Source organism: Caloenas nicobarica, chromosome 8, assembly GCF_036013445.1.
Source record: "Caloenas nicobarica isolate bCalNic1 chromosome 8, bCalNic1.hap1, whole genome shotgun sequence".
Lineage (NCBI taxonomy): Eukaryota > Metazoa > Chordata > Aves > Columbiformes > Columbidae > Caloenas > Caloenas nicobarica.
In genome coordinates, this window is record NC_088252.1 from 21,184,884 (window position 1) to 21,451,708 (window position 266,825).

General features: G+C 48.1%; 7 protein-coding genes across 14 annotated transcripts; 5 read left to right on the top strand and 2 right to left on the bottom strand.

Annotated features, from left to right (window-relative positions):
* Positions 1-3,452: 3,452 nt before the first annotated feature.
* ABCC5 (ATP binding cassette subfamily C member 5) lies at positions 3,453-49,856 on the top strand. Of its 8 annotated transcripts, none has more exons than XM_065639679.1 (30): positions 3,453-3,542; positions 4,850-5,024; positions 16,810-16,967; positions 18,104-18,259; positions 18,985-19,132; positions 23,808-24,041; positions 24,154-24,327; positions 25,637-25,784; positions 26,289-26,437; positions 27,065-27,172; positions 28,831-29,181; positions 30,634-30,705; positions 30,835-30,959; positions 31,542-31,614; positions 32,173-32,376; positions 33,039-33,182; positions 34,939-35,041; positions 35,749-35,933; positions 36,968-37,114; positions 37,467-37,596; positions 38,143-38,296; positions 38,442-38,570; positions 39,943-40,129; positions 41,419-41,508; positions 43,812-44,001; positions 44,736-44,895; positions 45,335-45,413; positions 46,291-46,404; positions 47,458-47,622; positions 48,346-49,856. In XM_065639679.1, the coding sequence occupies exons 2-30, from the start codon at positions 4,896-4,898 to the stop codon at positions 48,445-48,447; spliced, it is 4,308 nt and encodes a 1,435-aa protein (XP_065495751.1). In that variant the 5' UTR covers positions 3,453-3,542; positions 4,850-4,895; the 3' UTR covers positions 48,448-49,856. The 8 variants fall into 8 exon arrangements, with proteins under 8 accessions (XP_065495751.1, XP_065495756.1, XP_065495754.1 ...); XM_065639680.1 differs by lacking the exon at positions 3,453-3,542 and adding an exon at positions 4,124-4,255; XM_065639681.1 differs by lacking the exon at positions 3,453-3,542 and adding an exon at positions 4,292-4,339.
* Positions 49,857-53,867: 4,011 nt separating this feature from the next.
* On the top strand, positions 53,868-75,808 carry RNPEPL1 (arginyl aminopeptidase like 1). The gene is made up of 11 exons (XM_065640010.1): positions 53,868-54,816; positions 61,163-61,303; positions 61,972-62,123; positions 62,564-62,680; positions 63,936-64,171; positions 66,505-66,618; positions 67,669-67,781; positions 68,721-68,829; positions 70,281-70,508; positions 70,811-70,953; positions 71,625-75,808. The coding sequence occupies exons 1-11, from the start codon at positions 54,094-54,096 to the stop codon at positions 71,895-71,897; spliced, it is 2,349 nt and encodes a 782-aa protein (XP_065496082.1). The 5' UTR covers positions 53,868-54,093; the 3' UTR covers positions 71,898-75,808.
* A 3,093-nt stretch (positions 75,809-78,901) lies between these two features.
* On the top strand, positions 78,902-91,944 carry CAPN10 (calpain 10). The gene is made up of 13 exons (XM_065640051.1): positions 78,902-78,947; positions 79,173-79,528; positions 80,508-80,639; positions 80,929-81,125; positions 82,364-82,581; positions 83,134-83,275; positions 84,830-84,996; positions 85,568-85,851; positions 86,343-86,545; positions 88,679-88,934; positions 89,988-90,184; positions 90,770-90,815; positions 91,634-91,944. Exons 2-13 carry the CDS (start codon positions 79,385-79,387, stop codon positions 91,661-91,663), a joined length of 2,016 nt encoding a protein of 671 aa, XP_065496123.1. The 5' UTR covers positions 78,902-78,947; positions 79,173-79,384; the 3' UTR covers positions 91,664-91,944.
* A 2,911-nt stretch (positions 91,945-94,855) lies between these two features.
* Positions 94,856-104,303, top strand: LOC135991349 (cytochrome P450 2J2-like). The gene is made up of 9 exons (XM_065639914.1): positions 94,856-95,023; positions 96,077-96,239; positions 96,771-96,920; positions 98,377-98,537; positions 100,070-100,243; positions 100,474-100,615; positions 101,287-101,474; positions 102,587-102,728; positions 104,125-104,303. Exons 1-9 carry the CDS (start codon positions 94,856-94,858, stop codon positions 104,301-104,303), a joined length of 1,467 nt encoding a protein of 488 aa, XP_065495986.1.
* Positions 104,304-104,912: 609 nt separating this feature from the next.
* On the bottom strand, positions 104,913-112,884 carry LOC135991738 (uncharacterized). Its single transcript, XM_065640553.1, has 5 exons — positions 112,857-112,884; positions 110,032-110,092; positions 109,653-109,969; positions 109,073-109,428; positions 104,913-106,266 (listed from the first exon to the last, which is right to left on the bottom strand). The coding sequence occupies exons 1-5, from the start codon at positions 112,882-112,884 to the stop codon at positions 106,237-106,239; spliced, it is 792 nt and encodes a 263-aa protein (XP_065496625.1). The 3' UTR covers positions 104,913-106,236.
* Positions 112,885-113,137: 253 nt separating this feature from the next.
* On the top strand, positions 113,138-115,879 carry LOC135991739 (carboxypeptidase N subunit 2-like). Its single transcript, XM_065640554.1, has 2 exons — positions 113,138-115,331; positions 115,584-115,879. Exons 1-2 carry the CDS (start codon positions 113,138-113,140, stop codon positions 115,877-115,879), a joined length of 2,490 nt encoding a protein of 829 aa, XP_065496626.1.
* Positions 115,880-145,643: 29,764 nt separating this feature from the next.
* Positions 145,644-147,562, bottom strand: HES1 (hes family bHLH transcription factor 1). The gene is made up of 4 exons (XM_065640220.1): positions 147,416-147,562; positions 147,236-147,331; positions 147,072-147,159; positions 145,644-146,352 (listed from the first exon to the last, which is right to left on the bottom strand). The coding sequence occupies exons 1-4, from the start codon at positions 147,521-147,523 to the stop codon at positions 145,868-145,870; spliced, it is 777 nt and encodes a 258-aa protein (XP_065496292.1). The 5' UTR covers positions 147,524-147,562; the 3' UTR covers positions 145,644-145,867.
* Between the last annotated feature and the right edge of the window lie 119,263 nt (positions 147,563-266,825).

Genomic DNA, 266,825 nt, shown 5'->3' on the forward strand with positions numbered 1-266,825 from the left:
GAGGTCATGGGACTTTTCCTTCAGCCATCCAATTAATTTCTGAGTTCTGCACTTCATGGCTGAGAGCTCTGATCAGCAAGAGAGTAAAAAAGCACCAGCCAGCATAATAACTGTCAGCGTGTTCATCAGGAAGGGCCGAACCCAGGAAACCCATGCCAAAGAATGCATGCCTCAGCAGCTGGGACCTGGCATCCCAACAGGGAAGGGTAAGAAGATGTCCTCTGTGTATGAGGTACATAGGAAAGGAGGAAGGACAGCTCTCCACAGGGGTGTCCAGATTAGTGTCAGAGGAAGACGCCTCCTCAAGCACCATCTGGCCTGACTGAAGCATGTTGTGTTCCCTGGCCGTCCTCGCACAGCCCACAGGTCTGGAAGAAGGCTCTGGGCTGGTGGTAGGGCTGACATGATAGCCCTCAGCTCCAGTCAGCCCAAAGCATCTCCTGGCATTCCACATGTCTCCACAGACATCAGTCCAATCACATCTTGCTGCTTCCTTGGGGGACAGCTTTTCCTTCAGGTGCACCCTACTCCCCAGGAGGCAGAAGCAGGTCCTCAGATCCTATGGGGAAAAATGTGGCAGGAGAGTTGGATAAATAAAGACCATCACTCCCACAAACTAAGCCTTGGTTTTCCTGGTCCACCCAGCCATGCTCCATTATCAGCTCCAACGGCTCAAGTTGCTGTGTTTCAAGTATTACTTTCAATCGGTTGCTGATGTTTGTTTTGGGGTGGAGGGGAGCAGATTCTGGACACCTCCATGAAAACTAATTCTCAGGTGTTGTTTCCTCTCCACATGGTCTGCAGGTGTTGGCTTTGAAGCTGCCGTGAGCTCTTTGGTCTGGCTGTGCTTTTCTTGCTGCAGTCAGGGCTGGTTACGATGAATCAGGGCAAGTTTTAATACTGTGCAGGCCTTTTTTATGTAACAGCTGCCATCCCGCAGGGATGAATCCGGGACTCGCAGCAGTAAAAGCATCAGCTGCTGCCACTGGAGCTAAAGACGTAGCTCCTCTGGCTGGTAGCACTAGTGCGTTTATATCCTTTAGAATAAATGCTGGAGGAAATTTGTGACACACTTATAAGCGGGTTATGCCTACATAAGCATTTTCTTCCCACCATCAGACTAAGGGAGTACGTGCACTTGCAGGACCACAGGTTTGAAAACACAGCTGATGTTGCCACCAGCCCGTCACCCAGAGCTAGCGTGAGCAGAGTCTGCGCATCATTATTTACCAGCACAGTTTTGTACTGGCACTCTCACCCTCCCTTTTACTCTCAGATCTGCTCCAGCACTGGAGAAACCAAGGACAGAACAAGTGTAGGCAGGGCCTTGGCTCCTCGGCTTAAACAACACTCTCTGCTCATCTTTCCTAACACATTTTGCAACCACTTTGGCATAATCGAAGTTCATGTTCTTCTTTCCCTCTAGGCACACAATACAGAGCTTTTGGGCTTCAACATCCCATCAGTTCAAAAACCACCAGCCACCTCTGAAAAGCAGCTCTGGCTGCTGCCACAGCCCAGGGGCCAAAGACACGCTCATGCTCAGAACCATTTCAGGTCAACACCCTAAAATACAATACAAGTAATTCACCTTGAAGCTTTAACAGGGTTTAATTCTCACTGTCATTCACACCTTGTCCTTTCTGTTTATGCTGTTTAACTACATTGCTCAGTAACTGCACATCTATTTACCCCAACACTCCAGTGTGTTTGATGCAGACACAGGTCTCTTTAGCAACTGTTCAAAGACTTACTCTAAATTGCCTCCTGCCTTAAAATCCACCTTTTGCTGGGAGATGGCATTTATAAAGCATGAAGTGTACCTTGCAGCTTCCTTCCCAATAAAATCTTGGCCAACCCAATCTGGAATTGCAGGATCGTGAGTCCTGGGGAACAGATGGCAGGAAAACACAATGGCCACGTGTGCTTTCAGCTGCCACACCATGGAAAGGGCCCTGCTTCTGTGTGTTTGTCTGTCAGTTCTCCTGTCTCAAAGTGTTAGGGCGCTTGCAATGGAGCTGGTTCTCATTTTTGCCAGAAATGGAGTTGGAGCTCTGCAGGATGTGTAATCGTATGTGTCACAGAGCTCTGAGAGGATTCTCTTGTACCTTAAGGGTGTCCTTGAATCGTTGCTTGCATGGTGACACCTGTTACCTCTACTGTTGGCTTGTGGGCTTGGAAGGAATATTCTGGGGTGAGTTTTACTTCCAGATTCCATCTTCCATCTTTACCTATTTCAGCTTTTCTATCAAATTCATTCTCACGAACATTCCTAACAGGAGATCAAGGACTGTGGTGCAAACAGGCACTTGTTACATAAACCACTTAAATGAGACATTGGCCAAATTTGGCTGCTGGAAAGAAGATGTTAGATGAGGACAAGGTATTTAAACACAGCAGAGGAGAAGCTGCAGCTCAGGGTTAGTTAAGGATATTTACAGCCCCGAGAGGAAATACAGCTGTGTCCATCTCCTCCTTCAATGACTTCCCTGAGGCAGGGGCTGGATTCCCTGTCACACTGTGCTGGGGGAGCGGGACCATCGCTGCCCCTCAGCCCCCGCCACACAGGGACGCAGGGCCCCGCTCCACCCCCTTCAGCGGGCAGAGCTTGACTTGGAATCCCCGGGGACAAGCTCACAGCCTCTTTAGCTGGTCTGAATCCCCACAGCAGTGGCTTCCCTGGCCTCCTGCGGGTGCTGCTCCAAGCCCGGCGTGCTGCAGGGAGCTGCAGGGCTGCGGCTGACGGGTGCACACAGAAGCCAGCGCTCCAGCCCCGGCTGTGCTCCAGGTTAAGCCCCAGGTAAGGACACGGTCCCACCTTCCCCGGCCGAAAGGCTGTAAATAACCGGCAGCAAGTGACGGGCTGGTGCAAACCACCGACCGGCAGAGCAGGTGGGTGCAACCGCGGCTGAAGCTGGAGACACCGCTCCTCCTGCTCTGGCCGCCCCCGCTCCGCCTCTGCAAACCAGGCAGCGCCCTGCGGCAGCGCCCGCGGCGGGACGGGGCGGGGAACCGAGAGCACCCGCGTCCTGCCGGCAGCGGGTCCCTCGGCTCTGCGTGCGGCTGCCCGAGCAGAGCGGGGTCCTCCGGCCCATCCCACGTTCGCTGCGCGGGGTGCACGGTACCGCACCGCACTACGTTGCATTTGCATTGCACTACGCTGCATGACGCTGCACTGCACTGCACTGCAGCCGTAACCTGCGGCTCGCGCCGGCCGGTGGCGAACGTTCCAGACCCCCCACGCTGCGGCAGCAGCGGCGGGAAGGGAGCGGGCGGGGCACGGCTGGGAGGGGCGGGCAGACGACGGTAGCCCCCGCGCGGGGCCTTCTGGGAAACGTAGTTCTCGGCCGCCAAAAGCGTGCGGCCGGCACGGAGGCCTGGACTACATTTCCCGTGGGGCGCCGCGCGGGAGCGGCCACCGCAGTCCCCGCCCTCCTCTCCGCGCAGGCGCACTGGAGACGCCGGAACCGCTATAAGGGATGTTGTTTGGCTTCGCGGCCGCTGAGCGGAGGAGCCGCAGCGGGGGCTGTCGCCGGGCGGAGGTGAGCGGGGCGGTCCGCCCGTTACCGGGGGCAGGTGCTGCGGTGGGGGCGGGAGGCCACCCTGTGCGTGCGTGAGGGGGCCGCCGCGCGGCTGAGGAGGCGGCTGTGCCGCCCCTTTCCTGTGAGGAGGCCGGTCGAGCAGTCCTGTTCCCCGCCCCCCCGCCCCCTCAGTGAAGAGCTGCGCTGTGCCCCCTCCCGCCGGGAGCTCGGGGCATCGCCGTCCGCCCCGCCCGGGCGGGGATCTGTCCCTGAGCAGGCAGGGCCTCTCTTGTTTACGCCGGTGCGGCGGGGGACGGAACAGGGAACGGCACCCCCGCCCCGCGCTGCCGGGGGGCTGACCCGCTCCCCTGTGGGGTGCGGAGCCAGGGGGTACTGCAGCCCCGGGCCCGCCGCCCTGCGGCATCCTCGCCCGGCGCTGGCACACGGGGCCGCGGGGTGCGGGAGCAGCGCCGAGCTGTGCCGGGCGGGGGGCGGCGCTGGACGCGGCCGGTGCCAGCGGGCGGGGAAGGAGCGGTTTGTGCAGCCCAGTGCACCGAGCCGGACCTGCTGATGCGGATTCTGACTGATGTAACTTAGTGAGGCTTCTTCCATCGTGCTAGTTTAAGGCGAGGGACAGATGTAATAAAGCAGAGTTATAAAACAACGTCTTGCAGTGGGAGGCGATTTTTCTCCTCGGGACTCTGATTCTCCTTCTGACCTTCCAGGGCGGTTTGGTAGGTTGAGGGAAAACCTGCAGTGCTGAAGATGTGATTCCGCCCTGTGCATGTTCATAGTTAATGATAGCCCAAGCTTATGGAGTAAGTCAATAAGGCTATAGAGAAGGAATATATCTTTCTTTATTAATGTGGAATGACTAATTTTGTCATGTGGTATCTCTAGAGGAGTCAGTTTTGCAAAACTTCGTACTGGTAAGTTATTGGCTATGTGCAACTAACAAAACATTTAAAGGATTTGATCTTCCAAGTAGAGTTGCTCAAGGTTTTAACTAAGTACTGTAGGTATTACTTTAATCTGTGAGGTTGCATAATGGTATTTCAGACTTCTAAAGGAGGAAGTGTAACAGCACTCTAGTGCATTGAGAATCACTGTACTATTTGGTTACCTCGGGGTATGTTTAAACTAGTTCAGGAGAAGTTAGTCTTGTGTGTGTTTCCAAAGTCACATTATTATGGTCTTGTTGTAATAAACCCCTTATGTGCTTGCTTTTTGATTTTTGCTTAAAAAAATAAACTCCAAAAATAGATGACTAAAAGTAACTGGTGTGTTGGGCATTGCATATACTTAAGTGGAATTTAATTATTTTTCAGATACTTGAGGTGAAAATACACGTGTAAACCCTGGCGTTTACAGAAGATGAAAGACATCGACATAGGAAAAGAGTACATTATACCCAGTCCTGGGTATAGAAGTGTGAGGGAGAGAGCCAACTCAGTGCAGCATGAAGAGCAGGAAGGGTCAAAATTTCAGCATGCTAAACATAAGGTCAGTTTATTTTTTCATTGTTTGTTTTGCAGTCTATGCTTATTAAATTACATGCAGCAGCTGCCTTCTTGCTGTGCCAGCTCTATATAGATTCACTGCATTGAAGGTCAATAATGAATATTCCCTGTTGTGTGAAAGAGGTCATTCCAAGGGGTACTGTAGCTGGCTTAGTAACATGTATGAGCACTTACTAAGACTTTTTTTTTTTCCACTTTTAAATGCCTTTTTAGTAACATTTGAACAAAACACACTTTTCTAGTGTTCAGATCTTGATGTGAATCCAGGAAATGTTTTAAGCTTTTGTATTTGAGAACCATTACAACAAAGTAAAAACAGTGAAGAACTTGGCACAAATTATGAACTGTTCAGTGTTGGCAGCTGAAAAAACTCTTAATCATGCTGTGTTTTTTCTCAAGGATTAACTTTCTAAAGCAGATGTCTAGCTTGCTCTGGTAGCAAGATTTTTACTTTTTCCCTCAGAAGTAATCCGTATTGAATACTGTTTCTTCTGTTGTCTATGTATTTGACATGGCGAGGTCCTGTCGTAATTAATTCTAGTTTAATTTGAGAGCTGGGTCTTGAAATAATCTCTGGCTTAGACCTTGCATGTCATTGTTCTGAGCTTCTAATTTTTAGAGCTTCTTCCCACTGAAGAGTGCATATACCAAGTGCTATGGCGGGGGGGGGGAGCTCAGTTAAATGGAAACACCCACACTGGTGAAAGGTGTGGTCTGAAAGTAATAGCCTGTGCCAGCTGATGAAGGTTAAAATATTAGCTGCTCTGAATGCTAGTACTGAAATATTTTCTTGCCTGTCTGTCTTAAAATACTAATGCAGAACTTTCTGAAGTGAGACGAATAAAGTTGATACTGCTTATGTCTGGTTTTTACAATGACAAGGGGCTTGCAGCTTTTTGCTGGGCATTCCATGTTGATTGCCTGTGACAGACCTGGTGTGAGAGGGTTGGAGATGGGGGAAGTTGCTGTATTTGTATGGAAGACTTGTGAAGACTTAAAAGGCTTGAGTTTTGCTGTGTTGTACTACACACTGGGATGCTATGTACTTCAGATAAGCCTTACCTTGTTTGACCTGTCAAAACCCTTTAAGCCCCAGTGTTTATGTGGGGTGACAGTGCTGCACTGCTGTTTTTTGAGACAGGAGTGCTCTGCTCTGCAGCAGGCTGAGTGCAGTTGGTACCTGCAGCTCCGTGTCCCTACAGGCTCTATGACTCAGCAGAGCGCTGCTGACGGTGTTAGGAGGAAGGTGGAGTGTTTGATTGCATTAGAGCAGGCTCTGATGCAGAACTAAGAGCTCTCTGGAGTCACAGTGCAGCTTCTTGCCATCCACCGCACATCATCCAGTAGCAAATCTGCTCTGTCACATTAGTGGTGACAACAGGGATGCCATTGGTGGACAGCATTGTTTCCTGACCACTGGCAGTGGAGTTAGGCAGTAATCATTGCATGTTGTCTCTGCCTGTTGTTCTGCATCATCTAATCAGTTCATGCCTGTTTTTAATTTTTCAGGACAAAATTCTTATTTTATTTCTAAACCTTTTAAATGAATGAAATCAAACCAGCATATTTGTTTTTGAAAGCAGAAAGGAAGCTAAGTCCTGCACATTTGTACAGCGTGGCATGAAAATCTGTAACTTTGAGGCAACTTCAGATCAGCTTAACTCTATTGCTGCAGTCTTGTTTACCCTTCTCACCCTACCTTACTCTTCTACCCCTATTATTTGATTTACTTATGCCATATGACTACAGGGTAGTAGGTGTAGATAACTGATTGCAAATCGGGGGTTTTGTAAAACTTACGATTACTGATGCAAGAAAATGGCTCACCCTAGTTCTTACATAGAACTTCATCTCTTTTGGTTTCTTTGAGTGGAAGAATCAACTCAACTTATCTTGCCAATGGAATCAGCTAGTTCTGACACGTTACCCATTTTACTTGATAGTTATCTTGTTCAGTATGCTAGGGTTCAGTTATTTCTAGCTCAAACACTAGTACCCTTTTTGTTTGCTAGCCTTATAGCTTGGATATATACAATCCATAAACACAAACAGCTCTGAATTTGTTGCTGCATATTGGTGAGATTAAATCCTACTTACTTGCAAAATATTGAGGTTAAGTGAGAAGAGCTGTATTCGTAACACTTTATCTAAGTTACATGTTCATGTTTGTGTACCAGTTGTCTTCCTTTCTAGTTGCAACAACCTCTGGTTTCAGCAGCATTCTTGGCTTTATCACTTTTTGGGATGTTTTATCTTGTTGATAACGGGGATATGCCAAGACTTCTTTTGTAAGGCTGATCTGTAACTATTTGGTCAAGTGCTTCTCCTTTGCCTCTAACAAAAGAGGTAGAAGCTGTAGCTCAGCAGTTAAAAAATGATATTTCAAGGGCAGAAAAGGGACTGTGTCCTTTGCTACTTTGCCCTTTATGAAAGCTGGGACTGGGTCAGATGCCCAAGCTGGTTTATAGGGCAAACGTTGGCACAGCTGGTGACAGAACACAATGGAGGGCTGATGTGGTGGAGAAAGGTAGGACCACAGCACTTCAGGTAAGCTGTAGTGGAACTCTGTTATTTGGACAACAGAGTCCAGTGTGCCAGCAATAGAGTTTTTGAGAATCAAATTTCTTGCAGAAAACCTAGTTTAGGATTTGAAGTAGCTTGACCAGCAAATGACAAAGCTGTAAGCATCATCTGTATTGCAGGCAACAAGCTGCAAGCAGATTAAAGCTGTTACTTTACCACTAACTTCAGATCTTTGTGGAATGCAGGTTTGAGACTGTTTTGCAGCAGAATTACACTGCATGAGGTAGATTTCTTGCTCATATGTTGCATAGGTACCTCATACAGCATAGTGTGAGGCAGAACTGGGTAGTTCCCTCTGAGGAGGATACAGGAATGTGCTGCCTTTGGTAGTCAAGGACCACTGGTTAATGGCCAGTGGTGGTGGCTGCTTCTGGCAGGGCTACAGGTACATTTGACTGATCAATAACATGACTCATTGGTTTTCCTGTTGCCTGTATTGCTGTGTTTTTATACATCCTTCTTAACCTGAAGCGGACTAGACTAGCTGATTGCCTGATCAAGATCTTTACAGGTGAAAGACTGATTTTACTACTGAGCCAAGACTGCAGAGCCTTTTTATATGTCTGTCTTATTTGCCTTGCATAGAGGTTGTATTCAACTTTGCTCTTTCTGTCCTGAAACTTCCATCCTGGTGTTCAGGTTTCCTGCTGAAAGGATGCTGTAATGGATGTTCGCCACAATAATGAAAAAGAACTTGCAATTCTTTCCTTAGAAGATTAAACACTGTTTGGTCACAGCCTGAAAGGTTGCTTGTTTGAAAGACAGGAGCTTTTCAAATAGGCTTCCTGGAATCATAATTGAAATCGTGCTGCAATAGAAGTACATCTAATCCAGCATTTCCTGGTGCTTAATGGGAATGTTGCTATAGAAATTTGGACCTCTGAAATAGGAGCTCTGGGGCTGAAATTCAACAAACAATTTTTATTCAACTCATGAATGCATATATTTGTGAATAAGCTTCTGCACTGTGTCCTTAGAACAATTGATTTTTAAGTTTTTGTTGGAGACCTTAATGTAGCTTACAAAATAGGGTGTTAACTACCTATTCCTGATGCATAATACCATACTAATTGGACTGGGGGGGTCGTGGCTCTTTTGAATGAAGATAACTTGTAGGTGCACTTGCTGCCTAGCACTATAGTCAGTAGTCTTCATCTATAAGAAGCTGTTACATTACTAGTGAATGAAAGTTAAGTGATGCTTTGGAATACTGATTTATATTTACACCTTTAGAACTTTTTGTTCTTGGAATGGCTGCGTGCTTCAAGTTGTATCTGAAGTAATTGTATTTAGTTTTTCTCATGAAAGCAGTGTGTCCTGAGGAGGAGGGCAGATCCCATTGTGTCCACAAAATATACTGTAAAATGACAGATAAGGAGAAGAAATAACTTGTTCTAGAAGTGTTTTTTGCAATAGGCTCTTCTCAAATGCAGACTTCATATTCATTTGACAGAACAGTGAGTGTTTTGCTCCTCTACCCCATTATGTTTGCAACAACAGAAGATGTGGAAGCAGCTTGTTCTCATGATACACAATACTTGTGAGAATTCAATTCCCAAGATTTGAGTCTGTAAATTAACAATGCTAGGGCACTAATTTACAATTTATACTCCAAGCTGTACTTGGTTCTAACTGGGATGTAGTGTTCAGGATTAGGCTCTTGCTGCTGAAGCATAATGGCTGAATCTACACCATCTGTGGCAAGCTGCAAGTGCAAATTGCTGCATTTGAAGACATGGGGCAGTGTGGTACTGTAGAGATTGCTTTAAACATGCAGGAAAAAATGTGTTACTAACTTTAGCTATCAGGAGCCCTACTAATACTTCTGTCCTTACCTTGATCTCTTGTTTTTCAGGTGTGTCTGACAGCTTTTGCCAAAGATGACAGAGAATGTGATCAGAACTTGGAGTTGATACAAATCCTTCAAGCACTGATAGATTTGAAGTGATTTTATCAGTGTCTGACTGTCCAATAGTCAGATAACTCTGCCTTTCAACCTCTCTGGAGCATCTCAAGTGTCTGAACCAGCAGTGCTGAACAACATGTTAAAAAATAAGAATGTGAATGTAGCCTGGGTACTAGTGCCTTGGCACTCCCTGCTCAGAGCAGCCCTTCTATACAGCTTAACTATAGGATTTTAGTTGTAGCTGAAGCTGCTGGATGTCTCTGCATTTTCCAGACAATGTCATTTTCATAATCAAGTAAACACAGATTTAAGGAATTGCAGCCTGAGTAGGCTCTTCAGGGGCTGTAGGTGTTCTGAGTCAGTCTCTACACAGAAAGGTATTGCTGTGTGGCTGGAGCAGATTACAGTGAGAAGCTGCAGTAGTTTGATCTGGTGCCAGTGCTCACTGCATAAGATGAAACTGTAGTTGACTACTTCGTCAAGAAAACTGCTGAAATGCTAGATTTGTTTCAGTTGCCACCCAGCTAAGCATCTTGTTGGTGTTTGGCTGTGCTAGGAGAGATGTGCAAGAGTAGAGCAAATCTGGATATATGTTCATGTTCTGAAACTTGTAACTGCTGCCATCATACTCTTTATGGCTGTACTTAGCATATATACAAGTGCAGTCTTGGAGACCTTATTTTTTCAGATTATAGCTTCACAGAAGGTGAGGGAAGACTGTTTAGGTTGTGCTGTCATAAAATGTAAAATTGACAGAGATGGGTATATAACAATAAATCTGATTATAATTTAAACTTAGAATTAGAGTTTCAGCTTTTGCAGTGTAGTGCATTGATGTACTCTGCTGCAGTCTGACTGTGAGGAGATACTTCCCGGGACTGTTATGAAATTGGAAATTTATGCTATTAAACTTCATTGCTTATAATGTCACTTGACTCTTCTACAAAGTAGGAAAGAAAACAGCGTTTGTCCACTGATCTTTGGAAGCCTCATACAAAAGGCTATGCTAGGTGAGGCATGCTCCTTTACGGCTCCTGCGTCTGTGTGTTCTTCCCCTGCCTGTGAACCAACTGCTGCAGTGTAAGGCACTGATAGTACATTCTAAAATGAACCAATTTCTACCAACAGGATCAGGTCTGTTACAGTAACATCAGCTCTGGGGGCTAGAAGTGTAACATTGTAGTTGAGCAGCTGCAGTAGTGGGGAATTCAGGTGGATTGATGACTAGACCAGTTCTGCCGATGGTGCCCATAAGAGGTTATGCAGGACCTTACTCTGATTGGTGAAGTTTTAACTGAACACTGTGGTATATATCATCATAAGAGCAAAATATGACAGAGTCTACAACTTCAATACAACCTGTGTGGTGTCTAAACACATGCAGTATGGTGGATAGAAACATCTTGTGATAATAAATCTCTAAAATTGTGGGGATGGGGGATTCCTGTTTCAGAGCAATGGTTTTCCTCTGCAGTTCATTATTGTAGAACAAGTGGCTGTAGGCTGGGCCCCTTAGACAAAGAGAAGCCACTGCAGGGGACTTTGAGGGGGAAAGAACAGCCACCATAATGTCTCATGCTGAGAGGAAGGAGAGGTTAAATGGAACCAACATCTTAGATAAAAAGAGATAGAAATTAGGAACACAAGCCCCAGTGCTGAAGGGGGCTAAGGTGGACAGTGTGTGAAACTGAAGCATAGCATCCTTCAAACCCAGTTTCAGTGACTTAACTACTGCGACAGGGCCTAGAATATCTATGAATCTACCCTTGTTAAAAGCTGTAGAGAATTTTCCTGTTGTAAACTTGATGATACTCAATGTTTCTAAGCAGTGCACGGGAGGGAAAGGAAGATGGAAACTTTTGCCTTCCTTAGCATTTCTACTTTGGTTTACTATTACACAATCTACAAGCATTTTAAGGGTTAAGTAGACAGTGCGGCTCTATCAGGAGCATGTAAAATGCTCTCAAGTTTAATCTCAAGCTATTGTTCTCATGGTTCTTTCAGAAACTTGTCTGAAGAATCTCAGTGTGATCAACAGAGCTGAAACACTGTGATAAGTTCGAATAATGAGCTCAAGAAGGCAAATCTAGGCAAGTGAAATGCCTACATACTGAAGGCATGTTTCTCTAAATGTCAACTATTTCTACTTTTTCAAGTCAAATGAAAGTAGAACTTAAATGTCTCATCAGTATTTCTTTATCTTTGAAAACTTTGAACACAGTTAGACTGTGTGGAAGCAAAGACTTGTGTACCTTTCTGAAGATGCGTTAATTCCATGATAGGCCCAAAAACCCGAATGTATTATCTTGGTTATAATCATGTTCTGTCAAATTGTTCTACCATTGAACTTCTGCTACTAAAGTACTTCCTGACTTGACAAAAGATCCTTGACTTGGTTGTTGGTGAATGTTTTATGATGGTTCTCTAACCACTTTGAAGAAGTGATATTTCTACCTGTCATCTATATATACATATATATGATCAGCTGGAGTGTGTCCATCAGATGGTCATGTATCAAAAGTTTACCTGAGAGTTGGAGGAGAGTTAACTGTATCTGAGGAGGCATACACTTAGTAATAGGAGAAACAAAAAGCCAAAATCTTTCACTGGCCAGAGACGTTCTCTAGAGAAATATGGTGATCTGGCTATTCAAAGCTTCCATTTAAAGTCAGCTGTCATCTTTAGTGCACTAACCCTCCTTTGTCAAAGTCTTAGCCACATGATAAAGTTTCAGATCTGGCCACTTGCCAGTATTGTCTTTGGCTACTGTTGGTTGATGTTCTTTTGTCCAAAGCAGATTTGTAAATCAGCCTGCTTGTGACCAAAAGTGTGTAAGGAACAGATGAACCATCAGTGAAGGAAAGCTTGCAGTCTCTCTTCCGTTGTAGTGTTCCACATTAGTGCTGGAGACATTCTGCCCTATGACTCTCAACTCAGTGTACAGTTGCAAGAATTGCCAGAAGGATTTAATGGATCCATCCAAACTACTGGAGAACTTAACCTGAAATGAGTCAAAACTCACATGCAGGGAATTTTGATACCTTGAGACAGATGCTTGTTTTTGAACTTTCATATCCTAGTTCTAAGGAACAGTCAGTTGTGGTCTGAACTGAAAACTTGGGGCTGTTCCACAAACAAAATCTGTATTTCAATCCTTTTGAGTACTAAGGTTAAAGTATTTCAAAATCTACATGTTTGGAGCCCTGAGGTGTGTACTTTGAGTTTACTAGTTTGTTTTCCACTTGAGTGGGGTGCTCCTTGCTTTTGGAAGTATGTGTTGGTACAGAAGGATGGGTTAAATAAAAAAGGCTGTTGTATTAGGCTTGGTAAACGCTGTGATGTCAGGGTTTCTGCTGTTGTTCACTGCTGGTTCCACTCCACAGAATTTTACTTTTAAAGACTCCCTAGATACTCCTGGTGGTGTACTAAGTTGACCTATGTAGCTTCTGTTGTGTTACAGCTTAGGCATGGCCTGAGTAAAGGATATTACTGGAAGAACACCTCCAGCATATGGCAGGCCGGCGGCATGTGGTTCAGGATAGCGCTGCCTACCTGAGTGAGTCAGGACCCAAATCCTCAGCCTGTGCTGTGCTAGTTTGATCTGCTTAGTGAGGAGTTAGTTTCCCAGCTTTGCAATCAGAACACGTGCAGTGTGCTAATTCTATAGGGCAATTTATAGTTAAGGCTGATCACTATTTCCAGTTCCACAGGTGACTCCTGTGGATCAGTGTATAACCTCAGTTCTGAATGAATCCTGTATCCTTTGATTACAAGATTATGAATACTAGTTTTAATGCAAAACAGGAGACATGGATTCATGTATACCAGAAGGCTAAGCAGGTGCACAGCTGTATTCAGATGCATACAAAGCAGCTACTGTTGCAAAATGAACACTGCATGTCAAACTCCACATTTCTTGGATTGCAGGAATAAGTGGATTTGCTAGGGAAGAGTTTAGAACATCTCACCTCAATGCTAATGCTTGCCAGAATTCAAGGGCAAGGTCAACTAAGCAATGTTCCTAAAGAAACTAATATACCTGTCCTCAGCAAGGAGTCCATGTGCATCAAGTAAAATTGCTGTCTCTATATATACATGACTATAAAATATTCAGGCTCATCACAAACATACATAGCCTGACCTTCTTTGGCTACAGATCCCTGATATCTGTGCCAAGCACTACTGGGAGACTTCTACCCTAGTCGGAGGATGCATAAACTCAGGCTGGCTTTGAAACCATGACTCAAATGCTACTCCAACTTCTGCTAATCCCAGCCCGGAAGAGCAACTGCTGAGGTCTTGTGTAATGAAGTCATATGTAACAGCGTGTTAGAATGACTGGACTTCAAGCTGTTGAATCTCTGAACTCTTGTGGAAGTTAGAGCACACCTCTGAAATGGCAATTCTCTTTTCACTTAAGGGAAATATGGCACAGCTGCACCTAGTCCTGTGTTTGGATATATGGCTGGTGCTGTAAAGAGCTGCTCTTGTCTGCAGCGGGGAAGGCAGCAGAGGCACAAGCTTTCACATATTCCACTTATCAGGAGGTGGAAGAAAATGGAGGCCCTAACTTCTTGACTTGGTTCATTGCAGCAATCCTGGAAGCTGTAACCATAATTTCCAGGTATCTAAAGCTGTCTGGTGGTCTTCTCTTGGTGATGTGTGAATTCAGCTCTGCTGATAGTACTTTACACTCAATGCATTCAGGTGTTTAAAGAATCAGGGTGTCCTTCCTCATACCTGTTGTCTGCAATCTAGCCCTGTGTCTACTCTTTGCTGCTCCTACTTCAGGGACACCGCTGGTATGGATGAATGACACACGAAAACAGTTATAATTGTAGCTAAAATTCATTATAATACCCTGCCCAGAGTAGGCTGGGAGTCTAATGCTGCAAATCCCCCTAGTAATACTTTTGTAGATCGTATACTGTGTTAAGTCCAGTGAAAGGAGAAGAAGAAGATTTCCTTAGTGGAATATAAAGTTCATAGAGTGCTTGCTGCTTCACCAAGCAATGACAGATTTGACAGTATTTGGACCTGCAAACCTAATACCTCATTTTTAGATGCTCCTGGGTTTGGTGACTTCCAGAAGTCTAGACAACAGTGTCTTAGGGGTTGCTTATGCTACCTGCAAAAGCAGTGTATAAAACCTTAGCTACTTTTAAGTGGGGTTATGCTTGGAGAGACTGTAATTTTGGGGAGAAAACATGTAAGTAAAACTTCAGAGTATATTTTCCTAGAGTCTTGTTTTATTTTGGTTTAGCTATCCTTAAGCTAACTGGGATAGTTGTTCCTATCTTCCCCAGCCCATACAAACTAATAACTAATCTTGTTTTGAAACACCAGTCCTTTAATGAAGTCTCAAATATTTAAAAACTGCTATTCAGCCTGGAGTTCTAAATGGCGAATGCTTTAAGCACTAAGCAGGCCTGATGATCGTGTAATTCTACTTCTCCCCATATACCCACCTACTCCTGAGATCTACTGTGCTGCTAGTTTCCCACTTGCCTCTCCTTACTGGGAACCTGAAAGGAGTGAGGAGGCCGGCTGAGCTCTGCCTTCCATGTGCAAGAGGTGGGAGGGCCTGTGCTGCAGCATTGCCAACTCAGAGTTCTTTACTGCTTAAATAAAACAATTTTATCTTTCTGTAATAGCAAATCAACCACAGTAGCTTTTCAGTCTGTATCAGCTCCAGAGATTAACAATGAAAACCTTCATATGTCTGCTCAGGTTTCTTGTCAGGCAGCAGTAGGACCAGGAGAGATGCAGCTTCTTTCCTGCAGTTTTATGAGCCCTGGAAGATGTTCTGCCTTGTGGAAGAGGGGACAATAGTAGTTTGGTGGGTGGGGTTTGGTTTGTATGTTGACTGCATACACATCAAATTGTTTGTCTGCAAGTTGAGTAAGGGATGGAAAATGTTTTGCTTGGCCTCCAGGCCTGTCTAGTTCTGCTATTATCTTCTGATGTTACAGTTGTCAAACAAATAAATTGCTATGTCCTGTGTTAAATGTGAGATTGCCTCTCTGAAAGGCTAGGATCTCACTGTTTGTGTGTGGTGGTGTGGTTTGTTTGGCTTGTGTTTTGTGTTTTTTTTTTTTTTTTTTGTCCTCCTTTCTTCCGTATACAGCATAGCTGCCTTCTTTCTCAGAGATAAATGCCCATGCTGGCTGCTTAGCATTTTTCTTCTATTTCACATATTTGAGTTTGCCTGCCTTTCTGCATAATGTTCCTGATGCCCCTTTTGCTTCCTACAGAATTTGTCTTGCTTACCTCTGACATCCTCTATATTTGACAGCTAATAAAGGTAAACGTGATATCTGAGACAGCCAGGAAGATTTTTTTTTTACCTCAGGACTGATTTTTTTCTGCAAAGTAGCTCCATTTAAAAAAAAAAAAAAAATAACATGGCACTGCAATAAATGGTCTGTTAAGTTAGAAAAACCAGTAGTGAGCCCTGTGTGGGTATAGATGGTAAGCTCATCCCCTCAGATAGTTTTGCCACATCCAGCTTCTGATCAAAAGCTTTGTTGGAACTCTACATCATTTTGACTACTCCATATCATTACTGTTTCCGTTCTCCTCGTAGATTAGCATTTAGGCCTGCCTTTCACTGGGGCTGTGGAAAAGCTTTCCCGAGATAAGGTTTGCCTTCTAAATGGTTGGTAATAAAGTTGCTGAGCAATTGAGAAGTGTGGCTGAGAGCAGAGAAAACTATCATCTTTGTTACCTTTAGTTTAGGGAAGAAGAGAAAAAGCAGGAAACGTGATGAAAGTACAACTCTGCTTAGTGCGTATTTGGTTTGTGATCTAATCCGAGGTACTTATGAGGAAGGGAGTTTAGTAGTGTTCTGAAAATAATTTTAATTTTCTGTGTATAAGAATATCTAAATTATACTAAGAGGGTATAAGTTCATCAAGAATGTGTGTCTTAACTTCACTGCGTAAGCCAGTTGTTTTCCTTAACTGATGTCATAGGTACTTGATTTTGTAATTTCCTTCTATTGTATTTCTTGTGGCAAGATGCAAGATTATTCCCATCTGTCCATTTATCCTTTGAACGCACAGGCACAATACTGGTATTAATTTATGTTTTACAAATGCGACAATCTAATGCAGATCTATGATGTGTGCTGAAGCCTGTCCTCTAAGACATTTAAATGATGGTGGTCGCCGTTGCTCAATAATTTACAAAAGAAAGAGGTGCAAAGTGCCTGAAGTCAGGACTCTGTAAACTTTAAACCTAGTTTTGAAGTCTGGCTCTGTCTTTCTTGGGAAAACAGATTGAATGCCAGGATGCCTTGGAAGCAGCTGCTCGGGCAGAGGGGCTGCCACTGGACACCTCTGTGCATTCCCAGCTGAGAATGCTGAACGAGGAGCATCACAAGGGCAAATACCACCATGGCCTGAATGCGCTGAAACCCATACGGACTACTTCCAAGTAAGTATCTAGGCTACAAAAGAACAGAAAGTATTTGCTTTTCAAACCAGTCGCAAAGCAAATGTTGTGATTTAACCCCAGCTGGCAGCTAAGCACCATGCAGCCACTCGCTGCCCTCCTCTCCTGTGGGATGGGATAGAGAATGGAAAAAAAAGAGTAAAACTCCTGGGTTGAGATAAAGACAGTTTAATAGGGCAACAAAGGAAAATAAAACAACAACAATAGTAATAATAATAATAATGGTAAAATCACAGAATCAAAGAATGGTTGGGGTTGGGAGGAACCTCTGGACATCATCTAGTCCAATGCGCCTGCTGAAGCAGGTTCACCCAGAGCAGATCACAGAGGAATGTGTCCAGGTGGGTCTTGAATGTCTCCAGAGAAGGAGACTCCACAACCTCTCTGGGCAGCCTGTTCCAGGGCTCTGGCACCCTCAAAGTAAAGAAGTTTCACCTCATATTCAGATGGAACCTCCCGTGCTTCAGTCTGTGCCTGTTGTCCCTCATCCTATCATTGGAATGAGTCTGGTCCCATCCTCTTGACACCCACCCTTGAGATATTTATAAACATTGATGAGATCCCCTCTCAGCCTTCTCTTCTCCAGGCTGAACAGAAGAGTGAAAATGAGTTGCACACAATGTAGTTGCAGCGATCAATGCTCAGCGTGTTCCAGAGCAGCAGTTCCCCTGGCCAGCTTCCCCCAAAAGATGTACTGAGCATGATGTTACATGGTATGAATGTCCCTTTGGCCAGTTTGGATCAACTGTCCTGCCTCTGCCCCTCCCAGCTTCTTGTGCACCTGGCATGGTGTGGGAAGCTGAAAAGTCCTGGACTACTTAACAAAAACTAAAACATCAGTATGTTATCAACATTATTCTCATACTAAATCCAAATCACAACACTATACCAGCTACTAGGAAGCAAATTAACTCTATCCCAGCCAAAACCAGAACAGCAGGGCTGCAGCTGTAGGTCTGCTGACTGATACTGAAAACATTTGAATGTGTTTAGCAAGTATGACTGTCGTGGGCTGTGTGGTGCTGAGTACTTTCAATGAGAGGAGGCTTTGTTTTTCTCAAGGACTTAAGATTCTGTTTCCTTTTTCATTTGTGATTTTTTTTTTTTTTTTCTTTTAGACACCAGCACCCTATTGATAATGCTGGGCTCTTCTCCTGCATGACCTTCTCCTGGCTCACTCCTTTGGCCCACAGAGCATACAAGAAAGGAGAGTTGTTTATGGATGATGTGTGGTCTTTATCAAGGCATGAGTCTTCAGATGTCAATTGCAGAAGGTAGAGACATCTTGTTCCTTATTATTTTCTTGTTTGTGGGGTGGGTTTTTTTGTACACTAGTTCACGGGCAATGATATAGTATTGCCCTAGAATAACAGCACTGATATTTTATTCTGCCTTTTTCAGAATAGCGGAATTTAGTTTTATCCTTGATAGACTAATTCATCCTGCTACACTGTTTCTGTACGCTCACTGATTTCAGTGAACTTAGGGGATTCTATCTCCAGGAGTGTTTTGCCGTTGTTTTTCCGATTTTACATGATTTGTCTTTAAACTTTGTGTTAAAACGAAGTTATTTCTCAAGACCACACTGAAAAAAATCTTGCGCTAAAATAATGAAAAGTAATACTGACAGTAGCAAGGGGATTTGAGTATTGGTCATATCTTAAAATCAAGCTTACCTTTTATGACAACTCTTCTGTCAGATCAGCAAGGAAAGACTGACAAGTCAGTGTGTTGAGATTGACAAAGACACTGCAGACAAAGCAAAAGGCATTATATTTTTCGTCCCTCTTTTCTAGAATTAGCACAACATAGGTATTTCAAGATGTAGATATTTTTCTTTACCTCACAGAATGTACGATGTATTTATTTCTCTTGATATCTAGTAATTTTTGTTGCTCTGAGCTAGGAAGTGCTTGGGATTTTCACAAAGAAGTACCTATGGGATTGTACATTCTCTCATGGTGAAAAATTTATAACATGAGGCTTCTGTTTTGGTCAGGCTGGAGAGATTGTGGCAGGAAGAACTGAAAGAAGTTGGGCCTGATGATGCTTCTCTCCGGAGGGTTGTGTGGATTTTCTGCCGCACCAGGCTCATCATTTCCATAGTGTGTCTGATGATCACGCAGCTCGCGGGTTTTAGTGGACCAGTAAGTAATATCCATCCTTTTTTTAACAACCCCAGGGGGCTCCATCTCATGGCCAACTGTAAAAATCTTAAGGTTTCATTGCAGAATCACTTAAATGTTTTGACTAGCTAGACATTTTGGGGCAAAATTCCAGAGTGATACAATAATCCAAGATAGGTTTCCCACAGCTGATGGATCAGTTGCTGAATACCGAGGCCAAGTTCTTGGAGGAGGGTGGGGGAGTTTAGGTATCTTGGAGGAAATGCACACTTGTTTTTTCTCTCTGGTTCTGAGTATAGTTTAAAGTTCTTCCTTAAATATTATGTGGTCTTTATGCATAACATTCTGATGTGCAGGTCTTACAATGGTTTTCTTTTTCTTTTTGAAATTCTGTAAATTTACCTTGGAATAAAATTCAGTCTGATAAAACACTAATCTTAGATTATTGGCATTAATAGCACAGTCTTCAAGAAGTGGAACGAAACGATTATATTAAAGCACTACTTAAACTAATGTGAGCAGGTCTCAAGAAATCTGTGGGTATAGTTTTTACTGATCCTACAGGGAGTGGTCAGACAGGTTTCATGTAGAAGTGTTAGAGTATGTTATTGGCTCTAGGAACTGCTGCTGTTTGTTGCTATGGGTTGTAATGAAGATAACAGCATATGGGACTTGACATTCACACCATTTTTTGTCACCTGTTTGTTGCACATGCTGTGCAGATTTACAGTTGAAATTTTGACTAAATTTATTCTCTACACATTTCCCTTGAGGAGTAGGAGCAGTATTACTGCTAGTAGTACACGTTTCAGTGTGCTGGTAAGCTGAAGGTTCATTTCTTGGGTAAGTACACATGGGTGCACTGTTAGGTGAAATATCTTTTTAAAATGTTTTCCTGCTTTTAAATGTGTTACCAAAATGATGTTCTGCTTTTTAAGCCTGTTTAAAGTTTGCCTTGTTTTGTGTAATATGAATAACAATAAATGTTTCTGTGGTATTGTTTTCTTGGTAAGAATTTGTAGTAGCTTGTATTATAAAACATACAAACATACTTTGGTAATTAACAATAAATAATGATTAAGGTTTTAACAGCACTAGCTTTTCCCAAGAAGAGCTTCTGTCATTGTTTCACTACAGGGCTTTAGTAGCTGCTTTTATCTTTAGCAAAGAACTTGCACGAAGGTTGCCCCTAATTTCTGTGGTGTAATTTCCTCAGTTGGTCTCAGCTGAACTGCTGAATTGAGAGTGAGTGGGAGGGGAAGGAGAAAAACAAACCAACTTGATGAGGCTGGGGGCTACCACTGCAATTGATGCTTGATTTGGGTGATTTAAAATTATCTATAGACATTTGCCCATTTACAGGCAACCTTATTCATTTCTCTGAATAAGGGATGATTCCCTTTTGGTTTCATCATTTGGCATGAAAAATACATCTTTACCATCCCTCCTCCCTGTTTTTAAAACCGGCATGCCCCACAGATATGCCTATGCTGTCTCCTCAGAAGTATCAGTGCTTTCTTGTATTGTTACTCCCTTTCAGTCACCTGAAGGTGAAAAGGGATATCAGGAAAAGCACTTGACCTCAGGTATTGGTGAAAATTATAAAAATGGAGTTAAACACTATATTAGACTTCAACAATTTTAATTGAATGTCTATGACCTCGAAATGCCAGCCCGCAACTGTGGCATTGCTAATGGGTGTTGTAATGGTTATAACTGGAAAGGACTAGTTGCAGACTTCCTGTGTGTAGTGTTTTTCTTTTTTTTTTTTTTTTTAAAACCAACTAGATCCTTCAAGGGTCTTCCTTTGATAAATTCTGTGTCTGGCACAGTATCCAAACTCGTAACCTGATGAGACTGCTGCATGTGTCGGACTGCCTTGTAATAACCATCAGAATGTACGACTATAGATGAGATGCTATTTACCAGCAGTGAATATTTGCTGCCATTTGATCAACTACCAAAACTTTCATGTTCAGGTTGAGGAACAAAGAAGTTTTTGATTACTAAACGCAATCAGTTTAACTCCAGGTCTGAACAATGTACCTGTTTGTAACTGTTCAGAGCTATTCCTCCTGTTTGGGAGATGGGGAAATTTGCTATTTTAGTGGAGTACAGCTTGACAGTTTGGTCAGTTATTGGAGGGGGGAGTGGTAAGCTCTTGGAGGTAAGTTTCCCAATTTCCCAGTTGGCTCCAGTTGCAGCCTGTCCCGTGCTGTCGCACGCTGGCTGCAGCAGGGACGCCAGCGCTGCAGTGGGACCAGTGACAGAAGCTGTTCTTTAGAATTTTCAGGATGTGGCTGTTTTCTGCGTCAGAATGAGACAGTCCTGCTGGGCAGAGCCAACGCCAAGAGCAAAGGTAAGGTAATGTTTATTCCATGGGAATGCTTAAGACAGCCAAGCAGCTAGTACCAACTACTACGGTAATAGTCACAGGAGTTCCTTTTTCCCCATTAGCTTGAGTTTGTTTTTTGCACTGTAACTTTCTTGTTTTGTAAATAACTTTATGCTGGATTCCTTTTGTTAAGCTAGTTCGAATTCAAATAGTATGTGTTCAGATGTAAATGTTACTTCTGTGTGACTTTTTTCCCCTCCCTTTTCACAATTCTTTAATCTGCTGTTTCCTCTTTTCTTTCTCCTGGAGAAAAAAAAATGAGGGTATTATATAAGCTGGTCTCTATTTCATCACGGGAGATGCTGAATCTATAAAATAGTGCTGAAAAATTGCACTAAAAAGTTTTGGGAGGAATGAGACCCCAGGAAACATCTGCTATCTTTATACATCCTCTGTTGGAGACTTTCAGCAATGCTGTGGTGTGCGAGGAAATGCTTTGCAGTCTGCGACCATGCTGAGTTACAGCTCGTGAGGAAAAAGGGGAATTTTCACCCCAATTGCTCAGTGACTCGGTTGCATATGTTGGATTGAATACTGGAAAAAGAAGTCAGTAATCTTCTTAGTAACTGCAAACCAACTGTATGCAGTTATGGTCCAAACTGTTGATGTAAAACTCAATCCAAGTAAGGAGAAAGTTGGAATGCAATAGGTCTGTGAGTATGAGCTCCTGACGTTTGTTCAGGGATCCGTATGTAAATTTTCTCAGTGGCCATTCTAGAACCTGATGGACATCTGGCTTTAATTCGCACCTGTGAAAAAGAGCAAAATTATTTACAGCATGTTTCCTTGGTTCTGACGTGCAGAATTATTTTCCTCAGAACAGATGAATTTGATCTCAATTTTTTTCCTGTTATTTGGTGCTGCGCTATCACTATTAGTGCCTTTGCTGAAGTAGTGGGGTTTTGTTTTTTTCTTCTCTTCAAACTATACAGAACTCTTATTTGCAAAACCTGTTTTAGCCGAGAGGACTTCAAAGGACTATGATGTGAAAGGCTTCTCAAGTATTTTCTTTGGTCTCAGATTTTTTTTTTATTGTTGCTTTTTACTGTGGGCAAAGGTAATTCTCTACTCTGTACTAGCATATTGAAAGCACCAATATCTTAAAGCATAATTTGTTGAAAAGCTCATTATGAAATCTTTTGTTGTCTGTGCAGCCTCACTGTAGGATACTTTTTAAACCAGATTTCAGAATTTGTGCAGCCTCAGAAGCCTCCTCTGCTGGCACCTGCAAGTTTGACTTCTTTTGGACTTCATGAACAAATACCATTCTGTTTTTGTATCTTTATGATTTTGTGTGCAGTTTCAAATCTAGTTTATGTTAGAGGCCAAGACTGACTGTTCGATTTTAGCCCTTTATAATTATCCTGTATGTGCAGATTGTATGTTTAAATGATGATCTACCTGTTGTACAGTGTTTTTGATATGTTACCATTTAAGATGGCACTTTATTTCAAATAAAAGTCTGTTGTTTCGCAGTCAATAATACTTAATATTGCTGGTGATTGTGAGTTGTATGATGTTATATTGTGCCGTTGGACCACAAAGAGCTGGAGGTGGGAACTGGTGATTCTGGGGGCTGTCTTATTTCTACAGGTGATGTTTGAAATGTGATTCCTGAGGTAAAGTGTTGATGTTTTTTTGGGGGGAGAGGGTATGGGGAGGGATTAAATGGTTAATTTTTTGTCTTTTTTTTTTTTCCTCCCTCGTCCCCAATGATTTGTGATATTGTGTACCTTGTGATTTCTGCTTGTTTTTTTCTTTACTATTAAACTGCTGATGTTTATTTCCAGGAATGTTTTGCAAATGTCCTTCTCACTCTTCCCCTCTACAACTGTAGGTACATTGTTCCTTTTTATCAAATAAGCACGTTTGAAGCAAACCAAAGATAAAATAAAAAAGGTCTTAATGTCACATAAAGGAATGTTTCTTAATGTGCGCAGATGTATAAGTAGTGACTATATTTTAAAACTCTTCTATATGATAATGCATTGCTTTCAGCTAATTGACAGATTTATGTTAAGTTAGAAGACACGGAGGATTAGAAGCGTGCTGCGAGGAATATGGTTCCAAATTAAACTCTCTTTACCTACTAAATTCGACTCAGTGCTTGGCTCTCAGCAGGGCTTTGTGTTACAGTACTCCTTGTATTGACACCTTTTACTTCTAGAAAGAAGATGCTTTCTATTTCAAACGGCTCTTTTAAAAGCAAAGTAGCCTACTTATTTCTAACTTAACATAAAGTTGTTGCGTGGTCTTCTGGGATGGTGGGGTGTTCATGCAAGCTTGCATTTCTTCCTGTAGGCGTTCGTTGTGAAACATCTTTTGGAGTATACCCAACAGAGTGAGTCCAACCTGCAGTACAGCTTGTTTTTAGTTTTTGGCATCTTTATGACGGAAGTAGTGCGATCTTGGTCCCTTGCGCTAACCTGGGCTTTGAATTACCGCACGGGGGTTAGACTGCGTGGAGCTATCTTGACAATGGCGTTCAAGAAAATTCTTAAACTGAAGAACATCAAGGAGAAGTCTCTTGGAGAGGTAAGCTGCAGCATCATGTTGGAAATTGCAGTGTGAAAAGGGACATGCAATATATTCTTTTGAGAATGAGCTGTGCCTTAAATCTAAATAATCTGTTATGTGTATTTTTCAGCTCATAAATGTGTGTTCCAATGATGGTCAAAGGATGTTTGAAGCTGCAGCAGTTGGCAGTTTGTTGGCTGGGGGCCCTATTGTGGCCATTTTAGGAATGGTTTATAATGTGATTATTCTGGGTCCAACAGGCTTCTTAGGCTCTGCTGTCTTCATCCTTTTCTACCCAGCAATGGTGAGTTGGAAAGAGTTAAGACTTGCTTCATTTTATTAGGTCAGACATATGTATAGTTCTGAATAGGTGCTGAAATGTGCTAAGTTTAGCCCATTTATGGCATTGCATGTTATCAAAGGTGTTTCTAAAGATGCTGTATGAAGCAGAAATTTGAGCAGGAAGTTCAAAACGATAAAATTAGCAAGTGGAAATAGGAAAGCTGATAGATTTGACTGAGATAAATATGCATAGCTAATTTAAACTGCAAAATGTTCAAGTGCTTGTGGTTGAGGTTGGAAAGACAGTCTCTAGTTTGTGTATAGGTGTTGCATGAGCATATTGGTCTTGACTTCAACAAAAGGTGTTGAAAAGTACCACATCTGGGAGAGGGTGTTCTTGATTAGTTACTCCTGTCTCTACTTCTGCTTAGATGTGAAATAGGCTAGTTCAAGCCAAAAATCTTCTTGCCTCTAAAATGTCCTGTAAGGCTACTGAAGATTTGTCACCATGTTCATAATATACATTTTAAAAAAACACGGAGGCTGAATACTGTAAGGTCTACTTTGGTCCAATTTATCTGGCCAACAGTAAGGATTAAAATAATGGGAATTATACTTTAATAAAATAAGAGAGGATGAGGAGTGAAATTTGATAATCTTTTCCAGTTCTTCTCAGCAATCCTTCTCTATTGGTGGAGACATCAAACGAGATTGCGGGAGTATGAAGGAGGGCAAAGAGCTGAAAGCTTCCTAAAGTAGTGTGTTGGTTTTGAATTTCAGACCAGGAATGGGATGAGTATAAGAGCAGCAGATACTTAGAAACACATGAACAATTATGTATTTTTAGATTGGTTTAGTAAAAGTTTTAAAGCTCTTTGCCACGTTCATAGCACTGGCATATGGTAGAAATTGATCTGGCTGTGCAAAGGCCAGCTTGCTCTTTTGCCTTATGGCACCAGGTTAAAAGTTTGGCTAATATGGGTTCTCATGTTTGTTTGCCATGAGGGTCAACTTAGTGTGTCTCTAGGTTAATGTGTTTGAAGTCTTTGTGCTTGACAAACCTGGTACTATTCAGTGTTGGTAAAAGCCCAAACTTATTTTCACAAATTTTACTTTTGTTGAAACTTGCTATCATGAGCTAGCGCTCAATGCAGATGGGGTGGGAGGATGTGAACAGTGTTTCCAGTTTTCCTTTTATGTTAGAACAGCCACCTTGCCCCATCCCTGAATCCCTTTTCCAGTTTCAAAATTGGCTTTCTCTGCTAATGAGGAGTTGAAAGTTCTTGTTCTGAGTTGCCATTAACGTTGCACGGTGTTGCCTTTTGTTTCAGATGTTTGTATCGCGCCTCACAGCTTATTTCAGAAGAAAATGTGTATCCACAACAGATGAGCGTGTGCAGAAGATGAACGAAGTTCTTAATTACATCAAGTTCATTAAAATGTACGCCTGGGTCAAACCATTTTCTCAGAATGTTCAAAGTGAGTTCACACAATCTGTAAATGTTTCCTTTTGTGCAGATGCCCCATTGCTTAGTACCCTGGTGCATCCTCCTAGCTGAGGACCACAGATGTTGATGTATGTGCTGTGTAATAACAATTTCATCCTCTGGGCTTCCTGTTCATTATGCATTACAGGTTGGACAAACGGACTTGCTTCTAAAATTTCACATTCTGGCATAATGATGTTTGTGGCTTGGCACTAATCTTAAGTTTTTAAATTTTATTCCATTTTTTAACATTTATTAAATGCGCTGGCTGCTCGATTTTAAATTAAGTAAAAAGACCTCTTCTTGTGGAGATTTACAGACTATTATAGTTTGTTCCTGTGTAACTGCAATCTTTATAAGAAGGTCTATAACGGGATAAATGCTGAAGCATAAATAGTCCTTTCTTACTCAGTGTTGGTAGTGCTATGGTAGTGTCTGTTGTGTATGTACCCACGGAATCATACTTCAAACATGGTGCCCCTGTTTATATTTCTAGAAATTCGTGAGGAAGAACGTAAAATCTTAGAGCGCGCAGGCTACTTCCAGAGCATCACTGTGGGGGTGGCTCCCATAGTTGTGGTCATTGCCAGCGTGGTGACCTTTTCTGTCCATATGATCCTTGGCTATGATCTTACAGCAGCTCAGGTAACTTACTGTAATGTTGAAAATATTCTTTGAAATATTGCCGCAGTAGTTTTTTCTGCTAAGCTCTTCAGCATGTTCTGTGCTTTGTGGCTGTGCCTGTGTGGCCAGGCTGTGTCCTTGCTCACAGAAGGGACACCTGGTGGGTGTGACAACTGCACATGTAGTCTTTTATTTTGCATAGAAAGCTCTCAGTGCTGTTTCAGCCCTGACCTTCCCCAGAATGGGTTTTGAGCTGAATGTAAACCAGCACTCCTGTTTGCTGTTCAGATAGGAAATTGAGATTACTGGATGTTTTTGGTTTATGATGTGCTTGGATGCAAACAGCACAAATCTGTCTTAAAACAGGATTTTCTTCACAAGTAATAGGCTAATGCAGAATATACTAGTTGCTGCTTTCAGTAGACCTACAGATGCTGAAGATGCCTGTCTTGGTCTGTTATAAAGCACTGGAGAAAGAGTTGAGTAGATCTGCTGTTTGAGAATATGTTGAATATTTAAATGGTTATTCTTGGACTATGGGCCTTTTCTATGGCTTTAAACTGCTGCTGTGACAATTCAGCTTTTAGAAGGTCAGAGTTGTTAGTATGTTGCATCCAAGTGTGATCCTCTTTTGTGTCTCATTCTTAGGCATTCACAGTCGTCACTGTCTTTAATTCAATGACTTTTGCTCTAAAAGTGACACCTTTCTCGGTGAAGTCTCTGTCTGAGGCATCTGTTTCTGTTGACAGATTTAAGGTAAGCAGTCATTTGACCTTTTAGTTTTATGTGTGGAATTCTGCAAAACAGATACAAATCTAATGAAGGAATAGTAGAAGTTAAAGGTAATACTGCTGTGGGAAGGAAAATATTCTTGTTTAATGATTTTAGGATTTTCGTGTTGGCCACTGAAAGAGAGAGAATACAGGACTGAATGGCTCACAGTGTAATAATTCTTAAACTCCCTTTAAAGACCATCTGCATGGAAAGACAGTGCAATGTGTCTGCAACGAAATTTCATGTTTTGCTAATGAAACTCTTTTTGGAGATGTCATGTATTAGGTAGGCAGCTTTGCAGAAACTGGTAGAGTTTTATTTGTAGTAATGAAAAACGGGTTTTGTATTTCCAGACCAGATTAAGTGGCTGAAACTCCACTATATGAATAAAATACAGTTGTGATCTGATGAAACAGAACCTATGGCAGGAAGTTAAAACCCTCATAACAAACAATCCTTTCTCATCCTTCAGTCCATGTGAAGTGAACGCTTTAGTATGAACTCAGAGGACAGGCCTTTATTTTGTCTCCTTTCCTGAAGACAATAGTACATTGCACACTGCAAAAATTTCCAGACAGGATTCCACAAACATAGACCAGTGTACAGATTCTCTGTAATATATTCATGAAACAAACCTGGTTGTGGGAAGAATGGAATCTGCAGAATGGGTTTGAGATCGCATTGCTTTTGAGCATTTTTGTTTCTTCTGCTGAGTCACCCCAAGTCAGGCTTTCTTAAATCCAAATGCACCCAAGGGAGTTTTGGGGGGGAGGAGTAGGAGAAAGGGAGATTGTGGTATCTCCCAGTTTCACTTTAAACAATGTAATCTGCACAGGGAGTGTAACACAAGGTGGGGATACTCTTAACAACACAGTAAAAATGTAACTGACTTTTTGGCTCTGTAAAGGAGTGTGAGCTTTCTTATGTATGGTTTGGGCACAGCAATTGCAAGAGTAAATAAGGCTGAGAACTGGGAGGTCTTTAACAGCATAAGGCTTCTTAGTTCAAAACATGAATTATGTAAGTGGAAAACATTTTGTCTTGTAATTAAACTGTGAAAAATCTCTTCCTAATCTGTTGTTTGTAAGTACCGATGGATGTGGTGGAAAACATGATACAGCGGACTTAATGGCTTCCTTCTTATTGTCAAGCAACCTCAGACAGGTCAGCTAAATTTGTGTGAGATTATTTTTCCCAGCAGAAAAATTGAGGGGTAAAGGCTGAAGTTAAAAGTCATTCCATCTCCTACCTAATGAGTTGATGTGTAGGACAAGTCAGTCACTTTCCTTCATGGTGACCTCTCTTTTCCAGCCCAGGTGTTCTAATCCCATATGTTATATCTGGAAATCAGAGAGCTGCATTTGCAAACAGTATTAAATGAATAAGCCTCTCTCATATTGCATCCAGAGTATTGCAGTTCTGTAAGAGTCTTGGTGTATCTAAGTGCTTCCACCACATCCAGGAATGCCCCGGCCACTTAGCAGGCCTGGAGTTAGTTTACACTAATGAGCTACCTTTTGCTCTTCAGCTTCCTCCTACTATATAGCCTGATGTGTTTTGCTGCGTGAGTGTGCCGTAGGCTTGTCTCCCAGTCTTGATCAGGTGTCTCATCTTTACACCTCTCTCACAACTCCTATCAGAGTTTATTTCTAATGGAAGAGGTTCATATGATAAAGAAAAAACCAGCCAATCCTCACACCGCGATAGAGGTGAAAAATGCTACCTTGGCTTGGGACTTCTCCCACGCCAGCGTCCAGAGCTCACCAAAGTTGACCCCCAAAGTGAAAAAAGACAAGAAAGTCAGCAAAGGCAAGAAAGAGAAAATGAAGCTACAGAATGAGGGACAGCAAGCTGTGCTGGCAGAGCAGAAGGGCCATCTTCTAGTGGACAATGATGACCATCCTAGCCCTGAAGAGGAGAACAAAATCATCCACCTGGTTAACCTTCGGCTTCAGAGGACTCTCTACAACATTGACTTGGAGATAGAAAAGGTAAGAGAAGAAAGGAGGAAATCTGAGCTTTCAAAAGGCCTCATCTTTAGCTGTCTCTTGGAATAAGTGAGCTGTGTATTTTTGCATGAAATGAAGCAATATTGCTTTTGTGCACTCCTGTAATATCCATGGCAACTGTCATACCCAGGATGCAGTGTCTGATCTTGGTGTAAACAGCTGTGCCATTTTAGCAAACTAGATCTTTGCAAACAACCTATGAAACAACTGCAGGTTGTAGAGGTTTCACATCTGATGGATGATTTTGCTGTTTGTAGCGCTCAGTACAGTATATGAGTCATTGAACTTAAGAAATCAGCAGGACAACAGGGTTATCAGTGGGGTATTGGTGTATGATGTTTTCCTGCAGCCGTTTGATAACTTTGCCATGTTTCGGCTATGTTCTGGGTGGATGTTTTAGGTGATTAGGTGTTCTAATGGAGCATAACAGTGCTTTTCATTGAAGAATGTGTAGTTTTCTTCTCTGACAATTTTTGTGCAGTAGAAGTACACAGATTTTCAAGAATTTAGAAGGAGTTGGAGTCCTCATTCCAAGATAGGTAAAAGCATGTAAAATCTCAAAGAAAAAGCATTGAACTGTATACATGACATCTACAAATACAACAGTTTTGCAGTTCGGCACTTGGATGCTATAGTAATGGAGATACATGCATTTATCAAGATATTTATGGTTAAATTGTCTCTTGTAGTCATATGAGTAGAGGGATAGTTTAAGCTATTTTAAACTATAAAAACCTATACTTTAATCTTTTGAAAAAGTTGCATATAGTTTAAAAAATAGCCTTGAAAAAGGAGTACACAGTTACTTGAAAATGTAAAGGCCAATTTACTATCAGAAGTTGTAAATGAGAGGAGGACAGCAATGTGTTTCACAAATGGCTATACCTTTTTTATCTACCTCTTTTTACAAAAGGAACAAAAATAGTTTTGAATTAATTGTTTAATGTGGGTATCAACTTACCTGTTTTACCACGGAGAAATGCTTCAAAGTGACTGGATTCTAGCTGTTTCTTGGTACGTGTTCCTTAGAAAGCTACATCCCATAGGCAAGCAGTTTTACTGGACATGCATATTCTGGTTTTTCTTTCCTTTATATATTTCCTTATCACCCTGAAAAGCATCTTGGTGGATTCTGTTCAGGCAGACCTTGGTGCATTTTGCTGAGTGTAAAAGACCCAATCAAAGGGGAACTGATCTTAAAGTACGTTCATTTTTCACTTGTGCAGCTGGTTCAGTTTTAGTCCACTGTGGCATAGTATTCACTCTTTATTATTTGAGAGTTAAAATATTGACTGTCTTGCTTTTTTCTGTCTGTGTCTTTTTTCAGCTGTCAGTAATGTCCAGCTGTCCCCTCTGAGATACTCAAGGTAGTCCCAATTCTGAAAGGGATAGAGAATATGATAAATGAGTACCACAATTTCTTTTTCTGTTTAGGGAAAACTTGTCGGAATTTGTGGCAGTGTGGGGAGTGGAAAAACTTCACTTATCTCAGCAATTTTAGGACAGGTGAGAAATTCTGTTTTGACTACTTCCGCTCTTCTCTTTCCTATCTTCTATTTCACTTATTTGTACTCTCTAGAAAAAAAAGTCTATGCTATGGGATAGCATAATTTCACAGTTTATCTTTAATTTCAGATGACCCTGTTGGAAGGTAGCATTGCAGTAAGTGGAACATTTGCATATGTGGCCCAGCAGGCCTGGATTCTCAATGCTACCCTTCGGGACAACATTCTTTTTGGCAAGGAATATGATGAAGAAAGGTTTGTCAGAACTGTTTGCTGATTTTCATGAAAGCTTAGTAATTTTTGGCCCGAATGCGGGAAAATTTAATGCAGAGCACGCCGCAGCTAAAGCCTATGTATCCCTTTAGAGCCTGTCTTTAAGACTCCTTCAAGTCTCATTTAAGAGCCTGCCTCTCCTGCATGTGGTCTCTGTGCTGACACTGTCAGTGCCACCGTCCTTGCTCTGCACAGCGAGGGCTGTTCCTTCTGCTGCAGTCCTGGCTGAGCTCTGCTTTGAGCAGCACTCGAGGGGCATTTGCTCTTGCTGTCCTGGCCCTGCCACCTTAAAACACAACAACTGCTGTTTGCAATGCACTGGCACCTTCCATGGCCCTTCTCTCTGCCAGCTGTCCCTGGAAAGAAATTGCCTCCTTACCCTCACAGGACTTCAGAAGTAGGTGATTATTATCCTCAGTTTCCTCCTGGGAATCCAAGGCAGATCGTCTGTTTTAGGCTGCTGGAATGTCTGTCCGCTATTAATGTAGAAAGCAAGATAATGCTGTGGTAGCTAGATACTTGGGAAAAAACCCTGTTCTTACTGCTTATCTAATTGTTCTTCAGATACAATACGGTGTTGAATGATTGCTGTCTAAGGCCTGACCTAGCCATCCTTCCAAATGGGGATCTGACAGAGGTATACATTTTACTTATAGCAACCTAAGTAGTAGATGAAGAAAAGTATAGTTTTGGTTTTGCAGACTAGCCTGAAGTGAGGAAAACTTTAGTGTGGTATGTGTGTGAGCCAGGCTGTGGAATGCACCTCCTTGTTTATCAGTGCAGGCCCTGGGCTATTAAGAGCTGTGCCGTGGTTTTCACTCATATGTTGGCAGTTTGGGGGTTTTTAATTGTGTTGTAAATTTAGCTGCCTTAATAGAACCTATTTGAACTTGATTTAAAACAGCTAAGAAAAGAGCATGCCTATGTTAATTAAAAAAAAAGTAAAATAAGCAAAAAAGTACTGCCACATTTCAAGCATATTAACCTTGAGTTTGAATGTAAAAATATATTTCACAAGGAAGTGGACACCTAAACTATAGAATTTATATATGTATTAAAACAATATACAATATTATGGGGTGTGTATATACATGTAAATAAAATATTATCTGCTTCATTCTGGTCAACTCTTGAGCTCTGAATATCTGTGGTGCATGGTGCCATAGAATAAAAGAATGGGTGTGTGTCTGTGCAGATTGGTGAACGAGGGGCCAACCTGAGCGGAGGGCAGCGTCAGAGAATCAGCCTGGCTCGAGCCCTGTACAGTGACAGGAGCATTTACATCCTCGATGATCCCCTTAGTGCCTTAGATGCTCATGTTGGAAATCACATTTTTAACAGTGCAATAAGGAAGCACCTGAAGTCAAAGACTGTCCTTTTCATCACTCATCAGCTTCAGGTACTTCATCTCTCATATTTTCTTAGACTTTCTTGAAATGTTGTTTAGTCAGTTGCCCTCATACTGGAAATTTTTATACCCTGACCTGTTACAGCACATCCCTGTCTGTCTATAGGATGCATGGTTTACATTTACAAACTAGTTTGCGAATATGCATCGAATACAATCTAGTTCTTTATTTGATACCAGTGCTGCTTGGTGTCTGATCAGGTCTGTTAACACTTGGCTAAAGAAAATTTACCAGAGAAATAAGTGGTTTTGAACAACATATTTTTGCTAACTTGCTATAAAGCTAGTTCATCACATCAGAAAACACTTAGATTTGGTGTCAGTAAATCAGAATTTATGTATTCTGAGATTTTTTTTGCCATCTGTATATAGAAATATTAATAGTTAGTATATCAGCATTTGCAGTGTTTAAGTATCCTGAATTGTCTTCCATAAGATTGTTTTTTGAGAGAATGTAAAAACTTTTTATTTGTGTAAAGTAAGAGTAATCATGGTGCTCTAGTCAATGCAGGACCTTTAAAAATCAGATGTCTTTTATCTAGGAAGAGGTGTATGTTGTGAAAATATCTATAAATTACTGAAAAGGATGGTGTGGGAGTGTTTGATTATCTGACATAATGATGGAGGCTTGTTCTTACTGCCATTTTCTCCAGTATCTTGTTGACTGTGATGAAGTGATCTTCATGAAAGAAGGCTGCATCACTGAGCGAGGAAGTCATGAGGAACTGATGAATTTAAATGGGGACTACGCTACTATTTTTAACAACCTACAGCTGGGAGAGACACCACATATTGAGGTGCTTGGGTTTTTTTTATTTTAAAGTGCTATGAATGTTGACTTTACTGATGAGATGAACCAAATGACGTGGTTGGAAGGCTGGAAAATGGCTTCACGTGTTTGTGTGATGATATGACCGATAGATTTCCTGGCTGTGCTCCATTAACGCTTTGTATTTGCGGTCACAGTTCACATTTGAGGAATGTGTAGTGGAAGGGACTCTGCCAATAAGCTCACAAGTTGAATGTGAAAGTAATGAACCATCTCCTCTGGTGATGCTCAGAGCAGGAATCTTGTTGTCTCTTGTATTGTACACCTCACTTAATTTACCTCCAAATCAGCACAGGACCAACCTTTGAAAACATTCTTACTGGTTTGTTACTTCTTTTACACGTAGCGTGTGACTGAGGCACAGCAAAAGTGACACAACATGACAGTATTTTAGAATTATAACTGAAAATGTTTGGGGGGGATTTGAGGAACTAATTGTTGCTTGACACTGCTTCTGTTATGAAACAATAGCTGTAAATGCAAATTTGGATTTGTGCTCTAGTATTTTAGTCAGTGGAAAATCCGTGAATCTAGAAAATAATAACATTCACTAGGACATGCATTTGAACTTTTAGCAAATTATTTTTTCCCACCTTTCTCCTGTTCGTTTCCTGAACTTATTCTTTGGAGTAAGCTACTTTGCTCCTTTTTATTTCATGATGTTTTACTTCTCTAAGTTTTGTGTGCATTTTCTCTTAGTGAGAGGAAATTAAAAAGCACATCAGCATTTATTGTTTATAGAGACGAGAAGCTCCTTATTCACAAGTTGCAGGCATTTGAAAAAATAAGTTTCCGAAAAGGCAGCTTTGTGATAAGTACACAGATGTAGAAGGTGCTTGGTGAAATTTTCTCCTGGGAGATGTTAGTGAAAGGAGCAACAGGCTATAATGCATTACTCTGCATATCCTTTCTGAGGCATGAAGATTATAGTTCTGCCGCTTTTAAGATTAATGTGATGACTGTTAACATGAGATTCTACAGTCCATGTGCATGGCCGACCTTCACTATCTCTCTGTGAACACTTGCTCATGGAAGGAGCATTCATTTGCAATTTCTATGGGATAAGAATAAATGAATGGTAAAGTTAGATCCTCTGTGGTTTGACATGTGTGAGATGTCTCTTCTCATGTAGAGTGTGGGAAGATGAGCCTGAAGATGGTGTGTAGGGGGCTTCAGTTAATGTAGGCTGTTTCTGAAGAGATAGTAACTTCGTTTAGGGGAAGATGACTGGGTTTAGAACAGTAATTGTGTGTGCAGTTTAGTTTTTTGGACATTTGATTTCTAGGAGACCAAGTTAACCTGACTTCATCCTTAGATATGTTTCACCAGAGCTCTCCTGAGTGAAGTACTAAGGTCTTTGGGGAAAAAGAGCCTCTTAATGAAATTGTGAGTTGTTTTTACAAGGGACAGAGGGATTGAATCTTCATCTCAGTAGCAGGGGTGAAATTCCTCTACCATGTATGCTCATAGTGTCCCTGATTCTAGAAATTAACCTTGCACACTCCAATACACACTGGTAGCAGTTCAGATTAATAAAGGAGGAGAATTTAATCCACCAGAGTTGGCAGTCATCTGTAATAACAGCAAAGTTAATATCCTCAATGTGAATGCTAAGCATTGAAAGCCTTTGTCCTTAGGAGGCAGCTTATAAAAAGTTTGTGTTCAGATATGAAAATGTCAAAGCAAATTACTCTGGTATGTTTAGTGTTATTGTTTTCCTGCAGATTAATATAAAGAAGAACACAAACAGTTCACTGAAAAGACCCCAGGATAAAAGTACCAAAACAGGGTCTGTGAAGAAGGAGAAAGTTGTAAAGAAGGAAGAGGGTAACTATTTAATCAGATTTCTGGCTGTAATTATTTTATATACCAATAAGCTCAAAACATTTTCTTTCAAAGTGTATTATGAATGTACCTCTCAGGTTTTAAAAGGTGTTTCAAGTCCTGGTCACTCAGTGTGGTTGGCAAGACACATGCAGTGGGCAAAAGACATCCATTAATTCATTAAATATTGGTGCCTGCACAGTGTTTCTAAGTTCCGTGAGGTTGCCGCTGGTCAGATGCCGTCAGCTCAAAGGAGCTTGTAGAACCGTGTCTCCTGCATCAGCTCTCCATCCTGTGCTGAGAGGGCAATGTAGATACCTTGATACTTGTAGAGTCCTAGGCAGGACATAGCATTTATATAGGAAGAACTGAAATATCTGGCCTCTGTTTTGTGGTTCTCTCTGTTTAATGTTAACTTTGAACTTCAGCAGGGTTTAAAAAGCAATAGTGAGGCTGATGCCAGCCTAGTGTTTAAGTCTGTGCTGATTACACTTTTTCAGACATACCACAATGTGAATGGTTCTGCAGGGGAAGTGTGACTTTTTGAAAAACGGTTTGAACCATTGAGTTCTGCCTATTAAATAATGTCTGTGTTTCTGAAAGTACTCTGTACAGTTTGAAAATGACTGCAGTTTTGTGGGTATTGACAAACAGAAGTTTCATGGAACAGCTTTATTTTCCTCACTCCTTCCTGTTCTTTTGTTTCACAGGCCAGTTGGTCCAGTTGGAAGAGAAAGGGAAAGGCTCTGTGCCCTGGTCTGTTTATGGCATCTACATTCAGGCAGCTGGAGGTCCCTTCGCATTCCTCGTCATCATGGCGCTCTTTGTGCTGAATGTGGGCAGTACGGCTTTTAGCAACTGGTGGCTGAGTTTCTGGATCAAGCAAGGCAGTGGAGTAAGATCAATAGCTTTTCTACTCTCCTGTGTCTAACTGGCAGGGGAATTGCTCTCCTGGACTAATCCCAAGCAGTCCTATGAGACCAAATGGTGCTTCCAAACTTAAGTTATAAGGCTCCCTGGGAGGTGATCTCACTAGAGAGTTCATCCCCAGGAAAAAGAGTGCTCCACTAAAAAGATATAAGAGCTCGTGGTTTTATGCTGCCTCCTTGTTCCTTGTCTTGGTTAGTCTAAGAAAAGGTAGTGAAAATCTGAAAGAGGCCAACAAGCTGAAGGAGGAATTACTAATTTTAGTGCTGTTTTTTGTTTGAACATGACCTTACATCTAATAGGATAATCTTGTTAAAAAGTACATGACTTAAGTCAAATGACTTTTAGGAGTTGTTTTGAAAACTGTGTTGACCTGGGATAGCTGGGACTTTTCCCACTATAGGGGCTTTGATTGCAAGTCTTGTTGCATTTAAAGATTCAAATATAACTGCAAGATTATTTTTTGGGTGGACGGAGCAAACTACTAACCTCAGAAGAAATAATGAAGCACAGATGGCAAACAATATTAAAATAAGCAATGGAGTCCTTAAACATACTTAAATATTAAAAAAAAAAAGAGAATGTACAACAGTGTGATAGTAAAGAATTTACTCTGTACGGGCAGAAAATAACAACCATGTTTGGTAAGAAGACAATGTACAACCTATCCAAGGTGAATAATAGGAGTGGTGGTATGCAAGTACGTGGCATTGTTCAGAAGAAAAGAAATAATAAGCATGAAATGAAAGATTAGGAATCAAAGTATCTATTGCGGTAGTGTTTTTAAAGATATTGTAGAGAAAAGGCTGAGGGCTACAAACCTGAATGTCAAGTATCTGCTAAGGAAAACTTTCCAAAGTATTCAAAGATCATTGAAGTACTTTATTTAAAGAAGAAATATCAAATATGGTGGGAGGGGACAGAGGGTGGTTAAGTTCTACCATGTGTAAGGTGTACATGCTTAATCCTTGTCTTTTTACTGAAACCTTGGATTTTCTGCAGAACACCACTGTGACTTTGGGAAATGATACCGTCATAAGCAGCAGTATGAAAGACAACCCTCACATGCATTACTATGCTGGCATCTATGCGCTGTCAATGGCAGTTATGTTGATCCTGAAAGCTGTTCGTGGTGTTGTTTTTGTAAAGGTATGTGCCAATGCTGCTGTTTTTTCTTATATACTCCCACCTCCTACTTCTGCATGTTGCTGTCACCGTGGTTCTTTTGGTCACCTCCCAAGAGAGACTTTTGAACCAGCAGAAGTCAAATTGTGGATTGTGAGGTTTCCGTAAGTCATTTCCTGGGGCTGCATCATGCTTTCTGTTAAACTTCTTCCCAAATTAATAGCTTCCTTCCACTGGTCAGAAGCGCAGAACACAAGAAAAAACAACTTATGGTTGGAGGGGGAAAATGAGCAGAATGTTTCGGTGCCCAGGGGAGGAGCAGTGGCAGAAAGGCAAATGTCCTTTCATAATGCTGCCATGTTTTCTGCATTGTCAGGGAACTCTCAGAGCATCCTCAAGGCTTCATGATGACCTCTTCCGACGGATTCTGCGTAGCCCCATGAAGTTCTTTGACACTACACCCACTGGGCGGATTCTCAACAGGTTTTCCAAAGACATGGATGAAGGTAGCTCTCACTGTATGCGCTGTAGATCCCGCATTCAGACCTCCCAGTTCAGACTCTTCAGTCTCCTGCTGTGGGGGTGATCCTATCCTATATCGTCACCAAATGTGTAATTGTAACAGACAAAGCGGGAATTGAGATGTACCTGGGTTATGATTCTGGAAGGCAGCTGGTATTTCAGATCTGTCTGTTCACTTATAAAGAAGTAAATGTGCAGCTGCTTTTGTATGTACAGACTGCATGTGGACTCGTAGCAGTTAATGCAGGGGGAACCTCGAGCATCAGGGTGAAGCTGATGTGCAGCAAAGGTGGTGATTAGATCAGAATTCCATCAGCTCTATTTCTGCAAATGGGAATAATTGGAAAGACTACTAGCACCGCAGAAGATAAAAGCACCCCTAATGAAAATGTACATTTTTAATTTGAATAAACTATGAGAAATCACTGTCCTTGTCAATGATGATGTGCAGCTGGACTGAATTGTTTTATACAGGTGGTTGTAGCTTTCTGTACTCAAGATCTTCCCCTTTTCCCCTCCATCTTTTCCAGTTGATGTTCGTTTGCCATTTCAAGCGGAAATGTTCATCCAGAATGTCATCCTTGTGTTCTTCTGTGTGGGAGTGATTTCTGGGGTTTTCCCCTGGTTCCTGGTGGCAGTGGGGCCCCTCATTGTCCTGTTCACAGTTCTGCATGTTGTGTCTCGGTAAGTGCATCAGCTGCTTTCATAAAATGAGAGATACTTTGACCTGTTATTAAGGACATAGGATTCTTCAGCTATATATGCATCAATGTAGTGGTTGGCATATAGTGGTTGTACATGTCACTTAAAAGTGCTTCTTTCCTTCCAGAGTCTTTATTCGAGAGCTCAAGCGTCTGGACAACATCACACAGTCTCCATTCCTGTCTCATATTACGTCCAGCATACAGGGTCTCTCCACAATCCATGCCTACCACAAAGGACAGGAATTTCTGCACAGGTCAGTCTAGATATCCATCAGAGAGTGGTGGAGCACAAAGCAGGGTGCAACAGGTTTACAATCAAAAAGATTTATTAATGGGGCCTGTAGCTCATGGCATACATTGGCTCTAAGAGTGAATGTTACTTTTTTGGGGAAAAAAAGGAGAACAAGAAGAAGGGGAAGGGAAAAGTCCCCAGTAGCCAGTGGAAGAACAGCGATGGGTTCCCAGGTGCCTACTCTCCTCTGGAGTTCTCTGCAGTGCAGCAGGGGCAATGATAATGGTGAGGGCAACATTTTGGCCCTAACTTTTCCCTGGTAGTATATTCTTTTCATCAGGTGCAGCTCATACTTCATTGGTTGTTTCTCCTTGTGATGGCATTAGCATTGGTTAGAGCATGCTAACGAAACCTCAATGTGCATATTGATGAGCTGTTAGTCTATATGCATGTGTGTAAGTGGGTAGCATTTATCAAGTATTTAAGTGATTGTTAGCCACCTTGGGCACTATGCTTGTTTTTCTCTAGTTTAAACTAAAATCTGCAAAACAAATATTAGTGAGGGAAAGTGAAACACTTCTCATGTGAGTGGTAGTTGCTTCCCATGAGAACCTGCCATAACAATATCAGGGTTTTGCAGGTGCAAGGTCGTGAGACCAACAGCGCTGGGAGCACAGGGAAAACCACCACAGAAGCTCTGGAAAGACACGGCTACATCAGCTTAGATGAAAGGTTGTGGAGGTGCAAGTCGCAGTCTCTTAGCATTGCTGCTGCTAGAGCACTAAGGCACTGCACAGTGTGCGGCAGTGATTGATGTAATACTGAGTTGCACGATTGGAAAATCTAGTTACTGGCTTTGTGAATCTCTCCAGTTTCTCCCCTTGAATATATTTTCTCAGCTCTGCAGTGTCAGGATTGTAAACTAAGTGGTTCTCAATGTGTTTAAATTGGTGTCACCAGTCCTGTCAAAACTCAGTCTACTTTTACACTTGTGTATAAAATGGTGCATATTTTGTCCATATTCTGAAATGTTGCTGCTGTTACCCATGGAGAAATTTGTAGCCATTGAGCATCCTCTGGGAGATCTTGCATAGGTGAAGTTGTGGTGAAAGTTCGTGTAGTGTCCCTGAATTTTGATTCACTCCAAGCATAATTCATTGTGGTACAAGGAAACGTGGCAATTTGACTTGTGAGAGTTCAAGCTGAGTAGATATCTGACATTAATCAAGAATATTTGCAAACCCTGGTTTCATGGCCTAGTTTGAAACTTTGTCAGTGACATATGAGTTTTATGACCCTGAGTTCTGATACTGGAACAAGGTTTTAAGTAGCTCTGCTATTTGTAGAACATCAGGCCTGTGGAGGTCTACTAACCTTTCCTGTATTTGTTTCAGGTATCAGGAGCTCCTAGATGACAATCAGGCACCATTTTACCTGTTCAGCTGTGCAATGCGCTGGCTAGCTGTACGGCTGGACATTATCAGCATTGCTCTTATCACGACCACTGGCCTTATGATTGTCTTAATGCATGGCCAGATTCCTCCTGCCTATGCTGGGCTGGCTATCTCATATGCTGTGCAGGTGAGTATGTCCACATACTGTAATATTTCTTATTTAACGTTGTTATTGCCAGTAAGTAAAAGTAACGCACCACTGAAAACTTTCCTATGTGCACCAGAATGCAATAAAATACTGTTACCCCTTTTGGTAATGGAGGGGAAAGCAATTCAGAGTCAGGACCTTGTGCTAGCAGGCAAATTACAAATTATGAGGAGCTAGGTGCTTAAGGCTACTGTTTTGGGGAGCTGCTGCTTTTTAAATGGTAAAGAAGAATTGGTTTGAGGCTCTTCATATGCTGCATATTGCAATTTTACTGAATATTTCCAGAAATTTGATTGATGGTACATCAGACATCTGCCAAACTGATGTTTTAATGTATTGCCTGCAGGATGTTTTCACAGCGAGCAGCTGTGCTGGTTAGATGGGCTTGAGGGCTTGGAATACTTACTAGAGCTGTTGTTTGGCCTTTTCTGCCTCCTGGTGGTGGTAAGGTGAAATTACAAAACTTGGCTAATATTCAAAGCTGTTGCTTGTGGGAAACCTTTCCAAACTGCTGGCTTTCCAAGTGATTTTAAAATAACCGTAATTTATTAATTATCTAAAAGCAGTTTGCCTTGGGCACCTTAGCTGTGTGTTGCCCAATGGCAGGAGTACTTGTATCAAATATCATAGAATCATTTAGGCTGGAAAAGATCTTTCAGATCATTGAGACCAACTGTTAACCTAATGCTGCGAGGTCGACCACTAAACCATGTCACTAAGTGCCACATCTACACATCTTTTAAGCACCTCCAGGGAAGGTGACTCCACCGCTTCCCTGGGCAGCCTGTTCCACTGCTTCACCACCTTTTCCAGGAAGAATTTTTTCCTAACATCCAAGCTAAACCTCCCCTGGCACAACTTGGGGCCATTTCCTCTTGTTCTCTCACTTGCTACTTGGGAGAAAAGACCAACACCCTCCATGCTACAACCTCCTTTCAGGCAGTTGTAGACAGTGATAAGGTCTCCCCTCAGCCTCCTCTTCTCCAGGCTAAACAGCCCCAGCTCCCTCAGCTGCTCCTCATAAAACTTGTGCTCCAGACCCTTCACTAGCCTTGTTGCCCCCTCTGAACTCTCTCCAGTATCTCAATGTCCTTCTTATAGTGAGAGGCCCAAAACTGAACCCAGGATTCAGGGTGCAGCCTCACCAGCACTGAGTACAGTGCAATGATTGCCCTGGTCCTGCCGGCCACACTATCCATTGGGTTCATCTCTTAATTCAATAATAAATTGTAGCTCTCTAAATGTGTCTTTTTCTCCTTTCACTCCAGTTAACAGGGTTGTTCCAGTTTACAGTCAGGCTTGCTTCAGAGACAGAAGCTCGCTTCACCTCAGTGGAGAGGATTGATCACTATATCAAGGTAGGACAAAAATACATTCAGCTGCCTGGTGTAACATTTCTTGTTGCTTGTAATGTTGCTGGCATATGAGAAGAGAAAGTCAGCCATAGTCTGCCTTAGTACAGAATGTATGTTTCTGATCTTGTAAACAAATTAATGCATGTACTGTGATACAGCAGAGTGAATTTGTTTTATGAAGTGTGTATATAAGCACTGGCAGGATGAATGGCACAAGAGCTGGGAGGTAACTCAGCTTACAGGCATCACTGAAGTTCCTAAAGGTATTGAAAGTTTGGTGACATTCTCAGTAAAGAGTGGAGTGTGTGAAAGGGGCAACTGGGAATTCCATACAATATTTTACAGTAAAAGGATGGTGTTCTGGCACCCTTCATTCCAAACCTAATGGAACTCCTTTATTTTAACACAAGTAATTCTTTGTTACTTTATCTACATGTAATTCTGCTTAATCTTAATAAGTCTACTTCTTTCTCCACAGCTATGTTATGTAACATAGAAATATGCTTTAAAAGTCAAGCGATTGCTGTTATTGCAAACATGAGAAATGTGCCAGGCTACATTTTTAGCAAGCTGCTCTGATTTCTCTGATTATTTGTAACCCTTTCTTCACAATGAGGATCTGTGTATGCAGAACTGGGTGTAGGTCAATGGGAAAAGCGTAGCCAGCTGAAAGCCTTCTACTGGCTCTGGTCTTTGAGGTGGAAGGCATCTTTGCTTAATACACATTCTCTCTGAACTTAAGAGGGAGACATGTATCTATTTGTTAAATTTGGACTATGTAGTAGTTGATATTTGTAGAACTTTTTTTAGCTGGTGGATTTAATACTGAAGAGAAAAAAAAAATTAAAACTGCCCACTCCCCTAATCCTTGTGGCATCTAACTAGAAAATTTCTGTATATGGAAGACTTGGTGACAAGACAAGCTGAGAACTGTGTGACAAAAACTGCCTGGTATCTCCACTGGGCTGATATGGTTCTATCACTGTCAGGCCTTCAGTGGCAAAACTTGAAGACTGTTCTCTGTGTGTGTGTTTTGTGGGGGTTTTTTTTGTAGTTCCTGCCTATCCTTTTATATCATTATTAAGCAACGCTTTCTGTGATTTTTTTTAAAATTTATTTTATTTGCATCTCTGGACAGCTATTTTATTATGAAACTGTAAAACTAGTTTGAATCCAATGCAAAGGGGTGGGTGAGTGGCAAAACACCATACAGGCTGTTGTCTTACCAAGTCCCACCATACAAGTGCCTTACCAAGTCCCAGGCTTGGCTTCTTTTAGTGCAGGCTCCAAGGTCACTGTTATCAGCACCAAGCCCAAAGAACTGGAGCACTGTTGTAGAAAATTGCTGTTTTTCTCAAACCCTTGGGACACAATTAATTTGCCTCTAACTAGATATTGCAGATGTCCACAACTGACATAATCCCTGTGGGATCTCTCTATAGTCAGTGTAGGAAATGGCAATCTCCAGAGGGCAATTTGTTACCCATTCGAAGTGTTTATATTGGAATGAGATCAATCACGCTCCAGAAATGCTAGCTGCTTTGTAGTGACTATAAAGGAGTTGATGGGCCTGGTTCAGTTGGAGGTTCTTACTTTGTATGTGTTTAAAGTTACATGAGATGAATCCTGTGACAGGATTTCTGCTGTTCTCTGAGGCTGCTTGTGCCAAATATGGGACAGTGACCTTGGCTTCATTCTAAACATGCTATAAAGGCGCATGTTTGGTTTTCAGAGGTGCTGCTTTTCTGTTTAATCAGTGAACTGCTTAATGAGGGACCTATTGAGAGGCAGAGTAAAATAGCAAAAGTGAGCAAGCTGGAAGGGGCCTGACTGACTCCGTGATTTAATAGAGCAGGGGAGAATGAGGAAGAGAAGGAGGACGGCAGCATGTGGACATTCCCTTCTGTGTCAGAAGCGACCTTGCTGTGGCATAGCCAAGGAAACTTAGAAATACAGCAGATTTTGCATTCAGAAGCATCAAGTCTTTGGAGTGCCGCAGAACTCAATATTATTGTGTTCATAAATAATAGGCCTAAAATATATTTTGATTTCTGTTGATGGAAAAGCTTCGTGTGGAGGACCGATGTCATTACTGAGGCAACAGGAAGGGAATAGCAGTGCGATCAGTGTAACACAGCAAACTTCTGAACCACTGGGCCCACGTCCAGCCACACGGTTCATAAAACTGCCATAAACTGATATGGGCTGAGTCTGCAGGGAAGAACTCCTGCTGAAAGCTGCAAGTGATGATTTTTCTTTCTGGTGTTTTATTTACTGGATACTGAACTTCTGGTTTTGTTTTAAAGACGCTTTCCCTGGAAGCTCCTGCTCGAATTAAGAATAAAGCTCCTCCTCTGGACTGGCCACAGGAAGGTGAAGTTGTTTTTGAAAATGCAGAGATGCGGTACCGAGAGAACCTCCCTCTAGTACTTAAAAAAGTGTCCTTTACTATCAAACCCAAGGAAAAGATTGGCATTGTGGGAAGGACAGGCTCAGGTAAGGAAAATCACTAAGCAGAGTTAAATTACTACTTTTACAGAATGGGAATGGAATAGAGTGGGGTGGTCATATTGGTTCTCCTCTGTCTTCTGCTTGAATAAATTGTTAATTGCACAGGAGTGGTTGAGCAATCTGTCAGTGGTGGGTTCTGTTTATGTGCATATGTAAGTAAGGATCCCTGTAAACAGTAATGAAAACAACTTTTCATATAAAGTAGAGGGATATCCTACTATGCCTGAGCTGGTAAACTCGTAAAGTTTAACACCCCAAGCCAGTTACCAGCACAGAATGGTACCTACAACATGCTCATGGCAGCTAATTTGACTCTCTTGAAAGTTTTCTGTACCGATGCTGCAGCTGGATTTGGCTCTGAACTCTCTCAGATGTCTGTAATTTGAAGAATCAAACCCCCTGTTTGTGAGGTGAATTAAACCAGCTCCAAAATGTAGCTTCTAAATAAGCAATTAATATTGTTTTATTTGGTTTATGTGGCAAGGTTTTGGTAGCAGGGGTGGGCTGCCTCTGTAGGAGTGGCATCTGTAAGAAAATATTAGGACCTGCCTCTATAATTGCTTAGAAGTTTAAATGCTGAACCCCAGCATTGTTTGCCAGGACTTTATGGTATTTTAAAACACTTTTCTTACACATTGGCAGCTTTTAAAATGCTTTCTCATCTCAAAGCTGCTGTGACTGTAGAAACACTAGTATTGTTTTTCCTTTCTCATTTGTAGGGAAGTCTTCCCTTGGAATGGCACTCTTTCGTCTGGTTGAACTGTCTGGAGGCTGCATTAAAATTGATGGCTTGAAAATAAATGACATTGGTTTGGCAGATCTTCGCAGCAAACTCTCAATAATTCCTCAGGAACCTGTGCTGTTCAGTGGCACCGTGAGGTTAGTGAGACCATAAGGCGGCAAGAAGGAAAAAGAGGGCTACCAGCTTATACTTGAAGTCAAATAGGTGCCTGGTGAGATATTAGTTCTCAGGCATCCTAGCTTCTGTTCTCTGGTTTTGAAACAACAACAAAAAAAATCACAACTGAATTATTTTACCTGGCCTGATGCAGAACTGGATGCGATCATCCTCTCTGAAAGACTTGCTTTCTGTTTAGATTTCCTTGAAGTTTTTAGTATCTTTGTCTTTCATCTCTACTCTTTTGTTCTTTGGCTGCTCTAACCCTAGTGTGCTGGGAGTATCTGATTTCCTTGGCAAGGAAATTCTGTCAGTGCAAGGCTAGATGGGAATCATCCATCTGGATGAATTAGCACACTGCTGCTTTACTATTCATTGCTGAATAAAAATGCTAATTGTGTTTTCTGCTTCCCCCTCCAGATCAAACCTGGATCCTTTCAATCAGTACAGTGAAGAACAAATCTGGGATGCTTTGGAAAGGACTCACATGAAGGAGTGTGTAAGTATTATGTGCCCTATGAGATATGTTTGTGTTTCAGCTTTCAAATCTACATGTTCTGTTAGTAGCTACTTCAGAGACCTTTAAATAAAGCTTTTCCTTTGCAAGTTTTTTCTCTTATTGGCTATGCTTGATTTCTAGTAATGAGACTGAATTTTTGGAGAACATGCCATATTTTGGATGTTTACTTTTTTTACTATATAGCATAGCGGAGTGTTGCTTTATCACAGGGACTCCTAGGCCTGTACAATATTCCATGTGATATTTTTCTATATGTGCCTTAGGTGTGCATTCTACATTTACATTTGTGAATGTCATACATGAACATTTATACTGCACTTAAAATCTGCTCTTTGTGAAGCCTTCTGCAGCAAGTCTTACTGCCATGATGTTTCCAGTTCTTTTCTTGTCAGTCAGATGGCCTGGGGCTGCATGTGTGGCTGTAGTTCATACACTGAAGTAGTTCATGCAGGGACTAGATTCGCTCTTGGTGAAAGTCTTGGGGAGAAAGGCTGTCAGGAGATCTATATTCATGGTGATACGATTTTGTATGTGGCACACTTTTTTCTAGAGATCTTATATTTTGTATTTAAGTCATTCTAAAGTTGTCTACTGAGAGGATATAGCTCTTCTAGCTTGGCAACTAGTAATGTTCTCAGTAGCTGTCACTGAGTCGCAGGCACTTCAACTGGACTGAGCAGATCTGATGTCATATTGTTGTTTTAGCATTAGTTGCTTGTTACTAATTTCACAAAGTGTGATGGATGTTTTGGAACATGGGCAGAATGAGATTTGCAGGAGGAGCAACTCTCTTGTGCCCTGGAGATACAAAAAGTCTGCAATGCTCTAAGATTTTTGCCTCTCCTTCCCCACACAGGTTGCCCAGCTGCCTATGAAACTTGACTCAGAAGTGATGGAAAATGGGGAAAACTTCTCAGTTGGAGAGAGACAGTTACTGTGCATAGCTAGAGCTCTGCTGCGTCGTTGCAAGGTGAGCATAGTGATGAGAGAAATAGCTGGAGATAGTAAACTGATAGCATTGAGCAAGCTGGTTTTGTGCCAGATTCATTCTATCTGTCAGAGGAATCACACCAACAGTTATTGAAACCCACAGATGGTATAGGGTTAGGGCAATAGAAAGGCATCTGTAACCAGCTGCAGAAAGGTATTGCATGTTAGTGTTAATAATAGTGTGTCGGACTGGCTTAATCTTTTATTCAGAGTGTCCTGTTACTGGTGAGCATCAGATTCTTTCCTTCTTTCACCTTTTTGTAAATGTCAGCCAAGTACTTTTGTTCTAAATGGTGTTCCACTAAAATGTAGTCTCCAAGTGGAATTTAGGACCATGCTGTGCCAGCGAAGTTAAGGGTTTTGCAGGAATGGAAGATGAATAATAATTACAGTGAGAAAGGACATTTGGATTGAGATTGACCAGGATTCTGATTTTAAAATCCTTTTTTCTTAAACATTGTACACCATATTTGAAGGTTCTCTCTGTATCTGTTTTAAAGCCAAGACTACTCAGCAGAAGTTACTGCTCTCTGCAGTACCTGCACAAACCAAGTCTAGTTTAGCGTTGACAAGACACCGCTCCAGACTGGTTTACGTCTGAGTCTGAAAGGAAGGGTAATTCTTTCCAGCATAAGAAAGCTTAATAAGCCTAGTCAGTATTGACTCATTCCAGAAAGAACTGTCACTACCAAGGATGTGTCAGATTAGATACCAGTAAAATTTGTATTTGAGACTCAGCTGCTGAATGTAAAACTTACAAAGTAGTGGAAACATGTCAGAACCCAGTCATCTTGCAGCTCTAAGATGTGACCATGAAATGCAGGTGTGATCCATAAGGTAACTTTGTTGAAGGCATTACATAAGGAAAACTGAAAGGCTGCTTGTAACAAACTACATTGGTGACCACAGCTCCATAATGATTGCCAGTTGTAGACAACTCTTGGTCATGGTAATTCTGCCCACTCCACATATTTATGTCCAGGGAGGGAAAGCGTTACTATGGGTAACAGCCAGGATTACGTGCTGTTTTCAGATTTTGATACTGGATGAAGCAACAGCTGCTATGGACACAGAGACAGACTTACTGATTCAGGAGACTATCAGAGAGGCGTTTGCAGACTGCACTATGTTAACAATTGCTCATCGCCTGCATACGGTTCTAGGCTCTGATCGGATCATGGTGCTGACACAAGGACAGGTGAGCAGAAAGACTTTTGTGGCTGCAGTTCCTGTTGCCGTCTGGTGGTGCCATGTGTGCAGGCTGAACTGAAGGAACAGCTAGGATTGCAGGGTAGAGAACCCTCTGTGATCATTCACATCCTTGGTAATAATGCTCCAATAGAATTAGTTATTGCCTGACTGTGACAGCATCAAAGAGAGCAAAATTTCCTTTACACTCCAAGAAAGTACCATAGAGTAACAGTCCCTTTTTTAAAAGTGTTTTAAAAACTCCTTTCGTAGGTTAATTCTGAGATGGGCAATAATGGAAGCGTCTCTGGTGGGGCTCAGTGGCAGTTTCCCATTATTTTCATGAAGCCCTGTGTTGTCAAACAGTCATCTGGGAGATACTTGAACCACTTTTCAGGCTTCCACATGGGAGCCATAAACAGTTAAATCTGAGAACATCTGGCAAGGCTCTTAAATGTAGAGAAGGTAAAACCCCATAACATCTGCCTCTGTTTACCAGAGCCACCAGAGGCTGCTTCCGAATGGGTAGTTCCAGTGTTTGTCTGGGCTACTTTGAAGCATCCCACGTTACAGTATTTATGCATAAATGCACATACTTTCACTGCCTGTTGTCTCATCTGAAGACTGCTGCCATGTTCTGGCTTCTTTACTACTGTGTCGCAAGTCCAAGGGGTGGGAATCCATTTTCTGCTGGATTTTACTGACATATTTTACCTGCCTTGTTTGCCTTTAGGTAGTGGAATTCGACACACCGTCTGCCCTTCTGGCCAACGAGAACTCACGCTTCTATGCTATGTTTGCTGCTGCGGAGAACAAGGTTGCTGTCAAGGGCTAAAATTCAGGGCAAAGTCACTTTTATTTTAGAGAGCTACATTCCCTGCCTGTGGCAGGCCAGCTCTTCCTCCTCCTCCTCCTCCTTAAAGCAGATTATTGCCTTTTCATCTTTTAATTTTTAGCACAATGTGTCCAGCCAGAGTTTTTAAAACTGTGTCAGAAAAATTATTCGGTTTTATTATTGTATTTATTCCATAATCATATTACTAATTTTTTGTTATTAAATGCACTCTACAAATGGCTCAGGGAGCCATAGTTATAAATGTATCAGAGGCCTATAATGAAGCTTTATACATGTAGCTATATCTATACATAATTCTGTATATAGCCTATATTTACAGTGGAAATGTAAGCTGTTTATTTTATATTAAAATAAGCACTGTATTAATAACAGTGCATATTCTTTTCTATCATTTTTGTACAGTTTACAGTACCAGAGATCTGGCTTTGTTATCAAACTGTATTGGACACAGTTTTGTCTTTTACAGTTGGTCTTTTCCTAGTGCTGGATTTTCTGTGTGTCTGAGTGGAAGTGAAGCTTTGCAATAGTGTCCTTTATTGTCACATCTTTGTTATCTAGCGCAGGGGAGAAGAGCTCTGTGGTGTAACTCTATTGCATTGTAATTTATCAAAGCTATGTGGAGCATCGCTAATGTTCACCACAGCAGTGACTGCTACTTCCTATGATGCTTTCCCAAAGCAAGGTTTTTAGTGATCTCCTCAAGCGGAGAACCACTTCTGGGTCACATTAAGGCCTCATATTTTCTCAGTGTCCTGATGCAGTATTTCTTACTGTGTCAGCAGGGTTTGTTTTAATGCAAGCACGCCCAAGCTCTTCCTGCTTCGCTGATCTAACACAACCAAAATCTAACTGTTCGTGAAATGATCTGTAACAAATTAATCATAGGGTTCAAATCACAGCCTGTATGTTAGCAGGAAAGCCTTTCAGAGCTGCATCAGCTGACTGACTCCTTTATCTTGAAGCTGCTAACACTCCTCAGAGGTTTAGGTTGGCTTTCACTGGCATGGGGAACACTAACTTTATTCTGCTCACTTATACTAAGGTTAAACAACATCTATATTTCGTGTTTCTTTATTGCACACTTGTTAAGGAAACAGTCCCCCACCCCACGTCTTCTGGAACTTTAAACAGGTTCCTTTTGATCAGGATGTAACACTGGTGTAGGACATCGTTTTCTTACTGTAAAGAGACCTACCTCAGGTTACTAGGTCCTGCGTAGTACGTTGCCATGATCACTGTACACCAACCATCCCTGTGTTACGGGACCTGTGGCCCGGGTGGGCACAGTCGCTCCTATAATAGCTGTGACTTATTGAATGGTCAGCGTTGCATGTCTTTGTCAACTTGGACATTTTGTAGCCTTAGCATGTTTGCAAAATGTCTCATTGAGGCAGAAATCTGAAAAGTAAATAAAACTATTTTGGGTTTTGTAAATTTTATTGGCTTAAGTGGTTTGTTTTGGGCACATAAATTACTTCTCACCTTTTTGAGCCCCGGGGACAGTTGTCGCAAGCTGCTTTTTTTTTTTTTTTTCCTTGTCTAAACACCATGGCCTGATCTTTCTTCCTTCAGAGTGTGTTTCTTTAAAAGTATAGTGGATAATTTTTATGCTCTCCAGTATGGGAGCAGCTTGCAATATATGTATGTTTGTGTTGAGTAGTACAGGGAGTAATAATTTATAGTGCAAGTATTGAAGCGAAGTGGCAAGGTGGGAGGTCAGACGGAATATAGAAGATCCCTCTCAGGCTCAGATTTTTTCCACTGGCTTTACCTGCAGGTGTTACTGTTTATAACTTGACATGACTGCAAAGTCACAGCAACAGGCATTTCTACCTACCAATACCTCAGGCAAATCATGCCCTTAACAGAGCTTAGACTGTAGCTTGAAGTTAGCACAAAAAGCATAATTTGTTACAGTTGTTCTTTAGTGAGGCTTGTCCCAAGCAAGAATTAACTAACACAGATCTTACCCTGCTCATAGCCCTGGGCCCAAGGTTACTGTATGTCAGAACCTGGCCACCATTTTGCTCGGTGTTACTCGATTCAAGGAGCAGAGTGTGACTGTACATTGTGGTTACAAAAGGGAGAGGTAATAGGCCTCTCTCCAAAAAACACCCAGCTAGGTGGGGGGTTCTTTTATGATCAGAAACTTGAGGACAAAAAGAAACTGTGGAGAGGCATGAGGAAGCAGGGTGATAGGCCAAAGAGGTAATGCCCTGCTTCTTCCCTAAAAGTAGAGCTGAGTAGAATGTGAAGATGAAGGCTGAATATATTAAGGAGAGAGGGAGAGAACATGAAATGCATCTGCCTAAAACTGGGATTAAAAGAGTTCAGTCAGTTCTCATGTGCTACTCTGTCGAGGACAGGATTGTCTTGTGCCCTGCAGAACTGAGTTTACCCCACAAACTTCAGTGTTTCCCTTGAAGAAAAAGGACTAATGTACCTAGTTCTCAAGTGTCACTGGGGTCAGATCCTGGCTTCATTTTGCAGCTAAGGCTAAGGTAATGGCAGTCTGGGCAAAACAGGAGCTGTCCTGACCTTGTCCTCCTTCTTCTTCCAGGCTGGGAGTTGCTTCCACTTTCCTGATGCCAGCATTGGCTCTTGCCTGGTCCAGCAGTGACCCAGTTCAGAAAGATAACTTGCAGAAAGTTCACCCTCCAAAAGCAAGAATGCTGTACAAAGGAGGAGACAGGAAGGCACAGCTGGAAGGGAGGTGAAGTGAGGCTGCTCTTTTCAGTAGGTGCCAACTGTAACACTAGCACAGGTGTGAGAGGAGACTGCACCCAGGATTCATTGCATGAAACTGCTGCTTCCCAGTTACTCTCCTAAAAAGGCAAATACTTTCCTGCTGCTTCAGCAAGCTGGAATAGCCCAACAAGGTGTCAAACAAGGGCCTGCGATGGAGCAGGTGAACAGTCACCTGTGGACAGCAGGGATTAGCTCAACTGTTTTGTTAAACTTTAGCTCCAGCATTGTTACTTTGGAATTAAGGAGACAAACTATCACAGGGAAATGTTATTTCTTCTGTAATTACTTATCTGCTTCATTTAGCACTTGTCTCACTGACAGTACGGAAGTATTGCTTCTCGCTTGAGTAACAGTAGGGGTTTTTTTATTGGCTTTTGTCCTGAACCACAGGAGCAAGCTGAAGCCTGGCCCAGGGCCCTGTCACTCGAGTGGAAGGAAAAAAAACATCAATAATTGCAAATAAGACTGAAATATCTTTATCTTTGAAGCATTCTGCAAGAAGTTTTCAGGAATTGGGTCCTGCTTTAGAATTTGGAGTGCGATATCCCAGAGAAAACTTCATCTTGTGAGGAGTAGAATAAGACTGGAGTTGGGACAGAGGCTTTCCTTAAGGAGATCCTACCCAATAGATAACACATTCTTCTTAGTATATAGCAAAGGCTGTGGCCCAAGACCAACAGGTATGCAACCTGATATTTGCCTGAGGTAACCGGTTTGCTGTATTACCCTTGGGAATTTCAGTTGCATCAGTTTTGTGCATTCTGTCCAAATGCAGTGAGTGCAGCCGATCCCAATTCATTATCGTAAGCTTAGAGACTCTAAGAATGTGTTCCCACTCGACTCATCTAGCTGATGAGTGGAAATGTTGCACTGGCTTGGGACTTCAATCAAAACACAGGTAGGATTCTTCTAAAATGCCCCAAAGGGGTTACATGCAGTTAAACAGGTGTAAGTCCAAGGCCAGGCCCTGAAGCTGTGCGAGCTTGGACACCTGAGGAGACTTCGCCATTACCTGTGGTGAAGATCATCCAGGGTCAGATCTAGAGTGGCTGGGGCTGTGGTCTGTGGGTTATCCCTGGATGGAAGCGGGAAGGAGGTGAAGCAGTCTTAGTGCATCACTGGGAACAGAGTTTGAGAAAGCACAATTATTTCAGAAGGCAAATGGTGGGAGTGAGAGAAGGTATTGGAAGGAAAGGATGAAGGCATAAAATTTGATTTATAAAAGGAGGATGTGGAGAGAAAGGTGGCAGGACAGAAAGTTTCTTTTAGCTAGAAGGGGATTGGGCAGAGGCAAAACTGCTTCTTGAAGGTGGTTTGAAAGAACACACTGAGAAGATACAGGGTGGCTGTAATGCCCTCAGCAACCAAAGAGCTTTTCTGAATGCTGCCTTGTTATTTTTTGCTGCAATGGCAGCTAGTGTTTTACTACATATAAGCAATCGCACAAAGGTTTTCTTTATAGTCCCAGCTTCGGGTTGGTCTAGGGTAATACTGTGATTTGTTTTACCCTTGGTTCAGATGAGACAGCAGCCACGTTGTGCTGGGGCCACAGTTTCTGCCTCCAATATGATGATACAGTGGAAACTCAACTGGGAAATGGTGCAGATGCTGCTGTACCACTGCGGGTTCCTTAAACCCACAACCGTGTAGTAAATGCTCCTATGTCATCCAAAAGACGTGCCCTTGAGACTCATCGGGTGGCTGAGGCAAAGTCTAACAGTGAAAGTAACTTAAAAAAGCGTCACTACATGGGGCAGAGGGAGTTCCTGTGAGCTGCTCTTCAAATCACAGTAACTTGCAGCACACTTCCTCTCAGATCACTGTCTCCTACACAGCAACGAGCGGTTGGATAAAGATGATAATTCTGTGGTTTCTGTCCTTTCTGATTTAGGAAGGTGGCAGTGGATGGCGTGTGATTGATTGCCTCGAGAAGGAGGGCTGGGGAAGAGTAAAAGCATGTTATGTGAGAGCTGGCGGCAGTTTGGAGGGAGGCAGGCAGCCGGGGGGGAGGGAAGAAATTTAAAAAAAGGGTGTATGGGGTGCTGGTAGAGAGAGGTTATTTCGGGTTGGACTGTGGGCTAGATGAGAGGAGTGTGACCGGGAGCAGGATGAAGAAGCCAGAATAGGTACCGGTGGGATAAGGGCTGCACGCGTCAGCCCTGCTGGGAGCTGCGGTGTGGGGGGTTTGGGGTGGTTCGTCTTGGAGCTGGGGAGGGTGACAGTGAAGCGTTCAGGCTGTGCGGAGGAGGCAGAGCTGGCTGCGGGGGGCGGGAAGGCAGCCCGTGGGGCATCGTAGCTGTGCCCAAGGGCAGGGGCAGCGCGGAGCAGGCGATGTGAGAGGAGGGTGCCCGCTTTAACCTGCCTTGTAAACGGGGCTCCAAGCGGGGCGCGGCCGGGTGGGGCCGCTGGTGCGCGGGGGGACGCGGTGCCCGTGTCGGCCGGGGCGGTGCGCGGCCGGGGCGGTGCGCGGTGCGCGGCCGGGGCGGTGCGCGGTGCGCGGCCGGGCTGCCGCTCCGTGTGCGCGCTCGCGCGGGATGCGCGTCTGCACGCGCGGCGCGCACCGGGGAGGGGCGGGCGCGCGCCCCGCAGATGGCGGCAGCGGCGCGCGGCCCCCGGTGCGCGCGCAGCGGACGGGGCGGGGCTGCCCTCGCGCCGCGCCCCCCCCGTCCCGCCGCTCCGCGCGGCGCCCCCTGGCGGCCGTGCCTGTCGCCGGCCGTTCCGGGCTCGCGCCCCGCGCTCCTCGGCCGGTGCCGCGCAGGCCCGCGCTCCCCCTCCCCGCCCCGGTCGCTCCGGCCACCGCAGCCTCCCCTCCTCTCCGCCCGCCCATGGATTTCACATAGCAGCCGCCGCCTCCGCCGCCTCCTCCTCCGCCGCTCCATGGCGGCTCCGGCTCCGCGGCCGCCCGGCCTGTGCTGCTGCCGCAAGGGGTCCGCGGCCGGGCCGGAGGCGCCGCCGGCCCCGCCGCCGCCTCCCGAGCCGCCGCCGGACGTGGCGTCCGCCTCCAGCTCGCAGCTCTTCAGCCTCCGCCACCTGCACCTGGGGCTGGAGCTGCGGCCCGAGGCGCGGGCGCTGGCGGGCTGCCTGGTGCTGGAGCTCTGCGCCCTGCGGCCGCAGCCCCGCGCCCTGGTGCTGGACGTGCACCCGGCCCTGCGCGTCCTCTCGGCCTCCTACCGCCGTGCCGCGGCGGGGGAAGCGCCCTGCTCCTTCGCCTTCTCGCCCGCCGAGGCCGCCGCCCCGGCCCCGCTGCCCCCGCCGCCCTGCCCGCCGCCGCCGTCGCCGCCGCCGCCCTGTGCGCCTCCCTGCGCCGCCAGCCCGCCCTGCACCGCCACCTTCCTCTCGGCGCCCTGCATCGCCGCCGGACCGCTGCCCTCCGCTGCCGCCCCCCCGGGGGAGCCGCCCGCCAGCCCCCCGCCCGCCGCCGAGCCGCCGCCGCCGCTGCCCCTCTTCGCCCAGCCGCCCTGCGCCGCCTGCCCGCTCGGCTTCAGGGTGGACCCCTTCACCGACTACGGCTCGTCCCTCACCGTGTCCCTGCCCGCCGCCCTCCAGCCGCACCAGCCCTTCCAGATCATCGTCCGCTACACCACGGCCGACGGCCCCGCCGTGAGTATCGGGGGACCCGGGGGGTGGGGGGGGGGGGCGGCGGGGCAGAGGGGTGTGGGGGGGTAAAATAAGAAACTTGGCGGTGCCTTTCGCACCCTTTTCTGCTTGGCGTTCCTGAGCGTCGGGGAGGCGCCCAGGCCCCGCAGTGAAGGCAGCGGGAGGTATTTATTTCCCTGTCCGCCCCTCCTGTTATGCTCCCGTCTTGTCCATCCTCGCCTGACAGCTGCCTGCCCGCCCCTCAGCAGCATCTGTCCGCTGCCGCGGGAGCGCTCGGCGGTGCCGGTGCCGGTGCCGGTCCCTGCGCGCGGCCCCGGTGACGCTGGTACCGACCCGGCCGCCCTCCGTTCTCACCCCATTGCCGCGGCCCCAAGGCCGCCCATCCCCGGTCACGGTAGGAACGCTGAAGGCTTTTGCCCTTCAAGGGCGCTGCAGTTGCTGTCGAGGAGCGTGAACATTCGAAAACTTTTTGCTTCGACCGAATTACTCAGGACAAGTTACGTAATCTGCGAATCCTGGGTTTCCCTGTGGGTTTTGCCCGGTGTTTATGAAATCAGGCCTTGTGCACCTAGGCTGGTGTTCCAACGAGCCGTGGTCAGGAGCTTTGAGAAGAGCAGGATGAGATTCCACGTATTCCTACAAGTTATCTGCTGGAAAAAAAAGGATGAGAAATGGCCCCAAACACCCATTTTGGTGTGGCCATGGGAGGTGCTTCCCTGTCTGCGTGGATTGGCCTTCTTCAGTAGTGACATGCTTTGTAAATTCCGTCACTTCTTTTAAATCCCTGTTGTTTAAAAGCACTTTGTTCCTGGCCTTTTAGGTGCTGTCTGGCAGATCTTGTGTTTTCAAGAAGTTACGATGGTGAAAATGGAAAGTTATCACTGGAACAGCAGGGGGTTTTGTTACTGTATAGTCTGTTCAGCTTAGGAGTTAAGCTAACATGATTTTTATTGCGTGGCTCATGAATCTATTTGCAAAAGGAATGTTTTTTTGAGAGTCTTGCAACTTTGATGTCTCTGTCCTGCCTAATGGAATTGACTCTCAGCCTGCAGGTTGCGTTGGTCAAAACCAGTGAATGTGTGGATCTGTTTGACTGCTACAATGTATTTAACAAGAACAGGAATTGAGCATGTCGGCTTCCTGCAGTATAACCCAGTAGCAAGTATATGCTAGGCCTTTCCTTGTGAGAGGAAAGTGTTGCTGTATAGAATGAGTTTGCTGGACCTTTTTCTAAGTATAACACTACAATTGAAGCTTGCGAAAGTAACTTCATCCTCAGAATGATCTGGATAGACTTAATGCATTGGCTCACTCAGAATAGTGAGTTCCACATTAAGATTTTTATTGTTAGAAGTTTCCTTTTAACATACTGGTCGTTCCCTAAAAGTGCAAAAATGAGTCGGAATTCTGGTACTTTCAAAATTCAGATCCACTTGTGAGGCTATTGTTCATTTTCACCTCTGGAGCTCCTGCTTTTAATATTTCCTTGTACAATACTCTGCTGTAGTTTTTCTGCACTGAGGAGGTACGTGGGAGGTGTCTTTCGGGGTCAGTGGTACGCTCAGAATTTTTTTTTTTTCCAGATTTTATGAAGAAACCTGTTTCTTTTGTTCAGATCAGAGACTCGGCTTTAGAAATTACCTGAAACCCACTGGAAGGTGCAGGAAGGTGCACTGATTGATGCGATGTTCGTTTAGTCTCACCTTGCATTAACAAGTTGCCTACTTGGCCCTGCACTCAGTCTAGCGTGAACATTACGTATTTGAGGATGCTGAGAGTGGGACATTTTTTGCATTCCCTCTGTTGTTTGTCGCGTTTCCCCTGGATCAGATGTGAACTTGGTGTTCTTCATCCTGTTTTTTGAAGTCTTTATTGTACCCTTAACGACCTGTACTGCTTCAGCTGAAATGAAGCTACAAGGACTAGTGTCAGAAGGTGATTGATGGCTGCGGTGTCAGGGGCGTGCGCTGCCCTTTTCAAGCGATACTGGAAAGCAGAAGCAGGCGTGCTCACCGACATAAATTGTACCACGTTTCCTTGCTCACTATTGTAGATTTTGGCTGGCAAAATATTTGTCCTCAAGTAGCACCTGTTCTAGCCCTTCACGGTTCAGCACGCTGAACTATTTTTTCTTTTGGGTCCAGAGTCATTTCATGCTATTGTAGTGTTATCTGTCATTGCTGTTTTTTTCAGCCTGGTGTTGCTTTTTAATAGGGATGAGTAACCCGTGTGACTGTAAGTGTGAAATGGTTTATGCTCATGTCTAGTACATTTCCTCACAGTTCCTTTTCTCTGCATAAGCGAAGCAACTTTATAGTGTTAGACCCCTCTTTTCAAAAAGTTCTAATTTTTTTGGCCTTTCTCTGAATATAATCTTTTTAGGTCAGGGTTTATTTTCTATGGGACCTTTAGCGTACTTGTGGGACCTATGAAACAGTAAATTCATGTTGCAGTGCAGCATGTATGCATTGGCAGTAAAATCAGCAGTGGAGACAGTCGTCTATTTAAAATTGGAAACCTGTTGCCTTGATATACTTGGTTTGAGCCATCTGGATAGGTTATTTGACTGTCCCATTATTTCTCATGTGGAGGAAGGAGCCAAGATCTTTCGTTGTTTGATGGACACTGAGAGACAGCTGAGAGATTAAATCTGCCTTTCATGGAGCATTCCAGCTCCCTGTGCTGTTAGGAAGCCTTATGCTCGGTACATCAATTCACTTCAGAAGCAAGACTGTCATAAATGTTGTGTATCTTGTGGTGTGGGCTGAAGGCACACGCTGATCAGGTGTGTCAGTGGCAGGAGTCCTGCTCTTCCACCCCTTTTTTTCTCTCAGCCCACCCTTCTTGGTCCTGCAAATACTCTTCCATAAGACACTTTTTTTTTCTCCTTCCCCAGGGAGAAAAATCTGCATCTGTCTCTTACCCGCTGTGTCACGCCTCTGATTTGGCAGCACACGTGTTAACACCAGTGCTGTTTTCTTCCTGTGTCAACCTTAAATGCAAACCCTGCTCTGCGTTCTGGTATAAAAAACCAATAGCATTTCCTCATCTTCAGGATTCAGCAAAAAGAACAGCCCCTTTTTGCAGTGCTGGAAACTTCCCCATTCTGTTAGATTTGTCCTGGTTCCTCAGCCCTTTGCTCCTGTCACATCCTCTGCCTTTCAGGTGTGCGGTTTACTTTGTCCTCAGATGGAGCAGCCTGTTGTTTGTCTAGAGCAGAAGCTGTGGCGTTGCAGCTCTTCTTGGGAGCTCCATCAATAGTGCAGGTAGAAACACAGATGTAAAATTGAAAGAGGCTTAGCTAATTGACTTTGTCATTTGCTGGATGTGGGCAAAAGATCATAATCTAAATCAATAAAAATTATATTATTGGCAGGTGTCTTATAAATTGCGAACTGCTTTGCAGCATGTGGGCAGGGGGAGACCTGGGCTGCCCGAACTAAGCAGCAGTTGTTACTTAAAATGCATCATAGAAGAGCTTTTATGTGTGAAGCAGCTCTCCTGTATGCACGAAAAACTCGATAAAAACGCTGAGCGTTATGATGACATCACGGATATTTCTGGAGGGGAGCGCAGGAGGGATTTGGATGCAGAGCAGATGATACGGCCCCAAAACCCGCTCTGTGGGTGCTGCTCCAGCCCCCGCCCCAGCAGTGCCCTGTGCTCGCGCTCCTTTCTGTTTATACTCATTTTCCCCACTCTGCCCAGCAGCATAGCCTGGTCTATTTATATTGCAGATCTATTTATATTGTTTCAGGATAACTTTCATCATTGTTCCAAGTGCATCTGGAAAGAGAGACCAGCTTGCCATGTAGCTGCAGACATTAGGAAACAGGGGAAAAAAATACTTCATTCTCTGCAAACGTTTTTTCCCTCTTGGCCTGTGGGGCTGATGCTTCATTTAACTTCAACCAAATGTCAAATAAAGGGGGAGTGGTTGAAAATAAATGATCCTTAATTTATGGAGTTTCTTGTAAACAAGAATCAACTTCTCAGTTTCCTTTTGCTTCCTGCTTATGTTTTCTTCCTGCGCTGGTCAGGGAGAACTTCCCTTTATCTCTGCTCTGAAGACATTGTCTGTCAAGCCTTTTTCCTTCCTAGTCTGGTGTTGGAACTTAGGTCTGGTGGTGTCTTGTCTCTCCATTTTCTTTATTACTGTCTCTCAAAGCCAAAGGAAACAGAACGTTTTGAAGGTGAGTCTCTGCAGCAGGGCCAATGATGCACGTTGTAAGTCCGACTTTTTGTGATACGAGCTCAAAGCCACTCATCAGCGGTGTTTTTAAAAGCTGGTATTGGGGCAGATCTTTAAAAATTTAATTTCTGAGTGTCCTTCCTGGATCGTTAGAAAACTACTACCCTGGATTAAAATGCAGAACTTACATTTTTTTGTGAACGTGTGTTCTGATGTGAAGCTTTTAGTTTCAAACTGTGGTTTTTAATGAGACCTGGGTCCCCAGATACCTTCTGGAATAGCTGTCTCCATTTCCACAATGTCATATTGCAGAGAAGATTTTCATTGCCACGAAATGCAGGTGTGCATGGAGTGGAAATCTGTAGCTATGAAGTGCACCTGAGCAGTGACCTGGGGATTTGGCCAGTGATTTGCTGAAATGCAGCACATGGATTTGAATGGTTACACAGCCTTACCCCTCGTGGTGTGAGTGAGGGAGAAGTCATGCTGTAAGCATGTTTCTGGCCCAACGGGGTAATCTTAAAACAAATGCCAATATAAGAATGCTGCTCTGAGATTAACATTTTTAATATTGTAATGCTCCCCACCTAAAAAAACCCCAAACCAACCAACCAAAACAAGCAAAAAAACCCCCAACCAAATAAACAAAGAACCCAACAACACACCCCAAACATTTGCCGGTGGAAGTGTGAACGTCTGTATGAATAACTGCAAGCTGCTGACAGTCTGTTTCTTTTCCTTACCTTTCACTGATCCCCAGGGGCTGCTGAAGGGGATGATTTGGGAGAGGAGCGCACCAGTGTCTGAGGAGAAGGGTCTAAAGCAGGGCTGTCAAACTCATTTTTAACGGGGGCCACATCAGCCTGGCGGTTGCCTTCGAAGGCAACCGCCAGGCTGATGTGGCCCCCGTTGAAAATGAGTTTGACAGCCCTGGTCTAAAGGCAAGGGAAGAAGATAATGAAGAGTAACCTTATAGGACAGAGGGACAGAGAGAAAACTTTGACTTGCAGAGCACAGAGAGGTTAACTAGGAGACAGAATTGTAGTATGTTGTTAAAACAAGAGCAGACATAGTGCCCAGGCTTCTCTTCTGTAAGTGTTTAATTGCTTGAGGAGCAGAACTGAGCTAGTGTCTGCACTAACTGCTGTTCCCTGAATTCAGATTTATTGGTTGCTTTGATCTAAGAATTCAGCAGACTCAGAAGTTTTATTCCTTCTACTTGACTGTTGCCAAGACTTCAGTGGTTCCAACTTTATTGCAAGTTTCGCAATATTTGATATTTTCCGTAAAGTTCAGCTCCAGAGTTCTAGGATTACAAGACAATCCTTATTTAAAATTGTTCCTACACTTAAAAGTTGAAGGCGGAGAGCATGTGAAAGCATGAACTTTACATTTGAAACAGAAAAACCAAGAGACAAATAACCATGCTTTTTTGTATTGTTCTTAATCTGTTCTAATTATTTGTTGGGGGTCTGACACGTGATTTATTTGCTGTTTGATACTGAAAACTGACATGTTCAGCAGTGTTTTTCATTGTGGGCTTTTTTTCTTTTGTGACCCCCCAGAATTTCCTTATGCACTTTGTAAAAGTGACCTTCAGTGTCATTGACCAGATGTTTCTTACATACACCGACTTTTTTGCCTGGTGTCAAAATGTTTGATGCTCCAGCCAGCAGGGCAATGTCAGGGTCAGAGATAATGTTGTGTACACTGTTCAGCCCCAGGGTTGTTTTGCTTTTTTTTTTTCTTTCCAGCCTGTGCTACCTGACCCCTACTACTCCTGTTGATGTTCAGTTAAAACCATGAAGATGTTCAGAGTACTCCCTCTGAGAAGGTGGTTCTGTGGATGTTTGTCAGGGACTTGTTATTAACTGAGCAAATCAACACAACAGAAATAGAGTGGCTGGAAGACGCTGTGTCGTGTGGCACCACTCGGTGTTCAGACAGTGAGAAATTACTCTGAGCAGTCATGGCAAATAAACAGGAGTAGAAAGATGTGTTAGAAATGGAAACATGCCCTGTGGCAGGTGTGCATCTGGGGAGCCAAACAGCCCCTCCTTTGCAATCCTCTTGGTTTCGGCTTTTGTTTTTTTGGCAGTTCACCCTTGTGATTTTTGTCCCTTTCGCTCACCTCTTCTTCGCATCGTGTTTCGACAGATCTGGTGGCTGGATCCAGAGCTGACGTATGGCAATGCCAAGCCGTTTGTCTTCACGCAGGGCCACTCGGTGTGTAACCGGTCTTTCTTCCCCTGCTTTGACACGCCAGCAGTGAAATGCACTTATTCAGCTACTGTCAAGGTAAGTGATATAAATGGTTCGTGGAGCACTTTGGCTGCTGCTAACTTGTGAAAGCGTAGTTACATTGTGTATGTACAGATGATATAAAATATTAATTGTGACATTTAGTATGATAAAAGAATACTGGAATTTTTTTAGATCTCATTCTGGTGTTTGGGCCAGAATCAGGGTACTGCCACAAAGGCCACTCTGTCACTCGTCATGCTTGGGTCTTGCCTTCCCTGTACTCAGCACTGGAAGAGTAACCATGAAATGGGTAACAGGAAAGAGAGAATTTGGCTGGTCACTTCCAGTAACAGTTACTGATGAAAATACTCAACTGTATTTTATCAATTCTTGAAAGGAAAAAACCAAAGTTTTATGAAAGCAGCATCAAATGATGTTGCATTTTGTGTAGATGAAATAATTTGATATGTGGGCACTTTTGGGGGAGCTGGCATAAGAACCCACGCAATACAGGAGGAGTAATGGTTTTGGTTGGTATATTTTCATGGGCTGGGTAGATTGTGGTCTAAAAACCCCACGGAAATCTTACATTTTATGTTATCTAAATAATTATTTTTAATGTACATCCTTTTAGGCATAGATAAAAAAACCCAGAGAGATCTGTGGTGTAGCCATTCAGCTGTGAACATCTCACGAGTTGATGCGTGATGTTGGTTTTCCAGGCCCCAGCAGGCATACAGGTGTTGATGAGTGCCACCCAAAGTACTTACTTGGAAGAGGAAGGTGTATATCAGTTTTACATGGAATATCCCGTTCCTGCCTACCTAGTGGCCCTGGTGGCAGGAGACCTTATCCATGCAGACATAGGTCCCAGGTAAGATTTGCAGTGAGTTGATCTGCTTTTTGTGTCTCTGTGCAGTGCTTCAGGTTTATAAGTGGTAAATATTTTGAGTTGTGGATAAAGGAGCAGTTGGGACCATGAGCTGTGAGCGCTCGGAGTTTGCAGTTCAGTGGGGTGTAAAGAGCTGCATGGCACTGCACTGGCAGAGATATTTTCCTCTTTCATAAATGTTGCTTCTTGTCTCCTGCACTCATTACAGCTACTTGCCTCATTGCCTTGGGGTGGTTTAAGACATCTTTGCTTCTCTCTTCTCATGTGTCCATTGAGTAGTAGCTTAAGGAAGCCCTGAGTCTGGTGTGAGACCTCTTAGCACTATTACCATACATGGAAGTGTGGTGAGAAGTCAGACTATTTTTTCTAAGAGATAATTCAGTTTGCTGAAGCATCACCTGATGTTTTCTGTTTTCTGACAGGAGCAGAGTGTGGGCAGAGCCTTGCCTGCTGCCAACAGCCATCAGCAAGCTTTCTGGCATGGTTGAGCGCTGGTTGACTGCTGCCGAGAGCCTGTATGGCCCATATATATGGGGAAGGTGAGTTTAATAAGTCCCCAAGGAATGGGAACAAAATAAAAGCATCTTGAGAAATTATGATGGTTTCTCCCTGCACTAGCAGTAGCAGGACAAAGGAGCCTCCCAGTTGGCAGCACCGTAGTGGTTGGAAACAAACTCTGGAGTTTTGTCTCTGCAAGAGGCAGAGAGGACCATGGGGGCACAGTGGTGGTTTGCCTGGTATGGTGGGCAGGACTGGGGGTTTCTAAACAGGGGATCTTCCCTGAGGAGTGAAGGGTTTTCATACTATAGTGTTTTGTGATGCAAATTCAACATTGGACCAGACACCATTTAAAATATATGGCAGTTTTATTATCTTATTTATTTTCACATATGGTACTCAACATTGAATCACATAATGTCCTGAGTTGGAAGGGACCCACAAGGATCATTGAGTCCAATTGCTGTCCCTGCATATGACAACCCCACAGTTCACACCATGTGTCTGAGGGCATTGTCCAGTCTCTTCTTGAATACTGACATATGATACATTTGTTGTGGTATGCCTGAGGATGCTGAAAACATAACTCAATACAGACTCTTTGAGAGTCCTAGTCCCTAAAAGCAATAGTTTCTGAAGTTAAGCTTGACTATATATTAAAAGGTGTTTTTGAGAGAATGCTTTCATTCTTTGGATGGGAGAAAATGTTTATAAAGGCTTCCTATATTTCTTTGCTAAAGGTAAGCAGGAAGAATGTGGTGGTATTGTTAACTTACAAAATATTGCTTGAAATAATCTGAGAACATGGCCTGGTGTGCCAGTGTTGATCATTGGTGGAGAAATTTAGGAAATTAAGTTCCGAAGCAGACAGACTAGAGTAATTTTGCTGACACTGCAGGTATCCTGGATCAATTAATTCATTCATTAGCTTCCCAGCCTCCCTCTTTCCTGGGAGCCTCTGGGAATTTGACACTGTATATGTGGTAGTGTATGTGGAGTAAACTTAGTGGTTCTGGCTCTCAGATGCTTCTGGGAAGTGCTGGATCTGCTGCAGATGAAAAGACTGTCTAGTCTTACGTCCAAACGTGAGCAGGTCCTTGGCCAACAGAATAAATTCTGTGATCCCCTGATCAGAAGATTTAGGCACCCCTAGTCTAGAAAGTGCATTCCTGAACTCAGAAAAAACTCTCCTAAGACCCTTCCCTAAAGAAAAAAAAAAAGTTTCTGTGTTTGTCTTTTGAAATAGCTGTAATTTACATATCTTCTTTCTCTCCTTTCTTCTCTCCCTAATTTTAGATATGACATTGTTTTTCTTCCTCCATCCTTCCCTATTGTTGCCATGGAAAACCCATGCCTGACCTTCATCATCTCTTCCATTCTGGAGAGCGATGAGTTTTTGATCATCGATGTCATTCACGAAGTTGCCCACAGCTGGTTTGGAAACGCCGTCACCAACGCTACCTGGGAGGAGATGTGGCTGAGCGAGGGGCTGGCCACGTACGCCCAGCGCCGGATTACCACCGAGACCTACGGTACAGCTGCAGAAGTGTTTTTCTTTATACGTCTAACCAATAGTTGAGAGTTGGCGGAATAGAGTATTTGCCTTGCGAGCTCAAAAGTCTGTGGGGAGCGGGTTTTCTTTTTCTATTTGTGGAATACGCATGGCCCCAAGCTCTGCAGTGATCATCTTGGATGCTTAGAGTCTGGCGTTGGCTTTGGGCGGAATCAATTCCTGACGCGGCAATAGGGGCGTTGAACAAGGTGTGTTAGCACAGCCTTGTAAGGATGTTTGTAGGAACTTTGGAGCTGCTCTTGGCTCCCAGACAGGTGTTCACCTGTCAAAGCAAGGTGAGCAGAGAATGATTCAGAGGAAGGTGTAAGAAATCTTACCGTGATTACGTTGTGAAATGACTATCCTCTGAACAAGTGTCTTGATAATCCTCATCACTTAGTAACTGCCTACTGTTGGAAAGGATGATGGCAATAGCACTTAGGAAACAAATGTACGCGTTGCGTAGCTTCTGTTTATTTGCTTGAGGTTTCCTGGAGAATCGTACAGAATTGTACAGCCTTTGCCTTTGCTTATATCAGTGAACTCACAGGTCAGTTTTATAGTACTATCTTTAGAAATTATTTACTACTTACATATTCTATCGCTTTTCAGTTTAATTGGATTTTTATTGAAGTGAACAATGGGAACATACACTTCTCTAGTTTGTCCTCTTATGTTCTTAAGAGCCTGTACCATGTGTATTCTCACACGTCTGCTGTAAACAATCTTGGAAAAATTCCTGGAAATCTTGGCAGCAAGACTGTTTAGGAGGATGCCTTTGGTTTTATTCATGTTTATTGGTTTTGGAGACGAACTAATGATAACGAAGTTTAGGGGAAGAAGCTCTCTGAGCATATATGGAGATGTTACAATCTGTATATCTTTGAAAGCTCTTTTATGTTGAGTAATTCTTAATGGTTAGAACTGTTCTTAAGAGTTATGTTATACACGGCAATGATATGAATAGATCAGAAGATATTGACCTGTTCTCTATTACATCTAAGTCTGTCCCTCTGACATAGGACAAGATCTTTGCTGATTTTGGTCTATTCTCTTGAAATTTAGAACTGGTTGTTTCAAAAATCAATTGTTTAGGAAACTAATAAATGCCTGCCCCTGGGCCGTTCTTTATTAGGCTCTTTTTGCATTCTGTTTTGTTTCTAGGACAAAATTCTGATCTAAAACTTGCCATTTCTGATGTAATTTCTGGAGTATCTTCTGCTATTAATAAAAAGGCATCTTCGTAATGACATTGTTTACAGAAATTGGAGTCCACTGGCTACCACACCTCTTGGATCTTGCTTAATCCTCCTCCCTGTAGCTTGAAGTAATTGCTGTTAACACTAGCTGTACTGGTTCTTGCTTTCCCCTGTGAAGCACATCTGCTCCTTTCTCTGTTGGGACAGGTTCTTCTGTCTTCCAAATACATCCTGGTTCTTAATTCTCATTTTGCTTATATCAGATTCCTGTGTATGAACGTCAAGACTCTGAGATTGTAACAAGCCCTGTCGTGAAGACTTAGCAAAGAAAGCTAAAGTGTTAATAATGCTGGATGTTAACTGTCTTCTGAATCTGAACATCCATTTTCTGCAGCTTTGTACCTCTGTAAGGGCGTAGGAAAGATCTCTTGACTTGCCAGTGTAATACAGGTAGTTTGGCTTGAGAGCACAGAACCCTCTACACTGCACTTAGAAGAGAAAGAGTAGCCTACTCAGTTGCAGCTGTAAAAAGCCCTAATGAGTGGAAGGTGAAAACTGGATGATACAATGTGGGTAGGGAGCTAGATAAAGCTTCAAAAAGATCCACAGGATCTGTATTATATCAACTAAATCGAATGCTTTTCTATTTTCACCCAAGAGGTGACATTCACTTAATAATATCCTTGGCAGTGGGTGTGGAATCGTGTGTCTGCTCTTTCTGCCAGTGACGTTACTTTTTTGTAGCACTTGACTGCTCCTTGAAAGTTACTTGTACGGTACTTATTCCAGTGCTGCTCTGCTTATTTTGCAAGAACTGATAAGATGATGTCAGGGATGTAAACTTTAGCATAGTTTTCATGCTGCTTTGTTTTTCAGATCAGCCTGCCACATAATCAGAATGAGTGAATGCAGTGGTTTAGGTGCTGACTTTCATTACAAATTGCAAAGGTGTTTGCACTAGAGTTTCTCTGCCGTTACATCACTGTGATTGTCTCTTGCTATTGTTGTGTCTTTTACACCTTCGGTAGCTTTTATTTTGTACTTGTGCCAGTTCTGCACAGGTCAGGTTTTGCAAGTCATTTTCCTGCAACTAATATACTTTTTTCTGGGGTAGGAGCTGCCTTCACATGTTTGGAGACTGCATTTCGCCTTGATGCTCTCCATAGACAGATGAAGCTCCTTGGAGAAGACAACCCGGTCAGCAAGCTTCAGGTTAAACTGGAGCCAGGTATTGCTTTTGGCTGAAGCTGCCGTACATAGAATTTCTTTATATCGATGCTGGAATATAGGCCAAAAAAGACTAATTTTTACATATCCTTTATAAAAGAAAGAAAAAATAAATACTGGCTTGTAAACAAGTCTCAAAGTAAAAAAGGAAACTTGCCTTGAAGTTTTCTTCAAAGTTGGCTAATTCATCTTTATAAATATTGTTCTATTTAAGAACAGAACAGACTCACTGGGCAGAAACAGAGTGTGAAAAACTGCCTCGCAAGCTGTGTCGTTTTGAGCTTCTGAATATGTAAAATAAAGTAGTTTGTAATTAAAATATTTGGAAACATCAAATAAAATTCTGTGCCGTTAAATGTTTCTCTTTTTATGTGTTGATGTAAGAACTGTGTGTGCATAAGCGTACAGATAAACGTACGTACCTGCCCTCCTGCTGAGTGAGCTGTGTCCCCTGAGCCAGATGCACGTCTGCATTCAGCATCGTGTATCTTCATTGAGTTCTCGAGTTCTGTCATTGCCATTGGAGGTGTGAAGCAGTCTTCAATCTCAATGATATTTAAAACAACCTAGAATATGATATTGGAACCAAATGGAATGGAAAAGCATATGTTGGAAGTCTCAGAAAAGGAACAAGGACTGTCTTTTAAAGGTCCCTTCCAACCCAAACTATTCTATGATTTTATTATTACCTTATCTTGATATCTTTAAAAAATTGTGGTATGGGGATTCCTCAAGTTTGGCACTACAAAGAAAAAAAGGATTTGTCTGCAAATTCCAGGTATGTTTTCAGTGACTTCTAATTTGAAGTGGATTGTTCAATTGCGAATTAATACTTAGCTTACAATGATATTTTTTTTCCGCCTGTATGTTTGGACTGCTTCCATTTAATTTACTATAGTAAATTAAATGTACTGACAACAGGCTTGGGTTTTGTTTTTGTTTTAAGTCACTGCATCTTGACTCAGTGATCTCTAAGGAGTTTGTCTACTTGGAAGGGTTGGAAATGAATGTTCTCAATAGAGTGTCTTGTAACGTTGTCTTCTCCTTTCAGGTGTAAACCCTAGTAATTTAATGAACCTCTTCACCTATGAGAAAGGCTACTGCTTTGTTTACTACCTGTCTCAGCTCTGCGGTGACCCGAGACACTTTGACTCCTTCCTAAGAGTGAGTGTGAATAAGCACACATTTTTCTTGAGATTTAGAGTTGCTTTTTTTTCTTTTTTCCCCACTGTGGCTAATTGATAGGGGTAAAGTTGAATAAAGTGTCTGAGCTGAAAGAATGGTGTGAGCCCATCTGTATGATTCTTTCTATGTGTGACAGGTTTTTCTTGAGATTTCTCTGAAGTAGATGTGCTCGTGCTCTGCTTTCACCTCAGATTCTGAGCTTATGATGTGCCAAATACAGAGTAGTAGTGGTTTTTGTTACCTCTCATCTGTGCTCCAAATAATTAGAAAGCTGTTCCAGCATAGGTTATCTATGACTGGAATAATGTGACCTTGTTCGCTACTAAACAGTAACAGCTTGTGGTTTTCTTAGCCAGGGTGACAAAGAGCATGGCTTCCTGCATTGTGGGAGGTTTGGTGTCTTGGAGCATATTTGCAAAACCTATAGAAAATTGTCAGCTCTTGATTTGTTTTTGAAATGTGACACGGCTCATTGCTTTTTCTTTTTGCCGTGTGCATGTTTTTTTCATCTCCTCTTCCCATCCATCCTCCATTCCATCTTTCCCTTATCTATAGTTATGTAAGTATGACTTTAGTCGGTAATCTGGCAGCGACCAGCTGTGTTCTGACTTTTCACCAGTGTCAAGTATGAGGAAACTTTCCTGCCCTTGATGTGTTAACCCATCTGTGATCCGTACCTGAAAAGAAACTACTTAGCTGTCAATGTATTTGCAGCTACCCATTCTTTTTTCTTGTTATGGTGCTTTCCTTGTCTGGAGGAGGAGGGAGAATATTTTTCTTGATGATTTTTTTTTTTTTTAACCTTCCAAACACTTGTTCTCACTCTTCCATTTCTATTTTTTTATTGCATGCAGTAGGCGTTCATCAAAAGGAAGCTGTCTTTCTCTTAAATATAATTTATCCTTTTTACTGTTTCAGGCCTACATTGAGAAGTACAAATTTACCAGTGTTGTGGCTCAAGATCTTCTGGATTCCTTCCTGAATTTTTTTCCAGAGCTGAAAGAGCAATGTGTTGAGAACAAAGCAGGTAGGAAGTTTACTTGATTAACTGTAAATAAACACTGTAGAAAATCTGCATGATAAATTTTTTGCTTGGCTTGGAGGATGCATAAGAAAATGCTAAGGCAAACAAACCCCTTTGGCAACACCCAGATGTTTGTGATAGAAATGGTTGTGGTGATTTATTGTTACAGCCTCCATGTGAGGGAATGCGAATATCTTAAATTGCTGACAATTTTGGCATTAATCAGCTGAATGGCTGTCAGTTAACTTTCTCATTAGCTCATATTTCACACTGCAGACAGAATGATCAGTGCATGAGAGATTTACACATGCTGAAATGCAAGGAAAAGGTGAACATACTTGGAAATTTCATGTATTTTAATTACAGGAAACATGCTTTGAGAACTGTTAACTTTTCCCAAGATCCTATCCGTGCATATAAAATCTCTTCCATAATGTTTCACTCTCCCTTATGTCCCCTATTTATAGCTTTTGGTGGATTTGTGAAAGGTCTGTAATTTACTAGGTGCTTATTAGCTCACTTGCTTAAAGAAATTAGACTAATGTTATTCTGCCACGTGTCCATCCTTGCAAATAATCAGTGAACCCCCTGGTCAGTTTGAAGCAGACTGGGAGTGGAGTGCAGCTCGTGGGACAGCAGCTTCCCACAGGCATTGTGAAAACTGCCTGTGGAGAGATGTGGACGAGTGATCCTACTGTGGGAAAAGCTGCAGCGTGAGCTCAGCAGTTGTGTGTTTTATTTGGCCCACTGGTTGGCTGACGAGGTAGCCACAGCATGGGGGAACTTTTGCCTGGCTGCAGTTCAGGGGATGCAAGAGAGAGGAGTTTTAGGGCAGATGGTGTAGAATAGGAGGTATTGCCAAGGGTTAGGAAAGTGCTGGGGTGGTAAAGGGTCAAGGAGACTCTGGAAACCAGGCTCTGCTAGCTCTGGCACTTGTGGAGAAACTTTTGTTTTAGTATACATATAGATTGTATAAAAAAGGTAAAATTGCTTGGTTTTGATTGTGGGCAGGGAGAGTTTAGTCAGCCCTCTCAGCTTGCTTTTCTTTTTTTTTTTTTTAAGCAGATTTTCCCCATATTGTTCAGTCTTCCTCAAAATTCTGAGAAAAAAATACATGCACAAAATAAATTCTTTATATTAGAACACAGTTCAATCACAGATACTTGTTAGCCTAGCTGTCTTAAGAGCATGTGTGTTTCTTGTACTTACTATAATGCTGAGCTCTAGGAAACTCGTGGTTGAATTTGGCAGAGGTGTTGCTGGCACTCTTCCAGATGTAGCGTAGGCTGGCCCGATGTGACTGCTGAGACTGTTACGTCGCTGTAACTATAGGTCAGTCTGATTTGCTATGGTTAGAACCTCTCTTAACTGTGCTAGAAGCAGTCCTGAACCTTGAGCCAGCCAAGCCACCTGCAGAGACTCCATCTCGACACTTTTGGTGCTCCTCATTCCAGGACTGGAGTTTGAACGTTGGCTCAATGCTACAGGACCTCCGCTAGCTGAGCCAGACTTATCTCAGGGATCCAGTCTGACCAAACCAGTGGAGACGCTCTTCAAACTCTGGACCACGGAGCCTCTGGACTCTGCTGCTGCTGCCAGCAGTGCTGACCTCACTAAATGGAGAACGTTCCAAACTGTGCTTTTCTTGGACAGATTGCTTGATGGGTCACCGCTGCCACGTGGTGAGTACTCTATCAGGACAGTAGAAAAGTACCCCTGGAATAATGAATTGCATCCTAAAGAGCCCAACCCTCGTTGACCTTGTTGTTCACATAAAGTCGGGTTGGACGGGGCTCTGAGCAACCTGATCTAGGGAAAGATGCCCCTGCCCAGGGCAGGTGGATTGAACTAGGTGATCTTCAAAAGCCCTTTCCAACCCAAACCGTTCTATGATTCTGGGATTTTATTATTTGTTATTCTCTGATGACCCTCAAACTTGACAAAGTAGGTCATAGTTCTTTCTCGGTGTATGTGCTTTCTTCAGAGGTGATAAAAAAGCTTTCGGAATGTTACTCCTCTCAGCTGGACTCCATGAATGCAGAAATCCGTATCCGCTGGTTGCAGATTGTAGTCCGAAATGACTATTATCCAGACCTTTACAAAGTCCGTCGCTTCTTGGAAAACCAGGTACTAACTGCTGGATTAAAATCACTGCACCTCTCAGTGCATGAGACATGTGCATGAGACATGCGACGTGAAAGACCTTGGAACTTCTGCTTCCTGGCCAAGTGTAGACCAGGTGTGTTGCGAAGGGGCCGAGCATGGCTCACCTGCTAGCGGGTGGGGAGGAATGGGCAGATGTCATTTGAAATGCCTACAAATCATCTCTGCTTTCCTAGTCAAACTTGATAGCTTTGTCCCAGCTCTGCCTGGTGCACTTTTTGTGTTGCTTTCTAGCAGCCCTGGCTTTTCTAGATCAGAAACTTTCACACTACTAAATTCTGTGGTTGTTTGAATATTTACACTCCAAGCAAGGCTAGGGCCCATCGAATTCCTTTCAGTAGCTTTCATTGTGCAGAAGCAAAAGGTTAATTGTGTGTTCACTGTGGCCTCTTCTCCTTGGCCGAGTTCTGTTATTTGTGGAAATAGCTCAGTCTCAGAGAGCAAATGCTTTTTAATTATCATTCATAAAAATCTTTGCATTAAACTGTTTTAGAATAGACTCTCCAGTCTTTTGAAGAAATGTGTTGCTTGTCTCCAGTCTGAAGTCATTCAGGGCTGTTGGAGTGTAGCTGCAGGAGAGCTGAACCTCTTGACTTTCATTGAAGTGATATTATCCAGTTTTCCTTTTTTTGCAGATGTCTCGGATGTACACAATTCCACTTTATGAGGACCTTTGCACTGGCACCCTCAAGTCTTTTGCCTTAGAAATTTTTTACCAGACCCAAAACCAGCTGCACCCCAATTTGCGGAAAACCATCCAACAGATCTTATCCCAGGGCTTGACCCCGCTTCCTGCCATAGACACTACAGCAGTCGCTACAGACACACCAGCAATGCTGCTTGAGGACAAAGTCTCAGAGGCCACAAACGGTGCCATTTCACTCAGGGATGTTAATGTGTCTGCCTAGATCACCAGCTCATGCCAGCCGTGAAGCTTGAAAATGGGGACAGGAGCAGAGGGAAGATACCGAGCGTCGCCTCCTTCCCCTCAGCCCTGCAGCTGCGGTGTGCTGTTGTAACTGGATTTCTCCCCCAAAACACAAAGCAAATGTGCCTTCAAGTATCCAGCGTGTGACACTGCCAGGTTTCAGAGATCTCCTTCAGCTGTGGGATGGATATTTTGATTTAGTTTATGTTGGGCAGGGATGCCTGGGCAGTTGCTTCTCCATGGAAAGTGGATAGTTCCCTTTCCTGAGGTTCTTCTGGATGGTTTCCCCAACTTTGTTGGTTGGTGGCTCGTTTTTGTTTTGTTTTGTTTTTCTTTTTTTCTTTGTCTGAGGCCACTGAGGCATGTCCTGCTTGCTGTGTATGTTGCTGGGGAGCATCTATGTGTCAAGCTGCCATTAACCTGATATTTGGGCTGAAGTTCTTCAAAGAAGAGACTCAGGAATTGTCAGTGGCAGCAAACATGTTTTCATGTTATGCTCCTTACTGTCACAGAGGTATTGTGATTTGGGAGGAAGGGGACTAATGCTTAAATAATTAAGAAGCTAATTTTAAATAGCTCCTATTCCCCTCTGCCCTCAGGTGGCTAAATAATAATTATGCTTTATATATATATATGTGTGTATATATATATATAAAAAAATGAGCAGGGAAACCGTATGATGGATTTGAAATCCTGTAGTTAACCCTACCCTCAGTTTTCCCTTTGCACTCAATGGGACAAGCAATAAAAAAATGTGTGGGCTTGAATTTTCAAAAAACTTAAATTTAGGTGCCTAAATGCCATCAATTCTGGTACTAGCTGGATGCCTAAATCTTTTTAGCTGTTTTGACAAGTCTAGCTGCAACCTTTGCTAGTGTGTTAGGATGTGTAGCACGTGTGTTTGTCAGATGCACCATGTGTCTTCTGTCCTTTTGGAAGAATTAACAGGACCTTTAATTTAATTTTTTTTAAAAGATCCCGAGCAAAAGGTGGGCCTGTAAGTCAATCACGGAGATATCCATGCTAAAATTTTACTGCCTCAAATAACATCTGCCTGAATAACAGTTGCCCTATCGTACGATAGTCTGAGGGAATTGCCCTCTTTCTTGCTGTGAAACTTTTAAGCCCCGCTTTACCCACGTCTGTTTTTTGACTGGTGGTGGTAAGATGCTGTTGCATTTACACAGCATGCTGTTTCTCTTGATCACTGGCCGGGCACACAGGATGGGGACGTGCCCTCTGCTGTCTGCGCTGTTTGGTGTCAGGAACCCGAGGCCAAAGCCTCGCTGGGTGTTGCAGAGCACGGGCGATGGATGGTTCGCAGACTGTCCCGGGAAGCATCTTGGAGCTGATATATCACCAGGATACAGGATTAGTTTGAATAAAAGGTGAAACATTTGGAAGAGGCTCAGCTAAAGGAATTGTGAGAGAGAACCTGTTGCATAATTTGGGGCAGATTTTAGCCCTGCCATGGGGATCTAGGTAGAACAGGAAAAGGGGAAATTCGGGAGAATATTTTTTCACCAAAAGAATCTGTTTACACCCATGTGTGGATGGGGACTTAGGTGCTGTTACTGGATCTGCATTTTCTGGCTTTAAATTCATTTGGATGTCACCATTGCCTTAGCCTGGGCTGAACTGGGATAAAGCAATAATAATCTCAGGCCTCCCTAGTGCTTCATTAGTTTTTGAAACGGGCCATCAGCATTGTTGGTCCTCAGAACTCCAAGATCTGCTCTTTGCTCTTTGAATGGGGTTACCTTTTTCGTTCTGTTTTGTTTTCCCAGAAAAGATGGAGAATGATGTTTTCTGCACAAATCTCTTTCCTTTTTATTGGTTGTTCTACTGAAGGAGGTTTGTGCAAGCTGACTTTCCGCTTCCCAAGTTGCCGCTGTCGGTGCTGCGTCCCCTGGACCCGCTGCCAGCGGCCACCTGGCCACAACCGGGAACCACGAGCATCTTCTGGAATCCCAGGCCTCTGTTTTAACATGTTTTATTTTGTAGGAGAATGTATGTGACCCTGGTGGGAATTTCTAATTTACATGGATGCCTTATTGATGACTGTCAAATTAAACTAAGCTTTGTGACAAGTTTAGCCTTTTGGGCTGTTTTTCAGTGTCTCTGCTGTTATAGATGTGTGGAGGAGCTAACTTGGTACATTGTCTTTGTTTTGTCCTTTTCTGGAGTGTAGCATAGAGGGAGTTAGGAAGGTATTTAAAAGCTGCACAGTGAGAAGTTGGAGAAGTAGCAAAAGCAAATAATTAAAAGTAAATATTATCTGTTGTTACTACAACTGACTGAAATACATCGGATCAGCTGCATGTTTGCATATACGTGCATCAGAGCAGGGAAGCACTGGCTGAACCTAACAGACTTATTCTGATTAAAGAACACAAGATTTAAGTGCACATTTCTCCTCTCATCCCCGTGAGATCCCATAGATGACTATTTTCATAACACTTGTTCTCTGAAATACAGAAACAAAGCAAGATTTGTTGAGAGTATTCCATGCATCCTTCTTCAGGTACTTTTGCTCCTCCTGTGAGCAACAAGTGCATTTTTATTTTGAAGAGGCAAAAAATTGGCAGCAAGTTTGTGGAGATAAGCCTTCCTTTTGTTGACACAAATTAAATTAATGCTGCAGGCTGCTTTCTGCCTTGATTTGTAGTAGACTTCACATTGACAGGAAAATTAGACTGAGATTAAATAGAAACTATTTATTTGCCTTATCTTTGGTACATTCATTTCTGATCTGTTAAAGTAAGATTAGTACAGCAAATCAGTTTTATGTAAGCAGATGCCAAGAGACAGGGTTGTCTTCCTTATTTTGCAAATGAAAGTTATTACATTATTTCATCGCAGCCTTGAGCAGGGTGACGTGGGATCCAGGAATATGATTTCTGGAAAAGTTCTGAAAAGCCAAATCCTTTAATAGAATAGAATATTGCTAACTTAATGTGGCTATGAAATGCTAAAAAATTGGTTAGTACGTTCAGTATGGGTTTTTTTTCACTACATATATTACTCTGTTAAACTTGTATCAGTAATTTTGCTGTCATGGTACATTGCAGCATCCTAACCATGCACTCCATTAACCGAGAACAATTCTAGCAAGCACCCCAAACATTCTCATTTAACCAAAATTGTCTCGTGTTCTCGCACCGCAGTGACCTTCGCTGTTGCCTTTTTTGGATAATACAGGACCTTCTCTACATTTGTACTAATTGCACAATTCACTTAGGTCAAGTACACCTCTTCAGTCTGTTCTCCCTGTTTGTGTTTGTCTGAAGATAAAACAACGCAGTACAGTCAACACTTACATGACACTTGTTCTCACACTTTTTATTATAGATTGATAGAAGCTTAAAGTCATTATGACCACAAGATCAGACTTTGTTTATAAAATAAATCACAGTAGAAATCACAGTGTGAGATTTATCAAGCCGCTATCCTCTAAGACACAGAATTACTTTTCTTTTGTGAGGACTCAATTTAAATGACACTAGCTTTGTTGAAGTCCCAGGTAATTTGTTATAGCTTTTGATTACATACACTTCTAAAACTGCATACCTAATTTCTAGTTTGGATTTGTCTAATTTCAGCTTCCAGCTCTGGAAGCTACTGGTTTGTTTGTGAAACATAAACTGCTTACTGTGACTAACCTCTTTGCCATGTAAGTACCCCTTGATTCTTAGAAAAAACAGCCTGAGTTGTTTGGTCCTTGCAAGGTATGTTTTCCACACTTAATGTATTGCTTTAGTGTGCGGTGGAGCATGATGTTTCAGCATCCTTTTAAAGTGGAGATTGCCAGAACTGCACATTATTTCTCAAAAAGTACCTCAAATGCTGCTGTGTATTCTGCACCAACTTAAAAATATTTTTTTAAATTAATATTGTGGATTTATCTTGTTTTTTCATTAATTACTGTAGTAATTTGGGCACCAGTTAGATCATGCCTTCCATGGACATGGCAGCCCTTTCTTTTCCAGATAAAGGGGTGTAGAGAAAAGCTTTTTCATACTCTGGAGGTGACTTTCTTTTCACTCTGCACAGAGGGAGACTGGCTGGTTGCATTAAATGATTGAGCCTCTGCGAACACCTCCCCTTATCTATGTGCGTGCACCTTCTGCGCTGGAAAACTCAGGTGTTACACCTCTGATTTCTTGTCAAGAGAATTAGGATTATGTTGAACATAGCGCACTCTGTGCCCCACAAGCAAGATGTTCTAATACACTGGAGGCAAGTCTGTCTTTAAAATACAAGAAATGGCATTAATGGATATTGCACAGCCTTTGATCCTTTTCCAAAAGGAACTTACTGAGATGCAGAGTCTTGAGGAAGGGTGGGAGGTGATGGGAAAGGGGGGGACATAGGTTGATCTTCATGCTCCTGTGATTTGGTAGAAAGTGTCACTGGGATTAAGCCAAGCAATAATAACTGGTTGACATTCTGTGTATGAGCTAGGGAAGCATCAGCTTTGTGCGCAGTTTTAATCTTGGCATCTTGTACCACCTTTTTGTGCTGTGGTAGCCAGCATGGAAGTTGGGAGCTGTGCTCTTCCTCTGGCTGTGCCTGAGGTAACGAGGGAGGTCTTTATCCAGGAGGAAGATCTTTATCCAGCAGCAGGAGTCTTCCTCAAGCCAAGCCACTCTTTTTCTGGAAGAAGATTGACTCTGTCTTCCCAGTAGCTGAACAGAGCACTGTGATATCAGGCTGCTTCTGGCTGGCTGATGAAAACCATCAGAGACTTCTTCCATACCATGCTTCTCTCAGCATAAACCCCAGGTACTCCCTCCAAAATCTCCCTTCAGCAAAATTACATTCTGTGCTGTTCCTCTGATGCAGCTCCGACCACTGTCAGCCTGGTGGTGTTGCAGGGACTAAGCCCGTGCCTTCCTAAAACCGGTATCAGGATCCAAAGAACTGGAAGAACTCCCCTGTGCAACTTGCACAACTTGTGTGTGTCAGAGTTTGCAGAAACGAACACACACGTTGCACTCAACCACTGTTACTTGGATCGCTTTTACCCATCTCCCTGTCCTTGAGCCGTCTGGAGCTGGAGACAAAAGCAAACATGAGATTGATGAGACCCCAAAACTGGAAAAGGATGATGAAAATATCAACTACTACTCTGTCAAAAGATAGTCTTCATTCACGTGGAAATGAGCTGGCTGTTTAACTGGATGCAAAAATCTTTTAAACTGTTTAAATTTCCACAGCAACCAGCCCCTCGTTGTCTGCTTTCCTCTTTTAGAAATACGAAGCACCTCTGTGAAGTGCACCGAGATTGACTAAAAGGCAAGTGTCATTTTGTCTTAAAATATTCTCTTCAAGACTTGCTGTCTAAATAGACCTGTGTTTCTGTCTTTAGGAACAGTTTGATCCAGCAGGATTTCCAAGAAGCAATTGAGAGAATTCTCTGTTGCTTTTGTTCCAAAGAGTTTGAAGTTAATAGCAAAAAACATTGCATAATAGAGGAGTTTGCCTGTTGCCAACTTTGCAGTGGGGTCAAGGGAAGCATGTCAGATGTCTTGGAGACCAAGATAATATCCATCCTTCTCTTTCTTCTAATGTCACCATAAATAAATACTGTTACATGTTTAAGTAGCTCACTGTTCCAGATTGGATCTCCTATATTTACACTCTTCGAGCTCAACATTCATACTCCTTTCTGTAATCTGTCCTTTAACGGAATTTATGCAGCTGTGATCTGTGATGGCTGTTTCCTAAAGAAAGCAGCAAGGGTGAAATCACAGGGATGAGAGCCGCACTGTTCTGGGACAGACCTCTTTTCTTCCCTTTCCCTCCCCAACAGCCCCCTCCTGTGTCTGCCCACTTGCAGCCCCCGCAGCTGCAGCTCTTGCATGAGCTGTAGACAAGAGGGGTCCTTATTCAACGGCCACGTTTCCTTTGCTCCCAAAAGGCTCAAAACGCGAAAAGTCTTGTTTGTTGATTACATTTGCTGTATGCAATGGAGAAGCCTTCTGCCTGTACAACGGGGATAAGTCGGGGCAGAGAAGGTTTTTCTGGATCCGTCGGTGCTCAGACGGGTACGGCAGTTATCTGTGAATATTTCCATTCCGCTAAGGTGGAGGTCTGAAAGGAGGATTTCTGCGTGTATTTCTGACACAAACGGATCAGAGCAGTGTTTTCTGTGGATCTCTCTCGCTCAGACAACCTCTCTACCCAAGGGCCAGGCCGTGCAGCCATTAGACTCAAACCCACCGTTACAGGTGAGTGTGAAAAATGGCTTTTTTTGTAAACATCACGTCCTCTGTGCTGGCTCAGCAGCCTGCTTGCCTGACCCCACTGGAACTTCTCCAGAAACACTAATGGAAAAGGCCAAAATGCAAACAAGAAAGCGGCCTCAGCCCACGCGAAGAGCCGGAATGGCAGTGGCTGCCAGGGGCCTGGGGCTGCATCTGTCATTGTTCCTTTTTTATGGCAAATCAGTATTTTTTAATGTCTTTTTTCTTTTCGATGTCACCAGGCAGTAGCCGCTGTCAAAGGATGAGAATTGATGTATTTGTCAGTTCAGCCCTTGCACAATTATTTAGTGATAAGCTATGTGATTGTTGCCGTTATCTCAGGAAACCGCTTTGTGAGGATCAGCAACTTCTGTGTCACAATCTGCACGACAACAGAGTCTGGGTTTGTTTCCCTCGGGCTCTCAGAGCTGTTCAGGTGACCATCGCGCCTCCCTCCTCCCGCAGCCCCGAGCAGGAGGGTTTCCCGTTTCTTCGGCTGTTCCTGGTGCGGGATCCCGCCCGTGCCCGGGAACCCGCAGCGCCCGGGCAGCCCCGGCCCAGCAGCGGCCGCCGCCCCCGCGCAGCCACAGCCGCGGGGCACGCTGGGACCTGGCCCCGCCCCGCGGGCCCCGGCGGCCGATTGGTGGTGCGAGCAGCACGCGCCTGCCTGCCGCCATCTCATTGGCCGGCGGCCCAGTCCGTTGGCCGAGGGGGCGGGGAGAGCGCGGCGGCGTTGCCCCGGGAACGGGCGCGCCGGGCATGGCGGCGGGGCGGGAGCCGCGGTGAGGGGGCGGCCGGGGCGGTGAGGGAGCGGGAGCGGGGGCGTCTGTGGGTGGCCTGGTTGGGGCACGAAGGGTGCCGGGGTGGGAGCGGGGGGTGCGCGGAGGGCGCCTGGTGGGAGGTGGGTGTGAGGAAAGGGTGGCGGTGGCGGGGCCTGTGCGGCGGGGCAGGGGCTCCGTGCGCTGCCGGCGGTCGGTGTCTCTGAGCCCCTTTCTCTTCCCCGGCAGAGCCGGGAACCTCCAGGGCGGTGTCGGGGGCTGCCAGCAGCCGGCGATGCCGTGGGTCAGGCGGCTCCGTGGGCGGAGGGAGGAGCTGTTGTGCTCCCGGATCGATCTCCCGGCTGCCGGTGCCTCAGCTGCAGCTCCCGAGTGACGCTCCCGCTGCTGCTCGGAGGGAGTCGTGGAAGCAGCTGGTGCGGCTGCCTCGGCTTGTGCTGAACATGCTGGGGGAGAAAAAGCCCGTAATGGTGACAAGAGACCTTTACGCAGACCCCACGTTTCCAGCCAGCGACACCTCTCTGTTCTTTGACTATTGTACCCCACTTGCCCAGTTCAGAGGCCAGATATCTTGGCTGAGACCGAAGGTGAGTTTTAAGGTATGAAAGACCGTGATTTTAGCAGAACTGGACTTTAAGGCGGTAAATGGCAGTTAGCACTGAAGGACTGCTTCTGGGTGCTTTCGTTGTTTAGAAACGCAGAAGTGATAAAATCAATGTATGTTGGTGTTAACAGTATTTGTGTTATAGGTTTTAAGTAGGTTTGATTTAAATCTCGATGTAGAGCTTTTGAATTGCAAGGTACTGCTTGAAATTCAGATATTTTGTTTTAAATATTTTTTTATTCTGCAAATAATGATGTTTTTCTGCCCCGCATCTGGGGCTGGCTGTAGAGCAGTGATAGAGCTGTTGATTATCCGACAGAATTGTCAAACTGATGACTTGATGAAGCCCAGAGTGCAACTTTCTGCTTTTGTACCTTACACCTTGATTATTACTGAGGGCTGATTAATTACTTTCCATCTCTTGCAGTGTTTATAGGTGAGAGAAGAATCATTTTAAAACTGACTTTCAGATCTGTTTAAATGTTCAGGACCTTGCATTTGAAATCACCTCTTTTGCTACCAAGTAATCTATTTTTATTTGCCCTAGAAAAGGTTTTTCTCCTGTGCTAATTTGGAGATTTTTTGTAACTCGGGATGTGCAGTGCCATGTGAGTGGCAGCAGTTCTGTCTGTCACAGCTGATCGTGTGTCTGGCAAGGAGCTGATGAATTATGTTTCTGTCACTTATTGGTGCCTCTGCTAAGGTCATATCTGGTGGTGACATTTATGTAGTAAAATCCATGTGGGAACTGGATTTGCCTCACATAAAGTACCTGCAAAAATAGCCACAAGGCAGTAATTGGTTACTGCTTGCTTAGGCTGTGTCTGAAAAGGAAATGTTCAGGAGGTGAAAGTTCCCTGATTTTTGGGAGATGTGTCTGGAGCTCTCCCATTCCCTGACACACAGACCTCCTTAAACGATCGTGCAGGCTTTGGCTTTAACTCCCCTTCTTTTAATTTTAGGACATTTGTTCTGCTCCTCGGTTGTTTTCCAACAATCTGCAGGATGTACAAGTGAAACAAGGAATTTTGGGAGATTGTTGGTTCCTGTGTGCGTGTGTAGCTTTGCAGAAGAGTAGATACCTACTGAATAAGGTATAGAGCACTTTCTTGTTTCCTGTTTCAGATGTTTTGTTCACCTGCTTTACGTTTGTGTATTGCTCTTGAATCCCAGGCCTCAAAACTGAATATCAGGTTTGTTTTGCTTAGTTTTCCTCCTGTTTTAATTGTGATTTTTTTTTCTATTGCTATTAGAATTAATATTCAGCTATTTTTTCACTGTGCTGTGTTTTTTCTTCTGTTTTTGTGTGTATGTGTGTGTTTTGTTTTGTGGTTGGTTTTTTTTAAATCATTATTTGTGTTGTCATTTGCTTTTGCCGTCTAGGTAATCCCCCCAGGTCAGCCCAGCTGGACAGATGATTCGTACCGAGGCTGTTTCACTTGCCGGGTTTGGCAGTTTGGGCACTGGGTGGACGTGACCATCGATGATCGCTTGCCTTGCCTTGGTGGGAAACTCTGCTTTTCCCAATGTCAGACGGAGGATTTGTTTTGGCTTCCACTGTTGGAAAAAGCTTATGCAAAGTATGTGAACTCTGTTACTGAAGGGCAGTAAAGGGAGGTACCGTACTTGTCTACCTTCTGCTGACTTCTCACATATGACTGTTTTGGGCAGAGATCTGTGTATTATTCAGTACAAAGTACAATCCTTGCCAGCTTTCCCTTACTGGTTGTTGCTCTTTAAACTGTAGATCCAAAAGGTGTGTTTCTAGTTGCATGTGAGGTAAGATAATCTTAGGGAGAGAACGATGATGAAAACTAAGAGCTGAAGTGAATTATCAGGATTTAAATGATGTTCATTAAGTCACTATCTATTGGTCATCTACTTTAATAAAGGGAAATATTTTACTAATGCAGCATTTCAGGGAGGCAGAGGGCACAAATAAAAGTAGAAAGCGTGCAAACATTTTCATGGAAAGCAAGGACATAATGTAAGTTTCTGCCAGTTGAGGCTCTGGTTGTATGAGTTCCACTGCTGCTTTTGCTTAATTGGATAGTTCATATTTTGAGACGAAATAACCGTATTGTTCATGTGTTTGAAAATGCAGCTATTTTATGTTTTATGACACATCCATCCAAATGCTGTCCAGATAGACAAAGCAATCTAGAGACCAAGTGCACTGGTAAGATGGACATCAATGGTCCAAAAGAACTCAGACCACAGGTTGTGGTTGCCAGCAGAGGGCAGAAAGAGACTTTAAATATTAAGAGATTTATTCAGCTGTAGATCTGTGGAGCAGATATAGTGAAGCAGCAATGGCACGTTAAAGCTTCTCTGTAGGTTTGTAAGGTGCTTTTCTTTTGTTTCTGTAGAGTCTTATTTTTCTATCTTGTCCGATCATTCTAGTATAGTCTTGATTTCTTCTTCTTCTACTGCATCAGGTAGGGCAGTCTCTTGATTTGCTTAAGTCGTTGAAGGATGTGCTGCTCTGTTTGTGCAGAGTGAACAAAGAATAATTGATGGAGAGGAAACAATATTATTTATTCATACAGAATGCAGTTAGTATATCATGAAAGACAATGTAATGCACAAATACTAAGGTACAAATGACTGGTACTAGACTAGAGTGGTTTCCATAGAGGATGACATGAAGTGTGATAAACTTCCCATCAAACAATGGAATGGGAATGACATTCTTTAGCTGTTGTATTCTGTAAATAAAACAGTATGTACTTTCTTTTGCCTACTTGGGGATATGGAGTAGGGTGGGGTTTCTTTAGTTCTGCTGTTTGTAGACACTTTTTGTTTGTCTTTATAACAGAGTGCATGGGTCCTACGAACAGCTGTGGGCAGGACAGGTGGCAGATGCTTTGGTTGATCTGACTGGAGGAATTGCTGAAAGATGGACCCTGAAAGGCCCTGGAAGAAACACGGAGAAAGAGAAGCCTGGCACGGTTTTGGAGAAAGCCGTGTTTAGGAGATTAACGAATCTGAAGGAACAATGTGTAATAAGCTGCTCAGTCCTCAATTCCAGACAAGGTGATAGCAAAGTTCTAGACATTTTAAAAGTAGTTGTCTGGATTTAACAGGGTTCAGAGCACAAGGCAGCCAGCAAATGCATAGTGCTGATTCTCGTACCACACCATTGTCATGGTGCAATTTTACATAACCTTGGATAAATAAAGATTTAATGATGTTGTTGAATTCAGGATGGAGGGTGCTTTTGAGAAGTGTGTTTTATATTAATGCAAATTTGGTCAGTTCTCTAAAAGAAACATAACCCTACAGCCTCTGATAAAACGCCTGAAAAAACCCTTGAAAACCCCAATGAATTCTGGCACCGAGAATTTATAGATGTTTGAGATCAAGTAGTCAGTTAATATGCTTTAAAATTGTCATTTATTTTATTTTTATATAGTCACAACTAAAATGAACTGTTTGGCTTTGTTAATGCTGTTTGTAACACTGATTTTAAAAGCATTTCCTCTTAGCTCAAAGTTGTCTTCTTTCACAGGATAGTTTAGTGTCATTCCTTGTAAGACATGGAACAGGTTCTTTTGTTCACTTTCAAATGTTTTTCTGTCTATTCAGGTGCAAGTGAACGAGGAGAATTTCATGCCTTTATTGTGACAGACGTGTTGAATCTGTCTGAAGTGTCAGGCGGGGAAATCTTCCTACTACGAATCAGAAATCCTTGGGGGAGGCGGTGCTGGAGCGGTCCCTGGTGTGAGGGGTGAATAGGTTTATTTTCATTTGGAAAATCAGTTGTGAAAGTTCTGAAGCACGAAGCAAACGATGTTATTGCAAAGGTGAATGTTGCTAATAGGCTGTAGCGGAGGAGAGAGACTCCAGTTGGTGTGCAGTTCTGTGCAGAGTTCCGTAGTTCTCACAGGTTGTTGGTTCCAGGCGAGTCATTTTGATTTCTTCTGGTAATCTACATTTTTTTAAATACCAAATATTTTTTTGTTTATCAAAGCATCATATCTTCTTGTAGAGATAAACATAAGATGTTGGTTATTTTTGTGTCTGATTTTTGCAGTGTACTTTTTTTTGTTTTGTTCTGCAATTGATCTAATTATCTTTGTTCATAAGATGTTTGTGACTTGTAAGTAGTCACTTGGCTTCACTCACCTCTTTTTATTTGATCTTGTTTCAGTTGCGGAAGACAAGCAAAGGAGTACGTATAAAACAAAATATAGCAGAAGGAAGGAGTCTTATGTTTTTTGCTTGTGTGCTGTAGTTTGTGGAGATTAATATGAGTAGAAGAAGCTGGAATTGAGTAGATATAAAGAAGAGTAGATATAATTTAGATATAAAGAAGATATCTATTTTAAAGGAATTGCAGAAATATGTTGAGCAGTTCATATAGCAAAGTAACAAGAATGAAAGGGCAGATGCTACTCAGACACTACTAGACACTACTTTTGTCAAGCGTTGCCATATTTAGACTAGGCAAAAGAACACACCATTCTTGACCCAAGGAGCAAGCTTTCAGCATTGAAATATGATAACAATATGATCGTGTTAATAAACATTTTAGAGAAATGGGTTTGTTTTCCCTGAGTTAAAAAGGATGGGTTGATAGTTTTTACTTTTGGCAGAATTTTGGTTATACAGTTGGTCTATTGTAGTTTCTTTGCCAAACACTAAGTTGCCATGTGGTTGCACGAAGACGGCATTTCACTGAGTGACCTTAGAGCCCGGCTTTATTCAAGTGTAGAACCGTTCTTTGCTGTTAGTGAAACAATCAAAAATGTTGAAAGTACCAGCTTTTAATGGGCCCTAAATAATGAGGTGTTTGAATTCTTGGTTGATCATGACTTCGCTGGGAGACTCATGGGAGTAACTGGCTGCTTCATACAAACGGTGGGGTTTGATGTTCACTACAGAGCATTAAGATTCTTTCAGAACAGTCACTGTGCAGCTTGTTTTACTTTTTTGTCAGTATTTTTAACAACTGTTAAAATCTTTATTCTACTGTCGCACTTCGGATTGGATTGTCCTGTCTGTTGTAAGCAAAGTAGCAATTTCACCTAAAGGTGCTGCTGTGTCCTGTCGGGTGTTGGGCTGTTCTAAGTTTTCTTTGATATGCTGTGATTCGTACTTTCTGTGATCCCTCTCATTGGCTAGCAATGTGGATACAGGAAATATTCAATGCAAGTATTTGATAATAAAATGAAAGAAACCCCTTCTTCTTATTGTCCTGCTCCATAGGATATTTGATAGAACATTGTTATGGAACTTGATTGGGCCAAGAACTAGTTGTTAACTTTTGTCTTATGTGCAGCGGTCAAGGCTGGAGCCGGCTGGATCCAGCAGTTGCCTCGGAACTGCTCTCACAGATCCAAGAGGGAGAATTCTGGGTTGATGAAGAGGAGTTTTTCAGGGAATTTGATGAGATCACCATGGGCTTTCCAGTCAATGAGGAAGGACAACTGCAGAGCCTCTATACAGGTGTGGTATGAGAAGACATCTTGCTTGTGCAAATAATATTATGTCAATGGGCAAGACTGGTTTGAGTTGCAAATGGCTGCAACTAGATCATAGTTTTTCTTAGTCTTTCCCTCTCCTTTAGACACACAGGCCTTTTCTGTTTCTACTGGGAAGAACAGAGGGATGAGAGGAAACTGAAGATCTCTAGGGAGGAGTCTGATATTTCTATGAAATCTAGTTACTTGCTAGATAGATTAGTTACTTGAGAGATTAGTGTCTTCTGTCTAGAAGGCTGTTGTTCTGGACAGCCTTGTGGTGGTTTGTGGTTGTTTTTTTTCAATGGGAGGTAAACTTCACATTTCTAGAAACAGTTTATTGTTGTAAAAATCATGTCATCAATCTGCCATTACCAGTTGTGACATTAATTCTCATGCCTTTCAAAACCTTGGTCATGACTATCTGCTTGGAGAAAGTGTCTGGGCTATGACGGCATGTTTTTTTGGGCTGGGGAATCTCTGCCATATGTCTGTTGTATAAAATTAAGTAGGCGCTGGTGTCTGAAATCTGCACCATGTTTTTCTTATTTTATTAGAGAAAGTGCTGTATCACTCGCAGAATCTCTTTGGATCCTGGGTGAGAGGGCAGTCTGCAGGTGGCTGCCGTAACAACAGCAGCTTCCCCACCAACCCAAAGTTCTGGCTGAGAGTCTGTGAAAAGAGCGAGGTGTGCATTGCTCTGCTGCAGAAACACAGGGAATACAGAGCTGACTGGGCTGGAAGAAGGAAAAATCTGGCTCATTTAGCAGAGGAAAAGCCGTGTTTGACTGAAGGCATACAGGGGAAGAATTACCAGGCTGTGGGATTGCATGTTTGGAAGGTAATAGGGGAATGACATTTCTCTTTTTGCAAATAGAAGTTTTAAAGCATTACTGAAACATCTGGGCAAAATCATTCATTCCTTACGGCAGTGATGTGATTCAACTGTTCACATACTTTACATCTCTGATTTACATTGGAATGATCCTGTTTATCTCATGGTGCGGTTACTGTCTGCACAAGCTGTTAGTCGACTAGTACTTTCTTCTTATCATTGAGTGCCAAGTAGAGGAACTGTTGAGACTGTTCCAAACTAGTGTATGACTTACCAGGCTGATTATTTGATGACTATTCCTAAATTTAATGCCCCTGAATGTTAACTCCTTATACTCCTTTTTGATGTTCAGCTTTTCTGCTGATACTCTCCTCCTTCTTTCCTTTTGTAAATGTACGCATGTTTAAAAATGTTTTAAACAATATTTTATCATTTTTAGTTTTATTAAAAACTCCATGTTTCCTAAAACACCACACATCATTATGCATCTATTCTAGGTGGAGAAGAAACGATTTAACCTTCCCAAGACCCTCTCTGCTCCTCCGGTTGTAGGTACCATCTGCCATTCCTATGACAGAGAAGTGCATGTGTGCTCTGACCTTTCGCCTGGCTTTTATCTTGTTGTTCCCAGCACTTTTCTGAAAGATGCAGTGGGGAATTTCTTGCTTCGTGTATTTTCAACGGGAAGGATCTCTCTCAGGTAGGTTTAAAACAGAAGATTTCTGTAATTGACATAAACATATATGAAGTATAGCACTAAGTATAAATGTTCAAAATGTTTTGAAGGGTTGTGCAGAGTACCAAGTAACAGCATTGGTTTGTCTTTGAATTCAGGTAAGTAGCGTTCTATCTCCGTGTTTGGTGGTGGTTTTTTTTTTTTTCATGAAGCTGCTACTACCTCTTGTTAAAATATCAGCCAGAAGTAGTCACATAAGTAGCATCTTGACTCTAAACTGCAGCTTAGTGTTTTGAGAATGTGCGTATTTTGTAAAAGGACTGAATAGATTTCTGCAGAGCACATTTCTCAATATGTGGAAGTTCTTTCTTAATATATGGAAAAAATGAAGATGTACCACAGAAGTAAAAAGCAGCTGTTACTGTAATCAGCAACAGAAAAGGAGAGCAGTATATTATGTATGCTGGTAAACACGTACTAACAGATTTCCTGACATAAAACATTGTTATTAGTGAGCAATACAGATTTGAATGCAAATGGAGTGTCAGCAGTTGGCTCAGGTGACATAAGGCCCACGGCTCATCTTTTCAGGGCAGGTACGGAAAATAGCACTGGTGTTTGGTCTGTCTTCTTTAGCTGAATGAAGAATTAGTTTTTCACTTAAAACATTCAACACTGACAATACAGCTGAACTTCTTAACTGTGGAGGCCTCAAGAAGTTTACCAGCATGATGACAGAATTCTTGGAAGGATCACTGCATATTGTGTTCTAGCTGACCTTTCCTCATAACTTGTGACACAAAAGAGACTTTTGTAACAGACTTAGAACAATCTTTTCTTTCTGTTTTAAAATGCTTGCTTATCCAACAGAAAATATCAGCAATGTCCGTCCAGTAGCTTCTGATAACTTTTAATTTTTTTAACTGTAGCAGACTACATAGATATCTCAACACTTTAAAGTCAATTATTTATGAGCAATTCTGCGTTGGTGGCCATAGCCTTGAAGTAAATACTTCAGAAGACATGGTTATGAGTAGTTGTGTGGAGTCAGCAAAGTTATACCTTCTTCCAATAAACCTGAAAAAATCTGAGGCTGTCTAACAGCTTGTGCCAGGTAAGCTACATGCAGGGGCAAAACATACTGTTGGCAACATGTTTAAAAGCTGTTGGAATCTTTTTTTATATTCTGTTAGTACACTGTCAACTTGTATCTCCTTGGAGAGAAGCTGGCAAATCACGTTACAAAACCAGAACGCTCATTAATCATTTACTCTGCGGAATTTGGAAGCAAGGTAGCATCAAGTCTTAGGCTGAATAATGGTCTGCAAAACCGCGAGGCTAATTTTGCTGTATGGGTGAAAGTTTTGTTCTTCTTACCAGCAATATATTTGCTTTCTGGACATATTTCATCTGTAGAACATGTTGCACTTTCAGTGATGGGATAACATTTCTAGTATTGCTGTTAAGTATAACGCTTCCTCGGGCTGAAACAGAGGTGCCAGCCTGGATGTGTGTCTAGAATGGACAGTGGCAGAATGTCATAACAGCTGTTGTGTGTTCTCAACTAGAAAACTGGAAATAGCAATAGATGATACGTTTCAAGTTATGGTGAAATATGGTCTCAAATGTTGCACAACCTATACCAAGTTGTTTGTGTGGCTGTGAGAAGCAGCACTGGGCTAGGATCAAAATAGGGTCAACATGACAGTGATCAAGTCAGCAGGTAAAATGATGGTTTCTTCTGATTAAAGACATAGTGAATATACAACAGAACACAGTGTATGCTTTGGACTTACTGAGGTGCTCATGTGTACTCCAAAGACACTGTCAGCTGTATTGCTTTCAAATAGGACAAATAGCAGAAGGGTATTGAGGAAAAAATATGTGAGCTGCATTACTTCAGGAATGTACAAAAATCTTATCTGGTTTTAGCATGTGCTTTGTATACGCTGTGTTGTTCTTGTGGAGTTCTGTGAATTATCCAAGAACTTAGAGCTGTACAGTTCTCTTTTTCTCTCTGCTGAAAGTTTGGAGGAATTGTATTCATATAAGTTTATGTAATGCTAGTAGTTCATTTTTATGAGGTGGTTTGTTAGATTTTGTGAAATCATACAGGGGTCATACATTTTAGTTTCTTTTCTCTCTTATGTTTGATAGCGAGCTAAAGCCACCACCCAGAGATGCCCCCCTCTGTGAAGAGCTCCAGGCAGGTGAATGGGAGACAGTGCAGCTGCACGGATGCTGGAAAAAGGGACAAAGTGCTGGAGGCAGCAGGAACTTCCCCTCCTTCCACATCAATCCCAGCTTTCCCCTCTCCATTCCTGCAGGACCAGGAAAAAGCAGTGTGAAAGTTACCCTGCGTCAGCACTGCCAGGATAGCAAGTGCCGTCCTATAGGTTTCCATATTTTCCAGGTAAGACTCCTGCTCGGTTTGGTTGCTCACGTGCCGAGTGGGAAGGTCAGGCAGGCCATTCAGTGCTCCTTCCACTTGCCAAGGGACTTGCTGCTTCTGGCAGAAAGGCTGATCTTGTGACGTAATGCCTGCAGAAGATATGGGGTAACTACGGAGTTACACAGCAGAGTAACCAGATCATTGGTTCCACTGAATCCTTCTGACATTCTAAATTAGTTTTAGAAATGATGGACTTGCAAAGAATTCTCAGTGTCTTAGTGATTAAGGACCAGACTTTTTTGGTAATTCATCATGAAAACCTATTTTCTTCATCTTTAATAATTATTTATTTGTCCATTGGCAAGTGATGTTCGATCCACAGACAAGATTAGAATTCAAAAGGCTGTGATATGTTGAACAGATGATCTGAAACGAGAAGATATGATTTGGTGTGGACAAATAGAGGGTCTACACATGTGCCAGTGATCAACTGCATAAAAGTAGGATGGGAAGCCTCTGGTTAGGTGGCTATTTTGCAGGAAAAGCTGACTTTATTTTTGGGAAACATGCTTCAAAAAGGGTGTTGCTGAAGTGCAAAGTCTGGAGTTGAGCATCAGGACTGATCGTGTAGCTTCAAAGGTGCAATATGCAATATGTGAAGAAAGATTGGCATTTCCCATGCCTATAGAAGACTGAGGAGAAGCCTAATGCGAATTTGTAGTACAGGAAAGACCACTAGACAGAGGAAGGACACAGTCTGTTGTGAAAAACAAGTGCATTAGGCTGCAGCAAGGAAAAGTGAGGTTAGAAAATAGAAAAAGCTTTTGAGCTATGTGGTTAGTGGGTTGTATAAATTGTCTACAAACATGCTAGGAATGATTTATCTGTACTTAATACTGCAATCTGGGTTTTCTGGATGCCTTCCCATCCCTTTCTTCTATAGCTCTGTATAGAAGAGTAGGTCTTTGGAAGGGCATATAAATGGAACATACCACACTATGGTATACCAGGAATTTAACACTGCGAAGTCTGAAATGTCTGAAAAGATTGGCATGTTTCTGTTGCGTTTTGCAGATGCCGAACAGCAGCTGGAAGCCACATACTTCTTTTCTGCACCTGGAGCCGCTGGTGAGCTGTGTCCCTCACTGCCACTCGCAGGAGGTGAGCCGGCTGTGCCAGCTCCCTGCAGGCAGCTACATCATTGTACCTTCCACATACCTGCCCAACACAGAAGGCAGTTTTACAGTGGTCATAGCAACCAAAATAGACAGGTACAAGTATGCTGCCTTCTATTTGCATTTCTGGTATTTTTAGTGCGTGTATTACAGGACATTTCGAAACAATAACTGTCGTAACGTGTTCTCACTTTTGATAGAAAATATCGGGTTTGAGTCTTTGTGTTGTGTTTGCAAGCAGTGCTTACCACTTTGAATATATTGGAAGAATGGCTAAAAAAATCATCTTATATCAACTGCTGAATAGCAGCTATTTAGTGCTAGAGAAGATGGCACTAAAGCAACTGATTCTGAGCTGTGTCTGGCTATTAGGATTTACGCTGAAATTCTGCTAAGCTTGTTAATAAACAGAGTTGTTTTTGAGAAGAATGCAACAAGTAGCAGACCTTATTCCAGGTAGTTGCTCCTGACCTGAATAATAACAGGTCTAAATCAGAGTTTGTAGATTCCATAAGATTGTGGTAAGATTATGTAAAATCGTGTCGAGATTCCATAAGGGAAAGGATGTGGAACAAAGCCTGGCATAACAGTCGTCTCTTTTTGAGGTGAGATAAGTGATTGATGTCTACAAAATCCCCCAATGCTTTGTGCAGAAATAAGTGTGGTTTGGGTTTTCAACAGGAAGCACATTCACAGCCGGGAGACACTTGGTCAAGTACTGCAAGAAGTAAGTGATACATTTTTAATTTGTTTTCAAAGTGTTGCAGAAGCATCAGTGAGGCTTTTGTATTAATTACTATTGAGAATCACGTACCACTGGACTGGACTTGGAATGGTCTCATTTACTTGCTGCAGACTCAAAATCTTTGGTTAATCTTTGGGATTTGTTTCTCTGCCAGAAAAGTAGCATTTCTTAGCTAACAAAATTTGGTTTTTAACACCACTTGGATATACAGAAGCTTCTGTATGACTATTTACTCCCTCAAGTCATTCCCCAGTACCTACCTCTGCTGTAATGCCTGTGAGGAACCGGACTATTGGTGATGAGTAGGTGATTGTACTTGACTTTTACATTTGCTTTCAAGAATGTAAACACTCTTTACGTATCTGGATATATTTTGATGTTTTCATTCTTGGTGTCACCATAGATCTGCTAGCTTTAATTTTATATTGTAGCCTTCATCCATCTGATTGGCCTTGATATTAATTTGGGATCCTACGTATTGCTATTTAGAAATTCTAATGATATTATAATATTGTAAAGACTTAAGACTTGATTTCTAAGGGGTGCCTCACAGCAGAGCGGAACGTCAGCAGCTTTTTCAAAAAGTTTGTCCATGTGATTTCTGATCACTGAAGTGATGGGATTTGTGAATTTTAGCTTTTTAAGATGTTTCACAGGAAAAGCTTGCATTTTGGCCTTAATTTCTAAATCTTTCTTTGATCTGTTTTACTCTTAATTCCTTATGGATATCTTCTCTTTCTTGACAAAAAAGTTAACTCATGAAATAGCTTTTTTTTTTCTGCATTGTTCATTTCTTCTAGGTGTCGTTTACAACCGTGATGAAAAGGTGATCTGGAATTCTCACCCTGTCAGGCCTACACAGACTTCTTTGTAAAAATACCTCCTTAATCATGAACACTCTGAATATTTGTTCTTCCCGTGTATTTTAGAACCGGCATCGTACAGCAAATCTTCATAAGGTACCTCAGTTCTTGAGAAGTACAGGTGAAGAACGTGCATGTGTTAACCCACGCTATGGTTTTGGAAGAAAACCAGAAATGTGCATTATGAAATGAAATATGAAACTTTTTTGGAAAGAAAAAAAAAAAAAAAAAAAAAAAAATCAAGCTTACAGAACAACTTCAGGAGACCAAAAGGGCTAACCCCAGAGGAAAGAAAGAAACTGGAGTCTTTTTTCAGGATGGTTCAAGAACCATCCAAATATACTGGAATAGAGAAAGTCTCTAGAGCTGGGTCTCTTTAGCTTGGAGAAGAGGAGACTGAGGGGTGACCTTATCAATGTTTATAAATATATAAAGGGTGGGTGTCACGAGGATGGAGCCAGGCTCTTCTCGGTGACAACCAACAGTAAGACAAGGGGTAATGGGTTCAAGCTGGAACACAAGAGGTTCCACTTAAATTTGAGAAGAAACTTCTTCTCAGTGAGGGTGACGGAACACTGGAACAGGCTGCCCAGGGGGGTTGTGGAGTCTCCTTCTCTGGAGACATTCAAAACCCGCCTGGACACCTTCCTGTGTAACCTCACCTAGGTGTTCCTGCTCCAGCAGGGGGATTGGACTAGATGATCTTTCGAGGTCCCTTCCAATCCCTAACATTCTGTGATTCTGTGAAGTCTGAGCTTGTGTCCTACACTGCCAGTCATGCTGCTGAGCACTTTGTCATGGACCCTTTGAACCATGCAAATGGTGGGTTGAAAAGAAAGAAAAAAAAAAAAGAAAAATATAAGACTTGAAAACTTTTGTTTATGAACTATCAGGTAAAACTGCTTTTGTAAATCTGTAAGAACGTGTTTTATGGGAGATCTGTCCTCAGTGTAAGACAGACAAAGTTTAAGAGCTTTTTCTTAATTTCTGTTCAAAAGTATTTCTTATTCAAGGAGGTTTTTTTAGATGTTATATTTTCCTCAGTTAAAAATGGAGTAATGTTAAAAGTTTCAAAAATGTCTTGTATTAAAAAGGTGAAAACTGTCAATGATGTCAAGTCTGCATTTGTTCTGCAGTAACAAACCTGAGAGTGTCTTAGAGCTTTCTGAAGATGCTGTTCTTTCCCTGTCCTCTGCATTTGTTGCATTTGCTTCCCACTCCTGTGGCCTGAAACCTTCACCACAGAAGCAGCTTTCCTCATAACTTTCAAATACCCAAACTTACCATCTGTTATCTGTACCGGTGAGCTCTTGCAATAGTACTTGTGGCAGAGAGTGAGCAGGAGTTATGTGAAAGAGCCACTGCTTACGTATACTGAAAACAGTCAAATAAGGAATATTGAATTCCTCTAAAGCAGCTTCCCTGTACACTTCAGCCTAAGCTTTTCCGAAATAATTTCGCCTCACTGGACTTCAGCCTGCTCACAGCTCTCCCCTAGCAGTAGGAACACACACTGCTCACAGTGTCCACAAGGCCAGGCTCAGACTGAGCCTCTCGTTGGACCCAGCCTTACTCAATAGGACCCAGACTGACCCTGCAGAAAGTTCTGGGAGAGCAGACAATTGGTCGCTGCAAAACCAGCAAGACCATAGAGCGAGGACCTTGCTGGTGATGGAGTAGCCCCATACCTTCGAGAAGGATTTATGTCAAATTAACTCATCATGGTTACAAGAACACACATTTAGGCCTGAATAATTTAATCCAAGCGGAGTACAAAGCTCAAACCATCCAGGGAAGATGTAGGATTAGATCCATCACCGGGCTCCCCTGTGGCTGAAGCGAGACGGCCACACTCAGTACAACCCTGGGCCAAAAACCACACAGAAAAACGGAGATTTTGGCACAGCCCCGCGCAGCTGGGCAGACACCGCAACGCTGAGTCTTACAAACCACAGCGGCTGCTTCAAGCAGCAACCGCTTGGGGACCTCAGAGCAAACTGCTGCTTATTGGGGACAGGGGACACTGAGCAACCAACACCGGGAAGTGTCTTTGTGGATCTAGTTTTCTTCTATAATAATGCTTTCGGTTTCTGATTGCTCCCGGGCACATCAACCTATGGGTTCCTTAAAACAGTAAGCTAGAAAACAACAGGGTTACAGAGCATAAATTGATAATCAATGGCCTGCTCACCAAGCCTGACCACTCAGATTTTTAAAAAGGGTTTAATAAAATAAAATTTTAAAAAAGTGAACCCCTTTCAAAGCAACCCACTGTAGTCCACAGATTACATCAAAGTCAGTGAATAACACGCACACAAAAAAGTAAGCCTCTTTTCAAGTTAAAATTTGCTACACCTTGGTATAAACTTCTCCCGGAAAGCTTATGGGGTCCACAAATCAATCAAGATCAAAAATTTTGCCTATTTCTTCAGTTGTTCTTTTTCACAGATAAAATGGAATCTGTGTGTTTTTTCCACCTCCACAATTTGCACCAGGAAATTTTAATCTTTATCATAAAAAATGAAATAAAATTCAGAAAACACAATCTACTGGACAGAACAATAACCCATCAATTGTGTTCCGCATAATATCACAACTTAACCTAGAATATGCCAAAAGGGGAAAGTAGATATTCTAACACTTAAATTACACCCTTAAAGACATTAATTTAGCTTCATACCGCAAGCTTTTCATCTCCGAGACCATATCGAACAGACATGATGTTTCTTTTTCTGTAAAAGAAACAACACAATAATTTAGTATTTCAGAAAGGTAAGAAGTGATGCACCCTCGCTATTTTCATGTTTAACCACAGGAAACTGCATGAGGTGTTACCATTATGCGAGACACTTGATATCCTTGGATAACTGCTCAATAATTAGTATTTAGACTCAGTATCTATACTAAGAAGGAAACAAAATTCTAAGCGGAAAAAGAGACCACAATTACAGATCAGAAAAGAGAGGAGGTGTGGCTTGGCCAACCCCCCAGGATCACGTATTTCAGTTTTCTGAGGACTCCAGCTTGGGAAACTGGAGATGGTCACTGAGAGAGATGGCTGAAGCGGACATGTATCCTCTAGGAAGAGTTTGACTGCTGTGGAAGCAAACTCATCTACACGACTCCAAACCACCAGGGAGAAGCTGAGGTTTGGGTAAGATGATGGGGACTGCTGGATGTCTCCTGGCTCTGGTGGCGGGTCTCCTGGCCTGGCAGCTCAAGCTGCAGCGGCTGCGCTCCCGGCTGCCCCCAGGCCCAGCTCCTCTCCCCATCATCGGGAACCTGTGGCTGCTGCACTTCAAACTTCGTCGAGAAACTCTCGCTAAGGTATTTCTTTATCTCTGTAGTTGAAAAATCGCTCTGAGTCTATTTTAACTTAAGTTGTACATTGCATAGGAATAGTCTAAATTTGGAATTGGTTTTTTCTTTTTTAAACCTCAAGCTTCATTATCAGCCAATTTCAAAGAATCCAGGGACTCTGCATTATGAAAAGTATTGCAGAGTAATAAACACCATAATTGCTTTACTCCTTGCTGTTTTCTTTCTTTTTTGGATACAACTAACACGGTGCATAACATTACCACACACACTGTCCGTAGTGTGATATTCCACTCACAGTTTCGTTCTCTATTTCTGTGCTGATATCCAGCCCTGTGACCCACCCCAGTAGAATTTTCTTTGCCTGAGACCAAAGTCACTGGAACATCTCCAGGGCACCAGTGGTCTGATCTCCATTAGAAGACCAAACATCTACTCTAAAATGACTCTTTTCTTTGTACAGCAAAAAGATTTCTCGTCTGCAGTAAACAGATTATTACTAAAACAAAGCAGGAGAATCTGGCTGCCATTATTCTGACAGCACGACGCCTTCATAGACCTATAAAAACTAATTTAAAAAGGAGCTTTTTTCAAGCTATTTTAAGGAAAAATACAAGCATGATCTGAGGAAGGGCAATAGAGAAAAATAAGAAAAATCACATGGAAGCTATAGGAAGGAATGCAAAAACATTTCTTTGCCTTCTTCAGAAGTCAGAGGCAAGAAAATACAATAACTTTGGTTCATTAATAAAACAAACAGAAAAGCTCAGGGATTTTGCCTGTGTTCATTCGTTCTTCGATTCTGAGCTGATAGGGAAGGCGTCTGTTTCTGTGAAATTTTCAGAGGTGGTTTTCTGAGACGTGTCCTTAGTGTCTATTCCATACAGTACAATTATCCTCTGTCCCCAGAGCACGTTACAACAGAAGGCTACAGTTTTCTGGAATTCAATTGGATATCAGCAAACGAGTTCAGTTACAACTACAGAAAACTCTCAAAATTTGTATTTACGTGTATGCATTCCCTGGCTTACATTTCTTAATTTGCTGTTATTAACTCTTCAGTTAACCAACATCTACGGAAACATCTACACGTTGTGGATGGGACAGACGCCCCTGGTTGTACTGAACGGATACCGGGCAGTAAGGGACGGCATCGTCACCCATGCGGAGGAATTTTCTGGAAGACCCCTTACCCCGTTCTACAGGGATATGATGGGCGAGAAAGGTACAAGATTTTACATAATACTGAAATATTAACAAGATGTAAAGAAGACACTGTCCTATATATACACACATGAATTACTCGTATACAAGTACATCACTGGGCTTACATTGCAAAAAGGTTCCATGCAGAGCTCACATGTTAAGGAAAAAAAAAAAAAAAAAAAAAGAAATTACATTCTTATAAAGCATACTACTGACCTTTTTTCTTCCCAGTAGATTCAAAGGAATATTTGCCCAGAAGAGCTGCCCTTCAGTTCCATCGCTTCTAAACCTGATGACTGCTCATGTAGAAGAGATCTACAGATAAAGCTGTTCTGTCCTTACCAAACCCACCACTCAGTTTCCAGGGTCACATTTACAAGCAGCGATAGAGCTGGAGTCATAAAAACCTCTGGCAGAGACCAGAAGTCAGTACCTGAAATCACGGGATCTTCTTTGCTAGCACAATGTAACCCAATGTAAATCGAATTGCCTCCTGCAGGGCAAGGATTTCCCTTCCCAGCAAGGAAATGAACGTTTCTGTGTCCTGCAGGTATTTTTCTGACAAGCGGGCACACTTGGAAGCAGCAGAGACGCTTTGCCATGAGAGTTATAAGGAGCCTGGCACTCGGTCAGAACAATTTGGAGCATCGAATTCAAACAGAGGCCGGTCACCTTGTGGACACTTTTGCCAACACTAAAGGTAAATTCACTGGAAGAATAACACCTAGAGCCTTTTTCTGAAATGTAGTAGATTATGGGAGTCAAAGTTTCACAATACATTTTTACAAGTAATACAGATATTTTTCATATTAGTGGGACTTCTACTGGCTTCTTAATTGCATTCTTCACAAAAGATGTTTTGTCTGCACAGCTGGCAATATAAAATTGTTTTTTTAAAATAAGGGTTGTAAAAATTTTTTTTATTATCAACACAGTCTTGGGGACAGCTGGTAATAATTATTATATGCAAGGAGTATAGAAAAACCCTGTGTTGTTCTCCATAAAATACATAATTTGTGACCTGCTGCGAGTCGTTCTAGGACAGCAGGTCTTTAGGATTTGGCAGAGAAAGAACCCCAGCACAAGGAATGCATCATTCCATTGTCCAACAGAACTTCTTTTTACGTTTTGGATTAAATAGAGACCAATGGAATTTTAGCAAGACGCCAAAATAAAGCAATTAAATATGGATATTCAGAACAGCCAAATCGCTCACCCACATGGTGTTCTGTCCTGATGTGAAAACATGGAGAAGTTGCCCAAGGTCTCCGTCCCACTCTCCTTGCACCAGACACAGCAAACGCGCTCGTCCCTCTTCTGAGAGCAGCCAGTTCGGATCTTTAAACTGTGAGAGATGAACAAACTATCAACCCCAAGTCCCTGTACAGCCCAAATCTTCACCTTCTGTGCAATCCTTCCTCAACTTTAAACTCAATAACGGTCTTTACTCTTTCCAAGAATGACCGCAAGCATTGGACTGAAGTCAGAGATGCGCAATCCACCGTTTTCCATAGCAGTATAATTCAAAGGTTGCCATTGCCATGGAAATGTCTACTAAATTTTTTGTGGATTGAACCCTTTTTAATGGCAGCTGCTTTCCATTCCATTATGTGAATTTTGCCTTTTCAGCCTGTGGGGGAAATATACACATCTCTATATCTCTATATATATTGGAATTGTTAAGTTGTACTTGAAAACAAAAAGGAGATAAACATTTAAAAGTTGTAATTTCTTAGTCACGTTGAAATGTCTTTTTTTTTTTTTTTTTAAGGATTGTTTGTTTTGTTTTTTTAAGTGCCAGACTGAAATATCTGCCTCGGGATCTGAAGGCATATGTTCTAATTAATTGCTTGTGTGTTCACGCAATCCAAACCATAAGTCAAAGACAGAAAAGAGGCCTAATGTTTGTCTTCTCAAAACTGATAATCATTGTATTTCACACGAGTAAAAAGCAGATTGAAAATAAAGATACCCTGCACTTAAAATCCATAGTTAATATGTATTAAACTACAGCTTACTTGTGTGAAATTTATCTAGAAGTAGTCTGGTCTGCTATTATTTTTACCATTTAAAAAAAATAAAAGAAGTCTTCCTTTTCCTCATTTTTCTCACTACAGTCTATTCAGAAACACTCGTATCACCTCCTGTATTCACAGGTAAACCTTTCGACCCCCACACTTGCATTGTCCACGCTATCGCAAATATAATTTGTGCTGTTGTTTTTGGTCATCGCTTCTCCAGCGAGGATGAATCTTTCATCAGGCTTATCAAAGCTGTTCATTTTGTGATCTACTTTCAAGCTACTATCTGGGGCAGGGTAAGAATCTACTTTTCTTGTTCTTATTCCTTAAAGCGCATTTGCACTGGACAAGTCAAAACAAACAAATTAAAAGTCAGTGACGATTATTCCCAGACATTGCCACACCATTATTCTGCGAGCCACTGGGCAGTAATAAGTTAATACATACCTTGTATATGTTATTACTGCCTTATAGTCCTTAGTTATGTCAGTAAATTGTGTATAAAATTTAAATTCTAGATTATCACTGTTTTTCAGATTTCCAAAATACATAATGTATTTCAAATGAGTAACCATTTGCAAAGTACTGTGTATGTAAGATTCTTAAATCTTAAAATGAAATCAACTTTTAAAATTTTTCTTTTAGTCTTGAGAATGCAGAAGAGTAGTTAATAAGAACAAAACCTTCAAAGTCCTACTCTTTTGAGAAGATATCTTGCTTCTTATGTAACTCATATTACCACCAAGATCTGAGCTATTCTGAACTTCCCACAAGATACAGGTGACAATGTCATCACGTCTAGAAGAATATTTTTACATTCTTGAAAACCTAGCTGTTGCTTATTGTGTGCAGATTTCGGCACACTGGTATTCTGTAACACCATCAGGTTTTCCAACACTTTCATAGAGAGATGCCTTAAAAAAAAAAAAAATCAGAGTAAAAATCAAGGCTGAGAAAATTTGCTTGTGAGCCAGATTCAGCCGTCAATTACTCCAATTCACCCATTTTCAGAAGCCCCTGTTGCATTATTAGGTATGCATCCAAAAAGTAAAATACAATCAGTCTCCTGCTCTCCTGTGACCTGATAACCACTGTTAGACAATGTTGACACTTTGGGCAGCTGATGGGGATGGAGATGTCTGCACTGGCCCCCAGATTCCTAATCACAAGCCATAAATAACACAAGGGCTCTGCCAGCAGACCTAGAGACTGACACAAAGCATACACAACACAAAGAAATGAAAATAATTCTTCTTCCCTCAACAAATACACACGCCAGTTTCTCCCGGAGGAAAGCCTTCAAAGACTGAGAGGTCAAGTCAGCTTCTACACCTGGTCAGTCTTCCGCCTGTCCATTAAGGAGAGAAACTGTGGTTATTGAACACTGACAATTTGATCAGACCAACTTAGACTGCTGCATGTTACTAATAGCTCATTAAGAAATAGCAAACAAGTTTTCCTCAATGCCAGTTCACTCAGAGGGCAATGTAAAGGTTTCATAATCCCTCTTAGAAATGTGGAAAAATTTACACTGGAAGGGACCTCTGCATGTCGGCTAATCCAGCTCTGTGCTCAAAGCAGGCCTAATTAGATCAGGTCGTTTAGGGACTTGACTGCTCAAGTCTTGAAGCTCCGAGGACGGAGGTTTCACACAGACCCCCTGGGAAACCTGTTCCCAGTATTTAACCTCTCTCTGACTTGTGTCTATTGCCTCTCATTCTAATTGTGAGCCCATAATTGCAGTGACTTCACAGACTTCCTAGGAAATCAGAATTGGGTTCTCAGTTTAAAGGGGCTCGTGTTTCTACGTTTTTGTTTGAAATCACAGATGTACGATGCTTTCCCATGGCTCATGCGCCGGCTCCCAGGACCTCATCAGAAGGTGTTTGCACACAACGACTTCATGCACAATTTAGTTAGGAAGGAGGTCCAGACTCACGAGAGACAGAAGGCAGATGATCCACAGGATCTCATTGACTTCTACCTAGCTCAAATAACAAAAGTAAGTATCTGTTTACCACACTACCCCTTCTCTGGCCTCAATGCCTACTACAAATACTTGCTGTTCAAGTAACCACTACAGATATTTTAGATGCGTACTTTGTTTAGCGCCAAAGATTTTTGTTTTGATGAGCTGCTCACTGTTTTCACCAAATAATGACAATTTCTATGTGACCCATGAAATGTCTGGCATTATCCACTTCATAGTCTTCTTGTGACTATACCCTACAGACCAAAGATGACCCTACTTCTACATTTAATAAAGAAAATATGGTCCAGACTGTGGTTGATCTTTTGCTGGGAGGGACAGAAACAACAAGCACCACGCTTCTCTGGGCACTGCTCTATATGGCACAATATCCAGAAATACAAGGTGAGCAAAAGCATTATCAGAGAGAACTGCATTCAACATCACAGCACAATGAACATCATTAAAGTGTAAGGATTAGCTCAATCACTTGCAATACATCAAAATAACCCTTAACAGTGAATATGAATGGTGGTACATCAACAACTGAGATCTAGAGAATGAAAAGTTTAATTGATAAAACAAACGTGCTTTCCCCACCAGTTCACCAAGAAGCAACATTAGCAGAAATTAGTAGTAGGCACTGGTTTATCTCGCTACAAGGGGATGGCAAAGACAGAATAACAAGCTAATGACATTTCACATGCAGCCTAGTCTCTTCTCAACCTTCAAAGTGCAAAAGCTTTAAAAAGATACCTGGTCTGATGTGTACTCATAAACATAACAGAAATTAACACCTGTAATTTCAAATTTTAATCTTTTTTTTGAAACATAGAACTGCATTATCCCCATCACCAAGTGGGATATCTCTGAAGTGAGAGATCGCCTCGTGCTTTGGGGATATGCACTTTCTTGATGAACTGAAACCAACACCGCAGTCACGCCACATGCCAATGCATTTCATAGCAACATAATTTCTTTTTTTGCGCAGTCTTAGACCATACTCATACAGAAATTTGTTGGGGAAAAAAAAGGCGGGGGGGTAAAAGTGTTAGAATATTTTCATTTCTCTGCAGAAAAGGTCCAAAGAGAGATAGAAGCTGTTCTGGAACCCTCCCATCCCATCAGCTATGCAGACCGTAAAAAGCTGCCGTACACAAATGCTGTGATTCATGAGGCTTTGCGCTACAGCAACGTCACTTCTGTTGGGGTCCCTCGACAATGCATGAGGAATGCAACTTTGCTGGGTTTTCACATTAAAAAGGTACAGAGAATACCTCCATGATTCTTTAAGCTCTGAGTTATTAATATTTAGTATTTCTAGGGCATTAGCGTCTAGAGTTCCTGACTTTGCACAGAGATCTCGTGGTAGCCTGTCACGGACAAGAAACAAAGCACTGGGCATTAGCAGGTGCAAAAGGAAACTTGGGAGAACGTAAACAGCACAAATAGCTAAAAAAAACACGCAGGGAAAACTGATGTCTTTCTTCCCACTAGCCAAACACGGCTGATGTCTGGGAATCAAAGCAGAACACGTGTTCAGAGGAATGAAGAAGAAATGAGGTTTAAGGGTTGTTAAGCCAGCAAACCTTTGCACACAGGGGAGCAGCCTGGAGCAACCTTTGGTCATCCCTGACAAAACCACACAAAATCCACAGGTTTAAGATGATGGTGGCTCAGTACAGTGACAGATCTGACAGTCACATTGACCCTGTTTCCCTGAAAAATAAGACAGGGTCTTATATTAATTTTTGCTCTAAAACTTATTACTTTTTTAACATGTATAGCTGCTTGGACACTACTTAAATTTACTTTTTAAATTAACTGTAACTAGGGCTTATTTTTGGAGTAGGGCTTATATTTTGAGCATCCTCAGAAATCCTGAAAAATCATGCTAGGGCTTATTTTTGGGGTAGGTCTTATTTTCGGGGAAGCAGGGCAGAAATGCCCCAAATATACTAAGCATAAAACTGATTTGATGGAACGAAAAGATTCAGTGAAGAGTAAAAAACAAAACAAAACAAACCCCAAAAAACCACACATACAAAATCCCCCAAAAACCCAACGACCAAAAATAACAAGAAGGAAAGTGTTATGATTAGCCTGGCAAGTATGTGAAACAATCCAAAGTCCACTCCAGCTTAGAGATAAAGACCCTTCGGTGGTCCTGACAGAAGAGAACTAAGCCAAAGGCAAACGTGCAATATGCTGTGACAAAGAGAAGATACAAGGGCTTGTCACGCCTGGGTGTGCACAAGAGAAGACCAAGTTGAATCCAAGCACAGGCATAGTATGGTATATTATCTATTACGGAGAAGGAATGTCCAAAAAAAGGAATCAATCATGCATGGAAAATATAATCTCCGTTTCTTGCAGGGCACGCTTGTCCTGCCCAACCTGCACTCTGTGGTGTGCGACTCTGAGCACTGGGCCACCCCTGAGAAGTTCAACCCGAATCATTTCCTGGATCTGGACGGCAACTTTGTGAACAGAGAGGCGTTCTTACCTTTCTCCGCAGGTGACGCCCCAACGTTTGAATATTCCTGTTCACTGTGTCTGGCAGCGAGACTGGACACACCTTTTCTAAATTCTAAAGTTTTTAAAAACATATTTTTATAAAAATGTATTTGTCACAAAGATTTAAAGTTAGGTGTTCTACTGTAAGAGCCACAAATATTGTCTTGCATTTTATATTTTTTAGACATGCAAACACAGGATGAATTCGGCTAAGAGACGTGTTGCTGTCTCCTTGGTACATGTACAGTTCCTACTATAAGGGCATTTGAGCTTATTAGCCCCTAATGTATTAAATCCTGATAACACCCTCAAATCAGAAAATCTGTTTATTCTCACCTTACAAACGGGGAACCCAGAGACAAGAGTAATATGATTTGTCAAAATACACAAAGAAAATCTGTGATAAAAGCAGGAAACCAAACCTCAGTCTCTCAAATCCTATAGTAATAGTCTAGCAACAGGTTCTCTTGTATCTCCAGAAAACTAAGCAAACTCCAGTCTTTTCAGCAGAACATTATTAGGCAACGAAAACAAAATTCTAACTTTTCAAAAGCATAGTACCCTGTACAACTTACCTGATTTACAATGCAAAATGTAGTGATACAAAGACACGGGAGGAAAAAACCAAGTGAAAAGCAGTGGAAAACAAAACTCAGAGCTTCTCTAGACTACCAGTTTTGCCAATGATCAGATTATGAAGGAAAGCAGCACAAATCAGGAAGCTGGCACTATTTACTGAGAATTAAAACGTAAAATTAATTAATTAAAACACTGAAAACAGCTGAGTGTGGGGTTTTTATGTTACTGTGACAGATAGTATATATTTGTTGTAGATAAAAAGAAAATAGTATACTAAGTAACGTACAAAGCAGTCAGATCAGACACAGCAAATCCAGATTTTAAAACCATTTGCCCAAATTGCCTGGAAATTCCCAAATCATATTTGCAAAACAGGTACTTAGCATCTTCTTTCTTCACCAAATGTCCACTAGTTTACATGAATCAACAACTAATTTAGGCTACTGTTTCAACCCAGACATTGGAAAATTCTCTAACTTGCTTCGGTTGTTTTCTGTTTATATGATCCGAGCATTTGCATCTCCAGAACCTGACACACAGAACAAGAACAAAAATGAAAAGCAAGAATCTCATATGCGCTCCAGGGAAAGTGGGGGAAAAAACCCACAAACAAAAAACCCCCGTTGACATAATTAGAGGTATATGGATTCTCAGCTAAATAAATGCTTCCCCTTCCTCCAAAGGCATCTTCTGTCCTTGCAGGAGGAAATGAGAAATAATTACCTTACAGTAATAGAATTTATGGAACATAGTAGAGTTTTGCTTTAAGTTATTTTTCAGAACTTAACTTTATACAACTTTTTCCCTTTCTTCTGCAGGCCACCGCGTGTGTCTGGGAGAACAGATGGCGCAGGTCGAACTGTTCATCTTCTTTACCAACCTGCTTCGGGCGTTCACGTTCCGGCTCCCCAAAGGAGCGAAGGAAATCGATCTGGATTATGTTTTGGGTGCAATACTGCAGCCACATCCATATCAACTCTGTGCTGTGCCACGCTAGTCTGCAACTTACTGCAGTGCAGAGGGGCTTTGACCAGTCAATAATTGCAGATATTTTAAAAACACGTATCACTATCTCAATTGTATTCAAATATAGGTAGCTCAGTATAGCAAATTAATATAGCATGCATCTATTTAGGAGGTCTGACCTCATACAGATGAGCTTTTTGAAATTAAAAGAGGTGTACTTGCCAAAGCTCATATAATCACATCTTAGGCATACACGTAATAATATGTTCCAAATTATGTTCCATAATATAATAATATGTTCAAAAAAACCAAAAAAGTATTTTCACACTCAGAGGATTTATGATTTTAGAGAAGTTACCTGTATCAAGCAAAAGTTTCCTGTATATTTGCTCAGTCAGGTATCACACTCTTAAAATGGCACAACTGTTCCGATACAGCAAAAGTCCAAATTTTAAAAAATTCCTTCAGTGCGCAGTTACTCCTCTGTGTTCACAGAAGGTCTTTTCTTACATCTTTTTGCAGAAGGTACCAAGGTATATGCAGTTTTGACTCCTATTCCTTTCACACTCCCTTGAAGCATTATATATTGCAGTACAAACTTCACACATGCATTAATTATTACATAGTAAGGCCTCTTATAGTCCATTTAGAAATCCTGACACCTTGTTTCTTTACTCCCTCCCTATCTGTTTCCTGTTTTATCACAACTCTCGGATCCAGGCGCTTTCACGAACCTTTCCTTCTTCTCTTTGGAAGCATCATTATAATAATCAAATAATTTCCTATTTGAAGGGAAAGGAACAGCCTTTCAAGAAAAGTAGAAAATAAATGAAGATGCCAACATTTGTTAAAGCAGGCACAGTACAGATTTATTACTCAGTGTTTTCTCTTGTTGTGTCATCATTACACAACAGATGTGGGAAGTTTTGACCACTCAAAATTCAGCAGCAAGCATCCTGGATGGTTCCAATTTCCAAAGTTCAACAGGAGCAAGCACAAATTATGCTAGGATGTAGTTAAAAGCAAAAGTAGATTACACATTTCTCATACATAAAACTAACGAAAAACTTGATTCTATTAATTATTTTCAATTATCCTCTTCCATAATAAAAGACACCTTGAAACTTTTAACATTACTCCATTTCTATTGAGGAAAATATAACATCTAAAAAACTCTCCTTGAATAAGAAATACTTTTGAACAGAAATTAAGAAAAAGCTCTTAAACTTTGTCTTTTTTACACTGAGGACAGATCTCCCATAAAACACGTTCTTGCAGATTTACAAAAGCAGTTTCACCTGATAGTTCATAAACAAAAGTTTTCAAGTCTTATTTTTTTTCCTTTGTGGTGCTCACTAAAGAAAAACTTGCCAAAAACCCCTTTCTTTTCAACCTGCCATTTGCATGGTTCAACAAAGGGTCCATGACAAAGTGCTCAGCAGCACGACTGGCAGTGTAGGATACAAGCTCAGACTTTCTCTATTCCAGTGTATTTGGATGGTTCTTGAACCATCCTGAAAAAAGACTCCAGTTTCTTTCTTTCCTCTAGGGTTGCCCCTTTGGTCTCCTGAAGTTGTTCTGTAAGCTTGATTTTTAATTTTTTTTCCAAAAAAGTTTCACATTTCATTTCATAATGCACATTTCTGGTTTTCTTCCAAAACTGTTGCTTGGGTTAACACATGCACATGTTCTCCACCTGTACTTCTCAAGAACTGAGGTACATTATGAAGATCTGCTGTACAATGCCGGTTCTAAAATACAAGAGAAGAACAAATATTCAGAGTGTATGTGATTAAGGAGGTATTTTTACAATAAAGTCATTGTGGGCCCGACAGTTGGTACCAGTGAAGAACAGCCAGGCTAAGAGTGTTTTCGTGTTGTTCCATTTAAAACTGACAACAGCAAGAGCCGAGGCGTTCTCAGTGTTCTGATGGCTCTTGAAATGACAGGGTGAGAATTCCAGGTCACCTTTTCATCACGGTTGTAAACGACATCTAGAAGAAATGAACAATGCAGAAAAAAAAAGCTATTTCATGAGTTAACTTTTTTGTCAAGAAAGAGAAGATATCCATAAGGAATGAAGAGTAAAACAGATCAAAGAAAGATTTAGAAATTAAGGCCAAAATGCAAGCTTTTCCTGTGAAACATCTTAAAAAGCTAAAATTCACAAATCCCATCACTTCAGTGATCAGAAATCACATAGACAAACTTTTTGAAAAAGCCGCTAACATTCCGCTCTGCTGTGATGCACTCCTCAGAAATCGACAGTCCGACTTCTCAGTCAGGCAGGTTGCCGAGATCCTTCAGAGGTTAAACTCTGAAAGCACTGAATAATTTAAAGTCCAGCCCTTAACAAAGCCTATGCTACTGAAGATTATATTGAGACGTTAATTTCTGCCACTGACAAGGAAACTACAACTGCTGTTTCCAAATTCTTCAAGTTTTCAAGTCCTGAAGAACATAAACTGTTTGTTCCCTGATGTCCGGGAGCACCCTTTGCCCAGGTGCAGCCATTTTCATGAAATAACATAAGAAACATATCTCTGAATACATTCTTTATGTAAGAATGGCCTTGCAATATTCTGTTTCCAAAACAACAGCAATAAAGGATTTCATTACATACTTCGGCTCCTAATTATTAAAATAACAAGCACCATCAAGAAATTACATATTGGTCTTTTCCCCTTTTTTTGTGAAGCACACACAATCCATAAATTTTGTGTGGTTTTAAGGACAAAATGTAATAATTGGTCAACATGACCTACATGAAGAAAATTAGTAAACCTGTTCTAATCTTGGGTGAAAAGTTTTACCTAAGATTGTTTTGTTTTCATTAAACCCCCAAAGGGAAACAGCCAAGTATCTAAATGGTCTTGTTGTCACCTAAGGAGCAGAGTATTATTGAGGGCATGCATTGATCCACCCACCAAATCAGAGTTGTTAAAATAATACATTCAAAGTTTCCAGCATATTTGCTCAGTCGGGTATCACACTCTCAAAATGGTACAACTGTTCTGATGCAGCAAGGAAGTCTGAACAGAATGGAAAATGCCAATCTTTCTCCACATATTGCACCTTTGAAGCTGTATGATCACTCCTGATGCTCAACTCCAGACTTTCCACTTAAGCAACACCTTTTTTGAAGCACATTTTCCAAAAATAAAGTCAGCTTTTCCTGCAAAATAGCTACCAAACCAGAAGCTTCCCATCCTACATTTATGCAGCTGATCACTGGCACATGTGTAAACCCTGTATTTGTCCACACCAAATTGTATCTTGCCTTGTTTTAGATCACCTGTTCAACATACCGCAGTCCTTTTGAATTGTGATTACAATTGTCTGTGGATCAAACATCACTTGCAAATGGACAAGATAGAACAATAAGACTCTACAGAAACAAACAAGAAAAGCACCTTTCAAGCCTACGGAGAAGCTTTAACGTGCCATTGCTGCTTCACTATATCTGCTCCACAGATCTACAGCTGAATACATCTCTTCATACTTAAAGTCTCTTTCTGCCCTCTGCTGGCAATCACAACCAACTCCAAGGGGAGTCAGAGCCAAATCCTGTACGATCGTTTAAGGAGGTCTGTGTGTCAGGGAATGGGAGAGCTCCAGACACATCTCCCGAAATCAGGGAACTTTCACCTCCTGAACATTTCCTTTTCAGACACAGCCTAAGCAAGCAGTAACCAGTTACTACCTTGTGGCTATTTTTGCAGATATTTTATGTGAAGTAAAGCCAGTTCCCACATGGATTTTAGTACATAAATGTCACCACCAGATGCGACCTTAGCAGAGGCACCAATAAGTGACAGAAACATAATTCATCAGCTCCTTGCCAGACACACGATCAGCTGTGACAGACAGAACTGCTGCCACTCACATGGCACAAAACCTCCAAATTAGCACAGGAGAAAAACCTTTTCTAGGGCAAATAAAAATAGATTACTTGGTAGCAAAAGAGGTGATTTCAAATGCAAGGTCCTAAACATTTAAACAGATCTGAAAGTGAGTTTTTAAAACAGTTCTTCTCTCACCTGTAACCACTGCAAGAGATAGAAAGTAATTGATCAGCCCTCAGTAATAATCAAGGTGTACAGTACAAAAGCAGAAAGTTGCACTCTGGGCTACCTCAAGTCATTTGTTTGCCAATTCTATCTGATAACCAACAGCTCTACCACCGCGCTACAGCCAGCCCCAGACCTCTAAAGACATCATATTTTTTTCTCCATTACATTTCATAGCCTTTTTCTCCCCTCCACGCAAACGTACTACTATAAATACTTCACTTTAAATGAATGTACCGAAAAAATGTATTCTAAACTTTTTAGTTTGTGCTGAAACCCAGCTGTAAATTTAAAAGCAGTACAAGACATATGACAAGTTATAACCTTGAATTTTTTTAATCAAAGAAATCAACTGAAAAAGCAGTATCCTCTGAAAAACTCTAAAATAGGGTTATTTGTTTTCAAGACAGTGATGCAATATATCTATAAATGTCAGAATGGCATAATACTGTTTTTTTTAACTTGGTTTGCATAACAAAACACATTTATAACAAAATATCTGAATTTCAAGCAGTACCTTGCAATTCAAAAGCTCTACATCGAGATTTAAATCAAACCTACTTAAAACCTATAACACAAATACTGTTAACACCAACATACATTGATTTTATCACTTCTGCGTTTCTAAACAACGAAAGCACCCAGAAGCAGTCCTTCAGTGCTAACTGCCATTTACCGCCTTCAAGTCCAGTTCTGCTAAAATCACGGTCTTTCATACCTTAAAACTCACCTTCGGTCTCAGCCAAGATATCTGGCCTCTGAACTGGGCAAGTGGGGTACAATAGTCAAAGAACAGAGAGGTGTCGCTGGCTGGAAACGTGGGGTCTGCGTAAAGGTCTCTTGTCACCATTACGGGCTTTTTCTCCCCCAGCATGTTCAGCACAAGCCGAGGCAGCCGCACCAGCTGCTTCCACGACTCCCTCCGAGCAGCAGCGGGAGCGTCACTCGGGAGCTGCAGCTGAGGCACCGGCAGCCGGGAGATCGATCCGGGAGCACAACAGCTCCTCCCTCCGCCCACGGAGCCGCCTGACCCACGGCATCGCCGGCTGCTGGCAGCCCCCGACACCGCCCTGGAGGTTCCCGGCTCTGCCGGGGAAGAGAAAGGGGCTCAGAGACACCGACCGCCGGCAGCGCACGGAGCCCCTGCCCCGCCGCACAGGCCCCGCCACCGCCACCCTTTCCTCACACCCACCTCCCACCAGGCGCCCTCCGCGCACCCCCGCTCCCACCCCGGCACCCTTCGTGCCCCAACCAGGCCACCCACAGACGCCCCCGCTCCCGCTCCCTCACCGCCCCGGCCGCCCCCTCACCGCGGCTCCCGCCCCGCCGCCATGCCCGGCGCGCCCGTTCCCGGGGCAACGCCGCCGCGCTCTCCCCGCCCCCTCGGCCAACGGACTGGGCCGCCGGCCAATGAGATGGCGGCAGGCAGGCGCGTGCTGCTCGCACCACCAATCGGCCGCCGGGGCCCGCGGGGCGGGGCCAGGTCCCAGCGTGCCCCGCGGCTGTGGCTGCGCGGGGGCGGCGGCCGCTGCTGGGCCGGGGCTGCCCGGGCGCTGCGGGTTCCCGGGCACGGGCGGGATCCCGCACCAGGAACAGCCGAAGAAACGGGAAACCCTCCTGCTCGGGGCTGCGGGAGGAGGGAGGCGCGATGGTCACCTGAACAGCTCTGAGAGCCCGAGGGAAACAAACCCAGACTCTGTTGTCGTGCAGATTGTGACACAGAAGTTACTGATCTTCACAAAGCGGTTTCCTGAGATAACGGCAAAAATCACATAGCTTATCACTAAATAATTGTGCAAGGGCTGAACTGACAAATACATCAATTCTCATCCTTTGACAGCGGCTACTGCCTGGTGACACAGCTCCGCGTTGTGCCAGCCCCGGGGGGCGGCGGGTGGCGCCGCCCGCAGACACGATCCCCCGCGGCCGCCCGCCCGCCGCCCCGCACCGGGGACCGCTGCCCCGCACCGGGGACCGCCGCCCCGCACCAGGGACCGCTGCCCCGCACCGGGGACCGCCGCCCCGCACCGGGGACCGCCGCCCCGCACCGGGGACCGCTGCCCCGCACCGGGGACCGCCGCCCCGCACCAGGGACCGCCGCCCCGCACCGGGGACCGCCACTCCGCTGCGGCCGTGGCGCGGGGGGCGCTGGCGCGGCCACCTCCAAGCCCGGGAGCAGCTGCCAGCCCCGGCACGGCTGCCACACCACGGGGTGAGCGTTGTCCGTGGCCCAGGGAGGCGGGTGTCACTCCTGCTGCAAGCCCTGTCCCCTCGTACACCCCGGCTCTGCCTCCGGAGGGACTGGGACCGAGCGGGGATGCACGCAGAGCGGAGGCTGGAAAAGGGTAATGCTGTTGAAAAATGTGCCATAGTTTGGATTGTTTCTAATTTTGCTGGGAAAGCCCAGGAGCACAAGCTGAACCATAGTAAGAGCAGGTGAAAACTGAAGAAGAAATGCTGAAATGCAGCTAGGGCAATTATTCAGTGGGAAGCAGTGGATGCCTTGTCATTTTAAGTCTTTGCATCAGTGTTTCTTCCCAAAAGATGCCCTGCACCAGCCAGGAGCCCTGGGTGTTGCCATGGGAGCGTCTTTGGCTCGTGTTAGGTTGGAGGGGAGCGCGACTCTCAGCCCCAGCCCTGTGGCCGGTGAGGTGTGGGGCTACGCACCGAGCCCACAGCCTGGGGGTCAGCGTATCTGTCCAGCCACAGACGTCACCACTGTTACAAGCTTAAACAAATAGCCTCAGAGCAGCACCTTTAGTGACATGAACCAATTCCTGAGGAAGGAAACAGCTGGATATTTTTAACAGGAAAAACTTTAAATAGGAAAACCTTTCTGTTGTGTTGGTGGGGGTGGTGCATGTGAAGTTGGTGGGTCACACTGGTGGAGATATGGGACTGCAGAGACCATCAGCTACAGAACAGGCTGGCCTGGAGATCTTCAGATTTCCCTGGATGTGAGTAGTCAAGTGGCGCCAGCAGATAACGCCTGGGGAGTACGTGCCTGTGTCCTTCCGAGGGGTTTCTGCGACAGTCTCCCACGCTGGGGACACGGCTCCGCTGCCCGCTCCCCAGCTGTCCCTTATCTCCCCGTGCAGACCTGTGCCCCGACAGCATGCGTAACCAAGCCCTGCGCATGGGCCGTGGATAAAGAGCTGGCCAGGTGATGGGACCCCAGTCTGGTGGCCTCGCTCCCTGTGCAGCGTGGCTTGCTCTGGCAGGTGGACTTGTTCGCAAGCGCTTGGCTAAGTAAGTGATGCAAAATGCTTTTTTTTGCTCTTTGAAATGTGTCGGGAGGGGCAGCTGCGGGGAGCTGTTGATGGTTTCCTTGCAGCAAGGGGCACGAGAGGCTGCAGCGGCCTGAACTGGGGTTGTCCCTCTGTGTCCCTGCACTCCTGGGGGTGGGACAAGCAGGGGACCGTGCTGAGGTCCACGGCAGTAAGACAGGATGAGAGAGGGTTTTAAAAGAGCTTTGCAGTTTGGAACTGTTTTATTTTCATCCCCATGCACTCAATCCAGCTGCTCCCACCTGTGCATTTAACCCTTTGTATTGCACCTGCAGATGAAGCGAAACCAGTGCTTTTGCACCCACAGCCCAGCTCCTGCACCCAATTGTCCCTGAGGAGGGGATGGACAGGGACCAGCAGCAGCTTCTGCCCTGGGGATCTCTGTGGGGCAGCTGCCACATACCTCACCTCCCATCAGTTTCTCTTCAAACCCAGTGGCTTTCAGCCTCCTGCATTTGCTAACCTCTGAACATTTTAAGAAAATAACTTTCCATAGCAAATTTACCCTCCCAGCATGAGGTTTTTTTGCATGGTCAGCTTTGTTGGACACCCAAAAAGCAACCCACAGCCCTTTTCCCTGCTCCCACCCAGGGCTGTGAATCACAAGCTGGAAACCACTGTCCTCTTATGGTGCTCACAGCCGTTAAACCCCAGCTAGTATGTTAGCTGGGTGTTTCTGAATGACTCAATGGAAGCGGTGGGCTTTGCATGGCTGCTGGTGGGTGTGTGTCAGTGACTTCACCTCCTAAGTGCAGGTCACGGCTCTAAACATCACCTATTAAACAGTTAATCTGTTGGCATCTCATAGTCTTTTAACGAGCCTCACTCTAAAGCTTGGCTGCTGCTCAGTCAACCATTTCTGTCTGACAAAGCTGCATAACTAAGGCCAAAATCAGCAAGAATCCCAAAATGCTTAGAAGCCATGTTTTAAATAACCCTCTTGAACTGAGAGAAGCACCAAAGAAATAGCAAGTCCATGCAGCACAGTGTGGAAATTCTGAATAAACAAGGTCATCTGGTCTTGGCTGGCTCTTGGGACCGTTGCTGAACTGTCATTAGCAAGCACAGGGCTGTTTGCTTCTATTGTTGCATAAATGGGCTGTTGCCCTGCTGAGGAACTGGACCCACTGGGGCAGCGATAATGGGCAGCAGCGCTTTGCCTTCTTCACCCAGTCAGATGCCAAACCTGCAGCCCAAACGTGGGAGAAGCGGGGCCAGGAAACAGACCGTCCAGCCCTTGCTCATCCTGGAGCATCTCCCAGTGCTAAGCCATGAGCTGACTCACTCTCCCTTCCTCTCCATCCCTTGATACCAACAGCAGTGAACTCTTATAAATGCAGCGTATATTGGCTTGTACTGTCTCTATCTCATAAAATTAGTTATGATACATGAATAGAAGAGTCCTGAGAGCTAAACAGTGTGGTACCACAGTTCATGAGCTGTGGACAGAGACTTTTTTGTTCTCCATAACTGATTTTCGAAACCTTTTTTTTTTTTTTTTTAGGACAATGTACCAACATTTCCTTTTCCTTTTCTTCCTCTCCTTCCAACCCCATAAATGCCTGGGTGAAGATCCATATGAAATGCCCAAAGACCACCAGGAGGTCTACAGAGGGACAAAAAATGACATCAAAGAGATCCCAAAGATTGCAAAGCCCTTCATTTCTGAGATGATCTTTGTGCAAACCAGCATCACTGCTATAAGGAAAGGTGCCTTCAGATACATGCCCAACCTGGTCAAGATTTTGTTTATTGGCAACAAGATCAAGACAGTTGAACCTGGAGCCTTTGATAGTTTGGAGAAGCTGAGGGACTTGGAGATCTCTGGTGCCTCATTAGAAGAACTAGCTGTGGGCACTTTCCAAAACCTCCCAAGCTTGCAGAGGCTGGAGCTGAGAGACAGCCACCTCAGACACATCCCCAAAGGCCTGTTTGATGGGCTGGAGAATTTGGGAGAGCTCTCCCTGCACATCAATGCAATTCCTTCTCTTCCAGAAGGCGTTTTTGACTCTCTCATCAATCTAACATTTCTGGACCTTTCTAGAAACAGGATCACAGCTCTTCCTGGAGGTGTCTTTAGCAAACTACCCCATCTGCAAGTCCTCCGGCTGTATGAGAACGAGCTGCAGGACCTCCCGGCAACGCTGCTAGATGGTCAGTTGGGACTGCTGGAGCTCAGCCTCCAGAGGAACAGGCTCAGGGCACTGCCACCCATGCTTCTGAGGAGCCTGCCTCACCTGGAGAAACTCCTCTTGGACAACAACCTCATCGGGACTCTCCCACTCCAGGGCTTTTTTGGTTTAAACAAATTGAAACTGCTGACTTTGGATTCAAACCACATTACAGAGCTCCCGTGCTGCCTTTTTGACACCATGCCACACCTGCGAGAGCTGGACCTGAGCAGAAACAGTTTGGTCGCGCTTCCAGATGGCATCTTTGTCAACCTCACATCTCTTGGCAAACTCATCTTGTCCCACAACCACCTAGCAGCCCTGCCAAGAGGAGCCTTCACTGGGCTCAGCAAGCTCTCTGTCCTCCAGCTAGACACAAATCAGCCGTCTGCTCTGGATGATGAGGTCTTTGCTTCTCTCCCAAATCTGAAAACCCTCAGCCTTCGGAAGAACCAGCTGGAGCATGTCCCCCAAGGGCTCCTGGACCCCCTGAAGAAACTCAGCTCAGTGTATCTGAGTGGGAACCCATGGAGATGTGACTGCAACCTCTGCTACCTGCACAGCTGGATTCTGGGCAACAGTGAAAAAGTTAAATTGTCCACCCAAGTGTCATGCGAGAGTCCACCCCATGTGGCAGGGCAAGCAGTGACATTGCTGAGGGACGACCACTTAATTTGCCCAGCTACTTTTCCTCTTTCTTCTCCTTTTACCCCATCTCTGCAATTCACCTCCCCATCGTCACACGGGGTGTCAGCCTTGCTGCCACCTGGAGCCTTGCCCACTGCAGCACCGGCCACATTGTCATTGGCAGACTTTCCCATCGCAGCGCTGCCAACCATGCTGTCACCTGTGGCTACCTCTGCCATACTGCCAACCATGCCAGTGGAGGCCTTTGTCACTGCTCCGTCACCAACCATGCCATCAAAGGCCTCCATCGCCATCCCATCACCAGCTGTGCTGCCCCAGACTTCCATCACCACACCATCATCAACTGTGCTGCCCAAGGCTTCCATCAACACACCATCATCCACCATGCTGCCTGAGACCTCCATTGCCACCATATCACCAACTGTTCTGCCCAAGACCTCCATCAGCACCCCATCACTAACTGTGCTGCCTAAGTTCTCCATCACCACCCCATCAAGAATTTTGACGCCTGAAGCCTCCATCATCACCCCATCATCAGCTGTGCTGCCCAAGACCTCTGTCACTACCCCATCATCATCTGTGCTGCCAAAGGCCTCCATCACCACATCATCACCCACTGTGCTGCCTGAGTCCTCCATCACCACCCCATCATCACCTCTGCTGCCGAAGTCCTCCATGACCACACCATCACCCACTGTGCCACAGGAGGCCTCCAGCCCATGTGCAACTCCAGCCATCATAAGCGTACAGCCTCCTGGTGCCACCAGCCCAGAGCCTGCACTGTCAAGTCTAGCTTCTGCCACCACGCTGGTGCCAACCAGCATGCTGGCAGCCACCACCAGACAGGTATCTCCTGCTCTTCTGGTGCCCACGGAGAGGCCAGGTGCTGTCCCACGGGGGACACCCAGCATCTCCCTTGTCTCAGGCAACCCCATGGCACTCTGGCCACCCTACAGGGCTGCTGCACCAGGCGTGGTCCCACTGGCCTCACACTCGCCAACCCACCGTGCTCCTGCGCCAGGTGGGGAGCGGGACCATGCCACTACATGGGGCTTGTCCACAGTTGGCACCCAGCCCGCTCCCACTGCCCCCCAACACATTCCCACCCCTGCAGGCACCATCCTGCTCCCGACAACCCCTGTGCTCCCGACGCCGGACCATATGAGCCCCCGGCCGGTTCCCCCACCCCGCGGCCATCACGCCTGGGGCTTCGCGCTGCGGCCCAGCCCGCGGCACTGCCGCGTCCCCGTGGCACTGGGCCTGGCCGCGGTGGTGCTGCAGGCGGGCTGCACGCTGCTGTGGGGGCTGCTCACCCTTCTCCTTCACCAAGCCACCCGCCGCCCAGCCCACCCCGTGCCACCGGTGAGGCTGCTGAGCCTCCAAGCCCTGGCTGCCCCAGGGCCCCTCCAGCAAGCCCGGGCGCTGCTGTGAACTTTGCTGCCCCTGCACGACCTGGCAATGCCCATCATCCTCCTCTGGGCTCTGGAGCTGTGCCGGCCACGGGGCGCGTATGTCATGGGGTGCAGACTGTCCCCCAGGAGTGGGTGTCCCAGCACCCAGGCTGTTTTGGGGTGCCTCCCAGCCGGCCCCTGGGGAAATTGTGAGCTTAGGGAGCCTATGCACCATGTCACTGTCTGACGGGCGCTTCTGCCAAGTGACACTAGATGGCATCTCGACACAGGCAGTGGCTGCCACCGCCTGCCCGGGGCCACCGGCAGCAGAGAGGGCGACCAGTAGCCATGGAGGCACCGCACCCAGCCAGCTGGGGACCTCGCTGGACCTCGAGCATGGCCCACGCTCCTTGCTTGCAGGGTCTGGTCGGGGCTCCTGCCTGTGTCTTCTCCTCATCCCGGACAGGTACCTGCAGGTGCAAGCAGTCTTTGGGATGGACATCCCAAAGCATCCTGCCCCACACCCCAGCTTCTTCCCTGTGTCATGAGACAAGATGTGTCAGTGTCTGTGTGTCCATCATAATGCTCTGACCTCTTCGCCTTTCCTCCTCCCTTTCCTCCTCACTGATATTAAAGCCTCCTCCGCATCCCTGCCGTGCACTGAAGGGCTGGTGAGAGGAGTATTTTTATCCCAGGGCTTCTCTCACCGTGATGTCTTGTTGTTTGCTGGAGCGTTGGGGTCCCCAGTCAGTGCCAGCCATCAGGGACCGGTGCAGGACTAGGGCTGCACACTCTGCTGGCAGTGGGACAGGGAGACAGTAGATATGCTTTCCTTCCCTCTCTTGAATCTCACGTCCCCAAAACCTCCTTGTGATGCTGCCTGCCATGGCCTCTCTGCAGTAGTGATGTCTGAGCGTGGATGGCCACTCGTACCATAACTTCACCTGATGCTGAGCCCTGACTGCAGGCTGGGCGCCAGCTCTTCGGAAGCTCAGGAGGAAAGGGGTAATAACTCTCTTTGCAGCTGAAGGGTCAACGTGTGCCTTCACCTCTGCAGTCCTGGGCTGCTGCCAGGGCCAGGGAAGTCCCAAACTTAAACAAAAGTGGCTGTTTTTGCAGGTTTTCTGCCATCACAGAAAGTGGGGAAACTTTTCACTGGAAAGCTCTAGCCCAGGAGATTTTTGAGACAACAAACACAGGGGTTGTTCCTTGGTTTGGTTCTCTGGGTACTTTATTTTGTTCTAGGCTCAGTGTTGACTTTCCACTGTGCCAGGCAAGCTGCTGCCACATTTAATCACCTCAGTTACTACAGGGTGGCAGGTGTCTGTCCTCAACTCCTCACCTTTGCTGCCAGCACCTGCTCCATCCTGCCTTGCCTTCGGGTGCCCTTCCCCGGGTTTGGGGCATAAGGGCTGCCTGGATTTGGGGGATCTCGGTGGGGGGGAACCCCTGCAAATCAATAGTCTGGACATGTGCTGGGCAAAGAGCCGCAGGGAAGTGGCTCAGAAACCTCCTGGTTAGGGAGCCCCGAGCGCCCCAGTTCCCCTGCCTCGTGTAAGACCAAGGGAGGGCGAAAGGGGTTTTGCATTAGGGTATGTGCCTGCAGCTGTGTGTTAGGGACCTGGATATATGTCTTTGCTAAGAGCCTGTGCAGTGTTGCAGTGTTACAGGCCCTTCAGTTGCTCCTTGAAGTCCTGTTGACAGCTGTGAAATAGGGGAGCTGAGTGCGGGGCAGCACATCTGGGCGGGATGGAGCGAGCAGCCCCGAGGCCGGGGCTGGCATGGTGGGTAATGAGACGCAGATGAGGGGAGGGAGTGTTTTTCCTGGCAGTCCAGATGGGCTCAACTTAATACTTGATTTAGAGGGTTTGAAAGCGGGGCCTGGCTGCTGGGGAACAGAGCCTGAGCACTTCCCGGGGTGGCAAGGGGGGGGTCTCTGCTGGCTTTTCAGGTATTTAATGGCCCAGCACAGACTAAACAGGGAAGTACTTCGGGGTGAGATTAGCACAACATAATCACATTTTAAAAGGTCTTCGGAGACACAAGGCACGTCCGCTCTCATATTAATTACTTGTTATTAATAAAGCTGGGGTCAGGCTAGAGGTGTTCACTCCGGAGCGTGTTGATTCCCTCTTTGCAGAGCAGTGCTGTACCCAAAAGCAGCACAAAGCCCTGCAGCCTCCACCTGCACCCGTCCTGCTCCGGAAACCAAATGGCCAACATTCCTACAGCCGCCTTTAAAACTAATTTGCCCCATAATACCCCAAAAGGGCCACGTCTTTTTAAGTGCCCAGAACACCTCAGAGTGCTGTAAAATAGTAATAGCCAGGGTGTTCTCAGCACGGGAATTTCCTGCTATGATTGATTTCTAATTTGCAATGAAAAATACAGCCGCCCATGTTCCCGGGGCCAGGCTGGTGCAACTGGCTCGCAGGCAGGACTGAGCTCCCTCCACCACTGTGGGGCTGATCCCCGGAGGGCTCTGGCTGGGCTGGGCTGGGAGGAATTTGCCATTCCCAATTGCCCCTGCTTGCTCCGGTGTCCCCCCGCAGGGAAAGGGGCTGAGCGGAGGGTGAGATGCAGGGTGACCTGGTGGTGCTGTGGCTGCAGGGGAACATGCTTGGGTTCCCTGATCGCTGAGCAAGAGCAGCCAGAGAGCACGCGGGGATGGGGCAGGGCATGGGGGGTCTGCACCGGGGAGACCAGTGTCCAGGTTTGCTGCTTCGGAGCTGTACCTTACAGCGATGCTGAGGAGAAGCCATCCATCCTGTGGGGAGGTACATGGCTGGCACAGATGCCCAGGGAGCTCACAGCCCCCGCACACCCTCTCCACTCTGCTACCGGCAGTCCCGACATCCCTTAGCAGGACAGCCATTGCACTGAGTAGCGCTTGATGATTTTTTAATCCATGAATTTCTCTGGTTTCTCTGAACTCAAGTAAGATTTTAGCATCTGCATCCTGCCGTGAGGAGTGCCCAGGATTACCCACACACCAAATGAGGCAGCACCTTCCTTTGCTCTCCCTCTGCTCTCTGCTCTTTGCATGGGATGCCCCTGGTTCTTTGCATTGGAAAAAAAAAAGGTGAGCATCCCTGCGTGACACCTCCAGGCTGCTTGTGACTCTGTAAACTTCCCAGTTGCCGTGACTGCCTGAGGTCCTTGTAGTTAACCTCAGGTGACAACCACTTAGAAGGACATGGGATACTGTGCATGTCCTTGAGCAGTGCTGGGACTGGGGGGTCTCCAGTGTGGCTCATGGGTCCCACAGCCCCTGGTGGCTCTTCCTGCCCTGTGCAGACAAGATGTGGTTCCCACAGGCCCCTCACTCATGCTGCAGTGCTGACCTGTGACCCCTCTGCCCATCAGCCCTGCTGGGAGCCCCCCATGCTGCGGGTGCACTGGCCCATCCCTGCCACCTGCCTCCGGTCCCCTTCCCACCCCGGGGGTGCCCCACGGGCAGGAAGGAGGCTCATGAGCAACAGCCCTTTCTTGTGGCTGGTGGGAAGGGGGGGGAATGAACACCTGCATGGGGGGATTTGCACAATAACTCAGGCAGGGACCAAACCTCCGGTGGGCAAGTCCTGCTGCCGGCTTGCTGCTGGGAACCTGCCCCAGCCCGTGGCTGCACAGCCACGGCCTCCTTCCCGGTGCCACCTCGTGTGCCAGCCCCAAACAAGTGCCGTGGCCGTGCTGGGGCTGGCATCTCACCGGCTGCTGCTGTGGTTTGAGCCCCCACGTCTCTCGTGACTTCCTGCCCTGGCGGGGTGTGGGGCTGGGGGCTGGCTGCTTGGCGTGCTGCAGGCAGGGCGAGAAGGGGCTGGTTGGGTGCCAGTGCTGGCAGTGCCACCTGGATATGTGGGATGGGTGACATGGGACAGGCAGGGTGAGAAGCTGAGCTGGGGCAGGTCCCTGGCAGAGGCTGCTGGGATCAGCCCCGGGACCAGCCAGGCAGGCACGTATCCCTCTCCTGTGCATCTTCCAGGCTCCTCTCCCCCAGCAGCTTGCTGTCAGGCACCCATCCACCCTCTATTGCACTCAGCAGAGGTGACCAAGGCGTGGTAGTCATAGCTTGGTGTTGCTACTGTGCCCCCTCAACACTGGCAATGGTTTTAAACCCCAGCACCACTCCTCTGTGTGTCTTCTGGACAGTCTGTCTCTCCCTCCCCATCCTTCACCCACAGCATCCCTCCGCACACCCACTCACGGCACCCATCCAGCCACGACAGGCTGCTCCTTGCCGAGAATCCCTGTGAGACGCACAGTGCAGGAGCTGAACTGGGACATCCATTCACCTGCTTTGGCCTCGGCATCTCCCAACCCTCCTGCCAAAGGGCTGTGGCCACGTCCTGCCGGGGCACGGGCCTGACCTTCCCCAGGGCAGCAGGGGCAGCAAGAGGGCACCCAGGCATGGGGGACGGGGCACAAGGGGGTGCAGGACTGGCACACCCAGGGTTACCATCCTCTGCCCACCTGTTTCACACCTTGTGCTACCCATGCTTTTATCCAGGATTTGGGCAACTCACAAGAGCAAAGGCATGGAAAACCAGCTGGTGCATCCTGCTTTGGGCATCGAGAGAGCCCAGCCGGGCGGAAGCCGCCTGTTTGTTTAAGGTGCAAACAAGTGCTGTTAATCTGCTGCCTGTTTGTACTTCTTTAGAGCCCCGCAGTGCCGGGGGAGCGGAGATGGGGTCTCCCCTTTGTGCGGTGGCAAGGTCAGGCTATTGGAAGTAGAGGTGAGAAAACACAGAAGGGCAGCTGGAACCTGCTTTGGGAGGGAAAGATTTTTTTCGGCTATTTATGATAATTAGTGGGAAACGTTCCTCAAGCGTTTCAGATGATTCTGTAATGAAGTTGGGCCGAATGTTCCCTCATTGTTCATCTGGAACCATTAAAAATCCCCCTTCTTTGGCTGCCTTAATGCAATGCTGAAAAGGCACAATGGCATAAAAGTGGCTCTGGGCAGGGCGGCACGCCTCCTGCCCCACCAGAGAGAGCCCTGCAGAGCCCAGATTTTCTGGGTTATAAACATCAGCACTCGCAATGTTCACGCAAAGGCTGCTGCGGCTCCCGCGCCCGGTGCTTCTGCACGTCCCTGGTGCCGTTGGGTGGGTGAGCGCCAGTCACCAGCATCACCATGCTCGCCGCATGCTCAGGGGAACAACGGCCGACCCAACGCACCAGAGTGAGAAAGGGCAGGGGCAGCCAGAGGTGCCATTGCTCTGCTCTCATAGAAAAGCTCATGGTTCTGCTGGGAGGTTGCTGGGGTGAAATGCTGCCCTGGGAGGGGACCGATCCCTGCACAGTGGGACATGGGGAGTCCAGCCTCAAGGAAAGTGCTGCTGAGTCGGTGCTGTTCTGGGTCAGATCCTGCCCTGCCCGCTGGGGACGGGCACTGCCCCAGGCACCAGCGTGGTTTGTGACATCCAGTGTGACCCTCTGGGTGGATCGCTAGCAGGCTGCAAGAGCTGGCTTGTTCTCCTCTTGCCTTTAGCAGTGGAAGGCTTCTCCAGCGTAAGTGGTGAAAAGAAAATCCATCTGCCTGATCTCACACATCTATCAGTGCCATTTCCCAAAGGATGATGTGTAAAGCTAATGGGAGCTCTTCAGCTAAAGCTGTGATAAAAAGGGAAAATGGCAGGAGCTTTTAGTGTACTGGTGGGGGCTGAATGTGATGGGTTTTGGTGTCCCCATCAATATTCCCACCTGGATGCAGGCTGGGATATGGGTTTGCAGCTGGCAGCGGGGAGCTGCTCCCCTCCAGCTCAACCCTGCGGGGCTGTGCAGACAGGAGGCTGCTGTGCCTTGCTGACCGAGCACCTCCCTTCCCAACCACAGCCGGTGTTATTTAGATGACAAGCACTAATTGGGATCATGTCACACTTAATGCCCACCCGCTGCGCCATGGCTGGAGCCACCATGCCCTGCTAAGGCACTAAATCGTCCGGCTGGGAAGGCTGGGACCACGGCTCCCCGGGAGTTGCCCCATCTCTTCACCTCGTCTGCCCCGGCCATAATCAAATTATCATTTCAGCCCACTCACTTCTTTCAGTGGGGGAAAATTTGCAGTGGGACATTGGAGATCTCCTGGGTGGTGGGATGAAGGTACCCGTGACCTCCGCACGGCCCCGCCGCCGGCTCACGCCGCGAGCGCAGCTGGGGAGCCCGGTGCCGGCTGAAGGGCTGGTGACTCCCAGCAGGGTGGGAATGGGCCGGGAGTGCTCCAGAAGGAGCGGGAGGGCTTTCCTTGTCCTCAAGATGCGGCCTGCAGCGGTGCGGGCACACAACGAGCCCAGCCGTGAATAGGCTGGGTGGAGCCCTTACCTCTGGTTTGAGTTACGGCACATCCTGAGGCACTGCTTGAATTATGATGCCTTTGCCAGTCCCTGTGTCTGTCCCAGCAATCTTTTTTTGGGAAAAATCTTTAAATACACAGTAAATTTTATTTGTGAGCTGGGGTAGAGGTATTTGGACCTGCTGGCACTGGGGTGGAGTATTTAGCTGGTGTACGTCTGCAGGCAAGGTTGATGGGTCCTGGATGAAGGATGGTACGTTTGGTCTCGGAGATGGGGACATCAGTGAGGGGTGCTGCCTACATCATGCTTTAAGCCTCCACATCGAGCCAAATTGCTCTTTTTGCAAAGTTCACCGTGGGAAACCGGCTAACTTGATGTATAAAGGCGACGATATCGAGCCGTGTGGACCACAGCGAGCCCGTGGCTTCCCGAGCAGCATGCCGAGGGTGGACGCTGGCAGCACGCAGAGCTCCGGCCAAGACACAGCGTGTCGGATGGACCAGGCAGCTCCGGCACCACCCGCATCCCCGCCGGCACACCTCCACCCCTTCACTCTCCTTCCCCACCCAGCTCCGGCAACTGCTTCCCAACAAATTATTTCCATAAGCTCTCGGCAGCGGCCGGAGACAAAAGCCCAGGTACGGAGCGGCGGCGTGCTCCTGCCCTTTCCCACCGCCGGACGAGCGGAGCCGGCAGCGCCAGGCGGATGCACAAAGGCTCCGCGCCGGCCGGGGCGCTGACCCCGCCGTGCCACAGCTACCTGCTGCTCCGCCACAATGGCCCCGCGGCCCTGGCCGGCCTGCCGGGGCGATGAAAAAGGGTCTGAGATAATAATGAGCCTGTGACTACCACTGCTCTCTTCAGAGAACTGAGTCAACCCTTGGGAAGAAAGAGGAAAAAAAAAAAAAAAAGAAAAAGAAAAAAAAAAAGAAAGAAAAACCCCTCTTGGATAATAAAGAAGTAACAAATGAAGACTGAAAGCCTATAGAAGGCGTCTTAACTCAGCAAAGAGAAAAAACGTCAACATCTGTGGAGCTGTCTGCAAAAACAGACCCAACTCCTAATGAATACCCTCTAGAAAAGGCATTCACTCGAGGAAAGGCAAAAGGCTACATTTTTCTATGGAGGTATAAAGATTTTGATGAATCTGCCCTTTCCCTTTCCAGTGCAGTTGAACCAAACGCTAATGTTCATCTTCAGCTGTATTAAAGGGTACGGAGGGGGGTGAAGGGGGAAGAGTCTTGATCTGAAAGCTTATGAGGAGAGTGGATTTAGGGAGCCCGGATGGATGTCTGAGCAAGGAAGAAAAGCAACAGGCATTAGAGAAAATACTGTTTAACAAGAGTTTCTTTAGTCAGCCCATTTGAGCAGAGATTGGTGTGCCATAAACGTAATCCTCTTAGCGCTGACTTAAACGTGCTTGTACAAAACAGGGAAATATAATATGAATGTAATAGTCACGTTTGCTAAAATGCTTAATAAAAAGACAAAAGTCCTTTATTTTGATCTTCAGCTCCGGTGCGGGCTTGAGGCACAGCAGAAGACTGCTTGAGTAAAAAAAGAAAGAAATTCAGCCCAGCACCGCAGCATCGTCACTGGGCTCATTGCCGGAGAAACTGGCCCTTGCCCAATGAGCCCTCGGGATTTTCTAGGTTTTGAACCCAGAAACACTTGATGAAGGGTGGTTAGTAAACAAGGTGTGTTTCAGGTGGGAAGGCACAGGCAATCTGCTGTCCCCAGAGGCTTTGCTGGGGGGAGCAGTGTGAAGGAATAGTCCCCAGCTGGAAAGGGTGCAGGTCCTCGGGAGCTGGGCAGAGTTTACATCCCAGGCTGTCGGACTCAGACCCAGCCGGAGCTGTTATGGAGGGACCGTAACAGCCACCCCTGGTCCTTCCTAACGTGTGCTATGGATGCAGTGGGAAAACTGACAGGTAGAGTTGCTGTGATCACCATCCAAACATCTGTGCTAACCACAGACAAATTTAAAGACATAAGTGAAATTTTGCAGTGGGTTTTTTTGGTGGTTTTTTTTTTGTTTGTTTGGTTGGGGTTTTTTTTGTTTTTTAAAAATTTCTTTAGAATAACTGTACAAAATGCTAAACTGTATAACGGTGTTTGATTTTGACTTATCTTTCAAAACTTTTAGCTAGTGTTGGTGCTGTATAGCCATACTGGCTAATGTTAAATATATTAGGTGTTTGTCTTGGGCACTGTTGGTACTTCACATTGTGAAACACATCAGCAACACGGGCAAAGATATGTTGATAAAATCAGGTCACCTTTCCAGATCTAATTGTCACACATTGCTATTCCACGGTAAATTTCAGACCTTTCTTCTGACCTGGGACAAACAACAATGCCAAAGCGTTGGGTGGCTCACACGGCGGGACAGAACAGGGCTATCACAGGACACAGGGGAGCTGTTGATAGGATTAAAAGAATGTATTTTAGTCTGTGTTTGTCAGGCAGATGCCATCTTGCCCAAGAAGCTCTGGTTCCCCCGCTTGGGCCAGCCTGGGTGGGTGCTGGCAGTTGGTGCTTGGTGGCCCGCAGGGCTTGGGTCAAAGCTTGGGTTGAAGCCAGGGTTTGTGGTGCAGGTTTGGGTGCTTGGTCATGCCAGTGTGCCCCTACGATGCCACCTCCCGGAGACGGAGAGGTGGCGTGGGGACAGGGCTGCTTGTTCTGCTGCGGCAAACGTCAGTGCAAACTAGGTAAAACTTGTTTCCTGAAAAAAAATTTCCACTCTAATAGGAAAAGAAATGTCCTGACAGTTTTGGAAGCACATCAGATGTTTTCTGGTATGGCTCACAATGTGTACAGTTAACGCGAGGCATTTTCTGTGGAGAGCAGATATTTTCCACAATAACAACTTTTTTTTTTTTTTTTAATCATCTGCTGTCCCAATTAGGAAGAAAGAAAAACAGCTTTGAAAGCAGATATTTTCTGACTGCCAGGGTACTGAAGCAGCCCCTCCAGCTGCAGAGGGGTGGGGGGGAGCCTGGGGGGGTGAGCTGGGCTGGTACCCACGCCTGGCTCCTGCTAACGGGGACGTGCAGCCGCGTCGATGCCATGTGGTTCAGATCCCCAGCATCTCCCAGGCCCTCTCCATCACTCGTCACCAGGCGGGGAGGCTGACAGGTCCTGTGTTTCACACTGGGCAGCTGCTTGGGAAGGTCTGCAGGGGCCACCAAGGCAGGTGGCAGCTCCAGGGAAAAAACAGGGGCATTTGGAGGCAGGCTGGTGGAGACATGCCTGTGACACAGCTCATCCAGATCTGTGCAGCCAGATGCTGATGGCTGATAAGCTCTGGTGCTGGTCCTGGATAACTGGTCATGTTTTGGGTGTGAAATGGTGAAAAAAAGACTTAAAACAGCCAACTTGCTCCCTGCAGAGACTAGTGCGTTTTTGGTAGTGAGAAGAGAAGAAAAGAAGTGGGTTAATTATTTGGGTCTGCCATCACTTTTTTTTGGAGGCTGCTTCTTTGGCTAACAGAAAATTAAACACAGGAGATATTTCCGTGGGGCAGGGAAGCTCTCAGTGCTGCTCGCTCAGACAGCAGGGCCCTCGTTCTGCACCGGGCAGCAAACGCTGTGTGCCACATCTGCCCAGCTGCTGCAGGAGGCAGCACAAGTGCTGGAGTGAGGCAGAGCAAAGGGCATCAATACAGAGCCGAGGAGCCGGCAGATGCTTTCTGTTTCCCCTTGTATCCTGGGTCTGAACTTCCCAGGCAGCTGGTGGGGTGTGCAACCCCGTGTCGGGGAGCAGGGGGCTGAGCACTGGTGAGCCAGGGCTGGGGCAGATAAATGCAAGAGGTGGAAAGGCACCGCAGCCCTGGGGGTAGTGGTAGCATTTCCCTGGTACCTCCTCCTGCTTTCTCCCATGCCTGCTTTGTTTCTCTCTCCCCATAGCGATGGCAGAGCCTCCAAACCCTACTCTGGCTCCTCCCGGCATACCTGGTTCCTGAGCCTCGTGTGTGAAAGGCACATTTCCTCACCAGCATCATCATCACTGTAACAGGAACAACGTAGTTTACAACCCAATAAACCCCACGTCCTTCTGTGCAGGCTCCTCTTACGTGATGCTAATGCTTACAAGATGTGCAACGCTGCGGGACAGCCCCGGTAACCAACGCCCCAGCAAACGGCTCGTGTTTTACATCACTCTGCGGCCGCAGCCTGTGCTAATTAATCCCAGAGCCGAGGCTCCTGCCATCAGCAACCCCGTGTCCGCTGGGCACCGGTGCCCGCTGCAGCTCCCACTCCCAGCTCCACGGCAGAACATGGCAGTGGGTGCCCCCTGCACACCCTACCCTTGGTCCCCACTTTTGGCCACAGTTCAGGGCTGTTTATAGCTCGGTGCTGGCTGGGGCTCAGCGGGATGCCCGGGTGCCGGGGGAAGCGTGGCATTGTCTCGCAGCGGCGTTGTGATCACACACTGCGGCTAACGTGATTTACATCCCATATTCGACCTCTGGCAACTTCAAAGCTCAGGCAAGATGGGGATTAAGTGGAGGGGCTGGGGCCGGGGGAGCCAGGGGGGGCCCCACTCACCTTTGAGCTCCCGTCATCCCCTCCCCACCGGACCCGGGATAATCATCTCCCTTTGTGCTGCCGGGGAAAGCTGGGGTGCAAACACAGGGACCTTGTCAATATTGGTTTTTGAGAAGACTTTTTTCTATTCTCCCATGTCTGGAGTTTTTGTACCCAAATCCCCCTGTGGCTGCCCAGCCTTCCCCTGGGAAATCGGGATCCCCGGGAGTCCCTGCTAACACCAGCCATTGATTGAAATTTCACACCCACCTGTTTGCACACAAGATTTAATTTGGTTGATTCTTCATGCCCTTTTCCTGCTTAATCGCCAACCTATTGACCTTAATATTAAAAGGGGCTAAGGGTGAGAGAGAGATAGACTACGCTTCTGTAAGGGAACAAAAGCTTCCAGAGAATAAAGTAGGCACAGCCAGCCCTGAGCTAATGAGCCCCTGCTGCACACAGGAGCAGAAACCCCCATGCACGGCCCTTGGCTGGTGCAGCGCTCCTCTCCCATGCGAACAGGACACGTTTCACTGCCTGAACCTTTCCTCGCTGCCCTTTACAGGACCCATGAGTTTAAGGCCAGAAGGGATGGGAGACCACCCAGGCTGAGCCTGGGCACCTACCAGCCCGATGTGTTTGGCTTTTCTTCTGCACGTGTGCAGGGTGAGCGTGCCTTGCTGAAACGCCTCCTTTTTGGCGGAAGATGCCGGGATGCAGGAAACTTTGCTCCAGCAATGCAGCAGCAGTGAGTAGAGGTCAGGAGCATCCCACACACCTACACGGCAAGTACCGGTCCCTGCCATGCCCTGCTGCTGTTGTGTGGCTCTTACACACACATCAGAGCAGCATCCATGAAGCTGAGCCCTGCCCAGTGCTGCAGACCGAACCCAGGGGTTTTGCTGAGCCCTGCCATGCTCCAGCGACCTGGCCGGCAGCCTTCCAGCAAACCAGCTCCACGCTGGCTCCTGCACAAGCCCTGCATGCCCTGCGAGCTGGGGCTGGGCCAGCGGCCAAGCTGCGCATCCTCTGCCTGGCATAAGGCAGCCTTCAGGGAATAGCTGACCTGGCCTCTGCACTAAATAATGCAGCAGCTCGCTCAGGCCAGGGCTGGCAGCCCGCAGGAGCAGCGCCGAGGCGTGTGTCTGCCAGCACGCCATGGCCCGGCAATCTCCCTGCTCTCCGGGGGTCCAGCTGCGCTCATGCTCGCTCTGCCTCTGAGCAAGGGCAGGAGAAAAGGTTTTCAGCGTCTGCTGGGTCCAGAGACAAAGGCTGTGCAAAAGACAGCCTTTAACCAGCCCGGCGGAGGGGAGGCTGGGCCTGTCGGTCCCGGCTGTTTGGCTGGCAGGAGTCACAGAAACCCGTAGGGCAGACCTTTGTGCAAAGGCAGGGTACAGCCCACACGGCCCCACGTGTGAAGTGTGCGCATCCAAGGGGACCTGTGCATTGCTGCTGGTTGCCGGAGGCACAACTCCAGCCAGGGTGAGACCCCAAGCAGCAGCCTTGGCTGTGGGAGTATTGGCCAGCCCAGACGTCGGGGGGCTCTGGCCACCTTCCCTGCATCACCCTGTTTCACACGGTAGAGTTTTCAGCAGTTTCTGCACTTGCAGATGTAATCTGCCCGCTGGAAAACAGAAAAGGAGCTCAATCTTTTTCCCCTGCCTTAGCTGACGTGAAACCCAAGCTGTGTGGGAGCCTGTGAGCGCGTGTGGCTGTGCTCACACGTGTGGCTGTGCTCACACGTGTGTGCAGCAGCCGCCGTGTCCTGCGCCCTGGCTGGGGCCGTGCCGGGGGGGCACGGGGGCATGTGCGCCTTTCCCCATGGGGGCTGTTTCGGTCTGCGGAGTGCGGTTGTGTTTATTTAATATCTGACGTCCCTTCGGTCTTCACCACTGACATTAATTGCCAGACAATGAGCAATGGAGCCCAGATGTTCCCCGGCGGTGGCCTCCCTTCCTTTGCCAGCGCTATGCGGGTGATAAAAATCCAAGGGGGAGTCGTGTTTGGGCCGCTGTCGCTGCAGGGCTGTTAACGGGAGCATGTAGGGGGGCTTGCAGGTCACATCCCCCAGCTGGGGATGCCCACGCATGGGCAGCTCCTGCCCCGGCCCCTCCACGCTGGGAGCTGGGCACAGGGAGCAGGGGCCATGCAAAGTGCTGGAGGTGAAACCCACCGGCGGACGGGCTGATCTCCGGGACTTCCCCGCTTGGACTGCGGCAAAAGGCTTTCTCAGGCTGTGCCCAGCCACCACGCTGCTGGTGTGCTCGCTTGCCAGCCTGAGATTAACACGGCAGCCTGTCAGTTCATAAATATCCTTACTGGCGAAACAAGAGGCCGTTTTATAGCAGACATGGCCTTATCGGAGAGCCTCAGTGCTGCTGGGGCCCCCACGCATCCAGCTGAGCACCCATGCTGTGGCTCTGAGGAAGATGCTTGGGTGGTTTGTGGGGAGGCAGCCCCACTTCTTGCTCTGCCAGGGGCTTGCTCTGCACCCATTGCTAATCATTAGCCATTATTCTTTAATTGGGAATGAATTATTAGAACAAACGGCACTGGAGACTAACGCATGGGATGGTGTTATTTTTAGAAATGATGTCTGTCGCAGTGGCAACACTTCCTAAAGGGACGCGCGACAGGGAGCGCAACCAGCAAACTGGCCTGACCAGCAAATAACCCCTTGCACGGTTTCCATATTGCCTTTTTAAACAGGAAGGGAACATGATACAAATGCTATGCGAATTATGATCTGAAAAGTTTTCCTGGCAGGTTGTCACATGAGTTGTTAGTGTCATTCTTTGACATGCACACTCTATCTAAGCCGTTCTGTACCACTGATTTAACCCTCTCACCCCCTGTGAGGGCTGCCAGGTGGAGCTTTTCTTCCCCATGTCTCGGGTCAGCGCTTTTCTCAGGTACCCCCAAGATGCCATTTCACAGCAACGCCGGAGCTGGGGCTCCCCAGCTGCTGAATTTTGGGTGTAGCTCAAGGAGCTGGTGAGCTGGGGCAGGAAGGGAGACATGATACCCACTGCAGCTGCCTCCTCGCCGCAGGGCTGCCAGGCTGGGAAGCGTCTGAAGAACCCGTCCCATGCACACCTCCTCTCCCCCGGCGCACTGGGGCATTCTTACACCCCGAAAGCATCCCTGACTGAGACGGGGAGTGCACAGGGGCCTGCTCGACCTGGCGGGGCTGTGCGTGTGGGCGGGGGTCACTGCCGACACGTGTGCTCATCTCTTTCTGGGCTGCCTTGGCCGCAGATTTGCGCAGAGCCCAGCTGCGCTCTGGCCGGGGAACATCCGCTGTGGAAACCTGGGAGGAGCTGACAATCCCCAAAGATTGGCTGCACACCCAGCCAAGCAAGAGCTGCTGGCTCCCGGCCTAATTCATTGCAAATGTGCTTCCATGTGGTTCCAATCTGGAGCCCCTGCTCCCCCCGCGCTCTCCCCCGGGGCTCGGCAGGGCTGGGAGCAGCCCCGGCACTGGCCCGGGCACACGGCAGCCACCCAGCTCCCTGACCCTGAGACGTGTCCCTCAGCCAGTCCTCTCCTGGGGGGCACAGGGAACCTCCACTCCCCAAGAGGGGTGAGACTGGCTCATGGCAAATTCCTGCTGGGGACACGTTGGCCGGAAAAGTCCCCGCTGGCCCATGCCCGTGGAGAGGCTAACATCACTCCTTTGGCACTTGGCCTGGCCCCGGGCATCATCTTCCCATCGGGGTTTGATTTTCATCTGCCACTGGATGATTTGCGGGGCGGCACTGGGCTGGCAGCCAGGAGCAGCCAGCATCCTTATTTAGCCTTCGCTTGCCCTCCCCAGTTGTCGGCTGGGGCTGTGGCCGCCTCCTCTTCATCCTCAGGTACAGGCGGGCTCCCCGGGCACAGTACCCTCTCCGCCCTCCCTGCCAGCCCCTGCCCGGTTGGCAGGGTTTGGGGCAGGAGAAGGAAAGGACAGGTCCACTGCTCTGCTGCCCCCGCGCCGTCCTGCCTGCGAGGCTCTGTCGTGCTGTGCCCATCGTCTTCTGGCACTGCCGGTGACACCGGCTCACCCCCTCACACTCTGGCTCCAGTGGAGATGTCCCCAGGCAGCGCTGGGCTCCTGAGCCCGCCTGTCCCTGCATTTCCTTGCTGGACTTGAAGCATCTCCCCCAGAAGCAGGGCAGCCCTCTCAGCCCCCCAGCACCGGCACTGTGGGACTCAGAACCAGAGAGGTCTCTACCTACACCCTGGTGCACAGTCCCAGCACTTCCCCTTGTCCCATGCACACACCTGGGTTTGTCATCTTGAATTAGTGCAAACACCGTATATTCATTTCCCATCTTCCAACAGAGGGTCTTCCCCCGTCTTTTGGAGTCCTTGCCTATGTCCTGCAATGCCCCTTTGGTGCCGCCAAGCGACTTCAAGCTCAATTTAAAATGAGTCCAGATTCAAACAGCCTCTTCCCCCCACCAGCCCATGCATTTGGAAGGGGATTGCATCAAAGCTTCAAAATAATCAATAAAAAAATGACCCATTAAGCAAAGCGGCAGCCTCTCTCCTCTCCTCTCCCATGTTTATAGCTGGATTAAAAAATCCTGGCACAAGGTTAGCTCTCAGAGCATTGAAATAAAATGGCATAAAATGAGTTCATTTCTCCTCAGGTTTCAGAAGTGGTGTGAACCATGCGGGGGAGCGAGCAGGGCAGGGGCCGGCACCTGCAATAACATCTTTGGTGTCACTGCGGGAGTGGAAAAGGAAATGAGCAGTCAGGGAGCTGGGAACAGCACAGTGGTGGCCGGGCGGGCTGCGCTGTGATTGCTGCCCTGCCACTCCTCGTCAAATGCCAAGCCCCACCATGGGCAGTGCTGTGCCACGGGCACCCCGGCATGGCTGTGCTGTGGCCATGGGTGACGTGGTCTCCTGGGCAGCTTGTGGTGTCCCTAACACCGGGAAAAGTGACCTGGACATGTGGCTGCCATGGTAGAGATGAGGAGATGCGGTTGTCTCCATTGCCCTTTGCCTCCAGCTGTTGGGGTGGGTCCAGGTGCCAAGAAGGAAAAAATCTCCCTGGCAAGTGCTTCTGGATCCTAGGGAATAAGCGGCACGACTGAAATGCAGAAGCAGCAATGGCAGCTGGGGAGGCTGTGGGAGGAAGCACTCACAAGTATCGCCCCACAAAGGGCTTTTCTACGCACCACCACGGCAGGGAGATGCTGGGATGAGCTTGGTGGGACACTGCAGTGCACAGGCTGCATGGGAAGCCCTGACCCTGCAAGACTGGGCTCCCTCCCTCCATAAAAAGCCAAGCTAACCCCTTTGGGGTGGCTCAGGGCTGCTGTAAGCCTTGCAGGAGCAGCACTGGGGTCTGTGCCAGGGAGAGCTGGTGCCTGGACACCCTGCATGGTGTGCAGTCCTCGCTGTGCCGGAGCGCTGCCGCCGCGGTGCACCCAGGCGTTGCGCTTGGCCTTTTAAGATCAGAAAGGTTTTTGAGCTGACGTGGGCTCTGGTACGCAGAGGAGAGCGTACAGCAGGGTAATTAAAGTGTAAGAGTGAGGCTGGGTTTGCCTTTAATGGCTTGCAGCTGCAAATATTTTTCTGTCTTCTCGAGCCCACTTGTAAGCTGTCTGACTGTATTTCTCATCCTGGCCAATTAGATTCCCATGTGTGCTGCAGGAGTGAAAATATAGAAAGTGAATAATCCTCCAATTCTGCTCTTCGCTGCAGAGGCCTTTGAACCTCTGGCTGCCGTGGTTCCCTCCCACCCCAGCCCAATCACTGCCCTGGCCAGCCCCTCCGCACCCGCCCTGGCTCCCCTCATTGCAACCGAACTTCACCTCTAGCCAAGCTGCCCAGGCACCACCTGATATATCTTCAAGCCTTTCTGATCAAAGCTTGGGGGCCTTTTTATTTCCCGCCCCCTTTTTGCCGAGTTTTACAGCCATTTTCCCTTTTGGATGCTGGTTTTCTGCCAAAAGTTCCACTCTAAAATCAAAAGGGGCAGTCCATTAATACGAGGCAGCTGTAACAAGTACACTATTGTGTTGCCTCTTCCAAGGTACCCAGGATTTTTAATAAACCGTGGGGCGTGGGGAGCTCCAAGAAAGGGGAGGCACAGTGAGGGAAGAGGGAGCTGGCAGAAACCACGGTGCCATAAAACGCAGCCCGGCGGCGCGGGGCCCTCGGCACTGTGTGGCGGTGGGAGCGGTGCAGGAGCCGCTCGGCAGCCTGCCGGCTCCCTTCCAGCCCCGGGATCAGGTATCGGTCGGGAAACGTTGCTCACTTTGATCCCTGTGGGCTGACGAGGCTCTTTGCCAGGACCCACGCGGTGAAAACAGGCTCAGCGCCCCGGCTGCCCTGCGCTGGGCTGCCCGTGGCTGCTGGGGCGGCTCGCTCCGGGGACAGGAGCTGCAAATCCTGGGAGAAAGCGGAGGACCCAGCAGGGTGGGGGGCACGGAGGCTGCTTGGGCTGCAGAGGGGTCCCTGCGCTCCCTGGCCGTGTGTGACACGCAGGGTGGGTGGCCATCCTGCTGCAAGGGACCCCTTGCCCCAGCAGTTGGGGTTGGCTGGTCTCTGTGCCACGGCACCAGCTCTCCAGCCCCCTTGTGCCATCAGCCTCGCCGCCCTGCTCGGCACAGCTCTGCCCTCGCCTCGGCTGCCACGCTGCAGCCTGTCAGCTCCGCTCACCGGGGAAATGCCAGGCGCACAACTGGGCTTGGCAGCAGCAGCCGACACAGAGGTGTTGGTGGCCACGGCATCCCCCAGCCCTCTGCCCAGCCTGCGGGACGGTCCGCAGCGCCGCTCCCCGCCAGGGGCTGCTGGGACACTCTGCTGGGTCAAGGGCACCCGTGCACCAGCTGGGAAGCTGGTAGGGGGCTCCAGTAAGTGCAATGGGGTGTAAACCTGACACAACCACAGCCATGAAGAGCCCAGACCCCCATCCTCAGTCGGGTTTGGGTTTCTCTGGAAAATGTCAGCGTTATTCCCCATTCAGACTCGGCCCGGCTGGGGAAGTTCCCTGAGACCTCCTCTGTTTTATTCCCCATGGGAGACATCAGCCAGCACTCAGTGGGGCCCAGAGCTGTGGATGAAATCCCTCCAGACCCCAAGCACCCATGGCCGAGTTGCCGGAGCCAGGTGGACAGAGCGAACCCCAGCCGGAGCTGCCACACCGGCCAATTCAGTCGAGCCCCCCTTGCTGCGAATCCCCCGGGCTCCTGCCCTCCGCTCCCATGGGGTGCAGGGAGCACCCCACAGTGGGGCGAGCTGGGGACAGGGACGCACGTTCCCGCGCTGGGGAATTTGGGAGCAGTGGGGCGGAGGGGCCAACCCCACAGGCTCACCATTGCAAGTCAAGGTGAGGATGGCCTGGGAGCAGATGGGACCTGCTCTGCTCGTGAAAGAGCGTTTCTGCTATTTATGCTAAGCGGTGGGAATGCTTCTCAAGCATTTCGGATGGCTCTGTAATGAGGCCGGCCTAAATATGCCAGCATTGTTTGTGCTGGACAATTAAAAACTCCCCCTTGCCACATTAACGGTGTCTCTGGTGGTGGAAGGGCCCGGGGAAGGCGCAGGCGAGGGCAGCCACAAAGCCCATCTTTTGTTCCGTGCTCCTTTGAACCCTCTCAAAGCCCCCGTTTCAAGGGGTGGCTTTTGTTTTCTTTTCAGCAGGCCTGAACCCAGAGCCGCCTGTTGTTTAGCAACACAGAAATGTGACCTTAATTGACTCTGCTCTCGGGTGCACTGTGTAAATCACTTCTGGCACCCAGGGGGAGTGAGTGACGTTCCCCCCCCGCCGGCCCCAGCACCTCTGGGAGCATCCTCCCTCCGGCCGCTCCCGGTCCCCGGCGGAGGGGGACCCCGATTCTGCACACCCCCTCGTCCCAGGGGAGTGGGATGGGAAGCGGGGCTGGGGACGCTCCTGTCCCCGCGGCAGAGGGTTTCCTTTTTCCACTGGGTGACAGGGAAAACTCTTTACCTCTGCTCTTCAAACCCCCTTTGCAGCCAGTGCCTCCTGCTCGTGTTCACAGTCCAGCTGGGCTGGTAAAGCCTCTTTACTTGCTTTCGTCGGGACTCACTGGGTTAAAGTTTGTTGCGAGATAAATTAAATGATGATAATGAAAATGATGAAGTGATGAAAAGGTAACAACTCCTCCTGCCGACGTCTGACACGCACTTAGCCAGACGACTTATTTGTCGGATACCAGGGGGGCTGATACATTAACAGATATAATTTGCAGTCTCCCGAGGAGAGGTTAAGGGCTGGGAGCACGGCTCCCCGGGAGCTGCCCCATCTCTCCACCTCTCCTGCCCCAGCCTTAATCAAGCGATCATCTCAGCCCGCGCCTCGCCATCCCCCTCGCTCCTTTCAATGGGGGAAAATTTGCAGACAAATTCCTGCCAGCGGGACGTTGGAGCTCTCCTGGGTGGTGGGATAAAGATACCTGTCACCTCCGCACGGCCCCGCCGCCGGCTCACGCTGCGAGCGCCGTTCAAGGAGCACCATGCTGATACCCTTATTTGATTACGCCTCTTCATGCCTTCCTCTGTGCGGGAAGAGCTATTCAGCTGCGGCACTGCGGCGCTCCCAGCACGGGCTGGCCCCGCTGCTGGCCTTTTGTCAGCCCCGCCGGCGGCACGCCGGGCATCAGGGCTGCATGGGGGGCCCCGCGTCTCCCCCCCCGGGCCAGGCCTTTTCCGATGCCTTGCAACAGGGCCCTGGCCAGGCTGTTGATTTTTAACTGGGAAACTGTAAAAACGAGGGATTTAAATAGAAACGTGAATGGTTCTGTGAGATAAGAGCTCTGTTCCTCCTTCTGCTTCACCATGCTTTGGCATCTTTGCTTTGGTACCTGTTAGCTGTGTCCAGCAGCAGATGCCAGGGGCACATTACTGGGATCATCCCTGGGTTCTGCTGGCTGCTGGGTGATCCAGCTTCCCTGTCGCCCCAGGAGCTTATAGTCGTGTTTGAGAGCTTGCAGAGAGGGGATCAATTGTCCCTCTGCTCAGGAGCTTGAACCTCAGCAGCTGGGGATCCCTCTGGCACAAAGCGCTTTTGGCTGCAATCTCAACAAAAATGCCATTTTGCAGATTCCCTGCCCAGAGCCACCTGCCCTGTGCCACGCTACCCCCTGCTCCTGGACGATGCCAACTGTACCCTGCCTTGTCCCAAGCACCCATGGTGGCCACCTTGCCTGCTGAGGAGTAAAGCTGTGCCCTCTGCAGCTGAAGCATCTAACTCATCACCCGCCCCTCTGCCGTGTCTAAAAGTTTCTTGTACCTTGTATTAAGGTAAAATACACTGCTCCAGGTGATGCTGGGGTGGGAGCCCCCAGCCAGCCCTGCAGCAGCCCCGGGGAAGGGAGCCTGGTTTCCTGCCTCTTCTAATGACGTTAATCACTCGGACTGCTAGCAAGGTGGAGCAATTGGTCCTTGTTTTGCTTTTCTCTGCTAGATTAAAGAGCTCTTAAGTACCTGGCTTGTTATTTCTGCCGAGGTACTTACCCACCAAGGTCCTTGTGACTGTAATCAAGCCGCCTCTTGATCTTCTTCCTGATAAACTAAGTAGGCTGAGTGTCCTGTCTGCCTCCATCGGAAAGGTCCTCAGCCCTTGTCGAGCTCCTGGGGTTTCTCTGCAGGTTCTCCAGCCTGGGGCGCAACTTGCTTTGGCAACCTGCACACCACAACCGCCTCGAGCATGCCAGGATCAGACCTGCTGGTGCAAAGTCACTCCCTTGTGCAGGCTCCTCCAAAACAGCCCTGATGTCTTGCAAAGCCAGTGGTGGAAGCTGGAGAGCTAATGGTGACTGTCAAACAGTGTCAGTACCTGTCTCGCTGCTGAGGTGGCTGCACAAACCCCCAGGCTCCCTCTGCCTGCATAGGCTGAAAAGCCTGTGAGCTTTGGGGACCTGCCCATTCTTCTCTTCCCCATGCCAAATTTGCTCCAAGCATCAACCACCCTCAAGTCTGCCTCCAGCAAGCTCTGCTCCTCCGGGCTGGAGTAAGGATTTGGGGAGCTGTGCAGAGATGCGTGTGGTCAGAGAAGAGCATCTCTGGCAGAGAGGGGACCCTCCAAGCAGCCAGGGAGGGACAGGTGAAGTCCAGCCCTTACCTGGGTGTAATGTCCATCTTCCAACCCCCAAGCCCACTGCTACTGGCTTCTCCACCTTAGCAGCTGATGGCCTACAGGTGGCTGGCTGGAGAGTGTTGATCTGGGTGGTCACAGCGCAGCAAGGAAGACATCTGGGTCCTCAGATGCACCTGCAGAAGCTCAGTCCCTTGGGTCAGAGCCACCATGTGAGTAGTGCCTGTGGTCTTCGCTGGTTCCAAAGTTGCTCTACAGAGAGAAGTGCCAGATGGGCCAAACCACCACCGTATTTGTAGGGGAAAAAATGACACTTCAGTACTTAATCACTGGTGTCTAACTTTTGACCAAAAGCCCTCATATTGCAGGTGGTTCACAGATGGGGGCTTGCCCTCGTTAACAAGTGCTTCCCGCCCTGCAGGGAGCATCCCCGGTGCCGCTGGCCCTGCCACCCTGTGCGCAGTCACTGCCCAAGCTCAGAAGTGGCATTTGCTGGACTCAGGTCACTGCCTTCCAGCAAAGGAGCTCTCGGCTGAGCCCAACCAGCATGTCCTGCCACCGGCACCTCCTGAAAGGGACCTTCCACTGCAGCCCCAGCCCATTGTCCAGAGGGATAATTGGAGGGAGAAGTGAAATGGGGCTATAATGAATTCTGCTGCTATTCAGTGGGGCTGGGAGGCAGAAAGCTCACTGCTGCAGCCAAAGTGCTGAGGCTGCTACTTCCATTCTGCGGCTGGAGGGGAGGTCTCCAGAGGGCAGCTCACTATCGAGGAGCCTCTGGGGTTGAAACAACACCCGGCACCTGAAGTTTTACCCTTTCTGTACGCATGTGCTCTGATGTGGCTGTGCACGGGGTCCTTCCCCGTGGGCTTGGCAGGGCTGTAGCCAAGCCACTGGGGCTCCCCAGCTTGCACAGTGCAAGGCTGCAGCTGCACAACGTGTTGGGGTGTCCCTGTGCCTGTCACTGCGCTGTGCTGGCACCAGCTTGTGCTCTGCTGCCCTTCTCCCCAGGCTGCCCTCGGGGGCTCTGCTGGCCAAATCCTCACTCCTTTCCCCTCAGGGTCCTGTGCAAAGCTCCCACAGCCATAGTGACCCCCCTTAGGCCTCAGACCAATGCCTGATCCCTCCCAGCACCCAGAAGCCCAAGCACAGCTGCCCAGCCCCCTGACAGGGGCTGAACCACTCCCCACGCAAGTTTTTGGGGGTGATGGAGCAGCCCTGGAGGGGGGACCCACCCCAGTGGTGGGTGGATGGAAAATCTGTGCTGCTCTTTCCAGGCACCCCAAGGCTGCAAAGGGCCAGACGGTGAAGTGTCTGTGTGGTCTGTCCTGCGCGCAGGCAGAGCCCCGTGGAGGGCAGCTCCTTTGCCACGCACTCCTGCCGGTAGCTGGCCATCTCCAGACATCCTGCATCGTTCTGCTCAGCCCCGCTGCAGCTGCTGCTGAGCTCCTGCTGGGGTCTCGCAGGCAGGGTGAGGTTCCCCCGCCCTCCAAAGCCTGCAGACCCTCCTGGCAGCATCCGGCTGGAGGCAGGGACCCTGCCAGGAGCGCTTCCCCAGGATGCTGGGCTGGCTCAGGCACACGTAGCCCGGGTCCGTGGTGACTTGGTCCCCAGGGAGAGCCTTCTGCCAATTTGCCCAAGCTGCAGAGGGATCAGAGCCAGAAGAAGAGCTGGCAGCCTGCGTGGGGGTTGGCCACCAGCACATGAAGCCCAAAAGTGGTATGGGGGTGCCCAGCTGCCCCTCGGCGCAGAGAGGCACATGGGGGCAGCGAGCCAGCGTTACAGGGCAGTCCCAGGAATGCTGGTGTTGCTCCTGCCCTGAGGTGCGCTGCTCTTATTTTACATCCAGGCACTCTTTAAGCAAATGTATAAGTAAATCCTTTCCCCTTCTTGCCTATCAGGATGACGCGGTTTCAAACCTTAGAAGGGGATTTAGGGCTTTTGTCTCTGGCCCAGCAAACCGAGCGGGTGCACAATCAGCAAACCACTGGCAATTACAGCCATTGCAATTTTCTGCATCAGTGCCATAAACAAGCGGGCAGGGGAGCCCAGAGCACAGCACCCTGAAGAGCAAGGGAAGACAAACAGGACTTTGTCCCAAGGTTTACAGAAAGCTGCAGGCATCCCCAGGGCTAAAGGCTGTTCTTCCTGGCACATGGTGCTCTCATAACACCTTGGCTCAGCAGAGCTCAGCAGGTTGTCACAAGCCCCAAGGAGAACCCTCCTGACCTCCCTGGGAAACAACTCCAGTGAGCAATAAACTGGCTCCTGTTTACTTTGGGAGGGGGGGGTCTCAGCAGGCTTTAACACAGGAGGGACAACTCTGAGCTGTGAAATGTGGCTGACACCAGAGCTGTCGCTGGAGCAGCCCGCAGCCACCAGTGAGTGCATGGGGCCAGCTGGGGTCTGAACCTCCCCCATGAAGGATGAGGGGCCATAGACAGCTTGTCCCATCAGACCTTTTCCTGTCCTGTTTCCCATGGGTGATGGTTAACTAGCCCTGTCTGCAGCGTGCTCCTCGAGACAAGCAAACACTGGGCGATAAGGGAGCCCTCACCCCATGCAAGGTCTGCCGCGGGGCAAGGGGGGGCAGGGGGAGCAGTGGCTGTGCCGGGGGCTGACCCAGCACGGGGGGAGCTCCCCAAGAGGCACCTTGTGACCCCTGTGCACGCTGTGATGCTGGCTGAGCAAGCACAAAGCAGCTCACGGCCATGCCCCTTTCCCCTTTGCCTGTTTGCCTGCTCCCATCCCGCTGCCCTCGTCTGTTTGTCCAGCAGCGGGTGGCTGTTTTGGTCCAGCTCCTTGTCCTGTTGGGGAGATGTGACCCCCACTCACCCAGAGCCCAACTCGGCAGTGCCAGACCCACTCACAAACCCTCACGGAGATCTGATCCAAAGAGGCAGTGCCATAGGCAGAGGACTGCCCGCAAGCAGCTGAGCCCAGCGGGGAAGGCAGCGAGCGCCAGCGCCGTCTGTGAGCACAAGCAGCTGCTTGGAACCCGCTCAGAAACACCAGCCTGGGCTGTCCAGCTGCCAGCCCCTGTTTCAGAGCACAGTGAAAGCTGAAGGATGGCTGAAAGCAAGCTGCCCGGTGGGAACGAGCGGATGGCTGCGGGACGAGCCAGCGCCAGCCCCACGGCGAGGAGCGAGGCTTGGCTGCAGGGAGAAAGGAGGCATCTGTCAGGCCCACTGGGGTCCTTGCCATGAGACCCTCATGTGGCTGCTGATCAGCCAGAACCCTCCCAGATGCAGGGATAGGGATGACGGCTGCAGTTTACCTGTCCATTCACTTTATGTGGGGCTGGTTCAGTTGGGAATGCTGCCTTGTGAAAGGGTTTGTCCCAATGCATCATCATCCCAAAACTCCCCCATTCCCTTCCAGGCTCATTGTCTCCTCTAGCACCCAAGGTGATGCAGCCCTGGGTGTCTCCTCTGTAGCTAGGAAGGACTCCGGTGTTGCTCTGCATTTACATGTTGCAGTAAAACCCTTGAGTGCAATGGGCCATTTGCTCTCCCCCACCATAAACTGGATTCATTTCACTGCTGAGACAAAGGCAAAAGACCTGTCTTCCAGGTCTGGAGCTGAGCCTGTTGCTGGTGAAGGTGGGGATGGGGCTCAGCCTGATGCTGGAGCTGCAAACAAAGCCAAATGCTCCCCCGAGCCCAGCAGGATCAGCCTGTTTTGGTCCTGCTTTATATTTGTCGCTAGCCTCAGCGAGGATGCTGCTGGGCTGCGGTGGGCTGAGGCCCAGAACCCTCTCCCCTGTTTGGCAGACACCCTGTGTGTGTCAGCGCTGCCAAGAGAGATGGAGCTTTATCTGTGCCTGGGCTGCAGCAGGGCTGTGGGAGCGAGAGCCAGGCAAGATACGTAACTGTGAGGTTCGCATGTGCCTCTACATCCTGCTCCCTCTCTTGGTACAAACACTGTCCAGATTTCCAACGTCAGAGGGAGAGACACCAGCCAGATTGTTTTATGGCTTCAGGAACTCATAATGTTTTCCAGAGAATAGAGCTGCAGCCCATCTTCTGCAGCGGGGAGAGCTGCGGCAGCTTCCAGTTGTTACTGACAGCCCTCTGACCTCCTCAGCAGCCAAAAAAGCTGACAAATGCACGGCACCCTTAGAAAGGCTCTTGTGAGGCACCCTGATGTGCCCACATCCAGAGTGATGTGTACTGTCCTGGTCCTCCAGGACCTGAAGAGAGAGCAGCCTCCCCCCGGTACTGCCAGGGCTCCTCGGTAGACCGCTCCTTGCAGGGCAGGCACATTCGCTGGTGGTCCCGGTGCTGGCACAGCTGGGGGTGTGATGGGAGCCGACAGCCTGGGGGTGGAGTACGATCCTGCTCGGAGGGCAGGACCCAGCGGAGGCCCCTCTCTAGAGGTGATTTTAGGGACGACTTTTGGTGAGGGGCTAAACAGCAGCAGGCTGGATCAGAGACAGGCTGTTTCCTCAGGGGGCTGGGAGAACACGAAAGGAGATGTGGCTCTGCAGGGAGCCATAGTATGTCCCAGTCCCACGGTGAAGCTTAATCCCAGCGTCCGCTCTAGCAGAGCTGCCTGAGCCACGCTGGTGTGCTGGCAAGCTCGTTATAGCAGGTCTGCTTTTAATCAAGCGGGACATTGCTTTTGTACAGCTGAACACCTCGGGAGTTCAGGTCGAAGCCTTCACCCCTGCAGCCAGGCCCCCGCTGCTCCCCCCCGTGCGGTTGGTGGCAGGTGAAGGGAGCCGGGGCCTTTGGGAGCACATGCCAGGACGTTGCATCCCGCCCGCGCTGGGCACCGGCTGTGTCCCCGGCGTGGGAGGGCACGGCCCGAACTGTGCCGTGCCCTGCCACGTGTGTTTGCTTTCCTCAGGCCCAAAGACAAAGCCCAGGGCTCTTACCATGCCAGGCAGACAAGAGTTAATGCCCTGGCAGTTGTGCTGAGCTGGCTTTGTTGGCAATAACCCCTGGCTGGAAACAGACTGCAGGTAGCCCTAGCTCTGTGGCTGTCCTTCAGCAACAGCACCTCTGCCCTGTGCTGCTGCCCCCGTGCCCCCCTTGGCAAACACCCTGGGGCAGCATCCCCTCCAGCCCTGCACCCCTCTGGTGCCACGCAGCCCCCATGCCGCCCTCACTGCAGTGCTGGCGCCGAGGACAAGTGCTGCAAACCCACTGCTGGTGCTCACTGCCCGTGCCAGCCCAGGGCTGAGCCACGGCTGTGCAGGAAAAGAGCAAACCAGAGTGCGTGCGGGTCAAATCACCGTCCTCAGATATTTGCAAGGCACCGTAAGGTGGAGCCGGCACCCCTGCGGCACAGCTCTGGTGTGCCTGTGCCGGGGGAACAGCTCTGCTGGGGCAGGGGACATCAGAAATCGCTCCCGCTGCAGAGGTTGGGAAGGGGAGAAGCTTGTCCCGGCTCGGCAGAACGCCGTCCCCAGCGCCAGCTGATGGCGTGGCCGTGAATGTTTAATGAATGGGAGCAGAGTCATTTGTCCGGGCTGACCCCCCCAGGAAGTCTGCGCTCCACAAAACAAACTGGGCTTTTGTTTGACTTGTTTTAAGTCAAACACATGTCACCCCTGTAAATCACAGGTCCCCTTCCCCACCCTGCCCCGGGGGCAGCGGCAAAGGCGGGTGCTGGCCTTGAGGTGCTGGCACAAACCCGAGTCACGGGCTCCCGGGCTCTGGGCTAGATCCGGCCCCACCGTGGGGCTGGGGAGGGCTGTGTGCGCTGGGCTGGAGCCGTGGGGCTGCAGCATCCCCGTCCCCAGCCTGCTCACACACCCGCGACACGCAGGGAGGTTTGCAGAGCGCTCCCGGGGGGGGGCTTTTGCCCTGGCACCCCCACCCGCCTGCCTCACTCCCCCCCAATCCCAACCCGGCTGCCCTCCCACCATCTCCAGGGGCCGCAGGCTGGATCCCAGCCCAAGGGCGGCCGCAAGCCCTTTGCACGGCCGAGCCCCGCGGTTCGAGACGGCCGGCCGGGGGGCCGCGCCGCCGGGGCTCGGCCGAGGCGTGCGGGCGGCGTTCGGCCGCGGGCTGCCGGCGTTCGGCCGCGGGCTGCCGGCGTTCGGCCCCGCCGCCTGCCAGCGGGGGCCGGGGCGGGCTCGTGTGCCGGCGGCGCGCTCCCTCCCGCGCTCCCCGCGCCGCCTGGCAGCCCGCCACCGCGCCGGGGGTTCGCTCCTTTCTCACGACCTCTCAGGTTCCTGAGCTCATCTGGGAGCTATTCATTTCCTGCCAGAAAACAGCCTTGCCTGCTAAAAAAACCACCTTAGCCGCAGAGCGGCCCAGGGCTTGGTACGAGGGCTCTCCCGGCTTAAATCATAAAGCTCCGGCTGTCTGGCTGGAATCAAAGGCAGGGCGGGCGCGCGGGGGGGCGGGGAGCCCGTGCCATATGGTAGCACTTAAGAGCCAAGGAGGAAGCGAGGAGGGGTTTCTGCGCTGCTCACGAGGAGTGTGGGAAAAGTTAATTGACTTTAATGACAGGTTTCCCGGGACGGCAGCAGCGGGGATGGAAGGGAGCTGCAGGGATGAGAGGGGCAGCCGGGGATGTGAGCCCCGCGGTGGGTAGCAGGCATGGCAGGGTGCTGTCGGAGCCAGGCAAAGCCCCCTGCCTGCAGAGCCCCGTGCAGGTGCACTGCAGGCAGGGAGGGAGCACTGCTTCCGGCTCAGCACTCTCCGAGCTGCAAGCACACACACGGGATTGTGGCAAAACTGTTTACAAGCCCAAGAACAATAATCTGAGAGGGACAGACCTGGCTCCAGCCCTCCCCAGGGCAGGTAGGGCTCACCAAGGTCTCCAGGGAAGGTGACAGGAGCTGCATCCTGTCCAGCAGCGCTGAGTCCAGTCCCTTTTCCTACCTGTCCTGCACAGCCCCACACGAGGTGACAGCCAAACGAGACGCCACCTGCCAGCAGCTCAGCCCTGTCCCTCTCCTAGCACTCCCTTCCCTCACCTGCTCGTCCCACAGCACCAATCTGAAGGCACTTGCTGCACCTGAAGGGAAATCTCTGCACATAATGGTCTGTGGATCCCCAGCCTGCATTTGTCATGGGCTCAGTGAATTGGCATCAAGAGCACAGCTCCTGGAAATTGCTCTGATCCCCTCAAAGCTCACAAACTCAAGCAGATCTCTCATGTTAACAGGCTGTGGGACAGAGTAAACACAGAAAGCTTTGGAGAAACCGGTCCAAGCATGGCATATCCCCTTTATATGAGACTATTCAGACTCCATTAGCAAATAGGTTAATCTTGTCTTTCACTCCTGATCCTGCTATATGTTCTTCATTAGCCTACAGTGATGTCTTTTTCTAACGCATCTTCCAAATCAACTTTCAGCAGAAAAGGAGTGCTTTGCCAAGCTGGAACAGCTGCAGACCTTCCAGGTGGCACATGACTGGTCTGCATCAGCTCCAGGCAGGCCATCCAGCAGCAGGAGCTGGTCAGATGCCATTCCCACACAAGTCCTGCAAACACTTCTCTGAACACAAGGTGGGCTCAGTCCTGCCCTCGGTACCTCCAGCACAGAAAAGTGACACTGCAGCCAGTGGAAGGAAAGGCAGGCTCAGCCCATATAGCTTCACACCTGCCTAGGGACAGCAAATCCATTATTCCCTAGCCTGGAACAAAAAAACAACTTGGCTGCAAGATGCCACCATGAGGGTGGTGATGCGGATAGGCCAGCAAAGCATTGGGAAACAGAGGGGAAACTCCTCTGCATCACCCAGGGAGATCATCCCCCGCAGCCCCTTTTAAAGAGCTGCCCCCGGCCCCATCATCAGGATGCCCTGTAGAGAGAGATCCTGGACAAATCTCCTCCTCTCTCCCTCTCCAAAATCCATCCCAAGAAATATTTTTAGATCAGAAGCCTGTGTTTGTATACCAGGAAAAGCTGGAGGGATTAAAACCCCCAGCAGGTTTAATCTGTCTGGTCTCACACTCTCTACAGCTTTCATTTCCCCAGCACCTGGATACAAACACCTGGCTGATCCAGACAAAATCCAACAAGCTTTTGCAGCAAGATTTGGAAGGAATCCCCAGCAGATCCTGGCATGGTTTAAAGCTGTCCGCTCTGAGTTAGGACTTGTTAAGAAGGGCAATGCAAGCTGTAACCCGAGACTGCTGCTCACCTCTATCTGGGGCTTGCATCTTGCCTGGAAATGGGGCATGACTAAGTCAAAGGGGTCAGTTGCCACTCACTGGTATAGAGATAGCCCGCACAGCTCCACATCACTCCCCCAGACACATGTTTTCCATCTAACAGCAGAGGAAATGCCCAACTCTATCAAAAACACATGCAGAACATTAATCATGAAGCAGAGCCTGGCTGGTGCTCAGGGCCAGGAACAGCTCTGTGCTTTTAAGTCCAGGTGGAGGTGGTGCCCAGCGCCTGCTGCAGCCTGTCAGCCAGCAGACAGGAGACAGGAGCACTCGTGTCAGGGTTGTCCTGTGGAGAGCCGCTGTTTTTGTAACACGAGAAGCTGGCAGGCACCGCTCTCTAAATCAACCGACCGAAGTAATTCACTATTTACACCACAGCCCAGGAGCAGGACACTCCAAGTCCAGGGCAGGAGGCTCAGCCGGGCAGTCAGGCTCCACACCGAATCCATCTCACTTTACCTGGGCTACTGCACTCTGCCAGCCCGAGGAGCCAGGAACAAGGCAGAGGTGCCTCCCTCAGCACATTCACCAGCTCTGCAAACATAAGCTCTTTTTAACAAGTCTGATCAGTTGAGCTGCTCCCAAGGAAGCAGTGATTACATCTGCCCCAGGGCAGGAACATGGGACAGAGGGTGTGAGTGACAGCTCCAGCCTGGAGAGCAGGACAAGGCAGCCCTGCAGCAGTACGATCCCTATGCAGCCAGGAGCTGGGCTCTCTCGTATGCACACAAGCCAGCAATCCAACCTATCTCCAAAGGCCTTCCAAAATGGAAGAGACACTTTTATTTTAAGAGCATTCAAAAAAAAAACCCCAAAAAACAAACCAATCTTTGGTGTCACATAGGGAAGGGGAAGGGAGGGAGAAAAAAGATCTCGTGTAAAACACGAAACACTGTCAAGGGAGTGCTATGGTACAAAGGCACAATCCAATATGAACATATAACCTATGTACAGCCGTGCCAGCAGCACGGGGTGTGGTGCTCAGTCCAGTCCGGTGCCCGTCACCCTCACCAGGGTCTCCAGACCGAGTCAGCTGTGCCAGGTGGCGGGCCAGACGGCGAGGCGGCGGTGGCAGCCGTGGGTGGGCCACCATACAGGGGCAGCACAGCACCGCTGGGAGCAAAGGCAGTGCTGGGGATGAGGAAGGCAAATTGCCCGTCAGAGGCTGGCAGCAGCTGGAAGCCACCGTACACCTTGGCTGTGTCGGCGCCTGGTTTGCAGGGCATACCCGGGAGTGGCCCCGCACCACTGCCCGGCGGCACCAGGGGTGGCCCAAAGGCTGCAGCTGGTGGCAGCGGGGGCGGCGGAGGGGGCGCAGGGTAGTTCATGGCGTTGATCTGGGTCATGCAGCTGGCCAGGTGGCCCAGGAGCCGGGTGCGCACCTCTGTGTTGACACCCTCACAGGTGGAGAGGAACCGCGTCACCTCGTTCATGCACTCGCTGAAGCCGGCACGGTACTTGCCCAGCACCGTGGGGTCTGTGCTCAGCGCGGCTGCGGGAGGAGAGAGGCGCACAGTGGTCAGTAGGCTCCGCAGGGAACAGGGGTGTGCAGCCCACCAGCATTGCATCCTGCAGCCCCCCCGACAGCACATCTTGTGCTCCCGGCTGCTGAGGATCCTAATGGAGAGCACAGCCCCTCCGCCACCAAGTCCCCCAGCATCAGGGACCCAGGTGGGGTACATACAACCCTCAAGTGTCCTCCTTTGCCCCTAAGTAAAGTGGATTCAGGTAAGGAGCACAGTCCCCCCCAGTGGCTCCTGTGCCTCCCACCTCTCCCAAACAGACCCAGGTGTGGAACACAGCTCCACTGGTTAGGGGACCCAAGCCAGGACTGCAGCTCTCCCAGTGCCCTCCAGTACTGGGGATGCAGACAGAGCACAGTGCCCCCCAGAGCCTCCCTTGTACTGTGGATACAGGTACAGAGCAAGGTACCTCTAGCCACCCCCCCACCAGTATCTGGCATGCAGGCAGGGAGTGCTGTGCTCTCCACAGCCCCTCAGTACCCAGGATACAAATGGGGAGGGCACTGGTCCCCCGTACCTGGGATACCGGTACAGAGCACGGTGCCCCCATCACCCCCCAGTACCGGACATGCAGGTTTGGAGCCGGGTGCCCCCGTTGCCCTCGCTACCGAGGATGCAGGCAGGGAGCGCAATGCCCTCAGCGCCCGGCCACCCCCCGCCCCCTCCGCCGGTTCTCTCCGGGACTCACCGGTCATCTGGGCACGCTGGAGGCTCCGCAGGTGCTTGACGGTCATCTCCAGGATGTCGGCCTTCTCCAGCTTGGAGTGCCGCGAGCTCTGCGGGCACAAACGGGGCTCAGAGCCGGCCGGCGCCGGCACCCCCGCGTCCCCCGCCCCGCTCCCCCCCGCTTACATCCTTCTTCAGCGCGTCCAGTATGAGCGTCTTCAGCTGCCCCAGGCTCTCGTTGATGCGCGCCCGCCGCCGCTTCTCCATGATCGGCTTGGAGGACTGCAAGAGAGGCGGCGGTCAGCGCCCGGCGCTGCCCCGCACCGCACTGCCCGTCCCGGCGCCACCCGTCGCGGCCGCCCTTACCTTCCGGTGCTCCGCCGCCGTCTTGGGCTTGTCGGGTGTCGCGTTGACGCTGGCGGGGGTGGCGGCCACCGGCGAGGCGCTGCTCTTCTCCATCAGGTCGGCCGGCATCCTGCGCCCGCGCCGGCAGCGCCCGCCGCCGCGGAAGAGGCGCCGGGGCAGCGGCGGGCGGGGGGGCCCGGGGGCGGCGGGGCCCGGGGGCGGCGGGGCGGGCGGGCGCGCGGCGGCGGGGCCGGCAGGGCGCGGGTGCCGCGCGCCCTTGGCCGCCCCTACTTATAGCGCGCGCCGCACGCGCGCGGCTCGTGTGAAACGTCCCCCGCCGCCGTTCCCACACTCGCGCCCAGCCAATGGGCGCCGCCCGCACGCGGCCCCGCTCGTGGACGGCGCCCGCCCATTGGCTGAGCGCCGCGCGGCGGCCGCCGGCCAATGGCGCGGGGCAGGCGGGCGGCCGGTCGCGGTTAACCCCTTGGGCGCCGCCCGCGGCGGGGGCGGAGGGAGGAGCTGGGCGGGGGCGGCCCTCGGGGAGCGCCGCGCTAATTACCGGGTTAATTGGCGCCCGTGGCAGGCGGGGCCCTGCCCGCTCCCCGCGGGGGCCGCCGGCTGCCGGCCCCGGGGCGGGCTGCGCTGTGGGGGGCCGCGGCGGCCTGGGCCCAGCTGTGGTGGCCGGGGCCCAGCGCCCGTGTGCGGGGCGGCCCCGCTGTCCCGGCGGCTGCCCACCCCCCCGCGCGGGTGTCCCCGAGGCCGGGCGGCCGGGCAGGGCGGCGGGGAGCCGCTGCGGGTGAGGCCGCAGATCCGGTGGTGCCGGGGGCGGGTGCGGAACCGGAGGGAGGTGGCTGTCCCTCGGCCGTGGCCCCCCCGGGCTTCTGCCGCCGCCAGCTGGTTTGGACAGTTTGTGGGGTTAGTTTAAAAAAATAAAAAAGTATTTTGCCTGCGGACTTGAAACTATCCTTTTTTTTTTTTCTTCTTTTTTTTTTTCTTCCCTCCGCTTGACTGACTTTCTCACACTCCTATTCCCATAGTCTGCCAGCTAAGCCTGAGTCATCCTGCCAAGAACTAGACCTGGCCTATTCAAAAATGTGCTCACTTGCTCTTTCTCTCTTTCTTTTCTTTTTTTTTTTGAGTATACACAGTAATGTTTTTCCACCTCCTCCAGTACCTGATCTGCACCTGTACAGGGCCAATCCCACATGTATCACCTGATCTCGCCTTTTCAGAGACCGTGAGAAAAATAAAGTTCAAGAAAGAAGAGACATGTTTGCAGATCTCACCGGTGCAAAGCCCTCGTCTCTGCAGAGGCTTGCCTGCTGAGCCTTCAGCGTTTAAAAAAAGGAAAATAAATAAAAGGAAGAGTGTCACGTTTAAAACTGCAGAAAAGTACAAATCCCTGCTTGCTTTCAGCTCCTCGATGGAGCCACAAGCCTTTTGATTTAAAAACAAAGAAGAGCCTTCAGTGTGTAAGATTTAACTTCAGGTGAGCAATATTTGACGCAAGCTCCAATTAGTGAGACATTAGGACAAACTCGAGTGAGGAAAAGATGGAGGCTGCACTGCGGAAGTCGCTGCCAAAAAGCCTTTTCTCAGTCACCTTTATGGGGAAATCAGAGACAACTGATTAGCAGGAAAACTGCAATACCTTTCTGGAGACCCCAAAAAGTTATCCAGTGGACCAATATTTTTTCTCGTGCTGATATATGCATATATTTGGGGGGAAAAAAAAGGAAAGTGATCACAATTACTGAGCTGGTGCTCTCCCTTCTGTGGGGAAATGCGGAGCTGGGCAGGCCCGTCCCCCCCAGGCTGTAGCTTTGTCCTGGTGTATGGACCTGAGGAGCGGCTGACCAGCTCTGATTGCTGGCCGGAGGTCGGTGTCTCTGGGGGACGAGTACGGGGCCAGCAGCCAGGACAGGCTGTCACCCAGTCCTTGCCCACACTGGGGACCTGGAACGTGCCCACGATTGCTGGCAGCAGCTCCCCTTGCCCACACCAGCTCCGTGCCCAGCCCTGCTGTGGAGCACCATGGAGGGGGGTTTGCTTTTGGGCCATGCGAGGTCTCCAAAAGCAACTGCAGGGGCTTCTTGGATCCGCGGCCGAATGCTGCACGGGGCCGCGGGGAGGTAGTGACACTGGTGTCCCCGCTCCACATCTCCTCTGCCACCAGCGTGCTGCTGTGACATGCCCTCCCCGTGCGAGGGTTGGGATCCCCGGACAGAAGCGTCTACATGTGTGAATTCCTTGGGGATCAGGAGAGGAAGGGGAGGATTTGCATGGAAGGATGTCTCTGGGAATGAAGTGGCCAAGGCCAAGTTTAGGCTGGAAGGAAGTGATGAAGGGATTTGTAACTGTTGGAGGGACCTGGAACAGATCCTCTGGTTCTCTCCAGCACTGCTTTTGCTTATGAAAGAGGTGTCAAGGGGGAGATAAAGCCTCGAGATAAGGGGCTGCCCTGGGGACTGGGATGTCCCTTGTCCCACAGTCCTCTGGCAAGGTTTTTTTCTTTGCTCAGGCAGTTATCTTGGGTTACAAATTGGGAATTGCCCAAAACAGATTTGGGAAGAACCTTTAGACAGCACGTTAGGGCCTTACTGACTGGCAGAACATCTTGGAGGAAAAATGTGTTGGCAAGAAAATTTAAGCTAGTCCTGGGCATGGGCCCAGGGGCGGGAAGGTGGAATAAAATAGGTTGTTGCCGCTGGGGCGGCATGCAGGAGGTGAAGAGGTGGCAGGGCTGGCTGTGCCTGCTCTCTCGTCATTTTGGAAGCAGCCAGAGCAAAATGTGCTTCTAGAGATCCAAGAGTCTTAATATCCAAAACTTGCAGGATCCTGGGAAATACAGAAAATAGAAACCAAGTTGTTTGTAAGAGCTGGGGAAGGAGCTGGAGCCCAGCAATGGCACACCAAGCCTTTCCCGTTTGGGTCACGGACTGCAAACCTAGCCTGGCTGCAGCTCAAAGTCATCACCACCCTGAAGGCTGGAAAACAAGTGCTGTGTGTCAGGGACATGTCCCTGGTGCAGATGTCCCCTCTGGGCAGTCCCACACATGTGCCTTCACTCGTGGTCCCCGTCTCAGAAGCTGTTGTGCAATCCATACTCAACTAGCTCTCCCGGGAGACGCAATCTCAGAATCTTTGGGTGCTGGTTTCAGGGTTTATTTCCCCTCCAGAAACGTTTGCCAGATCTTTGGGACAAGGTCGCTTTCAAACTGACTTCCTCACAAAGCTCCCTAGATGAAGAAAAGCTTTCATGGACATTGCTCCCCTACGCACCAGGTCCTTGTGGTAAAGGGGGCAGCTTTTGTGCAGCAGCGTCACTGCTCGGTCCTGCCGATGGCAGGAGCAGCTCACTGGGCAGGATGGCAGCCCTGTTTTGCAGCAGATCTTGCCCTCTCCTTTCCACTTGAAACCCATTTCCCACCTGCCTGGCCAAGACCCAGCATCCCAGCGCTGGCAGATGAGCTGCTCCTCCAGCAAGCACGTGCCTTGCAGGAGCCGGGCTGTTTCAGCTCTTCCCTGGCTGCCACCGCAGAGGAGAGGCTGAAGCGTTTATTGGTTTTACTCCTCTCTGTGTGTCACGCTGGGCGAGGGGGAGATCTGGCTGTTCTACCGTGACACTCCCTGTTTTTTTTGGGGGGGAGGGTAGCTCTGGGCTCCAGGAACTGATACCCACCCTTGTATTGCCCATATGACCAGGCAGGCATCCCCAGGAGTGGTGCAGGAAGCTGTGGGATGAAGCAGCCAAGGCTTTGCTGGAGTAGCAAAGCACCACTCTGAGAAACTCCAGCATCGCTAAGAACAGGCATTAAAAACCATTTTCATCTCCTCCTTCCATCCCAGGCTGGAGCACAGCTCTGTGCTGAAGAGGGCTCCGGGACAAGAGCCAGAGTACCTGCTAAGCTGATTCTTCTTGGCAGACTCCTATCCTGCTGAACCAAGGAAACGCTGCAGGGAAGCTGGCAAGGAGGGCATTTTGGCAACTGTGAAATGCCACCCATGTGGGTGGGAATTCCCTTCCTGCCCTGATACCCGCAGCATTAGTTGTTTCTGAGATTTCTGGTTGGGCTGGAGCAGCCCCATGTGCTAATGAGCACAAGATGGTGCAGCCCCAGCTTTCCCCTTTGCACCCCTGCACAGGGCTGGTACCAGCCTGGTCCTTCCCTGGCAGCGAGGGCTGGGTGCTGGCAGGTGCTGAGCTGGTAACGAGCACTGGCATCATCGCCAAATTGTTCACAGGGCTTGGACCTGTATGTGCCCTTGCCGCTGCCAGCTGGAGGCCGGGAGCTGCCTTATACCCTTCTCTTAGAGAAGATCTTTCCGTGTGACATGACCAGAGTTCACTGGACCACAAATTTGCAGTCTGCGGGCTGTGGCAGGGCGTCCCACTCCAGCACAACAGGCAGGATCTTTTGCAAGATCCAGCAGGTCCAGGCAGAGGGGCATCCAGCTGAGCCTGCATCCCTCTGAGAACCAGAAATAAGTGCGCATTCACCGCTGAGCTCCGGAGATGGGAAGGAGTGTCTCTCGGCTGTCATCCTCTCCATGTGTGGTGGGAGGTGTTGGCAGTGAGAGCTGCGTTACTTATTTATTAAGATCCCACTTGTGTCACTGCCTCAGGCTGCTGTCTCTGTGCCGGAGCTGTGCTGCCTGCATGCTTGCAGGGCACAGGGAGACCCTGCAAGCTGTGGAGGCTGGGTACATTTATGAAAATACTGTGACTTTGGCAATGGTGGGGCTGGAGACGGCATGCAGGGCTTGCTAGTGCTGAAAATGTCCCTGTCCCAAACACTGAGCAGAAGGCACCCTCTTGAGAGCCTCCAGGCAAAGGTGGATGTGCATCAGCTCCACATCCACGAGTCCAGCCCCAGCCGCTTTGCTGCAGCACTCGTGTGCTGAGCCGTGTGTGATCCCTGGCAAGCCCTGGCTGCAGGAAGCCCCGCAGGCTTTTCCAGAACACGGCTTTTAAGTCAGATCAGACCAGCGCTGCGGTTTGCAGCCCAGCTGTGCACAGCTGGATTGGCGCAGCCGGGGGTGGGGAGACGCAGGCGGGAGTGTGGCGAGGTGGGAGCCTCGCCAGCCGTCCTCGGCGCAGGGAAACCGCGCCTGGCTGCGTCAGCGTGCCCTCGAAGTCCCGGCACACCAGCCCTGTCTGTGTCCCCTCTGCCCTCTTTCCCCAGCCCCGCTGGCACCCGCAGCCGAGGGCAGGTGGGACCACAGCAGGCGGCTCCCCGGGGACCCAACCTTCACCGGCTGCGGGCTCATCAATCCCCCAGGGCCAGCCCTTGACCGCAGCATCTGTGCTCCTCTGCAGAGTGATCTGTCACATTTTCCAACACAATTCGTTTTCCTTGGCATTAATCAGTTCAAGAAAGGAGCCCGGGCTGATCGCTGCTCTGGAGCTTTCTGTTAAATTCACCAGCTGATTGTCATCTCGTACTCCTGGTGCCATGAATCGGCAGCAGGGAGAGCGTTGTGTAAGCTGCATGCTATCCTTAAAACCCTGGCAACCACAGAGGTGCAGCAAGAAAGTCTTTGGGATGTTTGGGAGGTGCTGCACCAGGCAGCTCTGCCTCCCATGGGGCAGCTCGGCTGAGGACAGTGTGGGGGCTGTGTCCCCATGCAGGGCAGGGACAGAGGTCGTGGCCTTCCTGATCTGACCTGGTCCCAGAGCCCTCGGGACACCAAGCTTTTCCCCTTGGCAGTTGGGATCGGTCACAGCTTGCCAGCCCTCCCAAGCCATGCTGCTGTCCCGATTCCGTTATTCCCTTACCCATTTATTCAATAAAACGCAGGATACTTCAGGGCGCAGTGCTGTGCTGCTGCAGAATAGAACCTTCGCCCAGCCAGCATCTTTCTTGAAGTAGTAACTAGATGGACTCTGATGAATCCAGGGTACAATGAACCATTTGCACTTGGCTCCTGATCTCCCCGGTGTCTTCAGTTTTGTTTTAGCTTGGCAGCATTATGGAGAGAGCTAGCCTATCTCACTAATACTTTAATGTATATATAATTTTAATGCTGCATTCCTAAAATCAATATTCATTATTCAAGGCGATAGCAGAGCTAAAATTAGTCCTCTAGCTATATCAAGAATATCAGGATGATCGCACGTTGTTAGGATCAGCGACCTCATGCACGTGGGCAGGGCAGTGGGGCAGGGTGCTGAGCCGCGTGGCAGCGCGCGCTGGCATCGTCCCTGCCACCTCTCCGGGGAGCCAGACCCTGCCTGCCTCCCGCCCGCACCCGCCCTGCTCAGCCACCGGAATTACGCCAGAGTTCTGCCGCGGCGGCAGGTGAGGCGATCCGGGGCGATGTGCCAGGGGGGACACAGGGATGGTGGGTTTTTTGCTTATTTTTCTGCCCAGGGTGGTCAGACCTGACATGGGAAGCGGTGATTTGAAATCCTCAAATAACACATTTTGACAGCAGAGCAGTGTGTGTGCTAGGGTGGAGTGTTTTTCTCTCTTATTTTTCTTCTTTCTCTTGCTGATTTGCAGTCAAGTCCCCTCCGTAAGACCCTTGGCCATTGACGTGAGTCAGGTTTTTTGGAAAACTGTGCATTCTCCATTTGCTTTGGTTATGTGCTGCCACTTGTGTGCCATTCCAGAGCTGTGTGCATGCTCTAGTCCTGGCAATCGCGTTGGGGAACCATTTTTCTCATATGAGCTAAAAAGAGAAAAGGTGGAGATCCTTTACATGCTAGTCAAGAATTGGTGTGTTAATAGTTGCTGTAATAGAAAATATTATCCCTCAGAGGATGTTGTTATTTTATAAACAAGGGGATAATTCACAGCTCAATTACTTAAATCATTAGTTAATTGCTAAGCGCAATGAATAAATACATTTGCAAGTACAACATTTAATTTGCACAGATTCCAGTAGTCTAGGCATTAAGAGGCAGATCACTATTTGATAAGTAATCTGGAATGTCTTATGAAATGACATTTATTTTCACACGCAGTCCAAATGATGAAATGTCCTGAAACGAGATTTCAAGGGCCTTGTCCTTCCTCCCCTGCAACGAAGGGCACTGTTTTCATCAGCCGCCTTAGAAATGCGTTCAGGCTGCCCGCGAGCACCGGGGAAGGCAGGAATTTCTCCAGGAAATTCTACAACAAATAAACCCAGCAAAGGGGGAATTCGCAGCCCACTGCTGTCCGTCCGGGCCCGATGGCCCCCACCAGCGCTGCAGGACTTTGTGCCTGTCGCAGGCAGGTCCCGTTCTGCGGGGCATGAGGAGCCCTGCCTGCTGCCTGCATGCTGCCTGCACGCTGCCTGCCTGCTGCCTGCCTGCTGCCTGCCTGCTGCCTGCACGCTGCCTGCACGCTGCCTGCCTGCTGCCTGCCTGCTACCTGCACGCTGCCTGCCTGCTGCCTGCACGCTGCCTACCCGCTGCCTGCACGCTGCCTGCCTGCTGACTGCCTGCTGCCTGCCTGCTGCCTGCATGCTGCCTGCACGCTGCCTACCTGCTGCCTGCACGCTGCCTGCCTGCTGGCTGCCTGCTGGCTGCCTGCTGCCTGCACGCTGCCTACCTGCTGCCTGCCTGCTGCCTGCACGCTGCCTGCCTGCTGCCTGCCTGCTGCCTGCCTGCTGCCTGCACGCTGCCTGCACGCTGCCTACCCGCTGCCTGCCTGCTGCCTGCACGCTGCCTGCCTGCTGCCTGCACGCTGCCTGCACGCTGCCTACCCGCTGCCTGCCTGCTGGCTGCCTGCTGCCTGCACGCTGCCTGCACGCTGCCTGCCTGCTGCCTGCCTGCTGCCTGCACGCTGCCTGCACGCTGCCTGCCTGCTGCCTGCACGCTGCCTGCCTGCTGGCTGCCTGCTGGCTGCCTGCTGCCTGCACGCTGCCTGCCTGCTGCCTGCACGCTGCCTGCCTGCTGCCTGCCTGCTGGCTGCCTGCTGCCTGCACGCTGCCTGCATGCTGCCTGCCTGCTGCCTGCCTGCTGCCTGCACGCTGCCTGCCTGCTGCCTGCACGCTGCCTGCACGCTGCCTGCACGCTGCCTACCCGCTGCCTACCCGCTGCCTGCCTGCTGCCTGCCTGCTGCCTGCACGCTGCCTGCCTGCTGCCGGCCTGCTGCCTGCACGCTGCCTGCACGCTGCCTGCCTGCTGCCTGCACGCTGCCTGCCTGCTGGCTGCCTGCTGGCTGCCTGCTGCCTGCACGCTGCCTGCCTGCTGCCTGCACGCTGCCTGCACGCTGCCTGCCTGCTGGCTGCCTGCTGCCTGCCTGCTGCCTGCACGCTGCCTGCCTGCTGCCTGCACGCTGCCGGAGCCGGGGCCCGCTGCTGCTGCCCCAAATAAGAGGCGCTGCAAACAGCAGGCACCTGCGCTTCGGTTGTTCGTATTGAATAATCTCGGGCTACTGGTGCCCTTTTGCAGGCTCATATCTTTATTGGAGGCTGTTAAAGCTGAACCTCCCAACAGCAATAACATGACTACAAAGCATTTCTAAGAAAAAAGTACGTGGGAATAAGGGAGATACTGAGATCCCAGCCAATTTCAGTACAATACAAGCCTGAAGTGTCCTTATAAAGTTAACAAGTCAAATTTAAATGCATACAAGGCTCAGGACCAGACAGGAAACAAGATCAGCCAAACCTTGAAAGGCACATCATTGTCTGTCAGATTCATGCCATAAAAAAGGTGTATTCACATGGCTGATACACTGATAAACCTGGTGGAGAAATGCCAGCAGCCCGAGTGGGCAGGGATGCTCACGGCAGGGATGTTACAGCGGCCCGGTCCCTTGTTACAGAACGCTCTGTCCTGCACTCTCTGCTGTTGCCCTGCAATAAAATGGGGTTCTTCTGGTGTAAATCTGGGGAGAGTCTGGCAGGTGATTTCCTCCAAGGCAATCAGCAGCCCTTACCGCTGGCTTTATGACAGGCAAGCCAGCCTTTGCAATCCTGCTGCTGGAGGGAGGCAAGAAAATTACCTTCATGCCTTGTGCAGCACCGTCTCCATCACACTTCTGAGCAGCACAAGCTGCAGCCAGGAGTGCAGCACACGGTGGGGAATTCCCTGCCCCCTGTGGCATAAGCACCCTGGGTGCCACAGACAAGACAGGGCAAGGAAAGAGCTGGACGAGGCTGCTGGTGCTGCACAACCCAGGAGCTGGTCCCTGCTTTCTCCTGGGAGCCTAAAGCACCTGTGGATTTGGAGCGTGTGTGCTGAAGGCACCTGGAGAACAGCTTGTTTCAGCAATGGGAGCTGGAAGGGACGTCATGGAGTGTTGCAATGTGGAAACTGTGCCGAAAGGTCCCAAGCCTGCCCCTAACTCCCTTAAGTACCAGGTTAATAGCCAAATGTGCTCACGAAATGCCAACGACCGACCGGGAGTTCACTGATCTTGCCTGGGTGGTGTCAGCATGGCCAGCTCATTGTGCCTGATCCTTCCATCTCCAGTGTGTTATTTGTGGACAGCAGGCTATATGCTGCCTTCATCATATGCTGTTGTGTGTTTATACATTTTACCCATCTGTTCGAAAGCAAGAAGCGATGCCACATGACTCAAGCAACCAGCCACACTCTCTAAATAGCAAAACATCCAAGCAAGTGCGATTGCAAACCATCCAAAGGATGCAATAGATTGGCATAAAAGTGTCAAGAAAATGCCCTGCCACAAAGACATTGGAAAAATCAAGGTCATGGCTTGTTTTTGAGCGGGACACAAAACCACCCCGAAGTGGTGCCTCAGAAGGGGCCAGCAGATCTGAGATGCGTGTCACAGAACCTGGTGTGCAGGAATTCATGAACCATAAAGACTTGTCAAAAATAATTTTAAAATGAAATGCAGCGTCCTAGCAAAACACGTCTGAGGCATAAAACAAAACCGAAGTACAAAATGTGGCATTTAAAGACTGGATTCTGTCTCAAGTGAATAGAAGCCACATGCATCCGAGATCAGGTTTTGGCCTGATTTGAAACCGCGCTCACAGAGGCTGCAGCGAGAGCAGGCAGAGGAAGGCTGAATCTCCTTTTACAATCCTCTAGACCAGAGCAGCCTTTCTGCGCTTCCCTGAGAACAAAAAGGCTTCTGACACCAGCCCTTGCGTGTGTTGGCTGCTGGACGGAGGGTCCCATGTGCAGGCAGCAGCAGGGCCATTTGCACCTGCCTGCAAGCCAAGTCCAGCCCTGCACCTCCCTGCCTGCGCTGGCTGGGGCGGGTTTGGGGCTGGTGAGCTCCCAGCGACACCACTGCGCGCTGAGCGTCCTGCAAAAGTGCCACTGCCGAGGCTTAACCTTTATTAATTGGGAAGAGGAAGAAGTAATGCTGGCAAAATATCGTCAAATACTTCAAATTAATGATTAATTCTAGATGGAGTGGTAACTGTTTGATGTGGTCTTTGCTGGTTTAAACAGGAGGAGGGTGATTCACTCTAAAGGAATTTATAAAAACACAAGTATTTGCTCATGGACAATAAATACTGGGGTAGATAAAAAGGGGGATGAAGTGTTCGGCGTTGTGATAGCAACTCCACTCGAGAAAACTTTTGACCTTCTCACATCTTAAATCAACACGCCCCCCCTTGCTCTCCTCTGGGCCTGCCCTTGAGGCTGAGGGGATGGATACGTGGGAGCACATTGGGCTCGGGCTGCGCTGCCCGCAGGTCCCCCCAGTTCCCTCCTGTCCCCACGGAGAAGCTTGGGCACCTGCCAGCGCCCGGCCAGGGGCACGGGGCAGCACCTGACAGCAGTTTACACAATCTGTGTACACAGCGTCGTCTGTCAATTTGCCTGTTGTAAACGTAAAGTGTATAAACCTGGCACTGAAGCTGCTGCGGTTTACAGAGCTGCCCCATGTGGGAAGCTGAGATTTACGCTGCCCGCTGGCGAGTGAGGCGTCCCGTCCCCTCCTGTCCCTTCCCGTGCCATCCCCTCCTGGCATGGGCAGGCAGGATGCTCGGCAGGGATGGCTGCAGGCAGCAGAGAGCCCATTAATAACCCAGACAAGCTGCAGCGGAGGCGCCGGCAGCCCCACACGTGCCCCACGGCACCTGACAGCCGTTGGATGTGTACCTGAAGGAGGGAGCTTGCTATCTACCTTTCCCGTGGGAATACGATGCAGCCAGGATAACCCCTGGACCTCACTGGGGTTCTGCCAGTGCCATTAAATTGTTGACATCCACTGATTACCCTGACTCGATGCTGGTTTTATTGAGACAAGATTAGCCACTCGCACTTTGAAGGGCAGCCGGGGCGCACACCGTCACCAGCTGTCCCCTGCTGGGAAGGGCTCCAGAGCTTCTTTTCACTCCGAGCTTTTTGTCTTTGAAAAAAATCTAACTATTTCTCCTCTAAAAATAACAGCGTGGGGGTGAGCATGGGGGGCAGATGGAGCAAAGCCCCTGAGCTAATGTCCAGGCTTGCTGTGGCTGCCACGGGGTGGCCGGTGGCATGGGGTGGCCCTGGTCACCTCACCTGGCCGTGAGGGGTGACGGAGCGGAGCTGTGGTACCCAGGGAGGGGCTGAGCCCCTGCCTGTGGCTGTTCCCGCGGCATCGCCTCGCAGGCTGTCAGCGAGCCTTTCATCGCGGACCCTCCTGACATCATCCTTTCCAAAACACCTGAGCTCCTCGTGGTCCCTGTGCTCGTAACACTTGGAAGTGACATCGTCTTCTGGTTTCAATTAACCCAGGGGCAGTTTGGGGACTATCTGATTGCACGGGAGTGGAGGGGAGAGGAGACAAGATCTTTCTGAGCACTGGAAATGGAGTGTGTGGGTGAGGAACTTCTGAGAAAAGCAGATGGTTTCTCTCTTTCCTTCCTCCTTCTTTTCCTTGTCTTTTTTTTTTTTTTCTCCTGAATTCTGAGGAACAGACAACCCAACAGCACATTTTTCACCATCAAAGCTTTGCTGAAGGGAATTCTCCATTGCTATTTCATTTCTTCCTGATGTTCGCAGATCGTAAAGCAAACGGCCTCTGGAGGACAGGGAGAGCAGATCTGTCCCAGGGTCACAGCAGGGGACCGGCCTGGAACCTTTGGCACACATCAGCCTCTCCCCGGCTGCTGGCAGCCCAGGGATGCGCACACATCGGCCTTCGGACACTGCGTACCAAACCTGGCACCACAGCCGGCCACTGCTGACATGGGGGAGCTGGGACATGCAGAGGTTTGCAGAGGTCCGTGATCTCCACCCTGGACATCTGCCCGAGGTTCACAGCCGTGAGGTTCACTGCCTGCAGCTGGGGAAAGAAGACACCAAAGTCTCTGTGCTGGCCCCACTAACTGGGTTTGCTGGTGCTGTCCTGGAAGGAGACGTGCTTGCAGGTCAGCAAAGGCAGGTCTTACCTGGAACCTTCCTTCCGCAGCTGCCAGGGGTCCCAAATCCCGTGTCTCTGGGACATACAAGGAGGGAGGAAGCCATAATCCCATGAAATCCCAGCCCACAGTGTGCCAGTCCCTTTAATTACTTTCACTCATGTGCAACACGTTCAATGCCTTTTGGAAGAAAGGTAGTTAAAGGCAGAGGTGTACATGGAAAATAAAATTGAAGGGCAGACAGGGCTAGAGAGTTCTGTCATGCTCATCTGAGATGTGCTTTTTTAAGACATCGCTTTTAGACCTGGCAACGCTACTTGATTGCTGCCCCCTGTGATGCACGGCAGAGCTGGCTGCACCGAGGGAAGATGATCCTTGAAAAGGGGGAGAGAGAATTCACGCAGGACCTGCATCCCAGGGAGGGACAGGAGTGAGCAATGGTGTCTGGTTGTGCTTGGAGGGTGAGGACACTGATGGCTCTGGTGTTCTTTCGCCAGTGGCTTGGACACAAAAAGGGAGTGTTTGTATGGGGCTGGGAGCCGCTGCCAGGTCCCCCGGGCTGTCTGTGAGGGCGGGCAGCCGGACAACATGCTCGCTACACACACGCGGCCGAGTCAGGGGAAGAAAACTGCAGAAGGGAACAACAAAACTGCCAGGAAGACAAATGGGGCTGAAATGATCACTGGGACCGGGAGGGTCTGGAGCAACTCCCGGCAGGAGAGGCAGCAGCCAGAAAATAACCTCATTGCTTTCTGGAGCCTGAGGCACACGTGAGAGGGACGAGCCGGCATGGGATGGGTGTCCCTTGTGCCATGTCTCCATCACTGCTGACACGAGCTTGCCCCTCACCGTGAGCCTGCGGAGGAGGTGCCGGAGGCAGAGGCAAGGAGCAACCAGCCCCACGGGGTTTATCAGTGGGTATGTGTCACACTTGTCACCTCTGACATCAGCTCTATGCCTTGAAGAAGTCCCTTTCCTAAAGAAAAGCCCCTTACAGGCTCCATATCCTGGATAGTGAGCAGCAGTTCCCTGGGCTGGGATGTGGTTTGCACTGAAGGACAGTGCATGGCGATGCCACCCCATGCCACGACGCTGCCAGCAGTGCAGAGCCGCAGCACTGAGCTGGGTCTGTCCCCACATCCCTGGGGTCTGGGGACCTGCTGACCCAGATATGGCAGGTTTTGGGTGAAAGTGGGTTGTCTGTGAAGGCGCTCCAGCCCCACTCCCTGTGTGCCATGAGGATGCCCGGTGAGGCCGAGGTCACCGCTCACCTCCTCCCCAGCTGCACCCTGGGGACCCATCCAGCCCCCGCACCAGAGTGGGAGCAGGGTGGTGGGGTAAGGACAGCTGTGGGGCTCCCTGGCAGCCCAGGCATCCCTGACAGAGCCCGGAGCCAGCCCAGCCAAAGAGCTGATGGTTTTCACACCCCGTCAGCCCTGTGAACGGCCCCGCTCCCCCGGCGCGCAGCGCCTGCAAGGGTCAATTACAGCGATTACTTCAAGGAGTCAAACTGGCTGCCGGCAGCGCTGGAGAAAATCTTTGTGTCAGGTTTGGCTTTGTCACGGAAAGGAAAGAAGTGCCTGGGCGTGCGGCGGAGGATGAAAGAGCCTCTACTGTACAGGAGGCAAAAGTCAGGGGGTGCTTGGGGGGAGGAGGGCTGCCCGAGGCCAGCTGCCCTGTTCTGCTAGCACGACTCTGAGCAGTAGTCAGGGCTTGTGCAGCACTCAGCCCTCTCGGTGGCTCAAGAAGGGACGAAAAGCAGCCCAGCAGTGGTAGGGAAAGGTTAACGAGGCTGCTAGTGGTAGAGAGAGCCTTCAAATGTGGACGTGGTGCTGTAAAATGAGAAACAGAAAAGAGCAAAACCCTGGCAAGTTAAAGGCACAATAAAGGTGTTTTAAAAGTTTGGGGAAGAACTTGCTAAAGGTATTAAAAGCTGAAAATAAGCACATCTGCTAATGTGCCAGGGGCAGGAAACCAACCAGTGAGCTGCTGCAGGTCGTGGGTGATGGAGGCATGAATACAGCACCTGGGGAAGGCAAAGCCTCAGCAGAAAAGCTGAGGGTTAGTCTGAAGATCTGGGGGGATGCTCAGGCAATGTCCCCACGGCAGCCTTCCTGCGGGGCTTTGCTGGGGGTCCCATCCCATGGCAGGCGCCTGCCAGAGACATCTTCCAGCAAAGGTGGGAGCTGCAGGGTGACACGTGTCCAGGGCGAGGGGATGCCAACCCAGCTGGGACCAGTATCCAGCTGCTGCTGGGGCAGAGGGTGGGAAGGCGACATGAGCCATAGGCAGAGGGACTAAGGGGATGTCACAGGCAGTTTGGGAGAAATCATCTATAACACTCTGGGTCAATACAGCGCTTGGGGAAGACTCAACACCGCCTTGCAGGAGAGAGCCGTGCCTCGTGAATTGGCTGTGCCACTGAGTGTGGGGAGCAGAGCGATGCGCTGGTTATGGGGCAGTGGCACTTCCAAAATGGTTTTCCCTCAGCACCGCTCCAAAAGCCCCTGAATGCCTAATGGACTGGAGGGACATTTGCCTTGCAGGGAGAAAACAACTGGTTAAAAGACCTGGGGTCACCAAATGTACAGCTGGCCGCTGAGCAGGAGCTCACAGCATTAAACTTCAGGCTGGTAAACTGGCAGATGAAATTCAGGATTGATAAAGGCAAAGCCAGAACCCACAGAAAAGCAGCCCTAATTAGCCATGCAAAATGCTGGCCTCCTGCTCAGCAATGCTGGGTGAGAGTTGGGAGAGTGAGTGTAAAGTGCGGTTAGGAAAGGGAGAGCAACTAAATAGATTCTCCTCCTACTGTGAGTGCTGGACACACAGGCTGGTGACCCCCAGGCAAAGCAAGACGGTGGGGCAGCAGGGCTGGGCTGTCAGAGCAACACGAGGCTTTTTGGCAAGCTGTTTTTTCTAGTGCAGAACCATTTGCTGTCTATAAGGCTGGCCATCCCTGCTCCGAACCCGGAGCACCGGCAAGAGAGCTCAGCATCCTCCGCAGCTCCACCCCAGCACCCAAGCCCCTCAAAAGCCCAGCTGCGGGCAGTCCCCCCGGCTCCTCCTGCCTGCAGCGGGCAGCCTGGCCACTGCCTGTGCCCGGCACCCTGGCGCCCGCCGCGGCTGCCGTGCCGCTGCCGTCCCGCACGCGAGGGCTGGGGACAGAGGCCTGGCCGCCGGCATCGCTCGCCCTTTGGGGTGCGGGCCAGGGGTGGGATTTGCAGAGATTATACCGGAGGAATTACAAAGGAGCAGACTTTCCCACAGACGCTTCAATCGCCGCTCTGAGAAAGTGTGTGAGCCGAGGCGGCCCGCCTGCCTCATGGTGCTTTGGGGAACTCACAGGAACAGCACACACGGTTTTTAATAATTAAGTAACTTTAATTGTCCTGGGAAAGCAGCACTTGCCTTGGGGCACTCTGCGCAAACTCATAATTAATGTTACCGGGAGAGATTACGGGAAGGAGAACTGAGAAATTATTCACTTTTGCTTTTTAAGCCTCTCCGTGTTAAAGCTGTATTATCCTCTGGTTTAAAGCCTCATTTAACTGTGAAGAAAACCAGTGTGCTTGTGGCGGGGGAGGCAAGGGGAAGCAAGGCAAAGCACCCTGACAAATTACAAACAGCCGCACCAGGCTCCACCACCAGCTGTGGTGGGATGGGAGCCACTGGCCGGCACAGCTGGAGCACCCCGGGTGTGCCGAGCAGCACCGCGGCGCAGAGCCCGGAGGAGTGAAGGATGCTCGTCACCAGCCCAGGCCCGGGGCTGGCGGGTGTGTGTGTAATTCCCACGTGCACCTTCTTGCTTGAAGGCTCCAAAGGCAGCTGCCAGCACAGGAGCTGCCAGACGGTGCTGGGGCAAAGGCTGGTCTCACTCGGTCTCTCCCAATACTGCACCAGAGGGCTGAATCCTGGCGACCCTCAATTTGGCCAAGTACAACCTCGTCCTTGGAGTTAGAGGGTGACTAGCCCTCTGTAAATTCGATTTATACCAACAAAATAAGTGTTTAGCACCCTAAACCTGGCCATGCTCCCCTGCCACAACCTGCTGCCAGTCCTTCCGAGACCGGTGCTCTCCTGTGGCAGCACATCCCCCAGCTCAGCCGCGCAGTGAGCAAGCGCTTCCCTGGGGTGTGCCCGGCGTGGGCAGCCAAAGTCCTCCTGTTGGGGCACATCTCAAACAAGCTGAGCCCCAGAGTCCCCCCCGAGCCGCCAGTCCTCCTCCCCAGGCAGCTGCCTGCCTCTGTGGAGCTGCTGAGCTGGGGAGGGTCCATTCAGCTCACAGGCGATGCTGCAAGCCAGAGCAGCCTGAGCCCCGCCAGCCGACAGGCTTTGCCAGCGCGGCACAAAGAGGTGGGCAGTGACGGAGGGATGCAAATCCTTCCCCGTGTGTGCGTCGCCTGGGATCTGCAGTGCTTGCTGGTGCATTTCACCCTTTTTAAAACCAACAACCTATTGGGCTGGAGCGGCTCTTTTCTTTCTTTTTTTTTCCTCCCCCCAAAGCAAATCACTGGACTCACACAGGACGCAAGGTATTTTACTCTATAGAAATCCTTTTTTCAGGCAACTATGTCAAGAATGTTTTCATACTTTGGGCTGGATGGGAAAAAAAAAAAAGGGCTTAATCCCCTGAGATGGTTATTTCTCTGAAAACAGACATGCAAATGCTGGACTTGTCAAACCTTAAAATGTTTTCTTTATTCAGGGAATTACTGCCTGCCTGCTGAGCCTGGGTAATGCTGACAGGCTAAGCCCGGGGCCTTGGCAGCAGAGCATGCAGAGTGTGGGAAAGGGCGGCTGAGGCACGCGCCAGATAAGATCATACAATAAATGATACAGCCCTCCAGAGCACACGGCCACTTTCATATGCAAACAGGCCTCCCCCGTACACACACACACACACGCACATGCACACGCGCACAGGCATGCACACACGTGCACTTACACACGTGCACACACGTGCACTTACACACATGCACACACACATGCACACACGCACACACGCTTCCCGGGCAGGGTGCAGCACCTTGCAGCACGCCCGGGCAGACGCACCCGCACACGCTTGCCCGCGGCTGCACGGCTGGCGGGGCAGAGCATCACCTTGCTGGGGGCTGCAGAGGTGGTGGGATGTGGGGGGACGCAGGGTGGGCTTTGCTCAGCCCGGCGACCATCCCAGGTACTGGAGGAGGAGGTATCTTCCCAGTGACCCATAGCCCTGCCAGGCACGTTCCCTAATCGTCCTGTCATGCCTCAGTGGCTGCATTTTGGCGCTGCTGGTGCCTGGGTTCCTGTTGCAGTGTGAGGGAGTGGCTCGCAGACCCCGCGAGGAAGGGAAAGGCATCATTTAAGCATTTTGCTAGTTCTTTCTTCTGACTGTGGGATAAAACCTGGCAACAGGACCGAAATGACTCAGAAGGAGACAAAGGCGACCCAAAATGCACTGGACTTTTAATTGCATTTTTTAAAGCTAGTGCGCTGCTTTTGGCCTACCTGAGGCTTTTTGGTGCATGTGCCTGGGGCTGGGCAACACAGCCACAAATTCTGCTCTTTGACAGGGGTGCATTTCTAAACAGAAGCAAAGAGCGTGACCCTGCTATGGAACTGATGGTGCCATCTCCCTGCTGCCCATGGGACCAGCACCATCCTCCACCAGGGAGCCACGGAGCCCTTGCTTGGGCCATTTTTGGTGTTTTTGCAGTGTGAAAACCCGATTCAGCCGAGGCACGGGCAGGCAGGAGGCTGGTGGGAGCCTCCCTCGAGCCCTGAGTGTGGCACCTGCACATTTGTTTTAATCACCCGCTGCCTGGTGACCCGCAGCAGGCAGCCGAGAGCGGTCGTCACGGGTGACAGCGCTGGTGGGTCACACAGCCACAGCTAATGGCCTGTGCTCTGAGCGGTGCCAGGGTAGAAACGGTGGCTGCTGAGCTACCGAAAGCGCAGCAAAAGCCACGGTGGGAGTGACCCGTGACAGCAGCAGCACTGGGAGCCAAGATGGGCTCTCGTGGGGAGCCAAGTGCCACCCGAGAGCAGCGCTGGCACCAGCCCAGGCTCTTGCATGCTGCTGACGGCTGCAGTCGCCCTTTGCCGTGCCATCACGGCAGCATGTCCTGCTCTGATGCCACCACCCACATGTGCTGCTGGGACATGCTTTATGGGTAGCATTGCTATGTTAATCTCAGCACAGCTCCTCCTAACCTGAGCTTAGCTTTCGGCACGGTTATGGTTGCATTTTTAGGGCATGCAGTAGCCTGAGTGTGGGGGAAGCAAACTGCTGAGCACACGAGAGGTGGCAAAAGGGGGTGGCCGGTGATGGATGGCTGCCCCGCACACCCCCAGCATCCTGCACACTCGCAAATCACAGTTCCTCACTCCTCGCTGCTCTCAAGGTAGCTGGGGAAAGGGGAGAGGGAGGGTGAGGGGATCCTGGCATCTTACTCCCGGCTTAATACGGTGCATTCACACAGATAATCTGTCAAGGAAAAAATGAGCCAACAAGCTATCTATTCTTGTCTGCGCTATTTTCCCATGTCAGAAACAGGCTGGGCTGAAAAATGTAGGTTTCCCCTTTCATCTTGCCTTTCAGAGCCCCTGAACAAGATGCCTTTCTTTGCCAGAGCTTGCTGAGGAGATCTTGCCTCGAAGACTGGAAAAAGGGGCTTTCTTTTTCTCCTTTTTTTTTTTTTTGGTAATATTTATGCCCATGCCATGCTGGTGGTGTAGCTTTTATTTTCCTGTCAAGCAAGGGTGCCATGCCGATCCCCTTCTTGATCTCCCACTGTTGTTACTGTCTCCAACAAGCCGAATGAGGGGATGATAACAAACATTTCCCTTCCACTGCTGGGAGACTTTATTTTTAACTTGAAAAGAAGTGCCCGGGGAGGCAAAAATAACATTTCTACAGGTTGGAGGCCCCGGTGAATGAGAGACAAGTGATGAAATGCCGCTGCATTCTTCCCTCAGCCACATGGCGCCAACATGCCAGTGCGGTGCCAGTGCGGTGCCAGGAGCAGGGCAGAGCTCTCCCTGCCTTACCCCCGTGGATGACCCCTCCTGGTGACAACCACCGCCTCCTGCCAGTGCTGGATACCCAGTAACACCCGTCCTTTCAGGAGCGTGGTCGCACCGCTGTGATTAACTCACATTTCTCTGTCTGTTCCTCTCCCCTCCATCCCTCCTCCTTGTCCCAGCCGGCTACAGAGGGGACACATGTCCCTGCCAGCTGTCGTGGTGGAGCCTCCTGTCCCCTGTGCCCATGGGGTGGCAGGCAGGACGAGGGCAGGTGGGGGATCCACACGCCTTTATGGGGTGGTGGCAATCCTCACCCTCCTCTGTCCGGGCATCTCAGGCTCGCGTGCTCTTTTTATATAGTTGCTTTGGTCTAATAAAAGCCAGAAATGTGTTTTTGTAGGCTTTGTGGTCTGTCTTCCATTAATCACATTTCTTTGCGTACTTGCTAGTTTGTTCTACTCCAGTGACTGGCAGCAGCCACCAGCTCTCCAGCTGCGTGGGCTGTTCTGCTGGTGCTGGGCTGTGTTTGTTGATTTATGGAAGTGGTTTTCAAAAAATAATATTTGAAATGGCCAGGTAACAGCCAAGTGCAGGGAGAGGACGTATCGGCAGCACTTGTATAACAGTGATCCAGCTATCTGGTGTCTTGTAATAGCAAATACTTTAAAGCATTTTAAGCTGTTCTTCCTTCACTATTTTGAGAAGGACTGAAAATTGTGGTCCCCTTTGCCATGGTTCCCCTGGCCTGGGGATCACACATGGCAAGAAAATGAACCCTCCCTGAGACCCAATTAGTGGTGCCACCGGAAGCCGCCTTTTTTTTCTTTTTCTTTTTTTTCCTCTTTTTTTTAAATGCATCTTTTTTTTTAAAGTAGGGGGATGCTCTTGCCTTTTCCCAATGCAGGAAAGCAGCAAGTCAGGCTGTATCCCGAAAGTCCCCCAGGTGCCTGCCAGCCCCAGTCCCTACAGCCAATATTGACACACAACCTCACTCAACTTTTTTTCCCCTCGACTTTTCTTGGAGGTTTTGTAAAGATGAGCAGAAGAGGAGACAGAGATCTGAGAGCAAATGGTTGTGGACAACCTGCTGGGGAGCTGGTTCATCTCTGGGGGATGTCTAAGCAGCATCCAGACACCCTGGGCGTCTGTTTCCTGAGTGTCACCTGTAATGAGGGCAGGGGATGAAGCTCTTGTGGGGAACACGGCAGAAAATATGGCCAAAAGCTCAGGCTGCTGCGAGCTGGGGTGTCGGTCCCTGCGCCGCTGAGCCCGGCTGGTGCAGGGCCAGCACCCACAGCCCTCAGAGAGCTGTCAGAAGAGCTGCAGGGCATGAGGATGTGCTTCTCTGTCAAAATGTTTCTGAGGTAGGGCTGCTGGGAGAAACCGCAGGGAAATAGGGAGCAGACAGAGCAGGCAGCTAATTGCAAGGAGCAAAAATACATAGGGAAGATAAAAGAAAGCGTTTGCATCGTCTGGAACCCCCCGGGCATCCCAGGTTTGCCTCCAGCTGTTTGGCGAGAAGCTCTTTCCAGCCTTTGAGGAGATCATGGTTAGTCTGGAATCAAACAAAACTAGCAAGCGAAGGTGAGCAGGCAGGGAGGAGGGCATGAAACCAGCTCCTTTTGACTTTTGGGAAGACTGGGAAACTTGTAAATGCAATTGCTGGTGGTGGTGTAGCACTGTGATTGCCACAGCTTTTGCATGACAGTAACGAGAGACCCCACCTAAGGCTGGAGCTGCTCCAGGCTCTGCAGAGAAGAACTCGTGGCCTGAATACACAAAACAGGAGTGGAAACAGGCACGAAATGACTTTCCCACAGGCAGAGTGGGGCTGAGCTGGAGCAGCCATCCCCTCGGTAGGGCCACAGCCACCAGCTGCCTTGCCCAGGTGGCAGGGTCAAGGCTCAGCTGCCTAAACATGTGGGGACCTGGGCAAGAGCTGGAGCAGCCCAAGGAGCCCTTGGGAGCTCAGCACACCACGTCCGTGGGAGCCTGGCAGGGCTTTGAGATGTGACAGTGGGGCAGGGACGCCCGGGCCAGCGTGGTGTCAGCAGCACCAGCAACTCCCTCAAGTCTTTGGTCCCACTGCAGAGCAGGGTGAAACGCTGTGGTCCTTTTAAACCTGGGCCTGGGAGCTACCCCCAGCACCCGGGCAGGACCACCCCCAGCCTCCTCTGCCCTCGTCCCAGCCAGCTGAGCCCCGCTGTGATGCTGCCGGGGATACGGGGACGTGCGTGTCCTTGCTCCGGAAGGAAAGATTCTGGTGCCATAGGTGCTCCATGGGAATGAGCGTCGCAGCCTCCGCAGGGTTGGGAAACTGATGTTATCACAAGGGAGGTTTTGCCTCATCACCGAGGTGAGGAGCAGCACCCCCAGCCAGCCCCGCGGCCGCTGCCCCGGGCCCTTCGCCAGCTCTGTGGGATGGAGGCCCCGGCGCAGGCAGGCTGGGAACCGCCTGGACTGCTCCAGCAGGCGGGGACGATGCCGGTCACGCCATGTTGTGAATCACCAGCCCCGGCATGCAGCTGGATCCTTCGCTCGCAGCGGCAAGGGCTAGGCAGGTGCTGGGTACACCCGGGTACACCTCTCACCTCCTGAAATGGGGGCCTTTCCCCGGGAAAGGGCTGTGTGGGGGCTGGCAGGGGGCTGCTGCTCTGCCTGGGGCACAGTCCAGCTGTCCCCCCCGAGGCCCTGAGTATGAGGGCTGGGAGCTGCTGGACTGACAAAACCTTGGGAGATACTCGGCTGACCCTCCTGGGAACCCGCAAGTCTTTCCATGGGCTTGGGAGCTCAGACTCCAAACCTTCCCCCATGCTAGGGACAAGACTCTGAAGTCAGCATAAATTCAGAAAAAATACCCCACGCACGTGAACGAAGGCTCACGCAAGGACAAACCTTGCCTGTAAAGAGGACCCTGACCCTGGGCAGCTGCTGCAGTGCTGCCATGCTGGGGAGGACGTGGGGACACCCTTTCCTTCCTGCATCAGGAGCTCACTTGACATCTCTCCTGGTGCACTGCCAGGCTGCCCCAGCACCCACTGGTGCAGCGGGATGCTGCCAGTCCTGCTCACCCCTGCCAGGCTCTGCAGGCAAGCTGGCCAGCCCCCGTGGGAATCAAGGCTGGTGTCTGGCAGGATCAGCCCCGCTGCCCTCTGGGTTCAGATGCTTCCCCCGAGCACCAAGGCTGCCCCGCACGCACATCCCACCTGCGCTCAGGGGGAAACGCTGAGGGATGCGGGGGGGACATGGGGCAGCGCAGGGGAGATGCCTGCACTGAAGGCAGGGAGTGCAGTGCTGGGCACTGTGCTGCAGGCTCAGCAAAAGCAGGGCAGGTGAAACAGGGCGAAATTCCCAGAGGAAAGCTTTGCTCAGCCCCTGCCTTCGAAGGGTTAAGCAGCTTGCACGAGCCACCCCGGAGCCCAGGTCTAGTCTGGCCCCTCCGACTCCTTCACCCTCCGAGGGCCGGGCTGGTGCCAAAGTCGGAACCTGCTAATCAGCAGCTCCAGCAGCCGCAGCCATCCCTCCCTCCGCCTTGACTCCTGGCCAAGCGCGGCCGGGCCTGCCGGCGCAGGAATGTGTGAGAGCCATGTGTCACTTCTCCAGACTGTGCTGCTCCAGTGAACTCACAGCAGCTGCCCTGCCCCAGCCCGGCCGCGCCGCGGGAGAAACAGGAGCCGAGGCTTGCAGCCCTTGCAAGGGCGGTTTGCTCCTGCTCATTTCCGTGCGGATCCGCTGCCAACCCCCAGCCCCGCGGGTGACAAAGAACATCTGAGCCCCCAACGCCTGCTGTGGCCACCATGGATGGGGAAGGAAGGGCTGCTGCCCTTTTTTTCCTTTAGAAAACAATTCCGCCCCCCCCGCCCTTTTTTTTTTTTTTTTTTTTAACAAAGGGTGTGGGGGATGTTGACAGCAGCCTGGGGAAGCAGGAGCTGCCCCCGCGCCACAGCTCGCACCACCTGGCACTTGTACAAGAGTCTTCATCTTCAAAGCCCTGGGCAGACAATGGCCCCTTTCAGGCCCTGGCGGTGCCTGGAGCCGGCCAGGGCCCCGGCCGTGGTCAGTCCGCCCGGCTGGGGCTGAGCGGCACAGGGCTTCCCTGTCCCCAGCTGCGAGGGGAAGGCAGGAGGTGCTGGGTGCTGTGGGGTGATGCTCCTGCAGCCCACACCCCAGCTCCTGGGGGGAGCAGCCGTCCCTTTCTTCTTCTCCAGCACCCTCCTTGCTCACCACGGCCCTTTCGGGCATCGCAGCGGCCATCGGCACGGCATTTCGCGGAGGGTCTCAGCACTGGAGCCCCAGCGTGGCCCCCAGCTCGGTGTGGAGGGGTTGGCTGCCTCGCTGCGGGAGCCCACGCCGTCAGCTCGAAAGTCAGACAAAAGCAGGACCAAGAAGAGCAGAGGGTGGGGAACTGCCCATCTCCTTTTTCGCCCCAGCCCCCTGCCAGGGGATTAATTGCCGGCCCAGAGAGCAGGAGAAGCGGGTTGGGGCTTGGCAGGAGGGCAGCAAGGCAGAGCGCTGAAGCAGAACATTTGGTGGCCGCTGGTGCCCCTGCGCCTGCCCACAGCCCTCCCCAGCTCCTCCGTGCCGTATTGGCCCCCGCTGATCAGGCTCTGCCGACAAGCATCTATTTCTGCCCTCGTTTTCATCTCCTTCTCCTAAGCCTACCACAGGCTCTCGTTAAAGCTGCTTGCTGGGGACTCATTAACTTGGCAGGCTCAGTGAACTCGGATCAATTAAAATAAAGCTTCTTAGCTTCTCTGCCCTCTGCTTTGCTGCAATGTTGCCCCGCTCCCCCACTCCTGCCCACAATCCAGACAAGGCAGAACCAGGATGACAGTCCCCAACCTGCAGCATGTCCTGGACGTCTGCTGCCAGCCCAGGTCCATCTCTGCCATAGCTCCTGGCCCACGTTAGCACCAGTGACCAGGTGCCCTGCCTGCTCTTGGGGAGCAGGGTTGGTGAGAGCGTCTTCCATGGGAAACCACAGCTCCTGTCGGGGCAGCCAAGATATTTATAAAGGGACAAGCAGGGTAGGATGGCTGCAGTCTGAAATTTCGCTTTGGTTTTTAGACATTTTGGCCAAGAGGTGCTGACGTGTCATCAGCCCTTGCTAGCACAGCCAGCCACAGTGCTCCCTGCTGGGTCCAGCGCTGAGCTTGGCCCTGCAGACCCTGAAACGTCTCCCACCTGCTCCCCCTAAAGTAAGAGCACTTCTCAGGAGGCAGAGCCTGCTCCCCAGACCCCGAGGTGCCCAGGACACGCTGCTTGGCTGATGGCCACGCTCAGACATCCTGTTCACCTGAGATGTGATTTCACAGCTACTGCTGTATTTAGTCAGACATTATGATGGGTCCATTGCCAATTATACCTTTAAGAGTGTAAGAAGAGAGGCAGAATCACTCCTTTTCCCTTTTCAAAAGCGTTCTGGATGCCCTGCAGCCAGAGGAGGGCTGGAATATCCCCTGATACTGCTGTGCCATTAACTTCTTCATGACTCCAATCAGCCTGTGGTGCACCCTGTGCTATTTCAGAAACCTTTGGAGAGCAATGCTGACTACACCGTCAGAGCTACACAAATTCAGAAGGTCAGGCAGAAGCAGAGCTTGGGCTTTCAGCCGCCTTTAAACCTGTTGACCAAACCCAAACAAACCAAAGCTCTAATGAAATTCATTTGCAGTCTTTCCTGGATTGCATCTCTGCGAACTGGGAGTCTGCTGCAGACAGACGGACAGATGATACTAGTGGGTACAAAACGAGGCCATGGGGTGTTAGAGACCCTGAGCCAAGCCAAGCGTTGGACGCAAATGCTCCCAGGCTCTGGGAAAACTCTGACCCAGACACTGACTGAACAGGGAGGCTCGGGCTTATCTCTGCAAACCAGAGACGGCAGCACGGCCTCTCTGGCCCTCAGCTGTGGACGAGCTCCAGCGCAGTGAGAAAATCTGGGGCTTCAACACCTTTTTCACCACTTAGCCACAGCTGCGGTGGCTTGCAGCCTTTCTCACTGTGAGGGCATCGGACGTGTCATCTGCTGCAACACCGAGCTGTGTCCCTTCTTGAAGAGGGGACAGACCCTGCTTGAAAGCCACGCCTGCCACTCTGCTGCTCGCCTGCAAGTATCCCCACAGGGGCTCGCAAGAGGATAAAATGTTTGCCGTTGCTGCTGAGCGTGGACCTAAACTCCTTGCCTGAAAGCCCTTGAAGCGGGGCAGCTCGCGTGACAAGGAGCTGAACTTGGAAGCTCAGGGTCAGCAATTTCTCCTTCCCAGAACTGAGCAAGAAAAACAAACAGCTCCTGCAGCCCTTCTCTGATTCGGGTTTTGTTACACTTCCCAAACGCGTCAGTCAAATATTCATGAAGGATCAGCCAAATCTTTCCGAGTCTTGGAGGCTCGGTTTCAAATGAGCATTGGCCTTATTGACACATTGCAGACGTTTGATTGCACTGAAGGAGGAGGAAATGTGGGATGTGAGGTTTAACCAGCCGTCTGCTATGGCAGCACATCATCTCTTTAGTGCTGGACAAGCTCCCTTTTAAAGGCAGGTGGGGCTCCCCTTCTCTGCCTGCTCTGCCCCTCCTCGGTGACTCATCAGGGCATGTATACATACATACATATAACTGCTAATGACCGTGCTTGTGTACTGGGTGTATTTACTGGGCAACATTTGAGTCTCATGGAATGAGAAGGTGGGAAGAGTGAATTAACTTGCTTAAACCTCCCACACTGCAGAGGAGCCCAGCGGCACCCAGGGTCATCAACGCACCATCGGTGACACCATCCCATGAGACGGGCAACACCCATGTCCTCGTGTCTGCAGAGCGCAGGCTGCAGTGCCAGCTGCAGGCTCAGAAATTAGGGGCAAGAAGAAGGCAGATGATGGATAGTTTGTAATTTCATAGCTCAGGAGTTTGGGGGTGCCAGGGGTTGTGAGGAGCTCTGAAGATGAATTTACTACTTTTCAAAATTCTTTCTTGGTGACATCTAAGTTCTTTCTAAACAGTAACTAAATACCTATACTCCTAGTGAAGTAAGAAATGGTGCGTTGTGCACACGAGGACTGAGCTATGGCACAGACAGATGTTGGAGCTGCCGGCTGTGTGTGTGCGTGAACCCTTTTTTTACCCTAAATCTCTCAAAAAATGACCCTGCAGCATGCCCCAATCCCACTGTCCTGCACTGTTCCTTCTGGGCTTTGCAAAGCGCTGGTGCAATGTGTCAGGAACCCTGCAGCTGGCTGCCAGGTGTGGCTCCCCTCCATCACCCGGTGCCGGGCTGCACGTCGGGGTGCACCCAGCCACCTGCTGAAGGCACAGCCAGGGCTGTGTGGAGCACATCCCCACAGCTCTCTCCCTTCCCGCCGGCTGGGAGGTGGCAGCCTTGGCGGGCAGGGCAGCAAAAATGCCGACAGGGCATCACCGGCGGGCCGAGGGGTCGGGACGCTTCCCGGGTGCTCCGACCTCAGCTGCCGAGTGCTCGCGGGGCCCAGCGGGATAATGTTTCTCCTCGCTGCCGATCCCTGCTTAGCGGGCACATTGCTGGGATGGCAGAGCCACCCCGAGCTCTTGCCGCCCAGCTCAGCCCATGGCTCAAATTCAAGGCACCTGCTGCCATAAGGCAGCCCAGGAAACCCGGCCAAGGGGCTGTTGCGGTTTGAACCCCCAGCAGTGGGCTCGAACCCCTTGCGAGCGGTTCCTGCGCTACCATGTGCAGCACGGGGAGCGCAAGGGGTGGCAAGCAGGACAGCAGATCCCACAGCCCCTTGGCTACCCCAAAAATTGTAAAAATCAGGTGCCTGATTAAGCACCTGTGGGTGCCTGTGTGGGAGTGGGGGTCTTGCACCCCGAGGCTTGAGGTACCACCTCACCCTGCAGCCCCCATGCTGCGATGCTGTCCCCAAGGGGCAGGTCTGGCCCCCCCACAGGGAGGAAGGGACCATGTGTGTCCCCCCTCCCAGCCCCACAGGTGTCAGCACTGTGTCACCATGAGCCGCCTGTCACCACTGACCCTGGGAGAGCTCTGGGGGTCACCATCACTCTCCCACCCTGACGAGGGAGGAGCAGGATGCTGTGACAAGGACCCGACCTTGCTAAATCCCAGAGCTCTTGCCCCTTTGGAAAAAGAAGGATTTCAGCAGAACTGGTCCAAAATAACCATTTTAGCTGGAAGTTTTGATTTTAAAAAATATTTCCTACTTTAGTTTCTAAGTTAGCTTCAAAAGGAAAAAAATGTTATATTTTATAAAAATCTGGTTTTATTCAAATACTAGTGTGACAAAAAGAAAAAGCTATTTCATGGTTGAAAGCTTTACCCTAAACCCAAATGCTTTCTGTAATCACTGCCATATATCAACACCAAACATTTTCAACCAAAAATAGTTCTTTGATGCTAAATTTTTATTTTGGTCAATCTTTGGTCCTATCCTTAACCTGAAAGCATATCAACAAATCATTTGCTCCTTCCAGAATGGGAGAAAACTGAAAATGAGGCAGCGTCAGCAAGTGCAGGAGCTGGGGTGCTGGAGGAAAGCCAGGACAGCAAGGCTGAAGCTTGGTTACCTTCAACCAGATACCTCCAGGGGAAGGGAGGGGAGGAAGAAGACTTTAATGAATTAGTCCTGGGCACTCTGGAGCATTTCCAGTTTGCAAATTACCACTGCTTTATTAGGCTCTAATTCAATCTGCTCTGGGGCATTGCTTGCAAAAGCCTTTTTGAAGAAGCAGGGTGGGAAGTGTCCCTGCGTGGGGTTGGTGTGCGGTCCCTGGCAGCGCATCCCGGCTGGTGCCTGCCCTGGCTGGTGTCCATTCCCCATTCGCCACCCTGCAGGGGTGGAAAATGTGACTCCAGGGTAGCTGGAGATCCCTAATTTCATAAAGTGCCCTTGTTGCATGATAAATCCCACGAGAAGAGCCTCAGAGTGGTTTAGGTCCAGTCACAAGGGGATTAACTCTTTGTGGAGAGGATTGTGTAAGTGTGAGTGTGCAAATGTGTCCCTGCTGCTGCGGGCAATGCTCCCCTGCCATACGTCCTGGGCACCATCAATCATCTGCAAAGCCACAAGCCCCTGCAGTGCTGCACAGCTAGGGCAGGGGATGTGGTGCCTGCCTGCCTCTGTGTCCCACCTAGACACATATAGATTTATATACATATGTATCTATAGGGCTAGGTTTGCTGGAAATATGGGATTGCATCCAGGCTGGCACAGAGACACTTCTATGCACAGCTTGCAGCCCTGCAGGAGAGACCTCATGCCAGTGGGGTCCACAGCACCCCAGCTTCCCAAAAGCCCCCTCCTCCTTGTACGAGCTGAAAACGTAGTCCCTAACTAAAGCGCGGCAAGTTTCATTTTTGGCTGAGAGCCTGCGGGATGGGCAGTTTGACACACAACCGGTTCTCACTGTCAGCCGGCAGCATTTCACCCACGAAAGGCGTATTATCCGTGATCGGACATTGCCAGCCCCAGAGATGCCCTCTCCCTACGAGCGCAACTCCTTGGTTTAAAACTGGATTATTTTCATGGAGGAAGACAAGAAAGGGGGTGAGATCCTACAGGGGGACCAGTAGAAAGTACACGAGTAGAAACTCCTGCCTCTAAATCCTAAAACAAGGTTGGCCTTGGCTTTTCTTCCTTGCACAGCATCCCTGAGCCTTCAGAGTTCCCTTCTGAGTGTGAAATGCTCCAGCAAACAGGGTGAAAGGAGAGGGTGGAGAAGCGGGGATGAAGAGGATGAATGGGATTTATCCAGCTCCACTCTTATCTGATGGCTGCTGAGTGAGGCATGATGAATTCCCCAGCAACAGGTCTGTTTTGTCAGGAGGCCTCTTATCAGATGGCACAAGCACAGTGGTCTGGCCACGGCCATTAATCACCCATCAGCAGCTCTCCTCCAAAGAGAAAAGTTATTCCCCCCTCCTTTTCCGTGTTGGCCCCAGGCCCTGCTCCCAAAAACCACAGAGAGAAACCTCCACCCAAGCAAAGTCCCCATTCGCAGAGCAGCGCAGGAGGCAGCCCCGCGCTGGGGATGCTGGAGGCTTCAGCAGCCTTTGGATAAGGGAACCGGAGTGGAAGGGCAGTGTAGGAGAACAAACCGTCCTGGCCACACCAGCCATCTCCCCCAACCTGCACTGAGTGGCGGGGGACAGACCCCTGGTCACTTGCCGGTCCCCATCCTGGGCTGGCAGGAGCAGCATGGGGCAGGAGAGCGGGGCGATTGGACGCTCCAGTCTGGCTCTCCTTGCTTCACCTCCGCCAGCACAGCAGGAACTGCAGAGCCTCTGGCACGGCATTGATGACACCAGGGGCTTTGGGGAGTGGGTTTGGCTCTCCCACCAAACCATAGGCCCTGGCACGTCCCTGCAGCCCGCTGCTTGATCCTCACCACCCAGCTGCTGCTGGCTGCTGGGAGCAGAGTTGGGCTCTTGGCTCACTCCATTTACACACACGCCGTCTCTGTAGTTGGTGCTGGATAATGGGCTCTGCAAGGCGAGCTCTGGGAAGCCTCCTCTATTTTGTAAGCTGTCTTTCTCGGGTTAGCTCCGACTCAGGTGTGCAGCCCCACAACGAGGTGATGGGGGGACAGGAGCAGCAGCAGCTTTGCAGCTGTGAGAAGCAATTTTAATGCAAAGCAGTTTCTGGGGCAGAGGGAGGAGATGCATATGTGCATATGTGTCACCTCGTAATGCACATGGGCATATCAGAGTCCCAAAATCAGGGTGGCCCCAAAAGGTGGGGGTTATGGTTAAGGATGCCCCTATCCCTGTATCACAACCCCTCGCAGCACCTGGCCTGTGCACAACCCCAGGTCCCATGGGGACACCAGTGGGCTGTAACCCTGCAGGGCTGCAAACAGCTCCAGCCGTGAGACAGTCCCCACGTGTCAGTGTCAGCGTGATGTCAGACTGGGGGGAAATGCTGGATATCAGCTCAAACACGGGCACAGATCAAATCCAGGCAGTGGGAACTGCCATCTCTGAGGCATCCGGGGGTGAGAGTGATATCTGAGAGGTGGCTGAGACAGGGAGGCCAGGAAAGAGGGAGGAGGAGGATACTCAGGCAGGAGGTGAAGGAGAAACTGCATCCCATCTGGCCACAAGCACCTTAACAGGACCAAGAGTGGCTGGAGCTCTGATCCCCAGAGACACCTTCACTCAGCATGTAGCTGCCCCTGCAAAACCTTCTTTGCACACTGGAGGCGGATGGGTCTCGCTTTGGGGTCATGCTGCCTGGAAGCAGAGCAGAAATGCTCCCGCTTCAGCGTTCTGCAGGGTGCAATCGCAGTGAGATGTCTGTCCCCTGCCCTGCTCACAGCGGGACTCACAGGCTGGATAATTTCAGTCAGGAGGAGAAAGGAGAGGGGGTCGGTGCCAGGAGCTGTTGGTGGTGAGTCGGTGTCCTCTTACCTCTCTTCCACAGCTGGCAGCCTGTCTGTGTGCTCTGGGTTTGGTGCCATCGGTGTAGGGGTGACATCTGTCCCTTGATCACGTTTTCCCCATGGCCAGATGGTGCAAAGTCCTTGCTGGCCCCATGTCAGCTGAGGCATGGGACGGGGATGCCAACCCAGTGGCTGATACTGAAGCCAGGGTGGCCACGGGGCCACGTGCGAGGGCTGGGCAAGCAGGGGGGTGCTGTGTGCAGCTCCCGCTTCAGGGAGCTGTGCACATTCCTCTGCCCTGGGAGATTTTAACCCTGATCATCTCTTGCTTGTAAAAAGGCCACAGAAGGTGCTTTTGCCCTCCCATGGTGGTTTTTATTTTCCTTTCTCCATGCAACCTTGTGGGACCGCTCCAGCGGTGGGTCACCCTGAGATGGGATTTATTGTCACCTTTAAAGGGGGGTTACTGCCAGAAAATCCATCCTGGAGAAGGAACAGTCCTTCACTCAGGGGCTGGCTGGAGATGAGGTCCATCTCTGCATGGTGGCAATCTGTTTCCTCAGCTCCTGGGGCATCCTGGGTTGTGCTGGTGGGGGCCAGCACTGGACCCACCCTGTGCTGTGCAAACATGACATCACACGGAGGCAAAAAAGCCATGAATGAGCATTCATGGCAGAGAGTAATGGAAAGCTGTTGTTCCTTATAATGTTTCTTGGCCATAAAATGTCAGAGAGATGTAAAAGTTATAAATAGATCAGAGAGCAAATAATTACAGCACGGCATTAACTCCTTTCTTTGGGAGTGCTGCTGAGCTCCCCAGGCAGCTCCCAGCAGCGGGGAGATGAGCCAAGAGAAACCTGGGGATGGGACCCAAATGTGTGCAAATTCCCTTCATGGGTAAGTGCTGATCTGCTGCTGATGGGAGTTTGGTTGGGTGCTGGTGCTTGCAGTGAGTGTCAGGCGTCTCCAATGCATTGCTGAGTCTCTCAGGTTGGATATCTGAGTGTTCTGCTGTGTTGAAGGACGGTCTGTGCTCCGTTGTGTGATTAGTTAGGTGAGAGCCAAGGGCAGACACATGTCCAGCCACGCTGACCATGGGAGGCAGCAGCTGAGGACACAACCTGTCAGGTTTTTGAGGGGAGTGCGTTCTAATGGCAGAGATTTTCTTGCCACATGGAGGAAGAGCCTTCTCTCAGATGTACAGCAGAGAACCATGGATGGGTATGTTCATGCACCTCCCAGAGCAGACATATATAAGGAAGAACAGGAAAAGTTCTGAAGATCCCCATTCCAGCTACCACTGTGCAAATGGCACTGGCACAGCCGTCTGGATAAGGATTTAGGAGGCGCGGCATCCCCTCGGTACAAAACCGATGCAGCGTTCCCAAAGCAAGGGGCTGTGCAGGTGCTCAGGAGCATCAGCCGGAGCAGGGCTCTTGTGGGGGACCTGCACCAGCAGAGGGGCTGGAGACATCACCCTCAGTGCCGATAACTCACCCTCCAATCACTTGCCATTGTCGTGGGACATCAGAAAATTCCCCTGTGTGTGTGTATATATATATATGTGCACCCATACATCTATACATGGCTGTAACAGTCGAAGCAGAGCCCAAATCCTTAGAGAACATTCCTGAGAAACCTCTCGCTCTGCAGCGCCAAGACTTCAGAGCATGGTCTCAGGGCTCCAAAGGTAGGGCCCGAGGGTGAAACACAAGCCTGGGTGAGGAATTCCTGCAGCAGGGTTTCACAGAAGGGCAAGATGCAGGGGAGAAGGAGGACTCAGAGGAACAGGTGCAGGCGGTCTTGCAATATTTATCTGCATCTACAAATATACTAGTGGAAATAGTGAGAGAAGCAGAGAGCAATGATGCAACAAATCTTTTAAAAGAAACAATAAGACCAGGACAGCTGGCATAAAAAGGAGCATTTTCCCTTGGCTACTAGCAACTTTAGGAATGACAAGAAGTGGAATGGGTGAGGAACAACATGTGGAAGGGGAAAAACAGTGATCTCAGAGAAATTTAAATCCTGAGGTCCTGAGAAAAATTCCCAGGCAAACTGGGTGGTTTTTAAAAGACTTGGAGGAGAGGTAGTCTTTGCCTAGCGTTGTGTGTGAGGAAAAGAAATATCAGAGATTGCTGCACTTGAGCAAAATATTGAGGGAAGAACAACAAAGAATGCATGAAATTTTGGGTGCACTGAGGAGAGCTGGGAGGAGAGGGTGCTGGGTGTGCTTTAACCAGAGGAACTGTCTTAAACACAGGGAAATGCTTCGTGGAGAGAGGCTCATTCCTAAAAGCCCCCTGGTTTGACCCTCCGGGGCTGCTCTCCTGTGCTGGGGTGCACCAAAGTCAAGGCTGCAGGCCAGGAGCAGCTTTCCCAGCTACAGCCACCAGCTTGCCCACACAGACAGGAGCAAGCAAGGAGGAAAATGACCCATCTGAGGTCCTCTCGGTGCTTCACACACAGATGTTTCTTTCCAAAACTCATGGATTTTGTGCCTAACCCTTGGTTCTCAGTGCTTTAGCCAGAGAAGTGTCCCACTGCGTTGGTACCCAGCTCCATCCTCAGCCCATGGGGTGTCTTGGGCTGAGTGTTCACTGTATGAAAAGCTATTCCTTTCTCTTTGCAGCTGTGAATTTGCTACTTTTTAGTTGCTTTGCATTGCCCTCTTCCTCTGGTGCCACAAGAGGCTCTGGCAGTCCCCCTAAGTCTCCCCTTCTCCTATTCATCACCCCCTCCCAACACAAAATGAGAAGCAGCTTCTCCCCAGGCTGCCCCCATGTATGCCCCAAGCTTGTTCCCTTGGCTAAATTTCAGTTGAGGAACATGCTGGAACGCTAAAGCCATCGTAATGAGTAACACACTTCTTCAGTGGGACGATACTTTCCGAATGCACCGTGCTTTACAGCTACCATAAATTATGAAATCAGTATTTGTAAACTATACTTTAAGGAATCCATTATTCTCCAGAGATTTCAAAAGCATGTGTTTTTCCAGATTGTGAAGTTTGCCAGTTAATCTATTTTTAGAAATTCTCATTCTAACGATGTGGTCAAGACAGTCCTTAAACAGAAAAGGGTGGCTGCGTGCCTCGGAGGTATAAACAGCCAGACATGTGATGGGAAATGGTTCAGAGGTGAGCATGTCAGGCTCCTAGACATCAAAGTTGTTGGGTGGTGAAACTGCAGGGACCAAGCAGTGTGTAGGCTGGAGGAGCCGGCATGGAAAAACATCTTAAAAGTGACTTTTCTTGGAGATCTGAAGAGTCCTTAAAATAGTCTCAGGTCCCAGGAAACAAGATAGATCCTGCAGAAAACTGGCAGCACAGCCTCATCTAGTACTGGTACTTCCTTAGAAACCTTAGTTTGTGTAAACATAAAAGCAAGGGGAAAAAAGCCAAAAAAAAAAAGCAAGCCAGGTTGTCTCTGAGGCTCCTCTGGGCTGCACATCTCTGCCAGACCCACCAGCTCCCTTGGATGGCATCTTCCCATGCTCATCCCTCAGCCGCAGCAGAGTCCTGAGGGCTGCACAGGGAGCGGGGACAACCCTGCCCTGCGCAGGAGAGAACCCCATGGTTGCGATAAGGGGAAACAAACCCAAACCTGAAGACCTCTCAATATTTGACATGTCCCAAACTTGTAAGGTTGTGGATGGATCTGACTGTGATTCTGCCCTTTTCACTGCCGGCTGGTTTCCTACTTGCCTCCAGGTCAGCGCGGCATGAGCCTGGTGATGTTGCTGGAACTTCGATGCTTTTTGAGGCCTCTGTTCCTAACTTTTATAGTTTAAAACAATTTTTACTGCATTTAACATTTCAAAGACCCTGTTCTGTCCTAAGTGATAAACTTCCTTCCTGTGTGCATGCTTTTTTTAAGGCCATTGACTCTTTTGATTAAAACACATGTGTATTTATTTGGTTACTAGATAGAACATCTGGGTCATGCCTTGCTGCTGCTGACTTCTCATTTTGATTAAGATAATGGATTTAATGTATTTATCTGTGTACTGAATTTAAAAGTTCATGCCTTTATCTTTCACTTTTCAGGCTCAGATTGTGACTTTCTGTTCACTGTATGAAACACTGGCCCCATAGAAGGGGGTTTCCTCCTGCTCCATACCAAGACCTTGTCCTAGTATGAGATGCACCAGACAAGTGCTACGGGAAGGGGACTTTCTGTGCAATTTCAGATCCCCTTCAGATCACAGATATTGCCCTGTCCCCAGCTGCAGTTCTTGGTTGCTCCTACGAATGATGATAAACCTGCCAGGCTACACAGGACCAGTTCCACCTTGGAAGGAAGGTCCTTCAACTCTTACAGGTGCTGAAATTGCCTTTTGACCTTCTCTCTGCTGAGTCCCTTTTGCCTCTCATTACAAGTCTCGCCTGGCCAGGTCATTCCTTTGGCCTCTTCCCATGTCCCCACGTCCTTCTCCAGGTGCTGATTCCAGCACTGGTCACCGTGTCCTTGCGGCTCTCCCACCGTGTCCTTGCGGCTCTCCCACCGTGCTTTCTCCTTTCCCAGGCTGCACAACTCCTTACACCTGAGCTGGGGCTTTGACCCAAGATGACTCCCAAGTCTTCCTTCGAGTGACAACTTTCCCAGGCACCGCTGGCCTCCTGGGCTGGCCGTGCATTTATTAGGGACCTGTTAGGTCTGGCTGTGGCCCTGCAGCCAGGCGTGACCCCATTCCTGGCTGCACAGGGTGAGGTGCACTCTATGGGGCAGCCCCTCCACCTGTGCTTTCAGACATCTAGAAGATGAAGGTACCCAACACCTCACAGGTGGGGATGGCCCTGCACCACGGCCATTGGTCTTCTGCGGCAGCATCCAGCCAGCTCAGGAGTGGGCAGAGCTAACGCAAGGGTTTGCAGCTCCCCTTGCAGGGGTCACCCCAGCTCTGCACCGAGCTGCCAGCCAGGACAAGAGACAGTGACCCACAAACATCTCCCTGCGTCCCGGCTCCCTCTCAAAGATGGCTTTTTCAAACCATGGGACTCCCATGAAAACTGGCCCTGCTCCAAGGTTCACGCAGGCGGTGGTGTGGTGGGAGGAGGAGGGAAGCAGAGACCAATCCATAACCTTTGTAGCACTCTTGAGAGCAGCTGTCTGGCAAATGTCAAGCACTGTCTAGGGCTATTTTGGGCACTTTATTTTTATAAAGGATGCTTTGAGGTGGAGGAAGGGCACGGAAAAGGTTTTCTCATTGCCAGCACCTTAAAGAACAAAACCCCAGGGAGGAAAGTTCAAGGACACTCCTTGGCCAATGCCATGTCCTATTGGAGTGTCCCTGAAGGCTCTTGGACTGGCAGGACACCAGAGATGGGCCTTGGCTTGTGTCACGACTGGAATCCTCCAGAAGGAGCCCAAGTCCCTCAGAAGCCAGGGTGGGGACGTGGAGGTGGCTCATGCTGTGGACACAACCTCAGGTGCACCATCACTGCAAGGGGACCAGCACCCCGTGCCGTCCAGCTCCTCAGGACTCCTAGGTGAGAAACAAGAGGCCTTGGAGTGTCCCTCCTAAGGATTCTCATAAATATAGTCTCCATTCTGGATGTTTTCCACTGCTGTCCTGTGGGCCTGATCCTCCAAGCCCCCAAGAGCCTTCAAACTACTTTGCTTTTCACAGAGCCAAGACTCGGAGCCAAGATATTACACAAGAAAGAGCAGAGCATCTAGAGATCCTTGCCTGAAAGATTATACAGAGCGTGACTGGAACATCCAACAGGAAAGCATTTCTGTTGACAGAAGGACATGTTCTTCCAAGAGTGGAAACTGTTGCAGAAAGTCAGTGTGTTTGTCTTTGTAAACTTCTGGTGAGCCTGGAAAATAAAGTAGTTCTCATTTGTAACAGTGGAGGGTTCAGTCCCTCCACAATATGGCTCTTTATCAAATGCAAAAATAGCCTGGAAGTATGAGAAACAAGCCCTCAACATATTTTACTACAAAAATGTCACGTGGCGTGTTTAGTGTTTTCAGACTGACTGGGCCTGATCCATCTTAGGATCAAACCAGGATCTCCTTGCTGGGATCTCAGAGCCCTCGGTGGTTACTTGTGAGAGCACTAGGAAGATGCTGCCCTGGTACCCCAAGACCAGCAACCACAGTACCCACCTTACCGAGGGATAAAGGAGACATGGGGGGCTACAGCCCAAACATCGCACCCTCCCATCCCAGAAAAATGCTGACGTGAATAATCCCAGGCAGTTTTGTGAGCATCTGGAAGTAAGCACAGAGATGAGTAATATCTGACATGGCTTTGTCAAGAATGAGACGCATCAGGCCAAGTTAATTTCCCTCAGCAGCGGGGTACAACGGGCCCGCAGCTGGAGCGGCGCTGGCTGTGGGATGGAGCTGCGGGCAGGCACGGTGTGCCCTGCCTGCCCTGCCTGCGGGGTGGCGGGGGAGCGGGGCCGGGCAGGGTGCTGCCGGATGGGTACGGAGCGAGTCGGAGGGTGGTATTGCAAGAGCAGCTTTCAATGGCTCACTGTGGGGCTGGAAAATCGCAGTTGAGCGCTCCCATTAACAGCCAGTGCGGAGAAACAGAGACCGTATTTATTACATTTGCATGCCACGCAGGGCTGGGGCCGCAGACAGAAAAAGGATTGTGGCAAACTGGAGAAATGGGATGAAAAGCTGGGAGGAGGCTGAAGGAGGGGGGAACAGCGTGCTGTGGTGTGTCCCTGTGAGAAGGGACGCGGGCAGGGGATGATGTTGCCTGGACTGCTGCTTGCTGCCACATTTGCTGCAGCCCTGGAGCTGCCGAGGGAGCCCTGGGAGATGCTGCTGGCCAGGCAAATGCAGACAGATGTTCTTGTGCAGAGCCCGCAGTGCCTGCGCAAATGCAGGTGTCAGTCACCACTGCATCTTGGTTGGAGCGGACTGGACTAGCTGCACTTGGCCAAAGCTCTGGCACACGTGATGTGGCACGCAACTTATATACCTTTAATTCACAGCGCTGTGGTCTGAGCCATTTCTGTATTAAATCAGGTCGGGTTAGCTGTAGAAACTGTCAGCACCAGCTGGGCGGCCTCCCTTACAAATGGCAGTGAATAAACCAGCAGTAACCAACACCCTCCTGTGCTGGTCCCAGGCAGCTCGTCCTGCTGCAGCGAGGGAAGGCACGCATAGGAGCAAAAACCTGGTACCCAGCTGCAGCAGTCTGCTTTCTGCAAATGCTGGGATAAGGTACAGCTTAATATTATCTGCCGTAAGTCACGGTGCAGAATGAAACACAAGCAAATGCGTCTCCCCCCAGCCCCTGCCTGCAGCAGAAGGAGGGAGGGGAGGCTGCAGGAAAGCTGGGCACCTTGTGGCTGGGAACTGGTGGGAACTGCGGGGCAGCTGCCAGCCTGGGCAGGGATGCTTTTCACCCACAGCAACTACAAACAGAAATGGAAAAGGGTTAATTTTTGTCTTTGTCAGTCTTTGGAGCCAGCATGGAAACAACCCCCCAGGTCCTGTTTTTCTGTGCTCCCAGAAGAATGTAAACCTTTTTAAACAAAACCCAAACTTTTTAGCAAAGGAAAAAAAAGCAATCAAGCAAGAAAGAAAACCAGGCCAAACTATTAATTTGCGGCAAACCCCAGCAATTCTTAAATTCAATAACAGAGAAGCCTCTGCAGAGGAGGCACTGAGACCTGCTGCTGGTTCAGCCCTCCGGTGGGATGTGACCCCTCCACATCCCTAGAGAGGATGTGACCACCCCAAAACTGTCCTCCCCCGGTTCCGGGGTGGGGACCGGCCCCATCCTGAGGCCCCACGGCCCCACAAGTGCTGGGAACAGGACCTCGGCTTGCCGAGGGGCCGGGGTCACTGTGGGAGGCTGGAGCAGGGCAGGAATTTGCTGGCGGGCGCTGGCTGCCCAGCCGGTCCCCAGCATCCAGGCCATGTGGTTTCCCCGCGCCGGGCTGCGACGGGGGAATAAAAGGAAAGCTTTGAAAGTTGGCGTGTGACGGGGCGTCCCCCTGGGAGCGGGGCGGCAGTGAAAGCGTGTGTCTGCCAGCGGCCCTGGCTGGCCGCCACGCTCCCCTCCGTTTATTTACGGTGGTTTATCAGGGGCTGCGGGCTGCGATAAAGTTTATGAAAATAAAAGGCATCTCCATCAGGCCAGGGCGAGAGCAAGCCCTGCCGTTGCTTTCCCACACTGATTAGGATCTGGGCAGGCTTCGGCACTCCAGATCTCCGATGAAAGCAGCGGGACCAGCAGCACTTCCCTTCCTGGCCCCCGTTCAGGGCCAGAGGCAGCTAGAGGTCAGCACGCTGCAGGCTGCACATCCCTCTGCCTGCACAGTGCTTCGCACGCTGCGCAGCACGCACCGGGCACCACGCCGGGTGCACCCTGCACTGCACACTGTGCGCCATGCACCACACTGTGCACATCCTACACTGCAGCGCACACCGTGCACCACACTGTGCACAACCTGCACTGCCCACTACACCACACACCGTGCACCACACTGTGCACACCATGCACTGTGCACCATGTGCTGTGCACCACACCATGCACGCCAGGCACTAAATACTGTGCACTCCACAGTGAGCACTGCACCATGCACCACACACCATGCCATGCACATGAGGCGCTGTGCACCATGCACCACCCAAACTCCCTGTGCTCCCACACTCCTCTGCTGGAACCTGGGGAAGGGGCTACAGCCTTTCCCTTTGAAGGAGCCCATGTGTGTGGGGCAGCACCAGGGCAAGGCATCTGGCCGGGTTGCAGCTGGGGCAGTACTGGGTCTGTCCCCTGCAGTGGCGTCACGGTCCCTGCCCTTGCTGGCAGGCAGCCGTCCCCATCCCCAGGACACTGGCCAAGGCCATGGCCCCTTTCCGACGATTGTTCGGGGACGGCCGGGCCACGGCTTCCTCCCGGTCACAAGTCTGACCCTCACCCTGGCGCGAGCGCTGGGGCCGGCGCCTCAATCCCTGCCGGACGCGGGCAGGGGACTCGCGCTTCCAGGGCAGGCGGGCTCCAGGGAACAGGGTGTCCTGCAGGGAATACCTCCAAAATTCACCGGGCTGCATTACCAGGCAGTCCGGGCAGAAACAGGCAGCTGAAGAACAAAACCCAGGCAGCATTACCGGCTGGAAAACAGGAGTCTGATCCGACTGCTGCTGGGGTTAGGAGGAATTTGGGTGATGGAAGGTTCTGTCCCCCAAGTGCTGCCAGGCTTGGAAATGTTCAGTTAAGTGTGGGTTTTGTGGGGAGTGGTTTTATTGCCCCTTTTCACCTCCAGCACATTCTGGAAGAGGTGCTGGGAACTGAAACACTTAAAAGCAGCTTGGGATGAAACCTCAAACCACACAGATCGTGCTTGGTCTGGGGTTTTCTTGCAAGCTTGAAGTGCCGGCTCAGTCCTCAAAGGTGCCGTGAATCTCTGAATGAAGCTGGCTTGCAGCTCATGGTTTGCAAGGGAAATGCAACTCCTCCTCTCCATTGCCTTCTCCTCTCTTACGGACTCTTTCCCTGCCTGGAGAAATCAGATGGATGCTCAGAGCCGAACCTGGTGGCGCAGGATGCCTGCATTGACCCTCCCAGTGCCCTGGCAGTCCCCTCTGCTGCCACCCTCTGCAAACCAAACAGCGGGGAGGGCTCTTTCCTTTCTTGCAGCAAGTGTCAAGATTTATGGGCCACTGGCACCACATCAAAAGCAAATTCAGTCATTTACAGTAAAATCAAAGCGGGCAGAACAATGAATATGAAGCAAGGTTAAAACACCTTGTTACAGGAACAAATTGTGCAGCTGACATCAAAATAATGGAATTTATGTCCCCGCAGGTTGGAGCCAAATTATTTGCAGTGACATTAGTCTAAGCGTGAGCTCTGTGAGAGGTGCTCAACACCGCTGCCGAGATATTTTGGGGTCAGGCAGCAGCCAAGCTCACACAGTGGAGCCGCAGGCAGGAGGAGGCTGGGGGAGGGCTGCTCACGGAGCCCAGGGCTCAGGATCAGGCCCCTTCTGGCCGTTGCCCATCCTCTGGGGCAGGATGTTGTGGGGAACCCCCTGCGCCTCCCGGGGCCGGTGATACGCCAGCTGTGTGGTCCGTGCAGGACTTGCCCCGTCTGTAACACACGGACACGTTGCTGTTGCTGGCACCCACCCAGGAGATGCTGCTTGCTCGGTAATGAATTCAAGATGCCCCATAAGCCCAGAGCCACACACCAGGTGTGACGGGGTCTGTCCTGCTGCAGGCTGCTCACCTGAGGCTGCCGCCAGTCTGAGTGGCATTGCCAGCTCATTCAGCACTTCATTTCACCCTCAGCCACTTTGGGCTCAGCATTTTGGGGCAGCACGTCCTTTTTTCTCGCCCGCCTTAACCCCAGTTGGGCTGGTGCATCTCACACCTGCCTGAGCCTGGGATGTCCTGACTAAAGACAAAGCTGTAAAAATCCACCTACTCCTTCCACCTCCTCCAGCCCGGCACAGAAATGACCCCACTGCCACCGCCCTGGGCATGTGTTGGGGCTGCCCTGTGTCCCCCAAAGGGCATCCCCTCCCCACCCCTTGCCGGCGGTCCTGTGCCAGGCTGGCAGCCCCGCTGTGAGACGCGGTGCTCGGGCAGGCGGCACGTCCCCCTCCGGCAGCCCTGCCTGCGTGCCGTGCGGCTGTGCTTGTTTTGGAAATTATATTGTGAAGCACTTCATTGCTCTGGAGACTTACTTTATGGACAAACAAATATTTGGCTGTTTTTCCTCTTGCCTTAAAAGTTTGTCCCTTCTCCCCCCTCTCCACATCCTTTGTCTCTCCACATGTTTACACCGTGGGGTCTTTCTGCTTCTTCAGCCTTGCTCATCCTCCTCTCCTGCTCATGCAGCACATCTCTGCATGTCCTTCATCACCTCTCAGCCTCCTCAGCCTCCAGCTTGGTGTCATGGGGCTTCTCCAGCGTGGGAGACAAGGATACTTCCTCCCACCTCTATATTTAAGCATTTAAGCATTTTGGGGAAACCAAAATGATTTTATCCTTAATTCTTGGGATTTGCATCCTGGCAGCAACAATGCAGCTGGTTTTGGCTTTCCTGGTCCCAGCGCTGTCTCCTTGGTTGGGCTCCGCTTGTCACGTCCTGTGTTTCCGTCAAGATGGTCCCATCACTGTTGCTCCCCGCTCTGGGCCTCACATTTCTTTTGGGCTTTTTTGGGGTTTTCAGGAGATCTGGTGGAACATTTTGCTTGCGCAGAATCTGCTAAGCAAAATACACAAGTAAAATCTTCCATCAGATCTCCTGAAACCCCCCAAAAAGACACTAAAAATAGCAACTGGCAAAGCAACACCACCAATTCACTGAGCAGGGGAAGGGGAAGGAGGCAAGACACAAACGAACCTCCTTCGTTAATAAATCCTAGCGGCTGTGGAAAGTTTGAGGCAAGTGAGAGCACCCAGACAGAAAATTAAAAAACTAATAAAGTCCTCAGTGTGGGGGCACTGGCATCAGGTCAGCTTTACTTCTCTAGGCACCTCATAAAGAGACATTCCAGGACACTAACTCATAAGGGAAAGCTGCAGGGGTCAAGGAGAACACTGGAAAACTAACCATGGTAACTCAAGTATACTGGAAAAGCAGCAGAAAAACAGCAAGGAGTTAGTTGTGTTTTATTTTCGCTCATTTTTTTTCCTCTCTTCGTTGGTTGTGGGGTGAGCGGAGCCTGCAGTTTGGAGAGGTGTGGGCATGGAGGGGCAGCAGAGCAGAGCCCCAGCAAAGAGCCCAATCCGATGGGATGGTTGAGGATGGAAACCCAGAGCATGGGTTTCCGACCCGGGACCAGAAGCTGCTCCCTGCCCTCTCCCCCCACTGCCCACCCCAGCTGCACCACTCCTGCCTGTCTGGGGATGTGACCATCTTCTGAAATGAGACACCATGCTAAAATGCACTAAATGCTTCAGGAGGGACTCTGTGGGGCTCAGATGGGTTTGGGTCAGGGGAGAAATGTAAATCATTTGATGTATTTTCCTCAATTGAGCTCTTTGCAGGGGCTGCCTTCTTGTCGGGATGATGGCACCAATTACCTCAGCAGGAGAGGGGGGCAGCTTTTATGGAAGTTTTGGCAATGTCTGAGTCTTGGGACCGTCGGCTGTGCTGGGGGAGGTGGGGGAAACATGAAGCCTGGCATAGGGGGAGCTGCCCAACTACAACACCTCTGCAGGGAGCCAGGGATGCTCACAGCTGGGCAGGGGGATGTGTGTGCTCCTCTGCAAGGGAAGATGAGTGCTGTGCTGTTGGGAGACCAAGCACGATGCCCAGGGGCTTGCTAGCATCTCTCTCTTTCCACTTTTCCAACCTTGCAGGTGGAAAGAGCAAGGGAAGAAAGCAGTTTTGCCTGCCAGAGGAGGTCCTGCTCACAGCAAAATCCCAGCCTGCAAGTGTTCTTGGCAACTCCTTAAAACAAGCAAATGCATACGTGCCAACAGCAGCTTCCCAGGAGTGGTACGGGGTGGGATGAAGGGAAGAAGCCTGGCTGCATGTTTGTCCCATGGCCAGGCAGCCCCTCCTGGGAGCAAGCAGCTGGGTCAGGGTCAGCCCCAGGCTCAGCCTGCTGCCAGCCAGAAAAGCCTGACAGGGCTCCAGTTCTGCATGAAATCCTTCTGCCAGGTGCTGGGCTCCTGCTGGTCCCGGCCATGGCTGCATCCCAGGCACCGGGGTCAGGATGCTCTGCTCTTGGCCAGGCTCCTGGGGAGGGCCACTATGGGAGCACAGCGATGGTTATTGCGGAGGAGCATCCTGGCCCTGAGCTAGTGACCAGAAGCAACTGGGAGTCCCAGTCCCACACCCTTCACCCTGCCACAGCTCACCAGTGGCTTTGGTCCCTCACTTTGGTGCTGCATCTCTGGTGTACCTCTTCGTAAACTCAACTCATCGTTTGCATTGCAGCATCGCCTGGCAGCCTGGGGTCCCATGGTGTGAGTGCTGGCCAGGCAGCCCTGCCTGCGCTGGGGACGCAGCTCTGTCCCTGCAGGCAGGCAGGGACTGTTCACACGGGGCTCATGGGGCTCCCGGCGCTGCGTGCCGAGTCCTGCCGCCCGCACGGCTTACTGGATAAGCCCTCTTAATTTGCATGTCAGTGAGAAGCAATGTGCAAGCGCGGAAGCAGCTGTATTGAATATTTCAGCAGAAAACCACGGGTTTCCCCAGCTTACCAGAGCCCAGCCTGGAGGGCACTTTCACAGCCAAGCCATAAACCTCGCAAACAGGGGTTTCTAATGGAAACATTGACATAACCTGTAGCTGACAGAGCAACAGCTCTGCTCACGTTAAGCCTGAGTTTTCATCTCTAATCCCCTCCAGCTCCTGGCCTGTCTCAGGAACAGACCCGTGCAGCTGGCTGAGCATCCCCAGGGACACGGTGGGCGGCTGGACCGGGGGGTCGCACGGGCCCCGCTGCCCCCGCACCGTGCCAGCCCCGGCTGGCCGCACCGCAAGCAGGGGGCCGCTGGCTGGGGGGAGAGCCCCTCTGCGGCAGCACGACGGTCCTCTGTCACCGAAAAGGCAAAAGAAAAAGGCAGAGCAGTTCAGTTGGTTGTAAAAATTAATGAGTTCAGATACAGACTTGCTTTATTCCGGTCCAGCTGCGTAACCACGGCGATTGTGTCCGGCACACTAGACAGTTACATCAGCTCCACACCCCTGTACAATAAGACTCTGTTTGATCTCAGAAACAAGATCAGACTCCTGGGCTTTGCACATCCTGCTTCCTACATATGTAAAATCATTTTATTACCAGCCAGGAGAGTTCATCTAAGCCGCTCTCGCTGTGCAGCTGATGTGGAGAGAACATGCCCCTGTCTGCACTTCTTTTACCAGATGGAGATCTGCAGAGAGATTTCAAAGCTGCTACTCCTCTGAGTTTGGTGGTTTGTGTGTGCGTTGGTTTTTTTTTTTTTTTAATTCCTCATCTTAGACTGGAAGCTCTGGGGCAGGACCTGAGTCTCCTCATGTGTTTGTGCAGCCTTGGCACAGTGGGAGGTGTATATAGCTCAGCTCTCCTGAATATAAGTGGTAAATAAGCAGCCACGTGTTTTTGCTTGGCTTTATCCCCTTTTGTCCCATCTGTCCAGGAGAGGAAGTTCCTTATAAAAAATCTGCTCTGCCCTTCAGATGTCTCCTCAAATCCCCCTCTGTTGTTCAGGTCTGTGAGACACCAGGGAACTGTCGGATATTTAGCATCCTGCCTGTATTGAAACGTTTACCCTGCCCCACGCGAGTAACCGCGCTGCCACCAAAGCAGTTATGACCAGCCGCAGCACCACCACTCTTTTGCCGATTACAGATTGCTCAGCAGCATCACAAGGTTCCCTTTTAACCACAGCTCTTCCAGTTGCGCAGTCCCACTGATGCTGCTCTGCCGCTGGCCCCACATATCCTGACTGCTGAGCTGCAACATGCAGACACTTGCTGTTGTGCTGGGTGGCAGAACTACATCCCAGGATGTCTCTGTAATGCTGGCGTGCAGCATCACTTCATCCCAGGATGCCTCTGCAGTGCTGGTGTGCAGCATCACTGCATCCCGGGGTGCCTCTGCAGCGCTGGGGTGCAGTGAGCACTGCAGGGCTCACCCGAACAAGAGCACATTACCAAAGAAAATATACTTTTCAACCCAGACTTCCTCCGCTGCTGCTGTCTGCAGGGCTGTGTGGCCAGCACTCACTGACTCACTGCACACAGGTCACCTGGCAGCTGCCGGGCAGTAACTCTTATTTACTGCTCAGTTGTGGTTGGATTTAAACCAGCAGCACAGGCAGAAGGAGGGGAAATTCCCTCCTTCTCATCCCAGCCCCATGGAATCATCCTGTCTAACTGGAGCAGCTACTTTAAGTGCATCTAGTTTCGGGCCTTGCTTCACCCCTGGGTGCTTTCTTTTAGCTCAGCTCTCCTGGTTTTGTTAAATCTCCAGTCTAAAGGCTTCAGGGTGTTTACAGCTTTGAATAAAGCTCTTGGAGACCTAACCCAGGTCATACACGCTGTAGCTCAGAAAGTCTAACACCAGGACAGGTCTGTTCAGCAGCCGCAACAGAAAACAGCGCCAGCCCATGCCAGCCACCCTCCATTTGGAGAAACTGGTGACCCAGTGCATGATGCAGTAGCTATCAGCATGGGCACAGGCATCCCCATCTCGTACAGCCCTTGCACACCTCTCAACTCCTCAGTGGCCTGAGAGCACAACCCTACTCAAATAAGGCTTGACAAAACATGCTGCTGAATCTTTTTGGCTGAAAGCAACTCCTAGCACATGTGCCAGACCAGATTAAAGTTAAGCTTTCCTGTAAACATCCCCTGAAGACCTTTGCTGATCAAGTCATGCCACCATCCTGAGTCATGTGCGGTGGCATTCTCCCATGCCTCCCGTCCTCATCGTCAGGGCCCAAGAGTCGAACAGGGATCTCCTCCTCTCCTAGAGGCTTTTCCCTCCAAGCCTTGTTTTGGGGAAACTGGGGCTGGCACTTGTACAATGAGAGCTGCTTGCAGGAGAGGAGGCTGCAGGGAGCTCTGGCCATCAGGAGGGACCAGTGCTGTTGCTACTGGTTTCATGCTCTTAACAAGTGTGTATTTAGCCCATTGCCACTGGGGTAATTTCCAAAGATTTTGCACATAGCAATGACCTCGTCTCTGTGGAGCTCCCAGGCTCTTCCAGCAGCTTTCCAGGCTGCACATCATCCCATCCTCTCTAGACCCTGCTTTTTGTAAGCGTGTTTCAGTCTCAGCTCAAGACCATGTGTTCGTGTTTTCACAAACAAAGCAAACAAAAAAACCCCCAAAATCCCCTCTAGTCATCCCACTGCAACCAGCTCCGGAGTGCCTGCCATTTCCAATGGCTTTTCCTGTTGTTGGTGTGTAATTACCCCGGGATGCCATTCCCCGGATTGCTCTGACAACTGGGATTTAAAGCCCTGCAAAGACCAGAGCTGCTGGGTCTCCAAACCCTGCCAGGTTTATAGCCAGCATTGCTCTCATCAATCATCTTCTGTCAGATGGGGAACTTGAACAACCTCAGTCCAAATTGGAATATGGAAGAGGCCTTCTCCATCCCACCCTCCTCTGTTTGAAAGCCCAGCTCAGATAAACAAAACCTGAAAGGGCCAAGGCAGCTCAAAAGGAAACTGTAAACGATCCCATCTGTGAGTCTTGGCAAATATCTCCTCCAGGAGAGGGGTGTGGGGGGAGAAAACAAGTTGAAGGGTCCTTTTTTTTTTGCTCAGAAGGAAATACCATTGCAGTCAGATGTAGCTGCTGCATCAAACGTCACTCCAGAGCCCAGACCTGGGCTCCTCCTCGGATGGGTTTCTTAGCAGAGATGGTGACAAGAGCCTTGGAGAAACATTGCCATTTCCAGGGACAATTAACAGCAGGATAAGCAGAAGTGCTGAGCACACGTGAACCGAGCTTGGGGTAGAAGATGTAGATCAGGAAGCAAAAGCAGATGATATGTGCGAAACTCATATTCTATAGTGCAGAATTAATATTCTATATATTCTATATATTCTATATATTCTTGGGGCTTGCTTGGTTTTAGGTTTTCCATTTTCAGGGCTATTGAATGGTCTGTCAGCCGTGTCCCTCACCTCCCCAGGCTTTCCCAGGCAGGTTGGGCTAAGCACTTGATAAGGGATATTGCAATTGTATTGGCAGCCTCGGTGCATAACAAAAGCACTGGTGATCACAAAGTGGCTTTATCTCACCAGGTTTCCAGCTCTGTTCTGCAGTCTCAAAGGCTGGGGATTGTCAGTAAGGGCACTTTGCATCTTCAAAGAGCAGGAGCAGTTTCAGGCTTAGTCCAGGGTACCCTGGAGACCCGAGCAATGCTGCCCGAGGCGGGGTCTGAAACCCAGGTCTGGGTTGTGGAGCAGGAGTCCACATGTGCCACAGGCAGCAGGGCAGACACCGGGGGATGCGCTTAGGAAATGCTCTGTGCATCACTCACCACCGCTAGCAGGCTCTGCTTGGTTTATTCAGGGCATCAGCTTGCCAGAAACAGATGCAGAGGGCAAAATATTCCAATGCTTTTGACTAACAACTGGCCTTTAAACAGGAGTTAATTGAGAATTCAGCTTTCAAGCATGCCAGTGAGAGCGGGGGATAAATATTTAAGACAATGTTACATGCTAGAGATGGGGAGTTGAGACAGGGAGAGGGCTCAAGGTGAGGACTGAGGACTTTCTGGTTCTTGGAAGGATTTGGCTCCAACAGAGTGATGCTACTGTGGCTAAACACCTAGGAGGTCCTGGGACAGCAAGGAGAGAGCAGTTCTGGGAAAGTACTTACCATCTTCGGATGCTCACACTGCACACAGTGTGCTGAAACACAGGCGAGTACCAAGAGAATCACAAAAACTATTTGAAGGCAGAAATGAGCATTCTGGAGCGAGGCTTGTAGAGCTCAATGTATTCTGTGCAACCCTGAAAAAACAGCATTTGGTTATACATCTAAAAGGCATGAATGGAAGAAGAAACAAAACAAATACTGAATTTAGCAGAGAGTGTTATAACAAGATCCAAAACCAGGAGAGGGAATTGGGGCACATTTAACAGAAACCAGGCATTTATCTTCAAGGGGTAGGGTTAGAAAACACTGTAGCAAGCCAGGAAAAAGAGACACAGATGCTCATTCCAAGGAGAGATGATTTTCTAGCTCTTCCTGGTCTCAGCTTAGGCATTTCTGGGCAAAATATGATGTCTGTGAGATCCAGACCTTCCACCCTAAACAAGTCCAACCAGATCTTGCAGCTGTAAGCAATACAAGCTTGTAGACCCAGGGAGAAAATGAGGCTAACAACATCCAGTTGAGGATGAAGTAAATGAGCACGAGGCTGTAACTCTGGTGGGCACATGTCCCCTTGGAGGGACCGGCAGTTCACTTGGTGCCAGGCCCTTCCCTTCCACCCTCGTGGAAGTGCCACCCCTCACTGGGCACACACGTGGCCCTGGGACACTGAGCCTGGCTGGTCCCCATCCGCAGAGCGGGATGCCATTTCTGCACCTCTGCCCCTGCTCGTTAGCTAATGCGAAATAAATCCCTTTTATCTTCACGCTCATTTTCTAAGGATAATAATCCCTTTTTTGTGTGCACCCACATTAACTGCTCCCAAACTGAGTTGTAATTGCTGATAGTAATTAAGTTAATACATATTTACAACCATGTAGAGTTATAGAAGGTCTCCCGTAGTTTTATTTGAGGCATTTTCTTTAACCTGCTATAAAATCATTAACAAGTTGTTCAGTGTTAATTGCCTCCAATGCCAATCTTGTCCCCTTGCCTCCAGACAAGGCAGGGCAGGCAGATGTCTCCCCAAGCCCGGCGGCGGGGGCTGCACAGCCTGGGACCCTCGCTTTCTCCCTGCTCACGCCCTGGCTTCAATGCAAGGCAGAAGCGACCGTCACTTTTCTACCCTGTCGCTCCAGTTTTGTCAAATTTACCTCTGTGACTGTCTTTCCAAGCCATTTGCAAAAAGAGCCTTGCGAGGGTTTGCATGCCCCACGTCTGTGCTTGCCATGAGGATGGGGGAGCTGGACCCCGGGAGAGCGGGGACCCCGCAGGGCTCAGCCTTGCCCCCTGCCTGTAGCTCTGCTGAGCATCACGGCAGCAATCCCCCCTCCCGTGCCAGATTTTCTTCTGCTTGCATTTGTGCTTTTGTGCTCGCCAAGAGCCCCAAACCACTCAGCAAACAGCGTGTGTGGCGAGAGATCAGCGTGTGTAATCTTCGGGTGAATCTCCCCGTTATCCAGTAGGCTAATTAACTCCGGGCGGCTGCAGTACAGGGTCATGATGAGCTATCAGCTCCAGGAATGTCCTCCCCAAAGGGAAGTGCGAGTGGGGAGCCCCTTTCTATGGCAGTGAATCCTGATAAAGAGCTTCACTCCATTCTCCTGTGGCTGGCTCCAGCTTAGCGTTTTTAAAGCTAATTCTCCCCTGCACTAATCTGGAGGATCCATTCAGACCAAAGCTCAACATCTGAGTCTATTTGCAAAGTGTGCAGCTGTGTCAATTTGCAAAGACAAAGGAAAGCTCCTCTGTCAACAGGTCGGGGAGCTCAGGTAGCACGAGCGAATTGAGGGCAAGAAGTCAAAGTGGTTTCACAAACCGTCAGACCATGTTAAATCCCATCCAGCCCGAGAGGCTGGGGCAGTGCAGGGGATAAAGGGAGCGTGGAGGAGTGGGCTGAACTGCCAGGGCTGCGAGTCTGCCAATTAGTGCTATTAAAGAAAGATAATTAGATCTGCTCCATGGAAACCCCAGAAGAGGCAGAATGCAATTTTCATTTGGGCTTATTTTAATAAAAGTTAGGAATGCCAAGAGACGCCAAAATTGCACTGTTGGCAATATTAGCAGAGTCCGTGGTGTGGGGTAAAGCAGCTGTGGGGCAGCAGGAGGGGATCACAGCCCTCCAAGATGCAGGAAGCTGTCTGCTTGGTGTTTGTGCACAAGGGATGGAAGTTGAAAGTTTTGGAAGTGAACACTTCCAGATAAAGAAATCCAACCTCTTTTAGAGCCTCTGCTTCTCTGGCAACTTCTGTTTTCAGGAATTACTCTGCACAGGGGCAGATGCTGTGGAGATGCTTCGTGGCGATGAGCTCTGAGCTGAGAGCAGGGCTGGGAGCAGCCCTTCCCAGGGCACCGAGCTTGGAGATGCGAGGAAGGCAGGAGGCATCCTGGTGTCCTCTGAGAGAGCATGAAGAAAATAAATCCTGGGGAAGAAACAGAACTTCTCTCCTAGACCCTTAATCTCAGTGCCATCAGGTCAGGGAAATCCTTATCTCTGTTTCACATAGTAGGAAAAGAGTCTTGGGGAAGTCAAGTCTAAGATTTCTGAAGTCAGCCTGTGGTTTAGGATGTCACAGCCCAGCCTGGGCACTCCTTAGCCATCGGCTATTGGGGATCGCGGCTCCAGAGAGCCCCTTGGGCTGGTGGCAGGGACCAGCCAGTGTTGGAACAGAGCATGGGAATATCTGCATGGGCATTGGCAACCTTCAGAGAGTTAATAAGAAAGTAAGGAGTCATCGCACAGCCAGTGCGTGAGAAGGTCCCAAGTCTCATCATTTCTAATCATCTAAACTGATTTCCTGCAATTCAGAGATCTGCAAAATAAGCTGTGTTCGAGCAAATCCATTTCACTGCTGAAAACTTCCCCATAAGCAAATCTTCCGCTGGGAAAAAAAAAAAAAAGCAGTCTCAGTCTTTCCTTGAATTTTTAATACAAAAATTAGGACTCTGGCTCAGAAAGATTTTCCTGAAATGGTAACTTTACCTGCAGGTAGCCATGATGCATGGCAAAGAGGAATTTCACAGAGAAACAACTGGAAGGCTGAAAACAGCTGGCTGTGGTTGACGTTGGTGTCAGTCCTGTGCTGCTCTCACCTCCAGCAGCCCACCCTGTGCCTGTGGAACAGGGAGTAAGAGCTTAACTTCAACAAGCTCCATTTGGAGGAAAGATAGATATTGCCCCTTAGGTAAGTGTTCTCAGATGTGCAATAATAAACACCACTAAATAGCTTTAATGGGTGCACTTAATCAAAATCCACACTACACACACTGTAACTCTATTGAGCAGGGAAAACATGTGAAACCTCATGTTTGTGTTATTTCATGATATGAGGTCCAAAATAATATTCTGCCCAGCTACTTCTTCCTTCTGACACAAATAAGGGCACATATATATAGATATAGAAAAATGTAGCATCTGGTCAAGTTTTATCTTACAGTTAAGCATATTTATTTTGATAATGTCTGGCAATATAACACCTGTAACATTAATAAACACAGTCATCCCTTTCAAATACATTTTATACCTACTGTACATTTTTGTTTAGGGAAAATAAATCACATGTGTAAACCTTATTAATCATTTAAACAGCCCCTTAAAACACTACTGAAAAGATTTTCCAACTCAAACACCTTTTAAGACGCAATGACATCATGTCTGTCGGGACATTGTTATGCAGCGAAGATTGTGAGACATTTTCCCCCCATAAAGTTGCTGTAATAAAGTTTGTCATTGCAGTCATTAAATTCATGTTTTCTCTTCTTACCTTCTTCCTTACTCTGGAGCTACCCATCGTCAGGCAGAAAGAGAAAACATGCCATGGTGAAAAATTTGAAAGTCTAATAATGAAGTCCGCCACAAAGCAAAATACCCATTGATTTCAACAAGAGTTATCTACCAGTCTTGTCTTATATTAACTCCCAGGGTACTTGGCTTGTCCTGAGCAGGCAGAACAAGCACGGAGAGAAAGAGATGGGATTCTACCTGGAAATGGAGAAAAACAAAGCAAATGCTGTTGTTTTATGGAACTGAACATCCCGGGAGGAACCCGTCCCCACTGGAATTCTTTGCTTGTGCATCTCTTGAGCCACAGGAAGATGCTGGCCCAGCTGATGGGTTCAGCAGAGGCTTTGCCTGCTGAATGAGTGCAAAGCTATGTTTGACTAAGCTAAAAGAGAGGGCAGAAGATGTAGGTGACGAGCGTTTCTAGGTGCTGCACACCCCACCCCAGCAGCACCACCCGAGCTTGTCCCAGCTCTTGCAGCAGCTGTGGTGTCTGCCCTTTGGTGGTCTATGAAACCAAACTCTCAGATGTGTCACCGGTGCCCGTGACTCAGACCTGCTGTGTGGTTCCTCCCTCATCCTGTCCCAGAGGAAGAAGAGCACACGTGCAAATGAGTCTGTTGGGTCTGGCTGCTTCAAGAAATGCCTCTCCTGACATGGTCCCTGCTGGGAAGGGCAGTGCTGCAGGGCACGTCTTGTCCTGCAAGCGAGGACACGAGCCTGGCAGTGCAAGGAGGAGGGATCCTTGCAGAGCAGTTTCAGCCTCAGCATCTCAAAGCTCAAGGCTGTAAGAGCCTCCTCCATGCATACACAAAACTTCAGCCGAATTCAATTCTGTCAGTCCGTAGCAGACGGCCCCGTGTGGTGGAGGGATGGTTCTGGCTGGTCTCAGCAGGGAGCAGAGCAGAGCTGAGCTTGTCTGACCCCCCCATCTTCCCAACTGCCCTCCCAAGTTAGCAAACACACAAAAAGCCTAAAACGAGCTCTGGTCCAGCCCAGCTGCAGGCTCTGCTGCAAGTTTCCTTCTCAAAAGATACCCCAGCCAACTTTAAGCCAATTACCAGGGAGACAAACACACCTGCCTGATGCTAAGTAGAAACCATCTCAGACACGCTGTGCCCCTGTTCCCATGCCAGCCCCACCGATGGGTGACCCCAGCCATCTGCCTCTGGGGACAGCAGCACCTCCTGCCTGGTAACCTGCATTCCTGGCTGCCTGCCTTCCTTCTCGCCCGAAAACGAGGCACAGTGCATACCCATCACTAACTGAACAATTAAGCTATTAAGTAACTCAGTTAATAAATTCAGATTTTACCCTAATACATTTCTAATGACCTTGTCTAATAAATTCAAAGCAATCTGGGAAGAATACTTGTTGCCACATTTTAAAGGCAAAAGTGATTTATGTTTGCTGAGAGGGTAAAGACAGCCACATGTGATTTATTACTATCAGTCACCGTATCTTTAATCTCTTTAATTATTTTCTCTACAGGCAGCTTCAAAAGTGCTCTTGAAGACTGAATGGTGGGTGTTTTTCAGGTTCAGATACTCACTGTTAGGTCTGAACCGTTTTTTTCCTTCCTGTCCGTGGCTTCAAATATTAATCGTGGAGGCTGCAATTTACTTTGCTTAGGTTGGACTTAGCACAATAAATGATTTTGCGTGCTTGGTACCCTACCAGAGCCAAATGCCTGAAACCTCTAAGATTTTTGTCCATCAGTGATATTTTCCAGTGGGAAAGCCAGCAACAACTACCCGCCTCCATAGGGCTGACTGGGTTTATAACAAGATTTAACTTTTGTTGTCAGACTATAGGCAGGAGGTTTGGAAGCAAGTTTGAAGGTGACTCTGGTTTTATTGGGCAACAAGACCAACTTTTCCATCCTTCCCAGAGAGGTGAGCTTGCCTGGCATTCACCACGCAGGCAAAAGGGAAGATGAACTAGGTGTTGGGAAGCCTGAAGCCAGGACGGGAGATGCACAATCATATGAAGAAATTAATCTGGTTTCCAGAGGGTGAAAGGCAGGAATCACATGGGGGGATTTCCAGAGGAGCTGCGTGGACTTCAGCTCTCACTTCCCAGAAACATGGGGGAGTTGAGTTCATCTGTCGCTCACGTCCTTCAGAAAAGCCAGCTAAAAGCAGCAGGAGACGCTAGTGTTTATATCCTCTTTCTTATATACCCCAGGACTTCCTAAGAGTTGAGAAAACTGGATTTAATCTTTGCCCAGCTTTCAGTCCCCAGCCAGGGCTCAAACTGTGGGAATTTTTTCCACCAAGACTCTCTCCCAGCTGTTCCCAGGTAGTCCTCAAAACAGGCCTGGCTGGGATTCAGACAGGAAAAACCATTTCTACGAGATTTCCCGTCTGGCTTTACAAGCCCAAGAGGCCTGGAGAATAACGAGGATTCATCCAAGATCTTGATAAGTGCCTGCCTGACTCACGGACGTGGCTCAGTCCTCGCAGAGGACCCAAAACCGCCTGTCCTGAGATGGCCTTGGCTCCCGTCAGAGGCACTGGGGATGGAGCAGCTCCAGCCCAGCTGGGGCCACAAGCCTGGAAAAGGGTTTGTTTTCCAGAGCTCCCCGTGGGCAGTGTCGCAAGGACAGGCTTGCGTGCCCTGCTTTACGTGACACGGCCCCGGACCTCAACCTCTCGCTTGGTTCAAGTGCTCTGCACTGAGCAAAACAGCAAGAAACAAGGAGCTTCCAACCGGTTTCTTCTTCCTCAAATCCGCCCGGTCCCTGCTCTGCTCAAGCATGCATCTTCTCAAACAACTTGTCCCATTTTGCGTCTCTACAGTCAGAGGAAACTCTTAGCAGCATTTTTTGGGGTCAGTTTTTCATGACTGAGACCCAGTCATGCAAACAAAGATTTATTTTTTTCTGACCAAAACAACATTAAGGAGAAAATTCTTTCCCATGACTAAAGCTGGGCAGGAATCTTTCAACAGAAGGTCAAAGAAGACAGTTTCAGGGAAAGAGTCAGTTTGGTGCAATTTTACGTGTAATTTTTGTTTTCGTTTTTTAAAATGGGAAAAAGCACGCTTCTGGTATTTAATGATTGGCATGCAAATAAATATCATGGCCTTTATCAAGACAAGGGTCCTTGCCAATTCTCACTGCTAGCTAGAACCAGTGCTAGCACCAGTAAGGATTGTATTTGACAGCATCGTCTGGCTGATGAGCTAGTTTTCATCATGAATGAGGCTAAATGCTTAATAATCATGATTATTCAAAGCCAGTTGAATTCAGCTGTCCTGTACCAAACGCCTCAAAGCTCTGCGGGTATTTAAAAAAGATTGAACATCATCACCCAGCCAAGGGCCAAGATGCACCAGCACCAGGACCTCAGCTTTATCTTTGCTTTGAAAGGCAGTAAGTAATAACCAGGGCCATCTCTTCAGAGGAGTGTGTTAAGGACCACGTTCGACAGCCTGGCTTCTGTCCTTGTCCAAGTTACCACCAGCAAATCTTCAAACAGTTTGGCAGTCAAGCTTAGAAGAGCACAGAATATTGCTATTGCCTTTATCTGCAATGACGTTACAGCCAGGGCGGCTCGCGAAGGGAGCCTGAACTGCTGCACTGCAGGAAACCGAAACCCTTCCGAAAGTGGTCCCAAAGGCCCGCTATCCATCTGACTGTCCAAATAAAACGCAGCAACAATAGAAGCGGAATTCATTAAACTAAAATAGACATGATTTTATCCTTGTCGGCCTAACCTTGGTTCCTTGTACATTGAAGCCTTCCATTTGTGGGCCTGGACATTAACAGATGAGTTATTAACTAGCCATGGCTAATTATAGATAGCTGCATCACCTTCTTAAAAGGGAGGCATTGTCAAGGCCAGCTAGGGCCAAAGTTGAGGTCTTGTGAAGTTAATCTTATTGTAAAAATCACTCAGTAAGAAAATATTTCTTTTTCCCTTCAGCTTCCACTGAAAATCAATTTTATGAGAATTTGAACACTTTCCTGAAGTGTTTGCAAAACAACCATCAAAGCAGAGCAGAGGTAAAACAGGTTAGTCTTTCTTCATTGTCTGAGCTGGCACTGAACTGCATGTATTGGTGAGAAGGAAATCGTTAAGCCTTTAAACTTTCTTTCATTTAGATGATATACAATATTGTTAATGAACACAGTTACGGGCACTTGCCTTCTCCAGCTGTATGATTTTTTACTTAGTACCGCACTTTTAATCTTCCCACAGACTTGAAGGATTGTTATCCCTGAAAGAAAGCGAGACCTCCCTCACTGATGAAGATTTAGTTTGCTAATGAGTTTTGATGATGCAGGAACGCAGCATGGAGGAATTAAAGGAATAATAAAATAAATATTTCTACCCACAGAAAAGAGGAACCTACCCTCACAAGGCACCCCTGGCTGCTTCATGGGTGGGTGTCCTGCCTTGGGTTCTCCTAAAAATGCTCAGTGGTGAGGGCAGAGCTGTGTCTGAATGGCATAAATGAAGTGGGGGGGCTGAGCTCCGGGGTGGTGGAAGCCAGTGTTGGTGCCTGGCCTCTGAGCCTGCCCTAATTTCACTGTGAGAGTCTAGACCTCTTCAGAAAATCTACAAATGAAGATGTGTGACATTAGCTAAGGCTTTTTAATTAGATGGAGAAAACAAAACTGCTCCACCCCAGGCAGCTGCAGCTCCAGCCAGCATGTTACTTATTAGCTCAAATTATTATTATTATAAAAAACACTTGACTTTCTTGTTCAAAAAGTAAAAAGGGATTAGCAGGGTCTCTCAGACGGCTCTCCTCGGACTAACCTCCACCATTTCAAAGGCTCAAACAGAACAGAGGCTTTCTCAGTCCAAGGACAAAACAGACCCCAAACGGCTGCAATAGAAAGTCAAAGGCAATACTTGACATGGCACTCAACTCTGTTTGCTGACTTTTCCTGATGCACACAATAAAATTCAGCCCAAATATGTCACTGCTGCCAATTACTCAGGGCAACAGCCAGACCCTGGAGCTGGTAAATCAATGGAGGCACAAGGCAAAGCTGCTTTCCTCAAACCTGAAGTAGGTGGAAGACCATAAAGGCAAGAAGCACACCAGGAAGGATTAGGGTTTACAGAACAAAAGCTGCTGGGAGGGCTCTGAGCAAGAGGGTCCCCTCTGCCCACCACCTCTCCCAGCCCGGGCTTTACCCAGATCCGCACAAACCTGTCCCCGGGGAGGCTGCACCCCAGCTCGGTTCCACCGGGAGGTGGGGGAAAACCTCATCAACCAAACGAGGATGCCAGGAAACCCCTGCAGGAAGCCTGAGATTCAGCAGCAAGGCAACAGGGCTGGCTTGACTGCTAAAGTCTGCTTCTCCCAAGGCAGCAAACCTCCAGGCTGTGTTAGAGGCAGCAACCAGGGCTGGTGTTGGCAATTTGATTAAAAGTGATTTGATTGGCAAATCCAAGCTGCCTGGGACTTGGTGGGTAATGAGCCACAGCTCTGGTGTGAAGAGCTCTCTTTCACCTGAAAGTATTTTGCTGTTAAGCAAATTGCACCACACGCATCCCCACCTCTGCCAGCTCTGCTCACAGACCAAAGTTCTTCCCAGTTTTACAGGCTGAAATGCTGGAATAAATGGAATTCAGCAGTTTGTATGGAAATGCTGGGTTTGTCTGAACAGCAGTTGGTGTTTTAAATCACCCAGGCCCATCACATGTTACTGGGTGCTTTGCAAGTGCAGTCCTGGGGGTAGCAACACCTCTCTGGATACAGCCCGAGCTTAGAAAATGGCAGAGCCTTTGCTGTGATAGTCTTGTCACCCATTCTTCAGTCCTTCTGGGGAAAAGCTGTGCCTTCCAAAAAGCCTGCAAAGAACTGCAGTAGTTTGCTTCAAAAGGGTTTTGAGAAGCGTGATGTTCTGCCACTCCCCTCCTGGGCTTCCTGGCAGTGTGTGGTCGGTAATGGTCCAGAGAAAATCAATTGGACACTGCATTTGAGAGATAAGGGTTGAGATTTTATTCCAAATAACCTGGTGACCCAAATCAATCTCTGTCCCCAAACCCTCTGAAAGTTTGATACTCTAGTCTGCAATTAAGCCTCCACAGCCAAGAATTACAGCAGATGTTCCAGTCAAAACACCTTAATTAACTGTTTATTTTTGATGCATATCAGGAGATACCAGCCAATGCATTTAAAGTCATTGCCTGAGTGGTATATGATCTGATTAATATTTGGAGTTATTTTTCACCTGCTTTTTAAGTTTTCCATTTTTCTAATGCTGATGGAACTAAAATAAATGGTGAAATCCCCCAAAATGTCCTCGTGATAGTGACTCTGTGAAAACAACTTAAGCCAAATTGTCAGAGTGTAAAGAAGAGAGCTTGAGACGTCCGGGGTACAAGACCACTCTGTCTTGCTTTCCTGACAGGGAGTGGGGCTGGGAGGATGCTGGGCACGGGCGGGTGCTGCCTGGGGTGCATGGGCACACAAAGAGCTGCTGTTCCTTGCCTGAAGTTCTCTCCAGCCCCTTTTCAATCAACTAAGAAGCGGTACCTGGTGGGAATGGCTGCTCCTCAGGGCAAAGCAGGTGCTAGAGACAAAGAGAAGTCTGGAGAACAAGTATTGAACACAAAGGTTAATTCCTCAGATAAATAAATTTCTGTTGAGTGAAACTTAAGCCTGCTTCCTATTCTGGGATGCCTCTGGGCCAGATGTTCCCACTGCTACGTGCTGCTGCTGCTGAAGGTAATGCATGCTCTCCTCACGTGCTTTAGAGCACGGTTAGCAAGGGGGAAGAGAGGAATAAATCCTGTGCTCATTGGGCAGTGAGAGGGCACCCAAGGAAGATGCTCTCCAGGGGATGCACAGAAAAACTCTTTCCCACAGCTGCTGCCTTCAGATATGGCCGGGGTAATCCTCGGTGCAGCAGCTCTTGTGCACAGAGGTTCATCCCACCCCACCCCACGGGCTGGGGTTTCGGCTCTGCACCACGCAATGCTGGGACAAGAACCCTCACGAGCTTTTCCCCGTTTGCTGGGCAGCTCAGCCCAGAGTCCTCCCATGCCTCCCGCACAGGCAGCAGCCATACGGGTGGTCACGCAGGGGCTGATACCGAAGTCCCCAGGGGCGCTTTGCCTGGTGGATATTAACGCTGGTGAGTGATGCCCATTTGCACGCTGAGCAGAGCGGCGCAGCCCAAGCCAAACACCCTCGGGCTGGCCCCATCCGGGGCTGGGGGAGAAAGGGGCCTTTGGCGGGAAGGTGGTTTTCATCGCGCTGAGAGCTGTGTCCGATGGCATTGTCGGAAGCAGCAGGTAGCAGTGACAGGCAGGGTCATTCCCCTGACCAGCCCCAGCCCCTATTGTGCCGCCTTTCACTGCGAGCAAAAGGTCAGCCCACAGCCCTGGCTCCCAGCCTTCGCTTTTTTGTTGCAATTGTCACAAGGTAAATTAATCAGATTTATGGCATTAAGCCTTGCCGTATCTTGAGCCTTTCAGTCCTTTCTGCCCCCAAAACTTCCCTCGTATGAACAGGCTCTTTGTTTATCCTTGCCCATATAATCTTCATTTGGTGATGCAGGAGCGGTGGAGGGACAAAGACTGGAGGTGAGAGCTGCTGCCCAGCAGGTACTCGCGACAGCAGCACCCACCGCCCGAAACATTGGTGGTTGCATCACTTCAAATATTTCTTACAGGAAAATCAGCTGGAGAAGATCCTGTTTCCAGACCTGCGGTGTCACTCACACATCTTTTGGGAAGAGTAGCTGCCCCTCCAATAAATAAAAGGCGAGAGCAATTCCGCAGCAGGGGCAACCCGCCACCACCGTGAGCACAAAGCACAATTTATGTCCCTCTAATGTACCTACAGCATATGGGACCACTTACACAGTTGTTTGCCTTGGTCAATGGCTCTGCCGAGCCATTGGGGAGCTGGGTCTTATTTCACTTTCTGACGGGGATTTGGCAGTGACCAGCCCCGCAGCCGGCACCGGGCTCCCCAGCCGCGCTCGCAGCGTGAGCCGGCGGCGGGGCCGTGCGGAGGTGACAGGTATCTTCATCCCACCACCCAGGAGAGCTCCGATGTCCCGCTGGCAGGAATTTGTCTGCAAATTTTCCCCCATTGAAAGGAGCGAGGGGGTCGATATGATCGCTTGATTAAGGGGCAGGCGAGGTGGAGAGAGGGGCACTGCTATAGACCATGCTCGGAGGAATTCACCTCCCTTTGGGAGACTGCGATCCAGTTCTCCCTGCTATTTCTCACTCATAGGATCACATATATAACTTCCAGCTTTGCCAGCGAGTCTCATTTCTCCAGAGCATACAGCTTAAAAAAACCTATACTTAATCTATCCATATGGAAAAGCAATGTTTAAAGAAACAGCAATGAAACTGAGAGCAATAAATGTGATTGCAGTGAAACTAGCAGCCAGAGTGGGCAAGGGTGGGAAACTGTATCAGCGACCTTATCTTCTGCAGGTGCATTTGATTTTGGTTTGATTATCCTCAGGGCAACTCATAACCATGAAACATAAAATACATTAATGCACTTGTTTTGAGCAATGGCATGCAGATAAGAGGAGGATTATACACTGCAGTTGGATCTTGTGTTTGCGTTGACTTTTCTGCTTTAAGTTTTTTAACTTTTACCCAAAAAAAAGAGATGACGGTACGTAGTGTGTGTTCAAACGACCTCTCCATAATCAGAAAGCATTTAGTGTGTATTTAAATTTAAATAAGAGAACCAGAATGGCATCCAAAACTCTCATCTATCACTCTTTGCAAAAGGACCTCTTCCCAAAGGTAGCTGTCATGCTGAGCACCTTCTCCAAAAAAAAGCAACGTGGGTGAGTTTGCACATAATCTTTTGGCCTGGTACTGGTAACAAAAAGATGCATGTAACTTCTAGAGCACGAATGGTGTCACGTGAAAAATGAGACCTTATGATGAGCTGAGGATCCCCCATGACAGAAGCCAGCAGCATTGCTTCCTTTGCCAGCATGGGGGCTGTACCTGCTCCTCCTCCTGCAACCTCAGCCCCGTGACACCTTAAAACTGGGAGGACTTCAAATATCTGGGTCGGATCTTCTCAAAAGTCAGAGAGGGAGGCTGAGCCTGACATGAGACCATACCACTGCTGAGTGTCTTGGGTGGCGGCAGTAAGATGCAGCTGAGAGAAATTAGTGGATTTTTAATATAAAATATAGTCCAGTTTTGAAGAGGAAACTTCTTTTTCTTCCTTTTTTTTTTTTTTTTCCCTCCTTGCTTCTCCACTGGTAAAGCTGCCCAAACTCTCCACCTCTGTTTGCCCATCCAGCACACAGGCTCTACCTGCCTCACAGGGAGGAGGTGTTTGCAATAGGTTTTTTGCATTTTCAGATTAAAAACGCTTAACCAGAGCAAGATATTTCCTGAAAGAAGTAGAAAATAGATGCAATTCACGCTTTCAGGCACACGTCTACTTAAATGTTTTGCCAGCTACAATCATCATGATGATTTCCTCAAGATTCAAAAAAAGAGAAGAGGGAATAACCGGCACTCCCGACTGTGCCTGAACTAAAGAAATGGTGTAAATTTTTTGGCTTCGTCATAATTTTCTTTTCCCTGTTCTCCCTTCCCCCTACAAATTATTAAATCATTAAAATGATTTGAAAAAAATACCAAAGCAGATGTCTGGCCTGTTTGATCTTGAGCCTGAATATGGAAAAAAGAGTCAAGACTCTCATTATGGAAAAAAAGTAGAAGAGAGAAACAAACCCCAAACTGTAACAGGAAAGTCATGAAGAAGAAGACTTGGCTTTGATCTCTGCACTGGCTTCACTGGGGAGAGGTGGCTCTGCTGGGCAGAGCCAGGCTGTTGTGCGACTGCTTCGTGGGATCACAGGGGCAACACTTTTCACCATCTGCTCAAAGGAAAACAAGTCACTCCAAGCGAGATTTCCATCCGTGGGGTACAAGAAAGCAAACAAAATATGGATTTGTTCTGTGTAAAATGAAGGTAGACCTCAAATCACGGATGCTATTTTGACTATTAATGCAACTGGCCTCCTTCAGCTGATTTACAGGCTGCCAGCCTTGGCTAGCTCGTTTGTTTTAATTCCTAATTTGTGTACCCTCCTGTTTGCCCTGCTGCAGGGAATCCAGAGCTTAGGAAACAGCCACTAGAAATCAGAGCCACAGCAGCACAGAGCATTAGCAGGTGTGCAAAGCGAACCTGCTCACACTGCACTCCGTAATTTTCAACAGTAAAAAGTATGTTGGGAACGACAAGGGGGTCATTATCCACGTATCCACTGCTGACACGTCTCTAGGTATGCTGGAAAGAGAGAGATTTTGGCTGTTTACGTTTTCACCTGATCTCCATTGCTTCTTTTTTTGTGTGGACTTACCATTTAAATCACAGCTTCCAAAGGCTGTTTGAGTTGCTTTCTAGCTCAACACAAAATGATAAAATCCTAAAGATGGCCTGAGAGCAGGAAATATGACTCAAATCGCTCCAGAATTTGGCCCTTCTAATAAAAATATGAAGTGGTACCATGGTGTGTTTGGGATTGCAAGCTCCTCCGTACCTGCCACCCAAAAGCACCACCAGCATGCTCCACCCAGTGAGACAGAGTGACCCTGGCCAGAGAGACAGGATGGGAACTGTCCCCTGGACCTGTTTTCTCTTTGTCTGAGCCCAGCTCAGATGTTTCAGAAGAAGAAAGTAGCCCCACAAATTGCAGAGGTGAGGCGATCTGCCCCACACAGATCCCAGCTGAATTACTGGCAGTGACTGACTCAAGCTGTGAGTCGTGTAACTTCATATGGCTTCACAGCATCTTTTAAGATTAAGCAATTTAAAGTCTACATGGCTGAAAGAAGTGGATTTTTGTTGGGTTTTGTTTGGTGTTTGTTTGGGTTTTTTTTTGTCCTGACATCAAGGCAGCTCCAGGGGACAGAGAAGGATGCTGTGATGTCTTGGGCATCAACACTCAGCGGAACTTGTTCCTGACAGCAAACCCTCTGTGGGTGGTGATGTGGGAAGAGCTGTGTGTCTGCATCCATGCAGGGCTCTGAGAGAGAAATTCTTCTTTTCAAACATTTGCGTTGAGCCACTTTCCAGGAGATGATGCTATGGGAGAGTGATCCTGCAATAGTAAAATTGTTCTGCGCTTTGGGTGCTGGATGTGAACAGTTCCATGCTAGCTGTCCCACCAGCTGCGGCTGCCCCTCTGCATGTTGGAAAATTAGCCCTTAGGAGTTTGAATGGGAGCAGACCTGGCCTGAAAGTCTGCCGCTTGGACGACACCAGGCATCTCATTTTCCAACTGGAAAAGTGTTTTTCTTTAGCCCTCCTGATGAAAATTAATTGAAGACACATGTTAATAAGACCCAGAGGAGGTCTGTGTAAGCATTCAGTGAGAAGATCAAGACTAACTCACACCAAGAAGTCATGTGCTTAACCAGCATCACCTGTACGGCTGACTCCAGACACGTTGGAGGTGGCCTCATGGTGCCCGGACATCCAGCTTTCATCTTACCCATGCAGGGAGCAGCCCTGACTGTCCCCAGGTATGTTTTCAGCTGTCACCTCCGTTGATGAGCAGCCACCCCAGAAAAGAAAGTGGCACTTGCTGAACAGCAGAAGCAGCCGCTGAGCAGAGAGGGAGCCCGTATCTGCTGGGATAGGCAATAGGATGAGCAGAATTCGAAGGCAGACAGCTAATACAAAAGACGAGCAAAGCGCACAGTAATTACAGCTACTGGAGGTGTTTCCTTGGAGGTGTCTTGGAGGTGTTTCCTGGCTCACTGTGGGCTGTGGTGACAGAGGTGTCACCTTGTCATGTGTTTCAGTTATGGTGATTGTTTTTGAAATAGTAAGCTCATTCATTCATTCAAAACCAGGAAATTTGACTTCACGGTGGAAGAGCAGCTCAACACAATGCACACAACGTTCTCAATTCAAAGTGTGTTTGTTATATTCTTCTTTTACATTTATTCTTCATCTATTTCCGCCCAGATTACCCACTGAATGTCATCCCAGTTCATAAATGGCTTCAGCTGCTGCAAACATTGGCCATGCTGCATTCACACAATGGCTGGCTCACAATGTCAGTCAGCATTACTGCTGCCACCCAGAAAAGGCATCTTGTTATATTTCATGAGCATTTCTGACACTGTCTGTGAAGTTTGCCCACTGTCATGCCCAAGCTGAGACAAAATTTTTCACACCTGAAGGTCCTGAATTGAGCTTTTGAGTCGAGTTTTGGGCAGCTGAGGAGAACATCGTACACCCTATGGGTGCTTTCTGCGAGGGGGCAGAGCAAGTAGAAAATACAGAGTTTGCCCCATCAAGGCTCACCAGAGCTCATCCTTGGGCAGTCTGACGGACCTGTCTACTGCAGGCTAGATTGCATGTGGAAATTAAAGCAAGTCCAAGTGTCAGTTCAAAGCGTGGTTGATCAAAAAAATGCAAGGCAGCATTACTCCTAGATAACCATTTACCCCACCACCAAGCATCCTCCCCAACACCTCTCCCCAGCACCCTGATCTTTCCATGGTTGCCACCAGCCGAGAGCCAGAGCACGGAGGAATCTTCTACTGATGGCAAGCTGAGCACGCATCAGTGCAACGAACACAAGCAGATCTAAATCTGGAGCAGGCTGGGAGGGAGCAAATCACCCGGCCATCCTCACCTCTTGGGCAGCAGTACCAGCGCTCCTTGCCACTGCGTGGAACATGTTGAAACAGAGAAATAAACTTAACGTCTTTTGTAACCTAATCACAGTATACATTAATTTAGCAGCTTCTCTTCATTGTGCTGCACAGACCTGGCTGAAAAACGTGGTGAGAACTCGTCCAGAAACTCTGTGCAGAATGGGCTGTTTTTAGAACTCAGATTTCAAGAAAATAGTTTCATTGCTTTAAAAGCCTCTAGTCCCCAAACCAGAATTATTGTTAGTTTTTGCAGGAGAAAGCAGTAAAACCATTTCTGTGTGCAAATCCCAAATGTAGGTTTAATCCAACTATGCTTCCATAGAAGATGCTTCTCACTCTCTTGTCTGTTTTGATGTTGAAAATACCTGGTCTTGCTCACTGACAAAACTGCACTCACAGACCCCCTCTCACTTCCAAGGAAAACAGCATCGGATACTCAGCCAGGGAGTATTTTAGCACCTCTGTCTCCTGTGGATTTTGCTGCTGGCTTTAAGCAGAGCAAGATCCAGCCCAGAGCCCCCAGCGCACGCGTTTGGAAATGGTTTGCTCTGCATCCCACTCCTCACTTGTTAGGGATTAAGGAAGAGCTGTGGGGTGGCGGGATGAGCTGGGGCTGTCCCGGGGGCGCGGGCAGGACCAGCTGCCGGCAGCCCGGGGGTGCAGCCGGGCTCCGCGGCACAGCTCTTCGTCCTGCAGCACAACACTCACCCTCTTCTCCCAGGGGTTCGTTCTCCAGCCTGGTCTCCAGGAGCTGCCCAGGTGCGCAGGGAGCACCTCTACCCTGGGGCTGCGGCTTGGAGGCCTGTTTAACACACTTACAGCAGCTTTCTCCTGGTTCTCATAGATGCGAGTGATGTAAATGCGGTCCAGCCTGAGGCACAGGAGTGTGATCTTGGGCCAGAGCATCTGCGAGTGGACTCCCAATGCACAGATAAAGCCTGAACCACTTGCACCTCATAGCTGGACCAAAGCCACAAATAGCTTTGGGAAGACCTCAATATCGACGTTTGCAAAAAAAAAAAAAGTATCCTGGCAACAGCGTGCTCCTGGCCATGTCCCAGGCAGCACCTTTCCTGGGCAGGGTGAAAGGGTGTGAGGGGACATCTCTGCTGAGCTTCGGGGGGTGCGCTGGGTGCATCGCAGGCAGCGTGGGAGGTGGGGCTCAGGGCTGCCAGGGCGACTTCTCCCCTCCACAGCGCTCACGTCCCTTTGGGACCAGAGAAAGAAAACCAGGTCCATCTGTCCACGGACTCCCACTCCTTCCTTACGGGCTAGCAGCCACTCTGCTGTTCAGGGTGGCATCTGAGCCTGCTTCAGCACAGAGCGAGAGGCACATGAGAGCTGAGTTATGGAGAGACTCCTAACAGGCTGGCAGCAGCCTCAGTGACTCACTAACTTGTGATTTCCTCCGTGGTGGTTTTCCAGCACAGCTGCTCCCGGCCGCAGCACACGGCGAGCGCTGGCGGAGCGAGCACCGTGTCATTTCCCAGAAGGCCAGGCTATGTGGGCAACCTGCGCATCGCTCATGCAGATCCCCAAAACAAACCCCAGTAATTGCCTCGGAGGATAACAGGCCATAAATCTAGGCAGCCGCACATGTGAGGCACGCATGGTCTGGCTCCTGGAATCAAAGCACGTGTGTTTTTACTGTTTGCTGTGGCTGAATGTGTTTCTCATTCTGGATTCTCCCTTTCAGAGGAAACTCCCTCCATCCCCCTCACTTCTCTCATCCTCTTTACGAGAGGACCTCAGGCACTCTGGAAACATGGGGAGAGGTCTACACCATTTCTGTGAGACGTCTTGCGACTGCTTTGTGCCACTTGACACACAGCGAAGCTGCACACAGAGCAATGGTGTAATTTTCTGCACAGAGCTTGCAGGAGATGCTGGAGTAAATTGTATTATAATTCCTTGGCTTCTCAGCCCCATCTTTTTTTCTCTAGGTTTGAAATCATAGCATTTTTATTGTCCACAAATTTGATTACAAAATGGGTTGCAGATTTATTTGCAAACCTGAAGCTTAGCTCTAGGATCACAGACCTATTTTGCACAAACTCAAGGCTAAGGTTTGAGTGACAGAAGAAAGAAATATTTATCACAACTCTATGAAGGAAAAAAAAAAAAAAATTGAAGAGGCTTTGTCAAACAAAACCTAACCTGGCCAGTCCAGGAACCCTGCACAAAGGGCCATTGTACTCTGCTTCAGAAACAGCAAGTCCAGTCTGTCAAGACTGTGTCCTGTGCTGCCAGCGAGTTGAAGAAAGCTGGACTCAGGTAGCCAAATAACCCGATGACTTCATGTCTGAGAGCTGGGTAAAAAGAATCTGTCATTTGACAGCAAAACCAAACCAGAGCAAACAAAAGCAGCAGCTCAGATCCCAGTGCAGTATATGTGCACATCACCTGTGTGGCATCCATACAGTCTCTTAGTAGCATCCCAGGAACCCACAGTGTGCAAAGGGCTGCCAGTATCAAGATTTCTCAGTCCAGCCCATTGCAAAGACTCTCAAGCAAAACAAGCGATCTCCCAGAGCTGCACATCGCATGTGGTCTGGTCTCTCCCTGCTTTGCTGGTTTCTCGTAACACACCTGAGACCTCGAGCCATGCTTTAAATAAAACGGCTGTTTTGACCACTTAGAAGGAGGCAGGGAACCCAGCCACACTTTTCCAGCCATGGAAACCACATTAAAAGCTCACCAAGCAACTTTCCCCAGCATTCCCACTCTCCTTCACACAGGCCAATCCCAAGGATGGCTTGGCCAGAAAAAAGGTGGTTTGCAGAGCTGCATGTCATAAATCCAGGGTTTCACTAACGTTCGCCAAAGGATTTTCTCTCTTCTAGGAGGATGCCTGAATCATCCTTGATGTGGGGTTAGGGAACAAAAAATAACAAGTCTTTATAGTCAACAGTATTTCTTTTCTGTTTCTCCCTGATGAAACTGTTAGCTGGATTTCCAAATCCCTCAGAGGAAGATGCCTCCTTTAGTGCGCTTGTCTAAATCCCTCCTATCCCTTCCTTTTCCTTCTTTCTTATATTCTTCCCCTTTTGTTTTCAGCTTTTCTTTTGCATTTTACTGCTGTCAAGCACAGCAGAAATACCGTTTCATTTATAGCTATAATTACCTCTCTGGTGTCCATATGAGACTGTTGATCTAGTCTAATCTGTAGCCTGTGAAAAGTCCCCCCAGAATACAGCAGGATGAAACCTGCAGGTAGTATGGGAATGATTTTAGCTGTCTAAACAGGTAAACAGAAAGCAAACCCGTTTCTACCAGATTTTAGCAAAAAGCTACAGCTTTAACAGGTAATTCCATCTTCATGAGTGAATGTATAAGTCGTTTTAAAAATATTACAGAAGAGTAAGCAGTCCCTGCTTGGTGTTCCCTGGAATTGAAAGCACACCCACCACAAAGTGCTTCTCTTACAACTGACCAAATGTTGTGCTATGGAAGTGGAAATCAAGGGTGGCTTGTTTGGTCTGGGACATTTAACAGGCCTAAGGTTTGGGGCTGCAGCAAAACCACTGAGAAAATCCTGACTCATAGCTCAAGTAGGTCAGCTACGCAAGGCTGCCCTGTGATTCCAAAGTAACCCCCAGAAGTTTTGGGAGAAAGAACCGGGAGCATGGGCAGGCCAGAGATGGGCTTTCTGGGCTTGATGGAGTGAGGGCACGAGCCGCCCGTTCAGCTGAGCAGCAGCAGGGCATGAGGGGAGGTTTGGGCTCGATCCCTTGGGGTTTGTCCCATGGCCCTGGAGGACACTGGAGTGGTGCTGCAGATGAAATGCTGCCCTGGCTTTAGCCCCTTGGATCACCTGCCAAAATGAGAGGCATCCTCAAGCTTCAGCCTGTGGAGCTTAATGCTGCCTTCTGGAAGACATGGGTCTGCTTCCAGCAGGCAGGAGAGGAAAAACAAACAGGCAAACTAAAGAGATTTCCTGCAGGATGAAGCTTTCTCAGGAAGACCTGAAATGATGCTGTGCGGCAAAATATTATGCGCTTAGAGAAGACTTTTGCTCACCTGGTGAAAATACTGCATGTGGGCTTTTGAACGTCCAGTTTAAGAGCTGGCAGGCACCGAGAGGCAGGTGAATACATGGCAGAAGTTTCCCTTCAGCTAGAAAAAACACAACCCCTTGCAGCTCTGACTCAGCCATGATCATATGTGCAGGTGGTGCCAGGGATGCTCAGCCCTCCTCCAGCTCACCCATCCCCACGTGCTGCCTGGCAAACTTTTGCTGTGCCCTGGCCCATACCCTGGCTGTTTCCACGGCCATTTGCAACCTTTGTAAAGGACCTGGATGGGCCCACGTAGTCTTGGGGACTTCATTTCATACTGTGGGAAAGGTAGCTTTTGTTCAGGCAGCTGGGCTGGCCAGGGATGCCGGTCACACTGTGGGAATGGCGGGCTGCAGGCTGCTGTGCCCTCCTGGGTACCAGTCATCTCTCCCACATCAGCCTCCTTGCCACCTGTGCAAAAAAATAATCCACATGTAAAAAACATCTTTTGCCGCTTTGACAAGGCTTTTCTAGAATAGTTTATTTATTTCATTATGCACCGCTTGCCTTCTCCCTTGCTTTTGGGCTGCACTAGTAATTTTTCTCTCTCTGGATTAGAAAGATTTGTTTTTCCTGGTAGATGCAGAAAACCTGCATTTTGTTCCTGCTCTATTATCTGGGCTTTCCATTTGCCATTAAGGCTGTTTATCGCTTTTAATGTCTGTTCCTTTCTCTCCGCACAACACGACAGATGAGCGCTGCCATATCCCGAGCAATTCTGCAGACCCTCCTCTCAGAGCTGTTCCCAGGCCAGGGCTCATCAATAGCTGCCACACTGTGATTGCCGCTCTGTCTCAGCTCATTTACCCCCTCTTGTGTGTTCAGCCTCTTTCCTACAGCACAGCAGTGCCCTTGCTATCTCTACTAATACAACCAAGGCTAAAATCTTTCCTTTTTTTTGCCCCAAACTGGTATTACACAAAGCTGATTTCATGTTTGTAGGCAAAACTCATATTCCTCTCCTTGTATTTAAGCTCAGCTGTGAGAAAAGCCTGTAGAAGGTGAATGGGAAAGTGTGACAGCAGCGAGAGCTGCATCCCCTTCAGAAAACCTGGCTCTGGTGTGGTCTCAAGCCGGGCTCAGCCCCCTGCAGTGAGTGGCTCTGCCAGGGCTGGCTCAAAGGATAGACCAAGCAGGCGTCTATGCACCCCCAGGAAAAGCTCAGGCTGCTAAAAAGCGAGCTTGCTGAAGTAAAATATTTATTCTCAATTTCCTGTTAAATTTGGCAGGAACAATGAATTTTTTTCTTGTAGTATTTTATTAGGAGATAGGGATTTAATGGGAAAACCCAGCAAAACATAATCTGCCTCCCCTAGCAAACAAAGTCCAGGGCCACGTTTCCCTCTCCCAACTTTGACAACGACATAGCCCTCGGCTTTACCCTTGGACATTGCAGAGAAACCTCTGACCCGGCGGCTGGAGGCACAACTTCACAGCCAGCAGGTCATTAGAAACGAGCCCCTCAAAAATACCTTGAGGAATGGCATTTAGGGAAATTAACTGCCCCTGGCAGGAGCAGCCACAGTGCTAAGGTCACCACGTAAGCCAGCTCGCCTGGCACTGCTCTAGCACTTGCCAAGCAAAGCCAGACTCGCAGCCAAGCTTCCAGACAGCAGCGTGAAAGCAGACCTGAAACGGCCTCTGGCTTGCAGCAGTCAAAGAGGGCAAAGGACAGTGGCTTATTTTCTAGTTGGAAAAAAGCTAGAGTGAAATATCGTTGTGCTGCTTTGACGGAACTGGGAAGTTATTTCTTTCCCCTATTTTGCTTTAAAGTGCCAGAATAGAGTTAAAATAGGAATGTGCATCAGTGACCTGAGTGTAACAATAGGCGCTGTGGACATCCCCACTTAGGCTTGGTTGTAAACCTAGTGCTTTTTATGAAATATTACAGAGTGATTAATCACAGGGTAATTAGGCTTTAATCCAACTGCAGATTTATCCACTCAATGATTAAACCTGTCCTGGTTGTTAAAGACCTCCTAATAACAGAGGCACTGGTGTTTTGTTCTATTTTAGAATATTTAAGTCCCATATCAAGCCATTAACATGAACTGAAGGTTGGTATATAACACCAGGAAGCAATATAAAGCTATCAGCATACATTTTGCATTGGACAGTGTGAAAACCGTCGCATTTGCCGTGCCACCACAGCAGGGCGGGTCAGATGAGCACAGAACCCGTGTGCACCCATCAGAACACAGCCTGTATCGGGAAAGCTTTTGATAGCTCCCTGCCTCCTCTTTTCATCCAAGCACATCCCCTTCCCCAAACCTTTCTCCTCTGAACCTTTCCTCTAGGAGGACAAGATTATTTGCAGTATGAGAGGGCAGAGAGCTAGAGGCTCTGGATCTCCAGGGACACTCAGGCATCAGTCCTAGGCCAGATGCCACCCACGTGGGTTTATCTCCGTTTTCTATTTGGAGCCTCTCATTAGAGTCCACAACTTTTCTGTTGCCCTAAGTCTGATCTCAGAGTCTCTCTTCTCGCCTCCCTTTCTTCTCATCCCTAAGACGGAAGGTCCTGGGCTGTAGCTGAAGACAGAAAGCTCCCATCTCCAGAAGAGTTTCCCTGCCTCATCCCCATCTCCCATGGCAGCAAGCCAGGCTGCTCCCCCATCAGCTTCTACAGCCAGGACAGCTGGGTAACTCACCCATCTCAGGTGAGCTCAGCCACCTGTAACACAACACACTAATGGGCCTTGTTTTCCCTTTGCAGCCCCTGCTTTTGGTTTAAACGCAGCCTCACACATCAGGCACAGCCGAGGGACAGCAAGATCTGCGCATCCTGTTTTTTCCCAGCAATGAGTGACCCAAGACCACTGCACATCTATAAACAGTCACCCTGCAGGACCTCTCTCTGCTTACATCATGCAAACACTTTCCGTGCACTAATGGAAGCTTGTTATTGCCTTCCTCTAAAGATCCCACCTTTTAGTTCAGCATGCAGAGGATGAATGCGGTGAACACGGAGCCCTTTTGCAAGCAGCCTTATGAATACTGTGGATCCTGCAGAAAAATTGGGGAGGACCAGGATGCCCTTCGGGAAATGAGCACCCAGCCCTTCAGCAGCTCAAGGGCTGCCAAATACAGGCTCCCTCCATTACCAGGAAAGCAGCTGGCTTGCACACAAGGGAGAAAATCCTGTTACCTGTGAGCTTTCCACTCCCTGCTGAGAAAAGCAGCCAGGGCTTTGCACACAGCAGCCCAGACTGTCGCTGGGCTCCCTCCTGAATTTCCAACTGGCATGACCTGAGCCAACATAACTCCATTCCTCAGAGCAGCGTGTTTCCACGGGCAGACTTGCAAGGTCAGGCTGTGCCACCCTTTGCCGGCAGCACTCCTGTCCCCAGGGTCCGGCTCCAGCGGGGAGCGGGGCTGTCTGTGACCTGGGGTGCCAGTGCCCTGGAGTCAGGGCTCACGGACAGGGTTTCCTCACCTGGAACTAGTTTGCCCCAGACTGATCACGAATACAATGGAAAGTTTCATGCTGTGCAAAAAGCTCTTTCCCAAAAAGCAAATATCTACAGGTGGAAAGTTTTCACCCAGTGTAATGCCAGAGCTGGGGAAGCAGGGCTGCACAGCCATGCCAGGAAGGAAAACCCTGCAAATCGCTGTGCCCTCTATGCAGGGGAGAGGAGGAGAGAGTTGTATGGGAAGCAAACAGGCCTGGTGGATGGAGATCACCTTGCAAGAGTTCCATTTACAGCTGTTGCCCAGCATACCCCGGTATGCAGTCCACAGCGCAGATCTTGGTCTGTGTAACCTACACAGGCTGCTAACATGTCTCCATTTGAAAGGACCCCCAACATTTTAACTTCATCCATGTTGTGTATTTAATGGCTTCAAAGACACTTGTGCTAATGGGCTAAATCCTACCAAGTGAACAAGATAACCATTGCTGTGCACCAAAGCCTGCAGCAAAGTCAATATTGACAGAGCTGCCCCGGCTGCATCCTGCCTGGCTGGGACTCCCAGGTGTGTGGCGGGGTTCTTCTCCGGGAACCGCTCCAGTGGGGACCAGCGGAGATTAAAAAACAGGAGCTGCAGAGCATCTTGAATAGGAACAGTGACAGTAACATGGCGTTTTGCAACTCCTCAGGCACGAGCAGTTCCGTCAGCTACCAACATACAGGAAAAATGGTGCATGTAAATCACTTTCAGGCCAATGTATGCATTATTGGTTTTAATAATCAGATGCAAATGGAAAGAGTAATCCAGTAATTATCCCCATGTTACAAAAAAACACACATAAGCCATAGGACATGACAAGTCTGCTCTTTGAAGCAGCCTGTGACTTTACTTTCTGCCTCACGTTATTTTTCACTTGTTCCTCCGAAACACATGTTCACTGTCCAAGTGCGCTGAGGCTTGATTTGCAAAACTGCCCGGCTGAAAGGCCAGACTCCAGGGGTACGGACAGTCCCCCTGGAGTGGGTGTCAGCCCCCAGCCTGAACATCACACCTGACTCTGGTTCCCCTCTCACTAGTCATGCAGCACAGTGCTCACAGACCGCACTTAGAATTTTGTGGTTCTGCAGCACACTGGAAATTCTCCCCCAGGGTCAGACATGGGACAACTAGAGCAGGAGGTCTGGGGTCAACCCCAGCTCTCCCAGAAGCACATTGTACGGTGCAGGGGTCTTGTGCACAGTGGGAAAGGAAGGGCAATGTCAAGTGATTTAAGGGTGGGATCACATACTGCAAATACCAAACTTCCAAAAAAGCAGCTACTACAGTTTGCAAGCAGCTTCTGCACTGAAACAGCACTTGAGCAGTCCTGAATGATAAATGTTGAAAGGAAAAGACAGTTCAAAGAGAAACATATCCTCCAGCAGGAAAAAAAAAACCCTTGGGGGGAAAGAGAGAAAGATCAGAAACAATTAAAGAGCAATGGTTATTGAATATACTAGCCCTGTGATTAGGGCTCCTGAATCTGTCAATCAGGAGTGGGATGGGTGCAATGAATACTGCATAGCCAGAAGCACCCAAATTGTTGATGAATTGTGAAGGGCTCTGCCAAAATACAGCTTGTCTAAAATTGGACATCCTGGTGTCCCTGGCATTATTGCCTGCTCCAAACCTTTAGTGTGAATTTCATGGCAAACATCTATCTCCAGCATTCAGTTCTGCCCTTCAGAGTGAAGACAGGAGAAGTGACTTTGTTCAGCCAGAGCCTTTTCCGAGCCCACCGTGGAGAACAGGATTTGTGATGATATCTGTTTTCAGGCTGGACTCAATGGTTAACCAGTCGGATTAATAAATGCCAGAAGGAGGAAATAACAGGCAAGTTAAACAGAGGAGAAAAATGTCTCCCCACTTGGCTAGATAGAAAAGCTTTAAAGAATTCTGTGTCTCGTGGATAATTCTCCCCAGCTCTTATTTAACATTGTTTTAGAAGAGGTGATTGCAGCATCTTTCCAGTACAAAGGTGGTGGGGTTTTCCACGTCAGCGTGTTCCTGGAGGATCCCAGCCATTTCCTTCTCTCTCCCCACTTCCTGGTGGAAATGAAAGATGGGACACATGCCAGCTGGCAGGAGCCCTTACTTCAGCAGTAATATCTGATGAAGGAGGGCTGGTTATAAAACCACATTTCTTTTGTTTCAGGGGTATTATATTTTTATCTACTTATTGTTGAAATGGTCAAATTTAAAAAAAAATTATTTCGCAACTTCTCACGGGAAATGCCTGCCATTTTTCCAGCTGTTGCAGATCAGAGGTACTTGAGCACTTGTCTGGGTGTGTAGGGAGCTGGAGAGCTGTAAGCTGCAGAAAGGAGGGGTGATTCTAGGTACATGCAAGAAAATCAGTGGAACATCCAGTGGATGGAGGGTTGGGGGAAGATTTTGTTCCTGTGATCCACATTAACCCATCTGTTGCCCTTAGGTGAGGATGTATTTGAGTATGTAGGTAATAAAACCTCTGCTCTTCATGCCTGGGAACAGAGTCCAAAATAGTTACAGAGAGCACAGCTACACTGAAGCCAACTACATGACTACGTGGCAATGCAGGGACACTCGTGATGCTGTCACACTCTCTAGCTCAGATATCATCAGGGACAGACGAAGGTCCTCCTGGGCCATCTGTCCTGGTAATTACCTTGCATTTTGGGAGCACTGTGCTGTGCTCTGTGCCGTGGGGACAAGCCCACTAACAGCAGTTCCCAATTTCAAGCTACCCAGTGTATTCACACACACTGCCATCACAGCACTGCCTGCGACACAGAGCATGAAAACTTAATGACAGTGTTAATCAAGTTAAAGTCATGCAGACAAATAATGACTTAGTTCTTACACATATATACCATCTTTCAATTTTGTTGCAAGAGTCTTTGTATAAAAAGCTGGAAAAGCAAGAGACTAACATGAAGCTGAGCCTGTTCCTGCTAAAATTCCCAGTGAGTTTAGACTGGTGAAAATGTGAAAATATGCTCCATAAAATGGAAAAAAAATCTGCTACTTTCTGGGGATTTTACTCCTTATGCTGCCTATACTTTTGAGTATTTCAGTCTTCTCTCCCAGGCCAGACTAACAGATGGCTTTTAAGACACATTGCTGACTCTACCCGCCGAGATACCGAAACCGATGAACCAAATGAAAGCCAGTGGGAAGTAATTCTGGGGCTCTGTTGGCTATTTCTGCTACACAAAAGCCTATTGCTCCAGCTCTGTCCTTCACACAAACGCAGCGTGCCCCGTCCTTGCATCCAGCAGCCGCCACGTGCTCTCTCCACTCAGAGGAGGATGGTTTGGGCACGGGGGGGACAGGCTCCTAGCTGGGACAGGCTCAATAAGGCTCTTGTCTTATTTAGGCATGTGCTCCGTTGTTTCCTGGGGTTCTGGAGCCCTCTGCTCATCCTGACACGAATCTGGGAATGAAAAAAGATGACGAGGCACAGGAAACTTTTTTCCGTATGAACAGAAAGGATGTGGGGATTACACTGTGCTCCTCCAGCTTGGAGAAAGCTGCTATAAAGGAAAGGATAGAAACTGTTTAATAACCAGTGTTTAGAGGGCCCAAATATATAAGAAAAAATTCAACAATAAAGGCAAAAAGGCAAAACTCAATGTTCGTTACCTGCACAATCAGCTGTTAGAGCACATGCAGAGACAAAGATGGCTGACCTTTAATGCTACTGCAAATCTTTGAAACACTTCAAATTTTTTTTTTTAATAGGTTTCAAACTCACTTTAGGTAAACATTTGCTAATGACTTGAAATTGACTATGCCAGTAAGCTCATTTGCTAAAACTGCAAGAGAAAATGAATACTAAAGGACTGCAAGTACTGCAGTTGAAATGTAGACCTGAGCAAACGTTGACGCTATGGAGATCTCTGTCTGGCTGCACAAAAATTTCAAGAGTGTCCTTTCAACAGGACTCGTGGTTTCCTCAGCCTGTCATTGCCACAATGTGCTGAAATCTGCAGCGCGTCTTTAAGTCGCACAGCTCTAAGCGTTGCACAGCCCTATCATCATGTACTGTTATCACGTTGGTTATATCAACTAACAGTGAAAAGGCACAGGGCCTGCAACAGAAAGGCAGTTCTGCATCAGAGCGTGTTCGTGAACTCTTCTTTTATTTCAAACAAATTAATTCAAAGTATTAGTCACTCTCTTGCCAAAGTATTGATCTGCTCTGCTACGGGTAACCCACAGATGCCTGGGAGGCACGAACCCCAGTCCTGCAGCAGTGCCTGCATGTCACCTTGCAGCTGCAGCTCTTCCACATCACCCAGAAATGTTGCTGACTGTAGCTACAGGCATCTTGCCTGCCTTGCACTTCAGTGCACAGCACCCACCTCACTAATGCTCCACACCACTATACCCCTTACCCCTCAGTGCCACGGCTGAACAGGACCTACACTGGGAATCAACCATGAGCCAGGGGTTGCAGAGATACTCATACAGTGAATGCGCATTTTACATTTTCAGCCTAAAAATATATTTGTGCCAAAATCCCTTTGAGGCTCATTTCCATAGGCACTGTTTGCTTCCCATTGCCTGGCTGCAAGGGAAGGTGGGAAGCTCAAGCAAACAGGAGATGACAAGATCTACTATGCTCATACAGTGCTGCGGCTCTTTCCATAAGCACCAAAACCCACACAAATAATCTATAAGAACTTTCCAGTGACAGAAAATAAAAGAGCAAAACCTCAAGAGCAACGAAAAGTTGTAAGATCTCTGAAGGAAATAAGTCTGCCCTCCTCAGAGCCTCCGTCCTAAACCACCCGTGCCCTCTGCACCCTCCAGTCCTGTCCATGGCAGCTGAGCACAGTCCCCCATAAGAAAGGGGCTGTAGCCTGGCCCGGGGCTGTCACCCCTCATCCCGAAAGGTGATGCTCAGAGTCCAGATGGCTCCATTCATACAGGCCCTGGCTGGCCCTTAGTGACACACGGGGCCAGACACATCAGGGAGAGGAGCTGTAGGTGCGGCAAAGGCCACATTTGTGATAAAATCTTCTAAGCACACATTTTATCTCGCAGTCAGAACAAGCTCCTTTCCTTAGACACCAACTCTTTTTTTTTTTTTTCAGTCTATCTGTAAAAACACGAAGTCTTTTTTTGTAACATGGTGGAAATGAAAGCACAGAGCCTGATATTTAAAGGTTAAGATATATTGGCTTAATCCTGTCAGAACTTTAATGTAGATTATATAGGGACAGGCAACGACCAGAGGGAGAGAGAGAGGTGTAAATAATCCAGAGGAGTGTGGACTTGTTGGCAGGGTGGATTTATGCCCTGTCTTAATAAAGTGCCCTTTCATCTCTGGAACCTGGGCTTAGAAGCCAGTCTAGACAGGAATTAATGGGGCTCCTTCTCCACTTACAGTTCTCAAGGTTTCCCAACACCCAGTGTTCTCAAATACAGCAGGGAAGTACAGATTTACAGGATACACCGTGAGCTCAATCAGCCATGGATACTACTTTTTGCAGCGAGCTTTTAAGCACAAACTCTGACCATTCACCCAAGAGGGTCTGCTGCTAGGGCAGGAGACAAATTAAATTCACTTACTACAGCCTCTTTATGTGATTGCCACCCTCAGATGAAGCCAAGGAATTGGGAGCCTGTTGTAAAGAGGCGGACTAGGGCATGCCAAGAAAAGAAAATACTGGTGTGCGCGGCTTTGGACCAGGTCTTGGTTCTGCCTGGGCACCATGTCTAGGAACATGGGTTACTCAAGGCAATACAGCACTAGGGCCTGCAGATGCTGAATTGCATAAAATCTCCTGCGGTAAAGGAAAATTGCTGACTTCTTTTCTGCTTGCAGTGAACCTTCCCTTCTGTTTGCTTGTCCCCCTTAGGGGTCCAAAAGCGTAGGTGGGGATGGAGCATCCAAAAGCACTTCTCAGTGAAGGATCTGGGATTTCACTGGAGTGCACAATCAAGAGAAGCAAGGAAAGCTATGAGCAAAAATGTACACATCCAGTGCGATTTAAAGTATTTAAGCAAAATTCCTCAGAGGAAGGTTTGTTAGGGATTATAATTTCTTGATCTCTTCAATTGCTGCTCCTGGGAAAAGGGCACATCTTAAACTCTCATCTCCAGCTATGCACAAGGACCCCCAGATGCAGAGACATTCAGTTCCTAATTTTACACCTGTTTAATCTTCAGCAACAGGAGACAGGGAGCAGCAGGATGCACTGCCAGCTATTAGGAAGCCCTTTTATTATGCAAAATTTGCATCTTGTCTAAGTACAAGGACTCCAACAAGTAAAGACAGAGCCAGTTAAAGAAAAGGAATTGGAGAACAAAGTGGTCTCTACAGGCACAGCAAGAGGTAAGAGCCTAATGTATTCAGTGATGGACAGTGTGACGGGTTCTCTTCCCAGGATATTTCTTCTACAGACATTTGGACAGCACAGATGGAGGTGGCCAAAGAACTTCTTTCTGGGCACTCGATAGCTGTCTGCTAGGCTAGCCCAGGACTATGCAATCTGTAAACTCTTAAATTAAGACATGCAAAAGTCACAGGCAATATATAAGCACTCCTCTTAATCATATTTTATTCCATTTATAAAGTCTAGCACTCTGATTGAACAAAAGGTCGATTCCTCTTAGCGACAGGTGCCCTGGTCTGCCCAGCATCAGGCCCAGGGCAGCAGGAGCCCTTTTCCTTCCTTTTCCTCCTCCCTGCAGGGTCAGTTTTGTACAAAAGCTGCTACATGGCACTGCTCCACAAGGCCCCCATGCCTGAGGAACGCAGGGTGCTTTGTGTTTAAGGAATGATGGCTGTGGGAGCATGAGTGATATGCACAGCTCCATCAGTTAGATAGCAATTGCTGCCTTTGCCCCAACCCAAGAGTCTCCTGGAACTGCCTTGAAAAGTAGGGGCTGCTACCAGAGAACTTGAATTAAATGAGCTCCAGGCCAAAATGCAAGCTAGTTCCTGGCCTAGTAAAGAGCAGGGGTTTCTCTCCATGCAAGAAGCAGCAGTAAGATCTCAGGAGACGAAGGATCCGGGCTCACCTGTCTCGCTTCAGGAGAACACACTTTTTGCCACCTGCTAAGTTGTGCTGTCCATCCCAGGTGGATCCTCAGCCACAGCAGGAAATGTTACAGGGGCTAGAAGAAAGGAAGGGTGTGGAAGAAGATCAAGGGCTTCTTTGTCATGCAGGGTTTTGCACATTAGTAGAATTCGTTAGTGGAGTCTGAAAATAAAGAGCAGTAATAAAGTGCATTAGACCACCTCCGTACCTCCAGAGCTGTGCAAAGCCAGCCTGAGGCAGGGTGCAGCTCTAAGCTCCCTTTGCTTATATCTCAATCTGCAGCCAGAGCGCAGAATTTGCAGGGGTGGCCCAAAACAAATGAAGCCTCTCTGCCCTAAGCAGAGCTAAGGTCAGCCAGTACAACCCCATTCTCCCAGCTCTGCTCTCCCAAGCCACTCGCCAGGGTCAGCTGTGGCTAAGCTGTAGCATGAAGGAGTGCGGCAGTAATGCTTGTGTAAGATGAACCTTACCTCTCACTGCTTCAGTCCCAGACCTTTGCCACCTCCACGGAGGTGAACTGTGCTTCTTTCCACCAGGTCCCACTCCACAGCTTGTAAAGGCTCTTCTGAGATCATATAATGGATGCCCTGGTGTGTTTTGGGCTCTGTGCTGGCCAGATTTTGGTTCCCAGGTTCCATCTTGCCCCAGGCTGGGTGCTGTGGTGTGGTAGGGGTAGAGCCAGGGAGGCAACAGAGGTCTGTAGAACAGAGAGAAAATCCTTCATTACACACCCCCTGCTAAGAACTTCTCCCCTCTGTGCTCACACGGCTTTTCGAAACTTCCCACTCCCTGTAAGGTAAGGAAGACACAAAGAAGTGGATGGGAGGTGGATGGCATTTCATGTAGTGGGACATCTGGGAAAGCCCTAGGAGGTGACGCCCATAACAGCTCGCTGCTCTGCAGTCCTTTCTGTCCACACTCGATGCTGTCTTGAGGATGGCATTAGCAAAGGACCAGCCTGCAAGGTCTCTATTTACAACTCTTGGCACCTGCAGCTTTTCTCTGCTGGGCAAGTGAAGGTGTCAGGGACAAGACCTAGGGCACATGTTCACACGACCATCTCTGCAGTTTTTGAGCCCAGGTGGCTGCCATTAGCACGTGCAGACAAGACAACCTTTCCCCTGTCACTGCTGATGGGAAGCTGTCACCTGGTGCTCCAGCACCGCTGACACACACTGTCCCATCTCCCTGTGGCTGAGGGGCTGTGCTGGGGGGGTGACCCCTGTGCTGAGTGGGAGCAGGAGGGGCTGGGCTTTCCCAGAAGCAATTTGGGCTTATGGCCCCCTAGAGTAGACAGGCAATTTGCACAACTGAGCAAGATGCTGCCCATTGTGGCGCAAAAGAGACTGGTTTGAGCTTTTCCTCCCACTTGCACTGTCCCCCCCAGTGCCTTGCAGATGCTAATGGGCTGTGGGGGAGGCTGCCTCCAGCCCCAGGGATGCATTGCAGTGAATTTTCCTGGCTCCCTTAGCTCTGACGAGCATCTGTCAAGCAAGACTCAAGGCTACATGTCCCCAGCAGCTGCAGGTGTTTGGATGTCAGTTCCTGTGTTGGACCCAGAGCTGCTGGGCTCTTTGTGTACTTGTAAGGAGGACAAGAGGAAGATATGGAGTGTGTGATGTCAAGACATCTAAAAAGTGTGATAAATCTGGGGCTGGATGGGATGGACCATATGCAGTAATAAGACAAACGTGGCCTGTGCCCTCGGGGCAAACCTAGCACAGCAGAGCTGGCTGCTCCTCTCTGGGTTGGCCAGGAGCAGGAGTGAGAAATGCTGCAAAAGCCATGATGCTCTATAAGCCCTGCACACTCCCAGCCCTCACAACCCATCAGACCAAGGTAAAGGGACCCAGGAGCAGAGGAGTCCCACATCCACTTTCTTTAGAATCCCTTAACAGCCCTGGCATGCCAGTCCCAATGCTGATCGCCCACTTGCCTTTGAGGACGGTCACCACCGACTCCCACTTTCAATCAAATGACAGGTGTCAGAATGTGCCAGGGAGGGGTGGGTGCTTTCTGGGGGCGTCCTTCAGGCTTCACAGGGTGCCATTCCAGTGCTGGCACGCTGCCTTGAGCACGGCATCATGACAAGGCAGGAGCCCAGCTCAGGGGAAGGGAATCCGAGTTATCTGGGGAGGGAGGGACACGGTCGACAGCAGTGTTTGGAACAGAAGCATGGAGCCATAGATTCACAGAGCGTGGGTTTCCCCAGAGGGACCTGCCTTCAGCCAGCTTTGATCCCAAGGGAGCAACTGTTTCAGGAGCTTGAACCAATGTGAGTTAAAAATTACTGTTACTCACTGACCCCTATAATGCTGAAAGTGCTGTGTAACGTAGGAGGTACATGCACAAAACAAAAGCATACAATTCAGTTCCAACAGTGATTAAATTGGTGGACGTTGTGTCCTGTAATGCAGTAATGGAAGACAAGGCAAACAAGATTAACCCACATTGACAAGGCATTTATCCACAGCTAAGAGGAGACCCACGCTACAACACCTCTGTCCCACAAGTTTACACGAGCCCACAAGAATCTAATCCCTCATGGCCTGTCAAGCTATTAGGCAAATCTCTGTCTCTCATTTGCCTAATCCAATAGGCCCTAGCTTCATAAGAAAGACCTCCTAGGGGGCCTTAACAACTATATTTGTTAGGCCTTCTATAAGTAAACAAAGCTCTGAAAGCCAAACAGCTTCCTCTTCCATTTGAGATCTGAACATCCTCTTAACCTGGAGATAAAACCAAACATACTCAAGAAAAGAGGATGTGTTTATAACAGGTTGAGATCTGCCTCCACGATAAACAGCATCAGAAGGATTTTACCATCAGTAGCTCCACACTTAACACTCATTGCAGAGGTGCCAGGTGCCTGATTTAATCCCTGAGCCTTTGTATCATCAGGGATTTATTGCAGAGGTGATGGGATCACAGTGCTCATTTCATTTTCAGCCAGCTTCAGTGGAGGAGTAAGCAGCGTTCAAGCATCCTTGCAAGACCAAGATGCTTTGTCTGCATGTGCAAGCATTGCCAGGAGACCAAACACTTTCACAGGCCCACATCTACAAATGCTTTCTTGTAACCCCTCTAGATATTTTTCTGAATCCGACCACTAGCAGTGATACCTCTGACATTAAACAGTGCAGGTGTTTCCTAGTCCTTGAATTTTAGGACATCACCACCGAAGGGCCCAAACCATCTCAAGACTCTCTGGATCTCCCAGGGGGCTGAGAGCTACTCTTATCTCTGACACATCGTTAACAATGCCCTTGACAATGTGGTTTTCTCCACAGATAGGAAAATCTTCAGGGAGGGTTCAGGCAGATGATTAGTCACTCAAGGCTTGGCTGCCTCCCAGTCTTAGTTGGGCCTCTGGGGATTTGGAAACGAAGCTGAAAATATCACAGAAAAAGGTTTCCTAAGGGGCTTTCCCATACAGCTCAAGTGAGACTGGGGTAAGGAAGCCACCGTCACACTTTCTCCTAATTCCTCTATGAAAAGTGTTTGCAAAGGCAAAGCAGAGTCCACTGCAAGGAGAAACACATGGCCAGCAACACAGAAAGGTCCGGTGAGCAGGAACACCAGGACAAACACCTCAACCGAGGACAAGCCATGGATTGACACAGATACTGGAGTGACAGAGACCCCGCAGGCTCTCCTGGCTTCCTGCTGCCTCCCCAGCCCCAGGCGATGTGGAGATGGATGGGTTGTGGAGGTGGCAGAAGATGTGTCAGTACTATCCTTCTCCACACAGCTGTCTTGGCACTGTGCAGGCACAGAGAGCGCACGCGGATTTCCAGAGCTGTGTGTGGGCTGGCAAACCCACAGGGCCATGGAGCACTGGTGGGCACAGCCTGGCTGCCCTGGGCACACGGGTGGTGGGCTGGCCGGGTCCTCACCCCTGTAGCTCATCTCTTACAGACAGCATCATCTGAGCACTGACACAGGCCTGTGCAACACACGGAGAGTAAAAAAAGCACCTGATTTTTCCACTCTATGTACAATAATTTCAGGAGAGAGGTCAATACTGAAAAGTGAGCATTTTAACTTTAAAATGTAAAAAGGCTTCAAGATGTTTTTTGGCCGCCTGAACCCCCGACCTCCGCCCCTGCGCAAGCTCCAGACATGTAGGTATGAAACATTCTGTGTTTCCAGCAGTCCAGAGCGGAGTTCCCTGGGAGACGGGTGGTGAGCAGAGACCTGATCCAGAACTGTAAATCCTTCACATCCACCAGTTGAACAGCTGTTCAGGTTGGGTCTCATTTATATGCAAAGCAGCTCAGCCATCAGCAAGGATCTCTAATGATGCAAATCAGTCGTGTGTCATCCTAGCAATGAAAGTCAAGGGAGCTGCTACTTGCTTGAATCCAGCACATTTCAGGAAAAGTGCCATTTAGTAAAAGAAAGGGGATTTTTATTGTGGACCGTGTCCCCCGCCCCCAGTCACTTTCCAGCTGAGATCACAGCTAAATCGCTTATCTTTACATTTTCATACAAGTCTGATTATCCTTGAACAGCTAATTGTTTCATAAGTGTCACTTGGAAGCTATCCATTTCCAGCCCAAGCAAAGAAATTGCACTATAAAACTGTCTACCTTCACCATGAGTCACTTTAGCACATAGGATGAATATTTGGCTCTCTTCACTTTTTCAGATTAACTCACATATTTATTTTGGAAGAAAAAAATGGACAGTTTTAATTCATTCCCATCAGAATTCCTCATATTTCCTTAGCTTATTGAAACTTTTTTAATAGACCTTACAGTATGTGAGTATGTTATATAGTGACTGCTGATGAAGGAGACATTCACATCTCATTTCATATAAAGAAAAAGCAGAACAATATCTATGAGAGTGTTTGATACTTTGTTAACAGTCAGTAAACCGCACAGATTTTGTCATCTGCCATGAAGAAAGGTTTCATCCCTCTGGCTGAGGCCATGGGAACATGAAGAGAGGACTTAAATTCAGTGTTTCCTGGATGGAGCACGTGTTTCTCTTCTGAAGAAAAATTCTTACACGTTGCAATTAAATTTCTTAAAGATCCATTCTAATCTAGGCTGGGAAAACCCCTGAGACAGAAAAGAAAGTTTTGGTCTTCAGAAAGCAAGTCTATTTCCCAAGGACAGGAGTCAGTAATAAAATTCTTGTAAACTATAATCCATTTCCATATTACCTACCATTGTGTAACCTCAGCAGACAACCAAGCCCCAGGCAGCTGCTCACTCACTCTTTCCTGGTGGGATGAACAAAAGTGAGAAAACTTGTGGGTTAAAATAAAGACAGTTTAATAAATAAAGCAAAAGCCGTGCATGCAAGCAAAGCAAAACAAGGAATTCCCTACTTCCCATCGGCGGGCAGGTGTTCAGCCATCCCCAGGAAAGCAGGACTCCATCACGCATAACACTTGGGAAGACAAATGCCATCATTCTGAACGTCCGCTCGTTCCTTCTTCTGCCTTCCAAGCATGTGACCCCGTTCATGAGCTAAAGTTCAAAAAAACAACCAAGTTTAGCTCAGCATCAGTTAATTATACAGTTTGTTAACATATTTGGAGTACAATCTAAAACAAAAAAAAAAGTAATCTTCTTCTAGGTGGGCCTGATCTAAATGTCATATCCAGAAGCTGAAACCAAGAGCTCCAATTTCAGTTTTGCTTTTTGCCAACTAAAATCCTGCTGGGTGGAGGGACTTCAGGAATAAAATACAACAAAAGTCATGGGCATCTCCAAAGTGCCATTGGAGATCCAGGGGAAGGAACATGCCTTTTTCCTTCATGCTATATATGCTTGCTCAAGTCCCTTATCTTGTCTGCAAAATGTGGCATTAATTAATGAATAGCCAGTGAAGAAATTGCAGACCAATATGGGCAAGTGGTATACCATTATGAGAAAGGCTTGTATCAAAATCTGATTTTTTTGTAAATGTAGGTGAAATGGCTCTATCCAGTGACCTAAGTGAGGACTTGAAAATATAGATCAGAGGTAGGTTATGCAGGCAGAATCCTTCAGTGCTAAAAGACTCTGCAAGGGCTACGTGCCCTCCATTCCTATTAACTGAAATGAGGGCTGTGGGTGCTCCTCCCTCCCTAGATCGAAGACTAAAATTGTCAATTAGGAAAACAAATGTAGGTACTAGACATCTTTTTGTGAGTGTCAGTTCGGCAATCACTTTACTACTAGTAATTTTAGTATTGAATGTAGTGCAATTTCAGTAATTTAGCAAAGTACAATGATGGATTAAAGTGCCTGGTGATAGACATTTATTTCACCTTCTGAAATGCAATTATTATGCACTTTACTCAATAATAGTGTCTTGTTCCAACTAAAATACATGTTGTGTAATCCTTCAAATCATAGAATCATAGTAATTAGAGAGGGAAATGACTGATTAGGTCACCGACTCCAGCCTGTTGCCAGACCACGATTGCTCCCTGCCCCATATCGGCTAGAGTTTCACTCAAACTCCTTGCGTTTACATGTTTCAGTGATGGTGATATTGATAAAAAAAAAAAAAAAAAAGGAGGCTTCAACCACAGGTGAAAGAATCAGCCTAATAATGTAGAAAATCCTGCATATTTACAGTGGAAAGGGTCTGGGGAGTTTTCACCTCCTTCTTTTGGCAGATGGCTGAAATACTTTCAACCAGAATGTTCTTCAACAACCTTTCTCTTTGGAAGCGGTTTTACTGAAAAAATTTCCCAGTTTCCCTTCTAAATGAAAAGTATAAGTCCTGCTTTTCGGTCTGAAATTTATATCACTACTTTGTGCCTAATGACAGCCCAATATTTAGAACTTTCTAAAACAGAAACGAAAAGAAAATTAAGCCTGACCAGAATTTTACTCAGGAAAAGCTGCAATTCCTGAGCTGTGCTGGCAGAGGGGTGGTTGGGATGTGGTTTCAACTGCTCTTTTTAGGGAGCTCAGCCACTCAAGCCATCTCACTGCTCTAGAGACCAGGGCCCACTCTGCTGTCAGAATCTGGGTGCTCCTCGCCACGTCCCAGAGCAGGGGAACAGAGCAGACACCCAGAGCCTTGCATTTTATTACGTGTACAGAAATACCCGCTTGCATTTCCCAGGGAAACTGCACTTGTGGTGCCGGCTTTGCGCCTTCTCTGTGCTTACCCTGGGGTAGTATCCCTGAGAGCAGGTGCAACCTATGGAAACAGCACATTTTAAACTAATAAAAGAGAATGTCTTAAGACAGCAAGCTTTCAACACATGAACTCATGCAAACAGCCGGCCAGAAAAAATCTGCACCGTAGAGTTGCACCCATCGAAACGCTGAAAAGACAGACCAGTGGGGACCAGTTGACACCGCAACGCTGTGGCCATCCCTCCCAGTGCTGCCCAGCTGCGGATGGGCCAGCGAGGCATCGCCTGGGCTCGGCAGTCCCAGCATTGCCCTCAGGGTTTGCCATGCAGCCAGCACCGGCAGAGAACACGATGCTCAGACAGAGAATATGACAAGCTCTCCCACCACGGATAGACTCAATCAAGGAGTTAAAAAAGAAAGAAATGCGTGATTCTTCTGGACAACTCAAGCAAGCAAAGACACAATGTGTGTGTATGTGTCATTCATTCATAAGCACAGTCCTCACTGTGTTGTCCAGCTCAGGGAGCAGCTTATTAGATGCTATTGGAGTCAACAGACTGCTCCGGGTGTAAAATACTCTTCTGTGCCAGCTGGTGTTAAGCTCAGCCCTATGGTGTGCTTTTTACCTGTATCTCAGCAGCTCCCTGAGCCTTCCTGCTGGGTTATCCTCCATTAAGGCCACCTCGTAACCGAGCTGCACAGAGAAACATAAGTATAAAGATGCACTGGCACAACTTATCCAAAGTTAAGCACCGAATTCCTGTTGAATTTCAGAGGTTGTGAGGCTTTAGCCACAGTATGAACCCCTGTGAATCTGGAGAGGGGGGGAAAAACAATCCCCTGGTGCTACCGTCGGGTGCTGTTCAGCTCCAGCCATGAAATCACAACATTTACTTTGTGGGGCTGCGCCTGTGTCTTGTCAGACGCGCAGCCTCTCGCAGCACAGGAACAGGCTCTGTTCCCAGCTCTACCACAGACTTCCCGCATCTGTCTGGAAAAAAATCACTGAGAAGCACATCTGAAAAAATGTTACACACTCGGCTCCAGACATTTGATCTAACACCTGGCCTAGCTCAGAGCAGCGCTGGACACTGCAAACACTGTTGGCTTTGACTGGGGCACTTCTAAAATCCACACCTGATGGGCAACGGGGATGGAGGGAACATCTGCTTCTTCACTGCACTACATGGACTTCACACTAAGGTACCTTTTCAACGGAGCTGTGTACAAGTCAAACCAGTTAAACCAGTGAACAGTTGCTCTTTGTTCTGCACACATGCCGGAACATTAAAAACTCTCACAGTTTGGCACCAAAAAGACAGACCCAAAGCTAGTGACTGCTTTTGGAAACGGGAGCCATGAACTCTTTTAATTCTGTTTTCCCACATGTAAACAGGGGATGCCAATTCCTGCCCACTTCTTTGGACTCCCAGGCATTTGCAAAGCACTGAGCGCATCCCATTGAAAACACAAAAGTAGCTTGCAGTGCTTCTTGCTTCATCTGTCTTTTTTACAAAGTTAGTAAGGTGCTGGCTGAACACTAGTAGGGTTTGCTATGTCGAGCACAAAATAAGAGACTATTGCACATACCATAAAATAAATTACTCTTGACCATGCTGAAAGCAGTGGCTGCTTTTTGATGTTTTATCTGGTGCCTTATATTCTATCCTAGAGAAGGAATAAGTGTGTGGAAATAGTTGAACACTGGAGATAGCTTTAAAAGAAGAGAAATGCAACATTTCAAAGCTGTTTCTCTGCCTTCCCAGACTTCTTGCACATAGCTCTCCCTGTAGAAGTTTCGAGGACGAATTTGCCCGTGATAGTGTTTGCATTTGACAGGTGCCTTCTCGGAGCATCACACCTGCCTTGCGTGCACTGCTACACCCAGCAGCGCTGAGTGTGCGGCTCTGCAGCGATGGTCTGGAAGAAACGGGCACGGGACCTCACGCTCCAGCTGATATCAGTGCTCTGGATATGTCAGCTCAGCTCAGCAAGAAGAAACATGCAGGTTGTTCACTGCTGATCAGTCCTGATGCCGAGGTTTTGCTGGTCCCCAAGGAGCTGTATTGTCTGTTACTAGAGACCTGGGCACGGGCTTGGTGGGCGATGTTTTCTGCCGTGGGAGGAGAGCGATTTGCAGCTCCCCCCGCGTGGGGCGATTGCGGGCGGTGAGGATGCAGCAAGCCAGTGTGCCCCACCTCCACAGCACATGTCCCTCCCTATCACACTCCAACTAGTCTGCTGGGACATGCCACATCTGGGGATCACTCCTCACCAGAGCTTTTTCAAATAAGCAAAAAAAAAAAAAAAAAGAAAAAAAAAAAAGTGAAATGTCAAATAAAATAGAGTAAGAAAAGAAAAGTGGCATCTTGTGTTCTTCTGGTCTCCTTCATTCCCAGGAGTCTCTGATGCCTTAAAAGAGCAGCGACGTTTCTGAAAGCAAACCTTTTTTGATAAATGATGCAGTTATTTATTTTGCAGAAAGCCAAGATTTGTCACAATGCCATTTTCAAAGTATCACAGCATCTAACAAAGAGAATCATAGGCAACTTATTGCATGACACTCCATTCGTCTCAGAGGAAAAAAGACCTTGTTTGACCCTCTCAGGATTTGAATCTGTAATTCCACTGAACCAAGGGCTTTGAAACCTGAAGCTCAGCAGTTTTCTCCCTGAAGATAAGAGTAGGTTTTCCTTTTCCCCATGAATCACCCTGCAGACTGCTGTGCAACATCAATTCCCCACCACACAGGAAACACCAGCATCTGTACATCCCATCAGCAAAAGGTGACCAACACGACTGTGCAGCCATCCATGGCACCGTCCGCTCCTGCTGGTACTCCCAGGTTGGGTGCTGAGGACGGAGAAATGAGATCTTGCACATGGGGTGTATGTTGTCTGCTCAGGGCTGCACACTTGCAAGCTGCTCCACTGTTTATGTCCACTTCAGCTTCCCCTGAGGCATCTGACAGGAAAACTGAGGTTTTTTTCCTTGCCTAAAAAAGCCAGCTTTGCCCCATGTTACCTGTGATAGGGTATGCTTTATTTATTCACCAGGAGCAATGTGTGCGCATCCAGAAGCAAGTGCAGGGGTCACCAGTGCCATCCCAGGTTTGCATGATTTTAAACTGAAGACGACAAACTTGAAGCTGATCTGGGAGCCCTGCTTAGCCTAAATTGCCTCTGCCCTGCTCAGGACCCTGGCACTTCTTCTCCAGCTGAAAATGCAAATGGAGACAAATGCAAACTTTACAGTCTGGATCAGCACCTTTCCTCCTCCTGGGAGCATGACTCCATCAGTCTGACCACTGGTTCTGATGGAACAGCCACACATTGCACTAGCAAGGACCTAAGAGACAAGCTCCAGAGCTGCACTACCCTTATGAGATAAGCACACTGAATTGCTCAACAGATCCTACGATCTACGAAGCTGGAAGGACCTCGCTTGCGTTTGCTGCTCTGCTGAATATCACACCCACGACCAGCAAACTCATGCTGACGCGAACGGGCTGCAGCCGCTCGGGGCACGGCAGCCGCCCTCGGAGGGAGCGACCCCGAGCTGGCTGCGTGCAGCTGTCCCCGTGCTGCGAGGGAGGGGTGGCTCTGGAAACCCAGCTACTCCCTCAATTTGGCAGTGCTGAATTTTGGCAGTGAGTGAGCCCAGGGAGGCTCTCCAGGGTTTCCAAGGAGAGAAGTCTGCAGTCATTGACAGCATTTTCCCCAAGCCTTACCCAAATCTACAACGAGCCATAATAGGCTTGTCAGACCCTCCCAGGAAGAGTCTCTCCCGATGCCCAGGAGGGCAGACGACCTGCCCTGGAGAGGAGGGCAGGAGGAGGCTGAGGTGGGTAACCAGACACTGCTTCGGTGTCTCTTCCCTCTGCTGTGTGTTCAAAGCATCCAGTCACGGGCACGTCTGCAGAGGCTGGACACCTCGGGCGGATGGCTGCTGGCCAGGCAGGCTGTGGGAGCTGGGCTCTCTGCCCGAGACAAGGCCACCGGGAAGGAGAATCTGTCTCCTGCCCTGGGTGCTAAATCCCCAGCCTCTCCCCAGCTCCCCAGGCCAGTGGCTCGGCCACACAGCCCATGCCGTGGTTCACAGGCCCCCTCTGTAGGTCCAGACACAGAAAACCCATTTCACATCCCCAGGGAGAAGCACAATAATAAGAGCAACTGTCTTCATCCTGCCTGTAGGTTGTTTTGAAGATCACATGTTCACACCAAACAGCTTTGCAAGCAGGGAAGGGGGACCAGGCAAGTTGTATCAGGCTTTACTCTGCAAGAGAAGGAGGAGGGGTTCTGGTTAGAGCCCAGGATGGGGAATTAGGACATCCAGGGTGGCATCTCTGCCGACAGACTTAGCAGCCCAGCAGGGATGGTGGGAACCATCCCACGTGTGAACCTAATCCTGCTTAGTTCAGAGCCCCTCTGGAGAGGTCTCCCAAGCTATGCTGATGCTGTCACTCTGGTGTAGTGTGTCTGGCGGAAGATCAGCAAAGCAGCTCTGAGAAAGACTTATTTTCCCCACCAGCTGCCCCACCTTTTCCAGCCAAGCTGAAGGAAAACATTTCCTGACGTTCTGGTGTAGCAAAATGACATTCCCCTTCCCATTTCTGTGTGTGAAAGCACTGCAAATGCCAAAGAAACGCAGGTAGCTCCCAGGGTATTTTTCAGCCAGAGAAGTGCCAGGGTTCCAGGGTGGAGAGGGGGGATTCAGGCCAAGCAGAGTTCCCAGATCAGCTCCATGTGCTCCAGAGAAGAGCATCCAAACCAGACCTAACTGCAGCATGGAAGCAATTTGCAAAACATGATCAGAGAGCAACTTGCTCTACTTCAGCACAGAGACGGCGGAGCACCCAAGCACACAACCTACCAGGCAGGTGCCAGCAGCATCGCCTCTCCTCTCTCCCTCTGCCACCTCTGTTAGCATCATCTCCTGCCCAAGCAGGTGAGCAAGAGCAGGGTGAACATCTGCATCTGCCAATCCCATGAACTTGGGGTCAGAGCAAGCTGCTGTGAGACGCCTGTGCCTGCCCTGCCCCGGCCCCCAGCTCTGCTGCCCACAGCAGAACCAAACCAGGGCACGCAGGTGACTGACAGGGCTTTAGCAGCAGGAAGAGTTAGCAGAGAAGCTTTCGTGGCCTTGGACCTTAATGAGATTCATTTCCAAAAAAGCCCAGGGTCTCATTGCTGTTTCTAAGCAGAAAGGGATCACCTGAGGACTTTGAGAGGGAAAGAAGAGGTGCTTCATTAGCACTACAAGAGCAGGGAGAACAGAGAGTTGAGCCCAGGCCACGCACATGGCAGGGCAGCGTTTTGCTCCATCTGTGGTGTGGATGTTCCAGCATTCTGGACTCCAGGTTAAAGGAATATGCACTTGTGCATGTTCTATAAGCAAGTGAGATGCCACTTAAAGATCACACTGAAACTGGCCTCTCTATCTTTCTCTAAGAGTAAAATAGGATTTACAGCTACAGTAATTAAAGAAAAAAGTACCAGAATTGCTGTTTAGGCTTCACATAGCCTGGGATCTGGCTCCAGGGGCTTTGCAGGGACATTCCATGCCACTTCCAAGGACCTGTTAAAAAATATTTAAAACCAGCAGAGTTCCATGGTATTTTTTTCCAGCTAGTCCTGCAGGCTACCATGGGGAAATTCACTAGTAGGATTTCTGTAGGACTCTGACTCACACAGGAACTTTTATTACTGCTTTAAAATATTTGACTGCCTTTTGGCTGCTGGCAGAAAAGTTATTAAATGTTTTACCAGATGTGGCCAGAAACTCTTTATAAAAACATCTTGGCCTGGCATAATGCATATGTCTCTCCTTATCTCTGTAGCATGTGCTCAAAGCTTTCACATGTCCCCTGGCAGTGGAATAAACTTGGGACCTTCACATTTCTCGGCTGTGGATAAACAGAGCATCCAATGTCCTGTGCTTGTGGGAGTAAATCTTCTGGTATGCAAATAGTCCTGCTGCAATAAGCAAGATATATTTGCAGGACTGAATAGGCCAGGGCCCCAGTACAGACTGTAGCTTATGGTTCGTATGTACAAATCGGTGGACTGATCCTGCCAGTCTCCATCTACTCAGCCACTTCACCCTTAACTTAAGGGATTAAATTGAGTGAGGAGCTCTTACTCTTGCAAGCAGTCCTGTTAATGTCACTAGGTTGGGTGACATTTTCAGTACTGCGTGACACACCGTTTCTTTACTCAAAGCCCTTTCCCCTCCATCACTGTTTTTTCTCCCTTCATCTTCTTCACACAAATTAAGAAGAAACAAAGAAAAAGCGTGCCGCAAGCCAGAGCAGAGGTGAACTCCGTCCCAGCGTGGCATGGAAGAAAGCAGGAATAAAATCACTGCCTGTTTTTGCTTTCACAACAGCAGATGTTCTGCAAGGGGGCTGTTCATCACAAGTACTTGTGCCTGTATTTTGTTGCTCTGCTCCCTGATTACTCTGCCATGTGATACAGCGATCAAAAGCAGTGGGTTGTCACTAAAAGTGCCTGCTGCTTACCTGCTTGGATAGCTGTGCTTCAGGAAAGTAACAAATACAGCTTCCATGACCCTGCATCCCTCCACTGGCATCCTAGAGCTGAACGCACCTGCAGGGGTGACAAACAAGTGGGTAGGTGGAAGGAGAGTGGATCAGCTTACCCTCAGATGAAAATGTGTGCTTCTTCTCTAGTACGCTGTACTAAGGACAATACGTCAGGGGCAGAGCAGGCTGGAAGCAGCCCTGTTCCTACTGCATGGAGCGGGGGTATGCCCAGACTGCCCCCAATTTACAGGGGTTACCTCTAAAAGGACCAGCTCTGGTAGTCCTAACCGCCTAACCTCAGCAGCTCAGATTTGCTGGAGGTTTCATGCTCGAGCAGTTAGGCAGCTCTGAGCTTCTTCCCACGCTGGCACCAGTGCTGGAGGGGAGCAGCTCGGAGCCAGCTCAGGGCTGTCCCCGCGGGCTCCGCTGTGGGCAAATCTCACGTGTTACACAGCTGTCAGTGAGGCTGAGCCCTGGGGTAATGCAGGGGAGATTCAGGTCCAGCCTCTGAGCATTGCAGATTAACCTCAAATTTCCACGTTTCAGTGGCTTCTGCTTGGGTGCAGATGGCAGGATCGGGCCCCGCTGGGCTGGAGGTGCAGAACGACAATGTGAGGATTCACAAAGGCTGGCAGGTGCCCCTCGGGGTGCGAGCCCTCCCCGCTCCCATGTGAGTGCGCTGCACCAACACACGCCTTCACCAGCTGCAGACAAACCACCATCGCTCGCGGGACTCACACGTTGTCACCAACACCCACACCGGCCCAGTGGGAGTGTCCTGCAAGCCCTGCCACATCCACCTACCAAGCCCTGAGGAGCAGGATGGGTTTGGTTTGCAGGATGTTTCTTGCCACAGGTCCGAAAGTGCCCTGACAGCCCGGCATGTCCCGGGGAGCCAGGCAGGGCTGAGCCCGGCGTTAGCAAGGGCTGCTGGTGCCCTCTGTTGTCACAAAAAATTATAGGAGCTGCTGAGAGCACGAGTGGGACATGCCACCCAGGACAAGGTGCAGGGCACCCACCTCTTTGGGCTGCAGGTGTTGGGACAGGGCTGAGCCTGGCAGCTCCCAGGACACAGCTGGGCTGACTCCAATAAGAGCTCAAGGGGTTTAGCTTTGGGTGCCGTTGGCACCCACATAGGGCAAGAATGATCCTCTCCTAAGGGATCTGCTCTATCAGCCAGGGGATCTCAGAGCATCCCAGGATATTGTTTCTGCCTTTCTAAATAGTTACGGGGATGCATTCGAAACAGTCCACGGAAATCACATCCAGGTTTGCCAACTAAACAGTACATGTGCAGAAGAATACGCCTTTTCTTTAACAAAAGGAGAGCAGCATTGTGGTGGGTGAGGGCTGGTGCCTCAGTACACTCAGTAGCACTGAGTAACCTCTGCTGAGAACAGGGCTGAGCCTCTGCTGCCCAGCTCAGTGAAAAGCTGCCAATTCACACATTGCTCTTCACAATGAAACAGCAGCATGTTCCAGCACCAGCTGCTCTGAGCATTTCCCTGGGCCTGGCCCACGATCATACTGTGTCCTTGCAGGGCTGTAAGTGCTGTGAACCTCACCCACAGTCCTGGTGCTGCTCCGTCCCATCCCAGCTTCACCCTGCAAGCCAGGCCACTGGCCACAGGGACAGGCAGCACTTTCCTGGGCTGGCTATGGGATTTCAAAGTGCCTTCGTGGTCACCTACATCTCAGTGCATTTGTTCACCATCAGCTGAAGCTGGTTTCAACATCTGCTGGGTGGAGGCTGCAGCAGGGAGAGGACTGGCAGGGGAACGAGATTTGAGCCTCTTTTTGCCAAAGCTGCTGAAATCTCTCAACACACGGGGCTACAAGGGGAATAACATGTCTAGGAAACCTCATACAAAATATGTGCCTTGTGATTTTCTTATGGTCCTGACCCAGAGACTCACAGTTTGGGCTCTGTGGCTGTTGGTCCCAAAAGACACATCTGGCAATCCAGCTTACAGCACGACATCCCCACACCCTCTCGAGGCGCAGCATGCCTGGCCCCAGCCACCAGCAGAGCTCCGGGCATCACTCAAGCACAGGGTTTTGGGCTCTGTGATGCCAGTCTGCAGCCTTCCCTCGCTTCCCAGGTATAGCAGGGAACTTGCATTCCCTACTCACCTACTAACAGCCCTGCCGAACAGACATCCGTGTGTCCTGGAGAGTCCTCAGGCTCAGGTGCATTTCAAGGCTTGCTGATGATATGATGATACAGCCATCACCTTAAAAATTAATATATGAAAACAGGTTCTTAACTGGAGCAGACAGGTTTGACCCTCTTCAGAGCAGAACAGGCATCAGTAAGAAGTGGCTGGTTTCCACCTCCACAGCAATAGTAGCTGTAATTTGTGTACACGTCAAAAAGCAGCACTTGTTAATTCTTATTTTAATACTAATTTATTTAGCACCTATCACAAAAAACCCAATTTACAGTCAATAAATGTTTGTGTAATTGTCTTAACATGAATTGTTATTGGAGATAAAAAAAAAATGCTATACCTGGTCAACTCAGTGTAAATTTTACTCCTTGTGAATTCTCTCTGGAAAGATGCAATTTCTCCACATTAAAAATAGCTGCAACAATCGCAACCTCTGATTGCTTGTTAACCATGCAGCTCAGGAGTTTCAGATACAGCAATTATGTGCTGTATTTCTGCAGTTTGGGAATGGTATCAATGACATGCAGGAAATGTCTACTAAAAATAGCATTGCTTCCTTCAAACCCCACAAAGACTCTTGCCTCCAAAGACCTCACCCTGAATATCTGTGGGAATTGCAAGCTACAGAGCAGCAGATGCAGCTGGGGCAAATCATCAAGCCCTGAGAATAAATATCAGTCAAATGCTGGGCAGTGCTGTGCCTTGGATGCAGATGACCCTCCCTCAGAGATTTATCTGAGAGGGCAACAAGACTCAGTTTTTCACCAAAGGCGAGCTTTTCACACAGGCTGTCTTAAATTCTGCGTCGCTGCTCGAGCACTCAGTCACACAGCAGAAACGCAAGGTAATACAGCAACCTGGCCTGTCCTCTGGGTTCTCACCAGAATAACGGGGGCCAGACCTTAGCCTTGTCATGCCAGCAGCTAGAATGGACCCCAGCACACAAGGCGCTCCCTGCGGACGGAGCCTCTCGGCGCGGGCAGCGCTGCTGGCAGCGAGGCGAGCGTTGCCAGCCCCACAGCCGGTCGGAGGAACTCCTGCATCAGCACGCTCTGTTTTATTTAACAATCCCATTTCCTTTTCCCGAATTTCTGGAAAGAGCCTGGCACGGCTCCAGGTTTCTCTCTCTGAAGCGCAGCCTACACATGGAAATAAAAACATTTAGAAAGGGATTTGCCATGCTAATTGCCCTCAGCGGTGCCGGGGCACTCAAAGAGCAGAAAGAGGTGTGGAGCGTCACACCTTCTCCTGTAACTGCAAAGACGGTCCGTTTCCAGTGGAAGGTATGATTTGTGTCCTCTACTGGTCCTGATCCCCTGCGGGCAGGGACTGAGCCGCCAGGCCAGGCAGAGCTGCACACGCGCTGAGCGGGGAGCGAGGTTTAGGAAGGCTGGATTTCGGACAAACCCCGTGCAGGAGCATGGCCCGTGCAGTGCTCTGCCTGCTGTGGACCACACAGATATGCAGAACTCCTTGCAGTGGCCCCAGTGTGATTTAAATCAAGTAAATGCTGATATAACAAATAACAAGTAGCTTAATTGCATTGTGGAAAGTGGGGGGCTGATCTTGTAACGAAATCCTTGTGGATACCCCTATGCATCCGAATAAACCAGTTAGGACCAGGCAAACCGCTACAAGGATCCTGTTGTGGTGTTACAATAACATCTTCAGGATGTTTGTGGTTCCATCTGGATCCACATCCCCTGAAAGTGCATTGGAAATGTTCCCTCCAAAGGGCTCGTCCGTTGCAATACTTTACAGAGGGAAGATGACAGAGGAGAGAAAAAAACCTCACAACTGGCTAGAACAGTGCAAAAAAGGACCCAAAACTGCTGTTTCAAGGCCAAGGTCGCTCTGTGGTTCGTTTGAACTTTCAGGGTCTGAGGGAGCTGGGACTGTTCACCCTGAAAAAGAGAAGGATCAGGAGGATCTTGCAATACGTACGAATATCTCTGTGAGAGTGTAGAGAAGGTGGACCCAGGCTCAGCTCAGTGACGCCCAGTGAGAGGACAAGGGGCATTTACACAAATTGAAACACAGGTTCCACTTAAACATCAGATAAAACTTTTTTACCCTGAGGGTGGCCAGACACTGGAATAGGTTGCCCAGAGAGGTCGTGGACACAGTACTGGGCAACCTGCCCTTGCTGCCCCTGCTTTGAGCAGACAATCTCCAGAAGTACCTTCGACCTCAACCATCCCATGATTAAAAGTAGAGATTAAAATCAGAATTAATAGAAAATAAAAATACCACAAAAAATTGGAAAAAGCTGCTAACCAAAGCATGCCACAGGTACTACAATGGATGCTTAAGTGAAATGTTCGTAGCTTACAGATGTTACAAGATAACTGCGCTGTGCTTTTCTGTGTCCCAAAAGCCAAACAGGGACCAAGGGGAAGCCAAAATAGGCAGCTGGAAGTCATCAAGCAGAGCGCTTCCACCTGTCAGGCTGCTTTCCTCCTGAATGGGATAGTCAGGCCAAGCCATTGCTAAACCTATTTTTTAGGATGACCATCTTGAAAATTGTATTTTTCAGAACAAAATTTCATTTTACCAGGACTATTTATCATATACTTCTTTCAAAGTAATATGCTAAATATAGCCTTTGGCCAGTGCAGTTTATTCTGTTTGACCCTGTATTTCTCATGGAAAGCAGGATTTATAGCTAAACTCAAGGTTTTTCTGGGCTTTTAAAATTCACAAGTTAAACACATAGTAAAACCAGGCACCTCCCCATTGCAGGTAGAGAAACGCACAGAATTCTTGGCATTTTAATCACCTCATGAAGATCAATGGATGATTTTATGCTTTTTTGTGGAGAAGACAGGAAAAAAAAAAAATCACATGTATCGATTCCCAGGCATCAGTGAAATGAATAATAGGGTGAAATGTCCTACGTAAGTTCTTTGCAGGTCTTGTGAAAGCTGCCTGCCAAGGAAATGTAGCTGTGCACGTAGGTTGCGATTATGCTAAAGAGGCACTAAATTAGTACATTACATGCCCCGTCTAGCGCTGCTGTGCAAAATCTGAGAGTGCTAATTCATTTTGTTTCTAGGGTCGAGAATCATTAGAGAATGGATTCATGGTCATTCATTAACCAGAAAATTAAAGTTTGACAGCTGCTTTTCAGTTCTGATGTCTCTTAAATGGCAGTATTATACTAGCAGGCTTTTTTAAAAGAAAAATAAAAAAAATAAAATAAAACCTTCCAGGCTGTGGAATGGTGTCATCCCTAAAGCACAGTATCCCGAAGTAATCCAGCCAGACTTACTTCATAAGAGTGCTGTATGGCTTCAGGGATTATTTACAGGGGCTGACAATGTTGATTTGTGCCATTGAGAGTGGATTCTTGCTTAGCTATACGGATGGAAATGATCTGGGTTTGGAGTTGTAACTCAGCTTCTGCTGGGTTTGCATTACAAAGGAATCTGACATTTTGCAAACAGAAACAAGGCCCTGAGGTCCTCTTGGGCCACCAGTCCCAGGAGAGCAAATGCAAGTTGTGCATGTGTATGCAGAGAGAACGAACCCTTTAATTAAAACAAAAGGAGCAAATAAACTAACAGTCCCCTCAGCTCTCAGCAGGGCTCAAGGCAGGAGACACCTGCTTGCTCGCTAAGGCAGGCACGTAACACAGGGCTCAGGGAAAGTCCTCAGTGACCCTGACAAAAGTCCTTGGATGAGGGTCCCATTCTGTAAAAGCCTCGGCACGCGAGAAGCCCCCCTGAGCTCAGTGGTGTGACTCACGCGGACACCGGCCACACCACAGACACAAGCATTTGCCAAACCGCCATCCAGCTGACAAAACGTCCAAGGGAGAGATTAGCTGACACTCGAGATGGCTTTGTTCCCCACCCTGGATCAGCAGCCACTGCAAATACATAAGCAGAGACATTCCCCTTTTCTGCTTTCCAGTTTGCTCCTACTAAATTTATGCCAACGATAGGAAGGCTCTTGTTTGCCCCATACAACAGCCATCCTCACGAGAGCCATGTTTTACACCTCCGTAGCATTGTTCTTCCTGACACGCCTGAAAGCATTGCATACACTACAGCCAACATCTGAGCATACTGACCGTCCTACCCAGCTAACCCTGATTTCTTGCCCAAATACAATGAGTTATATACTGATCTCTCTGAAGAACTTGTTCTTCTCTCTGTGAAAAAGCAGCACTGAAATGGCAGCTTTGCATGGGAGAAAAACTTAAGGAGGGACGGGGAAAAAAAAGATACTTGCAGAGAGAAAAAAAAAAAAAGAAAGAAGAAAAAAAGAGAAACCCCAGAAGTCTGGATCCTTCTATTGATCAGCGCCCATGGGCTGCCTTTGATTAATAATCTCTATAATCTCTGCATCAATACCTACAACCGATGTAAGACCTCTATATGTTGCATTAAAAATGCCAACATCCAATTGGATTGATCTGGTTATTTGTACTATAACAGACACTTGGTCCCAGTCAGAAGAACAGTGATAGGACTGACTGTATTGCTAATTAGGAAAACTTTGAAAAAATGTTATTTCACATTCTACTCACCACAAAACACTGATCCTCCCAGGCAGACTAGTAAATAACCCCTGAAACTTACAAAGCACATCTGAAAAACGAGGACATTTACAGAGCTGAAACAGACTAAAGCCAGTAATTTATTCATTAGAAATTATTTCCTCTCTTATAAATTGGTAGAATTTATAGACCATTTTTTATCGTGATAAAGGCCGTTTTTAATAGTGATAAATCATTGCTCAGTTTTAGAGATCCTATGGTCTTTGATGACTATATGCTGAATGCATTTCCCTTTTGCTGGCACGCAGCTTTGGTGCTGGCACTCTAAACATTGCTTTTCCAGTCCTTGCTCAACTCCCAGTTGTACTTTCTGGTACAACCACAGCCCAGCAGAGATGGGGACCCAGACAGCCCCGCTGTGCTGGGAGCAGCCCGCACAGCCCCACGGTTGGGTACGGGTACGTTGTGCCCTTTCCTGTTTCTGCAATGAGCCCCATCACAGTCATCCCACTCCAACAGCACCTCCGGACCACTTCTCACACCGCTAGCAATTATTCTCTTGCCACGCTGTGAAAAACCAACTCTAATTCATGTTTTCTGGAAAATGCCCCTCCCTGCCACCCTAGAAAAGATGCTGCAGGAGGCAGATGTGCAAGCCCAAGGCGGTGGGGCGGAGAGAAGGCTGGTTGAAAATGCTCGAGGAGTCTCCTGTGCTGAGCCTTATCTCCTGTTTCCTTTGAGAGCCCACAAGAGACGGCCTTCCCAAAGCAACCTCTGAGGTGGCCCGTTCGGCTTTTGTATCCCTCAGCAAAAAAATTTCTGCCCCAGCGGCTCCGAACAAGGGTTCCATTAACTCCGTCCCCGCGAGGGCAGCACGTGGGACAAAAAGCCCAACACTACGTCTCGGCCCTCAGACAAGCCTGGAAACAAACGTTGCAGGAATTTGTCAGAATAAAATCACCCGCTCGGTGTCACCGCATACATTTACCTACCTCAGCGCCTATTCAGGGCCCTTCCAAAAGGGCAATATTAACAGACCGAGATCGGACAGCATCTCTATAGCAACACCACCCCGGAAAAATTACGGTTGCCCCACCAAAGGGAATCTCTGTTTTCATAGCCCCACCAAGTCTAGGGGTTAGTCCTGATTTTAAAAACAATTCCCCTTCGACTTACTTTTGTTCCTTGCGATAAAAAACATTTAAGCAACAAAAGAGCAGTGACCTGACTGGAAGGAGGGCGTTCGGAGGACGCCTGGTGCAGAAGGGATGTAGCAGAGCTGTGGCGTACAGCTCTGCAACACGCAAGGCTGACAGCAGAGTAAATCACCAGCCCGCTGCTGCGGGGAACGTGCAGGAAGGGAGAGCTTTGCTGCTGCTGTTAGACTCGCAGCAAACCCCAGGGCACAAAAGTTATTCAGATGCTACACCTGAAAACTAGGATGAAAAGCATAAGTAAGAGTCCTAGTTTTCATCGGATCAATAATCATCACTTTCCCCTCCAAATACGTTCTTGAAATTAAATCAAGTGCCTTTAAATTGTGGGGAAAAGAAAGGTGAGAAGAGCAAAGAAAGCTGTTAGGGAGCAGAAACTGCAGGAGGGAAGTTGACTTCAACAAGGGACTCTTTGAAATGAGAGCTTGAAACTGCGGAGAATATTAGAGCCAATCTAGCCAAAAATTCTTTACCCCTTTAAATCAAGGGGGCAGATCTGCTGTGCGTGAGGTAGAAGTGAACGAGAACTTAAGTATGCCCCAAACAAGATAAGTGCACCAGTCTCAAGTTTGTGCATACGGAGGTGTGAGCCTGAGAGCAGTGACTGGGTGACTGATGGGGACAAGCATGAGAAATAGTGTGATTTGGGGAAATCAGGCCACGCAGCCTCCAGGGTTTATACACTGCAGAGCTAGCAACAACTCCAACTGCATGCTTTTTATGCTAGTGGCACGATCCAGCCTTTAGCCTCTGGTAATGCTTTCAGCGTTGGAAAGCATTCCAAACACTTGAAAGTTTGGGTCTCAGGTGATGAATTTCTAAATTTAGTATGCAAGAAGCTGTTCTGGAAGGCAGGTGGTCCAGCAGCCTTGCAGACACTTTCACTTCATGATTCTTGACAATTTATGGCATTGATCTGCATTAAAACCAAAGGAGAAAGCTTGAAATAGCCCCATAATTATGCTGCAGGGAAGCCTTAGATGACCTTCCATTAACATCTGCTCTGCACTAAATGCTGAGCATCAATTCACAGTAAGATGAAAACTGGGCTTGTGGCTACATTTAATATGCCAGAGTGCTCACCCTGGCTGCAGATTTGTCCACCTGCACACCAGTATCCTAGTGAAGGTATCTCGAATGATATGAAAGGCTCAACAAGCTCTGCTACAAGGGTGTTTGGGTGAACACCTGGAGGAAAGACCCTGAAGTGTGCATCAGAGCTGTGCCTTCATACAATGACTTTCTCCCACTGAAGTAAAGACTTCCAGATCTGGAACTATCATAACCTACCCGGGGCTAATCTGTCTGTCCAAGCTCCACCTGGAAACTTGTCCAGCTGGAATACTGCTGGAAGTGTTCATGCTGAGCAAATATGTTTAAGTCCTGCGAGTCAGTTCAGATAAGTAAGGGGAAGTCTACTTCTAAGATACATTTGTACAGTTCTATTTCAAGTATGCTTGTAGATAATATCTACCGAAACATGGCTCCAACAAGTAGAAAAGAAATCATAATACATATGCACCTGATGTTTTCACTAGGTCCAGCATGCAAAAGTGCTGTCCCCATGACTCCTTACTCTCACAGATACACCAGATTCCTCCCTCTGTTTGCTCCTCCACCTGTTCCAGGGCTCAGTGCTCCTCCAGCTCCATAGCACTGGGCCCAGCATCAGCAAGCTCCTCGCCTGGAGCTCTGGGATCCTTCCAGGAGAGAGAGTGGAACAGGCAGAAAAACACTCCCGTAGAAAACCCCACTGCATGGCTCCTAAGACCTCATGTCCTTGGCCAACGCACAATCACAGCTCCTAACAGCAAACAGCCCCCTCCAGATACCTGCCAAAAGCTTTTAGAGACCACCATGTTCCTAAGACACGCTCCCTTCTTGGTCTCTATTTCTGCCGTGCCAGATTTACTGGATAACCTTCTCTGCAAAGTGATCCTCTCGGTCCCAATGGTAAAAAATATTTAGAGGCTGATGCTGCATGTGATAAGCAGCGCAACCCTTGGCAGCAGTAAGACAGACCCTTCCCCTCAGCTGTGACCACAGCTTCTCCTTATTAAGCTCTTTATGTCATTAAGCAGCCCCACTGGGAACAGCAGAAAGCATGACTGGGAACATTAATGAAGATCTACAGCATTACAAGAAAAAGCTCAATGAATCAATGCCTCGTGCCGTATTCCCATGGCTGTGACCTGTCCCCATTAGTAACAGGAGAGGGTTTGAAATAGGAGAGACCTCCCCTTCTCTTCTTTCTCCCTTGAGAGGTCTGTAATGCTCAGCACCAATAGCTGCTTGCAGGTGACAAAGGTGACTCTGGCTGACTTGTTGCCCTCATGCACCCCTGGTGTCAGTCCTCACCCCAGTGGTGCAGACGCCAGCAGCTGGGACCAGCACTGGCTCCATCACACATCTCTTCTGTCAGCTGGCAGCAGCTATGTTCACTACAAAAGCAAACACCCACCTTCTCTTGTGATAGAAATGAGCCATCAGTAGGCACCAGGGCTCAGGAGCGCAACCAGCAGGAAATATGAGGCAGGAAGGGAGGATTAGGAGATTTTAGGCTGCTTAAGAAAAACCCCAAAACCATGCATAAGACACCGGCTTGCACAGATGAGAAGCAATTCTTACCCACCGAAACGAAGATCTGAGGCACATGTTCAAAGTGTACCACAGGAATGCAGGTGCATGGCCAGGGGATTAGGAAAGTCCTTTACACCTGCCCGCATTCACTCACAGCCGGGGTCATACACCCATCAAAGAGCTCATAGCAGCAGGGGGGCCACTGAAGGAAGGGGCCAGGAGGATGAAGCTTCGTGACTGTTGCAAGGTGATTCAGACAAAGACCCACATTAGACGCAGCCACAGGCAGTCGTGCTCTGCAGCCACCACTTGCATCTGTCCTCCAGGTCCCTGTCCTGCTGAACAGCCCTGGGAACAGGGGCTGCTCCAGAGGCTCCTGCACCCATACTGTCTGCAGAACAGACCTGTGCGTGTCTGCACCGTGAGGTCACAGCACAGAGACATTTATTTTTCTATCTGCAGGAATAAAAATTGGTGAAAAACTTGAAAACTTGATCACATTTTGCCCATATTTCATGTACATGGTTGGCAAATAAACAAGCAACCCTCAATTGCTCAATTATCTTAAACTTTATTCTTAGAGTGATTCAGCCATAGAGTAGGGATGTATATGCATGTACCTATCCGTGGCACGAAAGCAGCTCCAAGGCTGTCTGCAGGGAGCTGTTGTGCTATGCAGGCCCTGGTTTCCCACTATTCTTCCTGATACAGTATTTTTTCCCTGAGACTAGTGGCAAGGACTATACAAAATGAAACAATTCCGCATTTCTTTGCAAAGGACTTTTTGCAGGGATGAGTCCCCTCTCCAGCAGTGGTAATGTGAGAGCTCAGTGTTCACATGGGACAGGACTGAGGGCACAGAGATAAAGGCTTATACAGAGGTCAGATCAAAGGGGCTGTGGACTTACAGAGCTTTCTAGCAGGCTTGGCAGAAACCTTTATGGAACATGACACGGATCCCAGGACACTGATAATGATGCTCACATGGGTACCAATCAATCCCGTCCATATTCGCCCAAGACCCTGCTTTCTTGCAAAAATGATTACCAATAACAGTTGCCTGTGGCAAGGAAGAAGCAAAAATCATGGATTTGTCTGAGCTCTCTAAAATGTATGTCAGGCAGTCACAGACATCCCCTCCTAGGCCTGCTATACTTTTGACAGGAAAAAAAAAAAGGGGGGAGCTGGGCTATCCGGCTGCCTTGTGAGCACTCTGCAGCAGGGTAACAGTTTACCCATGAAAACACTTAATGTTTCCCCATGTTGCCTTTCCTTAGGCACAAACCACAGCTCCTGCTCTCTCCAAACCCTTCTCTTCCTCACCAACCCATCAGTGATCCCATGTCCTCCAGGCTTCTCCTCCTGGCCCCCATGGGTGACCAGCACTGTGGAGTCAGCCTTGATAGGAGCAGGATGCGCTCCCGCACTTGACCCGGTGTTACAGACATGGTGACTCTGCCTGTTCCTCACAACAGAGTTTTTCCCAGGTAACCCGCCAGTGACTTGCACAGCCAGCACCAGGGAGCTGCAGCTAGAGACTGTCTGGAACCACACAAACATGTATCCAAGCATCTGTGATGCGCTGGCCACCAGGCACGTTTAACCTCAGAGATTTAAAACCTTTGAGAGTGTCAGCCTGCCAGCACTTTCCCGTCAGATAGAAAATCCCAGAACACGACAGTGCAAAGCATCCCTCTCCAGCAGCCAGCAGGTCCCTGGCCAGGAGGCCCACAAATCTCCCTAAAAGGAGAGGACATAGCAGGGACTTCATCTGCCGAAAAGCACAACGAAAGGGCCCCTTAGTAACAGCTCACACCAAAATCTGCCTTTAACACCACTACAGTGACCAGTGCTGTTAGCAGTGGTCTCCCTGCCCCTTCATAAACACCTCGAGAACAAAGTGCAATGCTGGGTCCAGGAGACCAGCTCCAGCTCATGCTGCCTCATTATCTTCTCAGCCTTGTTTAGTCTTTGTCTCTAATGTAGATGGTGAACTCTCTGGGGCAGTGACCATGACTTAGTTCACTGAGTGCCAGACAACTGCTGGAGCTCAGTTAATGATGAGACAACTCCCATAGGCCCATTGTCTTAAGTGGAAGTTTTGGCTAAGGGAAGACTTCAGGGATTTGCCCAACAATAAGTCAGTAATTCAGGATGCACTTAAAGACACATTCAATGTGCCTTTGCAGCAACATCCTTGGGAAGTGAGCATTTGTACTCCAGAGCACAACTGCGAGGAAGTCTAATATTAATTAGGAAGCAAACTCAAGGGCCCTGAATAGGCTCTTATAACAAAAGATCTTTTATTGAATAACTGTAGAGGAGCGCAATGCCAAAGTTTTCATGCCAAAGTAACAATAAACGAACTGCAATTAATGCCTTTAGGACCAGTCTGTAAATTCAATCTTAGCTTAAACAAACCAAGGAGCTTCTAAAAACATCTTTTAAGCACTGTAAAAGGAAAAAGAATGCACACAAACTTAAATAAAATACACAGGTTGATTCAACCTGTTTCAGCTGATAAACGGCGTGGTACTTGTTATGTGCCAAAGTGACACTTGACCTCTATATATCTTCTTAATGAAGTCAGCAGAGAAAGACACCCAGTGAGCCTTTGTAACACTGCAAGCGAGTTGCAAGCTGGGCTTCACTAATGGGAGCTGTCACTTGTTTTTTTCCAGGTCACAAACTAAGAAGAGCAATTAAATCAAATTGGAGGCTGTACAGATTGGAGCAAGCCTCAATAGACCAGGTACCTAAATCATTAAAGACATAGTTCTTTTCCATGATAAATTGTTGAGGAGAGTGAAACATGCTGCTGGTCATTAATCTAGGCTAATCAGCTTGAAAGCTGGGTTGTTTTATTTACTAATTAACTGGTTATTTGAAAAAAAATGATACATGGCCTATAGAGCTGCCATCCAGCAGATAATAATGCAGAGCAGTGGGGAATCTCTTGAGGGCAATTCATGCCTTTTCAATTATAGCCATTGGCAAACTCTGAAAAATGGCTCTGGGTTTGTATGGACACGTAGTAAAGAAACACACTCCAATGAACATAGCAGGCATCTTGTTGTGTGCTGGTAATTGCTCTGTCCTGCCCCTTACACAAAGCATGCTAAAGCAAACCAAACATTCTGAGGTGTTCTTCTTCCCATCCCTTGGATTTAGAGTTAGTGTGTGTCAAACCCTTCTGCTGGGATTGGGGAAAAAGAACTGCTGTGCCCCAGTGGTCAGGTCTGCAATAAAGGGGACCCCAGCATACCCTTACCCAGGTAGGGGCCGCACAGCAACCAGCCTGAACTTCTCCAGAAGTGCTCCATGGGGTCCCAAACTGGCTGAGACCAAAGGCAGCCTAAGCAAAGAAGTTGAAGCCTATTTCCTGGGGAACCTGCTGAGCAGGGACACCAGTCGATCAAGCCCTGCTGCTCTGCGTGATTGTTAATGGACAAAACACACAGGACTGGCTGTCTGTCGTTGTGCTGCAGCAAAGTGAGAAAGACTTTGCAAGAACACGAGGTAGGAACAGTGAGGTACTTCTCTGACTGGGAGGAACTAGCCAGTTCTACTTGCCATGTCAGTCAGAGGTCAGTGTCTCCCGGACCCAGCTATAGTTATGACAGGTTTTTTTTTCACTCTCAGCCCTTCCAGTCATTTTGCACAGGGGCATCTTACTTGTTTGCTCTGCACATGGATGTATAAACAAACAGCTTTCCTTTGGTGACTGAGACAGGTATTTCGGCCACACCAACAATTGCTTCCAGGTGTCCAAAGAAAGCCCCTCAAATGAACCACATGTCCTCAGAACGCACTTTTCTCCTTTGTTAGATTCAAAGGATAGGAGAGAGGTTAAAATTCTGCTGGAAAAAAGTGCCTCTGGACGTAGAAGAAAATACCATTATGTTATACTGAGCACACGGACAACAGCTCTGGCTCAAAAAGTTCCCGAACCACAAGTTACTGGCAGACTGCACCAGAGTGTCATGCACACTTGTCCTGTTTTTCACTCTACCCCAGGCATGTCTTGCTGGCGAGAGGTATAGACAGGACAGTGGGCTACCCAGACCAGTGGTCTGATGCAGCATGAGTACTCTTTTGTTAGGTATGTTCTCTCTCTTAGGATTCAGAGGAAAAGAACTGTATGGCTGGCACAGCAACAATAGGAATCCAAGGCTGGAGGGCAGGGCAGTACTGTTACCTTAGCAGGTAAGCACTGTGCAGATGGATGGGCACATTGCTCAAGCAGTGTGTCTAACCAACTGTACTTCAAAAAAATATTTGCTCTTTTGAGAGCCTTTCATGGAGATTTTGAGGGCAGGAGGAGAAAAGAAAGAGCCCGTTCAATGTGGGAGAAAGCAGCATCCACCATGCAGAAGCAGCATCTACCGTGCACACAAAGCTTGCAAATATGGGCCATGCAGGCTTATTAAACCTGGTTGTGGGGGTCAGGAGAGCCCCAGAGCCAGCAGCATCCCATAGAGCAAGCAATGCAAGCTCCAGCCTGCTTAAAAAGGCACCCGTTAATGAAAAACTTTACCGGGAAAGCAGATCACATCAAGGCCACACAGAAGTCTCAGATCCTTTAAGCTGCACTTTGAAGACCAGTGGTGACAGACCGACAGACAAAGGCAAGGTCACAGGCCAGCAAGGCCCCCTCCAACATACCGTGCAGCTGAATTGGAAAAAAGAAGAAAAATCATTGTTGCTATTTGACTAAACATTATGAACTAAAAATAGCTGAATATCTCTGATTAGGAAAATTCCCGGGGCTTACAATCCTTGCCACTTGGGGTCCAATTTTTCTCTCTTTTATTATGAGCATTAGGTTTTGGACAATACCAGGGCTATAGAGGGCATATGTTAAGTTAGTCTAAGCCTGCACCACGCAAACCTTTGCACCCTGTAGGCTACTTTGTCGAATATTTCTGTCTCCAAATGAGCTGTAAAGGTTGCAGTTGTTCTGGCAGCAGCCAGCACAGCTCCCATTAACACATTTCACGAGTATAATTTTCAACAGTATTAATAATCGTCCTCATAAAGTCCATAAGAGGAACTTAATGGACTAGACTGTTTTTATTTCCATGAAATCCCTGCTCTTTTAAAAGCTCTCCATGCCTGGATTTAATATTTTCTAATTTCAGACCTCGACCAAATGTTTCCAGGCATAAACTTTTTTACTTCAAGTGTGCTAATGCCAAATGAAAAGGAAAGCCATCTAAAGTTCTGCCAGACCTCGTAGCTTGGGTTGAAAAAGTCAAAGATGAAAGGGACACACCTGCCAGTGGCCCTGAGGTGACCAGGGAGGGACTCTGGGGAACCATTAGCTCTGAGCAAGGATTTTATGAGTGCACCAAAGACCTCATCAGCCTTCAGGAATGCCCACTGCAGGGTCTATCCCACAGGGGATGGTGACTGGCTGGATATTGCCATCATAGATGTAAAACCACGATCCAGTTCCAGACCAGGATCTTGGGCCTGGGGTCATTTGGTGGAGGGGCAGCAGTCAGGCTTGCTGAGCTGCACTTGCATGTTTGGCTCATTCAGCAACTCTTTGTTTCCATCAGCAAAGCAAGGTACCATCTCTACAGGCACAGAATGCTCTGATCATTGAAAAGCAAGAGCACAAAGTATTCTGGCTGAAGGTAGGAGAGTCTGCTTAGAAACCCGGCCTCAATACCTTTGCTTAGGCAAGGAGGGAATAGAGTTACTAACCTCTAAGTTTAACATTCAGTCATAATTAACACTCTGGGGAAACAGTTAAAGGCAGCTCCTGATTCTGCAGATAAAAAGCAGAATGAGATCTCAGTGCTGGAAGCTACAGCACAAACTTAGTCAAAGTAGGGTGGTAATGTTTATCAATGACTGTAATAAGCTTAGCAAACTTACCTGGTGCCAAGGTCCACCACGGAGGATTGTTAAATCACCCCTCAGGGCTTCTTTATTGCAGGTCTCTTTTAGCCCAGCCAGAAGTTAGAAGGTTGGTGCGGATGACCACAGTGACCCATTCTGGTCTTACCACCTAGAAATACCAAGTGGTAGGAATTGAAACACTTATAACAAACTGCTTACAAGCAAGTAATGGATTTTTATTTGTTCCCTGATGGCTCTAAATTACCCAAGACAATCTGTTCTAAGAAAATAAGGAAGAAATCTAAGATGTAAGCATACTTTTTTTAATGAAGTATTTGTCTTGCACTTGAAAATGACCTTGTAAAAACAAAAAAATCAAGAAAAAAACCCACAAAACTGGAACTGGCTCAAATACTTCATGCCAAGGATCACTGAAGTCCTTTGACTTCTAGTGTCAGTGGAAAAAACCAGCAGGAAACACTTCTCTTAAGTCAGAGGACTCTCACCCAAGCAGTACCAAGCAACCTTGAAATCCAAGATTAATGGTGCCAGAACAAACGAAGATGATCATTGGTGTGTGTTCTACCTCGGAATCTCTCTGCTGTTGACCAAGCAAACACCTCACCTCAGATGTATCTTCGACCTAAGAAGTCTGTTTTCAGCTTAGCATAAATGAAACCAATGTGTATTATCTCAAAAATGTTTGCTTGAAAGCTTATACAGCCAGCTGGCCCACCCTTTTCTCTTCGTTATCACCTAAACTCCTCAGTTCTGCATGTGGCTGTTAGACTGGACAATCTGATTTAATTCTGCCCCTGTTTTTCATTAAAGTAATTGCAAGCAAACTTCTCAGCACTGTGTAATCACAGTGATGACCAAGCAAAACATAACTAACAGGAATGATATTCTGGGGGACCTGAAAGCCTGAATACTGGTAAAATTACTGAAAAGAATTCCACGGACTCCTGGGAATGTATGCCACAGTTCTCCCAAAAGGTTTTTGACTTGGACTTTGCAGATCCTTCAGTCCTCTTCCGTCTAACACAATGCGATTCCAAGGGGATCCTTTTGGCTCCAAATTAAGCCTTACATTCAGGAAAGCTATTTCCAGAAGGGCTCAGAGGACGGGGGTTTCAGACACAGCATGTTTCAACAGTGAGGCATTTCCAGAGAAAAAGGCCATACTGGTTTTAGAATTCTAATAAGCAAAAAAAGCCACCCTTGTATTTCTCATCAGCCACGTGGGTTTGCACAATCAGGACACAATAGTTTCTTCCAGGGCTTTGTTGGGGTCCGGGACAGCGCTGTGTGAGTGTGCAGCCTGCCATGCCCTGCTATTCTCTGCGCTCTGCAGGCCTGTCTGCCCAAGGCAGCTCCTCGGCCCCGGGCAAATCCGCTTCTCTCTGCCTCTTGGAAAGCTGTTGTGGTTTTACTTGCTTTAGTTCGGGTCGCACGAGCCTTCGTTCAGTATTTCCTCAAAGCACAAGGCAATTTTCAAATCAGCACTTGTTATAAAATTATCAGACCCAACTAACCCGACCAGTTCTGGGAAAATCCTCCTGCCATGCATTTTGGAGGTCCGCGAGTGAACATTTTTGATAGAGAAAAGGTCCCATTCAGGCATTTCTAGCTACTTCTCATCCTAAAATCAACTGTGCAGGTAACGGCCAGGGCAGCCAACAGTTCCAAGCAGAATGCTTACAATACACTCTGAATATGGCTTAATGCACATTTCCACTTTCTCTGAGATAGACCCGGGTAGAGGCTACTTAAAGACTGACTGCTTGGTCCTTCTCCATTATAAATTCCTGATTATCAGTGGCTCAAAAAACCATTACCAACATGTAACTGTTCATGATATAATTTCTTACGCTAGTTGGCTGACCCCAGATGATTTCATTGTTGCTATTGAATATAGAGAAAATGCTGAGAATCTCTAGAGCTTCTGTATTTAGGAACTGGACTTCAGATTTACTAGGAGAAAGTCTAGTTCTCAAATATTTTTTTTAATGAAAAATTTGCCTCTTTGGGTTTAAGATACAGTTTTGGATTATTTTGAGGAATGCATTTGAAGCCAACAGTTTCTAAAAGGTCAGAGATAACGAACTGACGCTAGTCAATAGGGGTAGCCCCAGGTGGTCATATACATACATGCAGTGCCAGAGAAGGCCACATGCCAAACCTTTTAAGTAAATAGACTAGTGTTTTAAATGGCAATATAAAACTTCAAGTGGCTCGGACAGAACAACAGCGACTTCTGCCATCCACATTTGCACGTGGACACAAAAATATCGCAGCTTTATGGGATGTACAGGCTCTTATTTTTGACAGGGCTGATGGCTGCTAAATTTGTCCACTTCACAGCTATTGCTAAAATAAAATTAAATAATAATAAAAAAAGTTAAAAAAAGAGAAAAATGCTCGCTTTTGCAAAAGCAAGAAACTGGTTTGACTTCTCCCTCCTGGCTGGGATTTCAGTCAAGGCCAGCACTGTGAAGGCCTTGCTCTCCCCTGGAAGTTCAAGAGTTTTGTTTAGGGGAAATAGAAGCTTCAGCAGCTGCTTTTTGGTAAAAGGAACCTTATAGACAATAGGTGAATCATCCCCAAAAGCAGTCACTTGACATCAGCCACAAAAGCTTCCCGCCTCATGATCAACGAGTCCCTCTGAGCTAATATAGGAAGAATCACGGTGGTATTTTCCTGAAGCGTGGAGCTTTGACTTTCCTTTTTGCTGGGAATACAATCACAAACCCATCTCCCACCCCCTCCAGCTCTGAATTACCCAAGACAAGTGTGCAACGTGGCAAAATGTGAACAGTAGATCATAGGACTTGTCCCATCTCAGCACCCGGCAGTGAAATCCATGCTGGCCTCTTCCCTTTTCTTTGACTTTAGACTTCTTTTTAGCTTGTGACTGCATTGACCTCAAAGGCAAGGCTGGTGTTTCTTTCTGAGACACAAAGGAAAAGGACGCACCATTTGTTCAACCCAAAAAGGCAACAAACAGCACATGCTATACCCGTTTGTGTGCCCACTGAAGGTATTAAAAAGCCGTGGAATGATTTTTCAATACATCTATGGAGGGGACCAATTCTGCATGCTGGTGTGCACCAGTCTAGAGAAGCAAGGTCCAGCTGTCTGCAAAGGCTCCCTTTCCTGCAGATTCACCTCCTAACAGTGTTTGGGTTAATGTTTCATATGTAATGTCGTATCTGCAGATGTGCAGCTAGACACTTTCCAAACAGATTCATTGTGATTGATGTTCTCTACCATTTTAGCTTGCAAGCTGGCCTAAATAAAGATTCCACGCAGTTCGCATGCAAAATAAACTGCAGGTGAAAGCAGAGATATGAAGCCAAGGAAAGGCGGATCTGCTTTAATCTTCACCCTTGACCTAAATATGAAAAAATAACAAAGCTGTAGTGAACGAAGACCAAAGGTAGCAAGGAAAAAAAAAAATCTCTGTGAATGACACCAAGCTTCTGGGGCATGTCCCCACTGAACTGCACACAGCTGAATTCCTCCAGTCTGACCCAGACTGACGACTCACGTTAGCAAATGGGTGAGCCAGACATGCCAGCGAAGCAGAAGGGAGAGACCATGAACTGAAACTACCGAGGCTGGGACTAAAATGACCCTGGCCCTTCCCAGAAGTCAAGAGGAGGTTTAGTTCAGGAGAGGATAAGAGGCAAGGAGCAGTCTCTGCTCAGGTAACAGGCTGTGTGTGATGGAACTTTTTGTCAGCTGTGTTTTGGCTCATAACCATTTTGCCCCTTCTAACATGCCATCATGGAAAAGAAAGAACTGATAGGGGGCTTGGAACATAGCTTTTCCTTCCCAGAGGGACTACCTTTGACTGTACTAATTCACAGTGGTTTTTTTTCTGCCAAGTATTATTCTTCATTTGCAGAGTCTTGAAGTCTAGTCTGGACTCCTCAACATGGACCTACATCATCATTAGGAGGGTGGTACAGATGGGTTCCTAAAGAGAAAACAGCTCCTGCAACAGCAGCCAGGCCATCGCCCTCCAGTGTTTTCAAAAAGAGTGGCTTGTTTCAGTGTCAATTTTAAGTAACCATGGCAGAGACGGGATGTTTGGTTTCAGAGAGCAGGCAGTAAGTTTATATTGTCAGAGCAAACACTTGGGACTCCAGATCACAACATCCCCTGTTGTTTACAGAGTGTGTTATGCCAGAATCGGACGCGAAGATGCACTTCACGGTAACAAAAGAGGACAATACCATTATCCTGCAATTGTCAACAGTGTTACAGTGCTGAAGACTTTAGTTCAATATTTGCCAAGCAGTAAAATGAGCAATGCCTGTCAGTTTGTTGACCTAGATGTATCAGTTACTAGAAAAAGTATATTGAGCAGACAGCAGTTCGGTTTCAATTGCTGGGGACCAGATTTCAACCACAGAACTAAGTGCTATCAAGTTACATTCAGATGAACAAGAAAACTGTTGAAATCTTGTTCTGATGCTGTCACCAGGATATAAACAAGCATCCTTGTGTTGAGACACTTTAAAACCAAAGGTAACAACAGTTTTCTCAGAGCCAGGTGCTGCAACTCTTGCAGACTGAAATTCCAAGGGGCATTTAAAATGCTGTAAACATCCTTCCTGGAAATGCTGAAAACCTGGGGAAAAAAAGACAACTTACCTTCTACCTTAATGTAGAATGATTGCTGTGGCTTCATTGACAGATATTCTGCAAGCTTTAGGCTACAGTAAATGTCAGCACAGTGGTAGCTTTGTACCAAACTGTCCTTTTGTTCAGTCACCTGTGTCTCAGCGGAGCCAGAGAGGCTTCAGCTGGCTCCTGCTGCCGGGAAGCTGATGGAGCGGGGAAGCGCCTGCCCCTGCCTCACCCCAGGGCAGATACAGGGAGGATCAGTCCTCCAGTTGTACCCAGTCCTGGGTAAGTGGCACAAACCCTGGACTGACAGCAGCCTGAACGTCCTTCCCTTGCATTCAGTGTGACACCTCCCACTGCCAAACCACTTTATTACTGATCTGCGGCTGCAGTGCAGGGGAGAATGACAAACCAGTAGAATGGGCTTGTGCTAGGCCATGAGACAGAGCGAACAGTACTGACACTAACATTTCTGCAGAGAAAAAGCATGCAACAGCACTGAGTGAAAGTAAAAAAATCAAGCATGCTCTCCTCTGCTTACTGCAGGGACTATTTCAGGCCTCAAAGGGCTGACAACACGCAGGTTTCAGCAGAAGAGCTGACAAACCATCCCTACCCCACCACACTGAACACACTTCATGCCTGCAGGTAAAGTCTGTCTGAATCAGGACAGGATCAGCATTCCTGAGAATCCCTCTTCACCCATACCACAGTGAAAGAGACAATTTTGCACAAGCCTGATGGGTGAAACCTGCTAAGGACCGTGCCTTTGTGCTCTGCTTGGGAAAAGCCGGAAAAATACTTTTCCTCATCTTGCCCAAGGAATCTACCTGTCACAGAGCAACCCCTGCCACTCTCCTGTAACAGTGTCCTGCAGCTATCACAGACTGCGGCTGCTTCTAACTGCAGGGACTGTACATACTGGGAGTTTACTGACTAGCGAGCACAACAAAACAGGCAACAAATACCTTGTATACTAAATGCAGAGGCCCACCAGTTGGCTTTGACCCATGCTTTCCTAAGACAATGCACATATGTCACAGAGATTATCCAAGTTCTTAGAAAGGCTTTTCTTTACATTTTAAAAGAGGCCTCGGATGCTAAGATACCATTCTGCTTTCTCAAGTAATGTCACAAAGACTTCTGGTTTGGCCACACAGTTGCTCTTTAGAAATGAAAAGGAGAGTCCGTGCTTCTGCTTGGGACAAGTGGCAAAAACAGTGCAACCTTTTTTTATAAAGAATGGAGAGTAAAAAAGAGGAGAGGAAAAAAAAAGATCAGGAACAGAATTCAGTCACTCTGGGAACCTTTATGTACTGTTTACCAAAAGGATGAGCTGGGGAAAGGGGTGAGGGACAAATGTCTGCATTAGGTCTCACCTGCTGATTCTCAGGAGTCATGAATATTCTTATAATCCCCATTTCTTGGCCCAACAGGCTAACAGCCTTTTCATCATGAAGCTTGATTTCAGCAAGGATCCGGGAGCCGCTCTAAGCTTCACCAACTGGTATAATATTCCCTTGTTTCCACATGAAAGCAGCCTCTTGCCACAAACCACTCTCCAGTGTTTCTTCTCTGTTACTCATCTACTAATAGCATTTGTCTTTCAGAGTAGATTAGATACTTAAATAAATTCTGTTCTGGGCTATGTAGAGACCAGTCAGCGAGTCAGGATTTCTGAGGTAGTCGGTGTGTTTTTTTCATCGCATACATGGGATACATGCTGAGATATAGATATATTTATAAAATGTCCTACACACTTGTAGCTAAAACCAAGGCGCCAGAAACAAAACTGAAAAGGGACACGAGCAGTAGTGTGAATTATGTATTCTTCAAGCCAGATGGCATCTAATCTGACCTTCAGCACATTACAGGCCAGAGAATGTCACCTGGTGTGGGTGTAATTCACATGCCAAGGAGGAGGAGAAGGAGGAGGACAGGGAAGGAGGCTGTGCTGGTAGGAAAAGCAAACAGGGTATGTAAAAACATGTAACAAAGCAGCGTACAGAGATAAACCTTCATGAGATAACCTAGGGCTAGCTGTACTTACATAAGCCTTGTTGAATTCTAATTTTCAGACACCAGCCAACGGAAAATTATTTTCATTTCCTGAAAAGTGTTATCTCCTCCAGCTGAAGTGATGCACTATGCATAACCTGACAGAAAGGGAAGTCTTTTTTAAATGGGAAGCTCTTATTTTCCTTATGGCAAGAGTATCCAGTGGCAACCAATCTTGGGCCATGAAACAAATATTTAATAGCTTAAAAAAAAAAGCTTCCTTGCAAAAAGATCTAATTGATCAGAGCTGCCAGATAAAAATTAATCTTTTGTCCACTGGTTAGAGCAGAGCTACTACATGACAAGAACAAAGGGGATAGCGTTGCCTTCTAGTTATTGGTGGAGGATTTTAAAAATTTTTATTTTTATATTTTTAAAAGGGCTGTATACAGTTAATATTCGTGCTGGACTTGCTTGTGAGAAAGTAGGCAAGGCCTCACATGAGGGTATACACCATCAGTACTGGAACCCTGGGAAAATACAAAGTCTTTTTAGCAAGAAATCTGGAGGGTTGGGCAGGGAAGCTATTCTATTTGGATGAAATATTTAGTCCATAATTAGTTTTAAACTACAAAGTAATTTACATATGCAGATAGCTTTCATGTTAGGTGGATTTGAGATAATAACTGTTAGATGAACTCGTCTTCCACCTGAGATCTACAAACATACCACAGAGGAATCAAAATGAAGGATGAGCAGAGTTTGTTTTGGGGATGCCCCTAATCTGTGCAGGCTGTGGAAGTTTGCTTTTCATAATGTGTCGTTATCATGGAGTTCTATAAGCACATGCAGAAAATACGTTAATATGCATAGGCATCAATATGATAGACAATATTCCTTATGCCTGCACATTCAAGCTACAGTCCACCAACATAAAATCATTAGTATATCTACATTTCTTAAGGCAACACCTTTACCTTGGGTATGACCACCCTCTTTCATTGCCTTTATGTCTGTGTCTTTCATACCAACCCTGACACTTGATGTTCTTGCAGATCTGTCCCAGTGTCTGCTTTGGCTTGTGGAAGCCTTCTGTAAAGCATTCACACAACACAGAGTATGAGCCCAAATGATAAACAGGCCTCTCCCTAGATTTCTGCTGGGCTAAGTAGATGGAGACTGTCATGCATCTCCAATTTTCCTCCCAGACGTATGCTGCTGTGGCAGTTCCAAGTTTCCCAGAACATTTCTCTTCAGCAGAACATCTCCATGAATACTGAGAGTGCAATAACATAGATTGGTTCCTGTTGTGGTTTACTTATGATTTTACACTTCAGATACCACAAACTTACTGCTATGTACAATTAAGACTTGGAAGGAGTAACATTGTTGTGTTACGTTTGATACCTCAGGAATCCATTACTCATGAGGTTAAGAACAACCCTCCAAACATGGCATTGACACCGCAGAGGGCAAACTCACGACTACGCAGGATGGCTACGGTGGTATTCCCACCTCACATTTTGCTACTGGTCACATTCTTCCAGTCTTCCTTCTACAAAAATATCTTCAAGCTCTGGGAACTTGGGTATGAGAGATCTCATTGCTCCCAAGATTCAGTCCTGGTATGCGGGAAACGATTGCCTTCCTTACCATCAAACACGTGAACGAAGATCCATCCCTAAACTAACCAACATGAGTCTCTTCAAACCTCAGAAGTGCTCTACCAATGTCAAACATAGGTCTGAAATGCCCCTTTGCAATCCATTGTTGTTTAGTGGATGCTCTACCCAGCTTTGCCTCAGCCTCAACTTCTTCCCACCTCAAGCATGTAACACTGGGCTGTTCAAAGGTCGTTCTTTGTTTGCTTCTTGTCTGCTCTTAAGATAGATGTTTCAAGGCATGAGAGAGGATATAAACACACTGGAAGAAAAAAATGTCCAGGTGTTCAAGCAACGTAAAATGTGAAAGAATTCCAATTCAGTGCTTTTTCCTTTAATCTGGCAATTCCAAGGGACCAAGCGTGTCGTGACTTGTACCCCAGAACACTTTCCGCTCGGGTGAGTTCAGACAAGGTTTGCATTAACTCCCCAACCTGCAAGAAAATTATTTGAAACAAAAGGTTCAGATATGTCCCTTTCCCTCCAACAAGCCTGGAAACAAATGGTACAGGAATGAGGTCAGAAAGGAATCATCCGCCTACCATATCGCTGAATTCATTTACCTACCTCAGAGCCCATTCAGGGGCAGGGGTGGGATGGGGAACAAGGGATGATATAAAGCAGAATGAAGCTCTGGGGTCGCTCGCTACATTACAAGATTTGACAGGCCTTTGCCAGCCTTCAGCTTCTTTGTGTCTTTCACATAATAGAGAAACACAAACTGAGCAGCCTGTGATCTGGGGGTTGCGCTATTAGAGGGAGCAAACCCTTTGCAAATGCTAATAGTATTGTAGCATCCTGTCAGGCAGCAACACAAAAAAGGATGTTGATTTTCACATGAACCAGAACAGATACGGAAGGTTGCAATGAATGTTCCATCTCTAAACATCAAAAGCCATAGGCAATTGGTTTGTAGAGATGAGGCAAAATACTACTTCAAATGTTCTTAAATATAGGGGGCATACTGTTATCTTAATGAGTATTTCATGAGGCTGGCAAAGAGAGAACAGTTGCTTGAAATGGAGATGAAAGCAATCTTTGGTTATGATTTCTGCAGTAAAATAATTTCTAGATCTGAAGAGGCTTTTGTTATGCAATCTACTGAATTCCAGCAGGCTGGAAGAGATTCTCCTTTATGAAACATCACTGTGCAGACTTAGTCAAGGGTAGAGTTCATGTCATTTCCAAATGGCAAGGCTGATAATAATAGAGCACAAACAGAATGTGCCTGTCCATTGCAATTCTAAGGATGTGACAACTGTCCATCTTGTCCAGTGAGGCCCAGCTCCTTCCTGAAAAAAGTCTCTAGAATGTCAAAGAAGATACAACACTTCAGCTATATCTGTTTTAAAACTCATGCACCACTCTGACTAACCTTCATAAAGTTCATCATTGTCCTTTGGGTGAAAAACTTGAACGAAGCTCATCTTGTTGGTTGTCACTACCAAGGACAGTTCAAAAATCCATTTTAAATGTCAGAATGTGAAATCACCACAGAGGTTAGGACACTCCGCCCTGGAAGCCCTCTTAGACCCTACAGACTTCCAACAGCAGCAAATAAACCACCTTCTATCAGTGTTCTGCAACAAACACACAGCTATTTGTAGCTAGGCATCATAAATGTTTTCAGCAGAAATGGCTGGAAATGTTTCTGGAATAAGCTCTAGAACAGCACCTAGAGCCGATTCCAGAATCAGCCCCACAACCATCAGAGGGCTTATTTCTGGATTCATCTCTAGAACCACGCCTAGAACCCCACCAAGAGTCAATCTGAGGAACACTATAATAGCTGCTAGGCTCAACTCTCAGCCCTGTTGCCACAATCACTTCTAGATCCACTTCTGGAAACACTTCCCCACTAACTGATGGCACCAACCCAAGCAGCTTATCCAGACCCATTTCAGAAACATTTCCAGAACGATTTCTGAGGTTGGCTCTAGAGCTGTTTCATGAGCCATTCTGGAAACACTTTCAAAACTACTTCCTGAATCACTCCTACAGTCAAAACTAAGATCATGCCTGTGATTTTCAGCATTTCACACAGAACAACAGCTTGGATAATTTCCCCTTCTCATGTGCTACAACACTGAGGTGATGGCACATGCCAGTAAGACCTGTGTACACAGAAATCTGCACGGGTTTTCCATTCCAGCAACACAGCACGATCAGTCATCACAACCTCTGCATCCTTTCAGCTTCTTCCCCTTGTTTCTAGATAGTATTTTATACTGAAAAATTCTTGACAACAGTTTTGTTTTGTATCAGCTCTGTGATCACGGCTATATAGAACGTACAGCACTTTTGACAAA

Bases quoted from the DNA above. Each gene is read 5' to 3' on its own strand.
- RNPEPL1 (XM_065640010.1), top strand. From the start codon at position 54,094: ATGGCGGCTCCGGCTCCGCGGCCGCCCGGCCTGTGCTGCTGCCGCAAG. The intron at 54,817-61,162 runs GTGAGTATCGGG...GTGTTTCGACAG, and splicing joins CCACGGCCGACGGCCCCGCC to ATCTGGTGGCTGGATCCAGA. The intron at 67,782-68,720 runs GTGAGTGTGAAT...TTACTGTTTCAG, and splicing joins ACTTTGACTCCTTCCTAAGA to GCCTACATTGAGAAGTACAA.
- ABCC5 (XM_065639679.1), top strand. From the start codon at position 4,896: ATGAAAGACATCGACATAGGAAAAGAGTACATTATACCCAGTCCTGGG. The intron at 19,133-23,807 runs GTAAGTAATATC...TTCTTCCTGTAG, and splicing joins TCGCGGGTTTTAGTGGACCA to GCGTTCGTTGTGAAACATCT. The intron at 41,509-43,811 runs GTAGGACAAAAA...TTTGTTTTAAAG, and splicing joins GGATTGATCACTATATCAAG to ACGCTTTCCCTGGAAGCTCC.
- LOC135991349 (XM_065639914.1), top strand. From the start codon at position 94,856: ATGATGGGGACTGCTGGATGTCTCCTGGCTCTGGTGGCGGGTCTCCTG. The intron at 96,240-96,770 runs GTACAAGATTTT...TGTGTCCTGCAG, and splicing joins GGATATGATGGGCGAGAAAG to GTATTTTTCTGACAAGCGGG. The intron at 100,244-100,473 runs GTAAGTATCTGT...TATACCCTACAG, and splicing joins ACCTAGCTCAAATAACAAAA to ACCAAAGATGACCCTACTTC.
- HES1 (XM_065640220.1), bottom strand. From the start codon at position 147,523: ATGCCGGCCGACCTGATGGAGAAGAGCAGCGCCTCGCCGGTGGCCGCC. The intron at 147,332-147,415 runs GTAAGGGCGGCC...CCTCTCTTGCAG, and splicing joins CGGCGGCGGAGCACCGGAAG to TCCTCCAAGCCGATCATGGA. The intron at 146,353-147,071 runs GTGAGTCCCGGA...CTCCTCCCGCAG, and splicing joins CCAGCGTGCCCAGATGACCG to CCGCGCTGAGCACAGACCCC.
- LOC135991738 (XM_065640553.1), bottom strand. From the start codon at position 112,884: ATGCTCCAGGATGAGCAAGGGCTGGACG. The intron at 110,093-112,856 runs GTCTGTTTCCTG...CCGTTATCTCAG, and splicing joins GGATGAGCAAGGGCTGGACG to GAAACCGCTTTGTGAAGATC. The intron at 109,970-110,031 runs GTTTGTTTCCCT...CTCCTCCCGCAG, and splicing joins TGCACGACAACAGAGTCTGG to CCCCGAGCAGGAGGGTTTCC.
- LOC135991739 (XM_065640554.1), top strand. From the start codon at position 113,138: ATGTACCAACATTTCCTTTTCCTTTTCTTCCTCTCCTTCCAACCCCAT. The intron at 115,332-115,583 runs GTGCTGTCCCAC...TGCTCCCGACAA, and splicing joins GGTGCCCACGGAGAGGCCAG to CCCCTGTGCTCCCGACGCCG.
- CAPN10 (XM_065640051.1), top strand. From the start codon at position 79,385: ATGCTGGGGGAGAAAAAGCCCGTAATGGTGACAAGAGACCTTTACGCA. The intron at 85,852-86,342 runs GTAATAGGGGAA...CATCTATTCTAG, and splicing joins TGGGATTGCATGTTTGGAAG to GTGGAGAAGAAACGATTTAA. The intron at 90,816-91,633 runs GTAAGTGATACA...CATTTCTTCTAG, and splicing joins TTGGTCAAGTACTGCAAGAA to GTGTCGTTTACAACCGTGAT.